Below are 262,664 nucleotides of genomic sequence, written 5' to 3'. Positions count from 1 at the left end.
GACAGTCTGAGGCCTGAGATTCTGCATTTTAACAAGCTCCCAGGTGCTACTGAGGCTAGTTCTGTGGACCACAATTTGAGTAGCAAGAGTCTAAAGGGCAGGGCCCAAGGGTGGTGCTGCTATTCTGAGGACCCTCAGCTTTGCCTGTCATGGAGAATTACTCACTGGAGTGACCTTTCTCCTGATGCCCTGATCTTGCCATTTTTTGAGCCTATTCTGATATCTTTTATGCTATTCTGGGTTTGGAACATCAGTCTCCTTTGATGCTGGGGGAAAAATCCCCAAATTCCTGCTTTCTCATTATCACTCAGATATCTATCATCTCAGATTACTTCCGTTCTCCTTCCAGACTATGCTGGGAGGCTGGCCTTTTGTAACCAAACAGGTGTTTTTCTCAACAATCAAGTCATGTTCCTTCTGCTCCCCACCCCCTCCATCCTACACCTCTAGAATTCAGACGCACAACTACAGTGATTTCTTTCTTGTATTAATTGTTTACCTTTCCTGTTACATCGGCAAAGACTGAGAGTGCTGAGGGCCGTGACGCGGGGGTGAACGACTTGCACAGAGCAGAGATGCAGGATGAGAGCTAGACATCATGTGCAGAAGAAGGGGCCAGACGGAGGTTAATCCCTTAGTCACACAGGCTGTTATCTCCAGACCCCTAGTGAAGAGAAACACAGGACTTTCCTCAGTACTAAAATGATACTGAATCTTTCATAGTTTGTTGTATAGAAATGTAACTAGAGAGGATTAAATCTACGCCTGATTCTTCCTACAGAGTGTGGGCTCAGTCACTACCAAGTCTTGATTAAAGAAATCTCTTCTATGTTTCTGTAGGTGGATCTCTAGACAGAGATGACTCTACCTGACAATCAGAATCGAGGTTCTGATATCCACGATGGCCGTTCCAAGGTCACTGGCACGTTACAAGTTACTATCTCAGGGAGGGGTGGTTCTGTCTGAACAAGTTCACGTTCCAAGGCCAGTTCCTGCTCCACACCGCTCAGGGTGGGCCTGCCCCAGAGGGCCTCATTTGGGGATGGTCCTCAGAGTGATGAGAAGTTAGATCGAATCTAAGCTGCCCAGTGTCCCCCAGCTCCCTGCCACTCAGAGTTCTGTTTCATAGGCTGTGCATTTTGCCACAACCAGTCTCTGAGAGCGTGAGTCTCATTGTCTGGCCTGCTGGAACATTCACTAAGCAAGGCTTTTCTGCTCAGCAGATGGTGCTAGGCTTTCCCTCACGCGGGTCTGGTTTTCCTGCTCAAAGGCACGAGGTTCTCAGGATAACTCAGAAAGCCCAAGTCCTCTGTTGTGTGCAATCCCTTTTCCTTTATTATTGATTCCAGGTGGCTGCAGTCCCACCTCATTTCCTGTAGTATTTCTGAAGGACTCCACAGCCAATGTGCACTCTTGAGTTTCTGCTCACGCTGGACATGGGTGCAGCTGATTTCCCTCCACATTGGAGAGCCCCGCCTCCACCTCTCTGTCTCGCTTATTCTCCCTATTTGCTCAAAGGGCCACTATCGCAACTCCCTTGCACATAACAGATTTTAGCTGAAGGTTTAGGGTCAATGGAAGGGAATTACAGCCCAGGGCAGACCAAGAAAGCAATTTAAAATGAGCTATGAGGCATTCAAGCTTCACTGGCCATCTTTGCCTAGTGTATATCTCGTTGGTCATCTTTCACCTTAGGCCCCCCAGACCCTCGTGGTGCCAAGCTTGGCCTCCTCTCTCCAGAGACTTCTTCTCTTTCTCCTTTCAGAGCTCTAGATCCTTGTCTCAGCACCACCCAGGGAAGACAAGAGTCTTGCAATTCTCTCAGGCAGTACCATCTAGTTCCTTTTATTGCTGGTAAGTTTCTCCTTCCTGATCATTGCAGTGCACCTCACCTTTCACAGCCAACCATGTCCCTTCAAGGTCATTCCATAAACAGCCAGGACCTGCGAGCAAGATCCCTAAATGCCAAAAGTGACCATCATTTTATATTTTTATCATGGTTATTTTTCCGTTACATCAGAAATTTTACGAATATTAAGATGAAATTAGGAAACAGTTTGGGGATTCCTTATAAAGTGAAATATATGATCCAGCAATTCTTTACTCCTGAGTATATACCCAGAAGAATTGAAAGCAAGAGCTTGAACAGATATTACACACCCATGTTTATTGCAGCACTACTTACAGTAGTCAAAAGGTGAAAATAACCCAAATGTCCATCAGTAGATGAATAAACAAAACGTGGTCTATCCATAAAACAAAATATTATAGAGTCTTAAGAAGGAATGAAGTACTGACACATGCCAAAACATGAATGCACCTTGAAAACATTATGCTAAGTGAAAGAAGCCACACATAAAAGGACAAATATTGTACAATTCCACTTACATGGGGTCAAATGTATAGACACAGAAAGTAGAAGAGAGGTTATCGGGCTGGGAGAGGGAAGAATGGGGAGCTAGTATTTAACGGGCACAGAGTTCCTGTTTGGGATGATGAAAACATTCTGGAAATTGATAGTGGTGATAGTTACACAACAGCGTGAATATACTTATTGCCACTGAATTATACGTATACTTGGAAATGGTTAAAATGGTAAATTTTATGTTATGTATATCTTACCACAATAAAAACAATTGGGAGTCTTAGCTCTTTCATCTTCTATATCCTCAGGCAAGACCCTTCTCCATACAAGTCCCTAGAGAGCTCTAGAAGGGACATAATGAAGGCTGAGGGCAGGCTGAGCTGGTTATTACAGCACATCTGTGTCTTTAAAGCAGGAGGGGCTGTTTTTTCATATTCTGCTTCTCTTTGAGATTCAGCATCAACACTTGGCTCTCAGGTAAGCCTTCCCTCTAAAGATCCCAAATGTTTTGCTGTTTTCAGTTTTCACCTGTCTTTTGATTGGGTTGAAGCCAGCTCCATCCCTGGGATTAATATTCACAACAAGCAGTGAGCGATTAATTTAACCAGTTGAAATTTATTGTGCACTCGCCTTAACTCAAAGCTGGCTTCTGCTGGGTGTTTATTTTTCACCGTTGATGCATTGCACATGACAGCCCTAAGCATCTGAATTTAAAGCACACTATTGTACAGAATTCCTGCTGCCGCCCCTTCCTCTCTCCCGACCCCCTGAAACCTACAGAACTGAGTTCCACACCGTGTCTCAGAGAAGGTAATTCTTGATTGCTGGCCTATGGGAACAGTTGGGAGCCTTAAGGCAATTTAAGATTTGGATTTCATGCCCAGCACATGGAGCTGGTGACTCATTTCATTTCAGGGGCTGCAGTCAATAAATCCTGACTCTAGCTTACAAGCGCATATCCCATCCCACCCCCGGCCATCACAGAAACCACCAGAGCCAGAGCCTGTCTCTCAAACGGAACATGAAACCCTTTCTGCAGGGTCCATCCTCACTCAGGGTTACACATGTGCCATCAGGCATTGTGTAGCTCATCCAGCCCCCAACCCCTCTCCTGCCTCACCTCGCTTCATCTCACCCCACTGGCCCTCCCTGCAAAGTGACTGTCTAGAGAGGACTCTAACTGCTGGTGCCTAACAAGGCAGAACAAAAGCCCTCATGCTCACGGAGTTCCATTTGGAGTGCATGACAATTTCAGAGCACAAATGGAAAAAGAAAAAAAGATGGTTTGAAATCTGTAGCTAGCTTTTATCAAACCAGGACTTGTAGCTCTCAGCTGACAATCATCCAATAGCTAAAACCCACGAGGGACGGTTCTTTCTCGCAGCTTCTGGCTGGCTATTAACTATCAGCAGCCTTCTGACCCTTTTTGTAGGGAAGTAACAGCTGGCAGCTGACAAAGGCGCTGGCAGAGGGGGCAACTTTTGCTTCTCTGGAAACGGATGTAAGATTGGCAGGAAACAAGGCATTTAAAATATGACGACTATAAGCATTTTCACTTGCCTTTTTTTTATTATGCTTTTGGATTCTGGCTCTGATTGCTGAAACATATTATGTGCTAAGGAGTTTTGATGGCATTTTTTTGCAAAGTAGATGTCCCAACTCTTTCCCTGTCACGAACACCAACCCAGACAAAGGTGCATTCGATGAGTGTTGTCTGCTTAGCTGTCTTTAAAATAATTGTTAATAAACAAAGATGGTAGACTAATGGTCAAGAGATTATAGGAGCTTAAGTGTGGTGCTGCTGACTAAAACATGGCATTAGTTTGTCTGAGCCTATTGGCTAGGGCCTTCTGTGGTGTTGCAGCAGGTGGGGAGAAGTGAAATTGGGGTGAAGTGAAGTATATAGATGGATTAACTAGCAGTGGGTTGAACAAAGATCAACATAGCCTGATTTCCCTGTTCTGTGCACCACCCAACCCTCCATTTTTCTGTCAGAAAGAAAGAAGAGGTGGGATTATAGCAGGCGGCCCCAGCTGAGGAGTTAGCGACTGTGAGATGGGATAATTACCCTTGGAAGAGTGGCAGGACACAGTGTGACCACCCACACTACAGCCACTTTGGTTCTAGCTACTTGGCTGCTCTGTCTCCCTTCGTGGAGCACAGCACTTAGGGTTGTAGCCAATATACTATTCACAATATTGCTGTTTTAATTCTGATAATAATATTATAATCTGCTATTGTCACAGTTGTCCTATATCAAAAGTTTTAATTAAGGTAATGTTTATCCAAGGAGCACCAGATGGGTGAGGACAAAGAGCCTGGGTTCTGAACCCAAGTGGCCAACAGGAGAGAGAAATATCTAGAAGGCCAAGAGGACTAGACTAGATGGAAGAAGTATGTTTCCTTAACAGGCTTAAAACACACACACACACACACACACACACACACACACACACACACACGCATTTTAACTTGGAGGCAGAGAATTTTCAGAACACTGAAAATTCTTATGTTCTTGCCTAAGCAAAAAATGAGTACATGTTGAGAGGAAGGCTGTTTTTCAAGATGGTGGACTGGGCACATGGATTTCTATCTGCTCCCTCCCAGAGACCTATTAAAATGAGAAAGAAAGAGTATGAAAGAGGTAACCCGACAACATGAAGAGAACTGAGGAACAGGAATCAGTGGATGTGGGAGAAGGAAGGTAAGAGAGAGGAGAGTTGATTTTTTAAATAAATCCCCTGTTCCAAAAGTTTTTTAAATTGTGTAGATATATTACTCTGATAAAAAATATTTTAAGCTGGAATGGATCTTTGTTGTCTTGTTCTCCCTATTCTAGTTTTTAATCAAGTCCACACTTACACCATACTAAAGACAAAAGCTGCCATCCTATTTTTAACAACCCTCAGAGAAAGGAAACACTAGCCTCTCCTTAACTGAGCCATTTTATTGTCTGACAATCCTTGTGGTTTTGATTCATGTTTTCCTTGCAGCCTTAAGGTGATAATGTCCTATCTGAAGGAGCTGATGTACACCCAGGGAGTAGCCTGGCTCTATCCAAAGAAATAAAATGTCCAGAGTTGTCCTGTTTATGTTTTATATGGCAACCCATTTTTATGTGTGATTAAGAAACAAAACAACAAAGGGAAGAATGTATTGAACTTAATCAAAGGACGAGAGTTACTGCTTCACCAGAAAAACTAGTGCTTCCATTCTATTTCTGCTGCCAATAGGCTGACCCAGGGAACCAAAGATGTGTTGTATTAAAATAAAGATTAACACTTAACTATAGTCAGCCTATGGCAAAACTGTGAAATAGGCAAAGTTTGTCATTGGGATTTTTCTATTATGCCTTGCTGGGCCTTCCTTTCCACTGCCCCTTTCTTAGCAACAAGACACCTACTACTCTCTAGGTGCCAGGAAAACAAGACAAACTATTTTATACTAAAGTGTCATTGGCTTCTTGTGAGTTCTACCCCAAGGACATTTGCATTCCATATCATTCTGGATCCAATCAAGAGAAAGAATCTACACAGTAATTTGGACAAGGGAAGTATAACAAAGAATTAGTAATTATAGCAGGGGATTAAATAACAAAGACTGAGAAGTAAAGAGAACTCTAAAGGATATAGGAATGGCAGCTATGGAACAACAGGTACCCTTAGGGCTGAGATAGAATGCCCAAGGAAGAGTCCTCCCAGGTTGAGAGTCAGACCTTATTGAAGAGGGCACAGTTGTGGCTCACAGGATGGCAAAGTAGATTCTGGGATACTGCACTGGTGGAAATTGCTGGAAATCTGCTTTCTCGAGTGTCAGGAAAAGCCGATCCTAGAGAGACATTTCACCAGAGGTACTCTGCTACAAAACCCCCTGAGGTGGGGAAGTGTCAGGGGAGCTGGCCATTGGGTGCTGCTGGTAGCCACCATGCATTATAGAAACCAGGCACTCAAGAAGCCATTGGTGCTGCAGGAGCCTGGTAGCCTTCAGGAGTCGGCCAAACAAGCATAAGGGAGCCAGGACAGAAAACCCCTTCTTCCTGCAGTGTCTCTCCACCCTCTGTTGACAAAGTTGAACATGGTGCCCGATGCAAAAGAAAAAATATTTAAGGGGAACACGTCTATTTTTGAAGAGCAGGCAATGAAGGGTGAATTTGGAGCCAAGAGGCAATAAATTGATAATTGGCACACATTTTAAAAGAGAAAGGAAAGATCAAGATAATGTTGAATCCAATGGGATTTTCTAGGAGTAGAGTTCCAGAATAGGTAAGCTAGAGAATGTATACTGGAGCAGGAGAGCTTCCTAATAGTTCAGAAATCACACTATGTAGTTGATACAAATGTACATCTGGATCGAATGGGATTATTAAATATTACTTCTAGGTAGGACAAGGATGCTATCAGGTCTTGAGCTCTTAGTTCAGGTTCACCTCCATTGCTAGATGTAGCTGAAACTGGCTTGAGTCCCAGTAATTCTATTTCTTCTTTTAAGCACATGAGGAGAAATATTTCCCGGACTTCTTGCTCCAAGCTAAAACATGCAATGAGTTTTTATCAATGGAATGTGAGAAGAAATAATAAACGCTCTTTCCAGATCTGACCCCTAAAATGTTCCATTAGACCATCCCTTCACTGATGTCTGCATGAAGGCAGAACATCCAGTAGAAGGTTCCACAGAAGTTTTTGGGGGATGGTGGTGTCATAAGGTGGAACGAGTCTGAGTCATAGCTCAGAGGAGAGGTACTCAGGACAGCTGCTCAAAGACAGGAACATGAATAAATTGTGTTAAACCTCTGAGACTTCCAGGGTTTTTGTTACTGCAGCTAGTGTTTGTTTCTTTAACCGATACACTGGGCAAATTGGAGCCTTAGGACAGCCTCAGTCTTAAACTTAAACAGCAGAGAGACAGTGCCCATCATTCCTTTTGTTTGAGTTTATCAAAATGAAGAAGCTGGAGCACAGTCTGTTGGGTTCTATGTCTCATCAGCGTAAGACATCAGAGTCCCAAAATAATTTCCCATGATCCACTGTGGAGGGCAAAGCATGACAACTAGGTTTCTTTGATGAACAGAACTGAAGGGAAACATCGGGGTACTTTCTTTTCTCGAGTCTGGGAGTTAGTTTTTGGCGCAAACAACCAAGTTAGTTGTTGACATGGAGGCCCACAGTTGGCCTCAGTGCGCAGAGAACGTGGTGCAAGCTCAGACTCAGCTGCGTCACTCCTCATCCACACCATGTGTCCCTGGAAGAGGCTCAAAGTCTGGGCTCCACTTTTCTTTCCATTGTTCACTGAAGAGCAGAGGCAGATTTGGTCCCCTCTACAAATATTTAAAAAATGCACTCACACACACACACACATACACACTTTTCCCCATCATTTTTTCCCTTTCAATATGCACAGACTTTTCGGGGATGTATATCAGTTAAAAAAGAAGACTATTACGCCTGGGTTTTCTGCCATCCGTAAAAACAAGTGAGATCTATTTCTGCGGCCTCTTCTATTTTCCAACTGTCAAGCTTCAAAGCCAACCAGGAAGCACCTCTGTCACCTCAGCCTCAGGGAAGCCCTACCCCAGACCTCTCTGATTCATGGCCCTCCAGAGAACTGCTCTGACCCGCAGGTGGTGTCTTTCTGTGATGCCAGCGGGGCCGGCACAAATCTCCTGAAGGTCTGCCTCCTGCCATCGGACACCTTGTGAGGGAATCACTTTCGGCAGCATGGTGCTGTATACAGTTCATGTATGATGGATGTAAATTTGGGTCTGGAAGGAGCACAGTGTCCTGTGGTGACAGACAGGGAGGCTGCTGTGCTTTAAGGTCTACTCATCTCTTTATTGGGCTGCAAATTAGGTCAGCCGGAGGCCTTAGTAGCATAACAGATCACAGGATGAGGGTCTGGGGAAGGTCCACCAGACTGAACTGGCACCGGTACCACGTCCAAACTCAGAAAGGCTTTTTGTACACCGAGCTTTGCTTGGTGTAGGAAACCAATTACACGAAAGGCAGTGCCCTCCAACCCCAGACACCTTTGTGGAGGTTATGATGAACTCTTGAGAAACCAAAGAATTAGAAAGGCAGGATGGGGGGCAATGGTTTAATTCTCTGACATGTAGTTACTTTAGAATTCTGGTTTGGGACAAAGAATCTCCAAAAGAACTCACCGAATCAAACAGTGAAATCAGCATCAGCCCCCCAGATGTGCTGCAGGATCCACTTTTCCAACTTCGTCTTTGGTTCTGTAGGGTTGCACAGGGACCCTGGAGTCTACAGAGCTGAGCACTTTTCACGCACCTGCGGACAAAAAAGGAGCCACATACTAAACCTGACAAACTCAGGGGAGGCCTGCTTGAAAGGCCCTACAAACTCAGAGACCAAAAGTAGCCACATAAGATGGTCTGAACAGAAAAATTCCTAACTAAAAGCAGGACATGGCCAGTAGTCACACCCTCGGCCTGCAGCTTCCTTGGCAAAGGTCAACCTTTACCTTAAGTGAGCCTGTCTATTGTCTTTTTGTGTCTAAGATAACATAGCCTTGGAATGTCAGAGTATCCCCTTTTTCTGAAACCCTCAGGGCACAACCCACTGCACCAGAGACCACAGAACCCCTCATTGTTGTCTTGCTCTCTGAATACCATCCCTATGTGCTGTAAATGTTAATTATTAATTATCTTGTACCCACCAATGTAAAAGAAGTAAAAGAAGTATGTGTCTCTCCATTTTACTTTTTATCCAATCCCAGAGATTTCCCCGCTTTGCTTAATCTACCACCAATGGATTTCATGTAACCCTCTTATATCTCCTCTTTTGATTCTAATGTATAAAATAAGCTCCACAAGTACCATTCTCCGGAGCATTTGCTTCATCTGTTGAGATTTTGCTGCTCGGTCATTGTGGTCAGTTTGGGTCTGATAAACTCATTACAGTTCTCTACAGGTTTAGACGTTTCTTCAGTCGACACACCTAAGCCCCAGACCACATGAGCCGGGACAGACTGACTCATGGCAACTGCTGGGCTACCCATGATGTTACAAATCATTGTTCTTCAGAAGAAGGTGGATGTTGGGCTTGGGAGGGGAAGGGGAAGTCCACGGGTCGGACAGGTGTTGGAGGAAGGGAGTGTCATCCTTTACAAATGTGAAGCCTGGGTCACACCGCGAGCATCCCTGCTGCCAGCCAGCAGAGGCAGCTTTGGACCCAGAAAGAGGCCACAGAGGAAGCTGAGTGCCCCGTGGGATGCAAATCCTGCACTGGTGAAGACCTGGCCCACTAATGTGCCTGTGGCTCCTTCAACCCCAGAAAGAACATGGAGAAGGGAGGAGGCAAAGGGCTTCAAGGAGGGATTTATGATGGAGAAAGGTTTCCACACAAACTGAGCCCGCACCAGAGGAGGTGTAGCCGTGCAGAGATTAGGAGAGAAGATTCCGGCACCAGACAGCCTGTACTCAGTTCCTGGCTCCCCCCACTTATTAGATTGTGACCTTGGGCAAGTCATTTAGCCACCTTGTTCTCTCAACAATGAAATGGGAATAACAGCCCAACTGCTTGTAAACTGTTTCGAAGAGAAGATGGCATATCAGGGGTTAATTTAGGAGTAGCAGTCATTGTCTAAGCACCTGTAGGGGAAGAAAAGGAGATGGAAGTCCCTCTCCTCCCCCATGAGACCACCTTATGTTTCCTGAACACAGAAACTCTATTGGCGGACACAGACGGCCATGCACATAGAAATCAACATAGAATCAATACTTCCTCAGATTCCTCCCTTTTATTTAGGCAATGTGGGTTGGTGGAAAGACCTCTGGTGGGGAGTCAAGGGACCCGGGTTTCCCTCTTAGCCCTGTAACAGGAGTCATAGGACATCTACCCAATCTTCCTGGCTTTCATTTATTCATAGGCAACTACAGCAGCTGGGGCCTTGCAGTTAATCTAGTCCATATTCGTAATGTTGACAACAGCAGTGACAACTGCTACTAGCAGCATTTATTGAAAGCTTCCTGTGTCAGACACTGTTCTTAGTGCTTTATTTGAATTAGCTTTTGATACGAGATAGTTACTACTTTTATACCCATTTCAGAGATGGGAAAACTGAGGAAGAGAAGTTAAAGGACATATTTTATATACATTATCTCATTATCAAATGAATATACAGAAGGTAGGTATTATTTCTATTTACAGATGAGAAGCGGAGGCTCAGAGAAGTTAAACATTCCATCTGCACCCCCACCCCCAAAAGAGAGTAGACTAAAAATCAAGTCATTGAAAAGTCTCTTGTATATGAGCTGTCTTTCTCAATTATTTTACTTTGTATTGAGGAATAACTTACATTCAGTAATGTGCACTAGTTTTAAGTGTACAGCTCAGTGGATTTTTACTTATGTATACACCAACGTAACCACCAATTCAATCATGATTCAGAACAGTTCCTTCACTCCAGAAGTTTCTTCTGTGCCCTCTCCAAGTTAATGTCCCCCAACTCCAAGATAATCATTAGGCTAACTTCTATCACTATTGATTAGTTCAGTTTGTTTCTGAACTTCTTGAATGGAGTTATACAGAATGTACTCTTTTGTGTCTGGTTCCTTTCACTCAACATTATAATTTTGAGATTTTATCCATGTATCAATAGTTTGTTCTTTTTTATTGCTGTGTAGTATATTCCACTGCATGAATTTATCCATAATTCACCAACCCAATCTGTTGATCAATATTTGGATTATTTCCAGTTTGAGGCTATTATGAATAAAGTTGTTTGCTATTAATATTCATGTACAAGTCTTTTTGTAGGCATATGCACTAATTTCTCTTGGATATATACCTACCCTGTTTCCCCAAAAATAAGACCTAGCCGGACCATCTGCTCTAATGCGTCTTTTGGAGCAAAAATTAATATAAGACCTGGTCCGTCAAAGAAGACCAGGTCTTATATTAATTTTTGCTCCAAAAGATGCATTAGAGCAGATGGTCCGGCTAGGTCTTATTTTTGGGGAAACACAGTAAGAGTGGAATTGCTGGGACATAGGGGAGTAGGCATACGCTTAACTTTCCTGCCAATTTTCCAAAGTGGTGGAATAAATTTACATTCAACAGCAATGAATGACCTTTTAGTTGCTCCACATCCAACACTGGCACTGTCAGACCTTTTGTTGTTGGCTGTTCAGTGCTATACCACTGTGATTTTAATTTGTATTTCCTTGAAGAGTAATGTAGATATATTTTCCTATGTTTATCGGCCATCTGGATATCCTCTTCTGTGAAGGGCCTGTTCAGGTCTTTTGCCCATTTTTAAATGAATTGTCTTTTTCTTATAGAGTTGTAGTTTTTTATATATTCTGGCTATGAGTACTTTGTAAGAAATATATATTGCAAATACCTTCTCCAAGTCTGTGACTTGCCTACTCACTTGATTAATGGTGTTTTTGATGTACGTAAGTTCTTATTTTTAATAAGTGTCAGTCTTTCATGCTTTCATAGTTGAAATCTTCTAAAGAAATCTCTGCGTACTTTGTGGTCATGAAGATTCTATTCTACTTTCCTCTAAAGGCCTATTGCTTTATTTTTCATATTTAGGAATATAATCTACTCTCGAATTAATTTTTATATATTGTGTAAGTGTGAAAGTTCATTTATTTTCTCATGGATTTGCAAATGACTTGGCACCATTATATTGAAAAGACCATTCTTTTCATGTTAGATTGCATTGGTGCTTTCATCGCAAATCAAAGGACTATATGTGTATGGGTCTATTTCTGAAGTCTCTGTTCTGTTCCATTTGTCCACTGTTTATCCTTGCCCCCCAAACCCCTCTATTTTAGAATTTTATAGTAAATCTTCAAATCTGGTAGTATAAGTTTTCCAACTTTGTTATTCTTAGCCAAAATGGTTTTGTCCGTTCTAGTCTTTTGTATTTCCTTACAAATTTAGAATTTTGTTGTCAACGTCCATAAAAGTTTCTGCGGGGGTTTGATTGGGATTGCCTTGACTCTACAGATCAGTGCAGAGAGCACTGACATCTTAATAGCATTAAGTTCTCTACTACATGAAAATGGAATCTCTCTCCTTGATTGTTTGAATAACAATAATTTGAATAAAACTTTAGTATTTTCAAATGGTCGAGACTAGAGTGACCATATGATCCAGTAACTCCATGCCTACGTATATACCCAAGAGAATTGAAAATATATGTCCACACAAAAACTTGCACATGAATATTCATAGTAGCATTATTCACAATAGGCAAAAACGCGAAATAATTCAAATGTTTATCAACTAATGAATGGATAAATAAAATATGGTATAGCCATACAATGGGATATTATTTGACAATTAAAAAAAAAGTACCAATAAATGCTATAGCATGGATGAAACTTGAAAACACTATGCGAAGTGAAGGAAGCCAGTCACAAATGACCACATTTAAATGAAATGTCCAGAATACGCTAACCTATAGAGACAGAACGTAGATTAGTGGTTGCCTTTGGCTGAGGAAATGGGGAAGTGATGGCTAATTGGTATGGAGTTTTTTTGGGGGTAAGAAAAATGTTCTAAAATTGATTGTGGTGATGGTTATACAACTCTGTGAATCTACAAAAAACAATTAAATTGTACACATTATTTACTTTTCAATTACAGTTGACACACATGATTATATTAGTTTCAGGTATACAACAATAGTGATCAGACATTTATATAACTTATGAAGCCATCACCTCCATAAGTCTAGTAGCCATCTGACACCATACATAGTTATTAGAGTATTATTGACTATATTCCATATGCTGTATTTTACATCCTTGTGACTATTTTTATAGCTGCCACTTTGCAAATTGTACACTTTAAATGAGGGAAGTGTATAGTGTGTGCATTATGTCTCAATAGAGCTTTAAAAAAATTTTTTTAAAAAGTTATTTTGTCCATAATCTATTGTTATGGGTTTAGACACATTCTAACACACATTATGTTTCATCTGAGGCACTTGCAGTTAGGGCTTCAACATATGAATTTTGGACACTTGTGTCATCAAAAAGAAAAAAATTATGTATTTATAAATTTAGATTTCTGGGTCTTGCCCCAGGATCAGAAGAGTCCAGGAATCCGCATGTAACTAAAATTTCAGACCCTCTTCTCTTATTTGCCTGAGTCAGCAGTGAGCTCAAGTTCACAAGGAGGCCGCCAGCCAGGGTAAGCGCTGATAACTTGACTAGCCAGGACCAAAAACAAACTGCAGGATTTCCCCTGTAAGCAGGAGGTAGAGGTAACTTTGCCTGACGTTTTCCAGTTTGAAGGAAACCAAATAGGGCATGAAAGCTCTACAGACCTTCCACTTCTGGAGAAAGTAGTTGCTAGAATCCCCTCTACACGGCTGTGCTTCTCCATCCCACCCTGGACCCATCCCAACCTCTGGGGGAGAATATTTGAATCTCTGAAGGAAGGGTAAGGGGATGTACTTGAGAGAGTTACATCGATCTAAAGAGGGCATAAGAGTGAGGGAGGGCATCCCAGGGAGAGGGCATTGGAGGCCATTCCACGTGGGGATACCTTCATGATGAAAAGGACAAGGAAAGGGACAGGAATAAAGCCAATGGAAGCTTACACTGTATTTTTGACCAGCCTCAGCCATAAAACCAGGATCTTGCCCTGAAAAACAGTCCCTTGTCCCCTTATAAGTCTGTGATCTTCTGGGACTCTGCTGGAGATCAACTTCATCAAATCTGACAGGGCGGCACCTCCTTGAAGTGCTGATGTGGAGGTCCAGGATGAAGCTCAGCTTTGTAGCTTCATATCAAATGAAAGAAGAGTGCAAGCTGGGCATCTCACCCTGGTACAATGGGAGTCTGCTTATCCGACTCCCCAAATCTCAGACCAACTTCATGACGGCTCCCGGGAGACTGACCAGAGGTCACTTGAAGCTGGGACTTGCTTTCCCAGGGGTTAAGTCAGGTCAAGGCCACCTGGCCTGGCCTGGTTAGCTTCTCTCAAAGCTGAAGACCCCGTGGCTGAGACTACCCAGTGCCTTGCCTGGAGGGGAGCGCCCGCAGCTGTGGCCTGGGGTGCTTTCGTCACCAGCCCCTTCGGTGTCCCTCCTCACCAGCAGGGCTAGGCCAGAGCTTCCTGGATCAGAGTTGAGGATGGGCCACTGGAGCTGAGGCAAGTGGGACTTAAAAGGACCCCAAAGAAGTATGTCATGCAATTGTTTTGCTGCCACACATTTCTAGTGGGAGGAAGGTGAGAGGAGAAAAGGGCATACATGCTCAATGACAAATTCCTGGGCCTTCTGCCCAAGAAAGTCTGATTCAGCAAGTCTGGGGAAAGGCCCAGAAACCTGCATTTTAAAAGATACTCTTCAGTCCTATACAGTCAGGTTTGGGAACTGTGGTTTTAGCTTACCCTGGTTGGAGTTTGTTCAGAAAATGCAGAAAGGGTCAGAGGACAGTGTGATAAAATGGACTTTGCTTTAGGTATTGGGAACCTCCCTTTCTTCTTGGGCTCGGGGCCAAAGGCTTGGCTCACCCCATGACCTAGAACCCCAAACCAAGTCCCCTCGTCCAGGGGGAACCTGGGGCATTCATATATGGAGTGGTTCAGGCTGCGAGTGTGCCAGGTAGAGCAAGCCCTGGGCTGAGCCCCAGGAGGGCCCAGGAGGAGCCTCCCAGCCGAAAGCTGCAGTCAACTTTCTGATCTTCTGATCACAAAATTTTCACACATTTACAAAATGCAGCTATCATTTCAAGCAATCGTCTGCATGAGCAGCTCTTTCTATTCTAGAAACAAGTCCATAGAATCTTGAGCCTGAGTGGACATGTGTCCACATGTGGTACAGCCACACACTCTCCTGATATATTTGAAACTGGGTGTGCCTGTAACTCCAACTAATGGCCCAGCTCTGCAGGTTCGACATCAACAAGGGAAGCTTCTTCTAAGTTTGGCCTTCCGGATTTACTAGCCAGTTTCAGCAGTAGGCGTGGGTGCTTTAATTGTAGACCAGGGCAATCCTAACACAGTAAAGAGGCTATAGACTTTCCACCAGGCTAAAAGTTTCAGAAACGTTTCTATTACGGCACCAAATCCAGTGTTATGGTTCCAATCAAATCAGGAAATAAAATAATTTAAATATTTAAAATAGTTTGAATATAATTTATTTGGGTCCCTAAGACTCAGGACTCCTGACCCAAACTGTGCCCTTTGATTTTTATCCCTTTAATTGGAAGCATTCTCCAAATGCACTTCCGTTTTAACAAACAATGCCCTGTAGTGGCATAAAACTCTCTATTGAAGCAACTTAGAACGTATTTTAGGATATTAACTGTTGGATTGAATTTAGTGTGATACCCGAGCGCCTAATGTGCCAAGTTCCTACTCTCAGTAAGTATAGACGCAAGGAGGAAAACTCAAGGAGCTGCGGGCAGTGAATGCCATAGAGAGAAGTTGCGTGCGGGGAGTTTTTAGGAGGGAGCTGTCACTTATGACTGACAGATCAGAGAGAGCTGTATGAGGAGAGAGATGTTTGAGTTGGACCTCAAAGGGTAGATAGGCTTAAGAAGAGGAGAGAGGGCAAATGAACATTCCAGGCCGGGGGAAAGGCTGGAGCACTGCAGAGCATACTTGAGGAGTTGTAGGCAATTCAGTGTCGTCAGGATCCAGGGTAGGGGTGATGGTAGAAGCGAGGGGAGAGAAGAGGCTGGCAAAACAGTGGAGCTGGACTACAGGAGCCTAAACTACCTTGAATTAGCTCAAGTGACCAGACAATGTATTGCAAGGGTTTGAGAAATCTCACGGAAAGGGAGTGTGGACAACAGCGGTGCTGAGCTATAACTCTCTCTTTCTGGTGGCCCATGATCTCCAGCCACTGCTTCCCTCTGAAGATTGTGTCCTGTTTCCCTACATGGCCAACTCTGGCCTTGACTCAACCTACACTGTAGACCAAGATAGCCTCTTGATTCTTGATTCCAGCTGAAGGGAGACAATTCCATTACGTGGCCAGTCAATGGACGGGTTTTTCCAGGTCAGGCATCTGCCCATGGGATCATCAGCTGCTGTGGTGGGAGGAGGGTTACATGGTAAAAATATGGCCTTCAGTAGAGAGTGTGGGTTGTATGTGGGAATTTAAAGAAAGGGGTGTGGGCTGGGCAGGCCCTCCCATCATGTTTTCTTTCACTAGTGGGGGTCAGTGGGAGAGGAGAACAACACAATCAAAGCTATGATTTTTAGGTTACTGTCCACCGTGTGAAGGATAGACTGATGATGAAGGGGAAATTGCCCACATGGGTCAAACGTCCACCATGTACCAAGCACTGTGCTAAATGATGTATGCGTATTACTTTATTTAGTTTTCACAAGAGCCCATTTTACTTATGAGGAAACTGAAGCAAAGACGCTTAGAGATATGAAGTGATTTACCCAAAATCACACAGTTAGTAAGTGGTGGAGCTGTGATTTGAACCTAAAGTCGATCCAGACTTGAAATCCATGCTTTTCCACCACGCCAAGCAGGAAATGAGCTCGGAAGCCTTCCGTGGGCGTCCACGGCGCCTCCTGGGCTGCGGGTCCACACCGAGTCTGTCCTCTCCTGCCTACTGTCTGTGCCTCCTCCGCGGTCTTTCATCTCTGTTAGTGCTGTCACCGTCTACCCAGTCACCCAAGCCCACACCTCTCTAAATCTCAGTTTCCTTCTCTGTGAGAACGAGACCATAGGGACATATTGTTATGGTCTCCAAGACGATCCCTTGAAGTGCTCAGACCCGAGCCTGGAGCTTGGCACGTGGTGTATGCAGACCTGACTGACAGTGAGTACTACACGTGGGGGACAGCAGGACAGTGACCCGGCGTTTTACTTGTCTAATGCAGGAGGTGGCAAACTGTTTCTGCAAAAGGCCAGATAGGAAATATTTTCAGCTCTGTGGGTCATACAGTCTCTGTCGTAACTACTCAGCGTTGCCATTGTGGGGAAAAACCAGCAACAGAAAAGATATAAGTGAATGGGCACAGCTGGGTTCCAAGAAAGCTTTTATACACAAAAAACGTGGGGGCCGATTTGGCCCTCGGCCTGCAGTTTGCTGTCTCCTGGTCTTTGTCCTTGCTCCGTCTATGAGGGAGGGGCCATGACTGCTTAGTTCATAGATATTTCTCCAGCATCTAGCACGATGCCTGGCACATAGTAGGTACTCTATAGATACTTGTTAAACGGATGTTTAAATGAGAAAAAGCAAGCAAGGAAGCAAGAACAAAGGAATGGCGAAGTCGGGACAGAACTTTGGGGATCATCCAGGTATCACGGGCAAGGTTCAGTAGAGGAATTCGAAACCATACTAGGGTTTTTAAGCAAAAGGGCATTTAATATGGGGAATAACAAACTTGTTGGAAGGGCTGGAAGAGAGGGCTCTATGCTGGACCTTGGGAATGACTCTCAGAATGTGGCAGAACTGACGTGCCAGGAGAGCTGCCACCTCTGCCTCAGTCAGGAAGGTGGAACTCGAGAAGCTGCTACTGGAACTGTTGACCTCAAGAAACCCCAGAGCTACAATACAATGGTCAGGAGGTGGCCAGAAGGCTGGAAACAGCGCCCCACTGCTGCTGCCTCCACATCTGCCAGCAAGATGGGATGTGGAGCCTAGCCACTGCCACCTGTACAGATGATTCTTGACACCCGGGGAGCTGGAGATGGGACCTCAGCGGCTCCAAGACTTTGTTTTCCAGCATTAAACAAATTTCCTAAGGCTGCAGGAAATTGGCTTCTGTCTTACTCTGCCTTCCGTGTGCAAGACTGTCTAATAGGCACAGCCTAACTGACATGCATGGTCCTGATGTATTTTTTAGCTTCCTCCACTCTGCATCCTGGGGAGGCATCCATGAAAGATGTGGGAATGCAGTCACACCACATTCAGCCCGACCTGTCCACTCTGGTGACCTGTTGCTGCAAAACAAATCATCCCAAATGTTAGTGGCTTAAAACCAGTCATTTATCTTGCTCAGAAATTTGAAGTTTGGGCAGGACTTGGTGGGGGCAGTTTGTCTCTGCTTCACGGGAGTCATCTGGGCGAGTTCAACTGGTGACTTCACACGGGCTCCACCATGTGAGCAAGCCCACGAGCCACCTGGGAGCCCTCACCCATATCACCAACAAGTGGAGAAGAAGCAAAGCCCTCACCGATATCACCAACAGCCGCAGGCGAGCTCCTGGGCAGAAGCCAGCCTGAAATTGCCAGCCATGGGCATGAGCCATTGTGAAAGCGGCTTCAGCCACAGGCGAGCTCCCCAGCGGATGCTGGTTCCCCCCTGGGCCCTGCCCAAATCGGAGACTCTTGAGCAAAATAAATGACCATTTCTGTATTTGCCACTAAGTTTTGGGGTGGTTTGTTTTGCAGCAAGAGATCACCAGAACAGGCAGGTTGTGCTGAATGTGAAGGTGGGAGGGGACCAGATGGGACAATCAATAAGAAATGAAGAAGCCATTCCCAGGGAGGTGTAATGGTTGACCAAAATATAAGCCAAGCCCCCTTCCCCACCTCACCCCCAACATTCAGACTAAGCAGCTTTCTACCTTTGATGCTTCCTGAAAATCCACCCAGTGTGGTTTGGGCTATATCTACCCAGCCAGCAGGCCAAATCTTGGGCTGAATAAAGAGCTCTTTACTCTTCTCAGTACTGCAGCCTGGGGGCTCTTTTTTCTCTTCCAGAAACTGTCCCTCAGCAATTTGTGATCATGGCTGAAAAATTTCGATTTTGAAATTGCAAATTGTCATGAAAAGGCGAGACTGACCTACTATGGCTCTGATTTTTACACAGACTTCCAAGATAGCTCAGTGATTTCCAACTACAGGAATGCCACATACATAATTCCAGGGCGGCACCATTCACATCATCTTTTGGTATATTTATTAGAATAGTTTTCTGGCAGATGGCAGCAAATTGTCTTGAGGTAGGGTAGTTTTGGCTAATTTGCAAAAAGGCAATTTATAGCTAGAGGCAGGAGGTATACGGACAAAGCTAGTGTCTAATAAATCTTAGGCCAGTGGGCAGGGGTTGGTGGGAGAGAAGGAAAGAGTGGGGAGGAATATTAGGATTGGGGAAAGCTCCTTTCCCCAACCAAAATGGTCACCCATAAGGTAAGAAGTGTTGAGATTTGGGGGTTCAAGTTTCAGCCTCTTGGGACCAGCAGGATAGAGAGAAGGCAGGATTAGGCCAACAAGGAGAAGCAGACAGAAAGGTCTACAAAAAATCAAAATCTAAGCGCTGGCTTTAGTAAGTAAATAATGGCTCTTTGTGGAGAGATGGGGATGAAGAGAATGATGAATACCTAAATAAAAATTCTATGGTTATACTGGGGATGAAGAGCAGGGGTGAGGAGGATGGGAGAAGGAGGAGAGGAAGGAAAACGAATAGTGTTTAGTATGGGAGCAACTGCTGAGGTGAAGGGTCTCTAGTCTGCCGATGGAATGCCACCCACTTTTGATCACTCTGGTTCTGCAAACCTGTATTAGTCATGAACAAATATCATAATTCATAGCAATAGCATAGCTTCTGAATGTCAAAGTGGAGTACATGATGCCTTTTTATTTCGGATATTATAGATTGCAAAATCTTTACAGTTGGAACAATGTTCTCCATTTTGCATTTGATTCCGAAACAGAATCCTAGCCAAGCCCAGCTTTTTGTTTTATCTATGTATCTTCCAAGGTCTCCTTCGGCAGCAAGCACGTTGCTTTTGTTCTTGGCTTGCTGTTTTAAGTATGACTTTACTACATTTCCATTTTCCCTACAATTCAAAATCAAGTACGTATTTGATTTAGAGCAGAGAAATACTGAATAGGAGGAAGCATTACTTTCCCCCTCTCGAACATGGAGAGGTCACGGTTAGTGATAGCAATGACGGTGATTAATGCTTCACGCTTTCACTTAGAGATCTCCAGGAACCCACAAACAAATATTTTCTGAAATTTGAAGGTGAGAGGAGGAGCTGAAGTGGCCCACACAGAATTGTCTGATTACAGTCTGATTCCTCTTCCCTTCCCAATTATCTCACAAATTGTGATTTGGTGAACAGTACTGGAGCTGCTCATATTTTCAATCAAACTAAAGTCCACTGAAGTAAAAAAAAATTATGCATTTTACATAAATGATGCGGGCAAATTATTATTCAGTTTTTAACAGGGGTTTTTCCATCACTTTGCTGTACACAATGTAATATGGTTAATTTACCAGAGAGCATTGTTATTCATTCCCTAATTCTCTAGGCAACTGCTGCCACTTGCTCACCATTTCCTTGCTGCTCTCTGGGAATTGACAGACCTTCCAGTTCCATTTAAGGTGGTTTGGAGTGATCTGTAGAGGCTCCACCTCCCTCCTGGTATTTGCCAGGGCTCACCCGTTGGGAGGAATCTAAAAATGAAAGAATTCACATGCCTGGATTTAGTTTACAAGTGGCTTTAAATGGATCCTTTTGTAAACACACCCAAAAAACAAAAAGATTAAAATCTCTTGCTATTTAGTAATATTTCCCTATAGTATTACATGTACGCTTTTCATTAAAAACATATCTGATTATCCCCATTTCATTCTCTCTTGCTTCCAATTAGGTACTCATTGATTATTACAAAGCAAGCACTTGATAATTAACATAAGGAAAAAACAATCCAAAACAAAGCAACTAGAACGTCTTGCAACTGGTAGTAAGTACCTTGTTTCATAAGTTTACACATTGCATGATGATCGAAGCAAAAGGGGCTAGTAAATGAGAGGAGAGGAATGACAATGGGTTCATAAATGGGAGAAAACCCCCTACTAATCATTGTTAACAGAGGTAGTGAGGAGTTATTACAAGCTTCCTTCCCAGCAATTCTTTTATTCTCATACTCTATAAATATATTTCAAACTACCTTCCAGCTGGGCCATTGGGGACAACATGTCTAAAACCTTTCTCTCTGTCCTTTACGGTGTTGTTTACCCTCCAGTTAGGATCCCACTAATCAGAATAAATGATGCCGCTATATGCTTGTGTGTGTGTGCATGCGTGCGTGTGTGTGAAGGAGAGGGAGAGATAGGTAACTAGCTAGCTAGATAGATAGACAGATAGATGTTGATTTTCAGTTTTCTTGGTGTGGTTTGGTTTTTTTCCATTTAGATGCATTTGCTGAGCACCTTCTATATTTAAAGCATGAGCTAGCCCCTAATGGGGGTTGAGTGTTTGAAGGAAATACATCCAAAGGCAAAAACACTGGGCCTACCATTAAGCAGTACATAATCTACTTGTCCTTTAAGACTGAGTTTAGGCATCACCTCCAGGAAGTCGGCCCTGCACTCCCTGTTCTGGGCTGCATGGCCCTCTTTTGCTACCACCTGTGTTTCCACCTAGCGGGGAGCTTATCTCTTCTATCTCTTATAGGTCTCCATCCTCACTGGACTGGGAATATTAATTTTCTCTTTGATTTTCTAGTGTTAAGCACACGGTCAAGTTCCACAGTAAGTATCCAACAAATGTTTGGAGAACAAATGAATGTCCTTACACATATCCACCGTCATCTCATTGCCTTGAACAGCCTTGGCAAAGGACCCCTCTCATCCCAGCTCTGGTTTCTTCCTCCTTGTCCACTGTCTCCATCCTTTCTCTTCCCATCTGCTGCCATCTTGGACAAGCCGCTGACCCGGCCAAATTGGCCTTCTAGGCAGCTCTGGATGGTTTTCCCCTTTTCATCATCAACCTCCTTGTCTTCTGTCCTGTTCTCAGTCAGGGGCCTGGGTCCTTGCTGGGTGAAGAAAGAGAATCAGATAAGAGAATACAAATCATTGGGGGTTAATGTTACCTCTCCCAACTACAGGATTTTCGCCTCAGCGGCAATATTTCATGGACATCTTCATGCTGTACTTCTCCAGCAGGGCACAGGAAACCCTTGGTCCTGCAGAGGTATGCATAGACACTTCAGGCTATAAACCACATTCACACAGTCAGGGCTAGTGCTCGCAGCGAATCCAGGTGTTCTCAGCAGGTGTCTTAGGTAAGTGTGGCATTTTCAGGTCAACCATTCACCCTACCGGACAGCGTCCTCCATCCAGCCGTCAATCCATCCTGCCTCTACCATTGGCTCATCCAAGCTCTCGGTGCAGGGAGAGCAAGTGAACGAGGTAGGCAGTTGGTTCTCAAGGAGCTCACAACCTGGCAGGGAAAATACACAAAAAGAACAGCCATATTATTAAACAAATTATTAGAAGAGTTGTAAGTATTCTGGGAAGAAGCACAGTGTTCTGGCTGCTAAGGGAGCCGTCGTTTGTCGCTGATCACATTCTCCTTAGAAGAGTCCCTGTCACACTGGAAAACCACTTATTTTTATTTTCAGTTCTCAGAATTAACTTTTCAGATAAAGATATATCCCCCTGGCACCCAAGGGATTTTGAATATTTTGCATGTTTGGAAAGAATGAGATACAATTTAGGAATTTATTATGGAAAATTTCTAGGAATATAGGTATACATAAATTATGTAGGTCCATTTGATATTTAAAAGACATTAAAGATACTAATTGTTTATTATTTTTTTCGCTGTAATCTATGTTTGAGAATTAAATAAAATAAACATATTGGGATCTGCTTTAGTAAATCTGTACCCCACATTATCATTTTTAGAATAAAAATTTGTTTGAATCTCCTTTCCCCTCACAATTACTCCTTTTCTTTTACCCTCCCTCTCTTTCTCCTCCTCTCCCTCCTTTCTTCTCTTCCTTCCAGCATATATTTGGACAGCCTAATTGAATCCCAACAGTATAATATACGAATATAGTGGTAAGATAACCAACAAAAGTCACATAAACCTATTAAAATACCTTTCAGGAACAAATTGACCAAGCACCATTTTATCCAAACACAACTTGTTAGGAAATGTCTATTCTGTCAAGTGAGGTTCTCTTGTCCTGAGCCATGAGAAAAGAACGGATAACATCCCTCGTGCAGGGGCTTCAGTGTAATTCTCCTCGGCGCACTGCTGAAAACCTTACCTTCTTTCAAGACTCATGAAAGAACCATTCCAATTAATATAGTATAGATTCTTAAGATCCCATAGGAAACTTCAGATAAAAATTTTGCAGCTCCAGTGCTACTAGAAAAATCCTCTGGTGCCACGATTTAGCCACAGGAGGATTCCTGTCTTTCTCCAGGTAAACACCCTCTGGCGCTTGTCAGGAAATCTTCAGGAGTGTCGTTTTTGAGGGATTATGAATACTCTTAACTTTTCTCATGGACTTGCCTGGTTCTGCGTACACCTTTTTTTGCCATGATCAAGGCAGAGCCAAATGCATCGTTCGCTTCGGTCTACACCCTGTTGCCCTAACACAGGGGATGCCCTGCAGTTACTACGGGCTCTCTGATTCTTCCCACCCCTTGGGTGTACCATGAATGCAGTGGCTCGGAGGACAGACAGTGTGAGAAGACTGCGAGCCACAGTGAGCATGTGTCAACAGAAACCATGGTGTCACATTTACAATGTCTGAGCTTTGTCAAGTTGTCCTCTCCAGTAGGTTTCTTATTTGACTTTATGAAAGAAACAGTTTATTAGGAAGTCTCCCTATGCAACACAGCAATAACAGGTGCCAGCTCTCCCCAGGGAACAGAACAAGTACTTATTCTTTACTACCAGGGTACAAGGACAAAAAATATTCCACCATCACTTGCTGCTACAGTACCTTTCAAGATACTTTTCTTTCTTAACAAGAGAACTGGTCAGAGAATTCAGCATCTTTACCCCAAACTGCTACAACTCGTGAGGGAGAGAGGCTTCTTGGGAGGTGTTAGGTACCTCTGGAAGGGGATGTTTCATTTGCCTGGGCTGGTCTACCTCAAGGATAGCTCTTGACAGCACATTAACTTCTTGGAAGAAAAAACCCCCGAAATGCCTCTGATTTCTTTGTATTTATAGCTACTCTTTTACTGTTATTCTGCAACCCTACTCCAAGTGTTTCAGAACAGGTCCAGCGTGCTGCCTTTTGGATGAGTGCCCTCGAGTTAACTCAGATCCTTTGTTTTGCTTCATAGGAGAGAATCCACAATGAACTCAATTGATGAATCAAAGGCTATACTTCGGTTTTAAAGAGACTGGTTTTTCTTCAAGAAAAAACAGGTTCTTACAACTTTTTCAGTTTTTTCGAATGACCTAAGTCAAAAACATAAACAAAAATCCTCCAGAGAATATTTGCAAATTACCTAACCTAGTGGGATGTGAACATTAAAAACAAAGTTATCTTTACAAATATCTACAACATGTTAATATACTTCCCAGTAATTGATAATAATTATATGTAATAAGATCTTTGAAATTTTACCAATTTCAAATTGTACTGATTGTATTAACACTAAAAACAATTCCACAAAGACTTGGTTAACCAGAAAATTCCTTTGTTTCATTTTTTTTTTTTACACCCTTTTTTTGGAAATCCTTTCTAAATACAAAGGTTATTTCAGCAAAAGAAAACTGTCCACCTCGCATGATTTCACATGACACCAATGATCTTAGAATCACAGGATCGTAGGTCTGAGGGACCCTACAGCAAATCTTGTCTAGTCCCCTCATTTCTACACACAGGCCTCGAAAGCAAGAGACCCCAGGTAGCAGTTCAAGGTGACCCAGCTGAATGAGTGCAGAGCCAGGTCTGGACAGTTCCCGAGTCTTCCCACTGCCCCTTCTACCACACCAGGCTATTTCCCTGCTTAGCAAGTTCATTACAGAGGTGGAGGGGCACTGGGAAATACTGACTCCAGGACAAGAAAAATTCTCCCTGTAATTGTCTCATTCTCTTTGTAATTGTGTCTCCTACTAGTGAGACACAAAAATTCCAGTTAGAGAAAATGTCTGATAAATTAAAATGTTAACATATGCCTAGTCTTGCTTTACCAGTCCTCTGAATTAGGTAGACAATAGCCTAGCCTTTTGGGGGAAAAAAAAGAAAAAAAACACTCCAGGTGTCCTGAATGTTTCTGTCATTTGGAAATCATTGCCCAATGGTTAAATTCACCAGGTGACTCCTTACCACTTGGTGTGGGAGAGATGAGTACCTTCTATGATTTAAACAAATGAACAAAAAAATTCAAATGTAAAATGCTCTCCTTTTAATTACTAAATTAAGAAAGTTAAACAATTTAAAAATGTAAACTCACAAATAATTCATAACAAAAAAGGAATTAAGACTTCAGAGTTGCTAATCAGTATTAAAAACTCAATAGAAATAGGCTTTTTGATTTTGTGGTTGTTAAACATGTAATTCAAGGTTGGTACAAACAGCAACTAAAAATGTAAAATGTAATACTTTTTTTTTCTTTTTTTTTTTTTTGTGCATCCCCACGAATTGTAAAGTAGTGCATAGTTATTCCACTGGAGAACTCTTGGACATATAGAAAGTCATTTCATTAGCAGTACAGGACATTTAAAACACTTATTTTACAATGGGAAATGTACAACCCCCACCCTCACCTTCCCCATAAATTTTAGTTCCATGAGAAGGTTTAGCAGGTTGCCATGACTACGATGCTATGGGTTTTAGACCATTTAAATGTGGTTACAAGATTTATTAAATAAAAACGTTTGAAACATTTCAGCATTCATATTTTTATACAAGAAGTTTGTGTGGTATCTTCCAGTTCCCCTGGTAGTATCGGCCATTTGAGTATCGGCCGTTTGCTTGCTTAAATATGCTCACGTTTAAGTTTCAAGGACAAATCACAGTAAGTCGAAACACTGAAACAGAACTTGTGAATTCATCTCGGGGTCTGCTGAAAAGAGCCAAAGTAACAGCCATCTACAGGGACAGTCATGAACCAAAAGAGTGCAATCCAAATTAAAAAAAAAAAAAAAAAACTTTAAAAAATCATGCTTTGCAAAAGCCAAAAATGAGGCTACTGGTTTTTCAGAATAACACCAGCGCTTTTATGTTGATTCTGCAGTAAAATCCTCACTCTGGGTCCCGAAGCTTTGCGGCCCAGGTTGGCCAGTCTCCACGTTAGCACCCACATGGTGTATGTACAGGGACGTATATATTATATGTATTCGTATTTATAAAAAGAAAAAAAACCAAACGCCTGTCCTGATTGGTTTTTGTTAAAACATGAAAAAAAATTTTATTGTTTTAGACAAAGAGGCCACTTTTGGAAAATAATACTTTTTTTTTTTTTTTTTTTTTTTTTAGTTGAATCAGGTGAAGACAGAGTTAAAATCACATAGGATTTGCATTTTAAAAAAAGGAAAGCACTAGGATTGTTGGCACTGGAGTAACTATTTACACTGAACAGAGGTTTGGCCTTTTACGTAACATCGATACAATGTGTTTTCCAGTCTGAGAAATAACAAGGTTCTGTCTCATATGCTTCACAGAGGAGGTTCGGATTTGGGGACAAGTGTCATTGATGAGGGCCGTGGAAGTTCGTCAGCTTCAGAGTCACATGCAATCTGATCCTGGACGGTTCTCGCTGCTGCGGAGCAGCTGGCTACAGAATTGAAAGCTAATGGGGAGGGTGGCAGGCCTTGCGGACAAGGCCTCTCTCTGCTGACCCAGGTCTCACAGGTTTTCACCGGGTTGATACTGGGGCTCGGTGGCCGTGAAGTAGTCTTCCAGGAAGCCCTGCAAGTACTCGAAAGTGGGCCGTTCTTCTGGGTCCTTTTTCCAGCAGTGGATCATGAGCTCGTGCAGAGAGATGGGGCAGTCCTGGGGACAAGGCATTCTGTAGCCGCGCTCCACCTGCTCCAGCACCTCCCGGTTGTTCATGCCTGCGGAGACAGGGGCAGTGAGAGTAGGTAGCTGCCAGCTGCCAGGCCCGGGCCCTGCCCTTCCTCCTCCTTTGAGCCTGGTGGGTAAGCCACGTTGAGGGCCCCACTTCACCCAGAGCCGAACTCTGTCTTTAATGGGACAGCACGTCACTCCGACATAAAGAAGGAATGCACTACTGATACACACAAAACCCGGATGACGAATCTCAACAGCGTTGTAAGTGAAAGAAGCCAGACACAAAAGGTACCATACTGTATGATTTCATTTATGAGAAATTCTAGAAAAGGCAAAACTACAGTGATAGAAAGCAGATCAGTGGTTGGGGGAAGGGGGAGGGGAGGCCGGCAGAGGGGCCGTAGGGAGTGTGGAGGGGGGATGGAAACGTTCTCTATCAGGGGTCAGCAAACTAATCCTGTAAAGGCCAGACAGTAATGTTTTAGGCTTCACAGGCTGCATACGGTCTCTGTGGCACAGTCTGTTTTCCTCTAACACTTTGAAAATATACAAAACAAAAACGGGGGAGCTGCGTTTGGTCCTTGGCAGTGGTGTGTCCTATATCCTGTGGTGGTGTACTACTTATGTTGTCAAAAATCATTGTAGTCTTCAAACTGTTGAATTCTATTGTATGTAAATAATTACACTTTGATTAGGAGGACAAAGAAATATGAACGACGCAGACAAAAGAAAAAATCCATGGCATGAAATATGCACTGCTCCTAGTTTATAGCATCTATAAGCTCCATTTATGAACTTCATGAATTAGCCTTCCTCCTTCTTGCCTGGGCAAGCTCTTGGTGCCCCATCCTCCACGATCTGCCATCATGCCACCATGGCTGGGCACCGTCTAGCCCAGTGACCCTGAGGTGCCCTGAGGTTTGGCGACTTTGATGGGGAGACATGGTGTCTCCAGGACCTGTGTTTTACTGATGGCCTCGGAAAGGCCATCTATCATTTGAGACCTCTGTGACCTTCTGGGGGAGTTGCCTCATGTTGAAACATCAGGCTACAAGGCACTCACAGGAGACATTTTGAGAGACTGCTAACTCTTTGGAGAATGCAGCCTCGCCACATGTTGGCTTTCTCGACAGAACAGGAAATACCACATTTGGGGTGAGGTGAATGTCCTGACCTCTTTCCCAATCACAGCCAGGCACTATTCTCTAGTTTTCCTTCCCTTTTGTGCCATATCACGTTCTGCCATCGCCTGCCAAGCCCTTGTATGTTTTGGTTGCTCCTAGGCCCTGCGCCTGTAATCTGAAATCCTCCCCACCTTCTGACCCGGTTAGTTTACAAAAGCAAGAACCTAGTTTTAAGCTATACAGAAACCTAGATTTCTTTCTCTGTCTCTCAGGGGTATAACCAGCAGGACACAGCATACGCATGTAGCAGCTCCCTTTATCTCGGGAGGAGCTGACACCCTCAGCTAGAAACCTGTAAGCCTGTCCAAAGCACAACCCTGCCCCCCTGCGTAGAGGACACCCAGCTTTGGGATCTGTGGCCAATTTGCTTTGCTTTGTTGCTACTTTTGGGTTTATCCTGGCTCCTGTGGCTGTCAACCATGGCCCTGTCAGTCACATGTTTGTAAATCCCTTTAGGAGGCTTTCTTTTTCTCTGCCACTATCATTTCTTAAGGTGATAAAATCCATACATGATTCTTGCTCTGTTGAAGTAGGTTCGCTTTAATTGTTCTAACACAACCTACTCACATTTTGGGGTGACCCTTATTTCAGTAAGAGAGGTTTGGTGAATGAGACTGGGTACCATCATGCCTGACTTTCCAGGTTACCTTCTTCAGTTAGATGTTTGGTTAGCTCTGTGGCTAATTAGCTTAATTAGCTCCAACTGCTTAAAGCTCATTTGAAAACGCAGGATGGGGCGAGGAGCTGGAAGCAAGGGGAGGAACCCAGAGCTGCCAGGACAATGCCCTGCAGTGCCCTGGACAAGCAGGGTAAAGGACAGGGCCCAGAATTTCCTTATTCACAGTTCACAAATCCAACAAGCTCTGGAAACCAAAAGTTCTGGTAACTCACTTGGCAGCAAAGCGGATCTGAACTGACGTCATTTGGCCATAAAACCTGACATGCTGTGAGGCTATTAACTGTTTTGATTTATTCATACATATTGCTGCAGAAAGAAGAATGCATTTGAATACTGAGTGCTGCCCCAGACTTTCCTAGGGTGTTATACAATGTATGGTTTATGCACTGTATGGACTTGCTAAAAAAAAGAAAAAAAAAGTCTGATTCTGGAAGCACATCCGGTCCCAACGGTTTTGGCTGGGAAGGCTTGGCACGAGTGACAGTGGCTGTCACACTCCAGCCAGCCCCGAAAGGTTAGGAAGAGACCACAGTCACATACCAGGACTGGCATTCTCCAAAGTGTTTGCTTTGTATTTGAGCACAGTCCTCGGTTTTATAGTATCTCAGAAGGCACAAGGCCTAAACCTGCAGAAATCCCTTGTCCCTGCCCTTGCCAGGAGCCTGTACAACCTGGAGGAAAGACAAACAGAAGGTCTGAACCTCAGAGGGTCTGACAGGTCCTTCTGGAGATAGTCACAACCCCTCCCCCCCAAACACCTTCTTAATGCTTTATTCTGGCACTGAGACTGTCCAAAATGGTACCACAGAGTTTAATTAATCATTCTTCTATTGCTCTGTGGTGCTTATGTCAGGAAATGTTTCATTAAAAAACAAACAAACAAACAAAAAACCCTACTCAAATGGAAATATTTCATGTATTTTTTTTTTTTTTTAAACTCTAAATTCAGTCTCCACCAATGGAACGCTTAATTGACCCCTTGGGTCAAGCCTATTTCTCCAGTGCTCTGCCCAAGCCTAGGACACAACAGATACAGCAACTTGACCCTCAACACGTAGTGTCTCCTGAGGCAGCCTGCTTCCTGGGCAGTAGGCAACCAGGAGATGGAGCTGTAATTCGGCCCATGCAGGACCAAGACGCTGGCAGGCCACACTGTCAGCTCCCACATTCCCTTTGCCTTCTCATGCCTTCCCTCCACAGGCCTCTCAAAGCATGGGGAGCGTAGGTAACCGAGTCCATGTAACGAGCCAAACAGAAACATACCAATGACAGCTTTGCTAGAAAAGTGGGGTATAAGACAATGCAGCTGGCTGACAATGACACTCTGAATGGGACTAGCTCGTTTGCAACCACCCATGCTGACCTGATGACCTAGTACCTTCACAATGGACCTTTGCAATAATAACTGTATAATCAAGAGGTGCCCACTTAGCAAGGCTGAGGCTAGTTTTTACTTTCAATAACCAAACAATAGCCAAATTAAGTGGATTGTGTTCATATTTTAAAAACAGCATGAGAATACAGCTACAAGAAGTTTTAAAAAACATGTATTTCAAGAGTTTCTTTTTTAACCAAAATGGATTTTACTCTGTATACTACTGTAAGGTTGAGCCTATTTCACTTTTTCTTTTTAGAAGGTTTCATATTTTTGTACCAAAGACAAGTGTTGTATTTCCCCTCATGTAGCCACTTGCCCCAAGACACTGGCTTTCCCTCTACCTGGGAGGTGAACGGCAGGGATTGGGAAGGAAATATGTAGGAACAGAGCCCAGGACGGTCAGAGAGCCTTGAGCACACGAGGATCCTAGGAGAGAACGTTTTTATTGCACAGACAGCGAGGGAGGAGGACGCTTGGGAATGGTTTTCTTTTCCTTTTTCGGTGGGGAGAACACCAGGGGAGAAACAGAAAAGATAGAAACTTTAAAATACCATGTACATGGGCATGTTTTAGGGAAACCCTGTCATCAGCAATTTGGGCCTCTAGGTTTCCGAGCTGCAACAGAGGCCATTTCTCAACAGGAGGGTGGTCTCCACCAGCCAGCGGTTGTTTGACTGTGGAAAGTGCCATATTCCCAAAGTGTCTGGGTGTGTTTCCCGGTTCTCACCATCACGTCAGAAAAGGGGTGAGGGCTTGGCAGCCAGAAGCACAGACACGCTGCCCAGTTTCACTCGAACGCTGTCCTCCTCTGCCACCACCAGAGCCCCTGACTTTCCTGTTCCCTCACGGGAGTTAGTCAAGAAAATGGGCCATTTCCATGGCTCACTCTCACAGGGCACACAGCTCAGTGGCACTCAGTTCACAGAAAACCCGTGGAGCCTGCTGTGCTGGGGTTTGCTTTCAAATTCCTCTTCCCTAGATCCTCCACGGGGGGCCTCCTGTTACCATGGATTTCAGGCTTTCCAACAAGGTCATGAGGGCATCATCTCCAGTCGGTCTGCCCAAAACACTGTAACTGACATTCTCCAGCCAAGTGGACTATACTCACTTCCTGCCATTATGACTCTATTATCCTTTCTAAGTCATTTTGCTGGCTTCTTCTGGGTTTCTGATTTCGGGTCAAGTTTCCAGCTCTCACTTTCCAACCCTACTACATCCGGTTGCCAACAATATGTATTTTCATGGGTGTGCAGTTTCTTTCCCTTCTTTCCTTTTTGTCCCCATCCCCCTTTCTTTCACCCTTTCTTATTCCTCTTCTTTGAGCTATGTATAAACTCAGTAGAGCCTCCTCTCTTTTTCGTGACGGTTTTTTAGGTAAGGCAAAAAGACCCCTTATTTTCACTGGCAGAGCCACTACTTCTGACTGCATCTCTCATTGTGTCTGTCAGCAGGTAACCTGACTTCCCTGGCCTCAGTTTCTCCAGTTGTCAACAAAATATCTCAACATTCACTGTGCTTTCAGCTGTTTGGAAAAAAAAATGTCTGGTATGAAAAGAAGACTATCTGGCTTTATAGCTTTCCGTTTGTGCAGCTTCCTAATGTAGCTCTCAGAGGGGCCACAGCTACACAATCAGGGATTTTAACTGTTATCTGCTCAAGTTTGCATCTGGATTTGACTGTGGGTTGCAGGAACCTGGATCTTTGTGCCATGTGAATAATTAAACAGTTTAACAATGGGAATGATGTTCAAGTTATTAGACACCCAGATTGCTTTTGCAAACTGAGTCTTCCATTCTGAGGAAATTACACTCTCTTGTGCATACGACCTTCCGTCAGTGGCTCCCTGGCTTCTCGGCCTAAATCCTATAAAAAGGCCCTTCTAGCTACTGTCTGTTGGGCAGTAGTGCTAGTGCTGGGAGGAAGGAAGCAGGGCTAGGGTGATGGTGCTTGCTTAGCATGAGCACGTGCCATCAGCTCCCCACATGCTCCGGTTGTCTTACTGGGCAACCAGCAGGAGGCTTCAAGTTAGGTTTAGGTAGAGGATCAGAATTTGGGGCAGATAGATGCTGACCAAAGAGTACAGATAAAAATAAAGGAGTAACCTTGAGAAGGCATAATAATGACAAGCTTTGCTTCTTTCCCCCAATCTTACCAGATAACCTGAGGACAGCTATTTTTATTATACCCACTGTATTCATAAATACAGAAATGATGGCTACTCAGGTACCATAATACACAAAGGTCATTCGAGGTTGATAATATAATATCATAAAGAACTCTTTTGTCGCTGAAAAGAAGTGAAAAATAGGGGGAGGGTGCACCTGAGGAAGACCATGGAAACACACAGCTGAGAACGTGGAGCAGCAGACTGCAGGATGCGGGGGGGGGGGGGGGGAAGTCTCCTGGGCTGTTGCTGTCTTCTCTTATTCTGCTCCATATACTCTTTCCTCCTCTTCCTTGCCACACTGGCCAAGAGAAATCGCGCAGGAATCATGTGACAACATGATTCATGGGCAATCCATGCAGGATTCCCTCTGAGGGACCACCATGCGCTGACAGGAAAAGCTCCAGGGACGGTGGTTGGGGGCAGGGAGGGCAGGGGGCACAGCACTCTGGACTAACATTAGCGGTTCCATCCTGTTTCCCATTCTCCTGACCAGAGAGTCCTAACCTCTGCCTACCCCAAGAAAAAGCTGCTCCTGTTGGCATGCTGGGCACAGCAGGTGACAATGATGGGCTGCTGAACACAGGGGACCATATGTCTGCAGTTGAGGGCTCTATGGCATCTGAGTGGGGCAGAGGGAGGACAAGTGTAGGACTTCTTTAAGGAAGGTGCTACAGTTTCACTAATTTCCCTTGCCTCTTCAAGTCATTATCAAGTGACTCGATTCATTCATGAAAGTCAGCCAGCTGTCACCTGCTAAAAGATTGGAAAGCGTTTCAAATGCATGATAAATGTGATGTGTTTAAGAGAACGTTTCTGCTTTGCTAGATCCTGCCAAACTTACAAAGCAGATGTTCATTTGAGAGCCAGGGCACAGGATGGCCAGGACATTCTGCCTGGAATGGTACTAGAACAGGGCGTTTGAACTCACTACAGGGTCCGTTTCCCAAAACAACTTTGAGGACAGAGACTATCTCATGGCTGGGAAAACATATGCTATATTTATGTGTGGAGATGATGGAAGAGAGTTGAAAGGCTCTGCAAGCTATGGGGCCAAATTAAAAATTCTTGTTTCAAAAACCTCATAGCCATGATCCTTTTTTTTTTCTTCTGTCTGATCCATTCATCTGTCCATCCATCCACATCCCTTAAACTTGTTGAGAGTCTACTACGGGGCAGACTCTGTGCTGGGCATTGGGAACACCTAAAAGGAGCTCTCTTGCCCTCAAATTGTTCAGAGCTACTGGGAAATACAGACACACAGACAGGCTTCAATACAGTCTACTGGGTATCATGGAAGTAAGCAGAAGGGACAACCCATGTGGTCTGGACGAGGAGAAGGCTACACAAAGGGGGTGACAGTTGGGGTGGGCTTGAAGGATTCTGAGGCGGTGAAGCTGAGAAGAGAGACTTGCATGTTCAAGAGAGATCCTTTGGTGTGAAGGGTCGGGGAGGGGCAAGAGAGAAATCACAAGTCAGACCATGACTCCCCTTATCACTAAGAGTAAAAGCAAAAGTTCTAACAATGACCGAGGAAGCCCTGTGTGATCTGCCCCGAGACCTGCTTCCTCTGCTCCCGCCCCACCGGCCTCCTTACAGCTCTTCAGGGCCTTCGTGCTCCACCTCCCCAGCAGGAAGGCTCCTCCCCTACGTACCGAGCTGGTTTGCGGCCTGCTTCCTTCAGGTCTTTACTCAGATGTCACAGTCCCAATGAGGTCCTCCTTGCCACCTTTTCCTGTTAATCTCCATTCCCTTCCCCGTTTTATTTTTCTCTCCACCTGTTACTACTACCAGCCAACACTGAATATACTTTACTTATGTATCTTTGTTTATTGTCTGTCTCTTCCAAGAAGAATGAAAGTTCATGAGGGCAGGAGTTTTTGTCCATTGGTTCAATGCTGTACGCCTGGTGTCTGACCAGTAACTGGCATATAGTAGGTGCTCAATAAATATTTGTGGTGACTGAAGGAGTTATGAAGGACTAGGCAAAACTAAGGCTTTTGCAAGGCAAAGGGAAGCCATGGACATGTTTATCTAGGAGAGTAAGATAACTAGGTCTGTGTTTTCTAGGATAGTAACTGGTGGTGACAATGATAGAATGGTGGGAGTGGGGTAGGGAGAGATTGGAAGCAGGAAATCCCACAAAGAGGTCACTGTATGAGCGGGTGACAGCCTGACACGGGCGGTGGCCGTGGAGGCGAAGCAGAAAAGAAGGATTCGAAGGTGAAATGTCAGGTTAAAATGGAGAACTCTGATTTTATGCATCAGCTCCAAAAAACTGCTTTTATTTGCATTTCATTTCTCATATATAACAATCCATCAGTAAAAAACCAGCTCTAAACTTGATGCAAAGAATGATTCTGAACCTTGGCTTATAGAAAAGCAAGCTAGATGGCTATGCTAAGAATGCATTCAGGTCAGGCTGCTACCAGGGAATTTGTAAAAGAGCTGTTCTTTGTCACACATCTCAAAAGCAACCTACTTGTCTGCTTGGGTGATGCAACTCCTCCCTGTTAATCTTAGTGTCACATTTCAGTATTTTTCCTGTGGTTTCAAGGCTCTCATTCAATTTGAGCTCATCCTTCTCTCCTACCTTTTAATCCATTCCTTTTACAAAAATTGCTAACTAACCAACCAATCCAGTAATTTGTCTCCTCGTTCTTTTCGCCCTTCATTTGGTCACACCTCACATACTCCATTCTAAGTTTCTTCTCTCATTCTTTCGTCTGGACCTTCTCTCATGCTGGGGAAAAACACCTGGAAAGCATTTTCATATAAGTTACCACCCCCTCCCTCAACCTCCATTCTCACCTAACAGCCAAAGCACCTTTTCTCCATGCGAAGGCAACAGAGGGACGAAGGCCATTCTCAGGTATGAAAGAACTCAGAAAAATGTACTGTCACCAACCGTTCTTGGAAAAAGAATTACTTGAACGTATACTCTAGTCCACTGAGAAATCACTACATGGAGGTGTCAGAATGGAAGTCCTGACGGACAGGGCCTGGGAGTCCGGCCGGGGGTGCCAGCAACAGGCCGGCGGATGCAGCACAGCACACAGTCCCTCAGCCGCACACACGCTAACGCGGCCACACCAACACACAGGGAGAACCGGAGAGGAAGGTCCTTCCTTTCCTGGTGACATCTGGACAAAGCTGAATGGAACCGTCTGTTCCCTAGGAACTGTTATTCTTCATTAAGGTAAGAAGTCTATGATTGGAATCCCTCTGCAAAAGCCTCTCCCTCAAGGAGCGTTTACTGTGAAGTCCAATTAAATACGATTATGGCCATGTTAAAAAACAAAACAAGAAGCACCCATGGCTAAGAACAGACCTGGGAACAATTTTCTGTGGCTTTCTGTGGGTGAGGAGCAGCTTATGTCCCTGCCCTGCTGACACAGCTCCCTGGCCACTGCTGCCAGGACCCAGGGCCTCCCCAAGGCAGTGAACGAGCGCTCTCAGGATGGGCTGTGGCCAGCCTTGCCAGCTGTCCCTCGGGCACTTCACCTCCCTCACAGCCGTCTTCTTCTCAGACTCATTGTCCTGCAGCTCCTTGAACTGGCGCCATCCTCTCAGGCCTTGGCGCCTTCCCACATGCCTGTCCTCATCTGGACCCTTTTCCTTCTTTGACGAGAGGCGGAAACCCTACTTGCCTTCTTCTCCATGAAGCTTCCCAGATACAGCCCCCTCTCTCTGCCTCATTCACAGCGTCGGGGCGGCCACCAAAGCTCCCTGCACATGAGCACTTGCTCCCTGTTATAACTACGTGTGATAACGTGGGCTTAGGTCTCACGTCAGACTCCTCTGCCATCCTCCCAGGATGCTGAGTGAAAGGCCCCCCTCAGTATCTGTTGTACGTAAACGCCTGAATCAGGCGCCCCTGACCCCACTGTCAGCATCCCACAGTGGGTAAAGGCACGTTACCCATGCCTTCAGGATGATTTCCTCTAACAATACATAACAGAAAAGGCTAATTTCTTCCTAGATTTGATGCCTATTTTATCTCCGTGACTGTAATGAGCACAGGGACTATATTTATTTGCTCAGTGTGCTATCCCCAGCACCTAAAACAGCACCCAGCTCCAGGAAGGTGCTCATCAACGTCTGCTGAGAGTATGAACGTCTTGTTTGTACTTATTTCCCAGGTAGGGCGAAATGCCAGGCACAGTTCACACTTACTGACAACGCGATATGCTGAATGAACCTGTCCTGGTCTCCGCTGTAACATGAGGCCATTCTCTTTATGCTAAAACCAAACCTGATAAAAAGACTCTCCCTGGAAGCACACGTGTACCTTCCTTCTCTAAGGACCCCGCCCCCACCCCTTTGTCTGGGCTTTTCTGTGTGTGACCCTGGGAAACAAAAAGCGGCTTTGTATTACAGGAAGGCAAGGCTTCATAGCAACCAAAACAATATTAACCTTCCCCCCCCAGCTCCCCAATTGCATTTAACACACCCACCGGGTGATTATAAACCTGGGGTGGGGGTGGGGGCTCAGAAGAAATTAGTGCAAAATTCAGACAATAAAAAAAGGGTGCAAAACCTCGAGACCTGCACATTTTCCTCCCTGAGAAGCAACTGAGAAACCCCCGTGCTGTGCTCCCGGCCTCTTCGAGGCAGCCCTCTCTTCCATGCTGGTGGGTTATTCCCACTGGTGCGTGGCGGGAGCAGAGCCTCTGCAGCATCTATAAAACGGACTTCTACCCGCATCTCCAAATGCCCAGTGCGCTTCACAGACGAGGAATTTGTCAATTTGGCCTCTGTGCCAACCTGGCTCTCCTAGGAATCTCGAGGCTACACCAACCCAGAAAGAGATCCTCTTTCCTTCTTTGCATTCTCTGTAGATGGCCAGAAATAATCATAAAAAATGAACAAAGGGATTACAAATTAATCTGCCCTCACTGGCTCCCCTGACTGCAAAGATATGATTACAAACCCAGGATTTGTAAGCGACCTCAATTCCTCGTTAATCTCCACTATCGTTTCTATCATTTCTGTTTGTTTTTTTTTTAGAGCTCTTTTCTTAGGCAGGGGACGAAGGGGAGCTGTGTTCTTTCTTCACTCAGCAAAAACTGAAAAATATGTCCTTAACATTTCAGAAAGCAGATCGTCCCTGCACTATAACCACTAAAGCGTGGAGGTGAAATGGTATGAGTGTCCTTTACGTCACCATCTGTCTAAATTAATGAATTTAAGCGTGGATAACCTAAACCTGTGGTTTCTTTGGAGATCATGAATTTGATAATCCAGAAAATTCCAGGGCCTAAGAATGTCATTTCTTTACATTATTCTTGTTTTTGTATAGCATATTTCGACTGCCCTGAAACAGGCAGTGAGTGGCCTCTAAATTGCGTGTCATATGTGCCACTGCTTTTTCTGGCCATCTGGAGTGGGGGCGTGCAGACAGAACAGGTCCTGGCATCTTCCTGCCAGCTTCATTCCATGGGTCAGTGCTACCGAGTAATCAAAAAGCAGTGGGGGTTTTTCTCCTTCTCTTTCCCAGAGGAGTCTGCAAACTCCATTCAGGCGAAGGTTCTGCCAGTGACAGTTCTGCTCAGAGAGCCATGGACATACTCCTACTGAGAGAGGAGAGATTCCATGCACTGCGGTGGACTGAAGCACTCCTACCAGCTGCTTGATGACATTAACCCTGGCACACAATTCATGGAGGCTGTTTGTCTACATACCATGGTGATGCCAGTTCTGCTTTTCTCTGGCTAAATACCTGCCCACATTCTTCACACTCGTGCTCAGCAGAAAGCTGAGGATGGGGCTTAGAAGGCAAATGGGGTGAGGTTTCCCCAAATGGCGTGGAACGAACATCTAACAAGAGGCCCACTTCGGCTGTGTCCTGCGCTTACCTGGGTACGGTACTCTTCCTTTGGTGACCAGCTCTGTGAGTAAGATTCCAAAAGACCACACGTCAGACTTGATTGTAAACCTCCCGTACAGGGCTGCTTCGGGGGCGGTCCACTTAATGGGGAACTTTGCACCTGTAGAAAGAACACCTGGTTACTCATCACACAGAAAGCATTGCACAAGGTATGCGGTTAGGGAGAAAAGCACTTGGAAGACTCTTTTGCAGGTAGCAGGTCAGAGAGGATGGCAAGGAGGTGAAACAAGGAATGGACTGGGACTAAGAAGTTGTCCTGCCTCTGTGACCTTAAGCAAGCCTGTTTATTTTTAATTTTCCCATCAGAGTGTTGCACTTCAAAGCCCCTTAAAGCTCTGGTTTTTAGAGCTTGCATCTATGACCACACTGAATGCCACAGATTAGGTCTGGAGGTGGAGCTAACTTGTGAATTAGGAACTAATTCATAAATTTTTTCTTTTGCTTTGAAATAACGTTATATTTTAATAAATACACATAGAATTAAATCATAATGCTACTCTCATGAATCCTTTGGTATATAAGACCAGAGTTTGCTTTTATGAGGTACATGAAAGCCAAATTAAACCACCATCCTTCTCTCAGGGTGGAGGCAATTTGCTGCAGCCCACGTCTTATGTTGAAATGGGCTGTATCTCCCCAAGGCCTCCCACACCTGTAGCAGAGAATGATTTCGCCTCTGGCTGCTTCCCTCCCTACACTCTCTTCCCTCCACGCTTTCCCCCAATACTGGCCATCTTTAATTCCAGGATAGGTTTTTCTTTTGCACTGTGTGATCCCTTGCTTACCTCCCTCCCTTTCTCCTATCAGCCAGGGCGGGTACTATTTAATATTTGTTTTTAAAGAGTAGTCTTGCCTCGATGACTGTCTTATGAGTTTGGTTTCTCAAGGCCAAGGAACAAATTTCACACCAAAGTCAGTAGAATCCTTTCTTTCAAACTTCTCTGACCATTCCCCTCTCCAATCCAAAATGAAGGACGGGGTCCAGCCTGCTCTTTACAAGGTTAGATGCATGTACCGGGAATTAAAATGGATTCAGCAGCCTGTGCTCTCACATATTAGGCTCAGCAATTATAAAGCAATTCCATATATTTCATTGAACAAACTAAAAGGAAAACACAAGGGATTTTTATTACTGATGTAAACACAATTATAAGTTTAAAGCATGTTAAATTTACTTAGGAGCTCCTAAAAAGAACATACAAAGGCTAACAAAAATCAGAATCTTCGTAGTACTTTCTATAGAGTTATAATGCTCAAAAGTGGCAAACAATTAAAATCTTTAAATTAGCATGGTTTTAATAACCAGAGGTGTGATAAATCACAGCAATTAGATTGTGTTTTAAATACAGTGCATGATAACACCTTTAGCAAATCTAACTGGAATTTTCTGGCAATATAATTTTACTTTCCATCTCTTGTATGCCACTGTGAAATGAAATTTAAAAAAATCCTACTATTTCATTATGTGACATCTCACATTAACACTGGAGCAGAGAAGTTATTCTATAGTTTTTGTTTTATGCATTGAGTTACTTGTAATTAGCTATGTTTCTCAAGCATAATTATTTATCTCTTTCTTTAAGTGCTTCATGATTCCACACACACAAGGCCCGGTATTCTATGAACAGTCAGTTTGTTTTAAAAGTTTCTTTCAAAGCAGTCTTCTCATACTTCCTATCCTCGAGCATTCTGTTCACACAGCTTTGGACTCTGAGCCGCTGGGATTAATGTGATAGATTTTCTTTAGTGTGGAGAGCAGATTTTGCCCTGGACCAAACCTCAGCTGGAATTCTCTCATTTCAGAGAATTAAAGGTATATTAAATTTATTCCTATTTAAACCATCTCTTGAGCCAAATGGCTTGGAAATCTATGTCCATCTCTGAAGCAAATAGAACATTTTTCTCCCCTGTGCAGACACAAATCCTGCAATAAAATGACAAGTGAAAGGAGCCTTTCTTCCCTTCTTGGAATCATTCAACATTGGTAAAGGTGTGTGTGCTGCGGAACGTAAACTTCAAATTTTGGATACGGGCATTTTGGATTTTCTGAGAGAAGATTTCACAATTTCAGATTAAGTGCCCCCCCCCCGCCCCCAATTTCAACATATCAGCCAGTTGTGCTAGTGTGCTTTATTATTTTCTCATTATAACATCTACAACAAGAATTACAATATATAAACCTTCAAAAAATAAGTTAAAACAAAGGCTGTAATAGATCTGTGATAGGAAATTGTTTGGAGGGAGGTGCTTTGACTTATTAGCAGAAGCTCACTTAAATTTATTTTGCGTCAGTTTTCTTTCTAAGATAAGCAATGTATTTATATCTAATACATCTTGGAGGGGAAACATAATGGCCTTGTCCAATTTCTCCTACTTCTTTTCGGCGTTAAAATAGCAGGCACTGTTGACAAAAAAAGCTTCTCTAAAGATAACTCATATTTTCCTTTACAAGGAAGATAAAAATTAATAAATTAAAGCTGCTATAAACTGTTAATCATTAACTAACTAAAGAATTAATCGATGCTCACTCTCCTATTCATCTCATTCCCTGGATCTCCCCTCATCTTGGTTTCCCACCTCCTGATGGTACAGGTGCAGCTCCAAATGGGGGAGAGTTCACCTGGGATTTTGGGCGGGGGAAATGGAGTGTCTTTGCAAATGGCCAAGCAGGTTGCACACTGCATACTCTAGTCTATGAAAACGGCATCTCTAAGGTTGTCCAGTCCATCACCTATGCAATCCTATCAGTCCTGTTGGGGGCTGAGATGGGTTCTCTCCTTGGGTGAAGTCAGGAAAGCTCAGAAACCTGGAAGGAGGGATCTCCTGGGTATAAACATTGCCTTTCCCTTGAAAACAAAGTTCTATTCCCTCAGATATTTTCACAGATATTACAGCAGGCATAAAGTCAGAATCAAAGTTGTCCTCTACGCGGTATGGGTTTGTAGAAAAGAGAAGACAATGTCAGGAGACCTACACTACAACGAACTTGGCATTGTTAACGTGACCAGTTGACTCATTCTTCTTGCATTCCTGTTTGGGAGCAAGATTCAGATGCCAATGCAGTTTCGTTTCCTTTGCACGTTTTTTTGGAGGAAATGTAGCAAACTAAGCAGGTATAATGAACTGAAAAAATGAAGGAATTATCATCACTCTGGTTTTTATATCTTACTGAATTACTTTAACAGTTTGGAATTCTTTTGAGCCAATAGACAAAGGTCATGAGTAATACGTAAGTATTTATATATGGACTTGAAAGCCTCCTTTCCACTGAATGTTTGCCAGGCAATATTTGCAGATTTCACCACCTCCCAAGGTAAACTCAAGGCTGAAAAGTCTGATTTGGGCTGAGACTGGGGCCCATGTCCTGGAACCACCATCAAAGTAGACTACCTTTGTACTTTAGCCATGTACCTCCCTGGAATAGTATTTAGGACCACTTAGCCTTAGGCAGAATCGTTTTCTGTGGTACGCAAACATACAGTGTTTTAAATAATAATTTCTTACATACACCTCAATCCTGCTTCTCTAAATTCTCTTGAGACGCGAAACAAGTAGTGATAAGCTTTGTATAACAACAGGGGATCTTACTCACTCTCTTGGCTTCAATGACTGTCTTGATTCCAGTGATGCCTGCATTTGTATCACCAGATGGGACCTCCCTCCCAAGTTCATGACCTCTGCAAAGTCTCCGCAGGGAAGTCTCAAAGGGCCTCTCACACACAACATTCACAATTCATCTTCCCCACAATTCTGCTTCTTTTTCAGTGTTGGCGCCGTGTAAACTGCCTGGTTGATGATAGCAGCATGCCGGCAATCCTCGTCTGGATGCTGTGTCTATTTGTTCATCGCCGTGCACACAGATAGCAGCACACAGCCTGCCTGGAGAAGGAGCTCAACAAATCTTTACTGAGTCATCTTTGGCCCCTGCCGCTATTCTCCATATTGAGTCCACTCCACATCTCTGAATGTGTCCGTTCCTCTTCATCTTCACTGCCCTCATGTGAGTCCTCACGCGCTCACTGTCACCTGCCCTGACCCCTGCAATGACTTTCCAGTTATGCCCAGAAGCACAGGCTGCTCCCTCCCCTACCTCTCCAGCCTCTTCCTGTGATTCTGGGCCTCCCCTCCTTTGCTTCCCGTCCCCACACCCAACCTCTCCAGTGACCTTGAACTGCTTCTACCTGCTGGAGGGCCATGGGACAGGCTGTTCCATTTGTTTAAAGCCCTCACCCCACTTCCATCCCAGGCCTAACTCCTGCTCCTCCTTTGTTCTGGGCCTATATGTCGTTCGCACAGGGAACCTTCTCCTGGGCACCAAGACAGGGGTAGGTTCCTTAGGTCTGTGCTGCCAGAACGTCTTGTTCTTTGTAGCTGTTACGATTCAAATGCAGTGAATACGTTACAGGTATGCCCTGCTTTTCGAAACTTCACGTGATGCCTTTTTGCTTTTACAAACAACCTACATTACTACTTGTTTTTGTTAACAGAAAGAAATCCAAAGAGGATTTCCACTTTTACAAAATATGGCAAAAAGCAAAAGCAGCGTTCCTGTTTGTTTTGCAGTGTGCACTACAGAGGCAGCAAGCACCTGGAACAGCTCCTTCCCGGGAATTACACTCAGCATCTCAGCATCAAGCTGCCAGAGCTTTGAACTGGGTGTGTGAGCCTCCGTGCTTCATCTCAATTTATTTTGTGCATCTGTTAGCAAGATGTGTCCTGAGGTAACTGCTTCTTTGCTTTATGCTATTTAGGCTTACGGAAGGTTTCTTAGGAATGCTCTCCTTTCTGATAGTGCGGGAAACCTGGACTTGTCTGCAATTTGACTCTCTTGACAGACAGCTACTGTCCTTGAGGTTAGGAACGTGTCTTTCCGGAGAGCCACCATCTCTCCAGTACTGAGCCCAGTAGCTGGTGCACGGAAGAAACTAGATAAAGAGGTATTGAATGGATGACAAACTGGAGAACCGATTAGCCCTTCTAGTCTACCCTTCCAGGCTAAACCCCCAGTTCCTTACAGGGCTTATTATCAATTCCCTGCTCTTCGGTGAGTCCTCTCCTTGTACTCAGTGACCAGCATCCCTGTCTGTCACCATCTGGATACCCTTTTTCAAGGGTATAACAACTGCCAACTGCAAGAGGAAATCAGCCGTCGCACACTACTGAAACTTAAAAACCCCTGGGAAACCTTGTGTTTTTAGTGCCAAATGAAGTGTGTGCAGACCCTCCTTGGGTCTGAGAGAAACTGTCTGAGGTGAAGAGGGCTCCAGACTTTGCTCTGTGAGGAGCACGGGGCCCAGTTCATGGGGCTGCAGCTGGAGGCGTTATATCAGGAGGAGGAGGAGGCGGCCAGCGGCCTTGGGAGCACTCACAGCGAAAGAAAGAGGAAAATCCTTTTCTGAACAGACTGGGTGAGAGCAGGTAATTGGACACCCACCATTCAGCCTCACGGGAGCATGGTCTTTCTCATTTAAAATAAGGTTAATAATCATCCATGCTGTAAGTACAAGAAAGGACAGGGCTGTGGATTTATTCAGTTATTAAAGTTTTTCCTCACAGCGACAATTAAAAGCCCACCACCGCGGGGCTGGTTTCGTTCTCGTTCTTCCTGCCACAAATATTTCTGGCGTTTCCCTACATGCTTAGCACTGTACTCAGTACTGTGGTGAACCCAACCTCCTGCCCTCAAGGAGCTTGCAGCTTAGTTTGGAAAGCAGATAAAATAAATGCACGGCGGCCATTATGGGTGTCAGACAGTGACAGGTGCTATGAAGAAGAACAAAATGGGCTACAGGACAGATTCTGTGGGGCTTTGCCAGCCACACTAAGGACCTTGGATCCCATCCTAAGTGTGATGGGAAGCCACTGGAGCTTGTGAGCAGAAGTGGGATGACGTCCTACCTCATTCTTTCTCTCGTCTTTAAAACATGGAAGATAACACAGCGTTACCTTCTTCGGAATGATTTGTGATGAGACCCAGTGTGAAAAGCATTTTGACTTTTTGAAACTCTTGAAAAGCATCATGACATACTAAGGCTCCTGGGTGTCTGTTGGTCATTAGCAACGGGGTAGGTTAGGCTTCTGTTGTCACTTCTGTCATCATGTTTATTTAACTCCTGCCTCTAGTCACATTTGTGCTATGTTAGCCCACTTTTCAATGTGAATAATACTAATAATCTCAGTATTAGATTATTAGTAAAAACAAAGGAGTAAAACTTAGCATACTCGAACACTTTGTAAAGCTGAAACATTTCTATGAGAAATAAATGAATTATCTTTTCTGAGTTTATTCTTTCCTGATGTTCTTCCTTTCTTTCCAGGCATTTCTTTTGTCTCTGCGGTAGGCTCTGCTTCATTCCGCCCCTCTCTTCATTACAAGTGTCTGAGGAGCCTCAGAGTTGTATACTCTTTTCTCTCTGCCTCTTCCCTTGGGGAACACACCCTCTCGGACTGACCCGGCCCATCATCTCTAAGTGAACGGGGCTGGATACATTAGACAGACGTTGTCTCTCATCTGAAGATTTCTTTTTTGATTTATAAATGTCTAAAGGATAAAGTCTCTATCTAGGGTATTCAACTTTATCTCAAATGTAGCAACTATGAATCTAAATTTACCTTCTACCAAGTTGTCTTACTATAAATAAGACATTTTATTACACAAGAGATTCTTGTAGTAGGTACCAATTTTTACTAAATGACTGATTTATAAGGTTTATTCTCTCTTTAATATTTTAGGATGCAAATAGAGTCCCTTTTTTTCACTATTTCTTTTCTGGGGGTCAGGCCTCAAGGCAAAAACCTGAACGTGGGCTGGGGCTTCTCCATTCCCTTAAACATCTGATCTAATCCATCACCAAGGTCTATTATTTCCCTCTTTGACGCATCTCTCAAATTTGCCCTTTCGTGTTTAAGCTTTCTGCCAAAACTTGGTTTGGGTCCTCATCCATCTGTTAAGTCTTTCTTCCATGGTTCCCTGCCTTCCCCTCATTGTTCTTCCAACTACAGTTAACCCTTGAAAATGGGTTTGAACTGCACGGATCCACCTACATGCGGATTTTTACAATTGACCTGCACAGTTCAAACTTGTGCTGTTCAAGGGCTAACTCCATGGTTGGGAATCTGTATTTCGAGGGTCTATTGTAGTTAGACATGGATTTTCAATGGTACCAGAGATCAGTACCCCTAACCCCAACGTTGTTCAGGGTGAACTATAATCAACTACAAACCTCGGCTTCATAATCCCACTCCCCAACGATATAGTGGGCTCCCTACTGCATTAAACCAAAACCCGCCACCTGGTTTTCACGGACCCACATATCCAATTTTGGTTCTTGCTACCTAAAACACAGTTACTCCAGTCTAGCTTGCTTTCCCATAACCTGTACCTATACTTGGCATAATCATACTCGCTTCTTATATACTAGTTTGTTCTAAATGCCTTCTTTCCTTCCACCTGCTTAGCTAAAGCCTACTTAGCTCAAGTCTCACTTCCTTCACAATGTCATCTGTGATTACTCCAGCCTTCACTGGTCTCACCAAAGCACTTGGAGCCAATGCTATAAGCAATAGTTTAATGCTTGACTGTAGTAGCTACCACAACAGCTAAACACATATTGTGTGCTTACCAAGTGTCTGCACCATGCTAAGTAATTTACACATAGGAGGTAGATACCAATAATTGTCCTGTTGTACAAATGAGAAAACTGAACACAGAGCTAAAATGATATGCCAAAGAATACGTGGAAATGGTGAAAGGGGATTTGAACCAAGTGAGTCTGTCTGCAGACCCAAAGCACTTAAACGTGATATCCTATGCTGCCATTCCCATGTCTCCAACATGTCTTTCTAGTAGTTCAACATGTGGGTTTTTTGTTTGTTGTTTTTTTTTTTAAAATCTCTTTAAACAGAATGTAAATCCTTTGAGGTTGGAGACCACGTTTTATACTTATGTTCTTCCTCAGTACCTTGCTTAAGGCTAGTTAAACAGCAACTGGTCAATAAATGTTTTAACTGGTTAAAAGGGTCAACCCAGCAATTATCCAACACTCTGATGGCCAAAGAAATTCTCATACCAACTCAATCAAATCGAACACAGAAAAGAGTGACAATACCATAGTGTAACAAACTAATAATCATTTTCAACCTTACAGTTATGGAAGTAAAATCATACTCTAGGATAGTCTGACTGAATGCTCTCAGTTTTTAACCAAAAAGAGGGTGACCAGCTAAATTCATTAAGTCAGGATGGCTCATCCCAATGCTCAGGGCCCATTCCAGCTAATGACAGTCTTCTAACCCTAGTCACCAGGCTATTTGTTTTCTTCTGCCTCAAATAGAAACAGCTCTTACTTGGTCAGTTACTTACTGAACTTGATATACGTTTTCAATCATTATGATGATGGCAGTGGCATTTCAAATACATAAATGAAGTGGCAGAGCCTTGTGCTCCCAAGTCTAGCTCCTGCACTAAGTGTGTGTAAGCCAGCCAAGAAACAGGGCTCCCTCGCGAATGTTCTCAGTGATGATGCAGAGGCCCAGCTGTGGGCTGAGCTGGGCTCCAGGGGCCATTTGCGGAAGGCCTCAGGCGGTTATTTAGGGAAGGAGCTTCAGATCGAGCTTTCACACTGGATTTTCTGGGTGACCATTTAAAACCTCTCTCAGTCTCAGTCTCCTTGTCCATAAATGGGGGATGATGATGACCTCATAAGGTTGTGGTGAGAATTGTAAACAATGTAAGGGGCTCAGCACAGCATCTGGTCCCTTGCAATAGCTAAATAAATGCTAGCTATTATTTTCTTTGGATAGTAATGCAAAGGCACTGAGTTGAATCAGGTTAGCCAAAGCTCTCCAAACTTCAAGAGAGGGAAAGAAGATGAAGAAAACCTAATGAATTCATCAATCAACCACGGAGAACTTACTGAGCATTCAGTTAGTCTGCAGCACAGTGAGGGACACCTGAGAAAACCAAGCATAGGTCACCTCCTGCCCTTTGCAGGCAGCTGGGAAGACAGAGCTCATAGGCAAACTCAACAGAGAGCTAATTGTGTCCCTGGCTTTAGGAAGAAGAGGGCACAAGAGAGAAAGGTAAGAGGACTTGCACACACAGTGGGGGCCCTGGGTAGAGGTGGCCATATGAAAATATTACAGTGTGACCCATGGTCATCCATGAGAGAGGCTCAGGGCCGGGGCCAGGACAGGCGTGAGTGGGGGCCCAATTCACCTTATAGGCTCTTGCTGGAGAGCTGGACTGTCTGCTCCCCGCTACCCCCACCCCGGTGACCAGGCCAATTCCATAGTCCTGTCTCAGAAAATATCCCTTCTGGCTGAAAAACTGGGCCAAGATGGAGAAGGCAAAGCCAGTGCAGAATAACAGAAATGAAATCCTCCCTACAGAGAATACAAGTGGAACCTTCATAGCATTTTCGAGGAGGAAAGGCATCAGCATCAAGAATAGACACTAGTTTTCAGAACCAAAGACCTATCCAGAGCCCTCTTTAATTATGAAATCACAAACTCTGTAAATTATATATTCAATATTAAATAATGGGCAGTACTTGAACTTTGAAGTTACTGTGGGGAATAAAAGAAATGACAAACTATGGCAATAACAGGAAGCTTACTGCATGGCGGGGGTGTGACAAGGCAGGACTAGGACAGGATATCCTGTGAAAGAGGCGAAATCAAAGCTGACCTGACCTGGAACTTTGGGGTTAAGGAAACAAAACAATGATTTCAAACCCAATAAAAACGGGCAAAGAAAAACTCAGAATTTTCACACTAGGCCAAAGGAATGATTTTAAATTTTCCTAATGTGTCTGGAGTAATACAACTGTGTGTTTTCCAGTTATTCCTGGTGACATTCTGTTGAAACTTCTACTTTAAGTTCATAATGTTTTAGCACCATGTTTTCAAGGCAAAAATAAGTCAAAAGTACATGTTACAATGGAATGAGATGACAGTCCATCTGAAACGTGTAACGGTGAGCAGGGTGTTTGAGAAGGAAGGCGACACGGAGTGGGGAGTAGGGAGAAATGCTGTCCCACTGGGAAAGTGGGTAGAGGAGGGTCACGTTTGGCCAAGGAAGACAAACACCAAGGGCCAGAGGCACGGCCCGAATATACTGCAAAGACAAGGCTTGACTGGCTAGGCATAGATCCCAAGTCCAGTGTAGCTGAATCCATGGGAGAAAGAGTTAGGCTGAGAGGGGTGAGCAAAGTCCCAAGGGAAGCCCCAAATTGAGGATCCGTTAGAAAAGTGATGGACATTAGGAGGTATTGAAAACCTAATAGGGACACCCAGAGGACAGAGGGGAGCAAAGCTGGCCACCAGGGAAACAGGCGAGGAGGCTGGAGTCGACACCAGCCCCAGTGCCTTGCAGTTGAAGAAGGGCCAGCAGGAGATGAGCTGGGGGGGAGAGGGGGGCGGCAGGAGAGCCTACATTGTGGCAAACAGAGAGGCTGTGACGCTTCCTTCAGTGACAGAGCCCGAGGGTGAGGGGAGAAGGATGCTCTTGGCTGCCTGCCTTCCCCATCACCTCCTCCCAGTGGTGACCAATGACAACCCAAGAGACCTCTCACTGGCGACACAAAAGTACAGAACAAAATGAATGAGCATCTCCTGAAATCATGGGTACTTGGTCCTTTTACTCTCAGGAAGGAAATCTAAGAGCCCCCAAGGACACGTTCCCGGAAGCGCAGGCTGTGTTGGGGGCTTGTTTAAGTGGTTGCCTTGGGTGGAACTGGGGAGGAACCCTGCTTGCTAGTCTAGAACACCACAGCTCTGAATACTTCCAATTATCCTTCTAGCTTTCCAAGAGCCCAAAGGGAAGCACAATTAGGATAAAACTTCTGATCCCAGTCCCAGGAGGAGGAACACTGACTGTGTGGGACTTTTATCCAGGACAAATGGCAAAAAAGCTGTGTTCAGAGCTCCATATGCTGCTGTTCAGGGTGGCGAGAACGCAGACGTAAGTAAGAAACAGATGTCTGGGATGTAGCTCAACATAGAAATTATTCCCAGAATCTGGCCACCACGGCAGGGGCAGTGGGCCTGGGTCAGTATGATGTCACCCCTCACAGCACGGTAAGTAGCGAGCACAAGCTTTGGGGTCTGGGGTACCACCTGGAAACAGCTGGTGGTCACATTGAGGGTTTGGGTGGCAGTTAAGAAGAAATCGGAGGAAGAGAGGATATACAGAAGACCACTGTGGGCCTGCTTTTCCCAACGGCCCCCACAGTGCCTGTCGTGGGGGAGACCAGCGTGATGCTGCTATGTGCCCTCTTTGGCGGGAAGAAATGGAGGCTCCAAGAGGTGGGGCAGTATTCATATGTGCTGCCTGTCCCTCATTAGCCAGAGGGTGCAAAGGCAGGAGTTCCTTTTGCCAGCAAAGCAAGACTAAAAAGCCAAGTGACATTTTTGATGTTTGATGGCAGTCTGCAGTTCCTATTTACACACTTTAAAATCACAGAGGGTGACCATCTGCTTCCTTCTTGCTGATTACTAAGGAACAAGGGACGCCGAGAGCAACGTCTTGCTCTTGACCATTCAGAAATAACCACCAAATTGCTCTGCCCAAGACAGCACAAAGGAGAAGGAGATACCCACCCGGAATACAAAGCGTGCTGCCCATGGCAGATAAAGAGGACAGGTACTCAGACTAGGGGCTGTCGGAAGTCCCATTGGTGTCCTCTGGGCAGAGGAAGGGAGCATCTCCACCATGGGAGTGGAAGAAATAAGTCCACCCCTCCCCCGCAACAGTTTTAATCTTAAAAGAGAGATGGGGAGGCAAGGGTGAGTTCAAGTCCCTTTCTTTCCATTTTAATCTTTGGCTTTCCGCACAGCCTTCTCTGAGGGCTTTCTGCACAGTCCATCTTCCTCTCTCTACAGTCTGATGGCCACCTCTGAGGTTAATAAGAGGGCCCCGCAGCGGTGGTGGCTTAGCAGACACACAAAGCCCGTGGACATGCCAGTGGAAGCCCGGGCCTGTACACGGCAGAATACAAATGAAGGCGCTTTCTGCCTAGCGACGGAAGTGTACCAACTCCGGATCCTGGAGGCTTGATGAGAACCAGGCTCGGTTCAGGCTGCAGCCCGTCCTCTCAGCAGGAGTGATGGCTCCAACCTGGCTGAGGGCAGGGCATTCTGAGGGAACCAGGGCTCTCACCAGACAGCCCCTCGGGACCCCTGTATGCGTGGTCAGTTCAAACAAACGAATTTCCTGCTCAGTACTTAAAACAATGGCTGCATTGGAAAGGGTTTGTTTTTTGTCAAAGGATGGTTTGCTTCTCTAGTATGGCAAGAATTAGATTAAATTCAATAATTAAAAGGTTTTCCCCCTCCCTCCCGACATTTGGTGTTCAGGTCACAGCACACTGTGTGGGAATTGCAATGCTGTTGTTGACAGAGAACAAGAAACGCATGTGCAGATGGGGGCAGAGGGAGGGCATCTCACTGCGAGATCAGCCTTGATCTGCCACGGGATTACAGGGGCCTCAGAAGAGGCTGATTAACAATTCTGCAGGAGACTTTGAGCTGGAAAGCTGGCGTTCTGAGTCTGATAATCCCCAGTCCTTGTAATACAAAGGAAGGACAGGAATTGAATTCACAGCTCTGAATTGTGAAATTCAAAATTTGAAAGAAACAGGAATCCGCTTCTTCCCCACTGTTTGTCAACCTAGCTGCCTGCTCGTTTGTGTTAAATGGCTACTGTGCTTTTTGAATCCAAAATCTGATTATATTTAATTAGTACAGGCATCTGGGATTTCTAATACACAAAGAGTTATTAAAGTAACAAATCTTTCTAAAATATGTTCTCCATGAAAGAATGTGTTAATTTATGCAGGAACAATTTTTTAACATGAAATAATTAACACGAAAACTGCAACAATTATGAATTCTTTGCCGTCTAATTTATATGGGAATTTTCCTCCAGATAATAATCTATTCAACTTCAACCCTCAATACTGGAAGTATTTAATACACAAACCTAAATTTACAGCAGGTCTTACATAAAGTCCCAAATGCCTCTGTTTCTACTTACACTCCAAAGAGCCAGAGATTAAACTGCCTTCATATTTGTTTCCTCAATAACGATCCTGTTGTTAATTTAGACCATAAAATAAACCCCAAACAAACCCCAAAACAGAGCAACTATATGTTCCTGTCTTTTGTGATAATTCAAATCAGGAGAGGAGAGGGTTAAATAGGCAGGTCCTCCAAGTGAAAGACCCTGATGAGAGAGGTTCAGGAAAGACCAAGGAAGTGTGTGCTGTGTGCTGTGTGCTGTGTGCTGTGTGTGTGTGTGTGTGTGTGTGTGTGTGTGTCAGAGAGAGACAGAGAGAGGTAGTGGTAGTACTGTTACCACTCTTACTAACTACAACTATACAATTATCAGCTCAGTATTTGCCTTGTGCTACATGCTTTATGTACATTCCCAGGGAAGCCGTGCAACACGTCTATGATGTAGATAACTATTATTATCTCTGTTTTCAGAGGAGGAAATAAAGGCTCAGAGAGGTTAAGTAACTTATCCATAGTCTCACAGCTAATTAGCAGCGATGCCAGGATTCACACAGAGATAATCTGATTTCATAGGTCATGCTCTTAACCTGCCATCTTTGGGATGGGGAGGGGTGTGTATGTGAAGCAGGAAAGAGGTCCGGCTATCCCACAACACATAAAGCTTAGTGCGGCCAGGAGGAGAGAATAATACCAACAGCTTCTACTGATTGTCTCCTCTAATCTTCACAACCCCCTGAACGGTAACTAATACCAACCCTATGCCACGGTGAGGAGGCTGAGGATCAGGGGGTCGAGAGTTTATGCAAAAATCTCTGCCGAGGAAATGGCAGAGTCAGGATTACAACAAAGGCTTATCTAGCTCCCAAACTCCTAGGCTTTCCATTACCCCAAAGACAATCTTGCCACATTCAGGGAATACCGGTGTAGTAAACAATCCTTTCTGGAAGTTCCTCCAGTCACAACACTATCTGATTCCCAGAAAGACAGTTAGGAGAGCACATTTGGGAAGAGTGTGGAGGGGTGACAGTGATTTTGGCTATTTCCACTGCTGCAAACAAATATTTACTAAATACCTACTATGTGCTCTGTGCTGATCTTCAGGCCAAATCACCTCTATAGAGAAGCACTAAGCCTAGGTCCTACCGACACTTGGTAGATACTTGGGAGAATTGCAACAACAGTGCTTGTGCATGTGTGTGTGGATGTGTGTGCGTGTGGGAATGTGTTGTGTGTACAACCACCAGTGACATTGCTGAGGACACTCAGAGTCAACAAGATGAAAAACAATGGAGGCAGCATGGACACAGGGACAGTTCTCAACAGAGAAGGCACACAGGAGAAAACAGCCAAGTCTGTAGCAGAGGTTGGTGAGTAGACCTCCAGCTTCCAGCTGTGTTCAGGGAGGAGGGCTCTTGGGGCTTGTAGGTGATACAAAGTGGGGACTGCCCAGGTAAACAGAATTGGCTGTAAAAGAATGAGATAATACTTTTTTTCCCTCTTAAAAGATTGATTCTTTATTGACTCCTAAGTCTTTTTCTTAAAAAAAATTTTAAGGTTAAGAAAATAAAGACTCCTTTCAAGGAAAACACACATCAAACACAAGAAGTTCAGATTATAGGAATAGTTTTATATTTTACAACCCTCAAAGAGTTTTTATGGATAGCCCATTTAACCCTCACATTACGTTAGGTAATTATTTTTATAGTCTCCACTTTACAGTTGCTAAAATTGAGGCTCAAAAAGGTTAAGTGATCTGCCCGGGGAGAACCAAGCCTGTAAGTGACAGAGCTAGTTCAAAGCCAGGCCTCCCAACTGCCAACCGCAGATTCGCAGATTCCCCAGTCTCACCAGGCTGTTTCAGCAGCTTCCAGAGAAGTACGACAGTGGTAACTAGCACAGTGATACCCACAAAATCTGCTGGACATAGCCACAAATGCTAGGCTTGCCCGACGACTAACAATTCTACTCCGGGGAACATACCCAGGAAATAGGAGGACATACATCCATCAGCATGGCAGCTTAATTCAGAGTAGCCCCGAATTCGAAATACCAGTAGAACGGAGGAACTGATAGGTTTTTACAATGGACTCCGACTCAGCAGTGTACAGGAAAGAACTACTGTTCTGTGCCGCTACATGGACGAATCTCACAGACATAATAATGGGAAAGAAGCCAGACACAAAAGACTATACCATGATTTGTTTATATGAATTACAAGCAAAATGAATCTAGGGTGATAGAGGTAAAAATAGCGGCTACCTCTGGGGGTGGTTACTGGCTGGCAGGGGAGGAGAAGGACTTCTAGGGTGCCAAGTGTTCTGTATCTTCATCTGTGGGTGAATTCAGGGGCATATATAGATGTAAAACTTCATTGAAGTGTACACTTCAAATGTATTCATTTTATTGTTTGTACATTATGGCTCAATAAAAAAATAAGTGTCCACAAAAGTGAGTCATTCTTATACATAAGCCGGGCTTATGTGAACTTGTTAGGTTTAAATTGATGTTAGTCAGCACAGAGCTTCCTGAAAGTTGATGAAGAAAAAACATCTATCAAGAATTCTCCCACTGCTTCCTGTCTGTCTGCGTGAGCTTTGAAGCCTGGAGGGGCTGTGAGTCTTGGAAAGTGAGGCTTGGTGACAGCTGGCCATGCTGGTGGTTAGAGGAGACAGGTGTGGTGTGGACAGATGAGGACCCTAGGACAGACAGGAGATCCTTGGGGAGCCCGTGGCACAGGCAGCGCTGCTGTCAGCAGTGGAATACTGCTGGGATGAAGGTGGGGAGGTGGCTCTGGTCAGACGTCAGGGCTGGGTGTAGGTAGCATGAGGGTAAGGACCCATGGCAGCAGGCATCCTGACTGACCTTCTCTGGGCTTCAACACCTTGCTGGAATGTGTACCACAACCCTCATGCTCAACAAATCCCCAACCAACCTCACCCCCTGTGTCTGAAAGGAAGATCTTCCCTACTCACTCATTTCTGTTGTTGGCAAATCCATTCTCGTGAGTACTTGCATTTGACTATTTGGGAGTTTTCTTTTGATTCCTCTCTCCCTTTTCTGAATAGTATTTGCGCCTTTCCACTGTATCTACCATCTGTTCTTGCATTTATTTATTCATCAAGACCTCAGTCTTGTACGGGATAAAAACAAGAGTATTTTTTATTTACCACCTACTATGTGCTGGGCACTGTGCTAGAAACACTTTATAGGTATTGTTTTACTTAATCTTTCCAAAAATTAAAGCACAAAGCAGGTAAAAATATATTTCCACTTTACGGATAAACAAACTGAGGTGTGGAAAAGTTAAATAACTTGCCAAGGCTCCAGAACTGGTAGGTGGTAGAGCTGGGTTTCGATTCCAGTTCTATCTGACTTCAGTGACGCTCCTATATGTTCTCCTCGTGCCTGCTGCCCAATTCTGCCATCTTAGGCTTCTTTATGTCAGTAGCTTCTAAAGTCCCTTTCAGAGACCAGTCCCTCAAATAATGAATGTGGGCATTATTCGGAGACCCTGATTGGTGACAATTTAGCAAAGAGTTTATGACTAAAGATCTATCTGCTTGTAATTGCGGAAGGTATATAGGTACAGAGAATGTGCAACACCAAATAATTTCTAGTTGCCTCTAGAATGATGTTGGCAGAGGACCACCCACCCTCACAGGCTCTGGGCCTGGTCTTGACCTTTTCCCTGACATGGGGTTTCTGCTTACAGTCCAGTGGGGTGGTGGTGGTAGGAGGAAAGGAACACAGGAAGGGCTTTTTAACACAAGGCCAAATTCCAGTTCTGCTTGTGCCCTGGGAAATGCCATCTATCCACCCCAGGAGGGTGGGGGGGTGTCAAGAAATATTTTAGTGTGCCCTTAGATGGGAAGGTCACAACTGTGTTGAAAAACAATTGTCACAGTCCTAAATACTTGTGTTTAGCACGTGCTTTTGAACACTGCCCCACTTCCATAATCAAGATGCCGCTTGGCTGTGGCCTGTGGGGATCATAAAACCCAACTTGCAAATATTACCAGGCACATGGACCAGCTGTCTGGAGGAGCTGCTTAATCCCCAGCAGAAACTTCAGCATGAAGCACGCATGCCATCTGCAGAGCACACCAGCAGACACACACCAGGCCTTCCTGCCTCATAAAGAAGCCAGGGCAGGACAGACCCTTGGGAGGAATTTTATAAACAGCTGGGTTGTCCCAGAGCCAGAAAATGAAGGTCTTTCCAACTCCCCACACATGCACATTAGGAAGTGCCCCTTAAAAACTTTTCCATAAAACAACCTTTATCCATAAAAAATTATGACTAAAATCAATTTTTAAATTTTCTGTTCTTTTAATCACTGTCTGGATGAGAGGCAGTCAGTCAGTATAGCTTAAGAGGGTGGATGCAATAAGGCCAGCCATACCTGGATTCAAATCCTGCCTCTGCCCCTTTACTAGCTGTGTGATTTTGGACAAGTTACTTAGCCCCTCTGAGTCTGTGTCTGTTGTCTCCCCCCACCCCCACTCCTTCCTTTCCCTTTGTTGCAGGATAGCATTTCTTTTAATCTCCTTGCAAATCCTGGGGCCTCACAACCTTTGTTTTTTTCCCCACTTCAGTGCTCCAGTTCATTTACTTATCTCTTTTCAGTGTTTGGCATAGACCTGATGATACTTGTGAAAGGGAAAAGAGGAGAAAAAAGAATTTTAAGAGGGAAGGCTGGATACTCTGTTTGAAAAATAAGTGAAGGAAACTAGGTACAAGGGCTTGAAGCTGATTCTTTGAAAAGCATCAGGACAGCATCTGGGAAAGTGATGGAGGTGAGGGAGCCACCAGAACGGCAATCAGGACAACTAACTGGAGAGGAAGGTGGGACTCGATGGCCAGGGAGGAGGGGGCCACACTGCAGTGACCGGAAACCAGTGGGGGGCTCCTTGCATTCCTTCCCCCCTGGGCACTAATCCCCCAGAGCCACAGCCAGAGGGATGTCACTCCATGAACTAAACACCCAGGCTTGTCAGCTCTCCTGCAGTAGCCTCAGCCTTCGGCCCCCACAACCTTCTCTTTTATCGCTAGTTCAAGGCTGTTAACCACAAATTCTGGAGTACAAAGTCAGGAGAAGGGGAGAAACAAACCCTGAACCAATCCCTCCCACCAGGACACTCTGTTCCCTCGGGTAGGGTGCTCACACAACCGACTGACCGCCAGGCCAACCGCCAAGATTGACTCCCTTCTTACCCCTTCCCAAAACAACTATGCGTGTGTCACGGCTTTCACACGCTCTGCTCTGCTCTCCTCTCTGGCTCTGTGAGTTGGGATCTGACAGGTTTGCCTCAGGGTAAACTGTCTCATTTCGGGCCAGGTTTCAGACTCAGTGGCACTTCAGACCCTCTCAGCTCACCTTGACTCAAAATCACATCCACATTTTTTCTCTGGACCGCCAGTGCCAATCAAAGCTGCCGTGTGCCTTTGATTAGATACAGCATGCCATCTGGCCCCACACTGATGTGTGTGTGTGTGTGTGCGTGCGCGCGTGTGTGTGCGTGTGTGTGCGTGTAATGCACAGGCATGCTCGCTGTGTGGGCATTTGGCTCCAGGACAAGAGCTGCCACGTGTTGGGGAAATTCAAATAGCCGAGCTGTCTGACCTACATGTAATTTAGCATTTGGACAGTATCTGTACGAGCCAGGGTTTTAGTTTAACATTTTTCCTCCATCACTTGAGACTGCTGAGAATGATAAAAGGAGGGAAGAATTGGCATGAAATGAAAGAACTGAAAAAGAAAGAAGGAGAATTCCAGAGGTGGCCATTATGGAATCCAGTAGAAAGCACCACTCTAATATATTCCAGTCACGGCTCAGCTTTGCTTGAAATGACCAGGCTGTTAAAGAGAACAACAATGAAGGATGTCCCTTCCTTCCGACGCAAGCATTATATTCTACATGTGGAGCCTACATTTAATTGCAAACAGCACTCTTAATTCCACACATTTACCTGCTGACCACCATGTGAACACCTGGGAAGACAGAAAATAACCCTGGGAACTTCCTCCCTGGTGTCTGGTGCTCTAAAAGCACCTGAAAAGCTGCTCCACTGGAGTGGCTGCTGGTTTGGGATATATATACTTTTTTAGGCTAATTTCTACCAATCTTTGGAGAGAGTAAGATGGATGGAGATAATTAAAGATTTTCAACTCACTGTTATCTTCTATTCTCCCTCTAAATCTCCTTTCTATTCTTCTCCCTGCTCTTCACCCATCTGAACTCATCAATGGGCTCCTTTGACCACTGGCTTCTAGGTGGGTTTGGCAGGAGATCTGCAGGAGGGCTGAAGAGCGAGCTTGGGCATGAATCCTCCAGATGTCCCCTGTTGCCCCTCTCTAATGAAAGGTGGCCTCTCCGCACAGCTGCTCATCCTTAGCTCTGGTGCCCACGAATCCCAATTGCCTCAGGCCTCGGGTCCATTGCTGTTACTAGGTCTGGGATAACTACCTCATCATGCCCTGTTGGTTTTCCTAAACCCTTCCCATGCCTTTGTAAATAACTCCTTTATTAAATTCTCCAAAGCGTGTGCCTTCTGTCTTTTGCTGAGATTCTGATGGAGTGATGAGCTATTACTTGACTGATCCCTTCGCCTTCCACAGCCCTCTTTCTCCAAAAGACAAAGTGTCCCAGGCCTGGACACTGGAGGAGTGTGGCACAAGCCTGGAGGACCACATCAGCGAACACTCACTCAAGGAAAAGGAACACCTCAACCACCTACTGAAACCCACTACAGCCTCCCCTCCCACCTTCTGAGTTGTCAAATTCCTGTCAGATCAAGGAGAAGAAAACCTGCTGAAGAATGAAACTTCAAATATTTTTTTGGGGGAAGGGAAAGGAAGGAGGGAGGAAGGGCTGTGCAGTAAATGACTGTTCTCAAGGATGTCACCACGAGCCATCACCATTCAACTGCCTACCTTGTCTGGCTGTGTACTCATTGTCTTCGATCAATCTGGCCAGTCCAAAGTCGGCAATCTTGCACGTCAATCCATTCCCCACTAGAATGTTTGCGGATCGCAGGTCTCTGTGGATATAATTCATGCGCTCGATGTAAGCCATTCCTGCAGCAACCTGTGGGAACAGGACCCATATGTCACACCAGGGCTCAGTGTATTTACACATTGTTAAACCTGAGGCAGGCATCAAGGTACCACGGGGCCTACCTGTGCTGCCATGTCCACCAGATTTGGTAATTTCAGAGCTCTTCCTTCTCCATCTTTTAAGAAATCAAGTAAACTTCCTAGGAACAAAACACAAAACCATTTCAATTTACTTTGAAAGATAAAAATTCCCAACAAAGGGCTGTATTTGGTTTTCTATTGGAAGGAGGTAATTGAATTGAATAATGCCATCAGTGCAAAAGAAACGCTTATACAAAAAAACCAGAAAAACTGCGCATTGAAAGGCAGCAGTTTCATCTTTTAAAAATAAACACTGGTGACTCCATTTCCAGGGACAACAAAAATTTGATAAAACTAGAAGAAAAGGGACTCAATTCTTTTTTTGTCATAAAGGAGAACATGTGAAGAGCTGTTACTACTTCAATGTCTCTCCCCAATCAGCCGCTCACCAAAGAGTGATGTGGGAGAAATACCACCCAGCTGAATGCTTCCCCAAATGTGGTCCTGGGACCAACAGGAATAGCATCCCACAGGGAACTTGTTAGAAATACAAATTCTCGGGTCCCACCCCAGATCTATTAAATGAGAAACTTTGGAGGTCAGGCCCAGAAACCTGTATTTTAAGAAGCCCTCTAGATGATTCTGATACATAGCAAAATTTGAGAATCACTGGCCTAACTCATTTACAGATTTTAAATCAAGAAAAGAATATCTGACAGAAAAGACAAGAGTGTCTGAGGAATACAGGGTGGGGCAAGTAACTCGGCATTAGATCACGTGTGGCCAGCCAGGCCTTAACGACACCTGTGTCAAAACAGCTGGAGATTCAGGGCCACCATGAGAACACAGCCTGGGGAGCTCAGCACTAATCCCAGGGCTGAAATAATCGTGCAGACATGAGAGCTCACAATGGTCATCGGTGATTGTTTTTCATGCTTTAATCACAAAGTTATTTACCAAATAACTTTGGATACAAACTACAAACAATCTGCCAGGAAAAAATTCCAAATATATTTTAAAAGATAGTACATGGGAAGGAAAAATTACACTGTATCCTCTGATGTACAATGCATTGCCTTTTAAGGATGTTTCTTGTTTGGTTCATCTATTTTTCCAAAACAAAGTGATCTTTGGCCTTATCCCCAACAATACTGATTTGATTAGAAGAGAGAGAGAGAGAGAGAGAGAGAGAGAGAGAGAGAGAGAGAGAGAGAAATAAAACGTGCTCTTTAAATCTTTCTTTATCTGATGTTTAAGAACAGAGCTGAAAAAAAAATAAGATGATGAAAAGATGGAGATTAAACAGACCAGAGACCAGTGTCTGATATTAATTGTTCAGCCCTGCAAAAACATAAGCTATGGCATTCAAAGTAACAGCAAACTATCACAGCCCTCTGTGTAACTGATATTAAAAATGAATGTTTTAATTATAGAGAGGAGCTGGAACTCTCTATGTACAGCATACAAAAGGTACTGCGTTTCACAGGGAGCTGGGGGGCGGGTGGGTGGGCAAACTCAAGGTCATAGTCTATTTTAAAATGTTTTCATTAATGAGCACGCAGTTTGTGCTTTCTGATGGGAATGCTTGATTTGTGCAGAAACCAAGATAAAGAGCAAGCTGGCAGCTCCATTTCCCTCCCTGAAACAACCCCTGTATGTCACTGTGAGGTGGAGCCCAGAGAGGCCTCGCCCAACCTTTATTCATGTACTCGGTGACAATGTAGATCGGTTCCTCAGACACCACCGCGTAGAGCTGGACCAACTTGTCATGCTTCAGTTTCTTCATGATCTGCGCTTCCTCAAGGAACGATTCAGGGGACATTGTGCCTGGTTTAAGAGTCTTTATGGCTACTTTTGTGTTTCCATTCCAGGTACCTGCAGACATTTCACGATATTAAGGCAAACCAAAGGTCCTCATTTGATGCGCGGAAAAAAAGATTTTTATCTATAGCTATTTGTATCAAGTTAGATATTAAGTGAAAAAAAAACTTTATAGTTGTTGTTGAACAAAGACAATCAAATGTAAGGGCTCTGTCAAGTAGTTCCAACAGGAGAATGTGTTTACTTAAGACTATATGATGGTTTATAATTTACCTTTTTTCTTGTTTTGATATATATATACCACTTCGTTTTCTGGCTCAGAGACATGGTTACAAATTTGTACCAAAAGCTTTGGACACTTCTTTACAAGGATGAACGTCCAAGGCTTGGAATGGGCCTGGCCATCCAATATCCACCCATTAGGCAGTAGACTGAGCGCGGATGAAATGGGATTAAGTTCCGTCTTATGAGATGTGCCATTTAAAAAATATGGCAATGCACTGAGGATGTCTGGAAATTACCTCTAGACTTTCAATTGCCGAAGTGGATGAGCTACTTGGCTGAGTCCTTGAACAGTTGATGTATGAGTAAGATTATAAGTACGCTGATAAGCACTGGCAAGAAGCTCCCAGTCTACTTGCCCATACTTCAACCAGGTAAGGAAAATTCCTCAGGCTAAATGATGGTAAGCCACCACAAGAACAGTTACTTCTATCAGCTAGACTGGAAATATTAGACAACAGCTAAGAGGAAACAGAAAGATTTGAACTTAACATGTTAAAAACATTTAGTAGGTCCAGAGGCATGCCTGGTTTTATGATCATCGGTTACCTCATCCGTAAAATACAGAAATGGAAATGGATTATCTTTTGAGTCTCTTTCCCCAAATTAAAAACAATATATAGATTCTGTATGTATTCCATTATTAGTCCTATGACTTTGAATTGAAACTATTTATAAGGGATACAAAAAATATGCTAAATTGGGTTATGTTATTTTCTATTTTGAAAAGGCTGGTTTAAATTAAGATTAATTTTTACATTTAATATAACTGATTTTGGAATTTAAAAATTCTGTAAATTGGAGCAACTTTTGTTACCTTGTTAAAAATATGGTTTATATAATTACAACATGCAACCTATAAAAATACAATTATGAAGGAACAAGTGGCTTAAAAAAGAATTCATCAAATCTTATTAATATCTGACCACTAAATGTAAATGGGAAATTTGACACTTTATAAGTGGTGTTTGCTATTTGAGTGTTGTTAGCACCCCCAAATTTTAAACAGAGATCTTTCTCTCCAATAACAACCTGGTTACTTATATTGGTATTCCATCCCGATCCTGGACTACCACAAAATGGTGTTTTATGTTCAGTAGGAAACAAAATCTTAATAATATGTGTAATGATTTAAAGTTGATAACTGTAAAATTCGAAAATATGTTTTTGTATAGGGGCCGATTCTTCTTGGTAATCTGAGTGATTGATTGGATTAAAAGTCTTAAGATTTTAATTAAATCTAAGAAAGGAAGAAGGATTCCATAAGCATGAATACTGTCTTACTCACAGATGTTTTTTGGGTGGAGACCTTAGTCTCTAAGCAAAGCTGCAACTGCCCCAAAGGGAGCTCTAACAGCAGTACGGGGTGGGGGGGGTCCCCGTATCATATCAATGACATGATAATCAAATTATGACAACAGTGTGTGTCTACTGAGCAGCTACTATGGACGCTAAACATATTGTCCCTTATAATCCTCAGCTCAACCTTATAGCGTAGGTATCATTCTAATTTTACAGATGAGGAAACTGAGACTCAAAGAGGTTCAAGAACCCTTGTGCCCATGGTTAATCAGCTAGTAAAGATGGAGAAAAAAACCCAGGCCCACTGAGCAAAAGAGCCCATGGTGTCTCCCTACAGTAGCCCATCTACAGTCTCTTACCTTCCCGTGTCTTAGGAAGAGGAAACACCAGATTTCCAGTGTACTGGTTTCCTGTTCTGCACATGCCTTAATTAACCACATGTAGTAGGACAGAAGAGTATAACAAGGTATTGTCATATTCTGAACATCTAGATGGCCTGTGCCTGTCTGGCTCTCCAGGTTAAGTGTCTTGGTCCCAGTGGCTTTGTATGTGTTTTTGTTCAAAACCATCCTTTTAATTGGCTTTGAGATGCAGCCAAAACAAACTGTGCCCTCTGCCTTACCAAGCCACACTTCAGCGAAACACCCCTGACCCAGCTTCTTCTCCAGAAACAACGAATCACGAACAACTTCCCAAGCATCTTTAGCCAATCCAGAAGTTTGTGGGGTACAGCTCGATGCAATCACAGTTAAGTTAAAACACAAACCATCAGCTTTCTCTACAGGAAAGGGAATTAATAAAGAAAACACAGTCCTTATAATCCATAATCATGCATGCACTAGGAAAGATGGAAGGTGACCTGCCCTTTAGGGCCATACTGAGTTCATCGGACAAAAATTTGCAATTGGAAATGACAAGCAAGGCATGTGGTCCAGGCTGGAACATTCTTTGTACCATTTACTGGTTCATGAATTGAGGCACATATAATTTGAGCCATTTGCCAATCTTGACCACTGACTATCTCTTTTCTAGACATTCAAGAATTGCGAAATCAAAATCAAAATTATTCTTCTTCACTCTACCAAATTCAAACTTTCTTCCTGGTCAGACAGTCTTTATTTTCACCTTCCACCTTTGATGTTTGGGACTTCCCAAACGAGGAAGCTAATAAGAGAGTAATTGAATCTCAGCATACCCATCCATACTTCCCCAAACTGCCCATTGCCCAGTCTCTTGATCAACTGCAGGGATTCTCGAGGGATTTCCCAGACATCTTTGGTTTTGACAGACAGATCGGTAAGCCTTGGCATCCCTTTGTGACAGGGAACTACTAGGCGGCAGCAGAGACCTGCAGCTCTCTCTGATGGAGCAGGGACAGCGGGAGAGGGAGAGAAAAGCGGAACATGTGAAATGACGACGACACTTACAGACGTACAAACCCAGCCGGCGTACAGCATTACCCCACACAGTGCTACATTGGCAGAGAACCGCACACACCTTGGAAGATTAGACGCCACACATTGAAACATGTTCATTGGAGGTAGAATACAGGACATTTTAAATTTGGACTACTCCATACCCCAGGTATAATATAGTCTACACGTATAAACGGATATAGACTGGTTTGGTTTCTACACTCCCTAAGGAAGAACAACGTTTTCAGCTCAATGTACCAATAATATGTCTTCTGGAATCCTGAAAAAATCTCCACTGTTTTCAAAAGGCACATTTGGACCATAGAATGTCAACAGGACTGCCTTTTCTCCCCTCTAATATCAAGAGTTAGGGGACATTCTTTGGCATGAACATATTTAACATTGTAACTTCAGTACAGGATTCTTCTACAGAACCTCAGACTCTTACAAACTTGTAAGGACGAAGATGCGACCTGGCGGGGAAAAAAGGGGTCACATTTCTCTAGTGATTTCTCTGGCATTTTAACTGATTTTATTCTACCAGAAAGATACTTTTGCTTCTTCAATAGTTCCTACTTAAAAAAAAAAAACACAAAAAAAAACCTTTATAACAATCTCTGATGTATAACTTAGGAGTCTGATTTGAAAGCAGAAAGAAACTAAAATCTGCAGAAACTCGGGGAAGTGAAAGAACTCTATTTCCTATGAAAACGAGAAAGGAAAAGAAGTAGTTATCACCGTGAGGTTATCTGAAGGGTCTTCTCCTCCTCCTCTCCCTCCCTGCCCCTCTGTCTCTAAGAATATGCCCTTTAGAATCTAGCAGTGGTAAGGCGAAATTGCCTAAATGCCAAGTGAAACATCAGTCAGGTGAGAAAAGGTAACAAAGAACAAGGAATCAGTGCAGTGGCAAAAGCTGCAGAGAGCCTGGCTGAGGGGGACAGAGCCGGCCACGTCCCATGGGAAGTCCCTGGACTCCAGGGAACTCAAATGTAGTGTTGTTGCCTTTTCCCCAGGAACCAGCTGTAAGTTACTTTTTATTCCTTCTTTTTTGATAGAATCAGGTTCTGAGATGTTTAGGCAGGACATTATTTATGTGTCAATATTTCAAAGGCATTTTATTGTGTGAGAGAGAGAAGGAGGGAAGAGGAAAAGCCAATATAAAAACAAATCTAACGAGATGGATTCCCCCCCACCCCAAGATTAAAAATTGTCTGTTGCTCTTCATATCCCTTCTCTCCTTCCAGCTTTATTATGTTATTAAGGTGCCCTTTCTGACACAATATTTTTCAAATGATTTAAACCCTGGGGAATCCTGCTGATGTTTGGCTGTAATAAAATATATTTTGGCACTTGAAAAACCCTCCCAACATGCAGGCATTGTGAGTATATCGCTTAAGCTCAGAGAGATATTCTGCTCCATTTCTCCCAATAGTTCATTAGCTATATTTGGAACCAAAATTACCCAGTGCCCTAATCAACAAATATTCTAAGTGCTGTTAATTTTTTCACTTGCTCACTAGTGCCCGGGATTCATAGATAGGTATTTCTCATTGCCATTTTCAAAAGACTGCATGTTTTGATGCTAAAAATTATATACACAAATTTTTTAACGAACGTGCATACAGACAGCAATAGTTGAGGTCAAGACATGTGGTATTTGGGGGTACTGTCATTGTCCTGAAGAGCAATATAAAATGCATACATAGGTCCCACAAAGAACTCCTGGGTTTAATGGGAGAGAGATGTATATCTGCATGTGTATATCTATGTCTGTATGTACATCTGGGTATGTACTACATGGTGGAGTATACTTGCTAGGAAAAAAAGCCATCATTTTAACACTGGCCCATAAAGCCACATTCTTTAATAAAATGTGCAAATTGGACACCTAAGTATATACTTCTAGGAACAATACACATGAATGGTAACGTGTGGGTGTTAGAAAAAGACTGATTTACTGTTTAAAAGTTTAACGAATTAGCTGTAACAGCTCTGTGGGTCACATATGTCTAAGTCTAGTTAGGAAACAGAAGTATTGGTGGGGAAGTAGAACATGATAAATGGATTGCAAAATTGATGTAGTCATGAGAATGAAATGCATGTGCAGTCATCCCTGCCGCAGTGTGAGCATAAGGTGATGGTAGAAACACAGCATCCCTGGAGGAGGCCCCATGTAAACTCGCTCCCAGAGGCTGCTCCTTCTCTGTTTCATTTCTGAATTATGTACTGCAACGAGGCAAGATAACAACTTTTAAAGCTTAACCTATTGCTTTCTACTTGGGAAACTAGAATATCTTTTGATGGATCTTTTGATGGAACTAATATCTATGGGAGAAAAACATCAATTGAACCTATTTATTCAAGCCTTGCCTTGAAGGGTTAGCAAAGAAAAGTACAGTTGACCTTGAACAATGTGGAGTTAGAGGTTCCGACCCCCATGTAGTCGAAAATCCATGTATCACTTTTAACCCCTCAAAAGCGGAACTACTCGGCAGTATTACTGACAACATAAACAGTTGATCAATACATATTTTGTGTTATGTGTATTATAATACTGTATTCTTATAATAAAGCAAACTAGATGAAAATGTTAAGAAAATCATAAAGAAGAGAAAATACATTCACAGTACTGTACGTATTTATGGAAAAAAAATCTACGTAGCAGTGGACCTGCGCAGTTCAAATCCATGTTGGTCAAGGGTCAACTGTATTTTACTAGTGACTTTGTATATATTTGTTGTACCTCTTCCCACCCCCCACCCCGCCCTGCGTTTCCCCTTTCGTGCTTTGTGCCCACCCACACCCTCAGTGTCCAAATGGTTAGTCCTGGTTAGAATTAAGGTTACCTGAGTAATGTTGTACAAGTTGCTGAAGTGTTTCAAACTGGGCTCGGGTGGTAATATAGTACCCGCCATTGTCAAGTTTACGAATTTTGTAATGTTTGACATGGTCTCCTTTCATATCATCCCAATCACGGATAGACAGTGAATAGGCACCTGGTAAATATGCAAAGCATTAGCTCCAATCACTTTGAGTAGTCATTTGTTGTTTTAGGTCTTATTTACTTGACAATTCTGATTAATCATATCAAGGAGACACACACATACACACACGTACACACACTTCCACTCAGTAACATAGGAAAAAAAACACCTCTTTCCTGCAAGCGTCATAAGATATTATCAATAAAATGATTTTATCCTTGAATGAAGGCTTCTTGGATTTTTTCCTACAATTCCCGCCACCCCCACAGGACACGATGAAGAGAAGCAGACATTCAAGGTCCCCTAGTGCCCATTACCCATGGAGCATTACAGAGGCAGGGACAGCATGTACTGAAGAAACGTAAAGACTGTTTCTCTAGAAGTGAGCTTCCAATTTCTGCTTCAGAATACCTTTCACAGGAGCAGATAACCAGTGTCTGGAAGATCAAGCTAGAAGACTACTGTTCTTTTCCTTGGCCTTGCTCCTCTTTGTGGGCTCTAATGAGACATTAGGTAATGAAAAGGCCACTAGTCGGAGGAAGAGCAGTCCTCAGTTATGAAAACAAAACAAAACCCCAAAAGAAATGCAAAAACAACCTGGATGTTTGGTGCCTGAATTGCTAAGAGCTTCAGAAATTCGTAACTCAAAAGGACTTCTGAAAATTCTAGAATCTTCGGTGCCTGCAAGAGTGACGCTGCCCTGATGCCCGTTTTAAGAGTAAGGTCTTGATGTTGAGACTCTGTCGTCTTTTTGGAGCTGTCTGAAGTTCTAGAGCCTGGAGGAACTACTGAAAATAGGATTCAGCTCACAAGGCAGGCTGGATGGGTGCCATTTAAAAATCCCTGTCCATTAGAGAGAAGCTTTCATCCCTTCTGACTAATCCACAGATTTGAATGACAAGCCAACTTCTTCACCTCGTTATCTTACCTTTGGTGGTTTCACTCTCACGGATAAGAAAGGTACCTCTTGGGTTTCCAAAGGACAAAAGCTGTCGCTCAGCATCTTTTCGGCCAAGTTTTCCAAAGTACCACCTTTAAAGGAGATCAAGAAAAGGAAATATTTTATAACAATCATTTACAAAAATGGAATCACGCAGCCTTTCCCTATCTATTTTTCCCTACGCTCATCTAGTTCCCTTTCAATCTATTCCTGATTCCATGCCTAATCCATCTCTTTCACTCTTTAAAAAAAAAAAAAATCAGATTTGTGGGTTATTTTCCTTCCCTCCAGAGATGACGAGAACCAGTTTGTGTTAAAACTGCCACCTGCCTGCACAAAAAGAGAAATCCAAGACCTTGTTTGAAATGGCAACTGCAGGAGACACTTCTCATGCACATCTACAAGACCAGGGATTTCTGAGTATAATTACAACCCCTGGGAAATAACAAAACACAGTCTTAGTGTAGATAAAGGTCATTAATGAGGTATTTTTTAAAAAGTCAGAATGGATAATGAACAAAGACATGATATATTCAGCTACTTCCTACCTATGGGAACTCTGAAAAAATGGTCAAGACTCCCCCTCATGATGAGTGCTGGCCTTGGATGCCGTTTGTATTATTGTCCAGTAGGTGTGAGGGCTCAGATACACAGAAGGCATGTGCCGAGTGTTTAGGCTAGGATGTGTTGCACGCCTGCTCTGGCACCGCTGCAGGGCCAGGGGACTGCACGGTCAGTGAGCACGTCCTTGAAAACAACTCAGTGTCACGGACAGGTTCCTATCCTCCCTGTGATGGCAGTCCTGTGCCACTTTTAAGAGGCATCACATCAAGTCACCTCACAACCTTTGTCATTTGTCTTTCATCTTTCCCGGCACTCTGCAGCCCTAACCAGGGCCTGGCAATTAGTGAACGTTCCAGCACTCGATGCTGAACAAGCAGCAGGTGCTCCAAGGACCCAGGGGAGAATTCGGGAGCATTCCATTGGAATCTGCGTAAAGGAACAATTTGTAGAATATTTAACTGTGAAAGGATCCAGTTTCTACAATGAAATTTCAATTCATTATCCTTGAACATAGCTGTAATGTGTTCCCTGTCAGATTCTTTTGTGAATGAAAGAGCTTCACTGAAGATAAGAAAAGACACATGGCATGTTAGCTCCTCAGTGACTTTTAAAGGCGCCAGACCGTGCCGCAGTCCTAACACAGCACTACATGGTATAAAGAGAAGCACACCAATTATTTGCAAGAAATGACTTCCTGGGTTTGTATCAATTAAAATGCAGTGTAAATGTGAACAGTGGTGAAAAGGGACCTGTTATGGAGAACAATGGATTGCACTAAAACAAGAGCAGTTTAAGATAATGATAATTACATATATAAAACCATAGGCATTATTCTTTTACATGCTATTTTATTCTTTAAAGACAAAATATTTAAAAATATTGACCATTATAAATACAACTTAAATATACAGCAGGTAGGTTCCCAGTGAAATCAAAGAAATGTGACATTTTCCTGGTGCCTTTTATTCTGAAAGGACACAAAGGGTGTTTGCCCATTTGCCTTAAAATAAAAATTCAATACAAATTCCTTTATTCACTGATGATGAAACACACTCACTAGGAGAAAAAAGGAGCTCAGAACCACTGAGTATTTGAGAGTAGGAAACAAAACCGATCTTCTTAGAGGAAATACAAAGGAATTAAAGACAAGAGCGTGATGCAATAGGGGATTTGGCTGAGGTGAGGAGACTAATCTTCCCTGAAGCTTAAACAAATCCAGGGAAAAATTAAATATCAGAGCCAAAGGTTGGGCTCCGTGGCTGCCTTTTTCTCCATTCCTTTTTTGGTATGGCGAGACTGCCTGCAGTAAGGGGAGAGGCAGGTCCCTGGGGTGTTAGGGAGGAGGCCAGGTTCCTGCCTTGGGGAGGTCAGGGTCCCGCTTCCCTTCCCTCAGTTCAGAAATGAGGGTCACCAAACAAGTCACTCTGACAGTTCTGCGGTTTGGACGTACCCGTGAATCCCCACAGGTCAGGAGAAGGAAGAATGGTTGTTCCTTCTAGAATGCCTTCAGCCTACTGACCACCTTCCTAATCTACTACCAGTGGCAATCTTGGGCCAGCTAACTGCTATTCACTACTTACTATCAAAGAAACCAGCCAAGACCCCAAATCAAAGCAAAGGACCCTTTGAAATGCATCACCACAGGATTTTCCCAGTGGTGGGACACATCTTATATGAGATAGTTCTACCTGGGGCATGGAAGGTACGTCTTTTTAGTGCTCCTTCAATATTTCTGATTAGATGGAGGAGAAAAATCTCAATTTGTTCTTTAACAATTGTTTGCCATCCTTTTCCCTCCCTCTCTCTCTTCTTACCCACTCTTTCTCCTCAGCGCTTTTTTTTTTTTTTTCCTCCAGCAGACTGCAGGCTTAGAACCTTGGGTGGCAATAATATATGCTCTAGCTAGAATTCCATCACATTTTTATGGTTACTTTCTTTCTGTGGCAAGTGACATTGGGTTTTCATTTCGGGTACTGATACAAGGTTTTAAAAAGTGAGCAGGCTTAAAGAAAAATAGTAAGGTAATGCCGGTACCAGCATTAAATATACAGCCAAAATCATGGCACAAAGCCTGGGAAACATGGCATTACTATATTCTCTCAACCCTTAATCGCTCTAGTGAATTTCTTCCCCCTCCTGCACAACATTAATGGCATTTTATTGTGCCAACTAACTTTAAAAAGCAAGTAGTTAAATGAAAACAGCAAAACAATAAAACATACTCTTCTGCTTGAATAGAGTCAACTGGAGCCACATAATTGCTGGGAATGTAACCTGTCTCTCCGGTTGTCAAGGAGCGGGCTTCCCACCAATCTCCTTCCCTGCAGAGAGAAAAAAGAGAAAAAGAAGTGAACACAGTAACCAACTCGATGTTGTGCAGTTCCAGACTCGAGGAGAGCGTAACTATCGCGTAGTCACCCTACCATCTGATTTCTCCAAACTCCAACACAGCCCTCTGTGAGGATCAAATGGTGATGATCTGAGTCCACCGGGAATCGAATCCAGCCTTGTCTCTCATCACTGGTTTTATTTGTGAATTAAGAATGTGGGACCCTGGCCATGAGAGGGTTCTCTGTGTGTGTAGGGGAGTTGCTTGGTAAGTGTTCCCCACTTGGACAGAGGGAAGGGAATGCAGCCCCAGGCTACTTAAGAAAAACAGTGTAACCACAACAAAATGGTAATTATGTAAGAGGAACAATGTGTTAACTAACCTTACTGTGGTCAACATCTCACAATATATATGTGTATTACCCATCGCATGGCACACCGTAAACTTACACGATGTTGTATGTTAATTATATCTCAAAAAGCTGGAAAAAAATAAAGCACACACTAATAGTGCTAATTTAGCTAATGTCTCTATTTTGTCCCCCACCTCGAGGCAACCAGCATCATTTGGTGCTTCTAGAGAGATGCCAGCTTTAGAGTTATTTTGCTAGCCGTTAAAAACTTCATCAGAAAAAGATCATAGCTGTAGATCATCTGAAAAAGGAAGCCTGTTAGGAGGCCCAGCAAGGGATGAAAGCATATTCTGAATGCTTGCCTTACTTGCATTGAATTAAATGGGTAGAATAATAAAGACTACGGGCGAGTAAGCCTTGCCTAGACATTTTCAACCTGAGGTTATTTCATCAACTATTTATAGCACTGACTTGAGTCTGCTGGGTGGGAGAGGAAGGGTGGGTGTAGCTGTGTGTGTACAAGTGCAGGGGGAGAACAAACACTCGCTAAGAGAATGAGTGCGTCTTAGTCACACCACTTTGTGCGTATGGCCGTGTTCCATGCAATAGCCTGGTCTCAATCTGTGGAGTTCTCAGAGTTGTGGGCTGACGGACATGAAAGGGGGGCTTGTAACACCACTCTCAGCTTAAAATGAATGAGTAAATTAAATGGTAGAGTTCACGTGCTCAGAACTCATATAGCTGTGTGTGGCAGAGAGCAGGGATGGAGTACATGCCTCTCCGTATTAGCAACGGTTTGCAGATTTATGTGGGGCTGTAGCACACCAGTGCCGTCCACAGAACCCTCTAGCAGCCTGCAGTCAGGAGTGCAAGGGGCAGGGGAGGATGTGACTGCCCTTGAGCAAATCGAGACCTCACAGACTTCTGATTACAAGAGCTGAAATACCCCACCCGAGCACCAGTGGCCCTGCTCTTTCTCTCCTTTTTTAGGAGGCAGCAAGAGAAACCCCAGGCCTTTTTAAACATCACTTTTGGCTGGGCTCTGTCAAAACCCTCAGCCAGCCAGGAAAGAAAATGTGCTGGCTTTTGGCCCTGGTCAAGATCTTCCCCAGACTGATTTAATTAGGTAGAGAATAACCAGCCTCCACGTTAAACGCAAGCCTTACTCGAGAGTCCCATTCTCTAAAGATTGACAGTCTTTCCTTTTTCATCCTATTAAACAAATTTAAACAGAAAAATCAAATCAATCAAAAGAGGGAGATAATTTTTTCTCATATCCACAGTCCTTTATTAATGACCTTAAATTTAGTTCATGTCCAGATTGTGATTATGAAATAATTTATACATGCCAAAGAATAGACGTGTATGGGAACACCTGTGAACCCACCACTCAACTAAGAGCGACATAGTCACCAATTGTGTGGTGTCTACCCCCCGCTGCTCTCCTATCAAATCCCTGTGCCTTTCCGGTTCAAATCATGCAATTAAAAATGTCCACATTTTAACAGTTTGTATCAGTTTCATGTCTATGTCCTCCAAAAGAAATACATGAAGTTGTAACTATATCATCTGAGGACATATGCAGAAGTTTACTTTTTTCTTTAAACTTTGTACGTTTAAGGAAATGGCTTTGGAGACATTATCTTTCATATGGTGACAATGTTTACTGCTCTGCAATTCCACTAGATGGAGACATTTCATCATAAAAAAACAATACCCGTCATTTCCCTCCCTGCCTTCTCGCCTTCTCTCCCTCCACCCCCACACCTCACACACACCTGGCAAATGCTCCAAAATGGTGAGGAAAAAACTAAGTGCTTGCAGCAGAGCTTATTTTTCTTTTCTTTTTTCATATTTATGTGGGTTTATTTCTGGGTTCTCGATTCTATTACATTGGCAGAGGCTAATTTTTCAATGTAAGATAACCGACATCAAGTTATTTCTAATTGATTTAAATCAGGAAAAAGAAAGTCTAGTATCAATTTTGGGGTACATGGTAACGTCATCTGGGCAGGAAGCCACTACTTTTTGCTGCAGGGTGGGACAAACTCAGTCTTATTCAGGTGATCTGGTATTAATCAAGTAATTTCCGTTTGAAATCCAGTATTAACTATCTCATTTCGGTCTTGGTACTGAAAAAGTTTAGCACAAATTAGAGTCCAACTACCAGCTCATGCTAAAGTCATGTATCAGGAATTCATGATTTTCTCTAAGTGACTCCATTAATCTCAAAAGGTTTTCAGTTACTTATGAGAAAGATAAAATCTTTCTTTTTTTAGGCCGTCGAGGGTCACTTTTTCATAAAAAGAGATATGAAGTGACAAGGACACAATGTATTAGGTAGGAAACCTCACATATTGTGCCCAGAGAAGCTGGTACAGACTTAAAACACCTATTCAGAAAGTCTTTTGAGCAAATGAATAAATTATCTTCAATACACTAGAAGGCACATTCACCTATAAATAAATAGCACACTCTTTACAAATCATTCACCTTGATTTAGGAAAATAGTATCTCTGCCATGCCACCTTTTATTTCTTTACTTGAGTTATTGTGGGTAATTAGCATTATTAAAGCTGCATGTCTTTAAACTGCTCTTACAGTGCAGGCATTTCATTAATTTAGAGTTGGTGAGATTTTCTTTCACCGCGTTATCTTGCTCTGATTCAAACATATGATTTAGGACCTGGCTCTGAATAGCTTTTAAATTTCCTAACAGCTTCCCCTGTTCCTCTAATTTAAAGACTTGTTAAAAGAGCCTGGTCCTAATCCCCGAAATTGCTCAAAGGGCTTGGGGTCCCAGAGCGCTATGGAGCCAGGGGCCCTGATGGAGGCAGGAAGTGGCATTTGCAAATAGAAGCCAGCCTTGATCTGTACAGCTGTGGAGTATTTTTATTATAAATGTTGGATTCTTTCTAAATTTTGCACTTGTCTTACTTTCAGAGAGCATATCTATAATAATTTTGTCAAGTGTTTACGTGGGGCTCTAAACCAGGTTTCTTCTTGTTGCAGTGAAAAGAACTTTCAAGGACTCACCCTAGGCAATGCCCACTATTCCTCTCTTATATTTTGAAGAGAGGCTGTGTTTCTAGGTGGTAAATCACTCATCAGAAAATATGAAAATAGGGAATAAAACAGATTAAATATTTGCAAATGGGTTTAAGTTCAGTGATGTCCAAATATGCTACACGGAGCACTTACATCAGATCAATGAACGTGCTCCGTCCCCAGGCTGGGCAGTAGTGCCACTGGCTCTGGGCACAGCACACGCGAATCACATGGCTCATGCCGCACTTTAAAACACAAAAGCCAGCCCCGTGGCCTCCCATTTCTGCCTCCTGACAGGGAAAGCAGTGGGAGGACACACACTAGGAAGTGTGGCAGCTGCCCCTGGAGAACAGCACCCCAACCTCCTTTCAGCGGATGAGAGCCAGGGGCGGGGAGAGGCTGGGGGAGGGGAAAGGAGAGCACGCCATCTGGTTCTTTGTGACTGTTTTGTTTTCCCTTCATGATTTTCTCTTCCCTATTATTACCCTTGACTTCAGGATATTGTAGCTGTTACAAAAACCTTATTTTCCCCCTCCATAATCTTGAAAAGGGACATTTAAATGGCATGTAGGATGAGGAATTCCACTGGCAAGAAGGAAGAACGTTAAAGGAAAAAAACCACACCTTTGTAATGTTTTCTTCTAAGAGAACAGGGTCAGAGGCTCAAAGCCTTCTGCAAATATTAAAGGTCGTGCATGCACATTGCAAAATATAGAGATAGATTGGGTCTCCAAAGTTTCAGTTGGATGCCACTGTAATATGAATGCCTATCTATATTAACAAAGAAGTCATGAATCTGACTTTGGTAAAGACTGGCTTTCCACATGCCCCCCAGTGTGGTGTGGAGATCCACTTGCTGTGCGAAGAAACGCGATAGTAGAAGTGCTGTATATGGTAAGACCTGCCACTCCCTAGGTCTTGCCTTTCAGAAGCTGGTTAAAAGTTCTAACCAGCCTTGGCATTGAGAGAATGTTACATAAAATGGGGAGGGCAAGAGGAGTGCATTTCAGAATTTAAAGTTAGTAGACTCTGACAAGAAGCCCTCAGCTGAGAATCAAAGTAACAATAAGGAAGGGCAAGTAGGAGAGATTAAAGCCAAATTTCCTCCTCCCCCACTTCCCTGCCAATCTCCCACTGTGATGTCGCTTGAGTGGTTCAGTCGCTTCTGATGGGGACCTGTAGGCCTTTCCAAGACCAACCGTGACACTTAGGATGCAGCCAGCATGTCGCCCTGGGCTCTGCCACCTGCTAGCTCCTCTCTGCAACCAGGCAGCTCCCCAACCTGAGCCCCTGGCTCCTCATGTGTCAAATGATGACAGTTGCTGTGAAGAATGAGTAAGAACATCTCCAACACGTGGTAGCACACGGCCGGCACATAAGGAGCCTTCAGTAAATGGCAGCTGCTTACCACTTTTTAAAAAAACTTCCTGTGGCTACAGAGGATGCCTCCTGGGGCAGGTAATGGTCTTGATACGGGTGCTGGGCACGTACATGTCCGGTTTGGGAACATTCAGCACACTGTCCACTTTAAGGAAATTATGGTAAAAAAGCGTGCAGAATGTAACTTTATCATTCTAACCATTTTCAAGTGTACAGTAAGTGGCATTAAGCACATTTTACACAGCGGTTCAACAGCCACCATGCACACATTTGATATGCTCACTTTTCCGCACACATTTAAATAAAAAATTTAAAAAAACAACAACTACCCACTCTGTACCCTGTTAATGATGACAATAGTTTAAAAAAACCAAAACAACCACAACCTTGTGGCTGCTATGCAGTGTCTTCTGATGTCCAGAAGAGTTACTGGCGTTTTACGGGAGGAACTCCATTCTGGCTGGTGAAAGGGAGCATTCTCAGGGTACGGTCCCGGGGGTACCCCAGGGAACGGGTGGGCTTTCCAAGGAGGCAGTGTTCTGGGCCTGAGGGAGTTCCCTGTTACAGTGACCATGCCTCTTTCCTGGGACGGGCTGTGTGAGCAGAGCTGCCTCTGACCTGCCTTGGCTCATTCTTTCCAGAAGGCTTAGGGCCAGGTTTCAGGTCCTTCCCCCACCGTGAAATCCAGTGTACTCAGGGAGGAGAGGACAGAGCAACCGGACCTGCTGGCACAGGAGAACTTCCCGGTGGATGCTCAGGCCCCTAGTGGCACTCTTTCTCAACCACTGGGGAAAAGGGGAGGTGTGGGGAAGGTCTGTCTGGCTGACGTGGGACACCACCATTTGATTCCGAGCTTGGATTTTTCTGGAGGACCCTCGTCCACGCACACTGCCTTAACCGAACAAAGGCGGCAACATTTAAAAACTATAGGGAAACCTGACCCATATTTACTCTTCTTAATGGAGATGTTAAATGTAGTATTTGAAAAGTGAGTGCTTCTCACCCTGAAAATGTCCCATTGCCTATCTAACTGTTGTTCCCACTGGCCACCTTTAAAATACACGCATTGTAGTCACTCTCGAGTGGGCGAAATCACTACCCCTTCCATCTCACAAAGATTTCAGTCATGTGCACCATTTTGTTATGGGTAAATGTCTCCACAGGCTTCACCAATTGGAATGTTTAGCAGTTTTGCAAACAGAAGAAACTCGTCGCCAGCCTTAAGTGGGGGCTTAGCTAGTGCAACGTCTGAAATGTGAAGAAACTCTCCAGGCAGAGAAAGAGTAATGTGGAGAGCCAGGCCTTGTGCCAATTATCTGAAAATGTAGATTTAAAGAGGGTGATGCTGGTGCTTTTACAACCTTTGAACCAAAACCAAAACCGTTGACTCTGCTACTGTGGCACCCTCCAAAAAGCTCGCTGGCCAGACAGTGCCTAAAATACCGCACTGGGTCACTGACTTCATTTCTCAGGTGAAATTGGTATGAAGTAATGAATTGAGCAAGCATTCTCTTGGCATTTCAGATATCTGAAAAGGCACAGACTGGCAACAAGGATTTTTTTCCCCAATCTGAAGGGCATGTGTGCTCCCCCTCTCCCTCTCCAAACTTACGAGCTGTTCAATATTTGAAATTTCTCTCCTTTGTGAAAACTCAGGTCATCTTCCGTCCGTGCTTCATAATCATAAAGGGCCACAAAGAGGGTCACTCCTGACAACATGAAATCAAGAGGGGAGAGATTATTACATATGAGAAAATGAATTCCAAGAAATTAAATCTTCACTACAACCTCATTCTTAGAATCTACAGCTGATCAGCATGGGTAACATGATGCAGCGTTGTAATTAATGTGTGAAACCAGAGTTGCAGGGCTGAATTTATGCCTTGGTCTTTGGAGGAGAAACACTGTTTGATCTGACTAAAACTTGGAGTTGAAGGACTTCTCTCTGTATACCTTTAAATGAATCCTCGAGAAGAGACAGATGTTAATATCACGTCCACAATGAAGGGACAGCAGCAGCGTAATAACTCAGATCTGCAGAGCTCTGCAGCAATTACAGACACCCTTTACCTGACATTCAGGAGCCCACAGAAGGTTCTGGATAAAATGGATCACTCTTTCCCCTAGCACAACAGTAACACAGAATGCAGTAGGAAACTCCTTCTGCAGCCTGGGCACTGAGAAGACCCTCTCTGTCAATGTTCACCTGATTGGAGGATGTCTTGCCGCCCTAGGCATCTGCAACTGCTTTTGGGACTCCCCCCGCCCCTCTTTCTCCTTCTACCATGAAGTCACCTATCCTCACGCTGACTTGTAGTACTCGCTCTTCTCACCTGCATCCTCTCTCTTATCTGGTTCACTCCCCACACAGGCCCTTCCTGCTTTGCAGAAGTTTGCTATTAACAACAAAGAATGCCCATTGGCCTAGGACTTCCTCCGTATAATAGGCAGGATTCTAAGGTAGACTCAATGATTGGAAGCTGCTGGTATTCTAGCCCTTGTACAATCGCACTCCTTTAAGGGTGGGCAAACCAAGTGACTTGCTTCTAACCAACAGAGAACGTGGCAAAGGTGATGGAATGTCCCTTTAGTGATTAGGCTTCAAAAGATTATGACTCTGTCTTCCTCGCAGACGCATTCAATTGTCACGTTGGCGCAAACACTTTCGTGAAGCCCACTGCCATGTTGCACAGGCCCACATGACAAAGCACTGAGGGTGGCCTCTGGCCAACAGCCAAGAAGGAACTTAGTCCTGCCAATGCCACACGAGCTTGGCAGCAGATCCTTCTCAGCTGGACGGTGAGATGACTATGGCCCAGCCAACACACCTTGATTGCATCCTGTGAGAGATTCTGAAATAGAGGACCCAGCTAAGTCATTCCTGGGTCCCTGACCTACAGAAACTGTGAGATAATAAACGTGCATCGTTTGAAAGCTGCCAAGTTTTGTGGTAGTTTGTTATGCAGCGATTCATAACTAATGCATCCCAAGTCTCTGTTCTCTGGCTTCTCATTTTGATCTCCACACACTGTAAAGTGCCTGATGTGGCCTGAAGAACATACAACATGGATTCTACTCTTTACCAAGATGCCATTTTGCTGTGGAAGTAGTTCCATGGGAACAGATGTGCCCAGGGACTTTCAAGAACCAGCGAGAAAGGCGGGCTTGTCTTTGCACTCCATCCCCTGTGGGACGTCCCATAGGAGAGCTGGCACTCAGAAGGTCTGACCCTGCAAAGCAGGGCTCATTTGGCAACCACCTTCCTTTCTTTAAATTTCTTTGAAAGGTTAGAAAACAGACTGGCTTAAAACAAAAAAGTGGGAGCCTGTAAGGTCATGCCTGTTCTCACTGAACCCTCTATTAACAGATTCCTTTCGTTACATAATTTAAAAACAAACCCCAGCTCCACCGTGTGGAAGACAAGGTACACGAGGGTGGACGGCTTCCACTCTCTCCCTGCATCGGCCGCCACTTTCTCACTGGGTGTTTTTATCTTCTAGGGATGGGAGAGTCAAAGGAGGTCACAGGGACACACAGACACTATTCTTGGCCTGAAAGCACTGTAAGTCGTGGTGTGGAGAAAGGCATGCATATATAATAAAGCCAAATAATACAAGGCAGAAAAACCTGCCAACCTTCGGGGGTATGATGTTTTCACTTTCACGTTTTATAAGGGACCAAATGGTCTCTTATACTAAGAGTGTCCCTGACTACAGTACAGACCCACGCGTTCAAGGCGAGTAGCTTTATGCCCCTCTCTAGTGACATTATGAATGATACCTGCAGACACAGGGGTTCATAGCCAGCATTGATGAATGAATGAACAAGGTTAATGCCTGTTTCAGCAGAATTCAGAGTCTGGCTGGCAAAGCACTCAGCAGGCACAGGGAGCATGCACTGGGTGCATCTTTGGCTGGTTTTTCTTTTTCTTTTTCCTCCTTCATCCTCAAGAGACTTCCCTAGACAGCCTGACTGCCTCTTTCCTTCCTCTTTCCATTGTAGGTGCCTTCCAGGAAGGCAGACAGGATGAGTAAGCATACCTAGCATTCATTCACCCATGTAAGGCTGGCTTTAAAGGGAAAGCCAGAGCCATCATAACACAAGGACATAATGGCCCAAAGCTCTGGGTCAGGTTCCCTGGATATAACTACACTGCCTTGTTGTGTGCAGAGGGAAGAAAATCCCTGCGAGTGCCTCAGTAGTGCCAGCTCCCCCAGTAAAAAGGCACAATGGGTCCTTATATAAGACATCAGCTCCCGGATGAGCTGAGAGCACAATGGCGGATGTGTATTTCTTAAAACTTTTGTAATGAACAAAACAATTTTGGAATAAATAATGTCAAATATATAAATACCATGATTCACATCCTGGGAGAAACTTGGAAGACTAAGGATGCATGAGATAACTTGCAAATGTTTCAGAAAACATATGTCTGAGCATGCATGCCAGATATTTTACAAAGTATTAGCTAAGTCAGCAAATGCACATGGCAGTAAAACAGCATGTGGTGGGAAAGAGAAGGAAAGAAAACAAAAAAAAAAAAAGAAGAAGAGCGAGAGAAAGATCCCTTAAGGATACATAAGATTCGATTTTAAATTGCAAAAGATACATGAAGATACTTGAGGGCTGATAAACTCAGTCATATGGAAGATGATGGGAAGATCAGAGAATCAATGACGATGAATGTCCCAAAAAATAATGCTGCCAAATGACCCCACTGGCTGGGCAGTGACAGGCAGGCTGAAGATAAGGAAGATGAGGGAGAAGGGGCTACCCTGTCAAGCGGCTCTTAACTGGAGGATGGGAGGAAGGAAGGAATTAATATCTGGAAAACTCAAAATATACTCTCAGATCCAGTCCCAGAGCTTCTGATTCAAATGCTCCAGGATGGGACTCAGGCACCTGTATTTTGAAAAAGCTACCCTAGTTATTCTGAGCCAGCCAGCTGAAGGTGACAGCCAATGGCCTAAAGTGCCCCCGGAAAAGTTGTATCTCACAACCTACACAGAACTCTCACAGAGCAGCAACGTGGGGTCGCAGCACCACTGTCGCCAGCATTTTATACACCAAAATGTGCACAGCAAGCTCTGGCTTCTTTAGTGTTCCTCATCTCATAGATGTTAGGTGGAGATGGATGAAACACCTAAATGCCAAGTCCTGAGTCAAAGGAAGCTGATGGGAGCACAAATGTTCAATGGCCAAAAGAATGAAGACAGGCGCTTCCTCCCCACCTCGGCCCTCGGCCCTCGGCCACGGTCACGGCTTACCTGTTCCTCCTCTCGTACGCAAGGTCCCAGTATGAGACGAAGAGTTCACACCCCCAAAGACGGTGAGTCCTTGGCCTCCGGCTGCGTGGAAGTTGTTGTAGTTTGGGATGGAGGTCACACCGAAGCTGGGATAGTGCTGAGGAGTGGGGTCTGTGCCATAGCGGTACCCGGAGCTCTGGTTCAGGCTGCCATCCCTCTCCTCTGTCAGTTTTGTAGCTTCTTTGTCCTTACATTGCACACAGCCCATTATCTAAATTCCTGCAGAAAACATAAAGGAGGCATGTGGATGCTCCTTAGTTGCTGGGGTGCTTGACTATTAAAGCGGGATCATTCATCAGGCTTGCCCTGGGGTATTTCAGGCCTGTCAGGCGCATGAGGAAAAGCAGTAGCTAGGGTTGACGGTTAGAAGCAATCTCAGTGCCCTTGACTTGACTATCACATTTGCTCCCCATACGCTCTCGGCGATGGGATCAACACAGAGTGGATGTTCGCCACCCAGCAATTTTCTTCAAATGAGGTCTGCACCCCTTAAAATTCTGTAGTATCACACACCTGCCTGTAGACAGCCTAATAACACTCACTATTATGCTTTTCTACAGCCATCTCAAAAAATAATGTATGCTCTAGGAAATGAGTCTATACCAGATTAGAATACAAACCTCCGTCACGGCTAAGGAAATCTAAAGAAGAGGGTAAAGGTGTGTTGGAAAAGCTAGAATACAGCCCCGAAACGACTCACCGCACTTCTGCACTCATGGGTACCCATTCTTGAGGACTCATTTGGCAAGTTTCAAGCAATAAGATAATGATAAGTACCAAAATGAAGAACTAGTTGCTGGGTAAAAAAATTAATGGGCAGAAACTAAGCGGTCCAAGTTATTTGCAGGATGTCATGACAGCCTACCATAACAAAATCATTGGAAGCTGCTAATGAATTCTCTACATGTCCATTAGCTGCTGACATCTTCCAGAAACACTTAAACAGTATCATCCCCATGTTCTAGAGGTAATGGTGGATTCAAGACCCGCTTCATTGTCACCCCACCCTCCTCCAAACCTACAACTCCTGAGCATCTCCTCAGTAAATGGCACTACTGATGGCCCACTTGCTCAAGTCCGAATCCTAAGAAGCGTCCTTCTTTGCTTCTTCTTGTTTATTCTCATTCTTCCTGTCTCACACTGTATTGCACCATACTAAAACATGGCAGGTCCACTTGTTTCATTGCACAATTGACTGTGAGTTCCAGGAAAGCAGGGGCCTGTCTATTTTTGTCATGGTTTTATTGCCAGTTCCTGGACACACAGCAAGCCCTCAAGCAAGAACAATTGAATGAGCGAAGATTCTCTAGCCCACCATGTTTCTCTTTCACCCTTTCTTTCTCTTTGCATCAAGACCAACCCTTCTTCCAGTGACATTTATCTGCAGTTTGCCTTACAGTTTTGAATCTACTGGTGTGTGTGAGAAGTGAAGATGATTCAGAAATACAAGTTGGTTAAATGACCCTCCTTATGGACTGCAATACCCTGTCAAGCTGGCAGTGGGGAGGAATGCAATCGATATCCTTGGCAAAACTACTAAAAGTGGCCCATTTGGGACCAAAGAACAAAATAAGAAACACATGACACCATGTGTAATTACATGTATTCACTGGGGAGGGCACAGCGGGTGCAGGATGGGAAGGGACTTGATGCAGTGAAGGAGAATGAAAGAGCTAGTTTTTCTACAGTACCTTGCAAACCAAAGTAGGGGGCGCCACGTCAGATATGGAGCCTCTTGGGGGGCACTGTCTGAGCACTGCTTTTCTTCTGGAGGGGTCATGGAAGCAATACCAGACTCAAGTCCTTTCACATTACATGTTTCAATAAATACTTACTGCATTGAATGTGAGTTCCTGAGAATGGAAGTGTTTGGAAATGAGCCGCCTACTGCTTGAGCTGAGATCACCAAATCTGGAACACATTTACTTGTAAATCATTCACGATTAACTTACAGTCTACTGTGTCCAACATGCTCTCTAACTTACGGTAAATGAATGCAATTTTAACAAGTTTCCAATAGCAAATGAAGAAAACATCTCCAAGGCATGATTTACTGAAGGAATTTCATCATTGGTTGTTGGTATTGCTTCCTAAGACTGATAAATGTCTTGCCCGCTTTATATTAACTCTTTCATGGTGGAACATCACTCCAAGCTTCTACAAAGGACAGACAGAAGACACTTCTTGTCCCTGGTGCTTTTTTCAGGGATTTCACTAATCTACTGTATTTAGAGGATGTGAGACCTGAATCACAGAATAACAGCATTTACACCAGGGGTGATTTTGCTTCCCCACCAAGGGACATATTAGACAATAGCTGGAGACAGTTTTGGTTGTCACAACTCGGGGATAAGGGATGCTATTGGCACCTAGTGGGTAAAGGTCAAGGAGGCTGCCAAACATCCCACAATGAACAGGACAGCCTCCAACAACAAAGAAAGGAATTACTGGGCTCCAAAGGCTAATAGTGTCAAAGTCAAGAAATCCTGATGTGTGGAGAGTTAAGAATTTACACCTGCAGCTTTGAAACAGTATAACAGCTGTTTCCCTTTTATGCATGCGGTTAGCATGCAATCCAGAATGTCTTCCTTAGGTATGCTAGATAAAAGGAGGTGAGTTAAAAAATTGACGTGAAATGCTCTGACTTTTCTCTAGAAGCTTGTTCCTGTATAGAGAAAAGAATCTAAAATCAATGAGAACTCTGATTACAAACTACTCTTCCAACTCCAACGAAACAGAACAAAATCCTACATCAGAAGCCTGCAGCATACAGGACCCTACGACTAACCAAACTAAGAAAAAACACAGTCTTCCAAAATCCACTAAAAAAAGTATTCCCGTTGTAACAGACGAGTAACTAACAGTTTACATATAATTCTATCAAGTAACGGAAGAAACTAAATAGTACGCACCTAAAGACAGCGATTGTGTGTTGGTTTTTGTTTTATTATTACATTTCCAGTGTCCAGACCAGTGCCTGACACACAAAAGGAGCTCAGTAAATATTTGTTAAATGATTCAATGCAAAAACGCAACCAAAATCCTTGTGGAGAAAACAATTCTCTTGCATAGAAGGCACAGCTCTGTGACAACTTCATGCATTTATAGTTTTGAGTAAGGAAAGTTTCTGCACGGGTCTTGCTTACTCTTTCCCCTCATGACAAACATGAAGAAACTGAAGGAAATCAGGCAATGCAGGCTCAAGCCATTGAAAGTTAATCATAATGAAAATATTTGTGTAAGAACTTGTGGTCTTCTTCCTGCCACTTGGGGTGGTCTGACTAACGATTTCCTGATGGAGAGTCAGAAGATGCCCCGTGAGTTGTACGCAATGTGGCTTCAGGCTCCTTGCCACGAGGCAAACTTCTCAGCATTCGAGTTACAATGAAAACATCCTTTATTATGCACAGTTTTGTGGTGGGGCTTTTATGGCCACTACTATAGGTTCATCATAAACATATAATGCACTAATATACTTGTTCAAGCTCTGTGGGGCGTTGGGAAACACTGAATAATGCCATTCCAAGAGTGGGTCCCTGGAGTGACTCTGGTCAGTATAAATCACACACCATCAACTCACGACCATCGTTTCCCGCACGTTGCTCTGCCTAGAAAAACGGATGGAGAAGCACTTTGACCAACAGGGTCCTCCAGACACTATGGTAAAAGTGTCTGGATTAGAGCTGTAAAGCTCCCTATTTGCCAATCCTACTGCAAACTAAGGGGCTCTTTTTCTACTATGTAAGTCAAAACTGATTTACGTACAATTTCCTTAGTCCTACAAATCTCCTCGTATGTGCCAACAGTATTAAGCAACTTGGGGAACGGTTGCCAAAGAGAGACTCTAAGGATTGCCACACCCTGTTCCCATGAGCTGTTAGACACCATCACTTTTGGGTGCTATGCCAAGTGCGGCCCCAGAGTCCTCCTTCACATGGCCCGAGAGTGATGGACTGAAGGCGACATAAAGGATGGAATGTATCTGCTACTCTGGCTGCCAATCTACGGTGAGTCTGGTCGAACATACATTCCCTCCACTGATACCAGAGACCACGTTCTGGCCGGCTAGATGGCCATTAAATACAGATATGTTCATGTTTTCTCATATGCCAATCAATAATGCAACGTCTGTATGCACAGGTTACAGCATCACAGAACTTTTGAGAAGATTTCTGGTGTGTGCGAGAGCTAGGTAGCAAAAATGGAAAAAGGCCACTGGCAGTCTTCGGCAAAAGCAAATTACCTTCACTTGAGACACATAAATTTGCAGGCAGAGGAGGGATGGCAGGAAGAGGAAAGGTGAAACTGACAACAAGTAACTTTAATTTCAGCAGCATAAGCACTTTTGTCTCAGAAACCAGCTAAGGTGGGTGTGGAGAAGTGACAGCCTTAGGCATAAGTCACCATCCTTGCTCCTGTCAGCCCAGACTTTGGAAAGTGACAGGTAAAGCCACGGTGGCCTGTACTCTGATGTGGCATGTTTCTGGGTACTATCATTCACAATTCCTTTAGCTGGTGACCCAGGTTCGTGCCCCAGTGTACAAGCCCTGGGCCTTGTGAATGACTTCCGTGCTTAGGTATTTTATTTGGCACAGCTGCCTTTCACAAAGAGGGATTATCTTAGGTGGAGGTGACCTCACCAGGTGAGCCCTGGAGAGGGACTTGGCTCTTTCTGGAGAAGCGGATTCAAAGCACGGAAGGCATTCCATTGCTGGCTTTGAAGCCAGAGCAGGTTACATGGCCCGGAATGTGGCTAGCCCCTAGGAACTGGGAATAGTCCCCAGCTGGGGACAGGAAAGAAATGGGGACCTCAGTCTTACAACCACAAGGAACTGACTTGGGTCAAGAATGTGAAGGAGCCTGGAAATGGATTCTTCTCCAGTCAAGACTCCAGATAAGAAGGCTGTCAGCCTTGTGAACAGAGAGGCCAGCCACACCAGGCCTGGACTCGAGACTCAGAGCTGAGAGCTCATCAATGGCTGTTGTTTAAGCCACGACGTTAGTAGCAATTTGTTACTCAGCAATAGAAAATACATATTTTAGTGGGATGGAGCACCATGGAGATGAAAGCTCCAACCTTGGCAGCGATGACCAAAATAAAGTAAGGGTTCCTCGCAAACCAGGTGCTGTGCTATGTGCTGGAACATGCTATCTCAGTAAAGTCTCAGGACAATCCTAAGATGGAGGTATCATCACTTTCCCTCACTTTACAACGGAGGAACAGAAGGGTTGGGAATTTGTCGGCAGCTCAGTCAGGGGTGGAGATGGGATGTGACGCTAGACAAGACTGACTCCATCGCCAGTACATGCAGCTGCTACACTGGAGTCTCCTCTTGCCCCATGGCATCCTGGCTGGGCCACGGAAGGGTGTGGGTGTGAGGGTGGGAGGAGTGGAGGGAGAGCCCTGTGGGGACGATCCCCCGGTCCTACAGAGCCCGACTTCATGTGCATGACTAATGAAGGCCCGATTTCGGGTACTGGGCCTCACTCCCCCACATTCACACTTTACCCCCTGAGACTGGCTCTGTAGGGGTGCTGGGACCAGGCTAGGGGTAGTGAGTCACCAGCTTCCATGAGGTGGTTTGGCATTTTAATGAACGTTTGAGCCAATGACAAGAAAGCAGCCCTTAGTTTCCTGATAGTTCCTAGACATGGTGGGGTATTTATATATTCCGCGAGGGAATCAGGATTGGTTTCTTTGGTATAAACGAGACCCTTCCTCCTGCCTTTAAAATGTGATTTGCTTTATAGACAAAAGTTTCTAGAACATATTTACTGCATAAACTAAGCTCTATGTGTAAGGCCTCCTCCAAGCACAAAATAACAAATTTCTGTTCATGGTGGGGTCCTGTGAGGGCAAGGCCCCCACCAAACACAAGTTATAAAACACTCTATCTCTGAGGTGAGAAGACTGATGTAAAAGCGGAAATATACACAATACAGACCCTGGCCACTTGCAACAATGGAAGAACAGAGCTTATTTAAAAATCAAATCAAAGCTTTGCTTCAGAAATAGTACAAGGTGGAGTTGGACCTACTTGATCATTTACGCTTGACTTGCAAAGGCACTGTGGAGGGTGAGGAAGATGGATTTTGTTCTATACCGCTCAGCAAGGGAATTGAACTAACATAAATCACTCATAAAATGTCACATTACTTTCAGAGAAAGCCACATTCCTGGCACCTAGAATATTTTTTTGGCACTTCCTCTGGCTTGTCTTGTTCAAATGACCCCCAGGCTTGGAAGCAGCAGCTCACAGGCCTGTAGCATTTTCCCCTTTCCCTTCTGTATCACCTTCTGTTCCCCAACGCCCAGAGATTTAAAAACACTTAATAAAAAGAAATGGAAGCATTAGATGCCAATGGTGAAATTTAACATTGCAGTCAACTAAGTGCTGGAACCATTCCCAAACCCAAAAGGCCAAATGAGATTTTAACACCAAACCATGGAAAGGCTCCAAAGGTGGGAAGAACATTTTCTTCTTACATTCAACTTAGGGTTAAGACAAAAGTGAAATGGTGATAAAAATAAGGGTGCATTTAAATTGTCCATGCCTAAGGGTTCAGAAAGATTTAGAGCACAGATTGCAAAGTTTTTCAGGCCTTCTCCCATGACTTTTTGGATCATACAAAAGTTCCTTGTGGTTAGTATTTTAAAATTTTATCTTATTTTATTTTTATTGAGATATAATTCACGTACCACAAAATCCATCCTCTTAAAAGTATACAGTTCAGTGGTTTTTAATGTATTTACGAAGGAAACCATTACCACGACCTAATTCCAGAACATTTTCATTACCCAAAAAGAAACCTATACCCATAAAGCAGTTACTTCCACTCCCTTCTCACTCTAGCCCCTGGCAAACACTAATCTACTTTATGTCTCTATGGACTTGCTTATTCTGGACATTTCATATGAAGCATATAATATGTGGCCTTGGGTGACTGGATTCTTTTACTTGGCATAATGTTTTCAAGGTTCATTCATTTTGTAGCATAAATTAGTACTTCATTCCTTTTTATGGCTGAAGAATATTCCATTGCATACCACTTGTTTACCCATCATCAGTTGATAAGACATTTGGTTGTTTCCACTTTTTGGCTATTATGATTAATGCTGCTATAAACATTCATGTCTAAGCTTTTATGTGGACATATGCTTTCAATTCTCTTGGGTTAATATTTTAATATATAAGCAATTTACATATATTGCTTATATTTAGAAAAAACCTAAGAGTAGGTAAATGGGAAAGCATGTTTATTGGAAATTCAAAGAAAGGAAAAGCAACTCATGAAACATGGGAAAATGTTACCTACGGTAGTAATCAAAAAACCACAATTTAGATTAGTGAGATACTTGCACTTCTAAATGAATAAAATTTTAAAAAGAAGTCTGTCGAATAGTGATGAAGTTCCCTTGACATGCATATTCTCCTGCACTGATGATAGAAGACTGAGAATAAGTGGTATATAACACATTCAATTTGGCAATATTATCAAAAAAAACCCTAACAATGGGCCTACTCTTTGTGAATCTGTGCTCAAGAGATACTTTTTAAAAATGACATATGAAGAGGTTCTATGAAGTGCTATTTGTCATATAAATTATAATTAGAAAACTTGCTAATTGTTTAACAAGAAGGCAATGGCTAAGCAAATTTTAAGGCATGCCCATGATGTAAACAGAAATGAACACGTTACAGAAAATTGTTAGTAATATAGAAAAATACTCATGTTATATTAAGAAGTATCATATGATTGTGACTATATAACAAATGCCTTGAAAATCTTTTGAAAGGAAAGATACCAAGCTGCTTGCTAGCGTATGTAGGGGATAACACTATGGGCAAATATTCTCTCTTCTCTCTCTGTTTCTTTATTTCTCAGGTTTTCTATATTGAGAATGCACCATTTTTATAATGAGAAAAACCATTTTTCATAAGAAAGCTCCCTTTAATCTTATCAGTTACTGATTTAATTTGTATAAGTTGATAACAACCATACCTTGATGAAGTATGCTTCATTGATTTAAAAATTAAGAGAAGGAGAGAGAGTGACTGATTCTAAAACCTGTTAAGAGGCAACCTCTCCTTCTGGAAGGTGTGGAAGGTGATGGTACCAAAGGGCAGAGAGACTTCAGAATGTGTTTTCACAACATCTATGCTGGGTAGTGGGCAGAAGGGAGCAGTGCTGGGAGTGGGTGGTGGATGTCACAGAAATCTAATTAAGGGCATATATTAAGCAAAGCCATAATATACAATCAACTCAGGAGACCGTGTTGTTGGCAAGTAGCAGAATCTGGGATAATAGAACCAGGAGTGAGGTGGCTGGGATAATGGGTTCTTGAGAACCTTCGGGCCCCAAGCTCCTGGATACTGGAGTGGGAGGGAAAGAAGGGTAACTCAGTAAATTCAGAATGACAGTACTTGGGAACATAACCAAGGAGATCTGGTGACTAAATTATCTGTAGGACCTTTCGGTGAGTAAGGGCCTGAAGACTACACATGGACACGGCTCTCAGAAGGTGGGGAGGATAAAGCAAGGCACTGTTGTTTTCTGGAGGCCTGCTGGTGGTGGAGACAAGGGGATTTGCTTAGGATACCCTACAGAAAAGTTCTGTATTTTCCTCTTGTTACCTTCACTTTTGCTTGTTGGGACATTCAGCTTGGCATTTTGATGCTCTGACTTTTGCCTCTGACTAGAATTCCCCAAGCCTAGAATTTGGGGCAATCCAAGCAGGGCACAGAACAGTAACCAACACTGGTTTATGTGACCTGAAATTTTTCTGAAAAACAAAAGATCCAACAAAGAGGTTTCTTCCTAATGTTGATATTCAGTCAAGAGTCTTTCCTTCCTCCTTGGCCCTGTTCTATGAAAACAACCAGAGAAAAACAAAAATAAAAACAAAAAATGTGGACTTCTATTCATGAACCAGCAAAGAGAAACAGGAAAGTCAGTGTCACATCTGGGCCACAGTGGCAGAGACTGGCTTTCTGGGTTGAACTGGCTGAGGGCCCAAGGGTTAGAGTGTCACCTGGCGGAGCCACAAGAAAACACATTAGCACAAAGCAGCTGTTGGAACGGCGTCATCAATGCCCCCTCCCTGCCAGTGCAGAGAATGAAAGCCAGCGAGGTTCACTCTCCAATGCTGAACAAAAACCCTCTCTGCCGATCTTCTAGTCTCTGTAGAGGTTTCTCGCCAGACGACTCTGCAAATGTGGCTTCCCCTTTTCAAAAATCAGTGATTCCTTTCCCTGCCCCCCTTTAATTCACCAGTTCCAGTCAAGAAGATCCATTCCTTTAAATAAACCGAATGGACTTTGAATAAGGAAATTTCACTTTTCTCCTTTTTGCCCTGGAGCTCACGTGTGTGTTGTGGCCTGCACGTCTCCCCTTTCCACTGATCACTTATCTGGTTATGAAGTCGGAGCCCATCAAAATCTACTGCCCCGAGAAGTTGGTGGTAAAGCCATTTGCACTGTGGTTTTGAAACTGAGGCTGATGTCTGTTCTTTGAAGAAGGCCATGAAGCCCGGTCCCCCTGCCTCTGGATCTTTATGTTGGCACTTTCTCAAGTTGCAAGGAGTTAGCAACACCAGAAGCCATAACTTTCACATCTCTTGCAGTGGTTTTGAATTTCAAAGCTTCTCGGCAGCTGTTTTGGTGTGAATGCTGATAAAGTAGGCTGTCAGAAAACATACCCCTCTCCTATTCCATGGCCTCTACTGGGACAAGGAACAACAGTGATGGCGATGATGGGAACAGGGGAGCAGAGAGGCCGACCGACTCTAGCCAGCCCCCTCCTACCATTTCCTCTCCTAAAAGGAATGAAGACGGTCTCTGCCTTCCCTTGACTTTCCTTTCCTTACCCCTGATGAGCCCAGATTGATTGACTGTGTGTTGTTGCTTAATTTCACAAGAGGTCTGCACTCATGAATGCAAGCTGAGTGCCATCAGAGACAAGGAAATTAAAGGAGGGAGATAAAATAAGAAAGAGGAATAAGACATAAAACCCACTAGAGGCAGTGATGTGTTCCCTAGCTGCATATAAAACAGTATTTGGGATGACAAGCTGTGGCCACTTTGTGTGGGAGGGACATGTATTCATGGGCTAGACCACTTGTTGATGACCTACTTGGCACCTGATAGAAATCCAGTCAGGTTTCTGCTGACAAATCCAAAAAGGGAAGACTTGGTTTATATACCAGCATACATTTTATAAACACTACGGCTTATAAAATTTATGATAAAGTAATTCAATAGTGATTTTTTACTTGGCATATGAATGAGGCAGAGTATGATTTTTGTTTTTAGAGTGTTGTCTTGTAGAGTAATTGCACTTGAGGTTATCTCCTTAAAGATGACAGCATAGAAGTTTATCTTCTTTTCCTGAGAGCTTGCAGGATTCTGGTATCAGACAGGGTTGTCCTGAGCATAGAGGAACTGAGCCTTGCAAACTTAGCCCCAAATCCACATCACTGAAAATAAGTGAGTAGTGGGAGGATGAAGGCAGGTGAAGGGTGTGGCAGACTGCACACTGTGCCACCAAATCCACAGTAACAGCATTTTAACATGGCCGATCAAGCTATGCAGTTGAAGACTCCATTTTTCAGACTCCCTTGCAGCTAGGTATGGCCATGTCACTTAATTCCGCCCAACTGGTTGTGAATGGATGTGATATATTCAACCCCTGTGTCCTTTAAAAGGGAGTGGGTTGCTCTTTGTTTGCCTTCCCACTTCCTGTGGACTGAAAAGTGGATGTGGTGCTGGTGACCTGGCTTCAACCAGACAGGATGGCATCCTAATAGGGAATGGCTATTCCCTATTCCCTAGGACAGAAGGGCCCTGCGCCCTGGAAACCCTTGTGACGCACAGCTGCTCATCTGCCCTAAGGCTCAGATCAGGGACCCCAACACAAGCGCACACAAACATCTGTCTTGTGTGAGCCACTGTTTTTTTGCGGGGGGAGTGAGGTGGGGCCTTTTGTTTATAAGATAGCCTGTACCCCAACAAAACAGGAAGTAATCCAAACACAGAGGTCAAAGTGTAGCTCTGTTGGCCACTTGTTTGTTTTTCCTCGTCTCTAGAACCAGTAAGAGCGTCTGACCTCCTCTGATAATCTAAGTTCACCTTGGATGAAGGCAGGTTAGTAGGATAACAACAATAAGGAATCGTAACAATAACTACCATTTATTGAGAACTTATTTTCTGTTTGGCACCTCACATATGGTATTTTATTTCATCCTCAGAACAACCTTGAAAGGGTATTTCACAGTTAAGAAACGTTGGGCTCTCCTTTGTTGGAGGGGTCCTATCCACCCTTGTTTAGGAGCCAGATGGGAGACTGGTTCTTCTGGTGCCACTGACACCTTTGCCCCCCTTACCCCCTCTGCACCTGTGATACCAGTAAAGAGGTAGATTCTCAAAAAAAAACAAGAAAGAAAGAAAGAAAAGAAAAGAAAAGAAAAGAAAAGAAAAGAAAAGAAAAGAAAAAAAAAGAAAAGAAAAGAAAAGGAAAGAAAGAAAAGAAAAGAAACCTCAGGCTCTTAGAAGTCAAGTAACTTGCCCAGGGCTACCCAGTCAGGGGCACCTGGATCCAAGGCCGTGTCTAATTCAATCACATCCTCATCCTCTTCCTACTACCTCACACTCCCTTTTGAGATACATGCTGTACTGCAGCCATCATTTCCCCTCCCCCCCCAAAAGCCCCATCACATGGAGCTCCAATTTGCTGGGGCTCTTCCCTAGGGTTGTTCGGCATAGCTCTGCCCCTCCTGAGCTGCTAGACATGAGGAAGTTAAAAAGAAAACAATAATAAGAACAAAGACCCTCCCCTCCAAAAAAAGTTACTCAGATATAACGTAGCTGTAGTAACGCCTCACATTTTCAACTGTATAATTTCTCTTACATTCTTGTTTCCTTCCTTTTAATTACCTTCAGTCCTCCTTCTAGCCTTTATTCAGCAAACATATTTTGATCCTCTGTGACAGGCACTGTGCACAGGGCTGTGGCTACAAAGTCAGGTAAACAAGGCCCCTACCCTTGAGAAGCTTATGTACACTCAGGAGGGAGACAGACAAGTCAATCAGCGGAGGCGGGGTGGGGAGGGAGCGCAGAGGGAGCCTGAATTCCGGACTAACAACTGTGAAGGTGACTGGACATTGGCCCACGAGAGGAGGAGGTGGGCATGCAGGGGCTGGGAGCGCAGAGTGGTGGCACGGCATGGCTCCATGTGGCTTATTGGATGTGTCCCCATATTTACAAAGCACTGAAACATGTGGTAGGCAGATTGCAAGGCTCTGGGCTCCAAGAGTGAAGGAGACAGGCTCCTGCTCAAAAGGAGCTTACAGCTTAATGGAATGGATACGTGCAGCTAGGAAGGTAGTTGGAAATCAAGCCAGATCATAAACAACTACATGTCCATTCTACTGAGCACTCACTACGGTGCCTGATGCTTTGCTATGTGCAACCAGCAAATTGTCTCCTTCGACCCATCAACAGCCTTGTGGACTGGGTATTACTATCATCAGCGCTATTTTACAGACCGGGAGTAAGTGTAGGGAGGTCAGCTTACTTGCCTAAGACTCACAGCTAGGCTGGCTGGATTTTAACTCAGACCTGGTTAACTCTAAGACATAGTGTCTTAGATATAGGCTAATAGGCTAAAGCATATATACATTATCTAGCTGATACTTATTCAGTATAAGGTGGGAGTGAAACTGGGTCTTGATAGACATGTACTAAAGTGGGGAAGAGAAAGGAGAAGCATGGGGGAACCAGGCAGGGAGGCAAAGAATGGGAACAGATTGCACAGATTGCAGGTGGACAGGGAGGCATCTCTGAGTCAGATGTGACTTCCTCAGCTGGACAAACAGCTCTATCCATTCTAGCTACCTGTCTAACCATAATTCATACCTCATAAATCATCCCTAACCTTAGCAAAACTGTCGCTTTTGTTGCAAGTGAGCACAAAGATCTGAAATCATATTGCTGCAGAGGCGGTTTACTATAGGACTATGTAAGTTACATTTGCTGAGAGCCCTGACACAAAAAGAAGCCCAAGATCTTTTGGGGCTGGTAGGAGTGGGACACAGAGGCTCGCGTGCAGCTGTGTAGGTGGCTGCCTACACATGACAAGCAGAGACAACAAGAGAGATAGACATTGCAACAAGGGCATTTGGAGAAACACAACTGCCCACTAAAAAGGGCATGTAACAGCTCATTTCCAACGATGCACTGATGTCCTCTAATGTTCACAAGAGGAGCCGGAAGAAGGGGCTCGAGTTAGAGGTGCAGGTGAGTGTAAGGTACACAACGATCCACCACCCTCTCGCTTCAACAGTGTGGCGTTTACGCCATCCAATCAAACACGATTGTCTTTATCACAATGCAGAAGTGGCAGTTACACCTGTTTTGCATGAAATATGTAATACTAACAAATTCTTTGGGTTACTATGAGAAGATGACAGCTCTGCTCACATCCTACAGGCTCACCACAGTCAGAGGATGGAAGCTCTTGCTCATCTACCAGCATAGTCATCGATCAGCAGCTCTGAGCAGCAGCCGTTTGTCCCAGCATCAAGCAGACCCCAACTATCCTCAGTGCTCATGCTGAGCTCCAGGTAACGATGACCCGAATGTGGCTTCATACTCTGCCCCAATTCTGGCTGAATACAGCCCAGGCTGACTCAGCGAGCAACAATGGTACACACTTGGAATGAGCCCAGAGAACAGCTCTGCCATAATTCTTTTTGACAAAGGCTGACCTGGCATGCTGATTATCAGCCCAGGTGGAAAAAAAAAACGGTCCTTTGTATAACCAGCCTACACAGCCTTGGTTTCCACTAGGTTTCATCTTTAATCTGGATACATTCCCTGAATGCACTCCTCTCTAAACCCCCTCTTCATTTCCCAGCCATCTTGCTTCCCTCTCAAGATTTGCATTTTCTAAGTAAGCTCCATTGCTAAAATTAAACTGTTGCTAAAGATTAGTGGATCAATGTATCTCTTATAGAACAAATTGATTATTTATACCAATTCTTGCCTTTGTAAACCTTCTAAGGTGTTTTTCATAACCATACCTTCACTGTTTTAAAATGTTTCTATTTTAACAGGCTTGCTGGTTAATCATCCCTTCCATTCTTCTCATTATTTCTTTTGCACCTCAAACATTTGACTCTTTTCCAGCTTAAAATAATAGCTCAAGTAAATTTCTCTTTTTTACTTTTGGTCCTGTTTCCCCATTGCAAAACAAACAAATAAACAAACAAACTTTTATTGTGTTTTTTTTTGGTACCAGAGCATTTTGCTTTCTCATTGAGGCCTGTTGTCAAAACTGTCATTCATTTTCAAACAAAACCAAAACCAAAACCTACCCGAAATCCTCCCTTTTGTTTCTGTGTTGTAACCCCAATTTAAAGAAGGGATGCTATTGGGAGAATTTTCAGTCTGTCCATACCAGGTACATAAATCCTCATTTAATTGTCCTTGATAGGTTCTGGAAACTGTGGCAAAACGACTTATAGTGAAATCAGTTTTACCACAGACTAATTCATATAAACAAAAGATAAATTCCTACGGCATTTCATCAATGTTGTAACAACATGATGTGAACAAAACAATGTTATTTGAGAACCTGCTGTACTGGTGAAAATGTGGAACACAGTTCACATACACTGCTGGTGGGATGTGAATTGGTACAAGTACTTTGGAAAAACAATTTTACATTATTTAATGAAGATGCATCTATCCCATGAGCAGCAATTTTAGTCCTCAGCATATACGCAATTACCTTAAAGAAACATGCCTAAGTGAACCGGGGAACACGTACACCCGCAAGTCTAGGAGGCCCAGAAATCTGCATTTTTTTATAGCTCCACCAGCAATGTCCTCAGTCCACTGCAAGGGTCTGGGATGAAGGCTTCCAATGTCAAGTCAAATCTGTCTTGGGAGCTGGGTTCCCGCACAGCCTGTGGTTGCAGGCGCAGGAAAACTCGCTGTAGGCGTGCTGCGGGAAGGTACATGGGGTGTACTATCCTCCTAGCGCTGATCCCTAGGCAGACAGCTAGTGAGGCTCTGGGAAAGCTCACTGCTGTTTCCTCTTCTTCCTTCTCTGTCCCCCTGGTTGCCTGGGTGAGCTCTGGCTTGTGTATTTCTCATGCAAACCCCACCTCATCTTGGAGTCGGCATCATCGCCATCAATCCCATCTCAGCACAGAGCCCTACAGCGCCCACCCCGCCCGCGTGCTGCTCTAAATGTGCAGCTCCCTGCCGGAACAGGAAACATCTAGGTGAGGCCTCAGGAGGGGAGGCCGCAGGGGGAGCCCTGGTAAGGAGCCACCGGTGCTCTCTGACACTCAGGTGGCGTGTCTTCTCCATGCATGCCTTTACACGGGCATCTGTGTTTGTGATTCTTGGGGTACTGAGTGCAACACAAGGACAATGCCTGGGGCAACCTGGCCTTTAATAAATACTTTCGAATGACGATGAACAGGAAGTGAGCTAATGAACATCTTCCAAAGAAGCGAAGGGAACTTTCTGCCTTCCTGTGGGAAGCTGCCCTCTGCCTTCCTCCTGCTGTCTGCTCTCCTTCAGGAAGGCTGTGGGATGGTGGCTCTCTGTCACCCTCACTTCCATTCATTTCTCCTGCTGATGTCAAGAATGGCTTCTTTCGACCTGCCCCGATCTCTCAGCGAACAAACAAGGAAAGTGTACAGATTGGCAAGAAGGTCTCCCTCCGCTTGTCCGTTCTAATAATCTTCCTATTTTAAAACTGAAACACCCCCAGGGCAAAGTACTGATTACCACGGAGCTATTGTTCTTTTAGCTTTAAAAATATCTTCACGGTGTCTAAAGCTCTACGGAGTCCACTGGGCACCTGAAACCTTCCCTGTTATTCAGCACTAGTAACGTACTAAGCGTGGAGCCAAATCGTTTAGTTTAACTTATTAACTCATAATAAGGTGGCGTTCTGGCAAGGTGCCTATGTGTGGGAGACAATGATGTTATGTTAGCAGGAAATCAAAATGACGACATGATGTAAATGCAAATTGAGTTTGGACTGGGTTTCAGGGAGGCCACACAGGGCCCATCTGTATACAACTAGGCCTCTTTCCCATGGCCTGTGGGGTTCTGTCTCTCACTTGGGACAGTGGTCCCCACTAGCCCGGCCTGTTGCCTGCCCAGCTGACAGTCTCAAGAGAGGCCTTAGCCGGGGCAGTTCATGATTTGGGCATGTGGGGAGAGACAAGGGTGATTTTTGTTTTAAAGGTTTCAATTTCACACCTTTTGTTCAGAGATGGGGTTCCTTCCATTTCTCTTCTCTTCTCACCTTTCCTCATTGCCTTGGGATGTCAGAAGGGTAGAAAGTCATGATCCAGGGGAAGGGTTTACATTTTCAGTCGATGACTAAACTTATTCTGTCCCCCCCACCCCCGGCCCCCGGTACAATGTGGATTATGTCCATTTTTATAAGAATAACCATATTCTACTATTACTTATTAATAAGAAGTTACTGGTAACTGGACCATCTTTGATCTGAAAAATAGAAACATCCACTTTATATGGTTCAGATTGGTAGACAGCATCTAGACTGTTACCTGGCTACATAGTAGGTGCTCAGTAAACCAGAGGTTTAACAGGCACGCGTGTGTGAGAATAGGAGGCATGCAGGAGCCGGGGGGTTCTCTTAGTCATGCCTGGCCTTTCTATCCCAGGCACAAATGAGATCTGGTAACTTCCTGGCGGCTCAGGAGACAGCAAGTCTGCCCGTGCTGGCATCTAGCCCCACCACCGAACTAATCTCTTTAGATTGAGAATACATTTTAAAGAGGTTTACTGAGTACACAATGAAATGAACTACTCTGACAAAAATTAAGAGAAAATAAAAAAGCAAATGAAGAGGGGAGAAAGTTGAATTTCTGTCTAAATTTTTATTTGATTTCAACTTTAGAAAGAATCCACTGCCTAGAATTTTCAAAATGAACCACAACAATCAAACCATACTCATGTTTTTTAATGTAATAGTCGGAAGGTGGGGATGGAGGGTTGTGTTTATCTTTTAGAAATCAGAGGAGGTTTTAGCGTAATGCTTGGGTTAAACATCTCAGTCTGAATCACACCATCAAAGAGTCCATTTTAGGGGTCACTAAACAAAGGCACTCCAATCAGACAGTATTTTTGCATGTAATCAGCTAATTTTCACCTAAGTAGTGATGTTCAAGCATAGACTTCTCAGAAGCCCTACTCTGTCGACTGATAGATAATACAGAAGAGGGCATGGATTTCAGGACAGAAGGGGTTCGAGTTAGCTCCACTCCTTCATCAAATACATGAAAAGACAGTTCTGAAAGCCCTGGCATTTCCAGCAGAGTCCTCTTGGCCTGCTGTGATATGAGATCAGAAAGCTCAAAGGGAATAAGGAATAGCCACACTCTGATTCCTCATGGAATCTATTAGTGGTCTAATAGACCACTTCTGTGGCTCCATGAAGCGCTGTCAGCCTGCTCCCCCACAGGGCCCGAGCTGCCTGGCCGAAGGGCCTCTTCCTGGACCTTACAGACCAGTGGGGCTGCTGGATCCAGTCACACACTAGATGCTGGGGAGAGCCACCCTCTCAAAGTCATCTGTGCAAGGCCAGCTGGGCCTTCTCCTTCACCTGTGCTGAGGCATGAGCAGGGGACTCTGCCAGCCAGAGCAGGTACCCTTTGACCAGGATGGAGGGATGTGGCTTTGCAACATTGTGGGTTAACAGTTTTTGGACTTGTGGCTTTTTCTGATGGTAATCGTTCTTGTTAACCATTTACCTACTGACTTATATGCCCAACACTGATTTGTTTGCTACAATAGGCTCACTGGATTCAGTAACAAAAAGGAAAAAAAGACAGTTTGCTTGATAGTGTCAAAAATCGCCAGTGTCCACAGCCTTGGCTGTGCAATGTGATGGGCTGCCCAGCCCAGTTACAACGTGAGGCTGACACCAGCTGGGGGACAGAGATCTGCATGTGCAAGTCCATGGTGCCACAAGCACACAAGCCCCGTGGGAGAGGCGGGAGGGCAGTGGCTCCTACAACATACAGAGATTCCTTCTTTGTCTTCAGTTATTTGCTGAGAGGAGCCGAAAATGCTCCTGACTTTTTGGGTTGAGTTCTGGGAGTGAAGATGTAGGGAAAGAAACCAAAATATAGAACTGAAAACTTATTTGGTCACTTGAAGAGTTTTCTCTTTCGGATTCTGGCCAATTTTTCTTTTCTGTTAAAAAATAAAAAATAAAAAAGCTCCGACTTGAACGTTTAGTCTTTCAGTTTTCCTGAGAAGGTAGTGAGTACTAAAAAGTGTGAGCAGACAGGAGAGAATAATTGGCCAGGGCTGAAAGATTAGGCGAGTTCAATACCCAATGGGTACCTGTCAATCTCACATTGGAGCCATGTAGACCTCCTAGTTATAACCCCAGGCCAACTGAACAGGACCAGAAAGAACACGATCATGGCCAATCACGAGGTCAGGTAAAAGATGGTGCTTAAGACAACTGTGTCCCACATACCTGTAAGGCACGAAAAAGGATCTAAGACCCATTACGTGTTACAGATCTGTTTTCTAACTATTGAGAAGGAAGATAATAATGGAAACACACAATGTTAATATGTAGTTAACCATTAAGTTAATGATGTAATTCTGTACATCATTAAGGATATGTAAAAATGAGTCTCAAACCCAGAGACAAATCATTACTTATGTTTTTCTCATATAAAAGTGCCACGGCCAGGCCTAGGATGAAGTGAGTGGGGCACCTGCCCTCAGAGCAAAATATAAAGAGATACTCAAAAGCTCAATAGTCAAGATAAGAAGAGATAGCATTAAGATATTATTTATCTTGATTACTGAGTTTTTTTGGGTGTGTTTAAATACCCCAGGAGAGTGCCTCGGTTGCCTCCCTTTGGTCACAGGGTGGTAAAAGTCCATCAACTAAAGGTATTAAATGACTGGAGGATGCCCAGTTATAGAATTACAGATGAAATCAACTAATAGACTCAACAAAGAGTTTTAAAATGTACCCTACTCTCGGCCAAGAACTTCTACTTCTAAATATTATCCTAAGAAAACAACAAGGAAATGCACAAAGATTGAACAACACTCATTTCAGTGTTATTGATGATAATAAAAAAATGGAAATAATCTAGGTACTCACCCACAGGGGAGTAACAAAATATGGAATACCAAAATTCCTATGCAGCCATTAAAAATGGCAGAATATTAATCATCCTGAAAGATGTTCATGATAAAGTCAAGGGAAATATGCATGTTACAAAATACTACATGAAAATGTGATCCTATTTTTCCTGCATTCATTCCTGCCCTCTATAATTTATCCTCTACAAGGCAATGAGAGTGATCTTTTTAAAAAAGTTATGTCTAGTCTTAAAATGGTTTTCTCCTGTATCGAGAATAAATTTAAATTATACAGCCATCCTTGCTCAGGCCCCTGCCTATCCCTCTGGCCTCATGTTCTACAGCTTTCTCTGTCATGCCTCTTTCCCAGCCATACTGGCCATCTTTAGGGCCTCTGCACAAACTTTTCCCTTTGCCTGAAATGCTCTTCCCCCAAATACCCACATAGCTGGCTCCTTCCCAGGATTCAGGTCTTAGCTCTAATGTTACCTTCTCCGAAAAGTTTTTCCTGGCATCAGCTCTCAGTTGGCCACTGCCCTGTCACTCTATCGTGTCACTGTTTTATTTTCTTCATAGCACTTAACACTCTCAGAAGTGACCTTATTTAATTACTTATTTATTTTCTTGTTTGCTGTCTACTTCCCGCCACAAGAATGAAAGCTCCATGGGGGCAGGAGCTTTTCATGACTGTTCATTGTGTACCCACAGTGTTCAAACCTACGCCTGGCACAGAGCAGACACTCAGCTTATGGATGCTAAATGACTATGGGGAGATCTTTAGGTCCATACACATAGACTAATGTACACATGGATGTTCATGTAAAAATAAAAAGCAACGGAAGAACACAGTGCAAAGGAATAGCTCTGGACATTGAAATTCTGGATGGTTCTAAGTTTCTTCATTCTGCATATTTTCATTTTCAACAAAAATGTACTACCTTTGAAATATGAAAAAAAGTTGTTATCCCTCTGTCAATTTTTTTGAGTATGGCTACTAAGAAAATGCTGCCGCAGCTTGGTTGAGACGAGAACCACAAGATGCCAGAGTTGGAAAATATCTTAGAGGATGCTTGGTTCAATCCTACGTCTCATTTCAGAGATGAGGAGGCTGAGGCCCAGCATGGAGAAACGACTGCCGGTTTACATACTAGAACACGTCAGAAGCTAGTCCAGTGTCGCTTTCACTGCACCAGTGGTTCTCAAACTTTATGCACATGAGAATCATCTGGAAGGCTTGTGAATACACAGAATGATGAGCCTCACCTCCAGAGTTTCTGAGTCAGCGGGCCTGGGGCAGGGCCTGAGAACCCACATTTCTGACAAGTTCCCAGACAATTCTGATGCTGCCAGTTTGGGAACACACTTTGAGAACCACTAGGCTGTGTCACATTGCCTCTCATGGCTCCTTAGAAAGGTCATGTTCTTTTTTGTAGGAATAACAGTAGTTAAAAACTATCCCTTCAAACCAAAGAATTCACAGAAAACCCTACCTTTTAGGCCCCCTCGCAGAAGTTCCTCCCAGAAGGAAAGGAAACAGAGATAAACAATTCTAGAGCCTATTCTACACCAGGCATTGTGCTAGGTGACCCTATAGTTTGTTTAATCCACTTTACTGTGTAACCTAAACTTGGAGAGATAAAGAAATGAGCCTAAGAGTAAACAGCTAGGAAGTGATGTAGTCAGATTCCAAATTCTTGTCTATTTGACTCTGAGGCTCATGTTAATTCTCCAAATGTCAGAACAAAATGAAAAACTGTAGCATTCAGAGAGGCAACTTAACTTCTTCCAGAAATATTAACATGGTATCACTCTCCCAATAATATGGAAGGTGTGTACACCAATATTAACATCGACCCTTTTCTCTGGCTGAAGTCAGGGTTTACTCATTTACGTGATATTCAGCAACTTCCAACCCCAGAACCCAGAGTAAGCATGACTTGAATCACTGCCTGGCTCACTGTAAGTCATCTGTGAAGTAAGGGGGAGAGGGAGGATTTATCAACCTCAACTCGTGACAAAGAGAAGAATTCACACATGCTCTGTGGGGAAAGACCCTAACAGACGTAGTAGCTGAACAGAACTGTTCCACTATTTGAGGAACTACATTTAAATCAAGGGCCAAAAGCCAAATATAAACATGGGAATGTATCATTTACCATTTTAGGTGAAAAATAAACTAGAAACTGCTTATTGCTCCCTTTCTATTTAATTGAGAAGGAAATTAACACCGCATAATGGAGACTCAGTGACAAGGTCACCACACATACAACTATCCAGACAATTAATGAGTTATATTTTTTCCTACGTTGCGGTCGCACACGATGCAGCTTCAGAAAATAGTGTGACTGAAAATAGTGTGACTGCAAAGAGGCTTGATGACATTAAGATCATAGTTTTGACCAGAATTTCCAAGTTAAGAACAAGGTTAAATATTAGTGGGTTATTTCAGGAGTAACAACAAAAAAAAGTGGTTTTCTTTGTCTCTCTGTATTTATTATACATCATGTTTTATCCCAGATCCCTGAAGCAGCTACATAAATAGGTTTTACATTTAAAAAAAAAAGAAATACTTTCTGTATAATTCTGGTTATAGAATTAGAGGAATGAGGGCTTCAACCAAGACAGGACACATGATCAGTCCCTTCATGTACCCTCTCCAAGGGCCCTTCGTGTCTCTTCTTTCAGAAGCTCATTTTCTAACTGTGACCCCTGAAATGTCTGTATACTTTGGGCTACCAAAACTGGCCAGCAGAGACCTTGAGAGGAAGATTGGTGGGAAAGAAAGAATAGGGCACAATGGATGTAAACAAAGGACCAGAGGATCCCAGGGATGGGTACGTGAGAGCAGTTATATTGATATCAAAGGCAACTTTGCTTTAAACACAATTATGAATATATTTAAGGTTTGAGGTGACTATGGTCTTCTCTGTGCAGAAAATCAGTAAGGCAGACCAAATTTACAGACCCTAATTTATTAATGTCTGAAAAGATCTGGCTCTTTCACTCCCTATAAAATGCACGGGATTTTATTTATTATCAAAAAAAGTGGGGGTGATCTTGTAGAACCAAGCCTGGGTCTCAAAGCCAATGACCTATCTCTGCTGTCAGATTCTGAGATAGGTACGTAATGCGGGACATGAGATTAGATTGTGTAGTATTAAATATGGGCAAGTTCTCTTTTTGTTCCTGATGCTCACCCTTTAGGAAGACTTGTTGGAGAATAGCCATCTTGCCTTCCCCAGAGGAATGACGCAGCCACAGCTGCAAATGCGGGTTCAGCAGCCGTTATCCTACTGTTATATGTTTGCTTTTAAATATTACACTGGAGTAGCAGAAATAACTGTCTCACCACACACACACACACACACACCGGTGGCAAAGCTCCATATCTGCATTAGTGCCCACAACTGTATCCCGGCAAGGATTTAAGAGAAGACATTCTTTAATTTCTATCTGAACGGACAGTTACTTATTCCATACGTTTCCAATGATTTTGGCAGCGTGTGGCCACTCTTGATTCTCACAGGTTTCACAGTGGCCTTCAGCCTGGGGTAGTTCATGTGAAGACAAAAGAGTAGCTACTTGGCAGATAAGACTCTTTAGGCCTTAGGGAGGGCACTCAGCTGGAGATTGGAAGTGCCTTTCCAGCAATTATTTGATCTTTCCTGGGAACTCGTACTTTTGAACCATCTTCCAGCTTGGCGGGAGCACAGGGACTTCTATTCTGGTTTCAGCATGATCACTAACCAGACATGTGACTTTGGACAAATCACCTGGCATTCACATCACCTCAGTTTCCTCATTTGCCTGCTGGGACAGTTATCCTCTCCCTGCTTAATTCATGGGATTTTTGTGAGGTTAAAACAAAGTGGTTTATGTGAAGATATGTAGGAAGTGTAAAAAGCTAATCGATTGTTAGGTGGTATTTGTATTATGTTTTTCACATTTTTCCTGCCCTGGTTTACCTTATTAGTGGTATATTCTGGTTTTCTTTCTCAGAACCGGGTAGGAATTCCCCCATGCAGAGAAGGAGTTAGAAAGTGCAACTCAAGGAAGAGAGCATTGTCAGGTTCTTGTTACCACTTGGACAAAGAAAACAAAAGACAGTAGCAGAACACTGCAACGTTGTCCCAGAAAGTCTGCTTTTGCTAGGGCCACAGAATATTCCGGTTCTTATTTGTCTCCTCTTCAGAGGTCCCACAAAGAAGGATACTGCAGTGTTGAATGAATGAACAAATGAATGAATCCATCCACTCACCCACCCACTGTTTATGGACCAATACTATAAATCCAGCAGTATGCACAGAACACGAAGATGTAGAGTGCCACCCCAGAGCTGAAGAGCATCCAGTCACCCCGAGAAAGCAGTCACGGAAAGGACTGTTCTGCCCAATGGTGCAGGTATGCTCTCCTGTATACACACTCGTGCTGCTCTCGGGAGCTCAGGCGTGTGGGTAACTCCTATTGCAAGGAAGCGGGGACAGGTAGGTCCTCAGGGTGGGCATCTGAGCTGGGCCTGCAGGACGGACTGATGTAGAGCACTGTGGCTAAGCCCACCCCAGGATGAGGAACAGCACTTAAGAGGGCACAGATGCAGGAAGGAACATTCCAGGAATGTTCCAGGACATTTGGTGTGACAAATGTCAAGAGTGCAGGTGGACAACCAGAAAGTTAGGCAGGAGCCTACATGTGAAAGAGGCCATCAAGGCTTCTGAGCAAGAGTTACACAACTGACTTGCATTTCAGAAAGATGACTTAACAGCAGGGAGAATGACTGGAGGGGGAGGGTGAAGGGGGTAACAGATTTACTACGTAATGTAAACATCTACATTTCCCAACACAGAACACTTTCCAAACAGTCCTGGTTCTGGAGCACTCTCGCAAATTCCAAATTCACACAACCAATCATAAATTAGGGAGTAAACATATGTCCTACAAAAAATATTCTTGAAGTAATAAATTTCCCTTGCACAACTTACAAAACATTAATTTTCCACATACTCGAGGGCAATCTCTGTGAAAAGGAAGGCACTCCTCTATGCTGCTGTAGTGCGGCTGACCATCTGTGTACTGTGGCACTGTAAGAGTACAAATGAAAAACGAAAATGCTGCCCCACTAGGCACATGGTACAAAAAGGGCTGATGAACAGTTACCTGGTAGTTGGCTCTGAAGAAAACATCTCAGAAATGGAAAGAGAATTTCTAATAATTTGGGGAGGTTTAGCAAGTATCATGGATTTTTCAGTTCCCTCCCTCTTTCTTCGTAGTTTCTTTTTTACGGTTAGGCACAATTCACATATCGTACAATGTATAAGTTTCAAGTTCAAAGAGTTCTGACAAATACATATACCTGTGTAACCTGAGCCCCCATCAAGATAGACAACATTTTCATCATCTGAGAAAGATCCGTCAGGGGCCCTTCGCGGTCAGTCCCATCCAAGACAACCACAGTTGTCATTTTTACCACCATAGATTCGTTTCATCTGGTCCAGGACTTCATATGCATGTAATCATATGGTATGTACTCTTTGCGTCTACTTATTTTTGTCATTTATCCATGGTAATGTACATTTTAGTAGTTCATTATTGCTGAGTAGTACAGTTTTTATTGCTTTATTCATTATAGTTTTTTTTATTAGTTTCAGGTGTACAAGACAAGGTAATACTTAGACGTTCATCATTTATATCCCTCACACTGTGGACCCTCCTCCCCCATCCACTATCCCTCCGACCTCACACCAAGCCATCACATTATATATATAAAATTATAGTTGGCATTCATTAATGTTCAGCTTCTGGTGTACAATGCCATGATCCATTATAGTAGTTTTTATTGCTGAGCAGTATTCCACGGTATGAATATACCATTATTAGATATGTTTTCAAAGGCTCTCTCTTTTGCTAGAACATGCAACGCCTAACTGAGGCAAAGATAAGAACAGGCGTGGGCCTGCAGGGCTGGTGAAGCGGCTGATCGTTCTCTGCGCTGTCAGGTACCGACTCGTGAGTGGCCTCGTCTTCAGAACCCTCTAACAGCAACGGGGCTAAAACTTCAGGCAAATCAGGAACACCCAGAGAGAGACCATCCCTCGTATTATCTTAGTGCTTCTGTTTGGGTCCCAGGAGCAGATGACGAAAGAGAGCTGCCAGCTTATGGACAATTCAGGTACTCAGGATGGATGGTTAGACAAATAATTTAGATAACTACAATATTCTTTAAAAAAACTAAAATGTATCCATGGAAGCCTGGGCATAAGCCCAGGATTCTACATTGTTTTCCCTCTTGAATGTCAATATTCTCCTCTGACAAGCAGCACTGTAGTAAGCAGACTGAGGGAATTCAACAGAGAACAGAAGTCACTCAAAAGTATTTAAGAAGTCACCAGTTTTCAGTGAGAGCACTGTAGCTGTGTCGTGAGTGCCAAGGCACTACTCGGCACGATTTTCATTCTGTTCAACCGAGAGAGGATACCTGGGAGCTTCAAGGAGAGCCGATTAGCTCCCGTGAAAAGGGTTTAGTGGGTAGCAGAGACAAAAGGCAAAAGTCAAGGAAAGAAGAGAGTGATCCTCCAAGTCTTATGTTGTAAAAACTCTATTTCCTTACTCTGTGGAATTCTTTAAAAAAGCCTCACAAAAGATCCCATATGCCCTTCCAAACACTTATTCTGTCTTCTGGACAGCGGTCACAATTCCCTATGAAAATCCAGTATGCACGCGGTCTGCTAACTTGAAGCGCTGTATGTGGGTCGGCTCCTCCCTCTGCCATTGTACACTGCCTGTCCTTTGAAAGGAGCTAGTCATTTTGGCTCCAACATCCCCGTTATCACTGGAAGTGATGGTAGTTCCCACAGTCGTGTTGAAGACACATTGCAAACAGAAAGCTCTCCGCTCTAAATGGGGCCTGGCTTGGTGCCAAGAATCATGTGGATCATGTGCTAAGAAAAAAAAGCTGGCAGCATTCCTTTCCATTTTTCAGAGTAGATACACCTACTTGCTCTCTATTTCGTCCATCCCATTGTTTTTTTTTCCTGAAGCAACTGCAAAGTAAATCATAACAATAGCTGTTATTTTTGTTGAGCACTAACTATGTGTCAGGTCCTGTGCTTTCTGCTTCATTTTCACAAGTCTTTGAGGTAGACACTATTGTTACTACTACCTCAATAATGAGGAAGATAAAACAGCTTCAGCTTCTACAGTCATTCATTACTATTCCACCTGAGGCCTTTGCTTAGCGGCTTGGAAGTGGGGGTTGGGGGATGTAAAAGATGGTGCATGAACAAACAGAAAGCGAAATGATCCTCTTCTTTGATCTCCCTCCTTACGTATTTTAACATTAGATTGTATAATTAGGTCCAAGTGAGACAACTGTTGGGAGCTACAGCTAAAGTTCAACAATTATTTCTCAGAAGATTGTTAATTAGACTGACTTGGGATACAGGCTTTGGAATGCATATTCATTCTGATGGCGGTTAAAATACAAGACATCTGATAAATAAAAGCCACTTAGAACATTATCCACAGGAAACAGCTGCAGCTGGTAAGGGAACTTTTGACATGAAGGAAATGTGGAACTTCATGGAATTGGAGGAAGGCAGGAGTAATATATCATACAGCAACATGATCTTAGCAAAAGCTGGACCATGTTTTCAATAGATAATAGATAAAATGAGTATTTTATAGCAGTTCATGCTTGCTTACCTATCTCTGGGTTTCCAGGAGGCAAGCATGGCATATCAAGAGCAAAATTAAAGAGAATTGTGAACTAGGCACAGAAACATTTACAGTTTTAAGGTTTAGGGGCTTGTGGTTTGGTGCAAAGCTTGGGCCTGTTCAGCTATGTAGTCCTCACTGTCCAACATGGTATAGAAGCACTAATCATGTGTGGCTGGTCCAAACTGAGATGCCATGTCAGTGTAAAGCATACAACTGGATTTCAAAGACTTACGTATGAAGAGAAGTATGTAACGTATCTCATCAATACATTTTAAAATATTGACTGTTGATGTTGAAATGGTAATGATAAAATATTGATGTTGAAATGATAATGTTTTGGATATGTTGTCTTAAATAAAATACAGTATTAAAATTACTTTCATCTGTTTCTTTTGTTTCTTTATTGTGGTTACTAGAAAATTTAACATTACCTGTGTTGCCTACATCTGTGGTTTGCATTACGTTGCAAACCTATTGGCAGCATTGGTATAAATACTCAGTAAATGAAAAGAATAACCCAAGTTGAAAATTTGGAGCATTTGATCAAAAGTGGCCAACTGTCTGGTGAAACGTGTTCCCTAAGAAGTGAATAAAATGACTTAACAGAAAGCAAACATACGTACTGCTATCGTGCCCGGACCCACAGCTGACATCAGGTAAGCCACTCGCCCTTCTTGGGCCTAGCCTCTGCTAGGGGTGATCCACACAATCGTGGATATTTCTTCTAGTGCTAACATTTTGAATCTGTGGCGAATTCCTCAGGACTGGTAACTAACTCATGGTGAAGGTGAACAAAAAAACACCCTCATATTTGCTCAGTATTTGCAGTCCCACGTGTTGCCCGCTGATCTCTCACATGTGATACACTTTTGATTAAGTCTCTCTGTAGTAACAACTGAAATTTAATAGCAATAATAACTGTTTATGATGTACAGACTGGGCCACCCTAAAGAAAGGATGATTCTGTGTACCTGAATAAGTGGGTTTTACATGACAAGATTAGACTTCTAACATGGAAAAACTTAAGAGCTCCTTATAACCCCAACAAATACTTAATGAAAGGTGAACCCAAAATGTCCTAAAATATCCTGGGGGAGCAGGAACAGATCAGTCGTTTCTTTAATTTAAGTTCTACCCTGTTTCTTTTTATTTTCAAAGCATGTAATTCTCTGCTGAAAGTTATTCTACATCTCCCAGGCAAATTATACACTTTTGATACGATTCCAGAGTTTTTCCATAGAAGGTAAAACATTTCAAAGATAACTCAATTAGAGTTAACAGGGTCAAGTTTCAGTACAATACAAGATAAATAGCATTCATGACCCATAACATTTAAAATAAATGTAGAAAAAAAAGTCTATCGGCGGAAACAAATGTGGAATTCAGAAAGTTTAGGGATGAATGCCTGCCTATACTGCAGCATAGTAATCTTACGTATTGTAAGACCTCCAGAAATGTTCACGATCGCCCCTGGAAAGAATCCCATATTTCACATCACCATTTCTCTAGAAGTTCCCTGTTATATCTAATTTAAATCCAACATCTTTAACTTCTGTGAAGTGACAGTGTATCCCACTGCTACTAATACACCTGTCCATTTTGAAGCCGTCCTTGCCTTTATTTACAAAGCTCCAGACCCCCTCAGCTGTGACTTTCTGTAGCATGACCATATCACTAAGCTGATAAGCCTTGCATGTACTAGAGCTAACCCAAGAAATACTTGGTGAGCACAAAAATGCTAGACACGCAGGCTGTCTTCCCTTCTCTTACTCTCTTCTTCCCTCCTTTTCTTTTTCTTTCCTTCCTTCCTTTCTTCCTTTTTCTTTCTTTTCTTTCTTAGCCAGTCTACCCATATCATGCCAATATAATTCTTGTGTTTTTTTTTTGTTTGTTTCTTTGTTTTGCTAACTTTAAAGGCAAGTTGGAAATTCTGACTGAATTGCTGAAACAAATGGCTTGTGCTTCAGCCATTCCATACATTTGGGAAAGTTATTTTTTTTTTTTTAAAAAAGCAAGAAAGGGGCTTCAATGTTACAGAACAACGAAAGGATAGATTGGCCTCCTTCATTTTTGAAATTGGTGGAGTAGGAGTTGGTCAACTCATGATTGAGAGAGGAAGTCTCTGCTGGTCTATTGTGCAAGATAACAATTTGACTTGAAAATGGAAAAAGTAACCCTGCATTTCTTTCCCTTTTCCATTATCTGCAGTACCACACTTGAAAAAAACACTAAGAGAAGCAGATTAAAAGGAATTACTTCTGGCTGGCTTTTCCTGAGCATTTTATACTTTTTTTCCTTTGTTCTTCTCTTGTTCAACCTCATTCCCAATTATTTGCACTGTTTTGGGGGCACGAAGACAGGATGTCTGGGAAACATAACACATATTAGCCCATCTGTTTTCTCTGTGAATTCTTTTCAGCATCTTTGCTGGCAACAGGAAGGATGTGGGTTCCCTTTCAGATTCAAATGAAGCCTATCAGCCCTAGCTCAGGTTGACAACATCATGCTTTTGTTAAACTGTAGCCTGAGAAAGTCGGAACCAATCTCTAGGTGGGTAACCATTTCATCCTGGGCTTAATCTTTAATTTGACCATCAGATCCCTAGCCCACTCCCCACCCAAAATAAATAAAACTAGAAAAACAAAACAAATACAGCAGAAGACTGCTGACACAGTACAACCCAAGTACACTCTTTCATTAAGAGAATTGTGATTTTTAGATTTGCAAAGACCCACGTTTCCAGTAGATTAGCAGACGTTTTAAATTGTGCGGGACAAATGTTCCCAAGTGGCAGTGTCTCTTTTCAAATGATTTCTGAAGCTTGAAGAATGTGTTAGGAAAAGCCTATCACACTTTTTCCCTAGCGATATAGATCGTATTCCTAAGCAGGCAAGACTAAGGGGCAATAAATCTTTAACAAAACAAACAATCAAATAGGAGACTTTTGTTCCAGTTCTTAAAACTGGATGTTTCTTACTAATACTTCCACAAAAAGGTCAAAGCAAAACCATGAAAGAGAACGTGGTGCAGTGTTGGGCAAATGTGGTTCAAATACCGTATTACTAAATGTGGGAACTGACTCTATTATTAATTCTGTTAGTCAAAACTTTGTGATCTTGACAAGGCATTTATCCTTTCTTGAGTCTCAATGCCAGCCAGCCAGGCAACCATCCACCTGACTATCTATTAGGTGCCTGGCCCCTGGGGAGCTAATAAGGCTATGCCCCAGAGCCGCTTTTGATAAAACAAGTACACAAATAATTTTACACAAGATAACTCACTTGGGTGCTACGCAGAGCTAACCAGGAGCTCAGTGGAGGAAGAAATACTTTTCAGTGGAGGGATCAGTCAAGGTTTCATTGGGAAAAAAAAGCATTTAGTTTATTGCTTGAAAGAGGAGCCAGGTTTCTTAATCTAGAAAGGCATTGGGACATTCCTGTTCTCAGGAACAAGGATGGGCATCAGGGAGGCGTGGGAGACGTTTAGGGAAGAATGATGAGTCCATGAGCTGGTGCAGTGTCTGCGGAGTGGCAAAGGGTCTGCTCTGAGCAGATGACCAGCCAAGGGAGAGAGACCGGACTTAATTTGGAGGGTGACGGGGAGTCCCTAAGGAGTTCTGAGCAAGAGTGACTTGGTCTGGTGACTCTACTCAGGATGGCTGAGCCAAAGGAGCCCCTGGGAGAGGGACACGCACCAGGGCGCAGTCTAAGCCATTGGTAATGAATCTTGATTTAGGGAGGTAATGGTGAGGGTGGGATGGAGGGACAGACAGGGCTGCTAACTGGTGGACTGGGATAGGGGACCTAGTTTATCTCTAGCGGTTCAGTTGACACATTCCAGTATTTGATAGTTCACATAACTGAGGAACATTATGAAATGGAATGCCTACAAAACAGGTGTAGAAAATAGCTTTGGGTAAAATCCAGTCCCGTTTCTGTGTTGAAATATCAACATTAATTGGTCTTGTGAAAAAACTGATCTTACGGAAAAAGTGTCAAGGAGTGCTCAATGAGGGGAAAAAAAGCCAAATCTGGGTAATCCTACTACGCTGTTTCAGCATTTGCTCTGATTCCCCTACAGGATGCTTTCAGAGGAGGGAGAGTTAGCCCACTTTCTATGGCGACAGAGATCAGAGAAATGTGGTTCTTTAGGGACTTCAGCAAGGCGTCATCCAAAAAGGCCTCTCACAATCCTTTGGGAATGAGATCGGAAAATGTGGGCTGGATACCGAGACAATGAAGTGAACAATAACATTGAAATGGGGCTGATCTGTGAGTCCATGTCCACCTAGAAGGTGACCTCCAGGGGCATAAAACAGAACTCTGAGCTCTTCTACAACTTTGCCAACGTCTTAGATGAAGATATGGAAAATTTGCTGGATAAAATGTTCGTATGCAACAAACTTCTGGAGGGAAAGCAAAGGTAGGTGACAATTTCGAGACACTAAAGTATCTTGACAGGCTAGAGATGACAAAATTAGTGAAGGAAAATGTAAGGGCCTGAAATAAAACCTGTTGCATAGCACAGGATGAGGGATGGATGTATGGTTTAGCAGCAGCACGTGTTAAAAAGGTTTGGGGGTGGGTGGGTGTCAGTTGAAAGTAATTTCAATTTAAGTCAATTGTTTGACCTGGCTGTTTAAAAGCCAGTGTGACCTAATGTGGTATTTACTGAAATATAGCATTGGATCTGGCCTCATTAAAGTTGGGGCTCTAGAGACTCTTAGAAAAGTGGGTACTTTTGATATAAATGTGTTGGGTAAAGTTGCTTCTCAAATCTAGCTCGACTTAACTAAGAAGAAGCTTTGCTGGTGTCATGGAGGTCCTCCCCTAAGTCAGGCTGAGCTAGGGAGGCTCACAGGTCACAGCTAAGGAACTGCCAAACCAGAGGCTGCACTTACCCATTTTTAGCAATTCTGAACTGTGCGTTTTTAAATTGCAATGATTATGAAATTTGAGGCACCAAGAAACAGACCAGTTCAAAGGATGGTCTCTCTATTCCTTACCAAACACAATGCTAAGCAATATTAAGATATTACTTCCATTCTCTGTCTGAAGGTGGGACTCTTCAATTGTCTGAATAGTTCTGGGTCCCACCTTGAGGTTTGCTTTCTTGATGGTTGAAAAGGGGTCATGAGGAGATGGGGTGTACTGCCTGTGTCCTACAGCCAGGTCCCTGTAAGCACAATACCATCTTTCCTCAGTGTAGAAGTTGTGGCCTCTGGAACTTTCAAAACGAACACTGTATGTCAGCAAATAAAAGGCAAGTTTCTCCCTGTTCTCTATTAGAAGCATAGAAAGCAAACTGGCATAATTTCTAAACAAAATTCCATTTTTCTTCCAACAGGAAATTTGTTGCTATGCATTGTTCTCCTTCTTCCTGCAGGGCCTTGATCATCAGGAAAAGGATCACATGGGGCTTGGTGTACATGCTTAAGGACAAGAGGCGAGAGTTGCGGTCTCTCATTCTAATTGCTTCCCATGAACGAGAAGAATCATTACGTGATGGGGTCAGTGGATTTTAGTTTCAATCTAGGATATTTTCCCAAGGGGTCTCCTTAATACTTAGTTTATATTCCTTAAAACATATAGATACATTCACACACATACCCCCCTGTGTATACGTAATTTGAAAGTCTCTCAAGCCATGACTATATAGAATCCAGAACTTGTTCAGAAAACATTATTCAAGATATGAAAAGGATCTAGAATTATGTTGAGAAAAACTAATATGAAAAGTTTTGCCTAGAGAAGACCTTTTAAGCAGTTCTTAAAAAAAAACAGATGGATTGTTATATGGAAAAATATTTTCTTATGACTCATGGTAATAATAAGAACCTCTCAAAGATGGTAGAGAATATTGGACACTAGAGATGCCCTGGCAGAATTTAGATAAACAGATACTGGTGAGACCAGATGAACTTTAAGGCTCCTTCAAGCATAGTAGCTCGGATTATATGATACTTTTTTTTCTGTTAAAATAGCCCTTAGTGTTGAAGCTAATAAGGTAATCTGAAGATGAATGCCTGAGGCCAGAGCTTCTGAGAAACGGGAATCCTTCTGAAAGAGGCCATGTGAGTGAAAAGCTCTTCAGCACTCTTTCTGGGAAATGGATCTAACCAAGTACGAAGCAAATCATCAGAATCACAAGCACAAAGAGACAAACATAGTGAGAGGTTTCAGCAATGCTTCTCTTAGTGATTGATAAATTAATAATATAAAAGATTTGAACAATACAATCAAGAGGTTTAATATAATAGGTATAATTAGAACTCTGTCTCCCCAAACTCCATTAGAAAATATGCATTTTAAAAAACATTCATGGTATGTTTTAAAAAAACGATCACATATTAGGCCATGAACCAAGTCTTTATAAATTTTGTGAAATTGGTTATCACGCAAACGACATTCTCTGACAGCAATTGATTTTTTTAAAACTTAGATTCCAAAACAAAATGATTAGTAAAAAAATCATTTTGGGAATCATTTGTTTGGGAATTTAAAAATCACACTGCTAATAACTAATGAATCAAAGAAGAAATAATTGTGATACTTATAATTCTTAGAACTGAGTGATGATGAAAATATTCCATATTAGAACTTGTCAGATACTACTAAAGTTGTACTTAGAGAAAATTACTTAAGTCTCATCCTAGAAAGAAAAAAAAAAGAAAATTAAGCAGTGAGTATCCAACTCAAGAAGTAAGAAAGTGAACAAGAGTAAATCCAATGAAATTGGAAGAAGAAAGTAATAAAGAGGAGTAATTAATGAAATCAGAAAATGATCATACCCTAAAGAGGAAAAGGAAAAGCTGTTTATTTCAAAAGACTAATAAAACAGACAAATCACCAATACTGATCAAGTAAAACACAGAGAAGGTACTCATAATGACATTAGTAATGAAAGAGAGAACATAACTACAGATTCAGCAGAGATTTAAAAATAAGAGCATACTATGAACAGCTGTATGCCATGTTTGAAAATTTTAATGAAATGAATAACTTTACAGAAAAACATTATTAAAGAGGAGAAACCTTGTTTCAAAATATTATGAAACAAGAGAAGAAACCTGAATATTCTTATAACCACTAAAGAAACTGATTCATCAGTAAAAAACTATTCATCCCTCCATCTAAGAAAACAAACCCATTAAACACCAGGCTCAGATGGTTTTAGAGAAAAAAAGAGGCAAGTTTCAGAGATACAAAATGGAAAAGCACTTGTATAACCTTAGCACCAAAATCAGACAAGGACAGTAGGAAAAGAAGAAAATTACAGGCCAATCACGGATATAAATACAAACATAAAAATCCTTTAAAAAATTTGCAAATTGAATCCAACAATTCATAAGATATAGCATGGCTAATTGGGATTTTTACCAATAATGCAAGAATTGTTTAACTTTAGAAAATTAATAATAATTACCTCACTCTCAGATTAAAAGGGAAAAAACCCTATGATTTTATTAATAAACAGAAAAACATTAAATAAAATTCAACACTTGTAATTTTAAAGAACAGGAACTTGTAGCAAAATAGGATCAGAAGGGAACTTTTTTAACCTAATAAAATTATTTAATAAAAGCCAATAGTAAGGATCATACTCAGTGGTAAAATGTCAGCTGCCTTTCCTTTAAATCAAGAACAAACTAAGGAGGTGTGCTCTCCCTCCTTTATTATGACTGTCCTGCAGGTTCTAGCCAGAGAGGTAGGACAAGAAAAATCAATAAATAAAAAATAAAAGGTTGCAAAGGAAGACCTAAAACATACTTATTTATATATATGATCAGTTACACGGAAAACCTAAGAGAAATATAGATACATTATTAGAATTGATAAGAGGCTGTAGCAAACTGCCAAGTATTCGTTCAGTATGAAAACCTGTGTTCCTATGCACCAGCAACAGTCAGACAAAGGAATTTAAAACAATAGAACACTGAGCTTATTTTTCTTGACCTTCATCTCTTGCTCTTCAACACACGTTTCACCCAGGTAAGCACAGGATTAAAAATAATGAGGAAAAACAAGTAACCCAATGATATCATGAAACTCTGAGAGGCAGGGAGCATAATCTAATGGGAGACTTAGAAGAGTCCTTTCTGTGCTATGGTTTCCACGGAAAAATTCCACTTAAAAAAACCCAACCATTGTAGATGGAATCACCTTGAACTGGGGTGAATCACGCATTTTACTGGAAATGAAACACAAGCAGGAAGTTCCAAGCCTCTGCAAACCAAACTCTGCCTCAAAGGAAAAGTAAGATTGACACCTTCTCTTCTACTCGGATGTGAATCAAGTCAGCAGAAACCCATCCTCCAAATGGTGGCCATCATCGGGAAGGAGACAGGTATCTTGAAGGGGAGACATTATCAAGAGGGAGATAGAGAGAGAGGGTTAAGAAAGGTCCTCGATGCTTGGTTCTTCATCTACACTGAAGATAATATTGAAGGTTACTTAATATTCTGTTGTTGAAATTTCACTACAGTCAAGCACAGGATGCCATTTAAATTCTAAGAGCCACCTGATCCAAGTGAGACCCCGAAATTCGTGTACCCATCAGCGTGAGGCTTGGTCTGCTCCTGTTTTTAACAGTTTTAGGGAAGCACACCACGGCACATACAATTCTTTTCCACTCAGGGTTGATTAGTTACCACTTTCAATGAAATGACATAAAAAGGAGATAAAACTTCGTGGAGAACTTTCTATATTCACTCGGATCTGACTGGGCAATTCACTTAATGAAAACAAGATTTTCTGCAAATACTATATACTATGTTTTTAAAAATACGGTTAAAACCTAATTCATTGGAAACAAAAATGAGCAAAAATAGGAGATCGGTTTCCTATTTGATTGACTAAATAAATTATAGTACATTGCTATAGTGGGATAGGATGTAGCACTAAGACCATCTTGTAAAATAAATTTATTGACAGAAAAATATTCATGGCATCTTGCCAAGTTACAAAAATACAACACAGAACATTAAGTGCAATTTGAAATCATTTTTAAAAGCTTCCAAATTCACATCAAGAAAGGACATTGAACAAAATACCAACAACATGTGGGATTAGCTCTGAGTGAGGGAGTAATAGGTGACTTGTTTTGTCCTGTGTGTTTTTTTGTATTTTCTAAGTACTCTACACTGGGGGTGTGTATTAATGTGGGTATTATTTTAAAGAAGTCATCATAATGAAAATATCTAGAATTCAGATAGCACACATTTCTGGAGCTCTCCAAAACACAAACTAAGTACAGTTTCATGGCATCCAAAACAATCAATAAGAATAGTGTCCTATTGACAGTCATGCTGGAGATTATTCTTTTCTTACTCCTGTTTTACCGCCAGTTGTGGTGGTATTTGGCCTGAAGTATATCAGCCCTCAGGAGACACTGAAAATGTTCAGTGCTGTCCCAAGGAGGCACTTGCTCCCTTAGCTTACTCTTGCACCGTCAGCAAAGAGTCTGTACAGAGCTCCCCGCCCAGCATCTAGGCCGGCAAAACATTAATAAGAATTCTGGGCATGAACAAAAAATTCCGTTTACCACCTTCATAAAGTCGCTTCCCTGCTCAGCAACTTTCTCCTGCTCTCCAGTGTGGCCTCCAAGCCTTCCACACCAGGGCCCTCATACCTCCTCCATCAATCTCCATTGCCCCAACAGGATTTCCACCTAGCATGGAATATAATTCTGCACAACTATCCACCCACTTCCTACATCTCATCCACATGCCAGGCCACATGCCAGCCTTAGCCTCCAGAAGCCTTCCTCTCAGCTCCTCTGGCTCACATGGGTCTTTCCGTCTCTCAATTCTTGGCTTAGACCCTGGCACTTGGTCATGTGGGGGTGGGGCATTCACATTATTTTAGTGTTTCCTGTGCATGGCAGTGTATCTATAGGGTCGACACCAAGTCTTGTATCTCTGATTCGGCCCATTGCCTTCTCCCAGTTCCTAGTATAGGGCTGCAATATCCAGAGGTAGGCTTTTAAGGTGGGAGGACTTTGCTGGCACTTTTCCTAACAACAGTTTTATGAACACTCTCTCCCTTTCAGTCTATCTGCCTCCTTCCCTCCCTCTTTCAGTTTCTCCCATCCTTAAGAGAGAGAATGACCTTTTCCTTGCTCACTCTTCTCAGCCTCTATCTACATGGTTTCCTCTAATATCTTCAGCTCTCCTTTAGCTGCATTAACGGATGGCAAATCACCAATTCATACAATCCAAGAGGGGTCCTGGTCCTCTCGCCCCTGTGTCCCAGGCACTCAGACGCTCTGAGGGTCCGCACTCTCTGTGGCTGTTCCCACTGAGGACTCTGCACCTTGTAGGTCCTCCCGAGCTCTTCTCCGTGCTGCTCAGGACTTTGGTGCATTGTGCTATCCACTCATTTATTCACCCACTCATTTACCACCTAGTTATGGAGTGCCTTCTGTGTGCTCCCGCACTGTGACTTAAACCCCCAGTTGGAGGTCTCATGTCATCAACTAGATTAGAGGCTCCCCAACAGCAAAGGTTGTCTGCTACAATTACTTAAATATCACCAGAGACTCTAGTCGCGTGCTCATCAAGTTTTTGGAAAATATTAAACTGATTGACTTAAACTAGAAAGAAAAAAGGAACAAAGCAGGAGACGACAGGTTTCATTCTCTCACTCTCCCCTTTGTGGTTTGACTACAGAGATGGTGTAAAGACAAGGAAAAACTCTGAATTTAGCAGAGTGAGCAGAGCCTTCATTTTTTCCTCCTAAGCCTCTGTCAAGACCAACCGAGACTGTGACGCATGGGAAAGTGCTCCTTGAGCTGCAGAATACTTTACAAATATGAAGTTCCATCACTGTCATCATGATATAGCCATACCTCGGTGTGGAAAGTTTGATTCCAAACAATAATCAGCCAAGTCACCCCACTTTGCACACTCCTGCAAATAGCCGCAAAACATAGCCTGAAAAGAAAAGCTGACAACCTGACAAAACCCAAATGGAGAGTAAAAATGAGCAAGAGCAGCCAAACACCCAAAGAGAGCAAACCCGTGCTGCTTGGAGGAAGAAATTCTCTAATTGCCTCCACACTCCTGCTTCCTTCCATCTGCCTGCATTTAAGAAAGCCCAACTCCTGGGCTTCTTGCAGCTGGGAGAAGAAAGGAAATGCTTTCTGAGTGTCTGGATGGCTGCAGCAGGCAAGGACAGAAGGTCCACAAGCAAAGCTAAACTGCAAATTGTACAACAGATTTCACGTTTGTTATGCAAAACTGAGCAAACAATCTCTACTGGGTGCAAGACCATATGAAATAATAATGGCAATCATTGTCAGAGCAAGCAGGAGACGTGGGCAGTAATGCTGCAGTGGTCAACCCATCCCACCCGCCTAGGAGCCTCCCCCAGGTGGGGAGTTGCAATTACTTTCCTGTGGTGAGCAGGCACCCACACACCTTAGTGTGGGGTAACTCAGCCTCCCTTGGGGCTTGCCCCTGGCAAAACTCCCAAATGGCAATCTTCAGTTTTAGAAATGCTGATCCTCTGATTCTGGTCTCCCTGGGATCATTTCTCCCAGACCCTCCTTCCCTTAATCTCACCAATCCCACCGTCTCCAGTCTGCTCCAGCCCTCACCCTTTCCAGGCTGCTCCATGCTCAGGACCTTCCTGGGCTCCCATAACCTGAGAAAGCACCCTAAGGAGCAAGCAGATAGTGTATTTTTTTTAAAAAAATCACAGCATCCTGGAGAACGGGCAGTCCCTATGTAGGTGCACAGATGCCAAGAGACAAAATGTGTTCACACCACCAGCTCTAGGCCCACATCTCGTATCTACAACATGTCACACATATGAGTATGACAGAAAAGTGAAACTAGTGCTTAGTGGCACTTGCTGTGGGCCTGAGACTATGCTGGGTGACTTCACAGGCTTTATCTGTTCACACCTTACAACAATCATACGAGCTGGGCTCCCAGAGGTTAAGCTGCTTTCCCCAAGTCTCCCAGCCAGTGATGGTGAAGCGATGATTCAGGTGTGGTTACAAAACCTGCTCTTTGAGCCTGTACTGCCTGCACACTCCTTCAGGATGAAGGAAGCTAAAGTTAATTCAAGAGACAGGTACCTCTTGAGGTCTTTAAATCCTGCTCAGGGTGTAACGAAAGAGAACAGCATAATTCTATGAACACTAGTGAGTCACACGGGCTGAAGGATGCAATTGAAAGTTTAAAAATCAATGGGAATGGTTGCTACTGGAAACTTCTTGGTTTCCTGGTGTGACTCTAGTTTTGCAAGTTTGGGGGACCCTGGAAGATTCCAGAGAGGCAGCTTTCATTATCTTTAAGCAGCTACTTCCTCCACAGCAGGCTAAAGCTAGGAGGGCAGAGCTTTCCCTGGCCAGGAGCATTTGGCCTCAGCACGGAGGGAGGCATGGGGTAATGCCAATGGCAGCCAAGCTGGGGCTGCTGGGACACACAGGGCTCCTCTGCAGGAGTGGGAGAGGGGCCTGCTGGCTGTCCACCCCGAGTCTCTTTGTACTGTCAGCAACAAAATGCCCTCAGGAATCCCCTGGACAGGGTATCTTTACCTTTCACCAGCACTCCCAACAGCAGAGACTGCCCAGCTATTCCTGACCAGGCCAACTCCCCAACAAAGCAGGGTCTGCATTACACAATGGAGTCGTGTGCCTGGCTCTATGTTTTTGATGTAGTGTTAAAAAAATTGGTTATGCCCTTTCATGTGAAGGGCCAGCTTCAACACATATGTTGCATGTATGCAAAATGTTATTTTGGGTATGGAATCACAGCAAGATGGCTGGAACTGGAAAATAAAATTGTCCACCACTACGTCCAGCTCTGGCCGTCATGAGCAGCAACAGAGAGGAGGCTTCCTGAGCTGTTGGCCTGCAGTCCCGGGCCAACCCGGGAGAGGCTTTGCTTGGGGTTTTCTCAGTTCTCTAAGACTCAGATTGAGTAGCTGTGTCTCCAAGTAATTTCTCCCCCTGGCTTGCTATTTTTAAGACTGAAATTCAACCAAGTCTCAAATCTGTCTCTTTGGAGCAGATACCCACAGGATAGGTATGTGAAAATAGCTTATGTGTTTGTCTACTGCGTGATGGTTAAGAAAAAGTTTGCTTCTGCTGGGATTTCCCCCTCCCTGCAAGATTTTACTGGGAAAACTTCAAGCATAAAGATTCAATAATTTTACATTGACCATACATATACTGCCACTTAGCTTCTAACATTAATGTTGTATCATATTTCCTTTATCACGTAGCTATTCATTTATCCATACTGTAAGAAATTTTAACTACACAGTTTTCGCCGTCCTTTTTGCCCTAAGGTGCAGCTTAGTGGGGAAAGCATGCTTTTCAGACGCTTCTGGGTGTGAATTCCTGCTTGAGCGCTTACTAGCTGGGAGATTTGAGGCAGGTGTGGCAATAATTTTTTGAAGCTTCAGTTTCCAAGGACATAAAATGTGGGTAACAATGCCTAGGGGTGCTGTGAAGATTAAATACAATAAGGGAAGTACCTGTAAAGACAGGTAACCACTTTTCAGTTCATAGACTATGCTCTTTCCTATCTATGACACAAATTTGAATTCGTCAAACATAATAACAAGAATCCCGATACAGATGAAACAAGAATGGCAGAATATTGATAATTGTTAGAGCTGAGGGAAGACTACATGGAGATACATTATGCTCTACTACTTACTTCCTATAAATTTGGAATTCCATAATAAAACAACAAAAATGTTTAAAAAAAGTATGAATTGGTCGCTGGATATTTTTGTCAAGAAAAGAAAAAGAAAACCCTATATTTGAAAAATTGAGTAAGAAACCACTGAGGAAGTAGTAAGTGATGACATTGGGGTTAACAGTGTGGGGTGAGGGAGGCCCCAGGTCGTCTGACTCTCACGGGTGGGCAGGGTGAGACGGGGAGGGGAAAGGATAAGGCTTGAGTACTTTGTAAATACTCCCTAGGTGACAGGCTCACTACCTGGTGAAAGCCTTTGCACTGGCAGAAAAGTGAAAAACCACACTTTTCAGCATATTAATTGTGAGAGTAAATACTCTGCATAAGGCAAAGCTTGTGCCTCCAGCTAATCTGCAGGCAGATTTCAGCATGAGGAGCCTCTGATTTAGCAGAATGGAAACTGTTTGTGACAGAACAACCTCCCTCTGTAAGTCAACAGTGGGTTAAGGGAAGACCCAAGCTAGAGTGTGGGTCTTATTAACTGTCTAAACTTATAGAGCCAAGGGGCTCCTTAGTGGCTTTCAAAATCAAGGACCTTTTGGAACTGGAAAATAAAATTTGGAGAAATTTGGAGGAGAAAAACGTGTGGAAAATGTTTAACAGAAAATCAAAGCTTTTATTTTATTTTTTTCTTTTAAAACAAAAGTGTTACCCACCAATTATATAGTCCCTTAATTCTTTCCCTTTCCTGCTGCAGTTCATTCTCTCTGGTTCCTCTCTGCTGGCAGCTGGAGACATGGAGGGGCTGTGATGGAAGTGCTGGCTGAGACAGGGTAGTACCTGGGAGCCCTCTCAGTGGGGTGGAAACAGCGTCTGTGAGGGGTGGGATCCCGTGGGGGCTATCTCAGGGGGGCAACAGTGATCTGCTGCTCTGTGGGTTTTCTGCATGAGGACAGGAAAGAAAAAAGCTCATAACACTCCCTGGAGGATCTGGCAGAATTTTTATACACATGTATTACTGACCGAATTGTGTCCCTCCAAAATTCATGTTAAAATCCTAACACCCCCGCCGCCCACTGCCAATGTGGCTGTATTTGGAGACAGGGCTTTTAAGGAGGTAGTTAAGGTTAAATGAGGTCATAAGGGTGGGGCCCTAGTCCAACAGGGCAGGTGTCCTTGTAAGAGGAAGGATACCAAGGATGGGCGTGCACAGAGAACAGGCCATGTGTGGATACAGTGAGAAGGTGGCCCTGTACAAGCCTCTTTGCAGAAAAGAAGAGGCCTCCCCAGAAGAAGAGGCCTCTTTAAGCACCTGTGATGAGAAAGATACAGTATTGGATAAAGAGGTGAATCTTCCAGCCCGAGAGTCTAGGAAGAAGTAGTATTTAAGATGAGCGTTGCAGTAGACTGGATGTAGCCTCTGATAGGAGGAAGGCATCCTGAGAGAAGGAAAGTGAGCACCCGAGGCCTATGGAGGGCACAGAGATGGAGTGTGGCTTCTTTAGTGTAAGAGTTAGATGTGGTAGAAAGGTGGGTGAGACAGACAGATTATAAAAGGCCTTGAATGCCAGGTTAAAATGTTTAGGCCTTCTCAAAGGTAATGGTAGTCTTGAAAAGTTTTTAAACAAGAGAATGATAAAGTTGACATGCACTAAACAAGGGCTAAGTAAAGAGACCTGACACAGAATAAGCATTTATTACTTCCAGGCATCATGTTAGCACCACATTTCTTACCTCCTTTAATCCTCAACTGCCATTCTGGAAATTAGAAAGGTGAAATCCATGGAAGTGAACTGACTTGCCCAACACCCCACAGCTGGTCAGCAGTGGAGCTCAGATTCAATCATATGCCCAGCACCAAAGTGAATGCCCTGTCCATTCTGCCATTTAAACCTCTAGGCCCAGCTCTCGCATCATCTACTTTCTTCCAACAAGGACTGTGATTTAATGGAACAGAGTCTGGAAGGCACATTGCTTTTAGGCTGGGGAAGCAGGCAGACTAACAGCAGTAGGTTCCAATGCACAGGGCACTGCATTCAGCCTTCCAAACAAAGCAATCTGTGAGCTGGTTCTTCTTGTGCTTCCATGTTACACAGTCAGAGGATTAAGTTACAATTTTTCCTGTTATGATCTATAGCATCAAAGTAACCAACGATGATAATTTGCATCCAAGCTGCACAAATGTGTAGGGAGAACAGTTTTCTTGGGTGAGCAGACACCAGCACTGACTATACATTTTTTCAATGCAGTGTCAAATAGTCTCTGCCCCCCAAATTCTGAAAGAGCATCCAATATCCAGGAAAACACAATGCTGTTTTCTTTGTCCATTTGAATGACAGCGTTAGCAAGGAATGCCGTGATCGTTTCTTTTGGCCTAGATGCTCTTCCAAAACCTCAGATAGATTTAACAATGAGAAACTGAAAATTGGGTTAGAAAGAAGAGTCAATGCTCCTAAAATATGAAAATCATACACCATGACATGTACTAGTAGGAACCACTTGTATATTAAAATGTGCTCTCCTTCAAAGGCAAATTTTTTTAGTATTTAGGAAACAACACTTACAGCCATTTTGAAAATGATATACTATTATTATTACCCTCCCTAAGACACATTCATCTTGGTACAGCTTGGTAGTAGAAAGAAAAAACTATGAAAAACATCAATTCAATTCAGTAGACCTACTGTGCCGCATACCTATTGTGTGTCAGGCATGTGACTCGTGCTAGGGACTACACAGATCAGAATAAACAAACTGAATCACATCAAAGGTTGTTGAAACCGCCTTAAAAAACAATGAATGTCATCAAGAGCCATTTTTTACTACAGAACCAAATCGTGAGAGGTATTCCTTTGTAAAATAGGCAGAATATTTTTCGCTTCCTTGCCTAATGATGCCTTAGGACTCATGTTCTGTGGCTTCTCTGTGAAATCTTCCCAACACTGTCTTATCCCCTACTACCTTCAAGAAGGCAATGGGGCAGAATTGGGAATGTGTGTGCTCATGGTGTGTATATGTTTGCTGGGTGTCTCCTTCCTTTTTGCTCTATAAATATGAGTACACTCATATAAAACTTTTCACACTATGTCGTAATTGTTGGATATTGGTCTCACACATAAAACAAAACCTTTACGGGCATGTACTATCTCTCTGTATACTTCTGTTTTCCCTAGTCAGGAACTATGCTTCATATTGCTACTTAAATGTTTATTGAATGAATGAATGAATGATTGTCTTAATCATGTGAGTTCTGTCATTCATTCATTCATGTGAGTTTTAATCAATCATGTGAGTTATATCTTCAGACTCCAGACGTTTGATAGTCAAAATATTCTCCATGGTAGGTGTCAAAAATTTCAAAAATTTCAGTATATGCATATAAATATATTTCAAGATAATAAGTTTGTTGAGGTATACTTTATATAAAGTACTCCCTACATTTTGACAAGCGGACACAATCAAGTAAGAGTAGGTAGGTGGCTTTTACATACGTGTCTGGGCCCTGTCCTCAGGGCCTCAGACTGAGGGTTTCTGACAGTGGAGTGTGGGCACCAGGATTTTTAACAACTCTTCATGTGACTCTGATAAAACACCACGGGAAGACTCCATGGAAGAGATGATGCGCTGCCACTGTATTCTCTGTTTCCTTTCCTTTCCTCATCCACAGCCCCATCCATCACTCTCAGTCAACTATTAACATTGAAGATGAAACCAAAACATTTCTACTCAGCACCATACTTGGAATCAAAACCTAGGTACTCAGCCACTTGGCTGGAGTCAATTACAATTTCTGGTTATTTAGCAGAAATACAGCTACTAAATGACATTTGGAAATGAACACGAGATATCCACTCAAAGAAATAAGAAATGCCTTTGAATTAGAGTCAATAAAAGGATTGTGATTTAAATGGGGTCTAAAGGAGCATTACAGTAGGGAAGTGGTGTTATGAGAGAAGAAACTGGCCCTTACACCGTACTGTTCTGATTGCAAATGCAACCTTATACCTAAAGTTTTTAAATGATGGATTTCAGGGGGTCTGTGAATAAGAGAGATCGATACAAAGTGAAAAATTCTAAAGAATAGAGCACAGGGAATTAGGGGAAATTCATTTATCTAGTTTTACGGTACTATTTTTCAATTACCAGAGAAGGCCACAGGATATGAAAAAAAGGTATTATCTTCTCCATCCTTTGCTGAGAAAGTTGGAAGATGGGGAGGTATGGCTTCTAAATTAAGAAGATAGGACAATCTTTTTCCTATTTGAATTTCGATTCTTACAAATCAGCGTTTCTATTTGCGTTAAGCCCATCATAACAAACTCCAGGAGCCTATCACCATTCTTCTGTCATTTTTTCCCCCCCTGGGATTGCATTATGGTCTAATACTTCAGGTAATGGGGTCAATGACCAGAGACCTGACATTTTGTAGAAATGGAATCTGACCTTTACTAATGTTTCATTGTGAATATGCTCTCAGTTTCATTGTGAATAATGCTTAAAATGAGACAGATATATTGAGGGAGTATTTGACTGGTTAAAAACAAGGAACAAACCCTCATGAATCAAAACAGAGGGATAGTTGGTATAAACAGAGATACAAAATCTATAGTGCCTCCTTGTTCTGTTGGGGTCCTGGGGACACTACCAGTTTGTATAATTTTAGGAATCCATTGATTAGGATGGGTCTTTAAGAAAGGATGGATTAAAAAAATCACCCTGGTTTTGGAAAATGCCATCGAGTTACTCCTCAGAGAAAGAAAATCATGGAAACTGCTGTGAAGACATTTGGAAGTATGCTTCACACTATCATTTACTAGGCAGGGTATGTTGGTCTCACCAGCTGCCAGGACTGGTAGAAAACTGCTGAGCTAGTGGTTATGGCCAAACCAAGCATCTCCCTATAATTAGAGTTAGCCGGGAAAAAAAGTGGCCCAAAGAGGATAGAAATATGTGGCCTCAGAATGAGGGGAGGATGAGAAAGCTGATTAAGTGTCTCTCAAGAGATTTCAATTAAGGAATCTGGCTGGGTGTGACCTTGGACTAGACTGCTATGCTGCCCAGTACTGGTGGCCACTACCCACACCGAGCACTTCAACTGTGGCTTGTCTAAACTGAGATGTTGGTAAGTGTAAATACACCTTGAAATTTCAAAGACTTAGTAAAAAAAAAATTTCCATCATATTTGTTTCTATAGGACAGCACTAATTTAGAGCTTCATTTCTTCACGTGTTAAATGCAGCTGGTTGTGGGAACCTGGATTGTGGAGGGAAGAAACATTGTGGACACTGAGTGACATGCCAGGGTGAGGCACTGTGGTTATTTGTTGACTGAAAACTTTAGCTTTAGGAGAAATGAGGGTCAATCACAAGAGCACCAAGCTAATCAGGTCTGACCTGGGCCTAACTCAACCTCTCTGTGCCTCAGAATGTTAACTTGTAAAATGGGAAGGCAGGACTAACTTTTCTTCACGCTTAAGTTAAAGCAGTGAGGGTCTTTACTTGCAATCCTTCCTCATCACTCCAAACTCAAGTATAACCCTGCTGTAAACAACTGGAATTAACCTAAGAGGTTTTTCTCCTCAGCCAGCACTATAACAACTGTCGCCTCTCCTGAGAAGTACTGCTATTTATCTGTGTCAGTTCTTCTCATGGGAACAAGCTTACAGATTCTTCTGTGACTCATTAACACATTTCAATATACACAAAGAACAAGGAGTGCAAGATGGGTAGAACAGACAGACTGCATCCCCTTCTTAAGGAAGCTAAGAACCAATTTAAAAAAGAAAGGTCCTACAGATGCAATTTAGAGGGAAATGTAGTTGCTTTTGTTCAAAGCTGCAGATGAAATATCTGCTATTAGGCTGTTAACCTACTAATTAATAAATCCCAGATTTTATAAAAATATGCGAGTGAAGTAATAGTCCCATGAAACCTAACTTTTCCTCTTTTCAAAAATCAAACACCCCTCAAATCAAATCTCAAAAACATTAATCTCTGTTTAAAAGAGGAAGTTAAAAACAAACAAACACATAGACAAACAATGAATTCCATTTCTAAAAAAAGCCTTGGCTGACTCAAGGTAGTCTCTGCCAGCAGCAGTACGGATGCTGGAAATTGGTGCTCTGCTCAAGTTACTCCTTCTTATCCCAAAGGCAAGAAAGACAAATGTTTGGCATAATCTATTATCACAACAAAATCTAGCTGACCACCAGGGAAGTGGCTAAAAAATCATCATTGTGAAAATGCGAAGGCCTAGATCATTCACTATAAAGAACTGAGGAACAGAAAGCAAAGGGTAAAAACTATCAGATACGATTTCAATGTAATAATGATCCAGGCAGGGATTATCCACTGATACTCAAAGCACTGACAGGTAGGTGGGGGCAGGATGTTCACCCAGGACCACGTACCAGCCCGCAGATGTCTGACTGACTCAAAGTGTACCTGGACATTGGTGAGGTCTGGCTTCCACCTGACCCAAGAGGTCAAACTTAGCACTGCTCATGGTGTGACAAGTTGACCTCAGCCATTTCCTGATGTGATATAATATCAAGCACGCAATGCTACCTGTGAAGAATTCTTGCCAAAAGATGTTTAACCTGCATTGAGTAATACAAAGCTTCTAGACCTAACAATTGTCAGCAAGTGAAGAGTGAGTTAAACAACAAGAAACAGACAAACCCAGACTGGAGGTCCTTCTACACCACAACTAGCCTGGGACAATTAGGAAAGTCTCAATATGGAGTGGATGTTAGACAGTATTATGAAATTATTGTTAAATATCTTAGGTACGATAATGGTATTGTGGTTGTGTAAAAGAATGTCCTAATTCTTAGGAGATACATGGTGAAATACTTAGAGGCAAGAATGTCAAGATGTTTGCAACTTTCACATGGTGCAGCAAAAATTTATATAATGTATACTATGTATGTTATATATATATATATATATGAAATTGGAAGAGGGAAAAAAGAAAGCAAATGTGGCAAATTTAGAATGATTCTTGAATCTAGGTAAAGGACATATAGGTGTTGATTTTACCATTCTCCCAACCAGGTTTGAAATTTTTCAAAATGAAAAGAGGGGAAAGGAAATGGAAGGGAGAAGGAGAAGGAGGAGGAGGGAGAGGAGGAGGAGGAGAAGGAGAAAAAGAAAATGGGGGAAAAAGCCAGTTTAGATAATTTCACACCTCTCCTTTTTATAATCCCCTCAACATTTATATTCAGGTCAGCTTCACTGTGTGCCTTTTCATTCAAAACGGTTTTATTTTTTACCACTTTAATAAATTTCATATGTGCTCATTCAAACTGATGCAGCCACTGTCTTGGGCTTCTTTGCTGGCTGACATCAAAAATCAAACTTGAAACAAAGCTCTACAGGCTGTAGAAACCAACCAGGTAGGTATGAAGTGTAGGATATCATATCAAAGCCTTCTGAAACTGACACCTAATTCCCTATCTGAATGGTTTTTAAGCCAGTAAGACTGGATCAAAGGCTGTGGGTGGTCATTCTTTCGGGCTTTGATCTTTTCCAAAGATGGCTTGCTTGCAAGAGAGCGCTCTCTCTCTCTCTCTCTCTCTCTCTCTCTCTCTCTCTCTCTCTCTCTCCTTCCCTCCCCCCCACCCCCCACCTGCACTGGGCGTTGACAGTAGAATGACAGGTACTGGTTGACGCCCACTGAGGTCTTAGAGGCTCTTTCCATTTGGAGTGAGCTGTGCCTGAGTTCTGGTGCAGAGAGTAGCTACGGTATAAGCCACCCGCAGAACAGCCACTCGGAGCTCAGCGGTAATGCCTGAGAGCTCCCAGTGAGGTGGGAATTAATTCTGTGATGGCTTTAACCTGCAGCGGACTCTAAGGGGCTTGATGCACGTAGCACAGGTAGGAATCCAGCTCTTCTGCGCGTCAGGCTCTACGGCCCACCAGCCATACAACCTCAGAGCAGTGTTTCTTAGTGGGAGCACCAGGTCCCTGGGTCCTGTCCCAGACATGGCAGGACATTTACCATCTCTGCCCTACTCCCTTGCTTATCACAGGCCAACCCTGCCTCTAGTCTTTGAGAGGTGAACAACATCCCACACTCCCAAACGCCCCCTGCCTCACACATAGGCTAGATTCTCTGAGCTTCAGATTTTATCTGGGGATAATACCGGTTCCACCACCTAAGAAGTGGTTTGGAAAGAGCAAAGGTGCCACATCTCCTTATAAACTTAAATTAGTTGCACAAACGATATCATAATACACATTCACATGGGCAGCTTGCCAGTCAGAAGCAGGGCTGAGGGATGGGTCCAACCCCCTGGACCCGAGGGGGGTTTTATTTCATAGAGTTAGCTGTCCAGTCATGTACTATTAGAAGACACAACAGCTACTACTATTCTAAAAATGTTTCCCCTCCGTGTAAGTGGGAAATTTTGGTTTATAAGTGTTGCTGCAGATAAAAACCACACCGCAGTGTGAATTTTAGAGTGAAGGCTGATAGCAGATACATACCGTGTTTCCCCGAAAATAAGACTTAACTGGAAAATGAGCCCTAGCAGATTTTTCAGGATGACATCCCTGAACATAAGCCCTAATGTGTCTTCTGGAGCAAACCTTAATATAAGACCCGGTCTTATTTTCAAGGAAACAACGGTAAGTTATTGGAGCCCACAAGAAGGAGACCAGCCTCAAAGCAGCTTCAAAGCATCCGGTTTAGGAAGGTGCCAAAAGTAACCCGGAAAGAGAAGGGCACTTCTCTCAGGGAGCAAGGAACTACTTCAGGATCAAGAGAAGCAGGTACCAGGAGAGGGTGCCCCACCTCCACGCACACCAGAGCAGGGAGCTGCACGCACAGTCTGACTTGCCCACTGACAGACTGATCTGTGATGTACATTTTCCAGCAATGCCTACGGAACTGGGAGGCTGAGCAGGGCTGTTGCCTCCGACCTCGCATGGAACTGTAAGCCCTGAATAAAGCTGAGAATGGAGACTGGCGCAGAGACTTGTACAGGGAAGTGTGCGTATATGCGGAAGAGCCACCGGGAGTGTCAGGCAAATCCTACCCCAGGGATTCAGCTGCATTTTTTAAACAAGTTCTCTAGGTGATTTGGATGCAGGGGCCCGCAGACGGCCTCTGGGAGAACAAAGACTCTCAAGAGTCTCACCTCTTCCTCAAGTAGCTTTCTTGCTCTCACTTTATTGCCTTCATGGCTTAGCACTGAGCTAAAAGTACTTCTCTGGCCCTTCATCTCGTTGGTTTTCTGGGTTACAAAATTGCTTGTTCTTACTCTTTATCTCGGTTCCTCACCACACTCCCTCCCCCCTGCCTCACCCCACATTGTGTAAATGAGAAAGAAGCTAATTTTGTTTTGCTGATCTAATTTCTCCTTTATCATTCACTTTTAAATGAGGACTAGGAAATGCTGACCTGGCAGAAAGTTCTGACCCTCCTTTAAGGCCAAGGCCTCAGGAATTAACAGGGGAAATGAGGGAGGCCACCAAAGGCAGAGCAGGGAAAAGGTACAACTCTGGAGGAACCAAAGTGAAAGCAGATAGCCACATTAGATGATTAGCCATCGTGAAAGAGTATGGAAATGGCCCACAGGAATTAGCCAGGGCTGCTGGGAAACAAGTAGCTATAAATGTGTGTTTTTTTTCTATAGGTATATTAAAATATTTAGCACCAACATGGTGCTTTTATAGTCTCACTTGACTCAGCTTACTACTCAGCTTTGGTACATTCTCCAAATTCTATTCATCTTAAAAACAGCAGACTGATAATGTTCAAGTCCCTAAACCTCTGGGCTTGGCCATCTGAAATGAGATCTCTCATCCTTCTCTTCTCCGGCTTTCCAGAATGCATTTTCATAGCATTCTTGCAAGAAGAAAGGTTATCAGAGAAAGAAAAATGAAAGGGAGTAAATCTGAAGATTATCACACCAAAGCTTTTGGTAGGAAAATATTTATGTCCACAAACACACACCACATCCTTTCTGGGAAGACATTGCTGGTCTTGAAGCTGGGTTAGTGGATCCCAAAATATACCTCATAAAAAAACACAGTTACCCTCCCAAAATAGACCCTGTAATTAAAGTCTTTTTGAGTGGATTGTCCTATATCACAACTTGACATATGTTGCTTTAATCTCCCTGCTTCAACAAATGTAGCCATATTGGGCTACAAAAGCTCTAAACGACTCACATTTAAACCAGAATGTGGTATCACTAGGAAATTGAGGCCAATAAATAGCCCTGTGTACCAAAATACCCAATCTCAATCATCTGTAAGGAGATCTCTCTCCTCCCTAAGCACATTTTTATCACATCAGAATCCCTACCCTTGATTCAAAAGGAAGGACTAGCCCAGACTGAAATACCATTTCATCTCAGAGGTCATCTAAAGACAAATACATCTGAAGAAGCTGGAGTTGCGATTTCAAATATGAGACAACCTCTTTTGTGTGAATGCTGGGATCATGTTGTGTGACTCTTTTAACTTTGGTTGACAATCATCAGAGTAAGCCCTCAGATATCCATCTGTCTGTCTGAATTTATTTAGGTCATTTTTTGCTTGGAGTCAGAGATAACGTAAGAGCTTCTTAGGAGCCCTTTCAGCCCTATGAGTCTCCGAACAAGCTTTGTAATGTTTTGTTAATTAATACTTACATATAACTAAATGTCAAAATATTTAAAATTTAAAACCCTCAAAATAATATGTACTTTAGATATTTAAATTTTTTTTTTATTACTTCTTTATCAATTTTCTCAGCCTCCGCATTGTTATTTTGAGCTGGATCACTCTGTGTGTGGTGCTGTTCTGTGCATTGGAGATATTTAGCAGCAACCCTGGCCTCCATCCACTAGATGCCAGTAGCGGACACCTTCCCTCCCCTAGTTGTGACAACCAAAAATGTCTTCAGACACCGCCAAATTCCTCTGGGAGGACAAAATTGACCAGAATTGAGAACCACTGCTCTCTCTATATTTATGTATTTACATATCTCCCCCTGGCATGGGCAAGAAAAAAAATAAATCCAGATTTTTCAAGGTACCCACAAGTTTTAGTTTTAAGAATTTCAAACCTCCTATGAGTCATCATGAAGAATCCGGATTGGTGATCCACCACTACCCTGAAAGTTTTATAAACAACACTGCTGCTATCTGAAAATAAGGGTGGCCTGGCGTCATTTCAGTCAAGATATTTAAGAGGATGGATTTGTTGCTACCCGATCTCTTGTGCTGCCATTAGGAGCTCCATTCTTAGAAGACCAATCATAAGAAATCCTTCACAATTCATTATCAAGCATTCAGGACTGATTGTGAAGGAGGAAGATTGGGGGTTGGTGTCTAGTAACATTATCTACAGAAACGATGGCCCACTGTACTACTTCAGGGCCAGACCAGGGGTAGCATTTCTAAAGCTGGGCCAAGTGTGAGGAAGGACGTGGCGGTGAAGCAGATGCTTCCTCAAGGAGAGGTGCAGGGTGGGGAGGGATAGGAAAACGATACCAGAAAACGAAGAGTCAAAGAATGGGAGATTAGTTCAGCCCAGAGAAGAAAAGGTGAATGAGGAAGGAGCTCGTCTTCAAATATATCTGGTGGGCTGGTGTGCGAGAAAGTCCGTGGACTTGTCTCTGTCTGCTTAGAAAGTGATGAAGAGCAGTAGGTGATTCAATCAATATTTATCACAAGCCTTTTATGTGCCAGGCACTGTCCAGGCACAGATGACAGGAAGTAAGAAGACCCAGGCTCTGTCCAATGGAGGGCATATTGTAGTTCCATATAAAGACTAGATTGCTTCCCCTCCCCTCCCCTCTTTTTCTCTTTCTGTTTAACAATTTGAGCCAAATGTCCAGGTATTTGTTAAACTGCTTGTTTTTATCCATTTTAAAAATGAAGGTTTAAATAACATACAGCAAAATTCACCTTTCAACTGAATAGTTCTGCGCGTTTTCACAGAAGCAGAAAGCTGTATAAATACCACCACAATCAAGGTCTAGAACAATTTCATCATCCCCTAAAATTTTCCTGTGCTCCCAATTGTTCTTTTTTAATTGGAGTAAGTGGCTCAGGGCCAGAGCAGGCTCATCACTGAGAGAAAGTGAATTTTCCTCTGTAGGGATTCTGTGCGAGATACTTGTTTAGCTAGTGGGAGACTGCTCCAGACAAACCCTGAGGCCATCTAGCCCTCTGATTCCATGAAACTAGAGAGTTGTCCCGTGGACATCCGATCCTAAACACTGGCCCATCTGCTGTGAGACAGTTGATTTCCCCTAGCCACAGGTAAAGGCCCCATCCTGAAGCCAAATTCTTTTAGTCAAAAAATTCAGTCCAATAAGTGGATCTCTTTGAAAGCTACATAATAAGCACAAAGAATCAAAAGACAGGTTTGGAAATTAGAGCCTGAACATGGTAATTGAAGTCCAAACCAAGGCCACCATCTATTCCCAACCCATCTTTTTCTTCTTGTTATTTTGGTTTAAATAACATTAACTCCAAAACTAAACAAAGTTCAAACAATGTGATCACTCTTAGTTCCAAAGGTGACAGGAAGGGAAGTTAAATTAGCCAAATTTATCTAAGAATGGGTCAATAGGGTTAGCGAAGATAGAAAATGTCTCCGGGGTTCCCATGGCTTGTTACGGAAGGGTACTAGAAGAGGGGCTATGGTAACCAATTGTGTGCATGACCAACCCATCTCCAATAGCCCTTCTGCTGGGAGAGATGTACACCTGCTTGACCTCAACGGTAAATGTCCAGTTTCCAAACAAGCCTGTTCTGTTACCAAGTATAACTGCTTTACTGAGCACCCACTATGTCCCAGCACTACCTACTTCATTTTATTCTTACAACCTATGAGGTTGATAACAGTATAAGCCTCCTTTGACAGATGAGGAAACTGAGGCTCAGAGAGGTTATGTAACAACCAGTAAGTGTCGAACTTGAATTTCAACCCAGGTTTCCTGAACCCAAAGACTATCCTTTTTATTATTGAGTTGTTGCTGAACTTAATGGTCTTGGTTTCAGGCCACTGTTATGCCGGTTTATAGGCTGGCTCCCAGGCACGCTGGATTCTTAGCTTTCTTTAATTTCCCATTCCCCAAGCAGCTAATTGCCTGTTTCTCTTTCAATTCAATACAGAGGCCATAAGGATCTCTCTGCTTTGGAGGCTTTTTATTCTATTTTACACTTTTGGTCTGTAAGTTTATTACTCTTATATTCCATGGGTGGCTTAGAACATCAGCTAAATTGTCAAGGGTATTCTTTATATCCTGCATCCACAGTTTTCCTAAATCTAGACTTCTTATTGAATCTTTGAAAAGCTCATATTGCTTAATAACATCAGCAATAATAAGACAAAAATCATACTATCAGAAAACACCAATTGAATGTCACGCTTAATTACAAAATTGCATTTTGTCTAACTTTAGTGGTCTAAGTTGGAAGCACAGAACAAGACAATGGCTTTCGTTTGTGAGTACCATTTTACAAAAAAGGTATCAGAAATAAATGCAGTGACACTTACCAAAATTTCCCCCAACTATCACAAACTTTATATACACCACATGTCTTCTAATACAGCTGCTGGAGTGGTCCTGAAAAACAATACCACAACAAAAGGAAAGATGCATCATTTAACAGAAGTAATTTAATATACGCATACTGTGTTTCCCTTCCGGAAACCATGTCTTCCCTGTATCGGGTACCCCTCAATGTACCGAACTCTTACTGCCAGATTCCTCTTTGTTTTTCACAGGAAGATGAAATCAATTTACAAATTAACTCAGCACTTATTAATAACAAATAAATAAAAATCTGGACAATGAAGTAAGTCAGGAACTGTGCTTACAAATAATTTATTTGAATTTTTGGCCCTTTAAAATAATTGAGGACAAGAGAACAATGCAAAAATATCTAAAGCTGAACTCAAAATATCCCCAACCCCCACCCCGCAAACCAATTTCTCTTTCCTATTTCTTTCAATAACACACTCCCTTCTCCCCTGCTGGCTGTGAGACCCTGACCTTTCTTTTCCAGGCTTCATTATCTGAAAAATAGGAATTATCATACTGACTTCACAGGGTTGTTATGAGGATTAAACAGTGTAAATGCAATCACATATAAACGACACAGAAAGGCTTCAAACAGCACCTGGCACAGGGTAAGCACTTGGTGAATGTGAAGAGTAAGTATCCTCCTCCTAGCCACACAGGCCTGAAAGCTGCCACAGCCTTTCTCACCGCCACTGTAAAACATGGTCCACGCCTGCTCTTCCAGTCCCGAAGGCAGGCTACAACTCAAGGCCTTCCCTCCATTCTCAACATCACACTCTGTCTGTCTGGCATCAGTCCTGGCAGAAAACTGTCTCCCGGCCTCCGGTTTCTTCCCTGCTAATCCGACTCTCGTAACTCTGCAAAGCATCCTTCCTCAACACAACGTAAGCCTCAGTGGGAAGGCCTCCCACCGCTCTTATCACCTACATATTATCTGTGAAATTACGTTAGCCTGAGACTCCAGCTCCCTTCAGCTTCATCTTCACATCTTCCTGTCAGATGCGGTGGCATCCAATCACCTGTCCTGCCAGACCCTTTCGGCACGCCAGTTCCTTCCCAAGTTTCTGTCCCGTAAGTGCTATTGGAGGCCTAGCTGTTCTCTAAGGCAGGGGCTCTTTACCTATTTGTGTCATAACAGGTAGAGATACGTTTCTCAAAATAATGTTTTTAAATGCTTGAAATTAACATATGAAATGCAAAAGAAGTATACTGATGTACAGTTATCAAAACATGTAACAAAATTGTGATGTTCTTCTTCCAATATTTAAATAAATGCCAGCAAAAGTCTAGTAACTATTGTAATTCTGAAGTACTTTTGGGCATGAATGATATCAGGGTGTCTTTAACTATAATGCAATATGAAAATACCCATTATCTCTATTGGTGACAAATAGCTAATGTTACTTTCATAATAGAAGGAAATGTTAGATTTCAGGTAAGAGTTAGTGAAAATAAAGAGATAATTTTCTTCCCTCTCAAAATTCACAGACGCCCTGAATTTCATTCAGGGACCCAGGTCAAGAGCCCCAAATTTAAGGCCTAGCTTCATGCTCATTGTTTTTTGAGCTCTTTCTACCTTGATTTTCTCAATTTCGTATTATCTTACCCTTCTTTGTTTTTCTCTTTTTAAAAATTTTATTTTATTTGATATAGATACTTTAAATGTACTTACTGTATCCTACTTTTTAAGTTTTAAGGGAAAGCCCTATTTTTTCCCAATTTTTGTATCCCTCCCACGGCTAATAATGTCCTGTCTCACAGCAGGCACAGCAGGAAGGCATTCAGTGAGCATCGTTTGAATCAATCAGTGAATAACAGTACAATCTTGCTTCTCCTACGTAGGCTCAGCTAATATTAATATTATCTCATCTCTTTTTGGCATTCTAGGAGGTCCTAAATATGTAGACGTGGCACCTCAATATTCCATATTTAGAGTATAAAATACTAAAATTAGGCAACAAAACGTTCTCTGCTTTTACTTTTCCTCTTTAGAGAGTGAATGCTTAGTCTGTGCTGCTGACTGACACATCTCCCAGGAACAGACCAGCCAGCTCTTCAATCATTCTACTGACATACTGTGTGACATAAGCACAATTCCCACCTTTGTGGAGCTTCAAGTCTAGCAGCTTTCCCAAGCTAGTCCAGCGAAGCTGAGAATCTCTCAATCTTGCAGGGCCTTTGCACAGACGAAGAATGAATAGCTAGTGATTTCCTAAGTACAGGTGCATTGGTGACCCATGTAGGTAAGGCCAGTTAAGAGTTGCTATGTGAGCTCGTGGTTTTAGGGCAGGTGGATCCAGTAGATGAAGCAGTGAAATTCCATCTCCCTTCCTGAATAATGTTGTCTTTGCATATGAGGTCAGAGATGGTCACCCCGCCAAGAGTGACCATCTCAGGAAGGTCTACTCAATACCTGGCAGCATATTTCACTCTGAACCCCACTGAACCTAGAATGGGTCAGCCTCATGATGGACGTTGATCCTTCAGTATTACCAGCCTTTTTCCGAAATAGTTGCAGCTCAGGACTCTGTCTTTTGCCAAGAAAAACAAACATATAACAGACTAGTCCTTCCTTTTCAAATGAAGAGAGAATAATGATATTCTCCACTGCAAACCACTCATAAGGGCATTGTGACCATTTGCTTTGGCAGAAATTCACCACTAGCAGCATATTTCACGTCTGACATCATGTCAAGTGACTCTTAGGACAAGTGGGGGTGTATTCTCCCATCCCAGTAACGAGGACTGATGAGATATCTACTCAGAGAACAAAGGCTGGACTTGGCACATTCTTTTTATTCTCAAGGACATTTAAATCCATTTCATTTTGTTTCTTTTGTAGACATAGATATACGGTACTACATAAAAATAGATGAATGATAGATGAAAGGGCAGCACGACTGTTTTGTCTTCTGTTTCAGCAATTATCATGCATATACCTTCATCAATAAATAATAAGGGGCTGGCCAGTGGCTCAGGTGCTTGGAGCATCGTGCTCCTAGTGCCGAGGTCTCAGGATCGATTCCCATATAGGCCAGTGAGCTGCGCCCTCTACAGGTAAGATTGTGAACAACAGCTCTCCCTGGAGCTGGGCTGCCGTGAGCAGATGGAGGTTGGTGGGAGCTGCCATGGGCTGCTGTGTGCTAACATGTGCTACCATGAGCAGCCTGTGGCCGGCAGCCAGTGTGAGTGGCCGGCAGCCATCTTGAGTGGCCTGCAGCCGGCGTAAGCTGCTGTGAATGGCTGACTGATGATCAGCGACTGACTGCCTCATCCCGGGGCAACGCAAGGCTCATAATACCAGCATGGGTCATGGAGCTGTGTCCTACACAACTAGACTGAGAAACAGCGGCTTGAACCGGAGTGGGGGAGGGAGGCATAAGAAGGGAGAAAAATGAAATAAAAAACAAACAAGTAAATAAATAATAAATAGATGTTTACAAGGGTCCCCATGCAACACATTGCACTGCATGTATTTCTTTCCTTCTAATCCATATCATAGACTATTGTGTGGCCCCTAGTTTAAAGGGAACATTTTCATTACACACAGTATCTCTAATACATTGCTCGTCTGCATGGGGCCATTCCCTCCTCCTTCTTCCTAACAGATCCCCCATATTCCTTCAGCTACAGTGCCTCATGGGCAGGTGACAGCAGCCCCAGCTGGAGGGTGGGGATCTGAGTGGTCTATGGCAACACCAGCATCACCTGAGAGCTTCTGAGAAACGTCAGCTCTGAGGCCCCACCCCAAACCTACTGACTCAGGATCTTTTACAAGATCCCCAGGTGATCTGGGTGCACACTAAAGTTTGAGATGCATTATTCTAAGGGAAACCCATTGCCAGTGGTTGGTTCAAGAATAGACACATGTCCCAATTCAGGACAACAAGGTAAGAAAAATGTTTTGCAGGAAACTTCCCCCATTCTTCGGGGAGAAATCCCCCCTTCTGAATGTTGTGTGGGATGTGACACCTAGAACTTCCACAGCTGTCTTGCTCCCACCTAAAGATACAGCTGGCCCAGAGAGGAGGGCAAAGACATAAAAAACACAGGGAAGCAGAGTGGTGGGGAGGAATTGCATTAGGTCAACCCTCAAGTCTGCAGAACCACTGAACTTCCAATAATTTTTTTTTAAAATTGTGCATGTTTTAAAATTTATTCCTCATTGTGTTATTTTGTAACAGATTAATTGAGATATAATTTATAGGGTTTTCCCCAACCCTACCCCTCAGTATGTTTTTTTATAAAATTACATTTATTGGGGTGACTTTGGTTAGTAAAATTATATAGGTTTTAAGCGTACAATTCTATAATACATCATTTATGTATTATTGCATAATTTCTTATTGTTCAGGCCTCCGGGAGTTGAATTTTCAATTATCTGAAGGTGGAAAACATCCCCAATAAAACATTATAAAAGGAAAAGAATACCCAGGCACTGGGCTCAGCCACATGCCAAAGAGTCTAGACAAGTCAGTGCATCCAGACCAGAGCGACAGTTTGGAGACTTATTTTATTCAGGGAACTGACCAGTAGTATTTCCGGTTCTGACAACTATTGTTCGCTTTGCCCATTTCCAAAAGCTTTCTAAGTGAGCCGGTCTAAATGATCAACCAGAGGAAGTGCTGAACACTTTCCAAATTATTTTAATCAGAGAGATCAACAGTTGCCTTCCCCAGAAGTCACATGGATGTCATTTCCTGCAAAGACAATGGGAGACTAATTGCCTAGACTCAGATTCTAATAGGGAAGACAACCTGTGACTTGTAATTACTGAAGGATAAATAAGGAAAAGCTTGAGGCTCTCAGAATCCACTTTTGAATCCACTCCAACAACTTGGGGAAAAGAAAAAAAAGAGAGAGAAAGCCAGCTGCTCTGGGAAAAGATTTGAGGGGCTAGCAGCTTAGGTAGTCACCCATCCATTTTTACACCTCACTTATTAAAGACCTTTCTGAGGAAACCAGATAGACCTGCTATTACCATATTTTGCCGTGTAGAATGCACTTTTTTTTGTCCAAATTTGTGAGGGAAAAATAAGGATGCGCATTATACATGGGTAGTACTGATTCCGTATCTATATAAATGTTTTCAATTCTTTTATTTATGCTTATGAGTTAAAAGTGTAACTCTAGAAATCAATATGCAAAATAATACCCTGGAATATGACAATCGGTGTTGTTGAACTTATGATGAACTTGCCATGATAAAGAGTTCTTCACCTTCTATTAGGCTGGTGTAAAAGTAATTGTGATTTCTGCGATTATTTTTAACTTTTTAAACCACAGTTACTTTCCCACCAACCTAATATGATACGTAAATATAAATATGTTACCAGTATACAGAATTGCTTGTACCTTGTATCTGTTCTTGTACTTTGTAATTATTTGTTACATGAAATTTCTTTTACCATAATATGCTAAAGAATAAATGCTAAAATTCCTTTATAATACATAAAACAAGTACTTAAATGTAAACAAATACAATTTGAATTAAAAAATTAAAATGAAAGATTTTTTTCCCCCGGAAAGTTTGGGCCAAAAATGTGTGTGCACGTTACACATGACAAAATGTAGTATATAAAACCATGTATGGCTTTGGTGTGATTTTGCTTCATATACAAGAACAATGTAGTCATGGAAAACTGGGTGTCCAAACGGACATTACCTCTTCAGTGCGTCATGGCTTCTTAACCACAAGAAGGTATTTTTGGGGGTGGGTTTGTTGTATTGGCTTAATGAAGAATGTGCTATCATGGAGTGAACGCTAGTTGGTTTTCCACAGACTATTCCTTAGGTTCTATCACCTCAGGTCTCTTTTTCTCTCAAAAACGTTTTGCTTTCTCTTCCCTGGTACCTCATGTACTTCCACCTACCACCCCTTGTCATGTGTCTCAAACTACACCCCTATATCTACCATCCATGCTTCTAGTTCCTATGCTGACCCCTAGATAGAGAACCTTGAAGGTGGGGACTTTGTTTTGGTCAACGCTATGTTCCCAATGTTTAGCACTGTGGCTGGTGTTGAGTATTACGTGTTTGTTGAGTGAACAAGTGAAAGGCCCCACTCGGACTCTTAAGATGTCTCACAGAGTTTCTGGCCATCATCTCCAAACTGGCGTGACTCTGGTTTCTCCTTTACCAACTCAATTGACACACATGAAAGCTCGGATTACAGCACTGATCAGGCCAATTCTACAATGTCTCAGCTGAGAAGGACTTACTAGCCCAGTCCTGCATTTTCCCTCAATGCAGAAACTGGTCCCACCAAGGCCAGAAGACTTCCTAAAGGTCTTACAGTTAGTGGGTGGCAGAGACTTGGGCTGCTGACTCAGCGGCTCTTGTTAACGTGCCCCTGACTTCAATGCTCTTTAATCAGAATGCAGTACAGGCCTAGGTATGCAGGAGACACCTAATGAATATTTGTTGACTGACTGATTGGATAAAGGTATGAGTCTCTTTGACATATACCAACGGGTTTCAGTTTTTTTAAGTGAAACACGCTTTTAAAAAAAGACACTACCCCAGAACACAACACGGAAAAGAAAGGAGCTGCTCTGGACCTCTGCCCCTGCAGTGCTTCTTGGCCACCTTCTAGGAACTTCCAGGCTTGGTAACACTGCTAAAGAAACCAACAACTTACACAAACTCATACTCTTCAGCTTTGTACTCAAAGCCACCCAACATCATTCCACACCCACCGCAGCCTTATCTTCCATTTCTTTTTCCTCCCTCACACCGCGCCTTACCAAAGTATTTGATGTTTCCAGCATGTATCCCTCCTCTAGGCTTTCACCTGGCCTGTTTCTTCCCTCTTATACGCCCTTACCTCCACCTGCAAGAATGGAACACAACCAACCGGCTCCTCAAACCCAACTCTAATATAAATCCTTCCCTAAAGTTCTTGCCCAATTCCCTGCACTGGAATTAATCTCACTCTACTTATACCTCTAATATAGAGCTAACCACACTGTCTGCTTTGAGGGAAAAGGCCAGCTCCCTGAGGGCAAGAACCTATTCTGTATTTATCTTTGAAATATTGGTACCTTGCCTGGCGCAATACCTGGCACAGAGAAGGCACTTTTGGTCATTTTGTTGCATTTAAAGGGCTTTATTCTTTTTGGTTCACCTCTATGACCAAATTATGTAAGTTTTGTAATGGGCGGTTCCAAGTCTTCTAGCCTGTGCAGGCTGATGACAAAGCCAGCACACAGTTGCAGAGCCCACTTGCTAGGGAACAGCTGTGTGAGTCTTTACTGAGTTTTATTTTCAAAAGCAAAGAATGGGGTGGGGGAAGGCAGGGACAGTGACTTCCCTCCCTTCTAGAGCTCTCTCCTGTGGCTATGGCTGTTCTGTGCAATGTGAGATACATGCTAGGCAGCTTGTACAGAAAAATAACGATAGATTTAAAATACAGTTCTGACTCCTGCCATGCTACAATAGTCTCTGCAAGTCCAAAGTCAATTGTCTGAAAATTAAAGTGTTCCAAAAGGTAGGATAATATATGAAATAAGCAAGGGCACAAACAAAGCCCACCACAAGGGAAGAGGATGGGAATCAGAAAACACAGGGTTCCCTAGGAAACCAAGCCTCCTGTATGCCTGTGACCTTCCCTCTTGTGGGGAAGGGGCTGTGAGAAGGCATCACTGACCCATCTGCTTCCCTTGCCTGCAGGGACCCTAATTCTTCTGGCTTCACTCCAGCAAGCCGGGGAGACTCAAGCAAGTTTGTGGTTGCTGTTTCTTTTATTTGCTGGAGGTGGAGCAAAGAGCAGAAGAAAAGAGAAAGAGATGGACAGAAAGGGAGATGAGCACAGAAGGCATTCAGCCAACAGAATGAATTACCAACCACGGGATAAGGAGGTAGGAAGGTCAAACTGCAAAAGGCCGACTGCTTCTTTCTCGTCGGCCATTGCCAGGACAAGAGGGAATCAGAGACTCACCATGGGGCAAGGCACCACCAAACCAGCACACAAGCTTATCCGCAGCTGCCCCCAAGGCTGGCTCTGAAGCACACGAGACACATGTATTTTGGGCACATTGGCACAAATGGTTGTGCTGAGTCACGCAAAGGGGTGACTTGAGGGTTTGGGTGGGGTTTTAGGACTTCTCCTTGCCCCCTATAATCTCCATCAACCCCAAGGAGAAGGGAGAGTGACATAATTTTTCTTCCTAATCTTCCTCCTGCTAATAATAATAATATTAATAATAATAACAATATATCATTATTATGTTTAAACTTTTAGGCCGAGGGTGCCCAGTTTATTTGGGGAAGAAATAAATGAAGTAAATGCCATTGGAATAATTAGTTGATTGTCAAGAGGAAAAAAGATTCTGCTTGCATCAGACTCATGAGAATTAAGTATATGTTTATAATTATGTCTTTGTTTTATTTCTGGCAACGAATTTCTGTCAAGTGATCACATCACTTGTGCATCAGGTAAAAATAAAACAGAAACTCTGTGGTTGTTGTCGTATACTTGAATTATTTCTGACTTGCCCTTGTACGTGAAGTTATTTCTAGGGATCTGCATCCAGAGTCTGAACAGAAATGCTACTTCACTACGATGCAGGTGCAGCTGCTGGAAAAATCCTCAAGACCTCTTCCAGCCTGTTTACCACTCTCAAGACCCTCCAAACAGACATTGGTCAGTGGCTCCTGGGAAGGCTCGTGAAATGCACACAGTATCACAATGCTGCCAAGATCAAGGTTAATAATGATGAGTGTGGAGCCCTGGGAGTGTGGGTTGGCTACAGCATTAGAATCCCAGAATCCTGGGGCTGAATGGAAATTTAAAGGATATCCAGTCTGGTAGTTTTTAAGCTATGTTTTTTTAGTATGAGAACCTTATGTATATTCACATTCACACACACACATATACACATGTTTGTGCATTTCAAAGGTGTATGCTCGATTCCAATATAGTAGATAAAAGTGGAACAGAACAGCCATGGTTCAAGTGGGAAAGGACTCAAAACACTACCACTCGACCATCCTCCTGGCCCCTGGGCACTTCTGGGGAACCTCAAGGGTCTAATAACACTGCAAATCCCACTCTAATCCCCTCCCCCATCCAATATCTGCATCTTGTGCTTGGTATCTCTTCCAGCTTGTGTGCAGGTTCTCCATGTGGCAATGTGGGTAAAGCAACACCTCTACCTTTTCTCTACCAAGCACCTATTTTACCCACCCTGGAGGATCCCACATTTTGAACCATTCCACTTCTCATAAAAACTGCATTTTTGAAGTGATAACTAATTTATTTGCCCAGCCCTATTTGGAGTCAGTGAGACCTCGACTTAAATCTTAGTGCTGCTAAGCTTGGTAAACTTGGGAAAATTCCTTAATAATGTGGAGTGGTAAACCCAGTAGAAGCTTCTCTTCCTCTGCTTTCTATTTCATCATAACAAATCTTTATCAAAGAAATATCAAATATCTAGGAATGATCCAACAAAAGATATGAAAACTACAAAACATTATTGAGAAAAATTAAAGACCTAAATAATAGAGGGTTATGCCATGTACATGGAGTGGAAGTCTCAGTATTTTTAAGAAGTCAGTCTTCCCCAAAATTGCATCTTCAATGCAATTTCAATTTAAAAAATAGTTTTCCCCTCTCCCCACCCCCAGTGGAAATTTACAAGCAGATTCTAAAATTTATATGGACATGCAAAGTGCCCCAAACCAATATAATCTTGAAGAATAAGAACAAAGCTAGAACTTACTCTATCAGATATCAAAATTCACAATAAAATAGCAGTCCTTAAAACAGTGTGCTATTTGTGCAAGGATAGACAAATAGACCAATAGAACAAAAGAGAAGGTCCAAAATCCAACCTAGAGAGATAATCACCTAATTTATGACAGATGGCAATGAAGTTCAATTAATAGCGGTGGGTTCACTGGGTACTGTGGATTGAATTATGTCTTCCAAAAAGATATAGTGAAGACCTAACCCCAAGTATCTCAGAATGGGACTGTATTTGGAATTAAGGCCATTGCAGAAGTAATTAGTTAAAATGAGGTTATAGTGGATTAGGGTGGGCCCTAAGTCCGATATGACTAGTGTCCATATAAGAAGAAACAAATGTAGACAGAGAGACATGAGGGGAAGAAGGCCATGTGACAATTGAGGCAGAGATCAGAGCAACGCAGCTGCAAGCCAAGAACACCAAGGATTACCAGCTCCCACCAGAAGCTGGAAGAGGCATGGAAGGATTCTTCCCTAGAAAGTGCCTTGCTGACACCTGATTTTGGACTCACAGCTTCTAGAACTGAGAGAAAATACATTTGTATCGTTTTAAGCCACCCAGTTTCTGGCACTTTGTTATGGCAGCCCTAGGAAATGAATACACTAGGGATCCATATGAAAAAATGAATCTTAATCTCTACCTTCACCATGCCAAAATCATGGGTGGTAGAACTAAATGTGAAAGGTGAAATAATAATACTTTTAGAAGAAAACAAGACAGAACACCTTCATCCCTTGCAAAAAGTAATGATTTTTAAAGAACAGCACAAGAAAATGTAACCATGAAGGAAATTAAGAATGTATTTATCAAACGACATCAACAGAAGCAAACGGTAGGCCACACAGTGGACATGATCATTGCAGTACGTATATCTAGAACTTCCTCACATCCTTAAGGAAAAGACAGACAATCCAATAAAGAAAGGGGCAAATACTTGAGAAGAACTTTCTCAAAAAAGGAAATTCAAATGGCCAATAAACATATAAAAAGATGCTCTAGTTTAGTCATCAAAGAAAAATAAATTAAAATCACAATGCACTACCCATACACACCTACCAGATTAGCTAAAAATCACAGAGAGAAAACCCAGTGTTGGTGAGGATACGGAGCAACTGGAACGCTAATACAGTGCTGGTAAGAGGGCAAACTGATAAAGCCAATTTGGAAAACTGGCAGTGTCTATTAAAGCTGAACATACACACATCCCATGATCCAGGACCTCACCTTCAAGTAATCTGCCCTACAGAAATGTTACAGATGCTCACACCGTGACATATACAAGAATGCTCCTAGTCGTACTCTCTGTAATAGCTGCAAACTAGAAATGACCCAAAGTCCATGTACGAGAGAAGGGTAAGATAAATTTTGGTATAGTTATACAATATATTACACAGAAGTGAAAATGAACAAACTACAACTCATAACAACTTGGGTTAATCTCCCAAATATAATGTTGAGAGACCTAAGAGTACATACTCACGAGTTTATTTATATAAAGTTCTAAACAGACAAAACCAACTTATGTGAGAAATCATGTTATCAGTTACCTTTGGTAGGAGTGGGGTGGTTAGGGATCGGAAAGGGTCTAAAGGGCTTCAGTGTTTGGGTGATGATCTTTCTCCATGTGGCTGCTGGTTACAGGGGAATGTTCACTTCATATGTATTCATGATCAGTGCACTTAACAATTTGCGTACTTTTCTGTACGAACGTTGTACTTCAATTAAAAAGAAATCTCGGTGGTTAATGCAGTGAAACCAGAGGCTGAACAGAGCTCTTATAAGAACTGAAAGCACGAGAACACAGCAATTTAGTCTAAGCAAGGTAATTCAAAAATTTGCTTTGCTAAAAGCTTAAAAGTGCCATTTCATTTAATTGTGTTTTTTATTCACTTAAGATGACTGTCATGTCAAAGCTATTTTATTATTATATGTTAAGGTGGCATGAAGCAAACAGTTTCAAAATAAAATAACACAAATCATTTTAATTTTATCTTACTGGCTTTTTCAAAGTGAAAATTTGGATAAGTACAATTTTTTTCATGTCAATTAAAAAAGTTTCCTAGGGCTTTGGTTTATTGTTTGTAGCATCCCTAGATGGGAAAGCCCTGGGGATAAAGGTGTTTTCTTTTTGTAGCATACAGTATGCATTCAACACGTCCCTTTTAGAGTCACCAAGTGAGACCAGCTCATTCCAGTCAATGGAAGCAGTAACAGTTCGGCTTGCCTCTGCAGCCTTGCTGTGGATAGATGTATCGTCTCCACCTGACAGTCTGAAACATGGAAATAGTTCCGAGGACCCCATGCCTGTCTTTGTCAATTTCCGGGCTCTTCGGATTCCCACTGTGGAATACACCTGGTCATGAGGTGGAGTTCTGACCTACCTCAGAGCCCAGCATCACACAGATAGAGAGAGAATTCTGTCCCCCAGTTTTGGGGGCTGCTGGACATCTGCCTTTACATTAGGTCCTCTCCCGTTTCTGGTCAAAGTCTATGCAGGGGAGAGCCCATTGTTAGACATGTGCTCCACACAATTGCTCCACCTACCACTGAAGTTAATCCCTCAGAGCGCAGAAACTATATGGCCAGACTCTGGCTTTCTCAGATAGCTGTGTTCTCTATGACCCTCTGGTAGGATGGGCGCTTATATAGCATCCTGGACTTCCGGCAGCCCCCACAGGAAGAGAAAGAGGGCCAAGCTCACTATGGCCTACATTCTGCTTTGGGAAAGAAACCGTGTGTGAGAAGACTATGGAGGATGTGGGGTTCCCATGCAGGAAACCTCACTCACTCTCACTCTAAAAGGAAAGCATGGGGACCGGGCCCCTGGAACTGAGCTGCTCTTTCTTTGGCCACTTCATTTCCCTGAATGTTCACTTCCCAAAGGAGACAGTTTAGATTCAAACTCTGTTGTTTTTGTGTAGACTTTCTGATGCTAATTCTATTCCTAACTTAACCATCTGACAAACAATGATTTTGTGGGTCACTTAAGAAGGAAGTTCTCTGGTAAGAAAATAACATTTGCTTCTTAAATAATTTTTTATTAAGAGTGGCTACAGAGATTTTTCCATCTGAGAATATAGATAAATCACAAAAGTCGCACATGATAATCAGTTAAGAATTTATGTGGACTGAGGAAGATCATCCAGACCAATCCTTTGAGAGCCTTTAGTTACATGACTTGGCTTTAGCAACCAGTGCAGGAGTAGGCAAACTACAGCCTCTGGGTCAGATCTGGCTCACTTCCTGTCTTTGCACAGCCCATGAAGTAAGTAAGAATGGTTTTCACATTTTGAAATGGTTGAAAAAAGCATTCAAAGAATATTTCGTGACAAGTGAAAATGATAAGAAATTCAAATTTCAGTGCACATAAATGAAGTTGTATTGGAACCCAGCCAACCCCACTGGTTTACATATTGTCTCTGGCTGCTGTCACGACACAACAGCAGAGCTGTCTCGGAAGAGACTGTACGACCTGCAGAGCCACATAATGGCATTACTATTCAGCCATTTATAGAAAAAGTTTGCTGACCTCCCAACTAAGAGAACTGTTATGTGTTTGGGGCAGGTTGTCCACTCTGATCTTCCCACTCTGTCTTACATGTTTTGAGCTTCTGGGGCTGAGTCTACAATGCGTCCAAGGCCAGTCCTAATGCTCGTGCCAACTGCACACTAATCTGATAAACCAACACGACCCCCTAGAGCAGCACCTTTCACCCCGTGGTCTGGTAATCAGTTCAGTGGTTGCAACATTCAACTTGGTTGTATAGTGTTTTCTTCAATGAAATAAAAGAAAAAATATCAAGGGCATTGTTATGGACTGAACTATATCCCTCTCACCAATTCATTCTTGTATGCAGAAGTCCTAACTGCCAGAACCTCAGAATGTGACCATTTGTGGAGACAGGGCCTTTAAAGGGGACATTCTGGTAAAAATGAAGTCCTAGGGTGGGCCCTTCCAAGATGACTTCAGTCCTTATAGGAAGAGCACATGCAGAGGCTAGCTCATGTGAGAACAAAGGGAGAAGACGCCACCTACCACCCAAGGAAAGAGGCCTCAGAACAAATCCACCCTGCTAACACCTTGATCCTGTACTTCTACCCTTCAGAACTGTGAGAAAATAAAGTTCTGTTGTTCGAGCCACCCAGACTGCTGTACTTTGTTATGGCAGCCCTAGCAAATTAATACAGGTATCATACATAGTATTATTTGGTGGAAAAACATTTTTTCTGTCACACATGAGTGTGACACGGTTGTGATATAAAAATGTATTACTGCGGGGTGGCTAGTTGGCTCAGTTGGTGAGAGCACAGTGCTCACAACACCCAGGTCTCCGGTTCGATTCCCACATGGGCCAGTGAGCTGCGCCCTCCACAACTAGATTGAAAACAACGACTTGACTTGGAGCTGACGGGTCCTGGAAAAACACACTGTTCCCCAGTTAAAAAAAAAAAGTATTAAATTCTGTGTGTCATATCAAATAAACTGAAGAATACTGCAGTGGAAAGAGAGATATACATGCTTGGCAGTAAAATCATAAAGAGGTGTTCGAAAATTGAACCAAGAGAAAAGAGAGAAAAAGAGCACTTATTGAACATATTATAGGCACTTTGCCTACAATCTCTCATTTTAGTTCTCAGCGTAACGAGAGAAAAAGAGCACTTATTGAACATATTATAGGCACTTTGCCTACAATCTCTCATTTTAGTTCTCAGCGTAACCCTCTGCAGGGATCATGTTACGTGTCTTCACTGATAAAGAAACTGAAGTACAGGAAATGTCTCACACAAGTGGCAGAGCCAGGTCTAACTCCAAAGCATATTTTTCCCCATCATGAATATTTCTATGTCCCCGAGAACAGGTTGTAGTTTAATCATATTGAGGGATCGTAAGGAAGGGGAAAATGTTTACAGATAGTAACAACTAACATTACTGAATGCTTACTATGTGCCAGGTACTATATGCTAAGTTTTACGTAAATGACTTCACTTCCTCCTTACTAATAACCCAGCAGAGTAGGTTCTGTCATCCACGTTTTTCAGCTGAAAAATCTGAGTCTGGAAGAAATTAATCGACTTGCCCAATATTACAAAGCTGGTAAACTCCAGACCCCATATTTGACCCCCACTGGTCTGAAGTTTGAGCTATAGTTCTTGCCCATGACAGACCCTCCTTTGAACCGACTATACTTGTCAACCTAAGTATATAAACATTTGCTAATAGTCTCCACTTGATGAAAAAAATGCATATTTTTATTAATGCATCCAGTAAATTCATACATCTACTAACTGAGCACATACTATGTGCCAGACCCTGTTCTGAGGGCTAAGGATATAGTAGTAAACAAAACAGATAGAAATTCTTCTACCATGGTGATCATTTGAGTAAAACCTTATAACCATAACATGTCGATTGAAATCATCTCATGGGTAAAGCAATCGGAAGTAAGATTCAGGTGTGTTGAAGGCACAGGCCAATGGAATTATAGAAATGTTAGAAAACAGAGTAAGGTGAGTAAGGTTTACTAAATAGAAATCTCCAGTAATTTTACTAACATCTATACCTAGGTTTACTTATCATGTGGGTATGTCTTGTTTCCCAGCTGACCGGAAGTTTTACAATGGCAAGGACTATGTCACATTGAAACATCCCCCTCACGGCACACAGTAGTTTGAGTTTATTTAATTATTTTTAAGTTGTTTCCAAGAGAAATATTCAGAGGTTACTCAGGGACTTGCGATGATAAGTAACGACAAATATAATGATTAGAGTCAGATCATCCCTGTAAGGAGGGGATAGATATTACTGCACGGTATCAAGGATGTGAGCAAGGAACTGTAGGCGTCACTGAAAGAACTTTACCTAAATCAAATGAGATTATAGTACAGTGGTTTAAGAAATCAGAATGAGTGCCTGGTCATGAGAACATGAAAAAAAGATTAGGCTCAGTGAAAGGAATCCAGTGCATGAAATGATAAGAATTTTAATAGATTGTGGCAAAAGTTTTTCCGAGATTTCTTTGCCTTTAATTTTATTTGGGATTTTTCATGTATAGAAATTTAATATTTTTATTCAGTCAAGTCTATCGATTTTTTCTTTCATCAAGAAATAATCAGGGAAGTGAGCAAATATTTGATACCAGAATGCTAACTACGTGTAATTTATAATATCAATATCAATATGAGAACATTTGATTGCACAGTAACAGGATGGTGAATGATTAATCATGTCTATTCGTACAATGGAAAACGCCACAGTCACTATTTAATCCATTACAAATGATCACTATTTAACATTAAATGAAAGAAGTAGGATCAAAACCATATATATATACACACACACATATATATACATACATATATATATATATATACATATATACACACACACACACACATACATACATGACAGGCATCCCATCCCCCACACAAAAGATGGAAAATAAATACATTTTAACATTGCTATTGCAATGTGGTGTGATTAAGAGACATTGTTATTTTCTTCCTTGTAGTTCACCAAATTTTCTACAATGAGTGCATATTTGCAAGTCAGGAAAACATAGAAATCATTTGAAATATGTTTAAACTAAAGGAAAGTATGCAGATAGTATCTGCACTCTGCATCTTTGACTTGCCAGAAGCCTTAGACCACACTGGCATGTGTGGTACCTTTGGCAATGTGATTTAAAAAATTAAAAAAATATATATATGCATATATTTGTAAACTCACCAGCAAAGAGGTTTGAAAATAGATTCAGCGCGACTAGGGCAGTCACCAGGATAAGATGATGAATTATAATGAATTCTTTGGCTTTGACAATACATTCAACAAACACTGAGTGTCTGTCATACTCCAAACAGCCTTCTAGGTATTGGAGGGTCAAATTGCCCTCTGGGAACAAATGACCCATCAGCCGACACTGGGCCTACTCACCCCAGACTCTAGCAAGATCCAGCAGCAGGCAGGGCTGGGCAGTAACTCTGCAGCCCCACCCTCCATCCTCCCACCACATCTGGGCTCTGACCTGCCTGGATCCGTGGCCTTGAGAAAAGCTGGCTTCATCTCTCCAGCTCCAACCGCCTCATTTGTAAAACAAGGATAATCCTGACCCAGTTTGTAGTGCTGTGGTGAAGAATAAGTGGAAAGAATTCTGGACTTGTTTTATCTATTCAGTGCCAGATGGATTCTACCTGTTAATAACCAGTATTGCTTCCTTCCTTAGGAAATTGCATATTCTTTAAGAAAAAGTAAAGGGTTGGAAATGAGGTTCAGTAATTAAAGGGATACTCTGTATTTTTCCTTCTCAGAATATCTAGATTAACAATTACAGAAATGAATACTTGTTTCCCAACCTCAGATGAGCAGAGGGAACTCCAAGTTCTCACAAGGTTAGTAACATTCCAAGGACAAAGCTGGGGGAGATGCTGCCAGTCTTTAGGGAAATAATTGAATTATAATCAGTACTTCAAAAATCTAATAAAATTAGTTTATAGTTTTTCTCTCTCTTCTAGGAAGGGTGCTTTTTAAAAAGCAACATTTAAAAACAAACAAGTGTTAACGTAAGTGTTAGGAAATTTACCATTTCTAAGAAAGACTAACGGCCACTGAAAGGTTACCAACCATTATGTCCCAATCAGACATACTGGTACATATGAAAATCTCTCTTCTCTTCCAACTGGAGCTCATTTTCCAAACATTGGGAACATCTGTATAAATTAATGTCCAATATTATAGATAGAAGAGGAGGTAGAGAAGGAGCTAGGAGAAGCGAGAGGGGAAAACACACAGACCTAAAAAGGGGACATATTTAGAAGTCCCTTTTACTGGCTAGTAAGGTGAATAATAAATAAGCACTTTAGAAATACATACTCTGAGAGAGAAGGTGCAGCCGTAACTCCCAGTGTTCACATTTTACATGCAAGGTTAAGGTATGGTATTTTCCAGCTGTTCCTACATCTTCAGGTTCTCTGTGGTCCTTCTACCATAGTAAGGATTAGTAAATGGAGTGTTCTGAGAGCTTCACAATTATCTGGACTAAATTCCCCGTATTCCTCAACTCTTCATTTCAGTGATGTTACCTGTCAACAACCACACAGGTCAAGCAGGGCACAAAATGGATCAGGTGGAGCAAACACCTCTATTTACTTTACTGTCTCATGGGTGATAACAGGTACGGCACCCTTCGCACTTCTCCACTTTCTCCTCCCTTGTTACTGCTGAATCTCAAACACTCCAGCCCCCAATGGGTGTGTGTAGGAGGAGCAGCAGCCACTGCCTACATACGGACAAAACTCACAATTTCCATCCTGGGTATGGGGGGGTGGAGGGCAGTACTGTACACACGGCAACCGTCGTTGATTCTGAAGGACACGAGTGTGTTATGACGTACTCGTATTCAGTAATTGCTCTACTTTTAAAAAAGGAGTCGTAAAAATTACGCTAAAAATTCTTGTTGAATGCCCTATGGGGAATGAAAATGGATCCTCTGTTATGGGTTCCTGCTAGTTCTTTGATTCTAAACAACTTTATTAATGTTAATAGGAGTTCTGCACACATCAATGAAAGAATAAATTCCTTGAGTTTAGTGGCACTTCAATTAATGATTTGTAATAAGCAATGTAAATGCTTTCTAATTTTCTTCCAAGTAATGACACACTATCCAGAAGAGGCGTAGATCTCAGTCACCACAGGGTGGGAAAGACCAGGGGATGGCAGAAAGGCTTTCCAGCTGGTGGGAGGCCCGCCAGAGGCTCTGCAGGATAACTCCTCTCCCTGGTGTGTGGGAGTGTAGCAGGAGGGACAGACACAACTCATCCAAGGGATAATGAATGTGGTGAAGGGAGGAAAAGAAAACTCACCAAAGTGAGCCTGATGCAAAAGGAATTTACCATAATCTAAAATCGGAACGACTGACTGCAACTGTGCTTCTTAAATCTGTCCCACAATTGTTCCATCTTTTCAGAGCATAATACTATTCATTGACTTCCAAAAATACCCACCAAGATGAAAATGGGAATTTAAGTTCCAAGGATGATGCAGCAGAATTCCTAATGAACAGGTTATTTTGCAATGACACAAAGGTCTGATTAGACTTTCTGGAAACGCAGCTTCAGATTTAACCTTCTCTTGCCCAGGCCTGCAGGTCTCTTCTCAACTCTTCTCATGGGAAACCGAATGCTGGATGATTAATAACCTCTGAGGACATGGACATGCCATGGGGGTGCAGCAGAGACAAGGATAAATGGCGTATGTCTAATTTCCAGGATTTGGTAAGAGAAATGATGAAAATTTTTTAATCTAAAAATCTCTTCAGTGTTTTCTATTCCATACTTTCCATACTCAACCACCTTATCCTTTGTTATCTTTTATCCTAATCCTTCCCAGATAGTGAGAAGACCTCTGCCGACACAACAAGACCCCCCAGCATAAAAGATTAGATACACGATGACAGATGTAGGGGTGTCTACTCTTCGCAGCTGAGAGTCCAGTTTCCTTTCTGAGAGATTTGGGGACACCATCTGCATCATTCGTAATACTGCAGGTGGTCAAGCAACCCTCTGAGTTCTGGCAGCAAGCACCCTGACTGTTTGGCTCAGGGGTCCCCTCCCACCCCGCAGATTTCAGAGCACTTGGGGCTTAAGGGACATTGCATTTTGACCTCCTGGTGTAAACCGTTTTCATCATAACAGGCGGGGCTTCATATACTGTGCGTTTTATTTAGGACTATGTGGCTTTTCAAGGGAGTTCCCCATTTTTCCCACTACACCTGCCTAGTAACCCTGAAGCAGAATACATGGCCATTCTTAGGATGTGTATTTTAACTGAACAAATATTTACAGGGAGAGAAATGTGTTGGCTAGGGAAACGAATACCAGGACTCAACAGAACTTCCCCGTCAGCCACTTCGACGTTTCTGAGGCTGCATCGGAGGTTTACTCTGGGAATTATCAGAAAAGGGGTCTCTCCAGTGGTGCAGATCCTACTAGAAAAACATGAGCCAATTACAAAATTAGCAAGTGCATCCGAGGCTGTGACAGACGGAAAGGGTGCCTGGGCTGTGCCCTGTTTTTGAATTACTCCTTCCCCTCACTTTCACTGGTGTCAGATATGCGCGTGTTCTGCATACGGCCTATATGTAAGCACAGCCTTTGAGAAAAAGGTCTTGCCCCCATCTCAGTGCCCTACAATGACTGGCATGAATTTGTTGGGCACCAGAGGAAGATCGCTGTGTAACAGGTGACTGAACAGGGTGCAAGATGCCAGTTAGGTGCTAATGAAGAGAACAGTTCAGTATCAGATACCATCTTAGTTTTCAAGACGTTTGCAGCCAACTTGGCAGATAAGCTGTATACCATGCCAAGTTGACAACACAATACTTAACCACTGACTAACTACAAAGATGGATGCAGGGTTGATCTTGAAGAAACTGGGTAAAATTCCTAGATTTCCCAACCAGACATGTTTTTCTTGGCTAGGAAACAGTAAAATTTGGGATCAGTAGATGCCCAGAATCCAGCTGAAGTTCCTCTAAGAGAGAAAAATGGAAACTAAGCAGCCTAGCTGTTTACCGTTTTCTCTAGAAAAAGGCCCCACACACTTTCAGTGCTATTCCCAGGATCCTCCATTTGCTTCAAAACAACTTCCCACTGACCTTCGGAGGCTACTCCGAGTTCCAGGGGCATGCTACCACTTCACCCTCTGAGCACTATTCTGGGCTAATTGGTAGTTTTTTGGATTTCCTAAATCAGGTACTTTCAGGGATACACATTTGTTTGGCAGTTTTAGAAATATTAATTCAATCACTTCAAATATTTGGGCTTTATTAAAAAATAAAATTTCCCCCAAACAATGCTACTTTTATGGCTTGACTTTGAACTGAGGCTTCACATTTAAAAAAGTCAACAGGTAACATTAATAAAGGTGTGAGAGGTTTTCCTTTTCTCCAGCTACTCGGAATTGAGGACCACACATTACAAAGCTGATCATATCCCAGCCAGTTTCATTCATCATATATCCTCGGCTTTTTACTTTCACGTTCTCCAATCTTTCAAGGAAGAAAGTAACCCACTTCATAATGTCATAGCCAATGACTCCTGGAGTCACTGGTGGAGTGAGTAGTGCAGGCTCCAGAGGTTACATATCAAGAGGGTAATAATATAAGAACCTGAATCACAGGTGTCTGCCTATGGTTTTGGCTGGCTGATGTTTAACAGTAGCACTCCTGAGATAAACACAGAAACAACGTGCTGACGATCATTTTGTTTCTGCAGCAAACAGTGCACATGTAGAAGTACCTAAAGAAATTATTTATGGAAGAACAGATGGAATTTCAGCTTCCATGCAAAGAAGCCATGCTATATTAATGTGAAATATTTTGCTTTCCAAGAAAACATCACAAATATTCATCATGTCAGGGATGGAGTAAACCACATGAATAGAGAAGAAAAGCATCTTGTTTCCCATAAACGACCTTCTCCCCTCTAAATAGTTTCCCATGTGCTAATTTACTGAGTGGATAAGACAGTGTGGACACAGCACTGGTTTCACTGAAGTATTCTTATCCTCAAATCCAGTTTACATCAAAGACTGCTAAAATAAACCAAATACAAAGAACAGTTCATTCCCACATGCCTAAAAACCAGGAAGAGGCATTATGGTCCTGAAAATATAGGAAGGCCATGCGTCAAGATTCAGAAAAAACAAGGCAAAGTCAGGCTTTGGGGAACATCCACACCTCCTGTAACCATAAAACTCTCACTCCCTGGAGGAATGGTTTTCTCCCCCTCAGAAGGGTCCCTCCCTCCTTCCCTCTACCCTGAGCATTCACTTCTTCCCAACTGGGCACTGTAGAGGACTCTGGGAGCTCATAAGCAGACTACTGCTGACTATATTGCTACCATATTTCTGTCTTACATACCGTGTTTCCCCGAAAATAAGACCAGGTCTTATATTAAGTTTTGCTCCAAAAGACGCTTTACGGCTTATGTTCAGGGGGATGTCATCCTGAAAAATCATGCTAGAGCTTAGTTTCCGGTTAGGTCTTACTACTACATTGCAAAACCACTGATAGATATTTTTAAGCCAGGAGGAAGCACAACTTTAGGTTTTTCTTTTCTTTCTTTCTACTGAGTAGCCAGATTTTGGAAACATACGTAACTGCCCCCAAATAGCATGTAACGCAATGAATGGCAAAAACCAGGATATTTTGGCTCCAGGTCTCTGCTAAGTGGGATATAAAACATAACCCAGCCTCTTGGTAATAAGGGGCTACCTAGGTGGTTCTTATACCAACAGTAAAGAAAACAAGGGCGGTTGGTGACTGACTCTTAAGTAGACAAGGTCCTTCCCACAAGGTTAGCTTAAGTGGCTACTGTGTATAAAGCAGCGTCCTGTGGAAACTTGGAGGCTTGAATAAGAAACTGCTGTGTCAGCATCATGCAGTGGAAAGAACTCAGTGAGGGCTTAGGAAACCTGATTCTCTACAAGCTTCACTGGTGATTTTTTTCTGTGACGTGAGTAGTCACTGCACCTCATTAGCCCTCAGCTTCCTCATAAAATACATAAAATAAAGAAGGCAGACTAGGTGACTGTTAGGTTCCTACCAGGCCTCTGTCCTTACCCCATGGGGGTTCACCTTCCTGAGTCTCTGCCAGCCTGCTTCAGCCTCTGAGCTCTCTAGGTCTCTTGCAAGGGCCTCTCTGAGAGTGGAGCCTGCTGACCTCGCCTCCGTCCTGGGCCCTTTCTGCCACCCGAGATAAACACCAGATGGCCCAAAGTGGGTTTGTTTACAGCCTGCTGTTGGTCCTCCAGTGGTGTATTCTCCATGGATGGGTCAGGGGTTAGGAACACCAGCTTTGGAGCTTTTCCCACCAGCCAAGAGGCTGAAAACCACAGCTCCTCTTAGCCTTGGCTTTCCCATCACCAAAGTGGGTCACATAACATCTTTCTCACAGAACTCTCACAGAACCGGATGTCAGGCGTTCAGCTATTCTGAAAGCTGCCAGATAAAATTCAGGACATCCAGTTAAACTTGAATTTTGGATAAACAATTTGGGACATACTCATATTAAAAATATATTCGTCGTTTATCTGTAATTTAAATTTAATTGAGCATCTTGTATTTTTCTCTTAGTTGTTAAATCTGGCACATTACAGACGCTGCCGTTGTTAGTGTTAGGTAGTAGGCTGCCCCACTAAACCAGCCTCATGCAGATAAATCCACCACTGGTCTGACTTCTGTGTCTTAGGAACAAGAGTCCATGTGGGTCGAGTTTTTTTCCTTTTTAATCCTCTCTCCCCTCCTACAAATGGCCCCTTTCTATTGGTTTTATATCACCACATATCCTGCTTGGGGACCCTCCCAGAAGTCCCAAATTGTCTGCTGACCACCTTCCCGGCTAAGCAATCTGATCAAATTAATTCATATACATGTGTCACTGATCATTTAATGAGTTATCAACCTCCTCTGAAACAACCGCTTTTTTTTTTTAAGGTCATTTATACCCTCAAATTAAAATGATCAAATTGTAGACTAACAAAAAATGGAAGTGCAGAAAAGGTAGGCTGTGTGAAAGAAAGGCATTGTGGGGGTGGGGGCGGAGGTGGGGGTAGGGTTCGCACCACTTAGGAGCTGGCTTTCACAAGTTTCTCTAAGGTGTTTCTGCTTCTCCTTTCATCTTCTTCTGAGCTCACAACAGCTCCCACAGTAGCAGAAGATCCCGTGGATAAGGGGCAAGTGGAAAGGGGAAGTGGAGTGGGGTGGAGTCGGAAGAGGGCGTCTACTTGTGAAGAGGTCACCACACTCTGCACCAGTGCAGTTCCTAGGGTCCTTTAGTGCCAGCCTCTTAACTGAGACTGTGGGAGACACAAAGCCTGACTGAGTGTTCTCCTTTTTTGACCGCCTTGTGTCCAGAGATGAAACACCACTGCATAAGCTTGCACCTGTTGGATTCTAAATACCGGGCAAAAGAACTCCAGGGACCATGAAGAACCACCTCTCTCTTTCCAGGGCCAATCAGTCTAGATGGTTCTGAAAGCTAACTTGGAGGATGGGAGGGGTTGGCTTGAGGAGGTGGGATACACTCCAATCAGAATTACTTCCCACTGGGTCACCTGGACTCCTCCTCAGGCCCAGCTCTGCCCTCCTGGAAAGGACATCTGTTCCTAGGTTCTTCTATCCAAGACGACCCTTTATCTTAGAATGGCCACAACCCATTAGCTAAAAGCACTTCACCAAAGCATTAAAAGGAAAAGGCTGAAAATGAAGGAAATGGCAAAACATAACAGATCGTTTACTATCCTTCTCAGGCAATTAGCCCTCAGCAGACTGACCCTCACTCAACCTTTTGGGAAAACAAAGCTGCCATGTGTTCTGTGCCTCACTATTCAGAGTGAGATGAATTACTACTAACTTGGGATTGAGAAATTCTGTCTTGTAATTTTGCAATACCCACTGCAGGGTAGCTGGAAGCACTTGGGGTCTACCCTACTGACTCAGCAGAATACACCTTCCAGTTATCTTTATTATATCTTTGTAACTCTGCCATGAGATTAGGGATGTGAATTTTTTAAGATAATAAGAGTTCTGGTGGGAATGGGGGTGAGAGTGGAGGCAGGGAGTAACACCCTCTGAAAATCATATGTCAAAGAGCGTTACATTCTTATTTAGTCCTCCCAACAACCTAACTAGGAGAAATGGGCGCCTCAGTCCAAGCAGGATTTGAACTCGTGTCCTTTGGACACCAGCGCCCACTGTCTACCACACCATTTCATTCAGGGTTTTCAGCCCTGACTTCACTTTTCCTTTGGGAGAGTGGAATGCTGATGGTTTTGCAGTATGGTCACCGCCAGGGATGGACTACGCATTTCATGGACTTCATAACAAGGGCTGTATGTGCTGAAGGCATTTATTTTAACACGGGACTTACTAATAACTTTCTTTTTTGGCAGGAAAACAGTGTCCAGGATTTAGATAATTACATTTCATATCTTGAGCTACACTTTGATAGTCAACAAGAATTTCTGTCTTAACAGATGATGGGGAGGAACTCTATGGCAACACAGACACTGGGCTTTTGTCCTGGGGAACAGGGAGTGGTATCTTCTCTTCCAAATCTCCACAGCGAGCCAGGAGGAGTCTGGTCACGCCTGCTCATGTACGAGTTCACAGGTGTCAACAAGGAGTTGGAAGAGCAATTATTCCCCTATCTCAGATTGGTTTTATTTTTATCTCATTATATTGTAATTTTTAGGAGAATTCTTATTTGTAACCATCAGGTGTTCCTCTTGCTCATTCACTCCCCCTCCCCTATCCCCAGGTGACAACAGAACATGCTCAAAAGGCAGGGGTCTGGTGCCCTTGAACCATATCTGTTCAGAAGTTGATCTGGGTTTGGGGTAGTATAAATGATCATATTCTGTGTTTAGTGAACTATAAGAGATCTGGCATGGCAAGGCCCTTAGAACTGTCCTCAGCACCCCTACATCAGTAGGTAGAGGGGTGGGGCCCATGAACCTGCATTTTCACAACCTCCCCAGGTAATCTTAAAGCACCCCCAAATTTGGGAACCAGACTGGTATAGAACACGCTGCTATTAAAGTTGAAATCAGAGGTCAGTCCTCTTGGAACCAGTCAGCTTTGCTCTGTTGCTAAGAAACCTGTGTATGTACCTTTTATCAGTTAAGGTACCAGCAGGAAAACAGATCACATCCTCCAATTATGATAATTTGAAGGGAATTTAATAAAGGGGCTATTTTCGCAGGAAAGCCACCAGGCTTAGTGCAGTCACCTGGGCAGGCTCTTCACACCCCAAGGCTTGAAGGGACAAGGTGAGTAATGGATACCTGAATCTGGGACAGAAATGCTGGTGGAGAGTCCTGCCTACCAGGTGCTGTGACCATCACTTCAGGGCCACTGCCACTCTGGAAGACCTGGCAGGGAATAAGCATCCTGACCTCACTCTCTCCCTCACTCCAACCGCTAGGCACTCTCCTCGCTGAACCTAACTAGAAAGCAGAGGCCAAGGAGCCCTCGGAGGCAGTGCACAGAGGTCGGTTTTCTGGGGTCAGAGCAAATGGAAAAGGGTGAAAGCGCTTGGAGCCAGAAAAGCAAAGGGAAGATGCCTAGTACAATCTCTCCAAAGAAACCACACCAGGGAGTGGCAAGGCTTCACCATCACCACTGACGGCAGCGTTCGCCGCACAAACGCCAAAGCATCTGCCAGGCCTACTCATGAAAGCACCTGCAAGCACAGGTTAAGTGCCGAAAGGACACGATATCCAGGGAAGGATTTCAAAACTAAATTCACTAATGTATTTATCAAATATTTGCTGAGCACCGATTCCATGAAAGACAGTATTTTACTTTAGCCTACAAAGGTTTCTTTTATGTGAAACAGAGAGAAGTGGTTATTGGGTTTAATGAAGCCTCCGCTGCTATTTTACCTGAAAGAAGCCAAAATAAATAGACTACAGAAAAGGAAAACTCACAGATTTTTAAAGTGGAAAAAACATTTAGCTTTAACTGCATGCACTCATAGCCTGTAGCAAAAGTGACCCATTTTTTCTTTTTAACATACCTGATTTTTCCAATTAGGTTTTACCTCCGTAGCAGCAGAGGATTAAATGTACAATGTGCTGTGAGGTGGCCTGAAACAAATGGGTTGAGGAATGGATTTATCCCATCTTTCAACTTCCACCAACAAGTGTCAGTTCCATCAAACTTAACATGTTCTCAGGAGGCTTCATATTTGATCACCATTTTCTACTCTAGTGTCCCCTGCCGTGGGTGCCCAGTCACTGACTTTTAAGTTTCCCCCTCTGCTTCCGAGTATACCTGTTTCCCTGGCATCAGTGAGAGCAGCCGTCTCCTGAGCTCTGTGGGTGGCCGTGCTGGCTAAACATGTGGGGCAGCAGTGTACAGACACCCCAGCTGATTTCAGAGGCATATCCCAGAATTACAGAATGAGAACCTTACTCCTGTTTCAGTATTTTTTAAGCCTTCTCCAACACGGAAGTCTCAGCTGCATGTTGCACGTCTGCAACAGCCTCTCTGTAACACCTGCTGACAACCCTCTCCATCGGAGAGGTGCCGCCTCAGGCCCCGAGTCTATTACAGGCAAGGACATCTATGAGAACGAGGTAACACTCTTATTGTCATGTATTTATTTTCATGGTTATCATCTTATTTACATTAAACGTTACTGGTCTTCTACTTGAGGACGTCATATAACGTTTCTTTTAGAAACAAATTTGGTGTAGAACAAAACATTTAAGGGAAATATTATACAAACAATATATTAGGTTGGTGCAAAAGTAACTGTGGTTTTTGCAATTATTTTTAACCTTTTAAACTGCAATGCCTTTTGCACCAATCTAATAGCTGGTAGATATGGTGCAAACCATCCAGGTGATACACAAATGACTCAAGTTTGGGAAACAATGATCAAATGCTAAGTAGACCTCATGAGTCAGAGAGACCTAAGTTTCAGTTTTAACTGCTTTCAAATAGACAATGATGATGAATTTTATTGCCTTGTAAATAAACAATATTTCATTGAAGGGAGTAGCTCTTCTGGTCAGAAGGCTGTAGCTCAAAGAGTGTAATAACAATTTAGGCAAATTGCTTTGTAATCTGAATCCTATCTTGTGCCTAGAAGAACAGAGGTGCCGGTGATTAATTATTAAGGTTTATACACACGGTACTACTGTAGGATGAAACTGTAGGAGAATATCAATAATGAAGTGAGAAGAAGACACACGAAGTGCTGCTCTCCTCATCAAGTCCAACATGGAGGCCTTTTGGCAGTGATGTGATGTGGAGAGAGAAACCTCCCCTAATTCACACAAGATTTTCACTGAGTGTATTCCAGGACCATCCAGGCGGAATAAATTACAAAAGCAATCTGTCATGGTACGTGAATCCTTTTGATGTCAGTCTTGTAAAACTACTGCATATTCTGTGGTACTGATCAGGGAAAACACTGTCAACAGTCACCTCCTACATGAACTGTAAATCTCTTAGACATTTTAGCACAGCCCTGTTTCATCTCACATCACCCCAAACCCCCAATGCTAACCTCTTGAAAAGTTTACATTGATGTCCATGTTCCACTCAATTCAACGCCTCAGAAAACATTAAATCAACCAATGTACGGTGCCGTTTTGCTCCATGTATGGTGAGCGTGAGCACGCTGAGTGCTTGGGTACACTCATACCCACCTTCCCACACACTTGCACGCCCCTGCTCCCTATGTCCCCACCCCTCAAACCCACCCTGTGGGCACAGCCAGAAGCTAATGCTGCCCAGCCCATTCCAGACAGACGTGTTTGAAACGAAGTGTTCTGTCCTTCTTAGCCCTTATTTACGCTTATGCTTAGCTAAATGCTGCACATTAGCAGACCTCGTTCTGGGGCTGGGCCCTTTTCCTATGCACTGTCTGCTGTGTACTTGTTTTAAAATTATTTCCACAATGCATCTATTGTTGTCTATTCACTATATAATTGTATGATACATTGGTAAGCAAGTGCTCCTCAATGAATAAAAGTGTGTTTATCAAAGAATAATCGGAGTTGCTTGCCACAGAGTGCCGACCTTGCCCAACACCAGCTGACGTATACGGCAAACACAGGGTCTCTGCCTTTTGCCCATGCAAGTAGTCAGTATTGGCTCATTCTGGGACCTATTTTAGCCACATAAGGTAGAGGAAGGCTATTTTATGCTGGATGACTTAGACTTAGATTTTTAGACTTAGCTGCTAGAATTACAGGAAACACACACTTTAATTTTAAGTCTTCAAGTTTAGATTCAAGCAGAATGATTTTAAACATGCCATAATAGATAACAGCTGATTTTTTCGGGGGTTCACATGACATAGGGTTTGGACCTATAAATGTTAAGTGTAGCAAACATTAGACAATATGAGTCAAAGGCTTCTGTGCCCCCTATTTTAACAGAACCCAGTTTCACAAAGAGCCTTATTTGAGGAGAAAGACCAAAATATGTTTTTATGTCTTAGGCTCTTTAAAATCGTATCTGTATTATACGCGCACATGTTTTTGGGTGTCTGCCCCATCTTTGTCCTCTTCTTTTGGAATCTGTCCTGCCAACAGCGCAGTGGCAGGACACGTGACCAGCACTGGTCCAGGAACATGTGATTGGACAGGAGTGAACAGATGACCAAAGGAGACCCATCCCTCCCTCTATGCTGGGTAGGAACCTACCAACTGTGTGCGTTGGCTTAAAAAGATAAGTTAAATCAATTAGATTGTGCTGCCAGGAATTTGGAATTAAAAAATAGTGAGGCTGTTACCAGTTAGCTGTGGGTTGCTAAGTTGACAGATCATTCTAGTTGAAATGATTTTTTTTTTTTTTTAATTTGGGGAAGCGATCCTGTAATAAAAAGAAATAGCTGGACTAGGTATCCACAAAATCTTCTGCCTGCCAAGAAGTGTTTTGGGTAGAAAATATTTCTGAACCACTGCTCTTTAAATATAGTTAATAATTATTCACTTAGGAGAACACTTGAGAAAGAAGAAAAGCATGTACATAATTCCTCGGTGAGTGGTGCAGAAAGTAGAGGCTGTGTTTGGTCCATTTGATGTGTGACAGAAATCTTAGGGCTTCACAGCTGCTGGCTCTCCACAGGTGACAGGGAGAGCCGTAGCCTTGAAACTAGAGCTCAAAGAAAGAAACATATGTGCCAGTTCCCAGGAACCATGTCCTAGGACCTTCTGCGTGTCAGGGCTTGGGGTGGGGAAGGTGCTCAAACATGTCTGTGGAATTGTATGCGGCTGAAGTTGGCCCAAGAGCAACCGTGGGTGGAAATCGGACCGTCTTAAGAGTTAAACTGGTTTGAGTGAAAAACAAAGAACAGCAGCGATCAGCACTGTATCTGCGTGAAGGAAGGGCGTTCTGAAGAACAGGCCGTGACTGACTGGGTTAGGAAGGGAGGGTGCCAGGGCCTCTCAGAGGAGGCAGGGCAGATGGTGATGCTTCAAGGGAGTGAACAGAAATGCCCCCAGCAAAACCCTGAGGCTCCTTCACCTAAATGGATGTGTTAATGGCTCCCACGGAGCGGGCAGAAGAGGGCTTAGCACAGACGCCTCCGTCTACTGTACTGGCTGTAAATAAACCATGTGCTTGTCGGCGCCATCTGCTTAGTGTGCACTTTGTGGAACCGTGAAAAGAAAAAAAACCATTTGGGGCCAAATGGCTAGAAATACTTTAGCTGTATACTTAGGAACCAAATATGCTTACACAGCTAAATTATTACATTTCCTTTAAAGTGGGTAATTAAATTTAAAATGCTCTTTTTACAGGGTGGGCTGGGGTGGGGCGGGGTTATACTAGACAGTAGGAAGCCACAGGGCTTTCAAAGGGTCAAAGAGCAGGTCACGGGCACAGAATGAGGCTGGAGACAAGTCCTCCGCCACCAGAGTTACTCCATCTGGAGTTAGTGACACTTAACCAGTCTCAACCACAGATTTGTCATCTACAAATGAGGAGTGTGTCACTTGTCTTCCTTAGTCAGAGTGGTATTCTGAGAATTGACTAACATCTGAAATATGAAGTTCTTTAGATAAAAGATATTATGAACCTGCAAACTGTTTTTATGGAGATGGTCATGCCCTCTATAAAGTACTGAGTATACATTATATATGATTATTGCCCTCATGTACTCATTGAGATTGCTCATGGCTCATTTTTCTTTTTACTTCCTCAACATTATATAAATAATGTAACTAATTCATTCATGAAACAACTATTTACCGCGCATTTAGAATGTCCTAGATCCTGGAAAAATTGTAATCAGAAGAAAGACATCTACTAGTACAATTAGGTTCTAAAAGCACAGACTTAGTATGTTGCAAGCAATTTGATGTTGAAAACACAAATCCAACTGTGTTCTTTGAAAATTATTTGTGTTTTCAACATTAAACAGTTTACAAAAATCAAAGTTTCTAGATTCGTGATATCTAAAGTTTTGTGACTTGAAAGAGTTCAAAGAGCCCCCTCACTCAATCTGGATGAACTTTTCAAGGCTTAACAGCAGCAGTTTTTGATAGAGATTATACACATCCCAGAGAACCCAACAACTTAAGGAAAAACCTATCGAACAGCATGAGCAAATCATTACAGTTTGTGAAATGCAACTTTGAGAGAATAATCACACTGCGTTAGCCTCATTTGCAAACTCTATTTCATCTTGATGGAATCCCCAGAGATAATGTAGGTCGAATCCTGATAAAATGAATTCCCAGGGTTGCTGGATTCTTTTCACAGCGCTAAATTTTTACTCTATCAGAATTTGCTTGGAAGAAAGAAGAGGTAATTAATGATTGTGGTGATTAGAGCTAGTGCTCTGGACTCAGACAAACCCTCACACCATAATGTACCAGTGGCAGTCTCAGATCAGCTACTCTACCTCTCCAGGCCTTAGTTTTGTCATCTATAAAATGGAGCTAATACTACCTATCTCACAGGATTTCCAAGAAGTGTCAGTGAGAGAGTCAAGGTCTCAGTACAAAGTAAAGACTGAATAAATGTTAGCTATTACAGAGATCTTCACTGTGTGGTAAGGGAATCTGCATGGAAGCCAGAGAATCATCAAAGAGAAGTTACTGAAACTGGAAAGTGGGTTGAGGATGGGAAGGGATACCCTGGTACTTCCAAGTTCCCACGGCTGCTCTGCTAGGTGGAAGCACAGAGGTGCTGAGACACTCGAAGGAGATGGATAGTCCTTCCTCTCTGAGCTGAAGGAGAGCGCGCAGACTACCCTGGAAGCAGCACCAGCAAACCTTAACCTCTTGTCACATCCCAAGACGGGAGTGCCTCAACGCCATCTTGATTTACGTTAACTCTGTCAAGAGAAAGCACTATGTTGGCTCTGGAGGGGTTTAAAAACCAAAGGCAAAAATCCCACTCCAACAATGTTTTACAACTCTATTCTTATTAAAAACTTTAAAAATAAGTTAAAATGGTGGGGAGAAAACAAATCCTAACTATTGGGTAAGCTTTCAGAAGTGAATCTGGTTTTATGAATGAAATTTTGATTCTAAAGATGAAAGTGGGACGGAAAATGACGCAGCCACATACCATACATGAAGTCCCAGAATCTCAGGAAAAACAAAACAAAGGAAAAACCTGAAGCATGGAAATATTTTTTTTTTACTATAAGCTGTTGGAAAACCTAGGCGAAGGACAAAAAATAACTAATGCTGTGAATTTAATGAAGGTAAAATTTGATCTTTCCTCTTAATGAAAGGTAGAAAATAATTAAGAACCTCAACTGAAAAAAGTTCATGCAAAAAGTTGTCTTTACATAGTATATAAAACATTTATGCAAAATTGTAAATACATAGTACATAAAAATATATACTATGTGAAGAATTACATTAAGGAAATGTAAACCCAAATCATGAATTTCACCCATTACAAGAATATTTTCAAGGATTAATGTTAAACAAAATAAATATTTAAGAAATATCAAAACAACCCCATACTTTCCAAAACAAAAAAATGGAAAATGGCAATAACATAGAGACAATTTTTTAGTGAAAATGAACTCACACAGAAATCCTAGGGGCAGAAATACAAGCCAGGATTTGACTGCTGAATATATTAAGCATGAGTACAGAGAATGTCTGAGTTCCCCACATTCAGAAAATTTATGAAATGTAATCTCAGCACGCAAAGCAGATAGATTGGTGAATTCACAGTTTTGCATGTGTGTATGGATGTGTGTGTGTGCTTTACAAAGATTTACGACGAGGCTTCTTTGAAGAGTTGGCCTCCCCTAAAAGGAATTTGATAAACAGAAATTCAATTTCGGCACTATTCAGTACACAATTATCTTGTGAAATTCAGTTCAGCCATATGGGATGAGACATAGAAAGATTCAGTCCACATTCGGTCAGTGCAAAGATCGCTTCGCTGTTCTCCTGGGAGCAGATGCAGTGTAGCCGGCCTACAGCCGCAGTTCTCCTGCAGTCTTTGAACTGTTTAAACACCATTCCAAATAATAGAGAAAACTGTCATAGTATTTCTGTTTGCAAAAGAAGAAGCAAATTTGAATGCTAAATTAGGAAGAACAGAAATGTTTACACTTTTAATTGTCCAAAATGTCTTTCAATTAAATTTAATCTTCATTCTAATAAAAAATTATTACAAACATTAACACTAACAAAATTCTCCATTAAACTAGTATGAAAAATAAATCTGGGTAACCACTCCATGCCATTGTTGAAAATGCTATACAGTTTTAGTATGGTCCCATTTTTGTAAAATATGTATCTGGAGGAAAAAATACTACCCTGTTTCCCTGGAAATAAGACCTAGCCACACAATCAGCTCTAATGCTTTTTTTTGGAGCAAAAATTAATATAAGACCCAGTCTTACATCATATTATATTATACTATACTATATTATATTATATTATATTATATTATATTATATTATATTATATTATATTTATTATATTATCTGGTCTTATAGTAAAATAAGACCGGGTCTTATATTAACTTTTGCTCCAAAAGACGCATTAGACCTGATCGTCCAGCTAGGTCTTATTTTTGGGGAAACACGACAGAATAAATTAACCCCAAAACCAGACATACTGGTCATCTGAGTGGGGGAATTTCAGCAAAGCAATTATAACTTTTTCTGAGTGTTTCTAATTTTGCCAAAATTTCCTACAATAATGAATGTCATATTTATTGAGCAAGCATTAGATGCCAGGCAGGATGCTTTCTATATCTCACAGAATCCTCATTGCTTCACGAGGTGGGTAGTATTGTTATCCCTGCAGGTACGGAAGTGGGGACCGAAAAAACCAATACCTGAGGGCTGGGGACTCAAACTCAGACACGTCTGCCTCATCATCATTCTGCTACAAGTGAATTTCATTTGTGGCCAGAAAACAAAAAACAAAAACCCTTTAAAAATAAATTTAAATTTTACATAACCAGGTAAAGAGCTAAATGAAGACAATATACTTGCAGGCATTTACATTTAAGATTTTTATTAGGTACTTCTTAAATGCCTCTATGATTTTAAAAAATATTTTCAAAAGTATTGGTATATATTTGAAAATAAAAGGAAATTAATCAAATCTTACATGACACTAAAACCAGTATACTAGGATTTAAATCAGTAATATTATTTACACAACATCCTTTCAGTTACCTATACCAGACAACCCCTCGTTGATTCTGACCTGACTCTGAAGAAGAAAGTAAAAAAAGAGTCTTCTCTTTTAAGAGGTATAAAAGTAGGTCTCAAAGAAACTGGTACTCCCCAAATCATACTGAGGCCACGATTTCTTAGTAGTTAAAACTCCCATCCCAAGCATACTACCAATCAAAGAAATCTAAGTTAAGACAGTGAACCATCCTTTTTCACATCGACAAAGATGATAATCAATGAGAAATGTTACCAGAAGAGTATCGAAAAACTGGCACCATTGTAAGCTTTTGGTAGACAGTAGTTAGGCAATAATTATGGATCAAATTTCAAAATGTGCAAACCTACTGACCAACCAATTCTCCTCCTAGGGACTTATTCCAAGGAGAAAATTAAATGAAGTACGTAAAGATGTATGTTGCAATGTCAGTTGTGCAATGTAGTATTGCTTATAAAGTAGAAAAACCAGTAATAACCTAAATATCCAGGGATAGGAGAGTTTGCTGGTGTGTTCCCACAATTTAGCATAGTGTCCACATGCATGACTAAAAATAAATATTTGGTGAATGAATGACACAATGAATAAATTAATAGGATATATACAATTGAATTTTATAGAGGCATTAAAATATGTGACGTAAAGCTACATTCAACAACAGAGAAAGGAATTCACAGCATTTTGTTAAGTGATCAAAACAGATCACAGACAGCCTATATAGTATAATCCTATTTACATAAAACTGTATGTAAGTCTATCTGCGGGCATACACGTGTAGATGTCTGCAAGGCAGTATAGGTGAGATTTGGAAATTTTTCATATTTCTTTATACTTTATCATTTGGATTTTTAAATAAAAAATCTGATAATACTTATATTTCCTATGGCTGAGGAGAATTCTATTCTTCAAATTTTCATCTCAACCACTCAAGCTAGGAGGAGGATTATATTTAAGACATTTTCTTCTCCCTTGATTTCTCAAATACTGCTGTGCTAGAAGTTTTCTTTTCTGCAACTTATTCCTGTAACAGGCCTGCAACAGACTGAACACAAGGCACATCTGTTTTAAAACAGGGCTGTGCCATCAATGCCCTGGTACCCATTATACTAAGGAGAGAATCTCAATGCATAATATTTCACTATTTTGACTTTCTCTGTTCAGGACCTTTCTGAACCCAGCCTTGTTAACTTTCTGGCCGACTTTCAGAGCCCACGGGTCCTCTCCTGGGCTGTGTGCAGCCAAGTGCATTCACTATCAATGGACTCCATCTGTCAGTTTCACACACAAAGACCTCAACTTACTTGGCAAAGAAACACTGCTTTTCTTGAATGCTGAATTGAGTTTAAAAGTGGACGGCTTATATTAATAACAAATGGTTTCTGGTAATTTGTGCTTTCCATCCAGGAGAAAACACAAGCATCCCTGATAGAGAAATGACAAAGTGTCTCTCTATGGATTTAAACAACAGCAGCACGATTCCTCCATGGGGGCACTGTCTGGTTACAACAGTGCCCGGCTGCGATGCTGGCCAGCCTCTGAAAGCAAGAGTCAGGGCCAACAAATGTTGCATCTCCATACATGTGCCCTGAAGCATCAGCCAACTGTGAGAAAGGCAGAAACACGTAAGAGTTGATGACTGACAAGTGCCTCCCCTGGTTATCATTTATCTGAATTACAGAAATTTGCTGAAGTTTTTCTCATGCCATGCCAACACATGGGATCACCTACTTGAGTGTAAGCTACATATGTTGGTCTTGTAGATATTTTCCCCTAAATAATCATGCACAGAGTGAGAACAAGATGGAGGGCTACGAGAAGAGACAGACCCCGGGAAGAAGACACACACTGCTTTCCTCCTTGTAATTCCTGGCTGTAACATCAATCCAAGGAGGTGCTGAGGACAGCAAGAGCATATACTCGACATGCAAAGCATTCTAAATATCTCAGGCATGAGGGGAGCTAGCTTGGTCTGATCAAGCTGATTATGAACGTAATGTTGTGAATCCTCTAAAAGCAAAAAGACACCATTATATATGAAGACAACCCTATTGGGAAGATCTTTGAGTTGTGTTTTCAGTGGTGGTGACGGTTTGTAACCACACTGGTTGGACGCTGGTACCCCTCATTGACAAGATGTGGGCCAGCCTAGAGGCCTATGCTGTTCAATGCCCACGGGCCTCCTAAGAAAGGTGCCCAGACCCTGGCCCGTCTCAGGAGTCTGCTTCATCAAGGGCACTTGATCTTTTGCCTGGCGGTTGCCACTGATGACTAGCTTTCTCTGACACTGCTGTTCTGTGCCTCGTCTACCCAGAGCTGGCCGCATCTGAGCCACAGCTATTTCCTGAGGGATATAAAATTCAACAAACTGCAAATAAACAATACAAAACATTACCTCATGCTGTCATGCTGTTGTTTCTCTAAACTGTAGCATCGTGGAAGCTCCGTGATTTACAAGTATTATTTGAGACTCACTTTTCCCCTTTCAGTTACTTCTTTCCCTTGCTTTGATATTTAGTCCATCAGCTCCCTCTATTGCCTAACTCTGTCCTTCTAGGGCTGCCTCCCCTACCTCCCACCCCCACTAGGACTGTGGCTCTCAAACTAAGGAGGCTACAAAAGTGTTCTTGCAAAGTTCACCAGCAAGTTAACCTCCCTTGTTCTCAAGAGTTTAACGCTGTCAGTCTTCTCCCTGCGGGTCTTGGCTACATTTGATCATCTCCCGCCAAAATTGTCCCTCTATTTGCTCATTTTGGTCAGAGGCACAGATATCTTCCCAGACCCAGAAAATCCGAGTGCGTCTCGTCTCAACTCTCTTCTCTCATCCTCTACATCCAGGCAGGCTGCCACCATCAACCCTGGAGCTTCGCTCTTCAAAAAGGCTTGTAGTTCGTTCATTAAGATTTAATACAGATAAAAATAAAATAACGTTCCCAAAAGGAGTCTGTAAACTATAGTACCATATACAAATATATCAGTATGGGCACAATCATTTTATTGCATTTCTTTTCCCTGTCAAAATCATTCAAACTTTTATTCCAGTATTTAAATCCTTCTGTAATCTGGGCTCACTTTCAGTCTCCGAATAGATCTTAGATGGTTGTTTTATGGCAGTCCTGAGATGGAATATTCTTTCCTCTCTGAACCTTTCTTTTAAAACATAGCACTTAAACTTCCTTCCCCAAGACCTTGACCCAGATTAAACTGAGTTTCAGCCACTCCAATCACCCCTTGGGCAGAATTTTAATTAGTTTAACAGACACATGTGCATTGCAGAGGTCTTTATGCAATTTCCATTTTCCTGATTATTTTCTAATTTGTGTTTGTTTACTCATTTCCCAAATTTGCACAAATGGGGATCACACCGTGGTATGGACCGTTAGTGACCAACTAGTTTCGGCTCACAACTGATCACAGATTAGTCCTACCTCCCCCATCTGTTTTTAAACACAAATCAATTTTTTAAATATTATTTCCACACACTCACCCTTGGCGTCTCCTCCAGGGGGTCTGGCGAAGAGAGAGTTATTAAAAGTATTTAAAAGTATCATTTCAACTCAGGAGCAAGAAACTCATGCAGCCCTGACAAAAACAGCTTCAGGATAAATTCCAAACACCAAGTGTTCTGTTTTTCACCCCACAAACCCAGGAACATTACACGACCATGACACAAGCTTGGATGACATCCCACCATGGTCAGATGATGGATGTTTTCATTGGTTTCTCCTTAAATCAGGGCTATGAACGGCAGCAGGATACTGAATGGGAACCCTCAGCAATAGAGCTCAAATTGTATCTGACAAGGCTCACTTCATAAACCTCAGCTATTTTCCTACTGAAGAGATGTTGTATTAAGTCAAGTCTGTTTATACAACCAGTATGCATTTATATTCTCTTTAAAGATAAATGATACTTTCATGAAGAACGAATTGCACACAAACTACTATCTGCCTTGGAAAGATGCCAAAACACACATTCATTTAAAACACACAAAACAAAAACAACCAGCCACCGATACTTCTCCCAACCAAACCAAGCAGTATACAGAATTCTCTCTTGCATGGTGGGATGTCTTAATGAGGGAAGCAAAATTAATAAATATTACTGTTAGGACATGACCTGAGAAATACATTAACTGTACCTTATAGTATTTACTATAGAGCTTAGGGTATTTTAGCTTAAACAGAAATTATGATATAATTTAATATATATGTATAATATAAATTAGAATGAACTTACTGAATGGGCAAAAATATCAACATTCATTCATTCACTCACTGAATATATATACTGATAGGTGCTTTGACAGACAGGGTACTATGAAAAGACACAGTCCTTACCAGCTTAGGGTCTTAGGGAAAACAGACACACAAACATAAAAACAACAATTTGTTACGTATTGTAATTATTCAGTAGGCTATGTTAGGAAATACCAACATTTAAGAAGCTGGTGGATCATAAAATGGGAAAGGTGGAGATCTAGTTACACTGACCAGGGTCACCTCCAAGTTAAAAAGCAGTGTCTATAAAATTATTCTATCTATGTGAAACAACAAACAGACCAGATTACATGGAAAGGGTCAGGAAAAGAGACCCATTCAAAGGTTAACTGTGGTTACCTCGGGCAAGGGGAGTGGAAAGGACAATGGTTAAAAAAAGAGCGAGAGACTACCTTTTTATTTTACATACTTCTGTTATTGTGTGAATTCTTAAAGTAGTCTATAAATTCATGTAATACTTTAATAATGAAGAAATAATAGTAATTGAAGCAGACACTGGAAAAGCAGCCAGCAAAGCAGACTGAGAGACAAGTGAGAAGCATAATAGAAGGAAATCCAGAAGAGGGTGGAGTCATGGAAGGCACCAGAGGAGTGCTGAGAGGAAGGGCTGGTCAATCGAGTCATCAGACCATGTAACAGAGATGGAGGAGCATGAGAATCCAGGAAAGGGCATACTACCCATACTACCCAAGTAGGAGGACTTTCTAATTTGTTTCAGTGGAACAGCATTGGTGGAATTAAGGCTGCAACAGGGTGAAAATGGGGTGCAGATTAAACACCACAGGAGAGGTAATAAGCATGTGCAAAGTGAACTGGGAACTTACAAAATTATGCTGCTTTCTCTGTCTCTTCCATGTTGCAAAATGAGTACAGAAAAATACTTGACCATTTTGCAACAATTAATAATACAAATGTGATCATGAGTGGCAACCAACACTTGTATCCACAGACTTGAGGTGTGGGGACCCATGAAGAACAAATAGAGGGCCCAAGAACCTCTGACGGGGGATGGCCACTTCGTAGCGCCAGCCCCAGCCCCAGCAATGGCTGCCAAAAGGCAAATGCTCAGTGTTGCAGATTATCCTGTTTTTAAAGAGAAATCATATACTGGCAGAAAAACAGACACACAGACCAATGGAACAGAATTCAGAACCCAGAAATAAACCCACATATATGGTAAATAATTTTCAACAAAGGAGCCAAAAACATACAATGGAGAAAGGAAAGCCTCTTCAATAAATGGTGCTGGGAAAACTGGCAAGTTACATGCAAAAGAATGAAACTAGACTGCTATTTGTCACCATACACCAAAATTAACTCAAAATGGATCAAAGTCCTAAATATAAGACTTGAAATAATAAATTGCATAGAAGAAACCGTAGATACTAAACTTATGGACCTTGGTCTTAGAGAGGATTTTATGAATTTAACCTCAAAGCCAAGGGAAGTAAAAGCAAAAATACATGAATGGGACTATATCAGACTACAATGTTTCTGCACAGCAAAAGAAATCATAAACAAAACAAAGAGACATCCAACAGAATGGAAGAAGACATCTGCAAACAACACCTCTGGTAAGGGGCTAATATGCAAAATATATGAAGAATTCATACAACTCAACAACAAAAAAACAAACAATCCAATTAAAAAATGGGCAGAGGACCTAACGAGACACTTCTCCCAAGAAGACATATAAACGGCCACCAGATGTATGAAAAGATCCTCAATTTCACTAGCTATTAGGAAAATGCAAATCAAAACCACAATGAGATACCACCTCACACTTCCTATTATCAACGAGACAAGCAATAACAAATTGTGGAAGAAAAGGAACCCTCATACACTGCTGGTGGGAATGTAAATTGGTCCAGTCACTGTGGAAAATAGTATGGAGGTTCCTCAAAAAATTAAGAATATGATTACCATATGACCTAACAATCCTTCTTCTGGGTTTCTACCAAAAAAATCTGAAAACATTTATCCAGAAAGATATATGTACCCTTACGTTCATTGCAGCATTATTCATGGTGGCCAAGACATGGAAACAACCAACATGCCCTTCGATGTATGTTTGGATAAAGAAGATGTGGTATATATACAATGGAATATTAATCTGCCATAAAATGAAATACTGCCATTTGCAACAACATGGATGGATCTTGAGATTATCATACCAAGCGAAATAAGTCAGACAGAAAAAGTTGAGAACCACATGATTTCTCTCATATGTGGGATATAAAACTGAAAGCAACAAATGAACTATACAAAGAAACAAAAACTCATAGATACAGACAGCAGTGTAGTGGTTACCAGAGGCTAAGGGAGGAAGGGAGTGGTAGAAGAGGGAAAAGTGGATCAAATATACGGTGACAGAATGCAAACTGACTTTGGGTGGTGAGCACACAATGCGATATGCAGATGTTGTATTATAGAAATGCATATTTGAAACCTGCATAATTTTATTAACCTATGTCACCCTAATAAATTTAATAATAAAAAAAAATAAAGAGACACCATAAATTTGGATTTTTAAAAATGCAAAATATCCTGACTTTGAAATGCTGGCTCAAATTTTTAAAAACCACTAAACTAGGAAAAATACGTCTGTGGACCACCTCTAGCACAGTGAGTGACTCTGCAAGTTTGGCACTGAGAAAATGTCAGGTAAGAATTTTATTCTCTCTCTCTCTTTTTTTAAGAACAAGAGCTTTTCACGTATTTCTAGGCTAAGGGCAAAAACCAGATGGATAAACAATATCCAGTATTTGAACTAAAAAGGGCTCACTTTGTTTTCCTTTAGGAGCTGACACACTCACATACTCTGCTGCTCAACATTTAATCCAAATTCTTGTATCATGCTCACATAACAGAACTCAGCTGTTACGAGGGTTACAATATGTGTTTGGGTGGGAAGCACAAATTAACTGGTAATTTTTAAAAGAAAACCACGAGGAAGAACCAAAAATTCTCACAGAAAATATGTAAAAACTCAAGTTGACTTTCAGTTTATCACATATTCCCAGGAAAAGACCTTCTCATTTGCAGCTGACTTACATGACAACACCCCCAACCATTTCATTAGAATGCTATTTTTAATCAGTTCATCATATTACTATGCCTCAGGAACTGAAAGCAAGAAGTACATAAAGTCATCAACTATGGATACAGAACATTCAGAAGTCAAACAGCATTTTCACTGCTGGGCAAAGAGTTGGAAAGGTGTAGCATCTCCACAAAGGAGAGGTATCAACAGTTGATACTCTTATTGAGTGCATCATCTTTAAAAAAAATCTTCATTACAAATTATTGAAAATTGAGAAACATCTATTGCAAGATGTTAAGAATCTATTTGGTAATGACTTGCTTATGATAAAATCTCTGGGCAGGTCATTGCTATAGAATTTATTTTAAGTTCATTCACTTTGCTCTGGTTCTCATAGTTTATTAAGGAGCAATTTGGATGATAGATATTAGAGCTTCTACTTGCAAATGATTTTCCTCCTTGCCCAACTAATACAATCTCAAGCATGAAGAAAGAGAATTTATGTGAAAGCCTTCTACACAGTACGCCTAACTTCCTGTTGCAATTCAGGGGGGGGGGAAGCCTGGGCCCAGTCATTGATTAGAACAGAACCCTGTCTAGCATCTTGTTAACATTGGGTGAGGTTCTCGCCTGTGGGTACCTGCCTCTTTTTCTATCTAGTATGTTTCTCTGTTTTCTGTCCCTTGTCTTCAGTTCCTATATAGTTCTGCTCTAGCTCATCTTTCTCTTTCACTGTCTCATCTATTTTGCCTTACTTGCTCTCATTCATTACTCCGGATTTCTCTTTGTATTTGTTTGGGTTTAGCTGTTTAATTCTCTGGTCTCTTGTCCATTCCCTTTCTCCTGTCTGCCCAAATTAGGTGACCACAAAATGCATTTTTGTATACCCTTACCCCTAAGGTTCTTATTTGTATCAAGTTCACAAATTCACACAGAGAGCCAAGGTGTTTATAAGAAAGTATCTCTAATTTATATTTGTGACAAAGGAACATGTACAGTTTCCTGCTTGAAAGCTCCTCCCAGCTCCCACCGCTGTGTATTGCAGGCATTTCCTTAAGATGACCAGACCTGCCATTAACTCTGTTGGTTGTAAAACCAGCTAGAAGGCTGAACGAGTCAGGAAGCTACAGCCTCTGATGTGTGGGAACAGTGGTCCACAGAACTTCCTGGGATCTCTCTGGGCAAAGAGACCGAGACTGTTCTCTGTACTTCCATACAGGACAAAGATTCCACTGCACAAGCCTCTGGGAGAATATCCTCTTTTCCCATTTAGTTACCAGGCTTTCAAAATCTTTGTTGAAAACAGATTTAACTGCCTCAAACAAATATCAAATAGTTAGTTTATTTATGACTATGCATCTCACCCAAACAAATTTGAAATAACATGGAGTCTCTGGGATGTATATTACTTAGAGGCAGCATGATATTGAAGAAAGAGCACAGTTTTTAACTATAATAGACAGACCTGGCCTCAAATCCTACCATTATCTCTACAGAGCATGATACCAGGCAAGCTACTTGACTTCTGACTTCAGTTTTTTCACCAGTAAAATGAAGATCTCAATACCTACCACATAGGATTTCTGTGAGCATTAAATTATATGAGGTAAAGTAAAAGACTGATTAGCACGGGTCAGCAGAAAACAGTGGTGCGAGGGAATGGACATTCATAACCCAGGCTCCCAGGCTCCCTCTCCCCGCAGCTGCGAAATGGATTCTCGCTTTGCCTTCCTGGTTCTTCCCGTTGCCCAGCCTTCGGGGAAAAGCCTTGATCCTGGTCTGTTTAGGGGTATTTTATGATGCAGAGTCAGGAAGAAAGGTGGACGAGCAAGTGGGTCACGGTGAGGAAATGTGTCTAAGTTGTTAAGGGCTACAGACTGAGGAAAGCTGGTGGGAGGAAGGAGGAATTTAAGTATTGCTGTGGAGTCTATATCCCCACAATTGGATTGAGAAAACACAAGGAAAGAATTTGCTATTGGGAAATTATTGTCACTGGAATGTATTTATGGGACTCCAGCATCATTCTGAAACTGGATTGTGTGGGCCCAGATGCATAGGATTAGAGTATTATGTCGGTTTTATTATTACTTAATGATACAAACTTGGGAGTGGAGGTGGTCCATAAGCAAGAGGGAAGGGGAAGTGAGAAACAACGCCACCGCCTGTTTCATAGCGAAAGGAATACAAGGAGTCACTGTGAGGCAGGTGACTGATGGTCAGAGGGCCTGAGGTCACATCCCATTAACCCAACCTTGATTCACAGTGATTCTGGTGAGTCATTAGCATTTCTGGGTTTCAGTTCTTCCCTTGTAAAATGGCAGGATGGGAGGGCTATATTATTATGGCACACCAGTTGGCCTTTGAAAAGTTAGCTGGGGGGAGAGCTTTACAGTGAGAATTATTAGAATTCTGAAATCAGCTCCATGCCAGGAGCTGGGTCCTCCCAACTCTGGCTTGTATTGCTCCTTAAGCAGCAGTATGTGTGTGTGTGTGCACACACGTGTGTGTGTGTATGAATGTGCAAACATGCACACAAATTTGGGAGCTACCCCTGCACAAACCAGTAAGTCATTTAAAAAGAAAGCCTTCAAAAGGATCATCTGGTTAATTCCTCTGCATTTAAGTAAGAATATCCCTGAATCTAAAAAGATGACTAAACTTTTCCTAAAAATCTCCACAGGAAGTACCTCTAATGTACAGCCTCCCATTAATGATGCACTTGATTTTCTAACGACCCGCATGATGGAAAAGTTCCTCTTTGCTATATTTTAAAAACTGCACTCCTGCTTGTATTCCCAATTCCTCTTACCACACTATTTTGTTTTTGTGTAGAACATATCACCTTCTAACAATTATAAAATTAACTTATGTATTAACGTATGCTGCTATTGTCTCTTCTCCTTTTCCCCCAACTAGATTAAGCTACCTTGTCCACCAATTTATCCCTAGCTCACACCAGGTACTCGATAAACATTTATAACTTGAAGCTGAATTCTTTTTTTGTTTAATCTGTGATAGTCATAAATCTATACAGTTGGAAGGAACCTTAGAAAAGGACCTTCAAAGACGAGAAAACTGAGGCCCCATGAGGGGAAATGGCTTGCCCGAGATTATATAGTTTCCCAAGCCCTTATTAGTGTTCTTTCCACTTCACATCATGCCTCTATATAGAATGCAATCCCGGGGAAATAGCTTGGGTGGGAGGGAGGTGGCCAACCCATTAAAGCAAGAGAGTCAGAGAGAATGGCTATAGTATTTATTTACAGAAGAGTAAAGCCTCATATAATAATAATAGTTTGTGCATCAGTAGCTGCTTTCATCTAAGTATCTCAGGGAGCTTATGAAATCCTCATCCCACAATGTGAGGTATCATTATCTGCTCTCAGTCAGGGAAGCTAAGAGTCTGGGAGTTCTGTGGCCTATTGTAGGCTGGTTCGAAGCTCTTTGGGACTATACATCCACTCCATACTTCTATGTTACTCCATGTCCTCATCCTTACCCACATCAAAAACAGCTTGAAAAAGCTACAACAGCTGTAGTCACTTCCTTAGTTTGTTCTCTTCTAGGTACCCCTAGAACCCACTCAGGCCTATACCAATTTTTAAGCCAGTGTGTGAAGAAATGATACCTGGCATTGGGGGTGTTCAGTCATGTAGTGCCTTCTTCCAAGTCACCAATGGCTGGGACTTCTTGAGCTCATCCTAGAGAAAGGCTGACCACAGGACATTTGAGGTCCACAGCAGCTTTGGGGGTAGGGAATTTTTTTCTTCACTTTACTACACTTGCCCCACATACCCTTTCTATCTGTGGAAGGTAAATCAACTTTGTTGGAATTTTTACCTACCCACACAATTATACTGTTTACCATTACCCCTCAATTACTCAGGAACCACATCAAGGACCAATTAGGTTGAGTCAACACAACAAGCCCTGTGGAGGAGCCCATTTAGAGTTTGACCAGGTGGCATTCTTTCCCTTTTTGGGAAGATGAAGGAAACAGTGATTTCTGAATTCTAACAATTCTCACCATAAAGCTTTCCCCGGGTCCCCTATTGTACAGAGGCAGGAAAGCTCGCTCTTCATTATGCTCTTGTCAAACAAAGATGCCAGTCTAACCAGTGGGGACGAAACAACATCAGCTCCGCAGCAGCCTTTTTAGCAGTGCCAAGTTTATGGTGTCCGCCTCAAGCGGAAGGACTCTTGTTACTGTTTGCTGCGTACCACGTGTGCTGCCTCTGCTTCTGCAGTTCCTAGGATGATAATGCTAATCTTGCCCTTGGGCTGGGAGCTTTGTGGTTGAACGGCTGGCCAGCATTCTAAGGCTTGTCTGCCCCTTGGAACAAGCAGAAATCCTTACCAAAATCAGGATTTCCCAAAGCGTTTTGTGAGAGGCCTGGGTTCTGTGGGATACTCAAAGGTGTAATGTGGGAAAAGAATTCTGTGATCAAATAAGTTCGTGAAACTTGGGTAGGAAAATACATCAAACAATGGCCATTCCTCAAAATATTAAAAATAGAATTACCAAATGAGCTAACAATTCCACTTCTAGGTATATATCCAAAAAAAGTGAAATTGGGGCCTTGAAGAGGATTTGTATACCTATGTCCATAGCAACATTATTCCCAATAGCCAGAAGGTGGAAGAAACTCAATTGTCAACTTGGGTTGAATGGATAGACAAATGTCGTGTATCTATATATTGGAATATTAGTCAGCCTTAAAAAGGAGGAAAATGCTGAGACTTGCTACTACACGGATGAGTCTTAAGAACATTATACTAAGAGAAATGCTAGTCATGAAAAGACAAATACTACATGATTGCATGATATGAAGTCCCTAGAGGAGTCACAATCATAGAGACAGAAAGTAGAATGGTGGTTGCCAGAGACTGGGGGAGGGGAGAATGGGGTCCCATTGTTTAAAGGGTCCAGAGTTTCAGTTTTGTGTATGAAAAGAGTTCTGGGGATTGTTTGAGCAACAATCTGAATATACTTAGCACTACTGAACCGTAAACTTAAAATTGATTAAGAAGACAAATTTTATGTTAGATGCATTTTACCACACTTTAAAAAGGTACGTTTGACAGTCTTCTTTACAATAGGACTTCTCCGAGCTGTTAAATGCTAATGTGCCCTGGGAATCCAAGAGGGGCACAGAGGGAGCAGTTTTCCCAGCTTATCTTGCCACACAATCCGTTTTCACAGAGCATCTCCTGGGATCAGTGTGTTTCAGAACATGCTTTAGAAATGAATTACTAAACCGAAAACTGTTAGAAAATAGGAAATCCCGTTTTTCATATTTACATAAAGGAAGGCGAGATTCCAGAGTCTGAAGCCAGATTTTCAAAACAGTGTTAAGTCGCTATCATCTTCTGATAGAAGAGAACCGGATTCTATTCTTACCTGTATCACTTATTAGCTGCAGGGTCTTGAACACGTCATTATTTCTTCTCCTCTGATACATGAGAATAATACCTGCTCAACCTACCCCACCGGTTTGCGGCAAAATCTAACACTAAAACATACGTGAAAGAACCTAGTCTCTGAAAAGTACCAAGTGCTACTGAAAATAATTATTAAGTACTTATGTTTATTAAGGTGCCGCAGACAACCTAAGGCAATGTTAAGAGCTCCAAATATCTATTAGGCATCAACCAGGCACTAATAAGCATAAAGATGAAAGAGAAGGTGAAGAGAACCCTCGATTGAGCACTTGTAGTGTAATAAAAATAGACTGGGAGACTGGGAGACAGAAAACACAGGCTCCAAAGCTGATCTGATTGCTGTCTGACCTTGGGCAAGTCATTTAACCTCTCTGACTCTCAGCTGTCAAATGAGGTAGTAGGAAGAGATCATCTCCAAGGTCACTTCCAGCTGAGTCCATGGAACACGGAATAGACCTGTGCGGTACCTTGCACAACTCCTTGGTCAGATACTGAAGGGCCGGCCCCATGCCTCGCTCCCTGAGAGGACGGAGTGAGCAGATCACTGTCTGTACTCCTTGGCGAGCAAAGAGGGAGCCGCTGGCCTCCAGAAGAGCATCCAAAATGAGACTGTGCACTTGGGGGATTGTCAGGGATTGATTTATTTCATACTATTCTCCTAGTCTCTTGCCCCATACTTTTTAAAAAGATGTTCCCAAAGTATCCTTATTGAACTACTGACTCAACTGAGCTAGGTAGGTGATGGGGAAAAATTGGTGGGTGAACAGAAGTACCGACTTCCACAGAAATAAAGTTGCCCAGGCCTGGGGACCCATCTTCCTGCAGGTTCAGTGAGTTTATGAACAGAAAAGATAAGATGCCCAGCCACTACTTGTCGACAGACTGCCAACCTATCCTAGACACCTTCTTGGAGGGGCAGAGTGCCAGTGGTACAGACAGATGGGAGAGGGACTGGAAAGGCACACTGAAAGAACCTGGGGACAGAAACTGTCCCCATGGGCAGTGGGTAGAGGAGAGCCAGCCCCTACAGTGAAGGAGCGGGCGACTGAATTTGCTGTGTGCAGTGACAGCGAACCACAGAAGGTAGTCCAGCGAGCAGGGGACAACGTCCGAGTGTGCCCATGTGAGGCAGACAGAATACAGGGAAGACTCCGAGTCCCAAATGAGCAGCAGGACGGTGCTGTGGGGAGGGCATGCAGGGGAGAGGAGATAGGGACAGTTTAAATAAAGGACAGATATTTAAGGCTTGCACTATGGTGGTTTTGATAAACAGAGGGATGCAAGGGGTAGCTCTGTGGAAAGAACGTGTGATAAAAACATATCAATCTATTAGGCGCATGGAGTAAGGGAGCATGTGTGTTCTTAGCTTTGGGGGACATGGGGCCAAGGGAGAAGCTGATGACTACCTATAATGGCTGAGGAAATAATGAGATCAGCTAGCAATCACTGGTGGGAGAAAAGGGATCTCGGTTTCTGTCACATTTAGACTGAATCTGTAATGAAGACATTGAGTAAAAATGCCCTATGGAGAAGAGGTGTAAATAAAAATAGTTTTGTAGACATGTAGACATGGCATGAAAGAGACTAGACATGGGGGTGGGGACAGAAGGGGCCGTTTGTACAAATAACATTTATATGAAGGATTCATATCTTCGGGTCCACGAAGAGGCGTCTGGGACTCCAGAGACCTCCTGAAATAGCAAACTATATCTGTGTCTGTGTGCATGTGTCTATGTATTTTTCTGGATGGAGGATTTCTAGCTGGTCTCAAAATGGCTCCCAAACAGTAGCTTAGTTGGTATTAAGATCCTCCATATTTGATGGAAAAATTTCTCGCCTATTTTTTTGACAAATCTGCCATATCATTAAGAATAAAGTGTTAAAATTGTATTTACCACTAAATTTAGGAATCATGAGATAGTTATTCTCCTATCATCTTGTCTAAATTAAAATATATTATTAACACTCCAAAGGCTTGATGTTGGCAAACAGTTAACACAAACGTTTTACATTAAAAATGTTAAAAAGCGTGTTTAGAACGGTGCAAATACAGGTAGGTAGGTTCCTCGCCAAGGGCTTACTATGTATGGTACTTTAATACAAGGGCATTCAGATCTGTCAATATTCACAGCTAGATTCAAAGACCTGCCAAAAGCAGGAGCTACTTTTAATAGTCATGACATTTTTTTTTCTAAAAGGATGTTATCAAGTAGACTGTGCAGTAATGACTATAAATACTTGACATGCCTATATTACTATAAATAAATAGTGCACATTCTCCCAACCCATTTAATTACTGTTCACCTAAAGCAGTGCAATTAAGAAACTGTCTGTTGAATTCTGAAAATGGGGAAAGCTCTCCTGTCTCTCTTAGATAGTTTTACAATCCTAACAATAGGTTTAATATAGCCTTTTAAAAGAAGGACGATTACATTAAAATGACAGGGGCATGCAAAAATTCATTACATAGATCTTCCTGCTGTCTGATGGATGAAATGCCTCATCACACCCTAGGGAGAAGTAGGAACCAAGAATGAAGAAAAACCACAACGTTCTAAGCGAACATCTTATTTTTTTTTAATTAATTAATTTATTTATTAGTTTCAGGTGTACATATATGGAATCTAAAGAAAAGACTAAGCGAACATCTTATGCCTGAGGTTTAATCTGGCCCCGTGAATCACAGGACTTTACCCTGCAGCCAAAGTGGGAAGAAGGTTATGCTCGGTATCAGGGAAATTGCGAAACGATCCTAGGAGTGCTGCTGACTTGAATATAAATGGACATTCCAATCCATGTCTTGGTGATGCTAAACAACAATTTTATAAGTTGATACAGCTTTCCCCCTTGAGAAATGATAAGGGTTATGAAAATAGAGTCCACTCCAGAGAACTGTCAGCACCCACTACCCCCACGTGCCCCCAGAGATAGCACCACTTAACTGGTTTTTGTTAAATTTATTCCTGTTTTAGGTTTTTCTGTTAATTTTTTTTTTACATAGAATTGTTTCTTTAGCTTCATTTTCTACCTATTAGCTGCTAATGTATAGAAATACAATTCCCTTTTGTACATTGATCTTGTACCCTGTGACTCTACTAAGCAGTGGTTTTTACACATTCCTTAGGCTTTGTCTATATAAACTGTCATGTTGCCTGCAAATAAAGACAACGTGACTTCTTCCCATGGAGTCTTTATGTCATTTCTTTCTAGTCCTTGCTCTCTTCTCTTTCTTAAGGAGCTATAACAGCCTGTTTCACTGGCAAAGACGTTCCTGCCGCTGCACTCCGGTTTGCCTCATGCCATGTTTGGCCCCTATAGGGTCTTGAAGACCGGCCCATGGGGAAGTGTGGCTGTGAGCAAGAAGATTCTGACCCCATGAAGCCATCTACAGAAGACCAGGGCCTGATTCAGAGCCTCTATGGTTTTATAGCTTGTACTTAAGATGCTACACGTTAAAAAAAAAAAAAAAAAGAAATACCCAAAGGAGTTATTGCATCTTTGGACTTCTGAGCTAGAAGCGTCCTTAAAGATTAAACCTCCCATCTTATAACAAAAGTGAGGCTCAGTACATCCAGTGCCCTGCACAAGGCCAGCTAGAGGCAGAGGCAGAGTCTGCTATTCTGGACAGGACATGAACTGGGAGTTCAGAGACCTGGATTCTAGCCTTGACTGGGTCAGAAATGTACTCCTACACCCTTCGACTGTAAGTCAGAGAGTCTACGGGAGACCTCAGATCCTCTCGGCCCTGCTGCAGGTAAATGGGATAACTTAGGCCCATGTGAATATGGACATCTTTTTTTGAACCTCTGCAAAGGGTGTTCCCTAAATGCAAGGCAAGATTACATTTTCCAGCTCCTGGCCAATCTGTAACTGGCTAAGAAACGAATTTCCCTCTCCCCACTCCGAGAAAACATACCCTGAAACAAGTCAGAATCCCACCAACTGCTGAACATGATTCTCTCCTATCATCACAAAGCCTTAAAAGCTCCATGTAACATCTTAGGGCTCACATACAGCCCCTGGAGATCCCGGCTGAACTCTTCTCTTACATATTACACTTGACCCTTAAACAACACGGGTTTGAACTCCACTTACCCACATACCTTTTTCAATAAACACTGTAAATTTCCTCTTCCTTATGATTTTATTAATAACATTTTTTCTTTACTTTATTGTAAGAATACAGTATATAACACATATAACATAAAACATGTATTAATCGACTATTTATGTTATCAGTAAGGCTTCCAGTCAACAGTAGACTATCAGTATTTGTGTTTGGGGAGAGTCAAAAGTTTTATATGGATTTCCGACTGTGCTGGGGGTTGGTGCCCCTAACCCTTGTATTGTTCAAGGGTGAACTTGTATTTGTACCCGTCTCTAAGAAGAACTTGGCAGAGCCAAGCAAATCACCACCCTGTGTAGCAAGCACATAACACGTTCCTTCCCCACTAGCCAACGGAAATGAACAAAACTGTCACCAAATTAGCAAGCCTATTTCTGCCAATCAAATACAGACACATATTTGAACAGCTGAAATTCTAGGACTCTTAAGAAGTCCAGTTCTTCAAACTTCCCATCTTGACACATAATGCCAAGCATTCTTACTCATCAATGACTTCTCTAAAATAACCATCAGTTGTCACTGCTAAAACAGAAGTTCCAAGAGGTCGAAAGCGTTTACTGAGATCAGAGAGAGGTCCCAGCTGGACAAAATAGAAACCAGACATTCAAACAGCATCACTCATGGCTATTGGGTGTGTGCTGGGCAAAACTTGTTTCACCAGAGAAAGGGAATCTGGGGAGGGTGGGAACCATCATGCTAGCTACTGACACAGGGGGTGCTTAGGAATATGACCTCATTGGACATGGTGACAAACCTATGGGATCAGATATAACATCTTTAGTTCTGGAAGCCAGTTAAGTAGCTTACTCAAGGGCAAACAGCTGGTTAATGGCAGAGTGGCAATTTGAATCCAGGTTGATCTCTCTTAAGTCCACCCGTTTAATTAATTTTATTAAAAAAATAATATGACCACATTAACAAACATTAAGAAGAAAACACTATAATCTCATAACTCAAATACAACTGTTAGCATTTTGGTGTAATTTTTGTAGGCTTTTCCCACACATTCATTTGGCTTTCAAAATTAAGGTCATATTCCACAGACATTTTCGTATCTTGCTTTTTCCAACTTTACAACCTAAACAGTTGTCTAACTTAACAATTTTTATAATTATCATTTTAACTAATATATAAGATTCCACTGAGTTGACATGTAGTAGACATGGTATAGTTTATATATTACACAATGAAATCGCAATTGTGGAACACTGAGGTTCTTTTAAATTCTTTTTTGGCACAGCACAAGTGTTATTTCCAGCATACATGCTTTCATAAACATGTAATGTCACCATCGAAAGTTTCAAATAAACAATACCAATCAACAGATGATGGAAATCTACGATTAAAATATTTTGAAAATGCCACAATTACTGAGCTCTCTGGCCTGGATTAAATAAATCTGATGAATGCTTTTAATGAAGGGTGACCCAAAAATAAAATTTTAAAAAGCTGCACTTCTGAGACTCCAGAGAACAAGTGCTTTTAAGGGTTTAATGTTCTACTTTCAGTTTCATAGGAATGACAACAAAAGAAGTTATCCTCGCTAAAATCTAGATTTGGAAGAACGGAAATTCTTTGAAAAGAAAACAAATCCTATTCGCTTTACATATCAGAGTGGTCAGAACTCACAAATGAAGCCAAAATGCTCGCCCAGAACTGCGTCACATTTCACAGTTAATTTGCTATTCAAAATGCCATAGACCCATTTTTCTCAAGCCTAGTGAATGAGCAGTTTACAGAGCAGCTCTGAGTTCTTATGAAATAATCATATGAAGAGACAGCAATGACAAACCCTGTATAAGTTTATGTGTGAATTTATAAAACACAAAGCATGGCTGTCAGAAAAACGTCCTGTGTTTGGAGGAAAGATCTCCGAAACAAGTGTGTGCTTCTGGGTAGGTATCTGTTTTGAAAGCTTTATTAGAATCCATGCCACCATCTGTTTCATGTGAAAACAGCACACTTAAATGCCTGGCAGCTTCTATCTGCTCCCCAGATTAGTAGTAATCTTCCACTATTATTATGTATAATATAAATATATATATTTATGTATTTATGTATTATTACATAATACATATATATGTATTTATGTATTATTACATATAATATATATATATACATACATATGTATATATATATATAATAGTTGAAGATTATTACTGATTGGAGAAAACTGAGTAAAAATGGAGAGAACTGGGTATCCATCTACCCCGAGATTGAATCTGTTCCCTATGGCAACGTGACTACAGCCCATTACAAGATCACCTTTGACCCTTCCCTGCAATGGTTGTTTGAAACCTACACCTTTCTCTGCATATCCCCAGCTCTCTCTACCCCACCCTCTGAAGAGGAGATGTACTTCATCAGACCCTAATAACAACCATTTTGTTTCCAACGTTGAGTTAATTCTTCACTTCATCTTTCCTTTGGACTTCCCCTTTTCTTAAAATTTAATGTTTACTCATGGGTACGCCCAATGGGTTGTCCAAATATAATCACTTTGGATAACTCTTTGGCATTATCCAGTAAAGGTAAGTGAAAATGCAAATATGCTGACTCAGGTATTCTTCTCTTAGGCACCTATCCCAGAGAAATTGTTTGCGGCAGAATGCCCATACGAGAATGTTCACAGCAGTGCTGTTTCAATAGCACAAAATTAGAAATGACCCAAATGTCCATCAAGAGGAGACTGGATAAATAAATTGTGGTATATTCACACAATGCAAGACCATATAGCAGTGAAGACAAATGAATTTCATGCATCAGTAGGGATGAATCTTATAAAACAAACAATGATTGCAAAAAGCAAATGGTACAAGAATACCATTCATAGGTAGCCCTGAGGCAAACAAAACTTAATAATAGATTGCTTAGGGGAACATACTTACACAGAAAGGCCAGGAAATGACAGGCAAAAAATTCAGCACAGTGGCTCCTTTGAGGGGGAGGGGTATGGCCAAGGAGGAATAGTAGGGGCTTCCAGAGCACTGGTGAGATTCAAGTTGCAGGCTGGGTATGGGGTGGGCTTGTATTTCTCTCCCCCACCCCCCTCTTTGTGTATGTGTATCTGCATGTAACACACACACACACACACACACACACACACACACACACACACTCCTTTGCATGTATATCTATTCCTTTGTATACATCATCAGAACAATGATTTTTTCACGTTACCAGGAGCCCTGGCCCTGCCTCCCTCAGAGCCTCCTTCCAGCACTCGGACTCTCTGCAGAGCCCTCAGCAGGGACCCTTGTCTTAGACTGAGTGCTTGCTCCATCTGACTCCCTGATCCAATCAAAACGACGACCAACATGATGTCCTTTGTTCTTTACAAGGACTCACCTGGAGTATTTATCCAGAACACCATTGATGGGAACAAGACATCTGGCTCATAAGACGATGTCAACCACATTGCAAGGACCTGAAATGCCACTCAGAGTGAAAGAGCCGTTTGCTAAATTGTATCAAGGAGCTGTAGGCGGCAATGTTGGTCTCCATTGCTCACACATACCCAACTGCAGGGTCTGCTGCTGCGCCCAAGAAGCTTGTCAAGTTTGCTCCATTACATGACTGCCGCCCAGCTTGGGTTCCCCAGGCCACCCCTTCTCCACTCTTATAAAATAAGGTCAGGTCTACCCCTCTGTCAGACAGCCAGGCTCCCACCGTGGCATCATTCTTCATCTTTTTTTCCTCTTTGAAGAGGAAGCTCTGAGATTACTTTTCTGTTCTAACTTCTGTTAGACTCACTCAGGAGTGCCTGACCTTAATTAAGGTACCATGGCCTTCATTTAGACAAAATAAGAGTTCTTATTGGATTTATTCTGTTTCCGGAATGTTTATTCTAAAGCTTCTCCTATTTCCGACTATAAATTAGAACTGATAAATTATTTCAAAAGCAAATGAATTTGGCAGTTTTTGTTTTTTGTAACTTCAGGTTTTCTCCTTCATTAAATAGACTACCTGTGGGAAAAAATACATAAACTGTAACCACTGTGCTGGAGAAGTGAGTCTAGGTAATGTGGTTTTCTTCAGAAATGTTTCATACCATCTGTACCATAACCTGAACACAGAATAGCACATCTCCATTTTCACTGTAATGGAACTCTTTTCATTTGATCACAGAAGACATACTCAAGTAAAGAACGATTATGAAAAAACCAAAAAATCACGAGAGAAGGAAGGAAAAGTTTCTGCAACGAGATGACAGGAAACAGTGAAGCGACTGTACACGCAGCCCCAGGAGAAGCGCGATGCTCTTTACAGGTGGGGGGGCCAGGCTAAGCGGATGGCTGCAACAGAGAAGCCCCCGGCCAGCAATCAACAGGGAGACTGAAATACCAGGCCAGCGAAGCAATTGCAAAATGGGAGATGATAAGAACATGACTCAGGGAGCTGGTTCTGGGAAAAGGGAAAAAGGAAGAAGGGGGACCTTTGAAGAAAAGCAAGTTGGTCAATTTTTCCAATTTGGGTGAAGAGAGCTCTCAATGATCGTGGGGCCAAAGGATATACTGTTATAAGAGAAAAGGCAAAAATCTGTCCTTCACCATCTCAAATGTGAACGTGACACAGCGATGGATGTTCATGGGTTAAAGCATCCGGTGAACCGAGGGCTGCCCAAAATTTACACACAAACAGGCCTAAGGCACACACTAATTTGGGCTCTAGAAGCTATTTTCTTTACCAAAAAGAAAACAAAAAACAATTTCTATATTTCCAACAAAAAACAAGTGCTTTTAATTGACTTGGAAGCAACCAAGATGTCCTTGGTTGAATGGAGGTGAACGGATAAACTGTGGGACACCCAAACAATGGAATATTATTGTGTACTAAAAAGAAATGAGCTATCAAGCTGTGAAGGATACAGGAGAACCTTAAACGTATATTACTAAGTGAAAGAAGCCAATGTGAAAAGGCTACATACTGCACGATTCCAAATGCATGACATTCTGGGAAAGGCAAAACTATGGAGACAGTGAAAAGATCCGTGGTTGCCAGAGATTAGGGATGGGGGAAGGAGGACTAGGCAGAGCACAGAGGATTTTCAGGGCAGTGAAACTGCTCTGCATGATATTATAATGGTGGATACAGGTCATTATACATTTGTCTAAACCCATACACTGTACAACACCAAGAGTGAACCCTAACATACACTATGGACTTGGGGTAATGATGATATATCCATGTAGGTCCATCAGTGGTAACAAACGTAACACTCTGGGGGCAATGCTGACAATGGGGGAGGCAATGCATGTTTGGGAGTGGGGGGCATGAGGGAAATCTCTGTACTTTCTCCTCAATTTTGCTGTGAACCTAAAACTGCTCTAAAAAATAAAGTCTATTTGAAACAAAAAGAAACAAAAGACTTGAAAAGGAAAAACATTTTCCTGCCCTGATACATCTTGCTCTGTTGGCTCTGACATGTTTCTGAAGCTTTTTCCTTTTTCCTTCAAAAGACAGTATATGGAGTCTTGTTGTTACTGTTGTTACATATTTACCATCTAGAAAACACAGAAGCCGAACTATATTTTCCTCTTGGCCACTGTAAAAATTGCATAATGAAAAAGTTATTTAATTGGCTAGTAGCCAATATTTATTAACACAAATGCAAGGAAACACCGTTAATATGGTAACTGTCAAATGTTTTGTTCTACCAGTTCATGGGTTTGATATGAAAAAAGCGCCCCTGACATTTTGCCAATGAGGCCTCCCACATACCTGAAACTCCACTACACATCGCTGTGGTAACTTCTAAGCTTCATGAACAAGTTTCATGAGTTATTTCATTTTCGACACCTAAGGGCGGTTCAAACTTTTCCCCATTTTCCATGTTTTACAATAAGCATCACTTTGATGCAGGGGGCATACACTGTTTCTCCTCATTTAATAACTGTAATAGGCAACGTGGTAGTTTGTTTTTTTTAAACTACTGTTGCCCCACTTGCAACAGTAGTTTGGGGGGACTACTTTTCAGAGTACTCTTCTAAAGATGGACAAAATCTTCCTTAAAGACAAAGGTTTGTTTGTTTTAAAGTACCGTAGCATTCAGTCTTGATGAAGAGCAACAGTAAAAATAATATGGAAAGGAACCTTCCCCTGGCCCATTCTTCCACTCTAAGTATAAAGCTACTCCACATCGTACTTGCCAGTTATCCAATCTTTGGTCAGTATTGACCAAAGCAAGGGAGCAACAAACAGAAGTTGCTCAATTATTTCCTCCCTTCGTCGGGGTCTGTTCACCTAACTCCTGTTTGTAATCGTCTTGTATGGATTTCACAGCACCCTGTACCTCCCCTTCAGATACTCCTCCTCAGTTTCAAGTTTACACTTGATCACTATCGGCTTCCCTCACAGCCGCCATCACACAGCTCTTCTGTGGCACTGTCAGGAGTTACTCGAGCCCCTGAGGCCCACATATTCTTTCCACTACATCACCGGGCCTGTGAGCGACCTTGAAACCATTTCACTTTCTCTTGGTAGTTTTCTTTGGAAAGACGATGCAAATGAATGAACTGTTGTCGTATCTCTTCTTCTGTTAACATAAATGATCCACACAACATCTCACTTCCTTTCCTTTCCCCTCCACCTATATTTGGTAGTGATACATTTCACAACCTAATGAACACCCCTCCATCTTCTGAGAAGCAGCTGTATTCACCAAACAGTGGGGGCTGCTCTTCACAGAACACACATCAGCCACAAAAGAGGACTGGTCTTTAGCAGAGCTGAACCCTTAAAACAAAGATTAGCATTACACATCTGAATATGGGGTTCTAGTCCCACCTTAAAACTCACCCACGAGTTAACACCCACAGGTGTGTTACAGGAAGTGCGGCTCAGGACTGAAACCCACTGCATCAGTGAGAACAACCGGGTACCTCTGCCCTCAGAGCAGTGACTAACCAAGCCCAGTACCCGCTCTCCCTTCCCGCAGCACTGCCCCTGTCACAGCGCATTTTCCCAGGGCTATCAGAGTGATACGTAGCTTATGGACACAGAGCCCCTGAATGTCAGCACAACATCACACACATGAGCCACTCAAAGCATAGCTGAGCGGGATGGGAAACTGGGGGCCAGGTGACAATTCAGTTTGATGGACTCAGAGCTGACTGCACGACCACTCCCAGGGGCACCCACATCATAGATGAGCAACATTGACCTGGCGGGTGGTCCTTGCAGAGCGGGACTTCGTAGGCCCTTCCTGGGTTACTGTTTCTACCAAGATGTGCTGATGGAGAGCACTCGTAATTCACAGCTGAAAGGGGGTAGTTAATTAATTAGCAGAAAGAACAGAAGTTGTAAAAGATTTCAACAGGCTAGAATGACAACAACAACAACAACAACAAAAGAACCCTCAAATTAACAGAGATAAGATCCAGCTTTTAACTATTAAACATCTATTGCATATATATATGGTATTACAACCTGCTCTCCACCACCGGTCGGCTCAGCTGGGACAACTCACCCCTGTTCACAGGTCCTGCCAGCGGCCCTGCCCCAGGCTCTGCCTGGGTGAGGCTCCCGCCACTCCTCACACTCACACTCACACACTCACACCCACACCACCGTTATGACTCGAACTTCAGACCTGCGCTTCCTTCTCCTCTTGGGGATCAAGTTCCTATCTTGGGCCCCACTCCATTTTGGCAGTTGACTTAACTCTTTTCATCAGCTTCCTGGCTGGGGTCTTGCTGCTGTACACCAGACTCCTCTTATCGGGCCCCTTCACCTGCTCGATCAGACAATGCTGTGCCAGCATCTGTCCTTCTCGACTGCCACCTACAGAAGGATTTCCCAGCTTGCGCCGTACCCCACTGTCCAGCGGCCTCCTGTGTACTGCCCGCTGCTGCCCCCGTCCCCAGGAGAGCGCCCCAGCCCACGGATCTGCTGTTCTCTGGATCCCTGTCTGCACTATATTCTGGATCTCAAGCTGATTCCATCCTGCTACGGACAGAAACCCACCTCTTCTATGTGGCAGGAGCAAAGGGGAAAGGTTTAAAGCAATTCATACCAGAAAGTCTTAAGGTTTTTATTGAACACAAGCTAAATGCAAGCTGAACGTGTGACAGCGGCTAAATGACATGCAATCTTGGTCTGCATTAGTATAGGACATAAGGACGCAGAACATACGTGCATCTCCTAAGACCTAATAGTCTTAGATGCAAGCCCTTACTTTACCCTGGTCAAGCCATCGCTGAAGAACTGTTCATGTCTGAGAGCCACGTTTTTAAAGAGACAAAGAGATAAAGGGAATGCATCCAGGAGGAAATAACCATAATGACAGAATTCCTGACATTAGGTAACGTAAGAATATTTGTAGGTGTCGTGGCTGTTGGCCTAGGAAAAGAGGATTTACAGGATTGGGGTTTCAGGAGCTGAAGAGCTCTCTCGTGAAGGAGGAGAGGAACTAGAGGCTTATAAGAGACAGTTGGGGGGTCCCCAGATCACAGTGGAAGGGGTGGGCTGAAGCAGTAAGTGCTGGTTCCATCTCCATGTCTGAATGGGGCAACCCTGCATCTCCAGCCTCAGTTTCCCCCTAAGACTGGGAGCATCTTTCTTCAGAGGCCTGTCCCTACTCTCAGAGCCCAGAATTCTTCATCTTTAACCCCAATCTGAGAAAGAAGATGGACATGGCCTTGTCTGTTCTGAGGTCTAGGAGACAAGGTTAGGTGTTAGGTCTTCCAGGAAAATCAAATTCACTAAAGCAATGTGTGAAACAAGTGATCACAAGCTTTATATTTCAGGAAATGAAAAATACAGAAATTCCCAAAGAGAAGTTGTGGGAGGCAGAAAAACGTTCATCTCTATCCCAAAGTATTCACTTCCTAATCTCTGTGATCTGTGAATACCACCTTATATGGCATGATATATGACACACTCAAGGGTCTCGAGAGGAGGAGCTTATCCTGGATTACCCTCTTGGCTGTAAAAGGCATCACGGGTCGTCTTAGGAGAGGAATGCAGAGGTAGATGTGATAGACACACAGATGTGAGGGCCATGTGAAGGCAGAGATAGGAATGATGTGGCCACAAGTCAGAGAAAGCCTGCAGCCACCAGGAGCTGAAAGAGGCAAGCAACAGATTTCCACCCCCTGCCCCCCGAACCTGGAAGCCTCTCAAGGGAAGGCCGTCCTCCTGACATCTTGATATTGGACTCTACCCTCCCAAACCCTGAGAGAATAAATCTCTGTTGTTTTAAGCCACCAAGTTTGTGGTCATTTGTTATGGCAGCTACAGCAAACTAATCCAGAATGTTTTCTGCTGACATAAAATTTTGTTACAGGCCAAGAGTGGGCAGAAATAATCTTCTTTAAGGGAAAAGCGCGAATGTTAATGTATTTTTATGGCCTATTCCATACCAGGCTCAGAATAAATGCAGCTCTGCTTTTAAAAGTGTTAAGGGACAGGAACAAAAGCATCCTTTAAGCCATTCTTCATACATAATTTCCTAATAATCTCTCCTTCACACGTGATTTCAGCAGGCAATAAGTCTATGCAGGGCAGGCAACCACATGATTCCAACCTCTACCCAGCAGGCCGGGTTGCAGTGGAACAAATTATGCAGCATCTCACGGCTCTGTGAGAAAGCCTGCAGAGCAGGTGGGAGCTCGTCTTGATTCTCTATTGTAATGTGGGCAGCATTTCTCTCCAAGCTCTCCTGGCAACATCCAGCTCTCACTGTGTAGAATGATGAATGCTACCAAGATGAGCAATACAATAAAATGATCCCAAGGCTAGGAACTGGCCACTGAAAGAGAATGAGTGTCCCACAGGCTCTTTAAGATGACAGAATGTCATCCCTGGAAGTCACTCTCACGCTGTCACCTAGGGGACCACGTGGTGGAACCAGGTCAGGTTTAAAGAAATAGTTCCCATTGTAAGTTTTCTAATTTCTCCTTGATAAACACATCATTACTATTTTAAGAACTACAAATAAGGGAGGAAGTCCTTTCAAATTCAGTGAAGAGAAAATGAAAGATGTGTACAAAATTACCAGTTCAATTCACAAGGTCGTTGGTGATTTATTTGTCGTCTGCTCTACTGAGCTTCAGAATAAGAGAACATCCTCCATGCAGTGGAAAGGGAAGGGTGCTCCAAGTCCCAGACCTACTTTTGGATCTTGCCACTTCCTAGATGTTGGTCCTCGGGCAAATCATTTCACTTCTATTGAGCTTCATTTTCCTCACTTGTAAAATAGGGCAATTGAATAAGATAATATGTGGCCGAGAACCGCAGTTGGCCCATCATTATTGTTCAAGGAATGAATGAATGAACTGCTCTATATCCTGGACTAGACAATCTACCTCCAATTTTTCAACTCTTTCCTTGAACCACAATGTAGATACTGCTATCTGTAGCTCTTCCAGCAGTCATCAATATCTGCCGGAATTTGTAATGTCTAGGAAGTGGGATCTTTTATTTTCTTGGAAATCCGAATTGGCAGAAGGCATGTTTTTTCTTCTTGAACAGTAGCACTTAGTTTTACAATCTAGAGATTTATGTCAAAGAAAATTGGTCAGTTATTATGGGTGACGCATAACAACTATTTTTGGCCCAGGACTAAAAATGTTTGCTCTGCTGTTCATTTTGCTCTAAGACTTTAGGTAAATCCTTTCTCCTCTCAGAGCCTCACGTTTCTCATGAGTAAAGTGATCTCTTTTCCAGGACCAAGTCAAGTTCTTCATTGTTTAACTTAAAAACACAAACCACACATATTTTTTTTTGGTTTTCTGATTTGGGCTTTGTACCAAAAAGGATAAAGGGCTGCTGGGCCCCCAGTCTGAAGAATACTTAATAAGGCACACGATAGGTTGGGAGCTCCCTGAAGGAGAGCCATGGTTGTAACTGGAGGTACAGTGAGTGTCTAATGAAGGAATGAACAGTGTGGTGCCCCTGCCATGTGGGTCGGGCAGTTGTACGTACTGAGGGAATTCAGAATAAGAGAAGCTAAAAGTGGGGTGGAAAATGCTTTTGGCCTGCACGAATGTGAGCTGCCTGTGAAGGGCTTTACCTGCACCATCTCAGGCAAGTAGTTAAGACCTGAAAAATATTTAATGGCCCTGTGGGAGATGACTATTTTAAAAGCTCTAATTCAGAAGCTCTAATTCCAGAATTTGTTTCTAACGCTGATAAAAATTGTTGAGCACGGATGTACCAACTTTTCTTTTTGCCTGTGTTCCTAGATCTGCCATTGTGTAAGTAAATGATACCTATTGACCAATCCAAGTGAAGAAACATCACAGGAGTCCCAGTGTGGTGGTGTTGTAAATGAATTCGAGTTTTCTCTTTCAGCTGAACATTTTTTGTAAAGACAGAATGATGAATGGAAAATTAGATTCGATGTGCCAAAGCTCAAAGATAAATCAGCATAAATTCTGTAGCTATTAATTATTATCTATAGTATACTGGACTTCCACTTACATACTGAGTGCTTTACATGTGTCATACTCGACGGCTGCAACAGTCTTGTGAGGGAACCATGTCCCTCACAGCAACAGCAAGGATTCTAATGATCTCTCTCTGTGTCCAGAGCCTTCTCTTCCCCATAGCCCACCATACCTTGGAATTCAGATGTTTGAGCCAATGTATTTGTATCACTTCTTTTTAAAAAGTTTTATGAGTAAATAATTTAAAAAGCTATGTTGCTTTCTAGAGAGGTCTTCCTTGACACTCTCCCTCCCAATCTAGATGGCGGTTGCCTTAACACCTAGCACTTTTTCAAAGCTGTCATGTTGTTGTATAGTTATGTGTACAACAATTGTGTTATATCTGTGTTCTTGTAATACCTGTAAGCTTTGTGAGGTCTGAATCTTTACAGATGCTAGGCCTAGTGCCTGGCTCCTACTACGCCCTCTTAAAATGCTGATTACAGGCATCAATGAATGGCACATGTCCAAGTCAAGGGGTAATGAGCGCCAATGAAAGCCACTTTAGCAGGTGGCAAAGTAAAAAATGTTATTGGGCATCCAGGAAATCATGTTTCTCTTCTCTATCTGTGGGTTTTATCTGTGGAAACCACGCTTATTAATAGAATTATATGGAGATAAGACAATACTTCCTTGGCTTTCTCTCCAAAAGTACTAAGTTTCAAGCAGACAAATGGATAGATAATTCTTAAGAATGAAGTAATCTAGGCAACAAAGAGATTCTGAAGATAAAAGAGGGAGGAGAGTAAGAGCATATGAGAAACATTGAAACTTTTTTTTTTTTGGCACAGAATCTTCTAGAATTATTGAAGGAAACACTTCTGAGTACGGGTTCCATAAATAAGATTTAAATATATAAAGTGTATCTTCTAAAAGTGAAACCCATATTCAACTGAATCTTTAAGAATAGGTAAGCAGGTTATGTCAGAAGAACAAAAATGCATTTTTAAAAATAAAACTGATTAAACTGAATCATCCTATTTAGTAATTTAAATCATGATTAAATGGATTTGATTAAAATAACATCTACTTTGGTCATACCTACTCTCAAAGGGCTGATAGAGGTTTGGTTTTTATGTATCCTACATGGCCTTTGTGTACCATGATTAAAAGTATTTTGACACTTGCCTGGAGAGAGGCCCCTTTCATTTCTGTAGTTTCAATGAGACCAAGAATTTCTGTGTTGCTATTCCAATTTTTTTTCAGGGTTTAGATAGCTGCCTTCCAGCTACAAATATGGCTACAAATACTATTGTCTATTTGATGGACACAGAGACCTCCCCAAATAAAAATTGTCACTCAGAAAGAAACTAGAAAAATCACCTCCTGCTTTAGAGTTGTTTCCTTTTTTTCAGTGAATTCCTTGAAACATGTTAGTCTGTAAATGTAGAATGCATGCTCCATTTTTTAGTGTTTCTTTTGTTTTAGCAAGTCCCAAGAGAAATGATAAAAATATCCTGCATTCTTATTGCGGGGCTAATAGTCTCATGAAAACAAAATCTGGTTCTAAAGAGTTGAGAGTTGAAAATAAGAGACTGTCTGAAACCAAGCTTTAAAGCCACATGTATGTGATTCCTACACAGCTGGTTAAGAGGTGGAAACAATCCATATAAGATTTTTCTTTAGCAGGAGGGATTTCCATGGGTCAGAAGGTCAGCAGTGCTTACACGAGGTGTCCAAAGGCTTGAGAATGCTGGTTGCTGGGGAGACATGAGGTTGTATCTACAGTGGGAATGTGGGGGATGGTGTTGAGGTGTACCATCTCACTGTGTGCACTGGTTGCTATAGGAGGTAGGAGAGTGAGAAGAAGAGCATAAGCGAACCCTCTGCCATCTGCAGAAATCGTTGCTTCCTGAATGGAGTGGAGGGCTCACCAGGTGCGTGTGGGGACTGGAGAAGGCAACTCCCATTATACATGGAAGTTGTCCCGTCGGCCTTCTCTGATATACATGCCTAGGGCTGCCAGCCTCAGGGCCTTTGGGATACTAGTGTAGCCCCAGAGCCTATAGGGTGCCAAGTCAGTGTCCATTCTCTACATCCCCTGCTCCAATCTCACACACGTCCTACTGGTGATCAGGCATCAGGAAAGACCAGCCTCTCTGTCACTGAGTAATCACTGAATAAAGACCAGCCTTCATGTATTCTGCTTTCCTGGTGACTGCGGTTCAGGAAAATGAAATGGCTTTGGATTGGGGGAACGGGGGTGGGGGGGAGGGAAGAGGAGTATTTAGGAGGGAGGAACTTGCTTCGAGTTCTGTTTTGGTCCTGAAAAAGAGACCAATTTACTCACGAGAAAAATGAGGCTAAGAGAGGAGAAAGGATTTGCTAAAGTCTTAGAGCACGTGAACAACAGAGCTGAAGCAAGCATTTAATTCATTCCACTCAGGGCTTCCCACTCCATGGAATGAGTCGCCCTGTCTGAGGGGCATCGGTTGTACTAGGAATATAAGTTAACAGACCTGCCTGCTCCATAAACTGGACTTCCCCTCTCATGGTTGCAATATTCATCTCAGCCTGAGCTGCACGAGGCAGGGTACACACACACACACACACACACACACACACACACACACACACAACCTGCGCACTGGAGCAGCACCTGGCATTTCCTGGACTGCTCCCCAGGGGTTCCAGCTGTTCTGTACTGTATCATCCTGAGGTGACTCCTGGCACCCAAAAGCTCCAGCTTGCTGTGAGTCTGGCCTGGCCCAATAGGGCCACAGTGTTGCTTCCCCTCTGCTCCGCAGCGTATGCTTTTGCCAAGCCCTGGCTTCCACGGCCAAAACCTAAGCACACAGGGATTGCAAAAAAAAGCTCCCCTCTGCCTGGCCCTGACTAGATCCTTTTTATTTCCCCAAGTCCCTTTGGTTTGTATGAACTACGTGACTGAAAGTAGAACACAGGCCATTTTGTAGCAGTTGGTAGGTTACATGGGTCAAAGGTCAGGGGTTGGTCATAACTGTTCTAGAACAATGTTTCAGATGTGTACTTCCTCAACATAAAGGTACACTGTTTGCATGTGCAATGGCTCTAGTTTAGGGAGAAGAAACTCTCTTACACCCAAATTATTCAAAATGAGAAATAACCCCAAGTCATTCTCAGGTGATGTAGTGGCAATCCCCGCGAATCAAGGAATGTAACTCAGAACTGCTGACAAATTACACCCAAGGCAATGGGGTTGGGTGGGGGAGCCTGGGGCAGAAAAGGATCCCACGGGTGGCTAGTGAGGCTTAAGTCTAGCATTCAGGAAACCCAAGGCACCTGGGAGATGAGAGTGGAGCAGCAGCAGGGAAGACTCAGCAGATATTTGCAGAAGGGCTTCTTTCATGCATCCTCTCCATCAAGGAGCTCTTCTGCACAGACCAGCCCTCAGTCTGCGCGTTCATAACCCCTTCTGCACAGCTCTATCACATTACATAATAATTACCAGTGTACTCATCTTTTACATCCATTCTTGTGGCAGTGGAGTCCAATGGTGTCTAACACCCAGTGGGCACCAAAAAAGACTAAGCGGATGAAAGAATGACCTGTTACACAGTGACTGCAATTAGAAGGTACAGCTAGGGCAAAAGTAAGCAGTAGCCATCTGAGAGAGGAGAAAAACAACGGATGGACTAAAGGGGACTTCCCTTAACCAGTCTGAAGACAGAGAGCCTCCCATCCCTCACTAGACCCTGAAGGCTCATCAGCCACGGAACAGCTGTTCCATTCTATTCCTGGGGTCTATTTAGCTATAAGACGTATCTTCTAGCTAAAACATATGTTATCATCCTTATCCAAGTTGAGTGTGACAACTATGGGAAAGGGGAAAACAGCAGATTCACCTCAGTGAGCTGAAACTTTCTATTTCATACACCAGCTCCATTGCCAACTCTACCTTTCTCTTAGAAAACTGTGGACTCAGAGTCACAGTCCCAAATTCAATGTGGACCAAGTCTTGGGTCCCAATGGGACCTTAATTTATAAGGCCTGTGGTCTCAGGGCAGAACTTGTCAACTTACTTTTTCCACGTTTAGATCAGCATCCTGCTTCTTCAAAAAACTGTAGAAGAAAAAAAAAAATAGACATCAAACGAGAACTGAGCACTCTGCCTGTAAACCACCCACAAAATGCCACCAGAGAATTTCCATTTGCCACAGACAATTTGCCCACAAATTTTTTCTCGTTCACACAATTGTTGCTAAGTCACAGTTGCCACAAACACCTGCCTGAAACTGCAAAGACCTGGCCCTGTACCACCAAAAGAAATCAGCATGAGACTTTAACTTTCAGGAGCCAGGAAAGATAAGAATGAAAGTACTGAATAAGCACACACACACCACACAGCCCTTCTTCAGAGTATCTACAAGTAATCCACAGTTCGGACACACCGAAAGTGTGTCTGCCAAGGTCTTGCTCAACTTACCTCTTGTCTTAAATCTCCCCCAGCCCTCAGCACCTATCTGCCCCCATTCCTGCAATTTGAAGGGACAAGTAAAGCAGCGGTAGACAGTAGCCATCTGAGAGTGCCATCTGACTGTGGGTGGGCCTCCCTGTCAAAACAGTCTTCTTGGGATGACCCCTGTTTCCCAGCAGCTGGGGTTCTCCTCTCTGGGAGGCTTGCCAACCCACCAGCCTGCACAAACTTGTCCACAGAACCCTAGCCTTAGGGTTACCTTAGAACCTTGTGCCAAAGCCCTGGCAAAGCTGAACGCTGATTCTGATGGCACCCATGCCCACTTCACATTAATCTTTAAAATGCTAGCAGTGGGATGGCAGATTTCCAGTTTGCTCACACACTCTGTCGACAACCTGCCAGTATTGTAGTCTGCCATTTATTATCTGCAATTTTAGCTGTTTGGACAGAACTTCAGATTATTAAGCTGTCTAAAGAGAACAATAAAAACATTTGAATGGAATTATGTTGACAACTATATGTTTAGGGCAGAAAGCGAAAGGTTTGAGGAATCTGAAAAAAAGAAAGCAGAAGTAAATTTGCCTACCTTAGTAGAGACTTAAACTTTTTCCAACGTAATTCTTAGCATCTTTCTTCCTGGTCCATGGTTGAAAACACTCCCATCATAAATTACTATCCCCATCAAAACCATTTTTTGTGCTGGTTGAAAGGATGCATAATTAACAGTAACATCTTTGTGCTCTTTAGTCAAAGATGATTCAGAATGAAGGGAAGAAAAATGACCATGGGAAGAGAATTAGAAACTCATATATTGTTTCTGCAGATGGGCATTCAAATCATGAACTCACTGCAGACATGCAAGAGCTCTAGCATCTCCATGGGAGGGAGAGAACGTGCTAATCAGCATGCCACAATAGCCTGTGGCTTGGCAACCCAAGTCATCCCGTCTCTTTCCTGCTTCTGAGACATGCTGTCTGTCCTGTCCTAACTCAGAAGATGCCACTGGGCCATGTATGCCTTTTCTTCTAGTTAACCCACTGGGATCTAGACACAGCCGAGCTGTCAAAAATGGGAATTCCCTCTGTCCGAAAATTGTAACTGGCCTTCCTGTAGCCAGAAAAGAGTAACTCAGTACCATGAGAACTTTCCACTAAAGGGAACATGTATGTAGTGAAAGTCTGACTTCCATTCTTGCACACTTCCAGAGGTTTCGGAAGGTTGCCATTCTGATTTGTGGAATGGAAAGTTTCTAGCTGCAAGGTGAAAGATTTCTTCACCTTCCACAGAAAGAGCACCCTTTCCCACAGTAGTGAGGAAACTGAGCCTCTCTCATGCATACTGCATAGGATGCCCAACTGAATAGCAGGGTCTGAAAGAAGGAGACTTCACAACACTTGAGCAACCAGTACCAAAAGGACAAGCGAAAGACCACTTGGAGCTGCTGGCTCACCACAACTGCGCAAGGAACCTTATCCGTATATGTATATACAGCACCATCCGGTTTCTCTTTCAGGCTGACTACAGGGGGAGTTAATTAGCAAAGACACTATGTATCTGCATCATCCTACAGCCGTAAACTACCGTGTTTCCCGGAAAATAAGACCTAGCTGGACCATCAGCTCTAATGCGTCTCTTGGAGCAAAAATTAATGTAAGACCTGGTTTTATATTATATAAGACTGGCTATTATATTATTTAGACTCGGTCTTATATTAAAAGAAGACCAGGTATTATATTATGTTATACTGTATTGTGTTATGTTATATTATACCAGGTCTTACATCAAAATAAGACCGGATCTTATATTAATTTTTGCTCCAAAAGACGCATTAGAGGTCTTATTTTCGGGGAAACATGGTAGAAAGATGTCACGGCTTTAACGTCAAAGACTCCCAGCAAGCCCACGTGACCTGAGGTATTTTTAGGCACCAGCTCGTGTTTCAAAGAGGATACGGATGGATGAAACAGAATTGCCCAAAGGTAAAATTCACATGCCAACCCCTTCTAGAATGAAGAGCAGCATTGGTTTGTAAAACCAGGTATATCTTTCTTAAATTAAGGCTGTGTTTCTGAAAAGTTGGGAATAAACAAATTTTGATCATCAAATGGTTCAAGTGAAATAGAGGTACATTTTATTTAAACGACTCCTATCCTGTTTTTTAAAAATAATTACAAAAAATTAACCAAATATTCTCCTACTTTATTTGAAATCAAGATTTTGGGAATATTCAAGTTTGAGCTTTCCAAGGTTTAAGGCGAGATAGACCCCCCTCCACCCTCCACATGTGTGTGTACAGATACACAAGTGCATATGTACTTACACAGACATTTTAAATAGTTGCCTATGTATTAAATTGTGGGCTTGTGGGCATTAGGGCATTTTCCATGCTTTTATTTTTCCCGCTGAAGTAGTGCTGATGTTTTGTTTGAGAAATATGACTGAAGTGACCCAGATTCCCCAGTGTGAAAGGCTTGTCTATAAATGCTGCACATGTTTGATCGACTGCAAGAGTAGAAGCCAAAGAACAAGGCCCTGACCAAAAATGAACTATAGTAGTCACCCCCCCACCCCTTTATCTACAGTTTCACTTTCCACGGTTACAGTTACCTGCAGTCCTCACATATTAGATGGAAAATTACAGAAAAACAGCAACTCATACATTTTACATTGCGTGCCCAATGGGTTTTCTCCCAGGTCGGGGTACACTTCTGAGGAGCATATGAGATCGTGCTCCATCCAGGTCTGGAGTGAATCATCTCGTTGCCCAGCATCTCCACGCCTGCACATTTCCCACCCATTAGTCACTTAGTAGCTGTCTCTGCTTGTGTTCAAGTAACCCTTATTTTACTTGATGATGGCCCCAAAGCACAAGAGCAGGGGTGCTGACAATTCAGATAAGCTGAAGAGAAGATGTCAAGTGTATGTACGTATAGGAACAAACAGTATATATAGGGTTTCATACTATCCATGGTTCAGGCAAACATTGAGGGTCTTGGAATGAATTCCCTGAAAATAAAGGGGGGGGGGGCTACTGTAGTCCCAACTATTTAGATCAGATCAAATCTGCCATCTTGGAAGAATATATACAGATTCTTATTTTTAGAGAAAACTCTAAAAATAAAACTAAGAAGCCCTCAACTTTGAGAGCTCTCTCTCTGTCTCTCTTTCTTTCTCTCTCTCTCTCTCTGTCTCTCTCTCTCTCTGTCTCTCATAGCCATCCCTTGTATTTCCAAATGCCTAGGGGACATCTCCAATAGGCACCCACCAAAGGCCCTTACTGGAAGGGCGGGCTGAGGGATAACCAAACACAGACACAGGGGCAAAGGCCACATGTTCAGAGAATGACAAGAGGCTTGGTAGTGCCACAGGACAAAGAGGATGGGAAGAGGATGGTGGTAGGCCAGTGGGAGAAAGGTGGAAAACTAAAGCAGAGGCCAGATCGTGAGAGAAGGCACGTGCCAGCTAAGAAGTCAGCCAGGCAGGGGCGCACTTCTGCACTGACCAGGGTATTTTTAACCTGCCCCCATCCCAGGAAGAAGCAGAAAAACAGATGCAGCCCCCAGCATATTCCTGGGCTAAGCGTCGTCATTTCAACCTCACCAACCCTGCTGGAGAAGTACAATTTTCTCCTCATCGGCCTTCAGGGCCCGGGACAAAAATCACCCTTTCACTCTTGTTTCTTTTGGTCCCACTGCGACACAGAACCAGATTCCCTCTCCTCTGTTTTCTTCCAGCACTGATGCAGTACCTGTCTCACAGTCTCCCCTTCTCGAATGCCAGCTCGTCTGTGACCAGGACACGCTGATCACAGTGCCAGCAACACAGTGGGGGCTTGTGTCATCTCTGCTGGCGGAAGGGTGAAGGGTGAAGAGGGGCGGTGACAGGTAACTAAGGAAGAAATGACTGACAGGGACGAAGGGAATGAAACGGCGCGAGATCAAGCCGACTTTGCGGCCTGCTGCATGGAAGAGGAGGGTGTGTCCTGTGTATGCCACATCGCATACACAACATAGCCATAACCAGAAGATGACCTTTCCTTGAAATGTGGTCCTGTGTCTTGAGCTATAAAGTGATCCCGTGCAGGGATTCTGTTGTTTTGAATATTACCCAGTGCGTCCCCTTTTACTTATAAAACATGATTGAGAAACTGAGATTCAATACTTTAGAGTCATAATCTCATCTCATACGTGATGGAGGATACTGAAGGGCCACGACAAAGCCAACAATTAAATCCTGGTTTGGGTTTTGGTTGAATTATTTTAAGAAAAGGAAGGCTGAGGGAAAAACAAAGTATACTTTGCTCTTGCCACAGAATCTTCTCTATTCCCAAGTCAACCCTTTGTACTACTTGCAAAAGATGTCACATCTTCACTGACCTGCCAAAACGCATCTGCACATTACTAGACATGTCTTCACATCTGAATGGCTTTTTTCTGTTCCAGTGATCATAGCTCTATTCAATCAAAACTAAAGTGAGAACCTCAGACTGTACTTGGTGTGATGTGGGTGGTGACAAGGGATAAAATGGCTATTCAATAGCTACTTCCCTATCAGGCGTGTGAAGAGGGGCAGTGTTCCTTCATTTATTCTTAACTTAGGACCCAAGGCACAAGAAAGACCAGGCAGGGCCAGACTCTGCCACAATTCCAAAGAAAGCTGAGACACATACAGAGTGGACACAGAAGCTCTTCAATGTTCTCTGGTGAAGGGGTAGCCCCTGGCTCCCTGCCTGCAGCCCAGGAACAGGCCCCCTCTTACAGTGGGCTCCCAGAGGCCTTTGCAGCTGCACAGACACGCAGTGCAGTGTTTGAGATCATCCATGCTCAGCATCACCACACTCTCCTACGTACCCAACAGCTGGGGCAGGCCCCAAAGACAGGACCCAGCTCAGACAAAGCCCTTTGTTAGGGGGTAGTCTTCATTGCCCCATTTCCCCAGAAAAAATGTATTTTCCTCTAGCTATTCATTCCAGCCCTCAGCTAGCTCATTATCCTGTATCCTCCTGTACACACGAACCTTCTAACAAGGCTTGAGATGGCAGCACCTACAGCCTCTTCTCCCATCTTACCCCACCCTTCGTACAGATGCAGTTACAAGTGCATATTCAAAACAGTACAGGCATAGGGCAGTGACAGAATTGAAAATAAGTCGATGCCACCCAAGAGAATCTTCATTCAGCACATTGACATCAAGGGGACCCCTGAAGGAATTCAAAGGAAAGGGGATCCTCTAGAGGACAGCAAACGTGGCTCGGACACACCCTGGAGTCTCCCACCTGGGAGGACATCACAGGGCTCGCCCAGTGTCATACAGACTCTGGCTCAGTCTTACTTCTTTTACATAAATATCCATTTGCCTCATTGAAAAAGGAACACATGCTCACTGAAAATCTGGACCCCCTATTGTTATGTTGGAGCTCTTCCTCAGCCAGTTCTTCTATGAGCATAGAGATGTCCACACTCCCCTGTAGTACTTCATCTGCACAGACAACTTCCTGACAGAGACAACCAAGAGGGGGCGGCGCCTCAACTCTGCACAGTGCACCTCGTCCGATTACCTGCAGGGTCCTTTTCAATTAGTAGAGTACACAACGTAGGCTCTACCACCTAATGAGGCCTCTCACCACTGACCTATAAAGTCTCACCACTGACCTATAAATTCTGTGTTTCAGAACACAGAATTCAGGGCCACAGCCAGGGAGGAAGCAGTCCACTTGGAAATCAACTTTCATCCTAGCTCTGCTATTTTATTTATCTGCTCTGTGAATGGGTGGAGGGAAGGGGGTACAGTAACAGTCACATATTTAAAAAACCCACAGGGGCCTGGCCAGCAGGTAGAATAAATGAATAAAGTAGGCAAGGTGGGGGGGAGGAGCTGACGAGCCCCATCCCGAGGACAGCTACAGCACTACTTGTGCAGGCTGTTGTCAGCAGAGAATGCAGGCTTGGTTTTGCCATAACTTCCTTTTTTTTTTTTCCAAGAGAAGCTGGAAATCTGTTTTTATACAGAACTGTGCAATCTTAAAGTGTCCATTTAAATTTTTTAAACGCGCTATGCGGCCCAATAAAACATAAATGAGGGTATATTCCAGCTATCTTTATAAGTCATAAGATCTACGCCATAGTTTCTCTTTTTGTTAAACATGAACTTGACTGCTATTTGCCCTCCACGCGGGATTTACTGAAGAGCACAGAAGGGGGTTTTATTATCATACAACAAAATAATCCAAGTACATTCAGATGCACAAAGCAGGGTTACATTATCCTTTTTTTTTTTTTAAAACCCAGGGTTTACATATGATCATACATAGGCTTAACGTTTGGTAGAATTATTTTAAATGTATACTTAGGCATGTTAGCTTCGAAATGAACAAAAGAGGTAAACTATAATAGCTTTAGAGGGCAAGGGTTTGACCCACCAGATGAAAGGGTGGGGTGAAAGCCTGACTTTAACAGCTCTGATTTTCAAGCAGACGCTGTGTGCTAGACAATACCTCTCAAGAAGCACTGAGGGCTTGGGCAGCAGAGAAGTGGGGTGCTTAACAGAGGAGAGCACAACAAAGGTGAAGATAATATATTTAAGATTGGATGAAATAACAAAGGTTTTATGTTCATGGACTGCATTGTGTTAAACCAAACAAATCTGACTAGTACCAACTGAAGGAATTGCGTCAGCAAAACACTAGACAGTGTTGGGGGAGTAAAAATATTATTAGTAAGAATTAGAAGCCAAGATCTAGTTATACAGGTTTTCCTAAAAACAAAGTCAGAAAAAAAATCTTACTACAACACACATTGCCCCACATTTTATACCGTGCCATTTCTGTATTTGTCCTTTTTAGCCTACTTCTAGCACAGTCTCTCTTTTCTAAAATACATTAGTTGCCATGGAAACGATGTCATAGTGTGTGAAACCATTTACTGTCCTTGGAAAGGCATTCATGATAACATTGAACAGCAGCATGTTTTAAAAAGACATCCAACAGAAAACAGTTGTGTAAGAACACAAGATCTCAAAATTGTAACTTAAAAAGAAGTATTCCTCTACCACCATTGTATGTCCCCGTTTCCCCCACATCAACCAGAGAAACATTTCTCCCCCTCATGTACACCAAGTGTACCTAAAACAAAATCTCTGACCTTAATGTTAGTGAAAACAATAGGATCCCTAGAATTCACACTCACCTCCCCGGGTGAGGAGGGGTTAGGAGACTTGTAGAAACAGAATGGTCTGCAGGCCTCACAATACCTCTGGCTAACAGGGAGGATTTAATCCTGTGATACGTTCTGCTGTCCAACTTTGTTATGACATGTAGAAATAATATTTAGGACACAGAGATTTGGACTTGAATTTCCTTATTGTTATGAATTAGCAAGACACTCCCTCTTTTTTTCTGTCATCAACTCAAAGTAAACTGTGTTCATTCCTTTGAGAAAATATATCGAGCAGCTCTCATGTGAGCCAGGCAAGGTATGTGTCCCCGAGAAGCTTAAAATCGAGTGGGGCCAGTTGGAAGAGGGTGGGGGCATGAGTGTCCTCCGGGGCTAGGGTGAAGAGCTGGACTTCGCGCCAACTGCGATAGGAAGGCTGAGGGGTTTGACCCAGTAATGTGATCTCACATAGACTTGTGAAAGCTCACTCAGCTGTTGTGGGAAGGGGGTTTGGGAGTCAACAGTAGAGGAGGGCAGAGTCATAATTGCCATCAGAATAGCCCAGACAAAGAAGGATGGTGCAAAGCAGATGGAGAAATGTGATCTCCAACTAGGGGGCCCTCACACCTTGGCTTGTTTGTGAAAGTGCTAGGTTATACCTATTGTTCCAGCAGCCAGCAGGTTAAACGTGTGTCCAGATGATTCATTTTTTTAACCAAATATTATCAACAATAGTTGCATTAAAATGCACCAAGACTGGGTTTAGTAATCTCCACTTTGCACTTCCAGTTTCGGCCATAATCTTGCCTACCAGGGGATGAGCCAACTGCATGGTGAAGAGAGTTTTTGCCTTTATAAGAATTAAATCTGAAAGGTGACCAATGACAATCCCTCTCTTTCCCTGTCCTTTCCAATCTTGGCATAAGTAAACACCTCCCTTTTAAGGACAACATGCCGGACGCTCACCAATAAAACTAAGAGCACTTGGACATGCACAGCTAAGAAGAGCTCACTCCTCCCAGTCTCGATTCTACCAGACACTGAATGCACTGAGCAGGTGTGTTGTGACTCATGCTGCAGCCTGGGATGTACAAACCACTTGTCAGAAGGGTCAACAGGAATCACAGAAAGGGGCAGCTTAAGTGTACATGGAATAGTTGCAGGAAGTAGGCCTTCTTGAGAATGGTGTGAATGCTCTCATCACAGTGTTTTTGTCATTTATTAGTGGTTATGCTATTTTACTTTGCAATATCCCTTTTAGCAACACGTTAAAAAAGAAAAAAAAATGCACATTTAACGAAAAATTGAGTACCGAATTTGTTTTTCAAGAAGGGATAATGAATGTTAACTGACACAAAATGTTTGTTAGCATTTATTACCTGCCATGGGAGTCACAGTGATATTATTCATTAAATAAATCATAAGTCACAAATCTGCTAAGGAAGCATCAGAAACTACTTCAACTGTTACTAGCTATTATAATAAGATTGTGCCCGAGAATGACCAATTTAACACATGCAGCAATGGCAATAGCACTCTAGGAAGCGTGACTTTTCTTTCAGATCAAATGGCTAGTTTTCCAAGTTGATTCTGCTAATTTTTGAGTTCTGATTTTTGTACATATATGAAAAGTGAAGTGATAGTTTTCATGTGTTGGTTTCATTAGCAGAGGAAAAAAACTTCACAAAAAAAGTTAAATGATTCCAGCTTTATGTTATATTATCAGGTGTTTTAAACAGAAAAATCAATTAATTCCAATAATGGTTTGATTTTTCCCCCCATCTATTTCCTGGGATCAAAATAAGGCTTGTGGAAGTTCATTCCGTCATAGGCGGACCACCTCATGTTTTCGTGAATGCTACTGTAAACTGTGAAAAGTTTAACAGAAGAGATGAAATTATCTATTTTAGCAGTCTAACACAAATACAACTTTTGTGATACTAAAAACAATTGTCTTTACTAAATCAAGAAACTTACAGAGCAGAAAGACTTGGAATTGGGTATGGCATATGCATAATTCATAACTGCATTCAAACAAGTGGCTATATCCAACCAAATGCAAAAGAAAGTATAGGTGGAAAAATTGGCAAATAATTGGAAAAACTGAACTACAAAATTTTTTGTGACAAAGTGTTTTGTGAATACAAAAAACACTTCAGTATGGTGGTACATGCCTTCTATTTTGCCACCTGTAATCATTACACAGGTTTTAGAAATGTTTAAGAAATGACTCCCTAGGGGTGGATGAGTGGCTCAGTTGAGAGCATGAGCTCTGGGCAACAGAGCTGCCAGTTTGATTCCCACAAAGGTCACCGAGCTGCACCCTCCTCAACTAGAATGAAGTCAATGAGCTGCCGCTCAGCTCCCGGGTGGATAGTTGACTCGGTTGGTTGGAACGCGGGCTCTCAACCACAAGGTTGCCAGTTTGACTCCCGCAAGGGATGGTAGGCTGCGCCCCCTGCATCTTACAACAGCAACTGGACCTGGAGCTGAGCTGCGCCCTCCACAACTAAGATTGAAAGAACAACAACTTGACTTGGAAAAGTCCTGGAAGTACACATTGTTCCCCAATAAAGTCCTGCTCCTCTTCCCCAATAAAATCTTAAAAAAAGAAAAAGAAAAAAGAAAAAAGAAATGACTCCCTAAATCAAACTAGATGTGCCATAATGGTATGATAGATGAATCCTGTAAATTTTGGGAGAATTCTCCTCCAAAACAGTTGGAAATCTTTGATTAAAGCAGTAACACTTTAGCTTTTAAAGCCTTTAACCAATTACAGTTTCTGAAAACAAGGCTTACAAATAGGAATATATTGAAATTTATCCCAACAAAAGCAAAGGAGGAGCTAACTACATTAAATTATGATAACTCGAGTACAGTTTCCAAAATTTAATTCTGCAACTGTATTTTGTTTTGGAGTAGCTCGACTTGTGGGGATCTGTTAATAGTGCTCCTCGTTTTAATTGAATACGTTTTCATTCTGTACCAGAATAGAGTGAAGTTACAAAGCTCTGTGATTGTCTGTCATTTAAATGTGATGAAACATTCAAAAGGACCATAGAGGAATACATTTTCATGAGTTTTGCCTTATAAAAATACTTACTGAAGGTAAGAATCTGGAAAGGGGATAAAAGAACTGTGATGATATTTGGGCTAAAATATTTACAAATTTCAATATGAAAAAAAAATCAGTCTGAGAGAAGCCTCCATGTAGCAGAATTTGCTCTCAGCTTATGTGTATGTGTAGAAAGACCTATTTTCTCAGTTAAAAATATTATGATGTATCCATAAATGCCAATGAAAGACAGTAACAATTTCAAATATTAACTATAAAACACAACTTTGAAGGAGACTGCGGGCAATGCTATGAGAAAATCAAAAACAATTCATTCTTCATAAAAAATATCAGTGATATGAGTATTAGAAATACATGACTAAAAAGCTGAGTGAATATGTACCAAGAATAATTACTATCTTATGTTCTTTATAAAAAGTTTTCCTCTTTATAAAGCTTTTTTTGCTGTAATGTATATGTACATATTTTTAATTTTAAACATTTTATTTTTTATTTATTTTTTAAAAATAACGATATGAGGTGTTTTTATTCCTTTTTTTTTTAACTGGGGAATATTGGGGAACAGTGTTTTTCCAGGAACCATCAGCTCCATTTCAAGTCATTGTTTTCAATCTAGTTGTGGAGGGAGCAGCTCACTGGCCCATGTGGGAATCAAACCGGTGATCTCGGCATTAGGAGCTCGGTGCTCCAATCTCCTGAGCCACCAGGCCAGCCCTAAACATTTTATTTTTGATAACGTTTTCAATAAAACTATTTCATAGGTCCAAAAGATTATAAAAATGAACTGTTAGCTAATAAATCAACATTTTTTAAAATTCTATAATTTGAATTATTTTAGTGACTTCTTTCAATAAATGTTATTGAACATTTACCCTATCTCCGGCTCTCTTGGCTCCCACTGACAGATGAGGAAAAATAAGAGAGGTAGTAATGTTCTGAGAAGATGTGCTCACAGCACACAGTAATTTTCTAGTAGGAAAATACATAAGCAGTATCCCAATAGGCAACTTCCCACCTCACTCCGCCCCACCCAACGCATGCTTTTTAAAGCAAGACTAAAGATTTCCTTTTCAAAATTACTAGGCATTTCAAGAAACAGCAGGTTTTAAAACATCTTCTTAAACGCAGCATCACTCTTGTATAAATGTCAAAGAGAAATGAAATGTAATTAAAAAGAGCTAACTGGTTTTTTCCCCCCTCTCTCATTTGAGTGTTCTAGTAACTACTTATGAATTATACTTGGAAATGAATCCCTTCATAAACTCATGCTTTATTTAGTCCATGAAGATGGAATAAAAATGAAGAGCTTCTCTCCTTACAGTCTGTCAGAGAGTATAATTTCTAGTACTTACTCCGATACCTTTAAAATATGGAACTGAAGGATCACACCCAGTAAAAAGTCTCTTCTTGTCTATTTCCAGCATCACAGTAAGTTCATTGGAGAAAGAACTGAAATTCTTTTTTTAAAATAATTTTTCAAAAACAGTTGATGTATATGATTAGTTTCAAGTATACAACATAGCGATTAGACATTTATATAACTTATAATCACCCCGATAAGTCTAGCACCCGCCTGGCACCACACATAGTTATTACCATATCATTCACTATATTGACTATGCTGTATTTTACATCTTTGTGACTGTTTTTATTACTGGTCATATTTGCACATCTTAATCCCTTCCCCCTTTTTACCCATTCCCCCAACTCCCCTCCCATCTGACAACCATCAAAATATTATCTGAATCTATGAGTTTGTTCCTGTTTTGTGTGTCCATTTATTTTGTTCTTTATTTTGTTCCACTTATAAGTGAAATCATATGGCATTTGTCTGAGAAAGGCCTGAAATTCTAATACTTTCCACTGACCTGAGGCTCCATGGCAACTGAGGTCCATAGTTCCAGGGCACTTGGAAGAACTGCCACTGGCTAAAAACGGGAAGCCCAGAACCCCACCATACTTTGGAGTATCTGGTGGGCACCTCTGCTCCTTCAGAGGACAGATCTCTCCACTTCTTGTCCAAGATGAAGCTAGTACAGGTATGCTAACTCACAATTTACTCAAAGGAAAAAGCGTACTATAAAAACGCAACGAAATAAATTTGCCGCCCTCAGCAGCAGCTGCAATCATGTTAAAATACAGCTCAAATGTAGTGTGGCATGTCTGAAATGTACACTTAGTAATCAGCTGTTTACGAAAGATGTTACTTCATTTCTTTGTAGTTGAATTCAACTTGATCACGACCATTATATTTCTGCTTATGGTAGAAAAAACCACCTTGCTACTTCCAGATACCTCAGCCTCTTTAATTTTAAAATTGGAGTTGCTTCAGGGCCAATAGTCAAATTAGATTAATCTCAAACTGAGATTAATCTCAAAAATGCTGTGCTCCTTTCCCTTTATCTCCTTCCCCCTGTGGAAGATTACAGACCACCACCAGGATGGGGCAAGGACCTGGTACAGGGGCCGCCCTCCGCGCCTTCCCTGGCCTCCTCGGGATGTCGCACCCCTGTGTCTCTGGGTGTTCACTTGGTTCTGTGGATGTGACTGGTGGACACCTGCAGTAACGATGTCAGCCTGCCTTCAGCAAGTGAGACTGGCACAGTTCATTCTGTGCCTTCTTCATGCTGACCCCAGCCCTCGCCCACCCGGCTCCCTCGGCACCTCCACATCTGCCTGTGGGGACCACCAGGATTTGTCCTATGCCACATGCAGGCTCTGGGGAACTGGCCGGGGATACCATCTCAGGTCTTGTTTCTGCCTAAACATGCCCCATTGCAGGGTGCACTACAAGGCACTTCCTTCCCGAGTTCGCAGGACGCAGGGTATAAGTCTGTCTGCATGCAGATTCTCCTCCACTCCCCTGGGGTAGGGCATGCCAGCAACCCATTCATTTCCTATCTCTAGTCTCTGAATCACGACAGGCTCCATCCTCCAACCCAGAAAGGTATTTCCTCCTTCCGGCGGCCTCCCTCCTGCATGGCGTTCTGTACAATATATGCCAGGCCTTCTGAGATCTGGCTCCTTGGAATCCACAAATCATTTTCTTCTAACAAAGCCTGCCCCTTTTAAATGAAGGCCTGGGCTAACTGGTCTCTGAAACATGCTCCAGGGCCTGTTTTGAAAGTGGAAAGCTGAACAATGTTTTCTTTGTTCTAGACTATAGTCTGTCCTCCCCCTGAAGTAATGGAATCCTTAGCCTCAGTGGGGGAGACTCCCAGGGCAACAAGAATTAGGAGGAAGGGAAAGTAAATTGAATCCCAGTTCAAAATATTACCTCCACTAAATCGGCAGGTCATAAGGCAAGAGCTCAGAGGACCCAGAGCACTCATCCAGGATTTTTAAAAAGTGCAACATGAAACATGTAATTCTTTTAGAAGACACTGTTTATACACATTTGAACCAAGGGCAAAAGGGGCCTATGCCTTTCAGTTTCTTGAATTCTTTATATCCAATGTCCTGAATGTTTGTGCTACTAGTAAGTGGAGACCCCCTGAACAGGAAGCCACCCTGTTCCGTACCATCTCGGGACTCTCCACTTCCCGGGTGACCCCTCCCTCGGGCCTTCTCCCCTTTGTCTCCCCGCCCACACACCTGCTGTGTTCACTCATCACACCTCTATAACCGCAGAGCCTTCCTTACCTTAGCCAGCATCCCCTATCCAGCCTGAACCCGACTTTCAGGTGATTTAATTGATGTTAATATTTTCTTTATTCTGTTAGTACATCCTCCGTACATGACTATTCAAACTCATTTTCAACTCTAGGTCACCACAAGGTCAGATTTGCCGTTCCAGAGGGATAAGTACTGGGCTAAAGGGAACCATCAAACATATCTACAGATTCCAATGGGGCCTCACAATTTCTCTGTAATACTTATTATGTACCTACTAACACATTATCCTATATTTCTGTGGCTGTTTGGACTTTTTCTGGATTCTGCAAGGCCCGCTCCCATCTCCAAATCTTCCACTGTCAGATGATGACCCAGCCTCCAGTTTTCCTGAAAAGTTTCAGGACATTCCACATCTTCACACTTCTTTCTTTTCACATAAAACTTGTACTATCTCTTCACCTATCGTACAGTGATAGTTAAAAATCACACATGTAAAGTACTGTGCCTGCCCTTTAGTAGGCATTCCAACTTGTAAATACCTTTTTCATCTGTTCTTTCTCCTTCTGAATTCCTGCTAGTTTTTATCTTTTTGAGGGCGATCGTGGATTGAATGTTGGCCCCCCCAAAACATGCTCACCTGGAACCTATGAACGGGACCTTATTTAAGGTAAAGAGGTCTTTGCAGATGTAATTAAGAACATCCAGATGAGACCATCTTGGATTAGGGTGGGCCCTAACTCCAGTGACAAGTGTCCTTAAAAGAGAGGAGAAGGCCATGTAAAGACACCCAGTGGAGAGAATACCATGTGAAGATGGAGGTAGAAATTATAGTGACAGGTCTACAAGCCACGGAAAGCCCAGGATTGCCGGCAGCCACCAGAAGCTAGGGAAGAGGCATGGAACAGTCCCCTTCACTGCTTCCAGAAGGAACCAACCCTGCTGACACCTTAATTTCAAGACTTCTGGTCTCCAGAACTGTGAGAGATTGAGTTGTTGTTTTAAGACACCCAATTGGGGTAATTCGTGATGGCAGCCACAGGAAACAAATACAAGTGGTCCTTCTATATAATAACCACCATCTTGCCCCTACCAACTCTGTGCTGATCTCCCTGCATCCACTATCCCCCTCTCTCCAGCCTCACCAACATTATTCTCTTTAGTGGATCATTTCCACGTGTTCCAGCTCATTCAGGAGGCACTAAGAGTACAGCTGGGCATTCTGATGGGAGGCAGACAGCAGGGCTCTTCCCACAGTAGCAGTTCTGGGTCTCAAGTGCATGGGAACGCTGCTGTGGGGGTGGAGGCCAGGGCGGTCATCCTGCAGAAGCAGGACCTCTGTCCCAGCTCGGCATGTGAAATCAGGGAAGGCAGCGGGGCTTGCCTTCCGCCCCAGACAGGGGACTCGCAACACTTTCCCAAACTGACTTTTCCCACATGGCATTGTGGGGCCAAGGTACAAATCAGAGAATGTTTGGGCCTGCAGTTTTCCAAGCGTCAATCCTCCTTGTGTGACACTTAGCGAGGAACTAACCAGGACTTTCCAGGAGTTACTGGCACACACACAGGCATCTGGTTCTGCTTCTTATACCACAGTCCTTATAGGTTCTTCCCAACCACTCCTCATTCGTCTTCAATGAGCAATTCTCGCCTCGAAGAGAACTACCTCCAACTCTTGGCAGTGTGAAATCAAGAATCTGTTGAACAACAACTATAAGACAGTGAGAATTACATGGTCCTCACACTTATATGCTTTTGCCCTAACTTGCAGACAAGACTCGGAGTTGGGATCACTGCATTTTCACCCAAGGAGGTGGAACATAAGGTGGAACCTAAAACATTATTGTGCAACCAAAATCTGGATTCTAAACCAATACTCCGAGGATCTGTCAATGCAGAGGACCTAATGTTTTATCTATAAGAAAATTTATTCAAGATGCATCTCAATTCTAGAAGGACTGAGACACTTGTAAGACCTCCCAACTCAGAAGCTTAGAATTGTGATCAACCAGCATTTAATAAATGTACAGTTTAGTGCAGTGTTACACATTGAACACAAAATAAATTAAACAAGGTGTACTCTTAGTTTTCCTATTGAAAAAGGACAATATGGACACTAACATGTACAAAAGTGAGTGAACATGAACTAACTGGACAAATATATGACATGGTGACATTATATGCCAGCCGAGGCAAAGTGCATTTTGTCAGTGGCGTGTGATCTCCCACATGTTAGGTGGTGGTTGTAGCGGTGGGGGGAAGGTGGGAAAAGCACTGGAATTAAGGAAGGAAAAGCAGTTCACTACCACTTTCCAAGGACCATCACGACAGTTTAAACCACAGTGAAGCACAGAAAGCACCTCCCCTGTCTTGGCTGCAGTCACATCCACAGAAAGTGTTTTTCTTGGTCTCCACCCGTCAGATACATTAAACCTGGCCTCCAGGTGAGGGCTAGGCAGGGGAAGCCATTAACGAGGAACCAGAGAGAGCTATTCACAGGTAGCTGAGAAGACTCCTAATGAACAGCTGACAACCATTGCCTGTTGGGCTGCTGTGTCGTTTGTTATAGGTATTACTGGAGTAGTCTCTCCCCTCCACCAGGGAAAATGTTTCATAAGGCTTCTTTTCAATCATTCTTTTGAAGGCTATACAACCAGAGACTGTGGTTGGGATACAGTGTGAAATCATCACTTTGTAGGACCTTAAGTATAGGCTGGAATCCTTCCCTCCCCTGCTAAGGAGATTCTTCAGATGGTGGCACTAACACGTGAACAAAACACTAAGTGAACAAAATTAATGCCTAGAGAAGAAGGCACTCCCACAGCCAAAGCTAGGTTTTATATGGCTGAGGGACACAGTTAAATGCTACTTGGCGAGGTACAGAAGTGAGCAGGTGCAGAATAGGTGAGCATCGCTTTCCGCAGCTCCCCCAGGCACAACACTAGCCGTCCATGCTGCCATTTTTCCCTCTTCCATCATTTGCTACTGTATTCTTCCAGGGTCCTCTCCATTTTGAAACATTCTGCATTTACTTTGGTCTTGGATGGCACTGTGGACTACTGTGACTTCCTATTGTTCTTAGTGACAATCTTGTTGATGGACACCTGACGGCAGAAGGCAAAGAAGTCACTATTTCCTGACTACCCTAAATTTTTAACAAAAAGCTTAAAATGAAGAACAAAAGATCTTGAAACACATTACCATTCTGAAAACACAACGGTGGGTCCGAAAACAGTCTAGGACAATCACCGAACCTAAACCATGAGGGTCATTAGAGAGTAAATCTGGTACCATCAGAAACTACAGAAGCTCAATGTCCAAAGAGATGGCAGCCTCGCCCCACCGATGGCCGGGGAACCAGCCGTACATTTCCGTGCCCTGCCCGGGGCCTACCTGAGTAAAGACCTGCTGAGCGCCTACACTACGAATGACACTGCGCTACCTGCTACAGAAGGACAGAAAAACAGGAAGGGGAGCAGCCAACAACAGTTTTGCACACATGGGGCCAACAGTCTCTTGAGAAAACAGGTCCTACAGATATAGATTTTTAGGAGACCTGCATTCTAGTCTAAACTACATTAGTAACTGGATACATGACCTTGGCGAGTCACAAAAATGCTCTACACCTTGGATTCCTTCTATCAGGATTTAACTAACAACATAAAGCATCATTTATTAGGAGGCAATCGAGACACATTCGTGTTCCATGCAAGAGAACAAGGAGACGAGGGAAAGCTTCCCAGAGTTGGGGTGCCAACTGGGCCTTGAAAAAAGGATAGAATTCTGAGGGAAAGAAGGGTTAGGGACTCCAAGAAAGGAGCACAAAGGCAGAACACATATTCCATATTAATGATATGGTACAGTAAATTGACATCTGGCTTCTCCAGTGCTAATGCAGTAGTGAACGAGGTGAGCCAGGTTTGACTAAGAATGTGGAGACAGTGGAAGGCACTGAATACCAGGCTAAAGAATTTGGCTTTTCTTTCTTCATTGGATTGTTAATAAAGGGACAAGGCAAAAGAAGCAGTATCTCCATCAGCAGCACATTCATTTGATGTGGATTAACACCTCCTCACCAATCTAGAAAGGATAGGAGTGAAGCCACTGGAATTTGCAAACCACAAGAGAGCCTGAAGGACATTAACTTATCAAGAGAATAGAGACAGGGTGAAAGGACAGCCACAGAATTGACATTTTCAAGTAGGAAACAATGATAAAAGATACAGAATAACAGGGTGTTAAAAGAGTTCATCGATAACTGAGCTCCTATATCTGAAAATAATAAGCTGCTCAGTTTGTGTTTCTAAGAGATTAGCCAATAAACTAGACAATAAAAAGGTGAAAACCTCCAAACTCTGAGAGCAAACAAGATAAACTATTAACAGAAATCGGCATTTTTCAAATATCCATGTGGTTATCTATAGGTAACATATCACACAGTTCCTGGAATAAAATTAAAATTGAAACAAAAATCAAATTTTAAGTGACAATATCTGAAATCGTTATTGCTTCTAAAGAGATACTACGATGTATGGAAATGAAGGAACTAGTAGGTGTTTATTTACCTTTTCAGTAGAATTTAAATTGGGCAGGATTTCACAGAAATATAGAGTCAGTAACTTTTTCTGGGGATTAGAGAAGAAAGGATTGGGAAAAGTGCCCTGGGCTTTGTTGTGGGAAAGGCGACCTAGCTCATTTTTAATTTCCCTTAAAACCCTACTTTTCAGTATAAAGCAGATGGAATCCTTATACAACTCCATGAAAAGCTTACTATTTTTGGGTACCTTAAAGATGGAAGCTCAGAAGAAAATGAAAGTGCTTCAATTCATCAGATAAAATCCCACCAGAACATTCAAAAGGAGCAGGTACTTAGAAATCTTAAAAATACAAGGTAAGAGGTCTTTCTGTGATGGATTTCTGATCCCCAGCCTCCTCTGGGCTGCTGTTCCCTCTGGCTCAGGCTGATGGATGATTTTCTAACACTTCATGGGCTGCTCCGACCACTGCGGCTGAGAATCCCTGTTTGTTTCATTCCTCATCTCTCAGAGCTGCCATTCTCACTGCTCACTGCCATTCTCTCTCTCACTGCTATTCTCACATACAGAAGAGACTTCAATGTTCAACCCTGCCCGTCCCCCTACCTACTGAATGAGAACAGGGCCTGGGGGTATGCATTCTGTAAGATCCTCAGAGGATATTTATGTGCCATGGCCCTAAAGCTCTTTTCTTATCATCAGCTAAGACCCTGTTAGTGGTTCTGCCAGGGTGGATGGAAGAACAAGGCTGATGTTTACGATGCGTGGACTGTGAGGTACTGCGTTAGGACGTAGTGGGCACTATCTCCACCTTCACAGTTTAGAATCTTATTTAAGAGATGGAACAAATTTAGGATTAAGAGTATAGATTCGTGAGCCAGACTGACTGCCTGGGTTCAGATCCCAGCTTTGCTATACTAGCTCTGTGACACTTAGGCTCTATGACTCAGTTTCCCACCTGTTAAATGGGAATAATAATGTCAATACCTTGTGGAATAGTGCTGGGTGTTGTGTTGGGAAATCAAACGACAAAAAAGATACAGTCCCTGACTTGCAAAGAGCTCACAAGTCAGTAGAAAAGACCAGTATCTGCCCACTGTCCCACCCAGCTGACTTCACGTGGCTTTATAAGTCAGGCTGTGGCAAGGGAGATGATGAGGCGGTAACCAAGTGCCATGGGAGCCCAGAGATAGGACCAATGGGGTTACTTCCCAGAAAGTTAAGTCTTGAGTGGAGCCATCAGAAGGAGTCAAGGTGGCTTTGTACCATCAACACTTAACACAGAAATAACTGCAAAGCAAAGATAAGCAGGCTGGAAAACAGGCAGGGGTAGGGAACCCCAGCTTTGGAGCAAAAGCAGGCTTGAGTTTAGGAGCAAGACAGACCCAGCTTCTCTAGTGATTAGCTGTGTGACAATGGGCAAATTACTTTACCTTTTGGGGCCTCAGTCTCCCCATCTGACCAATGGGGATAATAACATCTGCCTTAGAGTTGTTACAATTAAGGGAATGACTGTATGTAAAGCACTTAACAAAGCCTCTGGGGTTCAATAAAAAATAGTAGGCATTGTTATTTTTATGGTGGATTTAGTGAGGAGCTGTGGTATGCTACTGTGTTTCCCCGAAAATAAGCCTAGCCGAACCATCAGCTCTAATGCGTCTTTTGGAGCAAAAATTAATATAAGACCAGGTCTTATTTTACTATAATATAAGACTGGGTATAATATAATATAATAAATATAATAAATATAATATAATATAATATAACATAATAAATATAATAAATGTAATATAATAAACATAATATAATAAACATAATATAATATAATATATAATATATATAATATAATATCGGGTCTTATATTAATTTTTGTTCCAAAAGATGCATTAGAGCTGATGGTCTGGCTAGGTCTTATTTTCGGGGTATGTGCTTTTTTACACTATCGCACAGAGGAGAATACAAGGCCAGAAATAAGTAGCCCTCAGGAAAAGCCTTCTGAATTGAAATAACCAATAGGCTAAGAATTTCCTATACTAGGTTTCTTCCTCTCCCAAAACTTACAGTTAACAGGCACTCCATACATATTTGCCCAAACTAACCAGGCGCTGCTTGACATCATGGGTCTACAAGGGCAGAACATATGATGATCTCTGCTTCCTGAGAATACGGAGGAAGAGGAAAGACCCCAGTCTGCTTCACATCCAGAGTGAGGCACAATGCAGGTCATTCTAGAAGCAGGGTGAGATGAATGGGAAAATGTTCTCATGCAATCATTACAACAACTCAGAGCCTTATAAACATTGTTAAAGTTTCATGAGTCAGTAGGCATTATCTTTTCTTCCCACGTTTTTATTAGACCATAAATCCAGTTCAATTTATATCCTTCTAGGATTACTGTGTTCTAATCAAGTCCAGAGTGCCACTTAGGCCTAAGCTGTCTGTGCTGTATGTCACCCAAATCCATTTAGATAATACTGTTCAGGCTACATGTGTTTTAGTAGCTCAAAATTAGATTCGTTCAACTAGAAACACACACACACACACACACAAAATTGCATTCCTTTAAATAACTCAAATCACACCCTTTTCATAGGAACCAAGTCATAACTTAGTTTTTTTTTTTTTTTCTCTACCCCATAGTTTATTCCACCTTCAGAAAGTCATGACGACATTCTGAAGTCCAACTCAAGGGATTTACATTGTAAATAGGTTAAAATTCCGGTTATTTGACCAAAACAAAGAAACCATTTTATAGGGCTAACTTCAAAGTGCTTTTGTTTTCTATTTTCAAGAATAAAAAAGGCTCTGCATCTCTTAAGAAGACAAGCTAAAACTGCTGTTTTCAATCATATTACATAAACGAATTTCGCACCTTTTCCAATAACTCTTGATTCAGAACTGGCAAGCACCCTAATCTCTTTCTAAAATAGTCAAAATGTCCTTTTATGCACATAATACATTTTCATCTTTTCTTCCCTAAGGGAAATATATGTTATACGTATGTGTATGTATGTATGTGCATGTGTTTTGTGTATATATTTTGTGTGTATATGTACACGCACACAGACACGTTAACAACAGCAGCAAACACACAGTGTTTCCGATGTGTGGGGTACTATTTTGAGTGCTTTACATTAATTAACGCATTGACTCCTCACACATAATCCTCCTTTGAGGTAGGAACTATTATTCCCATTTTAAAGGTGAAGAACGGGAGGCACAGAGATATTACGTAACTCGGCTCAGCTCCCACAGCTGGGACGGGGCGAATCACGATCCTCTTCTAAGTATGGTCCTGGGTGGAAAGGCTTGCAATCTAGCTCTAAGTGGTGACACTGCCACCTTGGTCAAGTCACTTAGCTCTATGGACCTCATCTCTCCTCGTAAGTAAAATGGACATGCTGGACTAGCTGATGGCTAAGTCCCTTAGGGATGTATGTTTTGCAGGTTTTGATATATGGTTCTACCTTGGTCTGGGAAGCAGCAGAGTTTTAGACTTCCACCCCCTATTCTGGTGATGCTGCTCTGCCTGGGTCCAGAGATCTCTGGTGCCAAATCCAACTGTACTTGTCATCCTTAATCTTGCTTAACCTCTGGAGCATAACCCTCTCCCCTGGGGATCAGGGCCACCTCTCTCCCCAGGGCGCGCCAATACTCTGGCTGCCCCTCTCCCATTCAGGGCCTGGCTCCTCCTCCTCCTTTGTTCCCAGGTTCTTGCTTAGCCCTGTCTGCTCTATCTGCTTCCCACATTCGCCCAAAGGGATATAGCCCACATCCATGGCTTCAAGTATTTTGCAATTTGCTGCTAATAGATTTGTATTTGAATCCTACTCCTCATTCCAGACCCATCTATTCAACCGCCTACAAGATACCTTGTCCTGAAAATCCAGTGTCCATGATAAAGTCATCACTTTCCACATCCTGCTTTTCTTACTGTATTGCTGGTTTGCATGTCTCTCTTCACCTAATTTCCTAAGAACCCCTCTCCTGCACCCCCTCCCCACATGTTACCTGCTCTCTTTTACTCTGTCTCTTTTGCACCATACAGACCCTCAGCTATTGAGCATCTGAGTTACCATAACTATCTTCCCTGTATCTTGAACACCTCTGCTCAGTGGCTCCGTGGCCAGATGATCTTTATAAATCAAAATAAGTTCAAAGCAGCACCTCCACTGACAACTCTTAAATGGCATTCCTGACCTATTTGAAATACATACGAGAATATTCTCAGGTTTTCCTCCAGCTCGTCTTCTCCTCTGTCCTTCTCTCTACCACCCCCATCCACTCTGAACTACTTGCAGTTTCCCAAAAGGTCTACGCATTGGCCTTCTGGGGCAATGGCCATTCCACAACACTCAACCAGGCAACTCCTACTCTTTGACTCCTTCTTTTCATCTTGCCGACACCTCCTCCTCCAGCCTTCTCTGCCTGGCCAACACACTGTCCCAGCTCATTTGTGGAGGCCAGGTTCCCTCCTGTATGCTCCTTATTCCTGTGAGAATCACTAGAATCACAGCATTTATCACAGTGGTCAGAGACTGCCTCCTACAGGTAAGTTCCTTGGGGCAGGATCAGCCCTCTTCGCCCCTGAAGCATCTAGTTCAATGTCTGGCACATGGTAGATGCAATGAGTGAACACTGCTGAATGCGTAAATATACAGGACAATTCAGTCTCATACAGACCTATTTGTGGATCACTAGAAAAATCCAGCTTAAAGTAAAAGTATTTCCAGTATCAACATACTTTATTTCCCATTTTTAAATTGAATTTTACTGTTTATTTTCTAGGTGAGCAATAGATGAGGGTCAAACGGAAGGAGTGGAGGTAGAAATGAACATTTTTTAAATTTAAATATAAAGTTCTATTTCCCAACAACCATAAGTATCAATTTCCAAAGCATTTATACAAACCCCCCCTTATGGCGCATGACACATTCTAATTATCATCATTATATCCATATGTAGTATTTTGTGTATTGCCTACTGGCTAAAAACAATGGCTTTGAAACTGAACTAATTGGGCCTGAATCCTGACCCTACCACTTACTAGTTATGTGCTCTTGAGTTAGTTACTTAACCTCCCTTGCCTCAATTGCCCATCTGTAAAAGGGAGATTACAAGTGAAATCACTTCCTATCATTAGCGTTAAAATTAGAGTTTAAACAGTGCTTGGCAAATAGTGAATACTCAATAAACGTTAGCTATTATTTATCATTCTTATCTCCTTCCGTAGACTGTAAGCTCCTGAAGAGCAAGGACAGCAGATGTATTCATTTTCACAACCTTATCTCCCAGTGCTTTGCACACAATAACATACAGGGCTAATGTTTGCAGAACAGATGAATATAATGAACTGTTTATAGCAAAAATGTGTGCATTATTAAGTATGATGACTAGTACAGACAGAATTGTTCCAACAGTTTGGAAGCCAGTGGAGAACAGGGGCTATTCAGAACATCAGCAGTTCGCCCTACTCCTGGAGGTCTGGAAGCTCACTTAATCTCCTTGGAAGTGCAAGGCTCACAGTCATTAAGTCAGGGCAGCTGTGTGATGTTGGGGGCTAAGGTGGGACTGAAGAGCCAGGCTTGTTGAGATGCCCTTCCCACAAGCATGATGCGGGGCAAGAAGTTTCTCTTCTGGCATATGCTTAATTTCCTCTTCCTATTAAGAGAAAGGAGGACTGTGATTTCTAAGGACCCGCCTACCCACTTTTTTGGGGAGTCCCTAAAATCAGCAAATAAAAAAACAGGCTAATAAAGGTGCACCTGGAGTAAACACAAAAAAGACATATCAAAAAGCAACACAGGAAGCATCAGATCACTATTACAAGGGCTTGCTGAGTGGGAACTGGACAAAAAGCAAGGTGTTATGAAACATGTTTAAAATGAAAAGATCTAAACTTACAAAATCAAAAGAACAAAAGCAGTGATGGGTATAGGCACTAAGTTTACATTTAATTCTCATCAGCCTACAAACTCCTTGAGGGCAATGACTGTGCCTTATTGAGTGGCAGTGTACAGCAAAACTGCTGGCCAAGAATACATTTCCTCTTGATTTTTCACCTGGTATATAGTCAACCTCTATTTCCCAGGCTCCCTTGCAGTTAAATGTAGCCATATAACTAGCTCTCCGGTAAAGGATGTTAAATGGAAGTGATGGGTGCCATTTCCAGGCCAAGACACTAAAAAAGTAGGTGCATTCTCTCCATTTCCTCTTTTGTCCTTCTGCCAACTGAAAGCAGGTTACAATGGAGCACCAGAGGGATGGTGAAGCATGATGCCTAGAATCACTGCATGGAGGAAAGCCACCCAATGATCACAAATACCCATTTTAAACTATTACATGAGGAATAAGAGATGTCTATTGCTTTTGAGCTATTATAGTTTTGCAGGCCTACTTGTTATAGCTGCTAACGTTAGCCTAATTAATTCCGGTGCCTAGCACATACCAAAGACCTAACTTACATTTGTTGAAACAAGATAAATAAGTCCAAGTTCCTTCTCTCAACGTGCTGATCAACTAATGACAGACTCCTGCCAAACATAATGCCTGCTGCTGAAATTTGAAAACAAAATTGGAGGGGAAAGAATGGAGAAAGCTTCACAGAGGAGATGACTTCTGAGCTGGGCCCCAAAGATGAAATAGAACCCAAGCCAATCAGATGGGGTTGAAGATTCCGGACCCAGAAAAAAACACAGAGTAAAGGCACAGTAAGCCAAATGTGCATTTGTTCACTTTTCAAACTTATCATTAAGTCCCTAACTTGGTCAACAGAGTGCGAATTTACTGTGCACTGACTTTCCTGCCTGGGTCTGGCATCAAACAAACAACCCTTTGTTTTTTACAGTGAACTCATTAACCCTGTTGCTTTTTTTAATATAAAAAGTTCCATGATGAATGACCTGAGAAAGTACAGAAGTAAATGTTTAATGAATCACAACTCTTTTCTAATAAAAATCTTGAAGAACAAACTTGAGAGCATTCTATTACTTATAACAAAGAGCTACGCTCTTAGGAATCAACTGTTTCAATCTACCTCATCACATTATCGATTAAGCAGGTAATAGTCATTGGCTTTCAAAAGGGAACATTAGGCCCCCAGATTTATATCAACATTTCCTGTTTAAGAGGAACACCAAGCAGGTGATTTAAAGTTCAATCAAAAGATTCTATACATCCTTTGCTCCTAACTAAGCGTATCCCAAACCTGAAATAGTTCACACACCATTTCCTCCTAACATCTAGGAGCCTCTTCATCACAGTACCCATGGGGCAGGGACTCAGGTGAAAGAGCGCACAAAGGGTGGAAGGTATGTCTGTCACTCGGTTGGTGAGAGGAAGCATGTGGGTCTCTGAAGGCTACCCTGAAGTAGGGAGGAGGCCGGTTCCAGTGGTCTTCCAAACATCAACTTAATGCTATGTTATTAAGGCCCCAGGAACTTGTTTGAATATAAGGGCAAAGCAAAAATCACTGGGTAGTCAGGATTTCACTTCAAAGGACTTCAGCACTCCTTAGACTTGAGAGAAGAAGCAAGTCAGGTGGCTTCACTCATATCAAACAGCAATTTAATTCTCTGATTCAGAAACAAAATCTTCTGCCCCACACCAATTTATCCTACCCCAGCTCTCAGTACCTATACCCCTCAAAAGAGGTGTTTAAAACAAGGCAGGGGGCGAGGGTCGGTGGCTAGCTACCTTGAAAGTAAAGCAACTCTTAAGATGGCTGGAATCATTTCCCCTTTAAATCTAAGAAATACTGCAGCTGCCAGTCAACACTACCGGTCCATGAATACAGAAAAATGCTAGCACCTGCCACCCTGCATCTGGGGCCATTTATTTTTTGGTAAATGTGGCAGGAAAGACTCTCAGAAAGAAGATCAACTGCTTTATCTGAGAGAAAGGGCGCCCCAGGAAAGAGAAACAAGAAGCATTGCGCCCATCCTTGGGTACTTTGTGTGTCTCCTCTCCAAGCACTGAAAGAGCTCTTTGTGTCACACACACACACACACACACACACACACACACGGCGAGTCTGTGTGATTTATTGGGGGAGGAGGGGCAAGAAGGGTGATTTTATTATCCCTCTTCTCACTGAGTTCCAGCAAATCTCCGCCCGGGCCCAAGCTCTGTGGCCTCTTTCTGGCCCAGTCCCCCCGCCAGTGGCCGCAGAGATAAGAAAGGGGAGGCGACCAAACAAAAATAGTCATCGATCTGGGGAAGTAGAGAGGAAATCCAGCGAGCAGGGAAGGGAGGAGAAAGGAGCTCGAGGGAAAAAGGGTGTGGAGCAGAGGAAGAGGAGCGAAGTCTCCAGCACTGGGGACAAGGAAGGGGTGGGTGGGTGGTGGCACAGGAAGAGTGAAGGGGAGGATGGGGGAAGTGCAAGGGAGGTGCCAGAAATAGGCAGGAGGATGCGATGGGGAAAGAGACGGCCGCAGGAGGAGCAGGCCGAGAGGTGGAAGAGTGGGGCAGGGGTGGGGTGGGGAGCGAAGTAGCACGGGGCATCAATTATTAAGTGATTACATCATCCCTGACATTGAAACAACACACAGCCTGGGTCCCCGCGGGGGGCCCCGAAAGGAGGGCGGGGGCGGAGTCCCGGCCAGCCTGGTCTCCAAGCCTATTCCTATTCTCACCCCGCGCCCGCTCACCAGCGAGAAAATGGGCCCCTATTCCTGCGGTAACTGGGGGCCGCACCCCGCAGAGGTACCTCCGGCGCGGCCGCAGGAAGACTCCGAACGGGGCCAACTCCCCGGCAGCCCCGCGGGGCGCCCCAGAGGCGGCGGCGGCGGCCCAGAGGCTGCAGCGCGGGGCCCCCGGCAGGGGCAGCGGAGCGCGGGGGTGCCCGCCGCCCGTTTCCGCAGCATCCCCGCGGCCTCCCTCCGCGCATCCCCGGCCGCTTACCTGTTCGGCATTCAGGCTCCGGAACCCATTCACATGGTCCTCTCCCCGCCCTCCTCCCGCGCGGCTCCGGCAGCTCCGATTGCTTCGGCGGGCCCGGCAGCCGGTGGGCCTTCGGAGAGCGCGAGGGGGCGGCGCCGGGTGTTCCCGGCCCGGCGGCCGGATCCCTTCCCGGCGCGGGCGGCGGCCGCCGGGCGGTGCGGCTCAGGCGGCGGCTTTGTGTGCGCCCCGGGAGTCCACGGTGCGCCGGGCGAAGTGACCGCGAAGGACGCGCTGCTGCGAGGGCAGCCTCGCCTCTGTTCCCGCGGCCAGCGGGCGGGCGGGTCTCCGCGGCCTTCGGCTCACACGACCCCTCCTCCTCTCCCGCGGCAGCCCCCTCCCCGCCGGCTCCGCTCTTGACAGATGGCGCAACTGCAACGACACGCCGCTGCCGCCGCGGCTGCGAGCAGCTACCAGCGCTGATGCTCCAGCCCTTCAAGCCCCAGCCCGGAGTGAGGAGGGGGCGGGACGCACCCTGAGACGGGCAGGCCCCGCTACCCTATCAACGGGCCCCTCGGGAGCTACAAGCCGCGACCATTGGTGTCGAGGCGGGGGCGGGACTGAAATGGGTGGGGCCACCGAGTGGGTTGAGCGTAACTGTGGCCGCGGGCATCCTGGCGTGTTGTGTTGAGATGGAATGCAAGGTTGGAGGAGTTGTGTGTGTGTTTTTAAGTATTGTGTGGACCTGTGAAGTAGTGGGTTAGAGTGGGGAAGGGAGGGGAGAGAGTGAGCTGCAGTTGCTGCTTTGCGGCATGTTGCAGCCGCCACTGCAGAAAGAAATCTGCCATTCCCCCCAGACCATGGGAACCTGTCTCAAGAAAGGGCTATCTTGCTCTTCTGGTGTCTTTTCATTTGAAGGTGGAAAGATAAATTGGGAAAGTGTTAGGGTGCTGAAAGCGTTTTCTCTGATCAAACCGAAGAGTGAGAAGCAAGGTAGAATCTCATCACAGAACCCTGGAAAAGCGAAGAGAGAGCCCTGGAAACGCACAATATTACTAAATAATAAGGAGGAGGAGAAAATTAGGATTAATTTATTAGTCTCCTGTTTTCGTGGACACGTGTACACACACACACACACATTTATGTTCAAGCCAAAGTCTGGAAGAAGTATAACTGAAATGGTGAGAGGGCAGAGAGGGCAGGCAGTGATGAAGGAATCTACAATAACAGAGTAGAGATTTGTTTGTGTAGCTCTTTCCAAAATCATGTTTACTTGTAGCCATTGGTTGTCTTTGGTTTCTCATGACATTCAGACTTCTTCTATATTTTTTCTTTTACCTTCACTGAATCTGAACTTTTGCTCGGATTTTCCTTGATGAAATAGTAGCGGGTTTAGTATACATTTGGGAGTGCATCAGTCCTTATTTCCTATCCAGCTTTTCTATGGCAGGATGTAACTTCATAAAAAGAAACACTTTGGCTTCCTGATTTTCTTCATAGGTAATTCCTGTTTACTGAAAGTTCTACTTTAAGGCATGCTTAGATTGATTCTCCTTAACGATTTTGGCAAGAAACCTACCATCCCCCTTCAGCAAATCTAATGTTCTGAGAAATGTAAGTGAATTGGCTTCTGCTTCTGTGCTCAAAATCTATAATATTTCCTGCCCACTAATTTTTAAACTGCAATTTTAAAATATCTGCCTCTTTTGCTGTTTTGACAGGTACTTTTTTCCTTTTTGTACAAAGTACTTTTTAAAAAGTTGCTAACATTTGTTAAATGATCCCCTTGTTATGGATGAGGAAACTGAGGACAATAGAAGTTAGTACCTAAACTCAAGGTGATAGTATAGGATGGTCACTGTGGTTTTTATTTTTTTCTCTCCTTAAACAAAATGATAAGTGAAACCATGTTTAAATTATGTGTCTGGTAATTCATTCTGTAGTCCCAAGAAATGGAACCCAAACTAGGACTAGAAGATTTCCATAGAAGATAATTGTTTATCTCAAGAGAGGGGACTCCTTTTCCTCCGTACTAGTCTGTCATGGCTGTCTTAGGTTTATTTGAGTGTAACTGTCTAAAGCAATGGTTCTCAAATCTTAGTGTATATCAGAATTATCAGAAAGGGACTTGTTAAAACACATATTGGAGGTCCCCACACCCAGAGGGTCTGATTCATTAGGTTTGGAATGAGGCCCACCAATTTGCACTTCTAACAGTTCCCAGATGCTGCTACTGCTGCTGGTCTGTGTCCCACACCTTGAGAACCACTGGCCTAGAACCAGGCTATCCAGTGTGGTAGCCACTAGGCACATGTGGCTATTAAGCACTTGAAATGCACTTGACATTTGAAATGTGGCCAGTGCAAATTGATATGTGCTGTAAATGTAACAGACATATTGTATTTCAGAGATTTAGCATGAAAAAAAGAAATGCAAACCATCTAATTAATGTTTATGTTTATTACATGTTAAGAAGATAATAATCTGAATATAGTGTGCTAAATAAGATATATTATTAAAGTTAATTCACCGATTTCTTTTCATTTTTTTTTTAATGTAGCTACTATCAAGTTTAAACTAGCACATGTGGCCCACGTTATGTTTCTCTTAGACAGCACTGGTTTAGAGTTGTTTTTGATTACAGCGCCACAGTGCACAGTGTTGAGAACAGCTGGATGAGGCAAATCACTTACCCTTTCTGGACCTGAGTGTTCTGATACATAAAATGGGGAAACAGTAAAACAGATCTTACAATACTTTTGTAAAGACGAAATGGACATGGAAGCAGTGTGTGCCTACCCGCCTCCTTTTCAAAGATAAACTGTCATGCACACTCGGAAAAACCACTCTGAAGGTACAGACCCCTTTGGAATTCCATGTGAGAATCACTTTTTCTTACATGAAATCTGGAGTAGGTGGGGTGAGGCATCTCATTGGTTATGGTTTCTTCAAGAGGAGTCACTTTTTTAGCGTCTGTAACTCTAATAGCTTCTTACTCTAATTAGTGAACAAAAAGAAGAGACAATGCAATTAAAATGACAGATTAACCTGCTCCCATCAGGACTTCATCCTGTTTTTGTAATTCTTTCTTTGCCTAGCTGTTTATCTGTTGCCCTTTTTAAATGTAGCTTTAAATAGATTTGGCCTCCTGGGGAGGATTTGGTAATGGTCTGAACAAGTATATAGGGTACTATGAAAGATTTTTGATACTCTTCCCCATTTTGATCTGCACATGTTGCTACAGAAATGTTGACTAAAGATCCTTGATACTGTCCCTGGCCTACTTGAGATAAGTCACATTGTCACCTACACCCCCTCCCCCCCAGTTTTGTTTCATTTTCTTATGGACAGCTTATATTATAGAAGTTAGAATGTAGGCATTGTTCTAGAATTTCTCTTTGATTTGACTGGTACTGGTTATTTTTATTTTTCTGTTTCTTTCACCTTAAAGTTTCCTATTTCTATCTGGACTTTCTTTGTTTTATCTTAACTGATGTTTTTATTCTCTTGACTTTAAAGTAGCATTGTCCTTATTTTTAATTTTACTAGTTAAACTATTTTCTTGCCTTATTGTTACATTTGAGTGTTAATTTTCTGTTAAGTGTTAACTCAATAGCAATACATACAGTGAGGGTAAGAATCCTTGATGTAGACTTACTACAAATCAACAAGAAAATAAAGCTGAATACTCTAGTTGAAAAACATGTGAAAGCAATTGCATCCCAAAATGGCCAGTAAACATGTGAAGAGATTCAACTTCCCTTGTAACCAAAGCAATACAAACATATAGTTTTTCAACTACCTGGTTGGCCAAAGTCTAAAAGGACACAGGGAAATTGATACTAGTGGGAGTGTACATTGGTATAACATTTCTGGAATAACGTTTATGAAAAGCCTTTTAAAAACTATATAACTTTGACCCAGTAATTTTACTTTTGAAAAAGAGTCAAACAACTGCAAAAGGTATACCTATGAGGTAAGTAATTAGAGCATTGCTTATGATAGTGCAAAATTGGGAAAATTCATTGATAAGGGATTTGGTGTGTAAATTATGTTATATCTATAATAGAACACTATATAGCCATTAAAATGATGATGTCAACTATTTATTTATTGGAAGATTTTCACAATAAATTGTGAAGAGAAAAAAGTGAACAACAAATTAGTATGTGTGATATATGTATGTATGTTTATACACTATATATTCCATTGTTTTTAAACATATCTATATATAAATTTGCATAGAAAAGTATGCAAGTGTACACACGAAAAATTTTTAAGTGATTTTCTCCAAAGTGTCAGATTATAGGTCATCTTTATTTTTCATCTTTTTCTTAATTTTCTGAACTTTTTACTTTGGGCACTTATTATTCATTGTTAACAGATGAAACAGTAAAACAGTTTTTAAACTTTTTCCTTCCTTTGCTAGTTTAATTTTTTTCTTTTCTCTTCGTCCTCCGATTCTCTGGTGTTTTTCTTCCCTTTTGAACAAGACTTGCTGCAGGTGTGGTATCCAGAAGAGGCTCCGTGCCAGGGCTCAGAAGGAGGATGTCTTCTGCTCCCATCCAAAGGCAGCCACCATTTTAGCTTTTCTAGTGGATGTCACAGGACTTGTAAAAATGACTCAAAAAACTTCACTGTCAGAGCAGGAGGCCACTGGGAAACTGGTACCCAGGCTAACCTCTCTGTACTGGGCACACCTGATTTACTGTGAAACTCTTACGTCTGACGTCTCATATCATCAAGTTCTTATAGAAAAAGCTACCTATTTTAAAACCCATGATCTTTAAAGCATAGTCAATAGATCTAGTGTACATTGGATCTGCAGCTTGCCTTGAATCAGGAAGAGATGATCCTGGGAAAAATCTCACATGGGAAGGGAAACATCCTTTGTACACCACCCCAACCTGAGCTTCGGAAGGTGTGGGGATAGGTGGTGTCCAAACTGCCTTTGGAAGAGGCCCAGTTGAGTTTCTGAAGCTGGGATTCAGGTACTTTTATACCAACTCTCTCTTTTTAACTTTGTCCAAACTGGATAGTAGCTTCTCCTGGCAGGGCCACAGCAGAACCCTCTTGGTGTGTGGCTCTCCAGTTTTCTTCCATCTTAAAAAGGTGAAGACTGGGTTAAATAGACATAATAGAGTTATTATAAACATGTTTTTAGAGCCCAGGTTCACTGGACCGCTGCTAGGTACTCTCAACATGTTAGTGTCAGTACTGTGTAAGCTGGGCCTGTCAGGAGGGATTGAACTTGCAAAGAGGCCTGGATCCCAAACATACCACCAGGATGGTAGGAAGGGTGATGGTGATTGACATGGTCTTCTTTGATTCTTTGTCTGACTCCTCAGGGGAGGCCTGGGTTATTACCCAGTGTGGTTCAAATGGCAGGAAACGAGACTTAGTCAACTGTGAGAATATAGATGGAAGCACTTCTAATTTCATATTTCATGTAGTAGTTATCTTTCAACAGATCTCCTACAGGAACCCTTGTGGGAGTCTAACAAAGGAAGCAAGATGGCCTATCCCTTTCTTTTACATCCTCACTAGCTGCACCTCCCACTCTGACCCTTTCTTGACTACGTACTCTTATCTATTTCCTGGTTCCACTCTATGCACTTATGGTGCTTGAAACTCCTCCTATGTGGCTGAGACACTAGAAAGGCCCACCCTGGTATAGATAACTGGATCAGGAGCCTTCAGATTTCCCTGTTTGCAAGGCATAGGTTGGCGAGGCCTGATCTTTAGGTGAGATGAACGTAACTTGCCATCCCTGGGAGACATTCAAGAGCCACACAGTGAGGCCAGCAGGTGGTGTGTGTGTGTGTGTGTGTGTGTGTGTGTGTGTGTGTGCTCTTAGAGTGTGCCCTTGGTGATTCAGATATTTTTCTGGTCATAGCCTGTTGTAGTCTTAAACAAGAAAAGATACTGTCTCAGCTTTCTAATTATTTTAGGGATCTACATCTGTATGATATGTGGATTTTACAACATTTATCTTGCCACTTTCAAAAATTCAATTATTCTATCTGTCAGGTTGTCAAGGGAAAAAATGAACAGAAGGAAGAGAAAATTATTATATCAGTCAAGGTTCTCAGTTGCAAATATTAGAAACTAACTATGTCTAATTTAAGCAGGAAAGGAATTTATTAGAAGCATATTGGGTGGCTCATAGAGTCAATGGGAAAACTTGAGAACCAGGCTCAGAAAATAAGCAGGAATCAGGAATCACTAACCAGGGACATATCTGAGGAGTGGTTGATATGCTCTGTTGGAGACCTCACGCTGTCAGGGATTTCTGCCACTATTGGAGGTAGATTCTAAAATGTGTCTTCCTCCTCCTGTCATTTTTATCAGCTGTTGGTGGGGGTTGGGGAGATAGAGGCAGAGGAAGGGGAGGGGTATCTGTCTTCGTGAGGCCTTGCCTCCAAACAACTCAGATAATAAGACTTCTCCCAAAATAGGTGGGTGAGATTCTGGGCCAGAATTTTAAAATGAATATATAAAAAATGAATATATATAAAATGAATATATATAAAATGAATATATATAAAATGAATAAATGAATAGTTAAAATGAGCTCCCTGCAATTGTTCATCCATATCTCTGTGAACCTTCATGTTCCCTGGTGGTCACTACTCATTTAACAGGAAGTTCTTCCTTCCCAGTCATGATTCCATTCCCTGGCAAGAGGGTGACCAGCTAGGTCTCACACTTACATTCCCCTAGCAAGGTACACGATGTCTCTTAGAACATAATGCCTTACATGAATGACATGTTAATTTTCATTTACTCTACATTTCCCATGGGAGAGTTAGTTGTCTCTGAGAGTGAAGGATTTATGATGGTCTAATAGGGATGTGAAGGTCCTGAGGAATGGGAAGATTGATGGGAGTTTTACCTTTGTTCCTTCCTACCCCGAGAGCCAGCGTAAAGGTTTCTGTCAGTCTTGGCCTCTTCCTTTTTGTTATCATCCCTCATGTAAAGGACACTCTTACAGTGGCTTCTCAGGTCACAGTGATTCCTGCTTTGGAAACATCTCTTAATACCCAAGGGTGAGCATCTGGAAGCCATGTCTATATGGAGTGGTATTATAACACCCCAGCCTAGCCATTGCCAAATGATGAAGTTTGGTCGATACTTAATCCAGAATGAACCAAGTATTATTTACTAAGAATTTGAAAATTGGATAAGAGATATACAGACCTGGGTGCATTAGTTAGGAAAAACCAGCTGCTGTAACAAACAATTTTCAAATCTCTGTGATTTTATGTAACAAAAATTTATTTCCCTCTCAAGTCACAGTCCAAGTAGGTTTTTGTTGGTCAACTTTTTCCAAAATGATTGAGGGACACAGGCTTTCTTAAGCCAGGAGTTGGCTGGATTCTCTTCATACCACCAGGAAACAAAGGAAGAGAGGAAATTGTTTGGCAGGTTTTAAGGGTTAGAACTAAAAGTGAAATATATCATTTCTGCTCACATTCTATTGACAGAAATAGTCACATGGCCATACATATATGCGAAGGAGCTGGGAAATATGGTGAGTATCTAGCAAGTATGCTATATTGGTAGATGATAAAACTTGAGTAGTACTCTGAGGAGACGATCTGCAACGTCCTGATGCTGAACTTCCTTAGCTTTTTGCTTCTTTTCTTTCTCTAATGTGGTTCATCAACTCCTTCTTGGACTCACTGAAATATCTCATTATCTGTCCAGTATGTATAGGTGGTCAGATATGTTTATATATGTACAAAATGGTGTTGTATAAGGACAACAATTTCAACATTTTTGTCATCACAGATGATTGAAATATCCATCAACAGGTGACTAGTTAAATACATTAAGGTACTTGTAATTGATTCTTGCTTTAAAATAGACTAATTTTTTTGCACCTAGTGAAGTCAGAATCTGCCTTCACTAAACTGGGGGGAAACGGGTGGGAGAAGAACAAGGTGGACTGAAGGATTTTCAAAATATATCTATCCATGAGGAATAAATCTTGAAAATATCTGAGGAATAAAATGTGCATCTAGGATTCCACAAGGAAGAGGTTTTGCCTTTCAAACACTATCAACAGGTATGAATGCTAACTTAAAATTGGTGCCATCTGACATACGCCCTGGTATAACCATTTCTTGCCCTCCTAATGTCTGCCTTGATGAAGACTGATAGGTTATAAAACAAAACAAAATGCGGACCAAGTTAATAAGGGAACACTCAGAATGAAATTTAGAGGAGGATAGCTCCTCTAAAATTATCTCAAATTTTTGAATTTTTGTATTTATGTGAAAATACCTAGGTTTATCAGAACCAACAAGAAAAAAATAGTAATACAAGATGTGTGAATTTGACAAGTATGGGTATAAAAACTCAGATTCCTGTTACAATTAGAAGTTTAATTTTTCTAGCTTATAAATCAAGGTCAACTGCCCTGAACTTTGTAGGCCTCAAACCAATCTGAAGAAGCAATGCTTCTTCATATGATCCATGGAATGAAAAGCCCAATGAAAATAAAACAGTCAGAGAAGATCTCAAATGGACTTAAATTATTGATGAGTTTATAAAAATTATACTCATTTTAAATCAAGAATATCAAGTTTACTAAGAATGGTTTATCGAAAAATCACAAAATATTTCATACTGGGGTAAAACTAAAATTTATTCCATTTTGAGTTTAATTTATGTTTTATTTTATTTTAATTTATCATTTATTTTATTTTATTGCCTTTGGACAAGCTGTATGTATTTCCCCAAAACTCTTTAACTCACAGACACACACACACACACACACACACACACACACACTCTCTCTCTCTCTCTCTCTCTCTCTCTCTCTCTCTCAATAGAATGAGAAACATTCTATTTCTATGGAAATCTGAAATTAGATAAAGACATTCCTCTCACCACTAATACTGTTCTGAAAATTCTAGTAAATGCAATAAAATATGATGAAGAAACCATATGTAAAAATAAGCAAAAAGTAGACAAAATTCTTCTTATTTCCTGTTGGTGTGATTGTCTACCTAAAAAGACCTAAAAAGTGAAACACTATTGAATCTTATAAATAAAATCTGTAAGGAAGCTGGTTGCCCAAGATCATGAGGTTAGGTTCTGAAAACAGTGAGTGAGGTGAAAGTTGTACATAGTTAAAATCACTCTTGAAAAATTCTCCAAATTGCCCATGAAATACTGTACACATGAAAGTTGTGTATGCAGCTCTATACACTGTATCTGCATAAGTGAATGATATATAAATAATTTGCAGCATAATAGAGTATATGTGTAAAACAATTTAACAATACTAATTTTTTCCTGATAAAAACTTGTATTTGAATGTCATTACATGTGCATATGAGTTATCTCTACCATAGACAAAATATCAATAACTTTCTTACATATTTAATTAAACATTTAAAATTTAAAAAGCCCCATTTGCAATAGCAACCAAAAATAAGCAGGGGTTATGCCTTGGTTTGGGTTCTCCTTGAAGCTGACCCTGAGACAAGGATGAGTGTCAGAGCTGTTTATTGAAGAGTAATCCTAGGAACCCAGTCTGGGAATGAGGATGGAAGATGAAGAGGGGAATCAATAGAGGGTCTATCCTTGAACCAGTTATTTCTGGAGACAAATAGATCATCACCTCATCAGGCCCATCTGGGAGATAATGTGAGTATATGACAGTTATTATGACAGAAGGGAGAGGAAGCTGGGTGCTTACTCACTAACACTCTTTTGTCATTGGCGAAAGGGTATTTCTAGGATCATAAATTCCAGATTTCTAGCTGGCCCTGTCAACAGGCCCTGGCATGCCTTTGGCCAGAAAAGACCCCTCACAGAGGCACAGGGATGCCCAGTAAGCAGCCCCTGGCAAGTAGATGGGAATGCCAAAGCTACTTGGTGGGCAGGACATTGGCAGTGTCTACCATGTGTTAACCTAAAAATGAGTGAGACTTGTATATAAAAACTGTCCTTTTCTACTGAGAATCATAAATTAAAAACTTTAAATGGAGAGATGGACCATATACCTGGAGGAAAGAATAATGTTAAGATTTTTAATTTCCCCAAAATTAAACTAAATCAAATACAATTCTAATTAAAATTCTATTGGTGCTTTTTTTTTAAGTTTATCTGGAAGGAAAAAATGAATGAAAATAGTGAAAAGATTTTTGAAAACTTTCATGTAGTCAACATTACGCCTGAAAATCCTTAAATAATGAGAGGATACTGGTCTTAGCAGATAACAAAATAGAGTGGTGCTGGTGCAGGTATAGACAGACAAACAAAGGGAACCTTGTAAAATTTGCAGGAACACATCCAAATATTTATAAGCATGTAACATATATTACATTAACATATATTACATGCTTATAAGTATATTTATAAGGCCATATATTAATGTGGCCTTTTAAATCAGCCATAAATAAAAGGAATATATATAAGTAGTATTGGACAAGTTAAATTTTATATCGTGTCATACAGCAGAACAAATTACACATAGATTTAAGATTAAAATATAAGTTAGAGTATTTAAGTACCAGAGAGAAGAAAATGAAGGTCACTCTTTATGGGTAAGTCCATAATAAAATGGCTAAGTCCAGCCTAAGCTCGATACTGAGATAGAATATGAGAGGAAAGAAATGATAGAATCGAGTACATAAAAATGAAAAGCAAACAAACAAACAAACAAACATTTATGGATGCAAAAACACCACAAACAAAACAGAGCAAAAGACAAAAGAGAAAGCATTAATATACTTAATATGTAAAAAGTGCTTTAAGTTTTAAAAACAAGAAAATATTAGAACACTAATAAAAATTAAACTGGGTGAAGTATCCATTCATCTATTATTCAACGAATATTTCTTGAGAACCTAACATACGGGAGGCACTGCTATGAAGAGAATAGAGGATATGGAGTGGAAGTACTTTGATAGAGTGATCAGCAAAGGCCTCTCTAAGGAGTGGCACAAAAACCATGACCTTTCGAATGAGAAGGAGCCTTCTAAGTGAAGAGGGGTGGGAGGAAGTGAGAAGAGCATTCCAGGAGGAGGCAATAGCATGTGCAAAGGCCTTGGAGTGGCAAAAAGTTTAGTTATACAAGGAAGAGAAAGGAGGTCTGTGTGGTAAGAGAGAGGGAACGTGTAAGGAATGAAATGGAGGAGGTTGACAAGGATCGAGTCATTAGAACCTTCTCGATCATGATAACTAGTTTGGAATTTACTAGAAAAATTATGGAACTCCAATGCAGGGCTTTAAGCAGGAAAATAACCTAATCAAACTTTCCACTTAAAATACATGTCCTGTGAGTGCTTTATGGACAATAGATGGAAGGGATACAAGAGAATAAACAGGGTGACAAGATTGGAAGTTGTGGTGGTGTAGACTGGGCTAAGTGTTGTAGACTTTGAGTTTAGAGTTGAGTTTAGAAAGGAAATGGAGAGGAGTAGAAGGGTTAAGATATATTTTGGAATGAGAAACAATAGGACTTGCTTATGAGTGGGAAAGGAGAGAGCTCAACTAAAAATGACCCTCGGGTTTCTGACCTAAATAGCTTTGAAAGTGGTGGTGGTGACATTTTCTAATGCAGGGAAGACTGGGGAAAAAGCAGGGAGAATGAATGTTTCTTTTAGAACATGTTAAATTTGAGATTACTGTGATAGATAGATCTAAGTAGATATGTTACTATCAGTTAAATGTCTAGAGTCTGGAACTAGGCGCAGGGGTGGGGGTGGGAGGATTTGAGTAGGCAATATAAACGTGGTAATTAGTACATGTGGTAATTATATGGGAAGTGAATGAGATCACCTCAAGGGAAGGCTCAAGACAGGCCACAAGGGAACAGGTAGGGGAGGAGACTGAGAAGGAATAACTAGAGAGATAGGAAGATGTGGTATCTTAGAAAGCAAGAGAGGAGAACGTTTGAAGAAGGAAGTAGTAAATGGTGTCAAATATCACCAAAAGCTTTAGAGAAATGAGATCAGAAAAATCATTCCAGAATTTGGCGAATGAGGGTCATTGATGATGGGTGGAGAGTGGACTGAGAAGTCAGTGAATAGTGAGGAGGTGGAGACTCAGTGTGTACACACCTCCTTAAGAAATTTGGCCCTGCAGGAGCTCTGGAATAGGCAATTCTCAAGGACAAAACACAAATGTCCATAAACAAATTAAAAAGCATTTCACCTCAGTCGTAACCCATGACAAGATATTAAAACAGAAAAGGGAAACCTTTGTTAAACTATCAAGTTGGAAAAATACTAGATATTTTCTGAGTTGGGGGTGGGAAACAATGTACTCTTCTGCACACTACTTAAAGGGATTGTAAATTCATATAACCTTTCTGGGAACTTAGATTTATTTTAACCATTTTGACTCAGTAATTTCATTCCCAAGAATACATCTGAAGGAAATAATCAGGGATGTGTGCAAAAATTTGGCTGTAAGTATTTTTGTCACCAGTGTAAGGCATATAAAATAGGGAAATATTAGAAACAACGGAAATGTTCAACAATAGGAAATTGGTTACATTGTAATAAATATTTACAATTGAATTCTTGGCAGCCACTAAAAATTATGGTGTTGAAGGTTATGAAATAACATGAAGAGATGATGGTGTATGTTACAAAACATTACATAATCATAGATGACATTTATTTGTATTTAGTACCAACACTATCCTTAGTGCTTTACATAAATTAACTGATTTAATCATCATTTTAAAAAGTATGAATTAAGTATTCTTTTTCTCATTTTATAGGTAAGAAAACCCAAAGTGAGATTGGTTAAGGAAACTTGCTCAGGGCTGTGTAGCTGGTAAGTGGTGAAGCTAACATTTTGCTGCTGGTTTACCAATATTCCATTTTTTCTAAAACCAACACTATGTATTAATCCAGATAATGAATCCGTACAAAAATGTTGCCATCAGTTGCTACTTGTGGTGGGACTATGAATGACTCTGTTTTTGTTTTTTACTGTTTTTATTTATCTATTTTTGCTTGTCTATAGTTTAAAGATTTGCTGCAAAAAACATATTGCTTTAGTCATTTGAAGAAAAAGTAATTTCAGAGAATGAGTGTTTTTCCATATGCAGAAGATAAGGTTTTAATATCATGAATTGTGATATGCCTTTATAGACAAATGGACCTGTGGCCTAATTTCTGCCAAAAAAAAAAAAAGTGGGCTTAATCATAATTGATCATAACTCCAAACCAGTCATCTTTTTGGTTAGAATCTCCTCCCTTCTCATTGATATGGTGAATAATCCCTGTCAACACTTTATTCATCTAGTGTGGATTATACATTTTATCTTAACTGTGTACCATGAAAGACTTTCAAAGGAAGACATTCTACATGTGGGTGATTTCCTGAGAGTTCTTTACAGTTGATCTTTGATGACTCCTGCTTTCATAGTTCTTCCAAACCAAAATTGTTAAAGACACACTTTATGGCATGGAACTTCAGTGCGTCAATTACCTGTTTGTGCATGTATCAGAGTAAATTCAAAATTATTCCCTTAGGAGAATCTTGACCCTCCCTGTGGGCAGTTTCAGCCATTCTCTGTATGAAGAAGGTGGTGGGATGAGTAACTGTTACATGGTTTTGTTTATATCACAGGTCAAGTCCTGTTTCTTCAAACGTTAAACAACAAACATCACCAAAGTGTCCATAAGAGTATAATAGACCTCACTCACAGTCGGTGAGTGTTAGGATGAATTTACCCTGTATTTCTCTGGTGGTTTTCCACACAGACAACAGACCTGAGTGTGAGTGCTGGCTCTGCCAGTCAGTGACTGACTGTGTGACCTTGGGCATGTTACTCAGCCTTTCATTTATAAAACAATTTTAAATTAAGAGCACTAATTTTAAAGGATTTTGGGGAACATTAAATGAGATAATGTAGACTAAACTCTTAGCATAGAGCCAGGAAAGACTTCATAATATACATATTAGGCAGAAGCTCAAATATATGTGTTTAATTATTTCAAAAATGTAGACTGTTTATCTTGAAAATCACAGTGATTTTTTTTCTATTCTTTCTTTTCCTTTTTCCTTCTTTTTTTCTTTTTTGATGCTTATTCCTTATTTTATAAATAAAGAAACCAAGGACTTGAAAGGTCATTCCTTTTATTTTATGTTTTTAATCAGGTCATTTATTTTTGCTCAGGGTCATGCAGTGGCTTGGGTTTAAGGCCAAGGTTATAGCTCCTTAAGTAATTAGGAATGCTTTTAGCAGAAAACAACAGAAAACCTGATGAATAGTAACTACAATAAATGGATCTATTGTTCTTATTACAAGAAGTCTGAAGGTAGGCAGTTGCTAGCATTGGTTCATCTTTTCAATGGGAACATGAAAAACCCATGACGTTTCTGGCATTCTTTTCTACCATCCACAACATGTTGGCTTTTCATCTGAGGACTCATCCACTTATCGTTGCAATATGGCTGCCATAGCTACAAGCATCAAAACATTCAAAGGCCAAATGGTAGATAGTGGGGGTGGGGGGTTGGTCTAGGAAGAGCCAGGCGGAAGGAAACCTTCTGCACCTCTAGTTTTTTTCTTTTTTTATCTTTTCTTTTTTTTACCAGGAGCAGAGTCCTCCAGCAGACTTCCTCTTGAATATCATTGGAAAGAATGGGACCACATTTTCATCTCTCCTCAGACCAAAAGCCAGAACTATGTTTCTTGATATCAAAGGCTCTTTGCCCAATGTCTGAAAAAATGGGGGATCTGTTGAGTAAGTAAATATAGAGTCTGCCAAAATCCCCATCTATGACACCTGAGCCACTGCACCTTCCCCTTTCCCATGATGCCTCTTTGCTCTGAGACCTGTTTCCCAGAGCATGTATCTCTGCTTTGTTATCCTATTTTCCATAGCATTTCTGACAGGGATTCTGCAGACAGGATATCTGAATCTCTATTCTAGACAAAACTATTCACCAATTAGTTAAAAACAAATGCTATTATGTCTTTTTTATTACCCCCCAAACACCAAAAAAACAAAAAAAACAACAACAAAAAAACAACAAGTAAACCCTGAGTGTTGATGAATGTGTTTGGTTTGCAGCTGAGCTATTAAAATTTCAATACAACTTAAAGTATACTGAAACTTGTATATTGGTCACACACATCTATAAAATGAATCTATCTTTGCAACCTTTAAAGAAAAAGCCAATAGGGCCTGCCCGGTGGCTCAGGCGGTTAGAGCTCCGTGCTCCTAACTCCGAAGGCTGCCGGTTTGATTTCCACGTGGGCCAGTGGGCTCTCAACCAGAAGGTTGCCAGTTCAATTCCTTGAGTCTTGCAAGGGATGGTGGGCAGCAACCCCTGCAACTAGCAACAGCAACTGGACCTGGAGCTGAGCTGCGCCCTCCACAACTAAGACTGAAAGGACAACAACTTGAAGCTGAATGGCACCCTCCACAACTAAGATTAAAAGGACAACAACTTGACTTGGAAAAAAGTCCTGGAAGTACACACTGTTCCTCAATAAAATCTTAAAAAAAAAAAAAAGAAAAAGCCAATAAATCCAGATTATATAATAAAAGCCCTCATATGCTGCTATAGCCCTCACCAGAAAACAGAAAAAATATACTTCTGAATGCAACTTATTTTTCTTGAGACATCTTTATGTTGATTCTTCTTATAGTTCAATTTTTAGTGCTTCCTTTGCTATGAATATATTCCTCATGAGTTCATAAGACAGAGACTAATTGCTGAGGGCACAGCTGTCGAGGTAGAGATTTCAATATTTCTGGGAATGCATAGTAAGAACTTAAGACATAACAGGCAATATACATATAGGAAATAATTTGATTTTTAAAAAATCACTGGAAAACTCTTCTTTTGCACAAGATTTATCTACCTGAAAATTCCAGAGTATGTGAAGTTATTTTAGAAATAAGATGCTACAAATTGCTTTAGCAAATATTATATCACATTTATTTCAACTAACAGAGTAACAAAATTGGATCTTACAGTTCCTGGTAGAGCCTTGTTAACAAGAAGCCATACATGAATTTAATTATTAATTCATTGGGAATTTGTCTTCTCCTTATCTTCTATCTTACAATGCCCAATATTGTAATTTTTTCCAGCATCATGATCTTGGACTTCTGCCTGCATTTCTGGTAAATCTTTTAAGACTCAGGATTGCTCCAGGATTTATTCTTTTGAAATCTATTAAGAGGGTTTCCTCTCTGCTAACCCCATGGAGTGTGTTCTTTCTTTCTTTGTGTTCCCACAGCTATTTCCACTGTGTCTTTCAAGTAGCACAATGCAATGATGAGGAGAGGGAAACAGGCTGAGAATTTTGAAGATTGGAAAATTGGGTCTATGCCAAAACGTACGAGCCAGCCTGTTTTCCTCCTTTGCTCATCTACTCACCCAGGTTGCTGAAGACTAGAAAGTCTGAGACCAGAAAGGATATCAGGGTTATCTTTTGTCAACATAAGCAAACAAATGCACATGTTTGCACGTTTTAAGCAGTATTATAACTATTAGTATGATGAAAGGGAGCGCTCTTAGATAGCAGGTCCATAAAAAATGATATGTGTGGAAACAGCAAATCATTCCAAGGATTTTAAAAGAATTATTATTTTAACTGAAACTGATTCATCCTCATTTACTTCTGAGTGCACGGTTCTTTCCATCTCAGGTTTATCCTCTCTTGTCTTTAGAGAAGTGGATTTGGGTTTTTTATTTAACCTGATTCTCATTAAAGCTACGCCAGCAGCAGGATCCTTTCCCCATCTGAGAAGGAAGGGACTCCCCTGGGAAAAGGACAGCGCTTCTAGAGAGAAGCCCCAGAGGGAGTCAGAGATGGACCTCAGTGTGGGTTTAAATTTTCAAAGCCGCTCTTCCCTTTCGGAAGACACAAAGGAGGATCAGAGGTTGAAGTTCCCTTTCAGCACTTTTAAAACCTACTTCGGACTTTATCACTAATGAAGCAAGACTTCAATGTACGGTTGGTATGTACATTTCAGTTAATTCAGTTGGAAAAGTAAAACAAGCCTAGTTACTTACAGATTTAGAAATGGGAGCCCAGAATTGTGGCAGCATAGTGCCCAGGTGACCATCACTACCATCATCTTCCTTTCAAATGAAATGTAATCATACTTTTGCTCCCCGTAACTACTGTCTGGTAACTATGGTTACTTCTGGGGAGTGGTCATAGGGCAGCAAAGGGCTGGAGGGACTTTTACCTTTTGCTTAATACCCTCTGTTCTGTTGGAGCTTGTTATGAAGTCCATATGTTATTTTATTTAAAAAACAGTGATTCAACTTTTAAGCTAAGTAGATATGATTTTTAAACTAAACTGCTCTACTACTTAACGTAAAGATAAAGAGAAGTAAAGCGAAGGAATTAAGGAAATTCCTTTTCTTAAGAGTCCTTTCCCCACCGAAGAATGAAATACCAGACCTGTCCATTCAGATAGAAAGATGGACAATGGATGACGGCTACTTAGAACAGGGGAATTTGAACTGTGACACAGTGCTGCAAATATGGATGCACTGTATTTATTTCTTTCTTTTTCTGTTCTGAGGTTTCCTCGTTTGCTTTTGATTAGTGGTACAGCCTTCCTACAACCAAGAGGAGCTTTGAGCCCTGCTTTCCAGAATCCCATTGTTTAACCAGGTTCCTGAAGCTTTCTTCCCACAGGAATCCATGCATGATTGCAATGGGATTTTTTTTTTTCCTGTTTCAATTTCTGCATGTAATTTGAAAACTGAAAAGCCTGTGGGTTGGGATGAAGAAGGCTGGGAATAGATGCATCTTCTTCCATTTGGAGCTCAGAATACAAATCCTGGCTGAGGTTTAAGGAGGGAAAGAGGATGAGAGGGAGGGAAGAAAGAATAATAGAGGGAATAATGGGCATAGTCTCATTTTATATTTAAACATAGAAAATTATTAGATGTATGGATATTTCTCATAGATAATAGAGCATATTATAAATATTTCTTGATTTATACAACTAAAGTACTTCTTAAAGGAAATGTAAATCTTTGTGTTTTTTTTTTGTTTGTTTGGTTTTTTTTTTTGCAAACCATATAATGATTTATGGGCCCACTAGGAGCTTCCTATTTAGAAGACTCTAATTAGGAATATTGTTGAAAACCTCATTTCCTTAGTTATCTCTTCTCTTTTACATGCCTCAGAATTTTTCATTCTATTCGTTTTTCCTTCTCATCAAATAGACTTACTTATGACATTTTCATCTTAAAACAAAGACACGCCCCCCCCCCCCACATACCTCCAAGTATCTTCTCTAGTTACATCCAGTCCTCTCTCCTTCTCTTCACATCTAAGGCCCTTCAAAAAGATGGTCCTTCTTTCACCAAATCAGTACTCTTTCCCCTAGGTCACCAACCTGCTTTATATGAAATCCAAGAAACACGCTGTAGATTCATTTGAGCAGAACCTTGGCCATTGCTTGACGCTACGGGAATGTTCTCGCTCTTGCAATGTTTTCCTCTCTGGACTTTCATGACTTTCATGACTCATTCTCCCCCAGGAGGAAAACCCCAGGTTTCCTCCTATTTCTCCTTCTGTTTCTTCTCATCCTATTTTGTATGCTCTTCTACTGATGCTCAACTTCAAATGTTAGCAATCCCAGGTTTGTACTTCAGTTTTCTCACTCTCTTTAGGCTCTCATTCATTCATTTATTCATTCACTCAAATATTTCTTGAGTTCCTACTGTAAATAAGGCAGAGTCAATGCTCACTGAGCTTATCATCTAGTAATAGTGACTTTTACATATGTGTATGTGATAATGACCATTAGGACTAGAAGTCCAGCCCAGGTTTTTCTTTTCAGTTCTAGACTCATAGAACCAATGCCTACTGTACATTTCTACTTGCATGACTCAGAGCCACTTCAAACGCACCATGCTTAAAACATAATTGTTCCTTTTTCCATCCCTATCCAACACTCTCCTTCTTGGATGTTAGTAACTCCACCTACTCAGTCACCAAGGGCAACTTGGGGTAAAATTTATTGGCTCCTTCTTCTTCTTTAGCCTGTGAATCCAATTTATCACTCATTTAGTTGTATCCTTTTGAACATGCCTCAGATCTGTCCTCAATGCTCCCCATTCCCAATGTCCACCTTAATTCAAACCCTTGTAATTTCTTGCCTCATAACTTGTCTTCCTGCCTCTATGTTTATCCTCTTATTTCTTTTCCAATGTTTTCTTATATTTCCCAAATATTTCTAAAATGCAAATGTAACCCTGTCACTTATCCATTTAAAAACCACTGTTCCCTGTTGCCTGCTGGACAACATCCAAATGCTGTAGCATGACATACTAAGCAACATACTAGGCACACGTAGCAGATTATGGTCTGTCTTCTCAAACTTCCATGCCAGCCATATTGTACTGTACATTTATAAATAAGTACTAATGTGTTCCCGGATGCTTTGGCTGCTCTCAGGCCTTTGTGCCCTTCAATAAGTTCCTCCTCTCCCTGGAATGTTCTTTGTCCTTTCAACTGTCTAATTTGAATTTTTTTCTTGAAGACTTAGTTCAATGTTATGTCAAACAGGAAGCCTTTGCTAAACCACCCTAGATGAGGTGCCCTGCTGTGAGGTTTTCTCCCACGTAGGCCTCACCACATACATTATATTCCTGTATACTATAGATACTCAATAAGCGTTAATTGAATAAACAAGTTAATTAATGATGAATATAATCTCCTAATGTAGAATCATAGAGTTGTAATGCCAAAAGGGATCTTATTCAATATCTAGTTTACAGAGGCAGAAACTAAAACTAGCACATAGATCTCATGCGTCCTATTTCTTTTCTCCTTTTCATTATTTCTGAAATTTGATTAAAGTGAGGTTTCTTTGTTATGAAGTTTTGACTGGGAAGTGACCGAAGTTATCCAAAGGCGTCAATATAGTGGCTGTTAGAGGAAATGCATAGCATCACTACTCTACTCAACTCATTAATACATATTTATAAATGCACAAGATATCCTGCCAGTTGTTAGCATGTCACTTCTTTGGTGACATTACCGTTTTAAAACTATTTTTTCTTAAAAAAGAGCAGATAATAAATATTTCCTAAGTAGAATTTTCATTTTTCTTCCTTTTTCTTTTTAGTCTGTTTCTTCCAATCATCATCATCGTCATCATCCAGAGAACTGAACCAATGAGACAAGCAGTTGCTGACACATTGGAGATCAGCTAAAAAACTACAATATGGGTTAAGGGGCATATGTTTCAGAAGCAACAAAAATAATTTGGCATGAACAACTTAGAAGAATGGCAGGAAAACAGGGATACGGTGATTTATAAATAATCAAGAGCCACTAAAAAGAAAGAGAGGAATGATATGTTAGGAGTCAAAGAGATAAAGACATGAAAAGAATGAAATAAGAAAAGAATACAATGTGTGAAAACAACGTTGGTAAGTAAGCTTGGCAAGAAAAACAAGAAATTAAGCTCTAAATATTAAATGCTTACTAAATGTCTGGTACTATTCTAAGAGCGTCACACGTATTAACCCATTACATTCTCATAACAACCCAGTGAGGAAAGTATTTTATTATCTTAGATGAGAATACCAAGCCCTAGAAAAGTTCAGGAACCTGCTCAAAGTCTCACAGGTTTTACGCCCAACTGGTCCATTTACGGTTTACAGTAAAGTAATATTTAGCATTTGTAAAATGTTTACACTTTTAAAAGAACGTCCACACCTGATTGCATTCATCCTCACAACAGTTCTGTAATTATTCCTATTCTTAGATAAGGAAAGGGAGACTTGGAGAGGTTAGGACTTTTCCTTGTTGCTTAATCAGCAGATGGCACAAGTGGGTTTTATACAGGTCTGCTTTTTCCACTGGCAGCAAACCTCTAAGAAGACAAATCATAACTAGGAATGGATAGCACCCAAAAAGTCAAGCCAGAACCCCTTTCAGTTTATCTTTTTTTTTTTTTTACAAAGACATGATTTCACAGTTTTATTGTGATATAATTCGTGTCCATAGTATTTTCCCATTTAAAGTATGCACTTCAATAGTTTTTAGGATATTCAGAATTATATAAGCATCACTACAATAGAGTTTTCGAACATTTTTAGCAACCCCCCCAAAGAAACCCCATACCCATTAGCTGTCATTTCATATTCTTCTCTACCCACAATACCTAACAAATACTAATCTGCTTTCTGTCTCTACGGATTTGCATTTCATATAAATGGAATCACAGAATATGTGGCCTTTTGTGTCTGACATCTTTCCATTTACCATGTTTTCAAGATTCATTTATGTTGTAGCAGTCCTTTATTCCTTTTTATGGCTGAATAATATTCCATTATATGGCTATACCATATTTACTTTATTCATTCATCAGTTGATGGACATTTGCATTGTTTCCACTTTTGGATTATTATGACTAAGATACTACGAATAGTCATGAACAAGTTTTTTGTGTGAAAGACATGCATTTTTAAATAAATAACTATTTTCACAAGTATCCTAATGACTAGTACCATAGGGGATTGGCTTCATGGAATGCTCTGCAAAACAGACAAACAAGTTCTACAGCCAAATAGGTTTGGTTAGTGCTTCAAAATATACCTCCCTTTTCTTTTAGAGTCAGATTACACACTAGAGGCATCAAGAAAAGCTGCTCCAAGAAAACCTGTTTAACTTTTATGTCTAGTAGAACATTACTCCAACTTCTGTAATGCTGCAACCTTCTGTCACAGAATACCATTAACACTCTGAGAAACTATGCACCATGGAATACATTTTGGGAAATACTCCCCCAAATGTTATCAAAAGAGCCTTTTAGGGAGTGAAGCAGAATGCTTAGAAGTTATTCTAAACATTTTGGGTGCTCCCTTCCCATAATTTAATCCTGCATTGTTGCATATGACACGCACGGTATAATAGACCTAACATTACGGCCCCCTTTCTATTTGGAATTGGGGAAAACAGGTTAAAATTTTTTCTTAAAGTATGGATTTTTTTTTTTTTTTTTTTGCAGCCAGGAGTGAAGATTTCTTGACCACGTGGTTCCTGCCTTTGTCATCTCTGTGATTTTCCTAGCACTCAGCAGAGGGTTTGCACATAGTAGGCACCCATACTGCTGGTTAATGAGTGGGTGTCAATGACAGAAAGTGTTGGGACCCACCATTTTACAGATGAAAACGAAAACATGAGCTCCCAGAGGACTAAATGATTTGTCCAAGGTAACATAGCTACTAGTTGCAGCGCCAAGATGGGTTCCACTTCCTCTGACTTAGAATTCTGTTACCTTTCTGACATGTAAAACTTTGGATTAGAAATCTATTTTTTTGAATTTAAATTTCAACTGAAAGTTTACAAATGTTTTTACCCTTTTTTTTTTTACACTTTTCTTTTTTAAGTGAACTGGGCTTGAGCAAGGCTAAAGGAAATGGCGCCAAGAAGTCAAGGTCTAAGGTTTTTCTTCCTTGAAATGGTAGAAGTTGGGGAAAGAAAGTAAGCACTGGTCCCATTTGGAGGCTGAAACTGCGATGGCATCAGCAATGAACAGTTGAGAGAACTACCAAGACCAAGACATGAGAGGTAAACTGCAAACATCATGTGAGGTTAGTTGTGCTGCCATGCATTCTCAGCCAGTTTTTGGAGTGGCAAAACTGTCATAAAAATGTGTCTAAAAAAAAAAAACTTAAAAAGAAATGTGTCTAAATACCGTCTGTGCTTAAACAAGCCTTGTGAAGATGAGCAGCTTCTTTTCCTTTGTGATTTTACTGGGTCACTTGACCTTAGATATAATACATGAATCTGGTGTATAGCGATGGAGAAAAATATCATTTATGAGTCCTAGGCACCTAAGTTCAGAACAAATTAGACACCCAAAGAATAAAACATCTGCTTAAATTATTCACTGATATTCATAAGGATACTCTAAAAAGTTACTTAGTATCAAATTTCATAAGAAGATGCTCTCATATTGAAAATTAAATGGAAATTCAAGAATTCCTTTTGTCTCCCAGAAAGATTTATGTTGATCCCCTTTGCCATTTTAGATATAATTTTTATATCCTTAGACATGGAGAATTTCAAGTCAGTTGATTTTGTAAAGTGTTCTTTAGGTTATTTAGCTCATTTTCACTAGAAATTATGAAGGTGCCAAACACTTCTTCAGGGTCCTTTCATGGGCCCCCAAATGTGCCCTCTTGACCTATTCTCCTGACATATAATGTAAACCCTGAGTTTGTTTTCTCTTTACATCCATGTTATCACAATGTACTTCTCTAATATTTAATTTGATACTAGCACACTGTACTTTCATAATATTTCATTTGGATAATAATAACTAGCTTTTCTCCCTAACACTAGCACAATGCTGATCTCAGGGTTCAATATCAGTACTAAATATAACTGAATACCTAAAGTGGAAGTTCCTATTCTGGGAATGGGAATCAAGCGAGAAAAGTGATCTTTCTACCATTTGTTTGCAGGAAACTGCCAGCATAGAGGCTGTGTCCCCAGGGACACCCTTCCTGACCATCTTATCTCAAATAGCACCACCTCAAGTTACTCTTCCTTACATCATCCTATTTCCTTTATTGCATACATCACAGTTGGTAATTATGATGCTTGTTTATTTGCTTTTATTGGTTTGTTTGTGTTTTGCCTGTCTGCACGCTAGGAAAGGAGTACCACGTCTGCCCAGATGACTAGGATGTCCCAGAGTCCAAGTTTAAAGACTGCGGGGTTCGTGGCCCTCTGCTGGGGCCTCTGTAAAGGGCTCAGGGAAGGGCTGCAAAGAAAGCGGAGATACTTGACTCAATGTTTTCTCTACAGTCCACTGAATGGCCTAGGCCTGACAGAGGCAGTGCCTTGGGACAAATAGGTAGAGATTCATTATTTTTTTCCCCTTTGGGCATAAATCAGCCCTCCCACAATCTATAATATGTGCCCTAACATGTGATTTTCAGACATTTGAATTCAAGTGACTTTTGAGGGATGTATCAGGTGAAAAACTAGGAGACCACCAGTATGGGCTGTAAAACACCTGCCACTAGGAACTTAGCATGGCCAGGCACGGTATCTTGCTTTCTTTATTTGTCTTTCATCTTGGATTTCCACTCTGCTGCCCTGGATCCTGAGTTCTGCCATTTCTGTGGGCAGCAGAGACAACTTCTGAGTCTGTTCCTTCTAATAGGAAACATACCTTCCTGACTTGGGTCCCAGCAGACAATGGATTCCCAGTTGAGCAGAAACACATGTATCACTGTGCCTTCTAATAAATACTGCTTTTTAATCCTTTCACTGGCATTTGAGCTGCCCTAAGAAAAAAGCAAAGCAACAGGAGGAGAAAAAAAAACATGCCATAAAAATAATAAACAAATGTATATACATACACACACACACACACACACACACACACACACACACACATATATGTATATATATCTAGCGCCTGCTGTACTCAAAGTATGGTCCTCAGACGAACAGCATGAGCACCAGCATCACCTGGGAGCTTATTAGAAATGCAAATCCTTGGCTTCTACCCCAGATCTACTGAATTAAAATATGCATCTTAAGATCTTCAAGTAATTTGTATGCATGCTAAAATTTGAGAAGTACTGTTTTAGAGGTTAATGAAATAGCACCTTTTCCTTTCCTTTTCAGCTTTTCCTCCTTTCCCAACCACAAGCTATTAGATACTATAAAACGCTAGTGAAAGATCTTTCAAAAAGGGCAGTATATCAACTAATCTTTGACATGGGTGCCAAGAATACCCAATGGGAAAAGAATAGTTCCTGGAATAAATGGTGTTGGGAAAGTTGGATGGCCACATGCAAAAGAATGAAACTATGCCCCTATCATATAACATATACAAAAATTAACTCAAAATGGATTAAACACTTAATTATAAGACCTGAAATCATAAAACTTCTAGAAGAAAACGTAGGGAGGAATTTCCTTGACAAGTGTTGGTGAGGATGTGGAGAAAAGGACACCCCTCTACACTGTTGATGGGAAGATAAATTGGTGCAGCCATTGTGGAAAACAGTGTGGAGATTTCTAAAAAAATTAAAAATTGAGCTACCATATGATCCCACAATTCCACTTCTGGGTATTTAGCTGAAAGAAATTAAATAAAAATCTTGAAGAGATAGCTGTACTCCCATGTTCATTGTAGCATTACTCAGAATAGTCAAGACACGGAAACACCCTAAGTGTTGTCAGTAATCTCTACATTATCTATCTATCTATCTATCTATCTATCTATCTATCTATCTATCTATCTATCTATCTATCTATCGATCGATTTAGAAATATTATTCAACTGTAAAGAAGGAAATTCTGCCACTTGTGACAATGTGGATGGACTTTGAGGGCATTATGTTAAGTGAAACAAGTGAGATACAAAAAAGGCAAATACTGTATGATCTCACTTATGTTAATCTCAAAAAGAGTTAATCTCAAATGATCTAAAAAATTTAATCTCACAGAACCAGAGAGTAGAATGGTGGTTGCCAGAATCTGTGAGATGGGGGAAATGGGGAGGTGTTGATCAAAGGGTATAAACTTTCAGGTACAAGAAGAATAAATTCTGGGGACCAAATGTACAGTTTGGTGATTATAGTTAATAATGCTGCATTGTATACTTGAAATTTGCTAAGAGAGTATACTCGTATCTTACGTGTTTTCACCACAGACACCAAAAAAATGGTAATGATCTGAGCTGAAGGATGTGTTAATTAACTTGATTGTAGTGATCACTTCATGATATATACATGTATTAAATCATCATGTTGTACACCAAACAGTTATGTATACAACCTAAATACATGCAATTTTTATTTGTCAATCTTACCTTAGCTGGAGGAAAAGAGGGCAACAAGCAGACTGTGTAGGAATAGGATACCAGAAGGGAAAAGAGGAAGACCAAATATGAGATGGGTTGATTCCATAAAAGAAGCCATAGGCATAAGTCTACAGTTGCTGAGCAGGGCTGGGAGGACAGGAGACTGCGGATGTCACTCATTCTTGGGTCACCAGGAGTTTGAGCTGACTCAACATGTACCACACCTAGAAGGGAAAGCAAATTTAGGAAGCCCTCAGTTTGCGTTTCCAAAATTCAGTCTTCGTAGCAGCTCCATGATTTTGGACTTAGTGGCATTTTCCATTACAATTATTTACCTAATTATCTTCACTGACTTATCTTTCTTTTAACTGAAATAATTTCATTTACATGAATGTTTAAAAATAATTTTCACAAATGAAAACCAGTATTACTTGCTAAAGACAGAGCATTACTGTAAAAATAAGTTAATGGAAACAAAAGAATATTATTAAAACATAGAAGTTAACAGTGAATTAAAAGTAATAATGAATGTTTCTAAAAATATACATTTAAATATTTTCCTCAGGGAAAACAATAGGCCATTTATAATTAACTGGTAACTTGATGCTGCTCAGTGTAAGACTAAATGAGATTCTACATCAATAGAAACATTTTAAAAAGTTATTTAAAAGCTAAGAAGTATGAAGGGCTTACCATATACCAGGCATAGATGTAAGAATTTAACCCACATTGAATCTTCCCAAGGACCTCATGAGGTATTTAATAGTATTTTCCATTATTAGGTGAAGAAACTGACGCTTAAAGCAATTAAGCAACTTGTCAGAAGTCACAGAGCTTTTCAGTGGCATGTCCACCCCCAGGGTCTAGCTACAGCAGCTGCTTAACTAGCACCAAGAAATCCAAGTCAGGTGTGTATTTAGTTGGGCAGGGCAAAGATAAAAGATCTACCTTCTCTAGTTATGATTATGTTCATTGATTCAGACTTTCCCTACTAATCAATTGTCAACTTTTGAAGGTGATAGCTTGAAATATTGCTGACAGAATACAATGATGTGGCTAGAAATTCAGAAAATGAGAATCCAGTCATTGATAAACAGCCTGTTTGAACTATGCTTCTGAGCCATCATGGCCAAAGATCAGGCTCCTGGGTCCTGTGCTCATTACAGGTACCCGCTATCCTGTAATTCAAGTATTCTTACCATTTGCCTGACTGATGCCCAACAGTGCCCCCTCTTAACAAATAATATATAGGAAATCATAGGTTTTCCGTGCTAGATATTTCCTACATATGTATTTCTAACCCATAGTAAATTACACTCTTAATTACTAAAGTGAAAAAACATGTCCTCCCTAAAATCCATGCTTTTGGAGTTATCTATAGAGCTCAAGGCCCCCTCCGTCTTTCATAGGCTTGGGCTTTAAGAAAGACAGAGGTTTGGATGCAAGGCTGCTTCTGCTTTCTGTGAAATTACGGTACCCAAAGCAAGAAGTCACAAAACTCAGTTCCCTGCTTAACATGGGTGAAAGGGAGAATATAGGGAAGAGACACTTTAGTAAATTACCCTGACATATGTAAAATAATTAAATTGTTAATGAAATAATAGCATGATAATTAAAAATTGTAAATCCTTCAGAGTTGGTTTTCAGTGATGTGTCATAAGTGATTGTGAGCACATTCTATTAGTTGTTCTCACGAAAGACAGTCTTGCCTGTTGTGTGGACAGAGCCCCAGAGAGCAGTTTCCAGGCTCTCGGCCTCATGTGGAAGGGTGCTGGCTTGGGTAGTAGATGGTCATCAGCTGTGGCTAGTTGGCCATCAGCTGTAACCAGTGACCCATTGGCCACTAATATAACTGCCGTGGCTACACTAGCAGAAAATTGGGGGCTAGCAAGAAGATGGTGGCTGAGTTGGCAAGCGGGAGTGTGGATTGCAGATTGCAGAGAGGCGGATTGCAGCTAGCAAATGGGGAGTCAGTCAGTTGGCAGAAAAGCAGACAGCAGGTCACACGTCATGTGAATCCAGCCTCCAGTGAGACTATAGTGGTGTGACTCCCCTACTTATGGCTCCATGGGTGTTCCTTTTTGGCCTAGCCATATCCTGCATTCTTATGTGGGGAGCGGGAGCAGAGACCCCGCAGGCCGCCCTGCATGACAGCTACCTCCAGTCACTCTTGAGAATCCCCTCCCACTGCCCAGAAGGGAAGCTTCCCTAGTGACCCCAAGACGATTGTCTGGCGCTTTCTTTCCTGAAAAAGTGAGATAACCACACAAATTTGATTTCTGTGGGCACACTATTAAACGTTTAAAAGATCAGCCTCACAAACAAACAAACTGATCAATGTTTATGCACAGCCCAGAGCGATTAATCACAACATGGAGGAGAAGGCCTGCATTTTCAGCGTCATGGATACTGCTGCTTGCTGGCTGAGTGATCTTGGTTAGGAAAGTCATTGAGCTTCTCTGGGCCTCAGTCTTCTCATCTATTAAGCGGTGGGTGGAGGAGTTGGTAGGATTAAATGAAATTATGAAACCACAGGATTCCTTTGTGGACGGCACAGCTCTCTCCAGGTGTAAAGAGCATCACTGGTGTTACATTTGGGTCTCTCCACTACAGGACCTTCAACATTTATTTCAGAAAACACTGAATTTTGATTTGTAAAAATAACCAAAAATGAGTTAACAATTGTGCATTTTTGAGAAGTGAATGTAGCCCCAGAATTCATCCTATATCATGGAAGGGAGGGAATAGGCACTCCGTAAGGAGAATCTGAAAGTGTATGAAATGGCCATTTCCTCAGGTTTAACCCATACGCTTCAACTTACCTAGAACCTGCTAGGTGGTCTCAACTCACATCATCTGTCCTTTTGTCCACAGTTACTCCTGTCTCCAGAGTCCAGTGGTTCCATCTGGCCTCTCCTGCATAGCCCAGGAGTGTCAGACCCCAGGAGAAGGCAGAGTCCTGAAATATGGTGTCTTCTCAGGAAATTGAACCTGCAAAACGATCAGGCTTTCGCCAGCCTAGATGAACAATCCTGTAAATTTCTCCCTTATGGTCTTGTGTTAAAACAACTGCCTGACAGTTGGTAAGGAAGGCAGTAGGAGAAAAAGCCTACCTTTGGCATAAACATTCAGTTCATGGCGGCAGTGAGTGAGGGGGCCTGTGACACTTGGGGGAGAAGCAGCTGGTTAGGGGATGTTTGAGGATCAGCTTTGGAAAGGGTCACTTCAAAATTTAGTCATTAAAGTCAAACTTGCAAATAAGTTTAGAAATACCTATCACCAACCAAATAGGAAGCCTCTGAATTCCTTATACTCTGTGATCAATGATGTCTGAGCCATATCTAATCGTTCATTCGTTCATTCATTTATTCATTCATCATTTAGAAATGCCTACCAACACCAGATCCGCATTCAGAATTCAAAAGATTCCTGGCTTTTCACTCAGCTGGTACATGTCTGTGAGGTCAGAAAGAAGATGTTGGGTTCCTACCGTGTTTCCCCGAAAATAAGACCTAGCCAGACCATCAGCTCTAATGCGTCTTTTGGAGCAATAATTAATATAAGACCCGATCTTATATTGTATTATATAAGACCTGGTCTTATATTACATAAGACCGGGTCTTACATTGTGTTATATTATATAAGACCGGGTCTTATATTGTATTATGTTATATAAGACCAGGTCTTATATTAATTTTTGCTCCAAAAGACGCATTAGAGCTGATGGTCCGGCTAGGTCTTATTTTCGGGGAAACACGGTAGTAGTTACCAACTTAATTTAGAAGGCTGGTTAAAAGCATCACATCTCCAAAGCTTTCCCCCTCTGAGATAATTAATTGCCTATCACCTGATGCAAATCAAAACCTGCTTCTTTTTTTGTTGCTAAATACTAGCTACCCGTAAGTACTTGTTTTGTTGTACAAGTGCTTTTTAATTTTACTTTAAATTCTGAGAATCCCTTAGATGCTATCATTGGGAAACACGACTCGAAAAATACCAAATTATAAAGAAATTATAGCACAATAAGTATTTTAATCACTTTTTATGGCTTATAATCAACTTGACAAATAAAAAATTGCTTGAGTATTATTTTTTTAAAAACATCCTATAATTAGCCCTCTTGTTTTCCATGTTCTGGGAACAGGAAGCACTTTGCTATGCAAGTTGCTTAACTATTGAGGAACATGTGAGAAGAGTGGTATCTTCTAGCCAAACAACCTTTAATTTCTTTATTTAAAAAAATCCTCATCATAGACTGGTTCCTACTTGAAATAACTTTCAGCAGTGTTTTCTTATGGAACTTACTTTCTTAAAAATAATATAATGATATAAACTTAAAGGTGCTTGCCCAGATCTCCCTGTTCATCTCTGACAGTCACAAGAAATGCATTGTGGGAGGGCTCAGTCATATTCCCAGTGGGACTGACCCCAACCCACCCTCCTTTCTCTTAACTCCTCACTATGTCTCTTCCTTCATTAATTTATTTTCTCCAAACCTTAATAAAAACAGATTTATGTATTCAGCAAGAATGATTAATATTCTGGGAGGGCATCTAGTCACCAGAATTTCCAAGGTTGTAAAAAACATTGTAGTTTTAGTTTGTTAGGTAGTTTACAGAGCAGTGAAATTATCTTCCATTGATGACATCAGACATGGGAGATCCATGGTCACAGTCTAATTTGAAAGTTACAGTTAGAATCTGATGAAATCACAGTGGGTATTGCAAGAGACACTTATTAAAATTTGAAGGTTGTTTGGAAACTTCTTAGTCTATTCTTTTAAATATATATTCTTTTTTACTGCTCATCATTTATAATTAGCATGGATGTTCTGTCTTACCATGAGTATTGTCAATGGCTTTTGTCAATACACATTTGTTTCAGAATTACTCCATGTAACTGAATGCCAGCCACGTATATGATCACCTATAATCACCTTACAGCTTTGCCAAAGACTGTATTACAAAGGAAAGCTGGGATTCTTTTCAACCAGCGCTGTAATCCCTCATAAGGTACATTGCATTAGGGGATGTTTAGAATTCCAAGTTGTTATCTCAGTTTCTGTTTGTTTCTATGTATGTTGTATTCATTCGTTCTTCCTCCTTCCCTCCATCTTTCCCTCCCTCCCTCCCTTCCTCTCCTCTTTCCTTCCTTTCTGCCATCTGTATGTCAGGCACTGTTCTGGGTTCTAAGAACAGACAAAAGTATCAGAAAACAGCTTATCCAAAGTTTTCAGTCCAAATCCAATTAACCGACATCCTCAATTTGGAACAATTTAAGATGAGCCACATATTATTGAGGGAGACCTGGCAACCAATCTTGATAGTAAATTTCTAAAGCTTTGAAACTTCTATGTAGCATCATCAGCTAGCAACTTCATGTGTGTGGATTATCACTATTGGAAATTTATTTTAAAAGGAAAAGCATTTTCTGGCTTCTTTTACCTGAGGATACAACAATATGTTGTGAAGTGCTAAGCAAATTCTGAAATGCTACAGAACTATGTAAAATTTTTGTTGTTATTCATCAACATTGAGATGCTCTGATTTTTGCTATTTTTTTTGACTCTTGATTTTATTTTTTTCAAAGACCATTACAGGGGCCGCCGTTTTTGAAAGTAACATATGGATGAAAGGGAATCTGCACAGAAAGAACCTGGCCATGGTGAGATCTGACCTTTTCTCTTTCCTTCCTTCCTTCCTTGGACAGTTATAGTCTCATCCACATATGTTTTCTTCAAAGACACTATTTAAAGGGAAACTATATCTACTTGGCTCAAACCATCCCTGTGAAACAGACACTGGCAATTCTATACCATTTGGTTTCAATAAGACAAAAATAAACATAGATTATATCCATTTAACTTTTATTTTAAATCATCTGCCGAGATTCTAGTCTTCTAGAAACATAATTGTATATCAGATAACAGTCCAAGTTAGGAAGATTATAGGTATAATGTAGGGCAGGGCAATAAAATGACTGGGGAACATTTTCTATAATTGCAAGTGGAAATGAAATCTTTAGAAACAACTAAATGACTTTTGGCAAAGTTAAACCTTGACCAAACCAACTTGAGTTGACTATTGACATATCTGTGCAACTACCTAGCTCCTCAGATCACATGTCTGTCACATACTGGGCTCCGACTGGTGAATAAGACTCTCCTTCAGTTATCTATTTAGCTGCTCTAGTGATCTGCCTATCCACCTTATTTTCTGGCACTCTAAGATGTGTTGGTATGTCTGTATCTGTTAGGGTATAGGTTTTGCTCCAAAATAACAGTGGTTTAGATAGAGATAGGAATTTATTTTTCTTTCATGTCACAGTCCAAGATAGTTAAAGACTCTATTCTACTGAGTCATCTGTGGCCCCTGTTTTTTTTTATTGTCCAATAGGCCTTCCTTTCATGTCTGTATTCCAGCCAGCATGGAGGAGGAAGGTGAAGGGTCTGCTGTATCCCTTTAAAAGCACAGCCTAGAAGTTGCATGCACCAGTCACTACTGTGCATATCCCATCAGCTGTAACTAGATCACAGGGTCTATAGGTGACCACCTAGCTGCAAGGAAGCTAGAAAATATTGTCTTTTTTTTTTGGTTGGCTAGGTGCTCCATTAAATAATCAAGGTTCTATTACTGCTGAATGGGAGACTAAATCTTAGCGAGCAACTACTGGTTTTTCACTAAATATCGTATTAAATATTTAGTCTTCTATTCATTCTCATCATCAATGCTATATACCGGTGGTGGTTAAAGGGAGGTGCTTTGACCAGCAGCATCAGCATCTCCTTGGAATTTGATAAAAATTAAAACTCTTGCACCCCACTTTCCCAAAGCAACTGAATCAGAAACTCGGGCTGGAGCCCAGCACTCTCCAGATGATTCTGATTCCTGCCGAAGTTTGAGAACCACTGGTCCAGGGCATGCTTTTCCCAAAAGCCAGAAGGGAGGCTGGACATTAGAAGAGAACATAGTCAAGAAGGAGAGGCTTGGAAATGGTCAGTTCTTTGACTGCTCTGGTCCTTATGAAGTCACCACCTGTAAATCTGTCTTCCTGAGGCTCTGCTTAGTGACCCGCAGTCAGGGCTATGCTGTATGGTGGAAAGATCACAGAATTATCGGAAAATTGAAAATTGACCTTTCCCAGCAGCATACTTCACATTTTTGTCACCCATTTTTCTCCTATGTAAAATATGTTGGGGATGGGAAGGAGAGCAAATGACCTTAACGCTCCACTCCAGCCCTGCCACTTCATGGTTCCATGCATTGCCATAATGGCTTCCTAGAGTCACAGTTTTGTCCTTTTCCACCAATAGCTGAGATGGTGCATTCTAGGGCTTAAAACCAAGGGCCTCAGAATCAAGTGGTTTAGATAAGAACCAAGGCACCCCCATTTGTTAGCTTACTGAATCTGAGCAAGTTGCTTAAGTTGTCTGGGTCTCAATTTCCTCACCTGTAAAGTAAGGATAATAAAGTTAACTTACTAGACTGTTTTGCAACTTAAATGAGATGAGTTTCTGTGTGCAAAACACACAGCATAGGGCCTGGCATGAAGTAAATACTAAATAAATGGCAACCATTGCCATGCTATATATTTTGCACTTAATTGTGACACACAAATTGAGCAATCGTGTCTTCCCAAGTATCTCTCCTTATGTGGGGAATCTTTGTCATGTGATTATTTTCTTTTTTTCTGAGGCCTTACTTCATAAAACAGAGACCAAATTGCAACATAATTTTCTGGAAATCTAAAGCCTTCCTTACATCAAAAAAGATACAGCCCCATTAGTAGAGCTACCTCACACATGGGACATCTACAAACCTCTCAGATACAGGCTCCCTTGAGCCTCCTATAAGAGAGAAAAGCAGCTTTATTCCTGTTTTACAGGTAAGGAAACAAAAGCTCAGGGCGATTAGATGCTGAAACAAGGTCACCTGGCAAGCCAGTGGGGAGCCTAGGTTCAAATACTCATGTCTGAGTTGGATGCCTCCACAGAAACCATGGTTTAGCTATATTGTAAACAATCTGTCCTTGTCTGTTTCTCACAATAACCTATAAACACCCTGCATCTGCCAGTCGTCACATTATCTTTGGATCGCCAGCACCTAACCTGGCACCTGTCACGGAGTAGATGCTAGACAAATGTTTGTTGAATTACAAAAGGAATGAAAGAAGCAAAACCATTGGACTCCCACACTTGGTTGCACTCCACAGAGGACTTCTCTTTTGGCATCATAGCACAAATCTTAGAGAGAGAAACTCTTTCTCTGCTGCCCCTGGAAGCATGGCTCAGCCTGCTCGCCACCAGTCCCTCTCTTTCCAGCATGGAGTGGTAGATGTGGTCAGGCAGGTCTCTGATTCTCCACTTGTCTTTTCTCCTCCTCCCTTTCTCTGGGACTCATCAGCCCCAGCCTTTGCTCTCGGTCCCAAAGTTATTTTTGTAGGCACTCTGCAGAGCAGATGTCCCTGAATGGGCATCTGACTTCTCTTACTATAATGTCTTTTACTCAAACAGCCAATTATGTTGCTGACGTCCCTCGACTCCAAAGCTGGAAGAGGGAAAAAGATGAATCAGTGTAATGGGAGAATTCTGCCTCTCAGACATCACATGCTTCTCTTTCCTGTTAAATCCCCTCAGGTTCTTCCTCCCCACTGTCAACACTGACGTCTGTCAGTTGGTGG

The 262,664-nt window shown here is 42.1% G+C and overlaps 1 protein-coding gene and 1 long non-coding RNA gene across 5 annotated transcripts; one reads left to right on the top strand and one right to left on the bottom strand.

Moving 5' to 3' along the window:
• Nucleotides 1-25,417: 25,417 nt before the first annotated feature.
• FYN (FYN proto-oncogene, Src family tyrosine kinase) lies at nucleotides 25,418-228,691 on the bottom strand. 4 transcript variants are annotated; one of them, XM_081034224.1, is made up of 14 exons: nucleotides 228,202-228,691; nucleotides 200,532-200,571; nucleotides 134,259-134,328; nucleotides 80,182-80,439; nucleotides 76,527-76,623; nucleotides 70,028-70,126; nucleotides 67,230-67,333; nucleotides 66,164-66,313; nucleotides 63,098-63,262; nucleotides 60,193-60,372; nucleotides 58,540-58,616; nucleotides 58,294-58,447; nucleotides 38,311-38,442; nucleotides 25,418-27,091 (listed from the first exon to the last, which is right to left on the bottom strand). In XM_081034224.1, exons 4-14 carry the CDS (start codon nucleotides 80,426-80,428, stop codon nucleotides 26,883-26,885), a joined length of 1,614 nt encoding a protein of 537 aa, XP_080890350.1. In that variant the 5' UTR covers nucleotides 80,429-80,439; nucleotides 134,259-134,328; nucleotides 200,532-200,571; nucleotides 228,202-228,691; the 3' UTR covers nucleotides 25,418-26,882. The 4 variants fall into 4 exon arrangements, with proteins under 4 accessions (XP_080890350.1, XP_080890353.1, XP_080890351.1 ...); XM_081034227.1 differs by lacking the exon at nucleotides 134,259-134,328; XM_081034225.1 differs by lacking the exon at nucleotides 200,532-200,571.
• On the top strand, nucleotides 26,714-47,704 carry LOC308491186. The gene is made up of 3 exons (XR_013992305.1): nucleotides 26,714-27,335; nucleotides 42,108-42,342; nucleotides 42,906-47,704. It is a non-coding gene; the product is annotated as an uncharacterized lncRNA (long non-coding RNA).
• Nucleotides 228,692-262,664: the final 33,973 nt, after the last annotated feature.

This window comes from Rhinolophus hipposideros (assembly GCF_964194185.1).
Source record: "Rhinolophus hipposideros genome assembly, chromosome: 3".
Taxonomy (NCBI): domain Eukaryota; kingdom Metazoa; phylum Chordata; class Mammalia; order Chiroptera; family Rhinolophidae; genus Rhinolophus; species Rhinolophus hipposideros.
This window is presented reverse-complemented; position numbering and strand designations above follow the sequence as displayed.

Coding starts and splice junctions, on each gene's coding strand:
- FYN (XM_081034224.1), bottom strand. CDS start 80,428: ATGGGCTGTGTGCAATGTAAGGACAAAGAAGCTACAAAACTGACAGAG. Junction 67,334..70,027: donor GACTCTATTCAAGCAGAAGA/GTATGTTTTATT, acceptor TCTCCTTTAAAG/GTGGTACTTTGGAAAACTTG. Junction 58,617..60,192: donor CACCGAGTACATGAATAAAG/GTTGGGCGAGGC, acceptor TTTTGTTCCTAG/GAAGTTTACTTGATTTCTTA.